This window comes from Lates calcarifer, linkage group LG10, assembly GCF_001640805.2.
Source record: "Lates calcarifer isolate ASB-BC8 linkage group LG10, TLL_Latcal_v3, whole genome shotgun sequence".
NCBI classification, from domain to species: Eukaryota; Metazoa; Chordata; class Actinopteri; family Centropomidae; genus Lates; species Lates calcarifer.
In genome coordinates this window covers 10924664-11146389 of record NC_066842.1, presented here as the reverse complement: position 1 = coordinate 11146389, position 221726 = coordinate 10924664, and the positions used below count along the sequence as shown (strand labels likewise).

Sequence of the window (221726 nt, the reverse complement as noted above, 5' to 3'; positions counted from 1 at the left end):
GACTGAGAGAACAGGACTCTGAAGATGAACCCTCCTGAAAGATTATTTTGAATTTTAAAGACTTTGTTGAGTTAACATCATCATCAACACAAGGGAGATGCTGGCAGGTTTTTGAAGTTTTTCACCACATGTTAAAATGTTAATCTGTCTTCATCAAGTAGCTAAATAACTCAAAGGACCTCAGAAAGTTTAATACTCTCTGTAATAACTGTCCCTTTTGAAATGAAAAAGTGATGTGGCTCAACATTTTTAGCTAATTTCCCACCTAAATTGGTTTAAACTGTTTTTCATTCTGAATCATAACATCATAACTCATCATACAGTTGAATCAATGCCTCTCTAAAACAGTTAAAACAAAAACTTCATGAAAGTAGGATTTATCACAGGACTGCATCAATTTAAGATAGGCGTACCTAATAAACTGTGTGTATATTTCTGATAACAGAAAATTAAGGATTTAAAATTAGGGTTACAACAAACAAAGACCTGAGACCAGAGAGAAATAAATAATGAAACTTCTGGATCTTCATGTCGCACCATCTTTTTTTTCTTGTTATTTCCACCTGTAAATATGTAAATAGAGATTAATTACCATATGTCAAACAACTAAATTATGGGCCATGATTTTCAGCTGCCAGATGTGACAAAAGCAAACCTAATTAAAAGTGTTGATTGTACACACTGATGAAAGCTATCCATGTACTGGTATAGTAAAGTTGAAGAATTATTGGTTTGTGTTGTCTTCTTCAAGACACATATCCTAATGATAATTTCACAGCAGTTTCTGTCCTGTCCTGACAGGGTGACTAGGTTGACTAGTGGCGATATTTTTACCCATTACCTGAGCAGTGTGACTGTCTCACACTCTATCAGGACACACTGGACCTTTTGCTTTCCTCACAGCAGATGTTCTCATTTCACTGTTGCTCTAGTACACTATAGTCATAACTGGAGAGGTATAGAGAGCAGCCTACACTCTAAAAAGCATATACTTTGGTCGCAAGATTGCCGCCCTTGTCTCTTGGCTTTTTGGAAAGCTCTTATACCTATAAGTCATGAAGTGGCTGCATGATCTCTATGTTGGAGAGCTCAGCCCCGTCCAAATACTCTGTTGTGAAGCTCAAGTGTTACTCTCAGCCACAAAATGATGTGTTTACTATCATTTAGTGGAGTGAACAGTCACACCTACTGGGCCTCAACTATGAAACTTTTTTTTTTTTTTTGTCTGTTTTAACAGTTTCAAGTTTCAGCTTGGAGTAATTTATTTCATAAAATCCAGCACTCAATAATTTGTTTTAGGGCTGTAACTAACAATTGTTTTTGTTTTTGTTTTTTTTCATAGAATAATCTTGCTTAATCGGTGACTTGTTTGGTCTGATACATGTCAGAAAAATACCCATCATCATTTCCAACAGCCCAATGAAATGTAGTCAGATGTCTTGTTTTATTCAACTAGTGACATAAAACCCAAAGATATTGAGTTTACTATCATAGACGACAAAGAAAAGCATCAACTCGTCACATTTTAGCAGCTGTAACCAGGGTGTGTTTGACATTTTAGCTTGAAAAATAACTCAAATGTTCAATTGATTTATTAAAATAGTTGCCAATTAATTTTTGCCCTATTAATCAACTAATCATCTTATAGTTGCAGCTCTGATATTCTTTTTTCTCATTTATGCTGGTGTTAATCATGAGTAAAACCACAGACAGCTCTGCATGATATTTACTATGATAAATACATTAAATAAACCTAGGAAAATGTTGACACCAGACTAATTAGATTTGCTTGATGAAATTGTTAGCAAAACTAGATTTTCTTGCCCCTGCTTCCGGTCTCTAGCGATTTTTTTTTTTTTCCTGGTAAAACACTTTATTTCTATTCCTGTTTGGTTCATTGAAGCATCTGTCATTCCTAGTGCTCCCACTGTGCCTGACAAAAGCAGAGCCATGTTAGATTGAAAAGACAGAGGGGCAATCTTTCAAATGGATCTCTTTTCAAAAATATATTATGACATAATCATGTTTTCTCCCTAAAAGCCCAGGGGAGGCCTGTCTGTCAGATTGCAGTCCTCTCTTGGCTGCCTGGCCTGAACAGAAACAGCAGTTGTGTGTTAATAGAACCCAGAGGCACTCTGAAACCTTACCCATTCTGCTTTATGCTCTCAGCCAGGAGATTAAAGTCAGGGAAACATTACAGGAGGCTGGATAATTGCCCCTGTGTCTCCAGCAGACAAAAGGCAACGCTCTGGCAATTCCCTTGGTAAATTGTCAAGAGAGGCTCAAGGATCCTTCAAGGCTGCAGCAAATTGTACAGTGCTGTCTAACAAACTACCAATCTCTGGATATTATGAGGCTTCCATATATCCTTGGCCATAATGACAGCTTGCACTGCTTTAATGGAGTGCAGGCACAAGATAGCTTTTGTGAGCACACTTCCAATAGAAAAATTACTACCTTGGTTCCCAGTCTGTGCTTTTCATTTTTTCTTTTGTTCCCATTTGTATTTTGATTTATTCCGCTATCGTTTTTATTTTCGCTTTTATTCAGAGCTGAGTGCTGGCTGCTGCCACCAACAGATGATTGCAACCTTTACTCCTGAGGGCCACTTGATCCCCCCCAACAGGAAAAAAAAATCTGCAAGCAGTTAATGAGTTGCCATCCATGCCTAGTGTTAAGGGTGTCTACAAATTAACAGAGGCTTTTGTCAGGGCTCTCCTTTGCTCCCTCGCTCTTTCCTGCTCTTGCCACCACGTTCTCTCTCGCTCTCCTGACGCCCCCTCCCCACCACCTCAAGCCCCTCAACCCCCAATCTCGTGCTCGCCCCTGCTCTTCAATTTTCTCCCTCTACCTACCTGCTTCACACTCCAGTAGCTCCGTGGCGGGAGCAGCGCTGTCTGGCTTTGGCTCTGAGCAGCACTCATTGTCAGTGCGGTTCATGTTTAGAATTAGCCATTTAATGAGAACAAAAGAAATTAATTGGTGGTTTAAGCCTAATGAGACGTCTGTGAAATTAACGGGCCTCATCAATAGAAACAAATAAAATCCTTCAGCTTGTTGTTGGGGAGCATTATTCTGACAAAGCTTTTGACACAATGATGAATAGCAGGTCAGGAGAGACCATCTGTGCTTTTTTAAACCCCTGCAGGAGGGGGATGGAATGTGGGCTGGCTCGAAGAGATGGTGATAAAAGAGGGAGAGAGGGAAAGGGGGGGTGGAATAGGAGAAAAGAGAGAGGAGCGAGAGAGAGAGACAGAGAGGAAAAAAAGCTGAGAAAAAAACAAATTCACTCGCTTTATTCATCGCCCTTTAGCATGATACCGCTGTCTAACCATGGTTACAAAGGAAATAAAAAACACAGGCATTAGCATGTGAAAGGCACTGGGTCTCTGACTATGCGTCCAGAAAGCCAAAGAGCTCTGATTTCGAGGGATATTTAACCTCCATTCAGACAGCAACAAAGGCCTGGCTGTCGCGCTGAGAGCAGTGGTTCAGCCTGATTGGGGCTTGAAGGGGGGTATGGAGAGGGAGGGAGGTAGGGAGGCAGAGGAGGGGACAGGCAGGATCACAGACCTCATTTGTTCCCCCTCTTTACTTTAGCCTGTCTCTATTCCCACTGAAGAGCAGCATTTCCTCTCCATATACGCCCCCCCCACCTCCTCTCTCAAAGTTGTAAATGTATGACCTGAGGAATAAATTGGATGGGAAGGAGGCGAGGAGGCAGCACGGAGAGGAGTAATACATCTCTATCATGTTCGGTGACCTTTATTTACCGTGTATCGAGCAACACCCGTTGCCTGTGTTATGCGTCTGCCTCGCTTCCTCTGCTTTTAATGGCCCCGGAGTGGAAGTTTGCGGACGTGATGGAGGCCGGTTATCTGCATGTCTTCAGCCCCAGCCAGCGACTCAGCCCCTACCCCCTTGCTCTCTGGCCACCCAGCAGGGCCAGCCCAGCCCAGCCTGTTTGTGTATCATGGAGAAACTGTTTGCTTTCCTGCGCTGATCAAATAAACAGGCCATGTCTTTGGGGGCGGGAGGTTGGAGGAGTGGTGTCTGTGTGTTGTTTAGCTCTCTGGGTGTAGATAAGGAATTGTTTGATGGGGTAGAGAGAAACGAGAGCGATTTAGGTCAGCTAATCTGATTTACACAGAGATGGTCTGGCCATTGCAGGGAGCAGTAATTACATGGAGGGATTAGAAGCCCCCCCAAAGCTCCCAACCTGCAGAGAGGAGAGAGGGGTGGAGGCTTAAAGGCCTGAGAACTGCTCGAGTATGTTGCTGCAACAACAACAGCTTGAGCAGTTCTTGGTGCAGATTAAAAATGGCTCAGATTGCGCTCAAAACAAAAGGGGCATTTGGCTAAAGTGGTATTACTTAGCTTGTTTACATGCATTTACATCTGCTGCTTTTGATCCCACAATTATTAGAATTTGTTTTCTGTGACCAAATATTACAGTTGTGTCTGCCAGGGAATCCAACAGCTCCAGCTGATGTCATCAGTTTAATCGTCCATCAGATCGCTTTTCTCTAGGAACCTGTTTACAGAGTACACAGCATGAAATCATCCCTTACTCTAGTTCGCCCTCTGTCATTGATGTAGCTATTCTGTATTTTGAGTGTGCTTTCTGCAAGTGCATAATATGCAGATTGATCACTTTCAGTCTTGACATTCTGCTCACATTAAGCTATTTTTCCATGTTTCTGCTAGGTACACAGAGCAGATATACAGCGCTTCTCTCGTTGCCATTTGTCTGTGTATTTAAAATGCACAGCTGAATAATTGCACTGCCAGAGCCATCACTTCATCCACAGGAATGACTTGCACGCTTGGCTGCTGTTTCTAAAGTGTGCTTGGCTAATCCACTCATTGCTTTGTGCATTCAGTGCTGTGAACCATAGGGCACCCGCTTGGATGCCCGTGCATAAATTACTGCCATGGAACATAAAGTGCTGGGAGGATTTTCCTTAACGATCGCCAGCGCTTTAAACGCTTCTGCTTCAACAGTCGATACTGCTCAGCCCATTCAATTATTCAGCGGCCCGTCCCTCATTAACAAAATCCTGACCTTGACATGTCTGCCCTATTTCTCTCCCCTGACAGACTCAGCTCTCCAAACGACTCTGTTTGCTCTGATATTGGCTGGGAAATCCATGCATATTGATAAGTTGTTTGCAGTGTAATTGAAAATGTCAGTTATGAGGCCCATGAGCAGACAAAGGTCGGCCCCAAGAATAAAAGCTGACAGGCTGTTATGTATGGAGCATATATAGTGTGGGGATGAAGGAGAGGTAGAATAAATTCTGATTTATAAACTTTATATTTTATTACAGGTATGCTCACTATGTGTCAAAAAGGCTAGTATAAACCAGGAGAGATTATTTTAAGATGTTTTAAGCCTGAGGTAATTACATCACTCCACTCCACGTTTTCATATAGTTGTATGGATTGGTTTGTGGTCACTTGAATGAAATTCTAATCTGTTTCCAAAGGTCAAATTGTTCATCATTCATATCTCATGGTCTGGGTAAACATCCACGGCTCAAACATTCGATAGGACTTATGAATATGCTCATCAAATTGGTAACCCACTGTCTCTCGAGGAGTAGCAGGTGTCCTTCGGGTGCTGTCTTATCTCAGAGAAGTGTTGTACCTTGTGCATTGGTGACGTGATGTGTCAATCAAAGCCCGCCATGCTCTGCATCTCTGAGTGGGCACCGCTCACAATCTTAATCGGCTCCACGGGGGGTGGGATCGGAGGTTAAAGTGCTCACCACTATTTCTACATAAACAAAGATTTGAACCTCAATCCCCAGGAGCCTCCGCCGGCCGACAGGCCCCCACCCCCGCCAGATCCCATCCTCCCCGCAGGCAGAGTGGTGACTGCCTGCTGGTTCTTTAATCGATTGCTAATGGGTTCAATTCCATCGTTGAGGAGCTGCTTGGAACCTGGCCCTGAGACTGAATGAAGTGGAAATACCATTTGCGGCTTTATGAGCCGTTATACTGCAGCGAGAGACCTCTATTCGGCATGCTTCATAGCGCTGCAGAGAGTTTTGCACCACCGCTTGATGGTTTTTCTTATGCCGGCTCCTACTGCTTTCGTCTCAGTGCTTTCCATTTACACTGTGCCCTAAAGCATTTACATCCATTCAATCTCCAACAAAATAGCTTTGCTTTGCTGCATTTTTCACAAGGCTTGATGTGTAGGGTAATTACCATAGTATATCTCCCTTGTACACATGAGAGCCCAACAGATTCATTCCATCTTTAAACTGTGAGATTATTCATCAGTTTTTATCAGTAGCATTTACCTATGACTCTGCGTAACTCGGAGGCTTCTGGGATCACTGTGTCTTATTACCCACAGCAATGAGCGTGCAGTTCAGAGAGTATGAAATATGTGAGTGGTGGATAAGTTATGAAACTGCAGTTGTTTTTTATTGCGGCAACGTGTTTCCAGTGTCTGTAGATGTTGCAGAGAGAGAGGTTGCGCCTCATACTCCACTCTCCCTGGTTTACAGATCTGCCCAAATTTCTGCAGTGCTCTTAGGAGCTTGCTCTGGCTGAAATGCAAAGCTAAGCAGCCAGCACTGCTCTACATTTCACAGCCAGTCCCAGCAGACATGTGCTCTTTGAAGCATTTCTGGGCCAGGGATACAAGTCTTGTTTGTTCAGTACTTCTGGAGAGAGAGAGAAAAAAAGAGAGAAAAATGTAAGCTATTTTTTTCTTTCACTACGGCAGAGAGTAACATTCTTTGACGTCTCAACAGAAAGCCTTGTATTACAGCACTTGCTGCCAGATGCCTTGATAGAATCACCCATGTCAAACAGGAAAAGAAATAAATGCTTCATTGAACTAGAGCTTAGCTTAGTGATGGTGGGAGGGAGGAATGGTGAGGGAGAGAAAGGGAGGGGTGAGTGGGCTGCTGTGTGGGTGTCTGTGGGTGTCAGTTCACTAGGGGAGGGTTATTCTCAACCCTCAGTATAAGCACTTTCTTAGATGTGGTGTGAATAATTAGTGTGCTTGGCCTAGATAGTCTCATCAATGGACATCTAATCTTCTGAAGAATACGAAAAAGAAAGCTGTAATCAAGGAAACCGACCATTTTGGTAGCCGACCTGGTGCCAGCAGTTGCAGCGGGGTACAAAGCACATGTTTGTGTTTGTTCTTTCTGGCTCATCTTCCAGCGCCAAGTAGAGTATGACAGGATTTACATGCAGGCTCCTAATCTCTGTAAGCGAACCTGTTTCGGGATGTAATTCACATGGTATGTCTTTTGATTCGGATTAGTCTGGGCAATCCTCTTACCCGTGGCTCAGTATAACTTATCACTGACAAGGCCGTCTCGTGGAGCAGTGCAAATCCTCATATCCACCCCTCCCAGACTTCCAACTCTTAATTCTAATCTGTCCAAATCTGATCTGAGACTTTAACTTCCAAATACCTCTTGAAAGCCAGAGCTCAAGCTGAAGTTCATGCAGGGGCTTTGGATTACATAAATTGAGGTTAGGGATTTCCAATATGGCCTTATGTTTGAGAACAGAACAGGATTTGAGTGGAGGTTGTGATGGCAAATCTTGTGCATTTTATCATTTTGTCTCTTTAATAATAAAGAGATCATCACTCGTGTTGTTCCCATTATCTTTTGGTAATTGATATCGCGGCCTTTGCACAAATTTACATAAAGTAAGTCATATTCTGTACCCTAAAGCAATCCGTATATAGTCCCTCTTTTGTTAATGCAGTTCAGCTATATATAGAAAATTAAATTGCTGGATATAAAAAGTTTTCTAAACACTATAGTGCATACTTTACTTGATGATGTGCTTTGACGTGAAAATACCATAAAATATTTAAATGTATGAGTCACATTCCTGATCCTTTAAGGTTCTTTATAATTCAATAAACAGGATTTAAAGTAGAGCAAGCATGCTCCACATTTTCCGCCTCAGCCGGAAGGCCACAAACGGGCTCTTATTAAACGTTGTAAGATTATGCCTTAATCTCACTGAACACATGTTGGGTGGAATAAAAGCAATTTTATTTCTGAAACAGTACTCCACACAGCTCTCCCTCGCTATAATCTTATCCCAGCTTCTGCTACAGAATGAAAAAGTCTTGTTGGCGTGCCAAAAGCTGCAGTGTGTTTTTAGGAGGCGAAGAGATCAAGGTCCTAATTGAGAGTTCTAACAAATTAATGTACCTGTGCCCGACTTGGACTGCACCTCCAGCCCCAAAGACAAACTTAGTTCCCTGTCGGAGGGGATTTGGGGGGCCATGTTCTCTGCTCTCGGTGAGACAGTGGTGTGAAGATGACGATAAGCCAAAGCTCTAAATCCCAGACTCAGCTGTCTTATCTGGAGCTGCTGGGCCGTGTGGCATGCTTTAATGGAGGCGGCTCACTGTCTGAGCTTTAGCTACAATCGCATTAAGATTCCCCTTCACCTCAACTAGGCTTGTTTGTTGTCAGTTTTTGATTGAATCTTGTGAATTAAGGTTTCATCTCGGGTTAAAGTCACCCCACGGTTTAATTCTTGTGACTACTGTGTTCCAAGGAAGGAACAGTCTAATTTAATCCCTTATCATGTGAGAGAATGACAATGATACTACAACTGATAATACACTAATACGCTGAAAAATAATCAAACTTTTAATCTAGTGGAAAACAAAAGATTTGCCTTCTCACCCTCCTTGTCAGCTGCAAAGGAGCAAAATCTTACGTACAAAGAAATGATCACACATTTTATACTTGTGGAATGGAAGTTTTACTTCAAACAAAATGCCACTTCTTTAAGTGTCTAATAGCAGAAAAAATGCCTAGTTAACAAAGCTTTTTGAAAATAAGACTGGGCTGAATATTTTTAAAATAGGCATTTGCTTCTCCACTCACTTTCTTTTCTTTCACCTGCAAGTGAGACTTTATTATGAAGAAAGAAAGTCTGAGACAGTATGTTTATATGACCAATCACCTGATAAATTCACATCATCTGTTCACCTAGAACCTGAAAAACATTATTGTCAATCACAAGGCGATGAAAATTTAGCAGACAGTGATCTGGATGAAAACATAAACATACATAAGATGTTCTCAGTACTCATTACTTTTAGTATATAGCAGCCATTTTTAATTAAAAGCGTCCTTTATAGTCAGATGCTGTTCTGACAAACAAGGAAAATGGAAGCAGATGTTCCACAACTGTGCCTAATGACTTCGTCAAATATGTTGTCTGTTTTAATCTTCCGTACGTCAAATATGATCAAATTTCATTACCATAATAAAGAATGTTACTATTTTCACAGGTCCTCATTTACAGAAAATGCTCATGTGAATAGTCACAGTAAAGCCAGAAAATGTATTATTATCTTTAACCTGTAACATTAATCGAGCATATTTTTATCCGTCAAAATAATATGAGAAATCCGTTTCTGATGACAGAAAAATGCACTCGCTGGTCCTCGCTGCTGCTTTTCTCTGTTTTGTATTACTGTAGACTGAATATCTTTTGGTTTTGGACTGTTGGTCAGACAAGACAAGACATTTCAAAACTGCACCTTGGACTGTGGGAAATTCTGATTAGCATCTTTCACTAGCTTCAGGATGTGGATACTGTGTATGGGGTCAGGTGGCAGCTCCTCACAGCCATAAAGTCATTCGGAGGCAGGTTGGATTGACCTTGTTTCAAAGTGATAGCCTGGTCTGGCAGCACCTCTGGCATTGCTGTGCTTTTGCTGGTTCTCCCCTCTGTTTATCCCAGCACCCCCACCTATCTACTCACAAACACACACGTGCACACGCACACGTGCGTGCAAGCACACCCGTACCCCCAGTGAGTCCCAGTCTGTTTACTCAGGTGCCTGCTCGCTCAGGTGCACTGATGAACTCCTGTGCAGACTTTAACACTCCGCTGCCTCTCAGGCAAATGCCAAAACAAATCTTGTCATAATTAGCAGTAATCCTGCTCATTACCGTCTGCTTAATTATCCTATTAATAGCACTTCCTGGGAGAGCTTGTTTGCTACGCAGGCAAATGTTTGTTCCTAAATTAGCAGACAAGAAGACAGCTCCATTGTTCAAACAGCAGCTTTGTCAAAGCAGAACAGGCGGGATTAACAGCAGACAGAACGGGCCACAAGCTCATCTCCGCTTGGCGCTGACAGGCAGGGAGGAGGCAGCCTGGGCCAACAACAGCACTCTTATCCTGCAAGCTGCTGTGTAATCTACATAGTCAAGTACACACAATCAGCACAAGCAACTTGTCATATCAGAGCTGCAGTGTGCTATAAAATAAGCATGAGTGACAAGACTAGCACAAGCTACAGGTGCACAAGAATTAATGGTAATTGTACAGTTAAAAAAAAATATGTGTTTGTTTAGTTTTTCATTGCTGTGAATGGAGATAAAGCCACTGTGTTGTTCTTAATAGGATCCAGTCAGATTCCTCCGTCCTGAGAGCCCAGAGCATTACTGGAGCACCCCACAGACAACTGCCCGACTAACCTCATTACATTGCAGGTAACAAGACACTAATGCGGACTTACAAGGCTGTGTGACTTTCAAAGGGAGAGTTGTGCCTACTCCCAATCTTGTAAGGCGATAGGCTCATCATTGTAAAAAATGGATGTATTAGTGAATTGGATCTGTCTTATCCATCCAGCCTCCCAAGTTTCCAAACAAGGCTCCAGAGGAAAGCTTTTAAAGTAAATAAGGCAAGAGCTCAGAGCGAGGTGAAGACCAGCCACACAGAGCTATGCACACTAACCTAAGCAGACCCAACACCTCTACGCTCCAGCAGGCCTATACATTATAAATGACCCTCTCTCTTTCCCCCTCGTGCACCAACCCCCTATACATACACAGTGTGCCATAGCTGGAGTAAGCAGAGCCCGGTCTGTGGAGCCTGCAGCACTGTCAGCCCATTGATGTACAACACTCTGCCCTTTGTTCCTTGTACACAAACACACTTTCCACATAAATATTTCACAGGAAATGTACTCCATGCTTGTGATTTAAAGCCTTTTCTTGTTAACAATGCTGTTTTCTCTATTCTGTTGCTCTGAATTATGAAGGCAACTTGTCAGAAAGAAGACATGCCCATTAGATTATAATACGACCGGCGATAAATGATTACTGGCAAAGCACATGTGACTTAATCCACTGTGCCTCGCTGTGTTCTAGTTCAAACATTTTCCCTGAGGTTGCACTCGCAGCTATTAGTTAAGAGCATGGAGATGTGTTTAATGTGGTGTGCATACGGTATGTGTCAGTGAGCATTTGTAATGTGTGTACACATTATGCTCATATGCATATTATACATTGCCTTATTGCCGATGCATTTCTCTCAGATCTGTTTGTCGTGAGTGTGAGAAAATGTACAGCCATGTGATGTCGCTTTTTTGTTCTTGTTGTCAGAGAAAAGGCAAGGATCAATGGATTTTCCTTGCAAGAGTGAAACATGACAGACATAACGAAAGCCTTTCATGAGAAATAAATGAATAATTCATAGGCGCTCTCTCGCTGTGCTTTGTTGTGTCTCATACAGATGGGATTACAGAAGGCTAGATCTTGGAAACATATGAAAGATTAATTTGTGATCTGGGACCCTGCTTGCTTACAAAAGGACTAAATAATGATTTTACTGAGAGTGGCAGGGATCTGGGGATGGGTGTGATGTGCACAGGGGGGCTGGACACAAAGCGCCTGCAGAGAACAGAGCACACAGCAGTCAGAATAATGTGACCTGACAGATATTCAAAAACTTTGCGCAAAAAGTGAACTTCAGCTCTCAAACAGTTCTCTCCTTACTTTGATTGATTTGTGTTGTGATGCGATTCAGTAAAAACTAAAAGACAAGTTAGTGTTGGAGCAGTATAGTTAATCATTTTTTGTACTGATCCCTTAAGAAAAAAGTCTGTTTGCTTTACCCCTTTATACACAGACAGGTCAGACATATGGCAGCTACAGAACATCCTCCAGAGCTAAGGGGGATTTGCTGTCTTGCTCAAGGACACTTCAGCTGTGCGGATGCTTGCTTTCGCTTAAATCAAGTCCCTCCAGCTGAAGAACTGTCTTCAAATTAGCAGCCTGCTGCCCAGAATGTAACCACAGCAGACTCTGTGCTCCTGTCTTCCCAGTTGCTGAATATGGCATGAGAGGGCTGTCTGAAAATAACTCGTATCTTTTCAACAGAGCCCTCAAATAATTCACCAGGGAACGCAAGAAGCTGTTGTCTGGTCTCCCCCAGATGGCAGAGACTCTAGGGTGGCACTGCTTGTTGTTTTTGATGAGCTGTGCATATACAAAAGCAAAACATCTGGAGCCGCCATGTGGCCTCTCCATTTGGCCAACCCCATACCTCCCCGAGCCAGATGCACCCAAACAACTGTGAGCTAAACAGCATGAATGATTCATAGAGGAGCGAGAGGCACAGCTCACACCAGAGACCTGCCAGCCACTTTGATTGGAAATCTGAAAAAGCTATGAATATGCACGAGACATTAAGCCTGCTAGGGGGGATGATTTGTCAAATGATCTGTATTTGACCAATATGGAGAAAGCTCCTGTGGTTTTCATGATTAGAAAATAAGAAATTTGATATTCAATTGCCAAAATCATTAAATTATTAAGATGTGTAAATTGTTAGCAAGGTGCTGTGGAAATCTGACTGTGGCTTGGGGCTGGATTGCTTCCCATGTCAGAGATAAGCAGACAGTGTGGAAGGGGAGGTATTCACACCTGCTCCATGACTCCGTTAGATCAAACTTAATTAGATTCTAAATTAGAGACACTTCGTATCTGATATCAGAGCATTTATGCAGGAGTCTATCTGTGGTAATGAAATCTAGCAGTAACAGCAGAAGTTTCTGGTTGAAATACACACTGTGACAGTTTGAGTAAGTGAAAAATTAGTTGTTACAGTTCATAATTTTCTTTTTTACATCCTGTGAAAACACCTTTTTTGATATAATATCCAGAGAAAAGTGCAGACATATTTTTCCATATTTTTTTTAATAAAATACCTCACACCTGTGTGTTTCAAATTCAAGTTCTTTTAGTGGTAAGAGTGGTAATAATGTCTTAGTTCATGTAATATGAGACAAAACCCTCAGAAATACATTATGCAGAAAAACAGATGGTTTAATCCTGCTGTTGCCTTTTAAGTGACTTTAAAATGATCTTTGACTTACGGTTAAATATGTTAGACTAAGCAACAATACCCAGCTCAAAGCTCAAAAGAAATAAAATAGTAAAATCCTTTATTTTCTAATTACATACACTCCGTGTACAGTACATAGAGTGAGATCCAGACAATCACACTCAGATTTTAGCTACTCACTGTTCACAGAAGATTTCAGGCCTAGAGGAAAACAATATTCAAAGCACTGGTTATTTTTCTTAGGTGGAAAGAGTTCCTTTTGAACTACATTGGATTATGGCTGGGTATATGCAGCCTTGTGCTTCCTAACATAGTTAAACTTTAGTAACAAGTGAAACCTTTCTTTCTCATTATTTTTAGTACAAGAAAAGGAAACCTAGAAACCTGCTGGGAGTTGATAAAATCTTTCCATCGGGAATCTACAAGTCTACATTTTGATGCATCAAGTCATTTTGTACGTTTGCTGTATTGTGATGTAGAGGCAGAAACATGATGTACCTCAGCGATGAGGCGGTCACCACCTATAAACAGACCAGTAAACATGGAAGGCTGCTGAAGCAGGTCTGTGGAGGAATGTGTCATCAGCGCTCTGACAGCATGTTGTAGACTCAGCACTGATGCCATTCACTGTCTAATGAGATGTGCTCTCACTGCTAATTAACCCATCCATAACTCCCAGCGCTCCATTCATCACCACACAAGTTTAATGAAAACAGATACGGATAAGGACAACAAAATGTTGAGGCCGGCGTAATGTCTCTGCAAATCAGTCAGAATGCTGTGAGACAGGCTTATTGAAAACAGGTTGTTTACATTATTTAGCAGAGGAGTCATTACTGTTTTAAAGTAATGTCTTCATTTAGCAGATAGAAAAAATAGTATTGGGTTCAGTTTGCTCAAATCACATCTATAAATGGTCCGGTGTCACCTGCATACAGCATATACGTATACTGTAAATAATATGATCCAGTACAATAAATACCTTGTTTGTCAACCTATTGCTCAAGACCACTTAGGTTAAGTGTTAGCTTTGATGTGTGGAGAAGAAGCAATATGACTGGGTATTTGTATGTTCAGCAGGAGAGTTGTAATTCAAGGGGTCATTTAAGACACATTCATAGTGCCTGTTGTGAACAGCAGACCACCTCCTCCATTTTATGGTCATTTAGACGTGCAGCAGATATCTTTGCATATTCTATACCTTACATGGCAATTGGTGATTAGTCAAGTCGTGCTCATTCAGAGGTAACTAGTCAAACCTGGTGCTGCTGCTGGAGGAGTTCTGATTGATGTAAACCCCAGTTGTAGCACAAACAATGATTGTGCACAAAACTGTCATGAATTAGTACATTTACATACACTCAAATTACCATGAGCTTGATTGAGGCAGTAAATGATTTCTAGAAACCAGAATTCATAGGTACTGCATGGTAGTCAAAGTTGATGTCAGGAGGGTTGTATGGTTGCGAACAGACAAAGAAGAATTCACTGTGTAGCAGCAAAATGGAGCGAAACATCAAAAATCTGGTGCCAGCGTTGCTAAAAATCTCACTTCCTTAAATATCTGTGCGTGGCACCTAAAATGTCTTTAAGTTTAGGTATGGATCATTGTCAAGGGAATTAAAATATGGTTACAATTGCAAAAACATTTGGCTAAGGTTAGGGGGAGGGTTATTTTTAAAATGGCCTTAATGTGAGTAAGAGAATCACATGACACTTGTCTTACTCTCATAATGATTACATTACAGTGTTATAGTACATGTTAGTGGTGTGAATTTAGTACACAAAGAAGCAACAAGGAAGAGTGAAGTCAAAGAAGCCAGGGGAGTTTTGGGGAGTTTTGAGGAAAATCCAAACTATGAGAAAGTTAAAATATAATGACCTACTGTGGGAAACTTTCGTGGCTTGTGTCTGTTGGATTCTTACATTATTCACAATTCAACAGAACATAGTTTTCTAATGTAGAGAGCCAGATTTTTTTTTACACAGTTTGTGTAACAATACATTGCTTAGCAGTGAGGGACACAGATGAACAGCATTAGTGCCCTTGTATGAGAATTAGATTGCGCCCTTCTGGTTGTATTTGATTCTGGTTTATTGCATTGATGGCAGCTTTCAATTTCCCTCCCAGTTCCCTTTGGTTTCAGAACTAAGCTGCGTAAAAAAGGATTAAGATTATGCTTTGAATGAGTCATCACTTTAAACTACAGATGGAGTTTACAGTTCAAAAGGGATTATAAATATTAAAGAGGGCATTTTTTTTCTTTTCAAATGATTGGGTTTTGCTTCAGTGCATTGCTGAATCACGCAGCATTCACAAATTCAAAGGATTAAGCAAACATAAATCTCCAAGGTCTCTCTTATGACTAGGTCTGCATTTGAATTACCTCTGAATAATATCCAATTAAATAATGCATTGTTTCTAAGACAAACAGGCTTGTCACAGAGGATGAGTGAAAGCACAGGAGGTGGAAGTCCACAGATAATCGCTGTGCTTTGATTTGCAGAGGGCTTCATTTGATCAAATGGTTTTGGAGCTTTTTGCTTTGTTTTGAAAGGCAGCACAACTGTTGTTTGCTCAGTTTCTGATCACCCATCAGTGCGGGCAAAATGAAACTTATTTCATTGCTTGTTCTAAACAGCAACAGTCTATTTTTCTACTACAGTGATTGTCATCTTAGTACCAAACAAAAGGGGAACAAACAAGATTGTTCAGGAAAACATATGGATAGACACTATAAACTGTATGCTCGTATGTGCACAGTTAGAGGTTTGTCTTTTTTGTAAACATTGTAAAACATTAAACACTGGTAGAAACTCATGAATGTTTGTGTGGAAACTCCACTAGATAAGTGACTTTTTAAAATTCATTACTTTCTCTTTGCTGTGTTCACCAATAGATCATTTCCAATTTTACCTGCAGAAGCACAGGTGTAATTAACATCACCCCACTTGTAACCATGTATAGGTGTATATACAGACTGTTTGACCTGTCATAGAAGAAAAGCACAAGTGTAATTAACAACATTACTGACTGCATCCCATATCGTTTGGCAGTTTTCAGGCCAGTGCGGCTTCCTGGGACACTTGCGTGGAATGAAGCCATGATTAATATTTTTTTAGTTGAACCTAGACTTCTCTGTTTATAATAAAGTAAAAATGTCTAGCTCTCATACTTTCCTCTGGTGCAGCAAGCTGTCATCTCTTGCTGTATCTTTGAAGTCAGAACCGGTCATTATATATTAAGAGAGTTAAAGAAATTGTTTCTTCTCTTTATACTAAGCTAAGTTTGCCAGCTGAACTGAGCAGGCACAACATTAAAAGCAGTTACTGGTAATTATATAAAAAGGTGTCATGCCATGACTGAACTATCTTTTCTCATGTGGGATCGTGACATGGGGCATATTTAAATGGTACCGAGTCACTGAAACCATGTTGGTGTTGAAGCCTTCAGCTCTGTGAGTGTAACAGACATACAGACTGCCATGGAATAGAAACCTCATATCTCAGATCTGTTTGGGAGCAAATTACTGGCCAGGTCGATGACCAGTAAGCACATGAATGGATCAATATCTTCACTCTGAGGGAACAATCTTCACTTATAATGACAATGTATTGACTTTTTAATAACCGCTCATGTTTCAGCAGTGCTAATCATCTCACCCCCTGAAAATGGATCCTTAACTCTGTGTGTGTGTGTGTGTGTGTGTGTGTGTGTGTGTGTGTGTGAGTGATTGAATGGGTGGATGGGTTTTGTGTCTGTGTTTGTGCATTTTGTTTATGTATGAAAGGTCATGCATGCATAACTGACTGCACAAAGCTTGTGCGTGCATTGTGTTTCCATGTGGCGTCTGTGTGAGGCTGAGGGGATAAGTATGTGTGTGTACATGTGTGTCAACATGTGTCTGGGTCCCATTTATGGAATTAAGCCAAACATGTGACGACTAACTGCCCTAGTCTTGCCAATGTATATCTCACCACCTGCTTACATTAAAACAAACAAAGACACTTCAGGTAATCAGGAGCCACCTGACAGGTCACTTTGCACTATCCAGGTCATGTGACCCTTTAAGCCGTCTGCCTGGCTGGTCACTGGCCCTTAGCTGCAGGTTTGGAGGTATTATGGCCAACATGAGTCATCCTGTTCTGATAGACTGCCCTCTATGAATAAATGATGGACTCTGTGTGCAGCAGTCAATGGTTGTAATAGCAGCACTGCTGATGTGCTGCTGTATTTGTCTCTCTGTTTCAACAGCTGGGGGGTGCAAGATGTTCACAAGATCTTCCCTAAACAAGCTCATTTGTGAGAAGTTTCTGTAACAGTCAGTACTGCATGTGTTTTTCAGCTTTGCTTGACTATAGGATAAAGCCTACTGAGTTTGACTTTTCTTCTAGCGCCACCACAAAGTTGACCATGATGGTTGAACTATTGGATGGAACCATGTGCCCCTCTGGATGAATTGTTAAAACTTTGGTAGTCAATTCTTTTTTTCATTTAGCTCTATAATCAGGTCAAATTTTTAATTTGTCCAGTGTTTTTGTTTATGACCTGCAAAACCATTCCCATCAGTCTCAGCTCTACTTTATTTTGTGCTAATGTTAACATGCAAACATGCTAAACTAAGGTGGTGAAAATGGTAAACAGTGTACCTGCTAAACATCAACATGTTAGCATTGTCATTGTGAGCATGTTAGCATGCTAACATTAGCATTTAGTTCAAAGTACTTCTGTTCCTAAGCTCAGCCTCATACAGCTGCTAGCATGACTCTGTCTTGTTTCTTAATATCTTAGTACAGCACTTTCAGAAAAATGTAGAGAGGTTTTCCATCTGCACTTCATAGACAGGTAGACTGATTACACAAGATAGTCGTTGTATGCAGACTTTATCTGATGTTTTATTAAATGTGAGAGACAGTAATAGCTGTAAGATCGGCTATATTTCTACAAACAAAAACGTGGCAGCAGAATAGTTTAAAAGATGCTATCGTCACACACATTATACACATAGTGTCTTTGAATCTCTTTTTCATCAGAAGGTCGGAGTTTGTATTTGTGAATTTTGAATCTTTATGAGGTTTTGCACATGTTATGTGAGGCTAACTCAAGTATAAGATACTGTTGAAAGTTGTGGCTTCATCCGCCATGGTTAAAACAACTAGTCCAGTGGATCCATGGAGAGAAATTTCTGAATCTTTTGAAAGACAAACTCTTAAATTACATTGCTGCTTCTTTCTGTTTTCTTCATCATTGTATGAGGGAGCACTTGCTGTCCTGAGGTGGTGTATTTGCATGAAAATCACTATTGTCAAAACTTTGAGGTCTGGCACTTTGACAGCAGCAGAATTCCTACAAGTTGAGCAGTGAGTCCTCAGATTTTAATGCAACAATAACTAAGGAGAGTTCTGGCGTTTGGCTGAGAAGCTCTGAAATGTCTTGACGAATAAACTAATTCTTGGCATAAATTCCTGCCAAGGATTGAAAATACTCTTCCTAATCTCACTTGCAAATTTGGAGAGTTATTCCCCCCCGAACTCGTTCCCTCTGAAATTTTTTTGCAAAAACCTAATTTCATTCACTCTGTGTATGCATACAGAAAGCATACAACCTTTTGTAATATAGAAAATGTCATACCACTCTGCATATTATCTTCTAAATGTAATGTGAATGACAGAAGGATTTGTACATATAGGTGAAAAGCAAATATAACCTAGAGTGCAATTTCTCCTCAGCTACTTGTGTCTACCTCATTGCAGTATTCAGAGAGACAAGAGGAGAGGAGCGAGAGGCCCCGTGTTAAGTGTCTTATTAGTGGGAAATGACTGCAGTGTCAGACGAGCCCAAGCTGTCACAGTGCAGCCATCATTAGAATAAGCATGAGAAGCTCTTGTCGTGGATGGAATCACATTTTAATCCCCACCACATTATTACTGTGGTGAGGAAGGTCAGCACTCAGGCACATTTAAGCAGGAATAAACCCCCTTGAGAGCTTATGATAATGTCTTCCCTCAATGGGAAATATTGGTCATATTTTAGTTTCAAGCTTTTTGTAGAATACGGCACGGCTAATGAAGAGCCTAATGTAATGCAGCTGTGCGGGCCGCCATGGTAACCATGAATAATTCAGCCTACTTGTTCTTTGGTTTCCTGGTCTCAGGAGGGTTCTGCCTATATTGTCCATTATGACAGGCCATTATCCAGCCTTCAGCCTGCTAGCTCTCAGATGGTGCGCAGAGCCCATTTGTTACCCCTCTTGCCCCTGGTAACCTTCAACCAGCTGGAGAGAATGATTGAGACTATACTGTTATATAAACATGAGAGCAAGAGGTGCAAGAGGCAAGAAAACGAAGAGACCCCTCCACACCGGGGAATTCAAGGAGGCCCTTCCATTTCATTACAAGTGCATATTACATCTGCCTCCAAAGCCATCAGTTACTCTTTGAATACCAATTGCACCAACCAACCACTATGATATATTAATGCGCACTGTGCATGTCTTGTTTTGAGCAGTAGTGGAAGATGTATTCAGACGCTTTACATAAAAGTGAAGGTATCAAAACCACATTGTAAAATGCTCTCACAAAGAAATTCAAAAACATCAAAGATACTACTTAAAATTGGCCAAAAAATGTATTTAAAGTAGTAGTCATTATGAAGAATGGGCCCTGTTGTTATTTAAATTATTATTTATTATTGATTTATCATTTTATATGATACATGTAATGTGTGTCTTTGTAAATCTTAATTTACTCAGTAGCTTGTAGCTTTACATCTCAAATGTAGGGAAGTAAAAGTAAAAAGTAAAATATTTCCCTCTGAAATCCGGTGGACGTATAAAGTAGCAGAAAATGGAAATAACTAAGTGAAGTTATAAGTACCTCAGAACTGTGCTGAAGTACGGTACTTAGGAAAAAAATGAACTTAGCCATATTAAATTGCTGGATTTTAGTTTTTTTTTTTTTTTTTTGGACAGTTTTGTGCCATTATTACAGACAGACAATAGAGAAAATTGAAAATCCAACACAGGTCTCCTGTTGGACTCAAACTGGGGAAGCTGAGGTACACGGTTGGCATCTTAACCCCTGTGCCACAGGGACGCCCCTCCACTGCTGGTTTTTAAACTATTTTCTTGTAGCAGTCTCTCCTACATTTGATTCACGGTAAATTATCAATGATCAAATCACTTCCTATGGATTAAAGTAAAGAAGGAGCAAAGAATAAATTTGAAAGTCTAAAAGGGAATTAGGTGTGTGATTGTATTTGGTCTGGAATGTAGTTGGTATTGAATTGGCCAGTTGAGGAGGTGTGATGCATTTGATCTAGTCATTAGGACGGGCAGGGTGCTCTGCGCCCTGGTACCTCAGCCATTTCAAATCAATGCCTGTGGCGGGTTTTAAATCAATGAGTGTGTTGCATCTCAGAGACTCATCAGTGTGCAGTCCCCCGAGAGCCTGGATAGCGAAGAAGACAGAGAGGAAGACAGAGAGAGAGGGAGATAGACATTGGGAAATAGGAGGAGGAAGGGGGGTACACTCTTAGCTACTGACCTCCGTAATTACCCTGTGCTACTGCCTGAATCCAAATGTGATCCGATTGAGATAATTGCCTATTGGAAACACCATTGAACCTTACTGCAGTCAAGGCTCTCAGTGATCTCTGCCTGGACAATCCAGAACCTATGTCATGCTGTGGCTGAGCTGCTGGTGTGCTAAGGCCTGATATTTAGCAGAGGAGTGAATTGAGACTGATGTTTGTGTTCTTGTGATTGTAGCCCAGCTATTGTCCCAAGGGCAGGGCAGTGTAATCAGGGCCATGATAACATCTCTTGGGGTGGGGGTGGGGGGTTAGAAGGAGGAAGCAGGGCCTGTGGGCTGATCCAGAGGGCAGATATATTTATCTAGGTAATGAGAGCCCAAACAGTGTGGCTCTGCGGGGAGGGCCGGGGACATAACCTAGTGCGCTGAGAGACCCGCCGGTGCCATGGCAGCGCGGTCCCCGTGCTGCTCATTAAACTTCCATCAGCGTGTGGTCACCATGTTCCTGCCAGGCCTCCAAAGTGCCCGTTATTAATTCATGAAAGCACACCGCACATGTGATTGAGTCTGGCGAGCAGTGAAGCATTGAGGCACAAGAGATGGGGGAAATATTGTCTGTGTCTGAACACCCAACCCTCCACCAAACCCCTCCCACGCTTTCCCTCTGGCAGTGTGCCCTTGAAAAAAAAAAATAAAAAACTGAGACAGAGACACAGATACACTATGTTGTGAAACATTAATAGCCACTGCTGCAGTTTGCCTACAGCTGGAAAGAGAGCAATGCAGGTCATGTGAGTGTGTGTGTGAGAGAGAGACAGAGAGAGAGCACATTTATGAATGTATATGCAGGATGTCCGTATGTGCATGCATGTTTTGAACCCATTTGCTTTAGTGTTTTATAAATGTGGAGGAGGTGGTTGTGTATTGCTGAGACATTCTGTGTGAATATATTAGCAACAAACGTGGTGTTGTTTTGGGATGGGATGCTTGTATATATGGTGAGCCAGCTGCTTTTATCTTCGCTCCGCAGACGTGCTCTCTAAAGCTTGTGTTGGGAGGGCCGCCTTTTAAAAAGGAGACAGTAAATTGGCCTGGATATGGATTGTTGCAATTGAATTTAAAACATTAGCTCCAGGATAATAAGGGTTGCTATAGAGAAAATCTAGGAAATGCATTTGGTCGTTAGAGCATGGAGGGATGGGACTAATGGCGTACGGGGGAGGGCTGGAGGTGGAGGCAAAAAAAAAAAAAAATGATGAAAACCATTTTTAGGATGAATGGGTTATTTCAGGGAGAGAGCGAGAGCGTGAGAGAGAGAGAGGAAGCAGAATAGAAAGGGGGAGACGAGGGAGACAGCAAGAGAGAGGGGTGCTACATGATTTCAAATTAACCATTATTGTAGGCTGTGACATGTATTATGTCTCCTGAGGCTCAGAATCTTGAGCTCATTTTCACGGAGAAGAGGGGAATAAGAGTCCACTGTCACAGTTTGAACGTGTACAGCTGGCTTGAGCTCCTCATCTTACGGCCAATTATAACTCCTCTTCTTCCAAATCCTTACCCCGGCTCTCCGAGGCAAATCTCACCACGCATAGCTTATTGTCAGCCTCACTCGATGTCCAATTAACAGAATGTTCCTCTTGCTGCCCCATCCACACACACCCTCCCCCTGCAGTGGAAAATAAGACACTGACCAGTAAAACTATGTTAAGCTGCTGCACTCTCCATCAGTGTAATGATAAGATAATAGCAGTGGGAATATTAAGTTTTTATTATATCTATGCAAGGAGGAGTATACCATTATAATCGTGTAATGATTTTCTGATATAGACATTCCATTGCTATTTCAAGTGAGATGTTATTAGCACACTCCTGCTATGTTTGTATCATAATTAAAGCTACAGATCCGATACCGTACAATATGTCTATACCATGTGTCAACTGAAGCAATGAGTGAAAATAGTATCGTAATCCCTTTCTTATGACTGCTCATAAATCAACAGTCCATATCTGCTTTTCTGACAATAATTGAGCTGTTCTCTGTGGTATGATCCCCAAGTTATGTATCTACTCAAGCTCGTCCCATAATTGGTGTGGAGACCAGAGATTAGACAGAAACTGAAATCGACCTTGTCCTAGCCTGTGAGCGAGACAAAAAATACCTCTGCCTCAGCCTACCTTACATGGCTAGTCATGCAGAAAAGACAAAGTGGCAACTGTTGAGACAGAGAGGAAGTCTCTGTGCATTGCATTAGCTCGTGTTTACGGTCACAAAATGTGAAAGGCAGTGGTTAGAATGTGCTACTGTCCAGCCCAGGAGCATCTCTGTCAGATTTCATTCAGTGTGTAATTAATAAGACAAGGCCAAAAAAGTCTCTTCTTGTATTAATAGCTGCATTAAACTGCAGTGTTTATGATATCATTAGGCCAGTATGTGGTGTCATTATCAGATGGGTGGAAAATGTAGCACTAAAATAATACAGTGATGTTTAAGTCCAGTGTGAAATAAGTAGTATTACATGAAATTCAATGTAGCCCTGATTAGCTATTCTTAGTTGTTTTTGTCTGTGATTAATTGAATTGAGGTGTCATTTCCTGGCTTATGCAAGTACAATAGCACCATATTGTAGGCCTTGCACCCTTGCTGTCTACACTGGTTAGCCAGTTATAGATACAAGATATGGACACAACATTGAGGCCAATAACAGCTTGAGTACAGTGATTAGATGTCCACATCAACTATTTTATGGCTCACACAACCTTCAAATGTGGAAAACAAAGATACAGCATATCCTTAGAAGAAAGGTCATGATAGTGCGAATTGATAACTGGGGACTTCCCATGGTGATCATAAAATTTACAGCAATAGTCGCATTATTATTATGGGTCTGGCATCATAGTTCAAGAGGCCTACTGTCCATACAGAGCCATGACACCTGCATGATAGGTTAGTTAGGATAGTTTATTTACTTAATCTTTGTTTGTATAGGGACAAATATACAGCATGAACCATACATACCACAGCGTTTATAGCCTGAGCTAATTTGCAATGTCCGTAAATCAATGTAAGCATTCCCCATGGAAAATGTGATAAATGTTTTATTTCTTGGTTAATAAGAGTGCAAAATGGATCTCACTGATTCAGAGTCCTTATTCACATACAGTATACAGAGAAAACTTGATGCTACTGTGTCCAGCATTTTTCACTCTCATTAACTGGGAAATGTTTACATTAACCCCCTCTCCGCAGTTATTGACCGTATACAGTGCTGTTTGGGAATTTGGCCAAATACAACAAGCAGGTAGAGACTGCATCAGGATGTTGCTGTAACTACATTAGATCCCTACACTTTATGCTTTGTCCATTTTTTTTTATAAATGACAGACCTTCTATAACCTGCTTCATGACTCTTATTTAGCAACAAGCACTATCAGTATGTATGTATGTAGCCCAAAAAAGGTGCAAGAGCATGTTCTCTACAGCAGTGATTGGCAGCCTCAGGTTGGGCTGTTTTGTTTATGACTTTTCTCTAATCTCTAGATTTTTTCTCTGTAAGCCTCTAAAAGCATTCAAATCAAACAATATGTGAAGGGAAAATGAATCTTTGATTAAACTGTATAACTGATATAACTCATAGTCATGCAGCCTATGACAAGGGGATCTAAGTACAGTATGGCTTCATAATAAGGAGAAATGTTTGGGAACCACTGATCCACAGCATACATTTAACTACAGAGACACCACAGATATTTATATATACAAGTAATGTGGTACTTGATGTGTTTTGGCCCAACTAACTAAAGCAGTCCCAGCATTCACACTTATCATCAGAAGCCTGTTAACAGCGACTTCTGACAGGATCAGCCTGGGTCGGGCTCTATTACCGCTGGGCTGTCTGTGCTAAAGTAGATAGGGGTTTGCATAGTCACTGAAATGTGCACCTGGGTGCGCACAGAGTACACAAGTACACATCTACACATTGACTCAGACAGTCACACACCATGGACGTGACTCCTCTTTCGAACAAACCCCCCTCTTGGCTCCTCCAGGGAGCGATTTCTCGTCTCACCTTCAGAGTGAAAGGCGTACAGTATTAGTTCACATTTACTGCAGCTTGGAGAGAAGTGTGCTCTCTGCCAGCAGAGCAGAGATTTACCACCGCCAAATGTGTGCCACCTGTCTGACCTGTCTGTCTGCCACCAGGGCTGCTGCCCAAGAGGAACCATTAGCAGACCTCTCTGCCTGTCTTAGCTCTCACTGGGCAGGACAGTTAACATGTGCTGGCTCAGGTAATATTACATGGCATGCACTTTTCCTTTAAGTTATTATGAAGTAAGATATAAATTTATACGTTGCAGCGCAGCTTAAACATTTTGATGACCTGCGAGAGCTAGCAGCTGTCAACAAAGCATTATACTGTTGTTTGAGCTTTCAAATTACCGCTCCAAACAGTCTGCTAAGTCTCTATGACGCGGGGCCTCCTGTAGCAGAAGGACATCTCTGTTATATGTGTCAGGAATGTGTTAGTAATGTAGCTGAATAATCACGAGGGGCGCTGTGGAGGAACAAGCCCCACTGGGAGACAGATGGCAGTGGCCACAGAAGTACGAGGCGTGTGCTGGCTCTGCACATTCACTGTAGGGCCAGATCTCAACACCTCACCCCTTTCGATTAATCAAGCCTGCCTTGGTTATTTAAGGCCCCCGATTAATCATGCAGGATAACTGAGGTGATAGATTAGGGTTAAAGGAAAGTTTGGGGATTTGAAGATGAAAAAGGGGGGTTTATTCAGGGTTAGTCTGGCACTGCAGCCAGCGGTCATCTGACCAAAAGGCTGCAGTCAGGGTTTCAGGACCTTTTCATGCAGTGAATTTACTTATTCATTGCAGAGACAAATTCTCTCCAGTCATCATTAGTAATGTGATATTTTGACTTAGTGAGCTGTGTCAGTGCTGTGTGTTCATAAACAGATAAAGGTCACAGACCACAGAATGCACTTAAGCCACCTCTCTTTCTTGGTAAAAGGGGAATGATACTGTGGGTGGTAATACACAGGTGTTAATAACAGGGAGTGCCCTTTTCAAATTTATAATGAAGAAATGACGCTAAACCCTCTTTAAATGATTTTTTTAAAAATCAGAGGTGACGTTAGTGTTAATTTAGTTGTGAAAGTGAGGCAGTGAGAGCCTGAGAGCAGTGCACTTCAGGCCTCTTCACTGGTAATTTAACTGCTGTATGTGAGAGGATATGCATACATCAACACTCAACACCTCAACACTCGCAATTGGCAGGGACTGAGGGAATGTGTGAGTGTGTGTGTGTGTGTGTGTGTGTGTGTGTGTGGTGTGTGTGTGTGTGGTGTGGTGTGTGTGTGTGGTGTGTGTGTGTGTGTGTGTCTTTTTGCAGCTCAGCAGAACATTGGCATTGAAGCCGCACAAGGAGCCATCAGAATAACATTTCAGTCCTTTACTATGTGAATGATAGCTGATGTCAAGAGTTGAGAAATCAAAATTAGTTGTGTTTATGAAAACGTGTTTCATGCCAAATTGTGTGTCAGTAAGAGGCTCCTTTAAGCAGCAGGTCTATCAGTGTAATCACAGCATTAGGTCGTACTGAATAAAGTATGTCTTGTTGATGAGCAGGCATTCCCTCTGCACTGCAATAACAAGTCCTTGGTTTGCTAATGAGTGTCTAAAGTGAGGCAGTCTGGTGTACTGTTAAATGGCAGAGAGAGCTGTGAGGATCTTATTCTAACACTTAAAGCTGACTTGATCTTCTGTCTTTACTCCTGCCAGCTGCTCTTTGCTCTGACAGACACGAGCACATTCCTTGGAATGAGGATTCTGTTTGAGCCATTTACCTGCCAATCAAAACCGAAGGGGTCAACCACCCCCCCGGGGGAGGGGGGGGGGGGTAGCACGCTCTTGCAGCCTCGGCTCGTCACGCACCATGGGTCTCCAGATGAACCCTGCCGCATGTGTGTTGATGTAGGATCATCTGGGCATGTCAGCGTGTAGGCCAGCACACAGCGAGTACACCACGTCTATAAGGGGCCACAGTTAAGTTTACACTAATTAATGGGGCTGAACTTTTCAAGGCAATGCATAGCTTTCCAAGCAGCAGGACCCAATTCTATATTTAAATCTTAGATGCAGCAGGGTTATTTACAGCTGGGAACATTATCCAACTCCTCATTTTGCTGAATCCAAATGAAAACTGCCACCTGAGTGCAGAGGTTAAGAGACTTGAGGGACGCTTGTTTCCTCCCTTTGTAAATATAAATACAAAATTCTATTTAGGCAAAATTACAGCAATATCAGCAGAATATACTTTAAAAGGTGCAGATATTATTAATAACATTTTTATTATTGATGCATTGACTTGTAAACAGGATTTCACAGTTAGTGTAAAATTTCAACTGCTTTAATGTAGATTAATGTATAACTACTCTTTTTTTTTATTTGTTATATTTTTCATTGTAAAATCTAATCTAATATTAGAACCTGATTGATAGATTGACTCGCTAACATCATCAATCAACATTAGCTTATCGCAGATTTCTTGAGCATTCGTTGGCCAATAAGAATCAGGAACCTGCACTGCAGAAATACTGTTTACTGTTATTTAGAAACTGTATTAACATAACACAGCATAACATAATTTGTCCATCAGGGAACACTGACATGTTTTTTTTTAACTGCAAAAACTTCCCACCAGATACATATTCTGGTTTTAAATAACTACATTTAAGGCATTCTTATTAAAATATCAGTTTAAGTAGGAGATTATGTGGGGGGAAAATGTATAATAAGAACAATATAATAAGTATAAATTGACTGCAATAAATAAAACAAAATAATCAAGAGAAGTATCACAGCATTCAATATTATTAGAATAGTGGTATTTTAGAATAGATGAAGATATTGTTTTACAGTGGTGTTTAATTTTACTTATTTTAGACAGGTGCCATTTAGGTTGTGTCTAGAATGAAATCTTGTGTTGTCTGTCTTATCTTGTTTGTCTCTAACCCATTGTTAGTGTTGCCTATCTCGGCCAGCACACTCGTGAAAAGATATTTTTCATCTCAATGAGCTGTTCTTGGTGAAAGAAAGGTTATGTTTTTTTAGTACTTGAGTAAACATACTTTTCCGCCACTATATTTACAGTATATAGTGTGTACAGTCTGTACGAAGGGAAGGACACCCATATGAAAGCATACTGTGACATTTCACAATAGCAGTCTAATCTGAGCTAAGGCTCTTAAACAATGTAGCACCTGATTGTTGGCTTATCGTGGGGCCTGTGGTTACTGTCGTCGAGCCGGTTCCCTGCTCTTCTGGGGCTTTGGTGAAGCACTGTGGGAGGGAAGGGAAAGGGGAAATGCCTGCTGAGAGGGGTGGAGTGCACGGCAGTGTAGGGGTGCTGAAATTTGTGCTGTCATAAGACTATCTCCCTCTCCCCTTCTCAGCGGGGCCCTGTTGCCACCTCCCCCTCAGCCTGCCCCCTCACCCCCCACTCCTCCTCCCACATGACAGAGGAGCCGCCGGAGCAGCTGGGGTTAGGGATACTTGTCAGCAGGGCGATCGTGTGTCCTCTGAGTCTGTCCCCTGTCTGTCCCATAGCCACGTCGACTGACAGCCAGCATCAGCTGATTATCGCCACTGTGGCAGTAAAAGAAACCCACTTTGGCAGTGACAGGCTTATGACCTGCAAGACATGCTCATATTGAGTAACCAACACTTCATCCAGAGGCTCAGGCTGTGTTACCCTAGCCTTGAGAACACACTACTGGGCAGATAGTCTGACACATTAGCAATCTGTTTAAGGTTAAAGGATCAAATCATAGCCACGGTCATAAATTGCATCTGTTACCCGTACAAGATGTTTATGTTTGTATGCTGTAATTGAACTTTATTGCCTCTTTCATACACAGAGCAGAGCGATCGTACCCAGCTAAATGTGATTCTAATCATATCTACAAAAACATGTCTAAAAGATCATTAAGCTAAAAGGTTTACTCATCATTAAACCGGTCCTTTGCCATGTTTGAATAAGTTATATTGCTGACCGGAGGCAAGTGTGGAAACAACAGTATATGAGCACGGCACTCATAAAAGTTATTTTAATCCCTCCTGGCCAGTCGTGCTTGGTGTTTGTGTATTTTGAGAATCTCTGAGAGGTTAACACCCCCTGTGCTCAGAGGCTCAGACAGACTACTGGTGTCTGGTATCAAGCTGAATTAAAGCTATGTCAACACATTCAGTCAGCCAGGCTTACATTACAGAGGCACCCAGTCGTCTCTTATCTGAGGCACAGACATACAGTCAGCTACATTACACACACACGCACACACAAACACACACATAAAATATTCCACTGTTCCCTGTGTTTATTCTCTAAATATATTTTTGTGTTGAAATTTAAATGAGTTTGGAAATCTTTCTATTGTCTGCCGTGAGGACATGTTTGCCTTGTTTACAGCGCGCAAAGATTAGAAAGCACTGAAAGATATTATTTATTGATGGAATCAAATTAAAAGTCTCATACTTGTACCCAAAAGCAGCGGCGTTGAATTAAATTATTTAAAAATAAGTTTTTGGGGTTGTGTGCCGGCTGAAGCGCTGTTCTGGAGTGGCAGACATTGTAACTTTCCTTCCTCACTGAGTGTGTTATTGTGTCACTACCCTCAGGCCCTGATGTTACAGACTACAGTAACTGACTAGCTCTGGCTTATGCTGTTATGTAAAGAAGCCTGGTCCAATGGGAGAGGCCAACGGCTGCCTGCCCGCCCAGTAAAGTCAGCATGAATGAGGCGACACCGATGATGTCCTCAGACTCTTGTTGCTCTGTTGATTGCCCGTGTGTGTGGCTTGTTAGGCTGCTGAAAGCATTGTGTTTAGCCCCAGAGATGGTGGCTTGAAGGTGACATCTGTCTGGGAGGTAGAGGGGAGAGAGGAGAGGAGAGTGCTGCGCCATGCTGCTATAAATACGCAGCGGCCGTGACAACTCACAGAGGAAGCAGCTGAGAAGAGGAGCTTTGCTATGCTGCATACCTCCTAGTGACCCTGTCACTTCCACAGAGGTCTTAATTATTCTGCACTGGCAGCTCCCTTCTGCTCACTGCTGAAGCTGTGACACACAGGGGCCTGTCAGAGAAAAGGCCCACACTGTTCTCTCTAACATACTGCACTCACAGAACATGTAAACAGCAGTTTAGTTCAGTGTAGTCTCAATACAAATCTGTCATTTGCATCAGTATTAGGCAAACTTTTTTGTAGCCTGACTCCATTTATCCTGCGATTATTTTGTACTTACTCACTTCCTGATGACAAAAAGAATTTGTCATCTTTTGGCTCACAGCTACTTCAGTGGCTGTAGTTGTTCTCTAATACTGCACTTACATATTTTCTCTTTTTATTTATACACAACACATTATTTATGGTTACACCTATTTCATTTGCTCTTACAAGGCTGTTTTGTTTGCAGAGATGTCACCACAGAAATTATTCAGTTTGATGTGCAGTTTCTAATCTTATACTCAGGGTTGCAGTCCATAAAACAAGTCATATTTTAGCATAGTGTGAATGACCTCTGTTACCCTGTGAATGACGCTAGTGGCTTTAACGGCTGGTGCTGGTATGGAGGTACATCTTTATCACCTTTGCAGGCTTAATGGCAACTTATAAATGGGGCTAGAGTTTCCACACTCAGGTTTCAGTGTGTTCAAGGTCACAAACTAGTTCCTGTTACTCACGCATGTACACGCAACACCAACACACACACACACACACATAAAAATATACAGTATACACATGCACATTTCAAATTTCTTTATTTTGCTGTTTTCCTAGTGGAAAACGATAACATTGTCTGGGTAAGGTCTGTGTGTGTAATCTGATTTAAGCCATCCTTATAATTACACAGTTCACGTCTTTGTATATCACATAATACCAAACAGCATTTTTGCTGCATTTTCAGTTTTACTCTGCGTTGCTGGCAAGATAAGTGCCCAGCACTCACCCTGAAATAATTCCTCATGTTGCTCCTGCAGAGCCATAACCAGCACTCTGCCCTGACAATGACTGATACTGTTGTGTTGCCTTTATCTGGGCCCAATTGTGCGCTTATGCGTGTGTATGTGTGTCCATGTGTGTGTGTGTGCGCGACACTAACTGGCACCAGTGGATAGATTACCTAATACAGTCCAAGCACGTTATTAGACCCCAGGGCGCTGGCTAAGTCACTCTGAGTTCTGTTTCTGGCCTTTTAATTATTCATCAAGGTATTGCCTGGGATGTAACCTCAATTACTGTGGGCTGCGGGGCCAGGTCACGTGTTGTTAACACTGCGCTGTGATCAGAGCCACCACAGGGAAGGCTGCCAACGGGAAGAAGTGCTCTGTGGCTTGGCACTCCACCCACCACCACTGATTGGCTCACATTTAGCAGCATGCTGGCTGCACAGAGGGCAGGGAGGGGAGGGGCATTCCTCAGATTCCCTGTTGCCACAATGGGGACAGGAGGATGGTGTAAATACTGTAAATCAAGGCTTGATTGGTGTGATCAGCGTGGTGTGAGCAGCCGTATGAGGCTGAGGGAGGGGGGGTGGGAGGAGAGGAAGAGGGGAGGAGGGAGGGGAACAGCTGAAGGTTTTAATGAGCCAAGAGGAGGGTGAGATCCGAGCTCCCTCTTGGGCCCACCTGTAGTGGGCAGACAGGCTGTGCACCTGCAGTCCTGGAGCCCTCAGCACACACAGAGCAGTGGGGGAGAGAGGAACTGGCAACCCAGCAACACTTGACAGAAGGACACATGGATGAGAGGCTGGTCTGATTGTGAGTGGCTCGAAGGTGGCAAAACTAAGGACATTGTTCATCAAATGCTCCCTGTTTTTCAGTGTTGACATGTTGAAATTCAGGTATTATCTCACCTTCGTGTTTAAAAGAGAAACAGGAAAATAAACTCAATTGAACGTTTCTGCCTCTCAATTTGCACCTTAATAAGGCATCTGCTTTTCCATTTGTAATACCCGTGAAGTTGAACAGCCGGAGCTGAATTTCTCTACTTCTATCAGATTTGGTGAGAGTGATCAGACATCCCATTTCTCGGCTGATTTGTGGCGATCATGCGTGGCCGTCCCCTGTGCCTGCGTCGCTCTGACAACCATGCCATGCATACCCAGGTAGTGATAATGAGAGCTGCTGTCATGGCGATCTATGACTAACAGCAGTTTCACGCTGTGTTAAATCGGGGCTGCTGCCTTGTTAGAGTTTGCTCCCTCAGGCCACACCTACCTTTACCATCTGATACCGAGGCCTCCAAATCCCACGAATTAGGATATAAAAAGATGGTTATCATAAGGTGACAAATGTACAGATATTTTTACAGACAGTGTAATCTACACACACCCTCACAATAGCACAAATTATCCACCGTCCCTTTGATGCTTCACTGTAGTGATCCGGTGTGACACTTGCCAAGTCTGCCACTGTGAGCCCTGTGGACTGGTCGGGTGTACAGTGCACTGAACAATATTATAGAGCTGCATTTATCAGTTCAACAGGAAAGTAATCTGCAACAATGATAACAATCGAATTTTTTTAAGGCAAAAATTGCAAATATTACCTGGTTTTGTTTATCTGATATGATAGTAAACTGAATATCTTTGGGTTCTGGACTGTTGGTTGCAGACATCACCCTAGGTTTATGGAAACATGTCATGGACATTTTCACCAGTTTCCGACATTTTACAGATTGAATGATGCATCAGGAAATCTGCATATTAATTGATTAAAAAAAAAAATTGTTAGCTGCTGCTCCACATTGCTAGTGCTTCAGTGATTTATGACAGAAAAGTATTCAACAGCAATTTTGGGACACAATTCAGTGTTATCTCCTCTAGCTTCTTCAGTGTGAATATTGATGCTTTTATTTGTTTGACATCATTGTAAACTGAATATCTTTGAGTTTGTGACTGTTGCTCAGGCAGAACAAGCAACTCTGGACTGGAGGTTATGATCTGCATCATTGTCTTGTGCAGGACTTTTTCTTGAGATGGATCAGTTGTTTCTCTATTTTTAAACGAATGAGATATAGCATTTTAATTAGTTCATTAGCTTTACAGCTGGTGAACAGAGAGAAAGAGCAACAGATCCTCACAATTAGAAAGCTTGAACTACAACTTAATAATTAATCAGGTAACAAAACATCTCCACATTATTTTTCTGTCGATAGATTAAGTGATTAACTAATCATTTCAGCTCTAGATTAAGTGGTCATCAATGAAAACAATCGATAGTCGCAGCAGAACATCATATCAACATCTCTGGTGACAAACTGTTTTTCTGCTGCGGGCGACTGTATTGCATTACACCCAGAGGAGAAGAGCAGATGTCCCAGAGAAGAGCTGCTAGCTCCAGGCAGCCCATCCTCGGGGGGCCCACAGACAGGAAGCACCTCCAGATGGGACATCCTATGTCATAAATATTGTGTGAATTGTAGTGGCTATAATGGCACATGCCTATTTCTGCTATGCTTCCAAGTAACCTTGACCGCGGATTTACAAGTAAAGACATAAATTGCGTTGAATGATTTAGAGGCAGCAAGAGAATTCAGTGAAATACATGGACAGTGTGTAGAGCTATGCCCCGTGAGTGACATGTTATTTTTAATTTGTTTTTTTGTGGCCAAGCTTTGCTGCATAGCTGTGACTATTATATAATAGTACATGAGAGACAGAGAATAACTGCAGTAACTGGTGTCTACATGAAGAAAAAAATGCTCATTTTAATTTACTACCTGACAGCTTTTCTCCCTTATTAGTTTTTATCTGGAGGTTTAATTACGTCTTCTCTCTAAAGGTCTTGTTTAGATAATGTAGTAGGTGCTAATTAACCAGCTTGCTCTCCCACTTGTAGCTAAGGTCATGATATTGCTTTGTTCGTGTTGATCCAGCAGCTAAGCCAAAGCTCTCTGCTTTCCATTATGCTCAGAACCAGAGAACACTCAAGTAAACCCACAAAATGAATTCTGGGGCAAGAAATGCAAACGCTGTGCGAGCTGTGTGAGCTGAGTGGATTATCTATAGCTGCAGTCCTGCTGCTTCTCTTGGATGCTGCCTTTTATTATGGAGTGTTTTATTGCTGCCAGGAGTAAAGCTGACAAGGAAGAGGCAGCTATAAAATGAAGCCTCCCATTCTTGGTTGTCTGCCACCTCCTGTGAAAAGCTCCTGCAGTCTGTTTGCATGTTCATGTGTACTGTATGTGCATGTAGGGGATTGATGTGCGTTGTGGGCTTGTTTGTTTGTTCATTTGCTATGAGATGAGAAGCCGGGTTTCTAGAATAAATAAGGCGTTAGTGATTACTCATGTGTCACAGTAATCTATGAGGCTCTGATACCTAATCTGTCCTGTACTCCAACCACACAGAAGTTTATGTGCAGAACAGCATCAGGAGGAAGTTTGAGGAATGATTCATTTTAATGTGCTGCCGCATCTGTTTTTGAACTGACAGAGTTTTTGGCTAAAATTAAGTGTCCCACATATTTTTCCAGAACCCACAATGAGTTAATGGTCCCATCCATAAAACAACATTGGAGCAGTACTGTGTGTTTCAGTGATCAGTGTAGTGTGTTTCACCTCATATCTCAGTTAGCCCAAAATGTCATGAGCAGTAGATGCAGCCTCCCCGGTGCACAACAGGACACACCCAGGGACATTTTTTCCAAGCTCTGCGAGTGTGTGTGTGTGTGAGTGTGAGTGCATGTGACAGAGTGTGGATGACCATGTTCACATGCCTTGCAATGGGGAGCAGCAGGGATCAGTGGAAGCAAAGCGCTGACAGGTTGACCCATACCAAAGCCCTCTGTCATTACAGGGATCAAACTGTTCAAGGCCACAGACTTTCACTTTTACTCCTCCCAGTGAAAAAATGCTGCGCCTGCCCTCCTCACATATACAAAAGCAGCTATCATATATCATATAGCGATCATATAGTTCGAGGACCATATTGGTGTAATTCTGGCTTCTCGTCATTACTCAAGATGGTCCCTGTTTTTAGCAAATTGTGTGTGGAAAAATGTATACTGTGCACGCTTTAGTAGATCTCAGCCTGAGTTCCATTCATGTGGAAAACACTCTGTGAAGCTTCAAAGTTGCCAGGCATCTTTAATTTTGCCCTTGTGAAAATTATGCAGATGCTTATTTTTGATGAAATTACTGTATCACTCTGTGGCAACTGTTGAAGTTTTGCACATAGATATTAAATCTCTTCCACTTTTATGCTTCCAAGAAAAGATTTTTTTTTTTTTTTCTTGGCTGCATCGCCTTTGGCCAAAACGTCTCTGGCCTGCTATCTCTAAATGTTCAATGCAGAAAAATAAAGACAGAGGGGAACAATGTAGACTCTCTAAATGTGCTCTAAAACCCTGTGTCAAGTAAATTACATTTACATACCACAATTTATTTATTTATTTTTTGCCCAATATGTTTAGAAGGAAGCATAATTGCTGCCTGGTTGTATATGTATGTATACTGCCAACATTTTTTCTAGCAGAGGAAGTGCTACATTTTTGTCCCACACAGGCGCCAGGGAGAGATGGACGATGGACACTAGAGACTGGGATTTAATCTTGTCTTTAGCAGCACATGTGGTTATGTTTTGGCCTCTAAAAGTTTGGGGTTTGGTTTAGTATCGTAAAATTATACATGCCGTGTCTCATCCTTCAAGTTTGTGTAGAATTTTTCTATATTTAACCACAGACCACAAGCTTTTTATAACTTTAACCAAGTTCTTTGAGTATCTAAACATAACCCTAAAAGACATTAATCATGCTGTAGTGCTACATATTTGCTTAGTGATAAAACAATCTCAATAATATATTGTATATATATTATATTACAAATAAAATACACAATAACGATGGTAAACTGATGAGTAATTTTGTCTGTCTGCATTGGGTCAACCGTCATCTGCACAATCACTCTATTAGGCTCCAACAGTACATGTACCTGACATGTGGAGGGCCAAAACAATGGGGAAAATGCACACATGTTGTTGGAAGCTGAGCAACAGTGTGGGACTTAAACACTTGCAAATGATGATTGTGGCAGAATTCACACCACATTGGTAATTTGGAAATTGTTTGTATTCCTAAAGCTGTATAAATAACAGAGCGATATCCACTGTAAAATATGCAGGTGACCTGTGCTGACAAAGTACAACAACATTTGAAAAGGATGTAATCAATTGAGCGAGTATACAGAAAACCTAACTCTGCACTCCCAGACCTCTAACACTAGCACCCAAGCTTGCGCACAAGCCAGTAGCAGTCATTCCTCCTCCTTTCAATCATTATCTGATATGAAAAGAGCTCAAAAAATTGCATTCAAAATTTAAGAGCTACCCTGTGGAGTTTTCTTGTAAACAATGTTAACATTCAGTTTTACTCACTATGACACAGTGTGCATATGCTTAAGATTTAACAAACAGTGTGTTTCCTTCCTCATTAGTGTTGTTGAATGTACATATAGATAATTATACATATTGATCAATATGAAAATGTATTGCCCAGGCCTAATTGCGAGTGTTCTTGAAGAATCACAAACATGGTGAATCCATTTTCCTCTTGTTAGCAGTCTTTGTGTTCCCTGTCTTTGCATTTCTTGTCACGTTGCTGCCTCCTGTACATCAGGACAACAGTGAAAAAGCATTTGCAGGAAGATGCATCATGTCACCTGCAAAGATGCTCATGCATGAGAACAAACAAAACCCGTGGAGACCCGTTCATAAAAACACTGCTCCATTGCACTACTAGTGGTCAAAAACTCCATAAGGTGCCTTTAATACATTTCCTCATTATGTTGTTGAGAAACATAATTGGAGCAGCACTACGCTTCTGTCAAAACATGTTAGGAGAGCCATTACAAGTTTGATTGTAGCTAAATAATACAGAAACCTCAACGAATGGCATTTATCAAGACTGAGGTGCGTCTGACTAATTTAACTGACAGGGACAATTTTCAGTGAAGGCAAGAAGTCAAAATTACACCGATCTGGTTCTTTAATAATGGCCTCCAGACACAGACAAACCCATCAGATGTTCAGCACAACAACACAGCAAAGTTATATATGTACATGCGTGTTTGTGTGTTCGTGTTTTCTAACAGCAGAGGAAAAAGGAAGGTGTCTGTGGTGAGAAAGCGTGTTTTCTCTCCCCTCTCCTTCTCTGATTACTGCTGTTTTGGCAGCTGACGCCCAGTAATGGAGACCTGGCTGTCAGGGAAATTTGTAGCTGTCTGCTGTAGCGCAGCTCTTCATTCCAATCAGCAGCTGTCAACCCAGCCTAGGCTGTTATTAATGATGGTCACTAACTGCCTCACAAATTCTCAGCACTATTTGAGAGCCAGCGTGAAATAAGGTTACACTCTCCCAGTGTGCTGCTGCGGGTTAATGGAGAGGTCTCAAATATCAAACAATTGTAAAAACTACTTCTGAGTCTTCTCTCATTTGAAGGAGCTCAGGTGTCATATAAAGAGAAAGTTTTGTGATTGCTGAATGTAAACAATCATAAAACAACAAGTAAAAGTTTTGTCCTTGAGAACAGTTCAGTTGTTAGAACAGTTTACTCCTAAAATCACTGTTATGTCGTCAGTGTCGTGGATCGCTGAAGTCGTCATCTTGCTTGATTGACTTAGATAACAGCATCATAAAAACTTTTTTATATCCTTGTATGGTCGAGGTTGCACTAATAGAATTGTGTGTGAGGCCATAAATGCAACCGTGACAGAAAAAGCATGTGTTTGTCAGCTGTTAAACATGGGGCATGGGCATTCAGAACGGCACACTGGGGAACAGCTGCCATATAAATCACTCACCTTTGAAATGCTGCGATTAGCTCGCCGCCCTCACCGTCACTCTGTGGGTGAAGGGGGGGGGGGGGACTGACGGCTGACACCCAGGATGTGACTCCGCCTCCCATCTGCCTGGCAGGCAAGGCAGCAGAGAACACCAGCAGACACCTCTCATCAGGTTCCTCGCTGCTTAAGCTTGCTGCTCCGCCGCTTTCCTTTTGTACTCAAGGCGAAATGGTGTGGTGCAGCTCCGCCCAGAGAAACAAAAAGAATTTGACCACAAGCTATTTCTCTAGCTGGTTGCACTGACTCACACGGTTTCCCTCTTATCTTTCATCTGCCAGATTACTTATCCACCCATTTAGGTCGATGAGTTACACCACAAAGAAGATCGATGCTCTTGGCTATTATGGGCCTTGTAAAAGAGGGAAGATTCCCATCCTGTGACAGGTAGCAATTAAGTCTAAAAGAAGTGTAACAAGGTCCTGGATTATCCTTGTCAGAGGTCATACCAAAGAACAGCATGTCTGCTATTTGTGAGTTGCTATAGAAAGATAAAATAGATGGAGTGTAGATTGTTGGGGATTTTTTTTGTCTGACCTTTGGTTCACAGGTAATCCTTATCTCAGGAATCTTGAGCCTCAAAGGTGTGGCTGTTTCCTACCCTTATTCACAGGACAATCTTTCCATCCCTTCCCAGTCCGTAAAGGAATGCTCACACCTGTAGCACTTCACCCAAATGTGAAGCCTGTTGTGAGAGTTCAGCTGGGAAAGCCTTCTGCTAGCACATGCTGATCACTCCTCAGATAACAAGCTGTTGTTTTGGCAACAGCCAGACTATCTGAGAAATGATAGAGCAAAAGAAGGAATGATAATAATAACAATAATTGTCACTGTTTTATGAGGCGCTGGCGCCCTGGAGTTCTGCGGCTGTTTGTGGTTCATTAGGACCTGTTCTGCTTCTGCTTTAGTGTTGAGCCACATTCCACAGCGTGTTAAGTTGTTTGTTAGTGGCTGTGTCAGTGCAGCGGAGGGTGGAGAAAGGGATATGTGTGTGTGTGTGTGAGTCAACAGCTCCACTGATCTGGGATTGAGGAAGGAGCTGTGTGACATGCAGCTAACTGCTCAACCACCTGTCAGTCCACACGCTGCTACCACCCCACCCTGAAGGCACATCACTGAGAAACCGCTGACAATTACAGGATGCTGTAGATACAATTTCTCTAAGAGGAGGAGTGAACAGATCTTAAAGTATTCTGTGGTATTTGACCCCCAGTGTCAAGTTTATGATTTAAGTGCTGTTGCGTCAAGCTTATGCTCCTCTGTGGAGTTATCCCCCTCCCCCGGCTGGAGGGTGTCAGGATGAGAAGTGGCTGACAGAAGAGCTCAAATCCAGGTTTTCTTTAAGAAAATCTTGCAGCACCTTTAGGTTATTAACACCCCTCTCATTTGCACAAGACAATCAAGTTCAACAAAAGGTTGCAGGCACCTGAAGGCACGCTCACCTGCGCTGTCAGGTAAAAGAATTAGGTCTAGTTTCACGTGTGAGTTCAGCGAAAGGATGGTTGTCATTTTCTGTCAATTAATGTGACTAATTGTTAATACGTAAAAATATAAGTGTGTGAAGTTCACCATGTCTTTCTTCTTGTTTGTGGTGTAATCACAGTCACACCTGTAACGCGATCACATGTGTGAAGAGATAAAAGGGGAGAGTGATGTGACAGGAGGTCACAGAGCCTGAAGCATGAACGTGGTGAACTTTTTTCCTTGTTTGTCCTCTTGCCTACACAGTCAGTCAGTCAGTAGTGTGTGTTTTTCTCTGGCCTGTTAAGACAGTTAGTAAACATTACAGCTTTATGCCTTTGCAGCATAAATATCTAATGATTACCCAGTGATTGTTGGCTGTACTTAGGCACAGTGCTTCTTTGCGACAATGCTAACATGCAGATGTTTAGTAGGTAATATTTTAGTGTGTTAGTATGCTTACATTTGCTAATTAGCTCTAAACACTGTAGCTTAACCAAAGTACTGGACAGACTTAAACTTTGACCTGATGATGGTACTAGATGAAAAGTGAAGCGCTCACCCCCACCATCAGCAATTCATCCCTTTGGGAAACATGAATGTCTGTACCAAAAATCATGACAATCCATCCAATAATTTTCAAGATATTTCACACAAAAGTAATAATTTAATCCAAAAGCTATTTGATTAGTCTCTTTCAGCAAAGATTCAGTGTGTCATAAAATCTCTGTTTGAGTAGATTTGATGAGAGTGAATACAGTTTGATTAATTTCAGTCTGTCCAAAGAGTAAAGCAACTCCTACAAATGTCAACTGTGAAACATTAACTAAACTCATTCTGCCTAAACATATGTGAAGTTGACAGAAAGGTGCTATTTCAAAGACGTTTATTTTAAGGCACAACTGCAGTCTGTAATGACTCAGTATGTGGTGTTGGTGGTATAATGTGATCATTTCTATTCATCAATCTCAAATCTTCAATACATGTGGTTTTCTAACCTCAAATGGATCCATCACGATGTGTTTTTACACTGCAAGTCAACCAGTGGATGATACATATAGTATATAAATGTAATAAATAAACAACCAGCAGTTCTCTTAGTGTTGTTGACCTTGAAAGCCAATGTTTAGTCATTGGAGGATGACTAATACTCACAGCTGAAACCAGTAGTCGATGATTAGATGAGCAAGACAGAACTAATCAGCATCGTTCATGATGATCTGTTAATCATTTTTGTCAAATTTCAAGCAAGCATTTAAAATGTTCTAGCTTCTTGAATGTGAGGATTTACTGCATTTCATTGTTTTATGTGACAGTAAACTGAATATATTTTGATATAGTAATAATATATTTAGACTGTTCAGACAAAACAAGCAATTTAAGACACAATGATTTTAGGAAATTACAAAGAAATCACTATTTTCTGACATTTTGTAGACCAAACAATGAATTGATTAATCAATAATGAAAATTATTGCTACCTGCAGACCTACTACTAACACAAATGCGGAATTATGTCAGGATTGAGTAGTTTTCTAATTATTGCTGAAATTAGCTTCTGTATCGTTCCATTAAATATACAATAAATCTCTTACATGCTTAATGTTGAAAGGAGATGTATTTCTTTGTTAATTGACTCACAGAATTCTCTCTGGAGTAAATATAAGCGACACCAGGATCTGCTAAATCCATTAGCCATTGTGAGTGTAACACCAGACTGTCAGGGGAAATGGTAAACCTCACTTTTGTACATGTCAAACAAAACACGATGAACAGCCATAAAGTCGCACAGCATTAAAAGTTCACTTTTCCCATGTCGTGCTGCCACAGAACAAGGCATGTCTGCAGAACCACAAGACCATAACTCATGCACGCTCTATAAACTAATCACTTGCTGTGTTTCCTCTCTCTGAGGCGAGACCGTTTCATCTGTGTGCAGATGAAAAATCTGGGGTTGTGAAATTTACACTCACTCACGTATCAGCCAATTGTTGAATACTCAGTGGACAAAAAAAAGGACATTTCATAAGGGAGCTGTTACATTCACAGAGGCACCGTTCATCTGTGCACTTTCATGGATTTAGTTTCAGATTTGTGAAATAAGACGCCTCTGTCTGGGAGAAACCTAGACATGGGTGTCTATAGGTGTCAGAAATGAACATCTGGGTGGCTGGGAAGTTGTTTTACCTCAGGTCTCGAGAGGAAAAGCAGCAGTTAAAGGGCACTTTCTCGAAACAACTGGTCTGAGTAACAACTACCTCAGTCCTTCCACACACACTTTTTTGGATCACTCGTCACAGATTGCACCCAGGCCTCGTGAGGTTGTTAAAGTTCAAGTTTTTATTTCTCACATACACGATGTCAAGACAGTGGCTCCCATAGTGCAAAGTAAAGGCATGATATATAAGCATGCAATACAGATGTAATATCAACATATATTATGAATATGATATAAATAAGTGTATTGTTTATTATATATGTGTTATGTATATGTAAAACCATGTATTTGTTAGATAGGCTGGTGTACTGTAATTTAAACTTTATAACTCTAAAAACTCTGTGGTTGACCATCAAGTAGCCCTTGGGAAGTGTCCTCATTTAGCACCCAGACCTCCGGGCTGTTACAGCTGAGGACATTATTTGTTGAAGTGGATGTGTTTGACCCCACAGACTTTTTCTTTCCTAGAAACACCTAGATGTGTCACAGAGATTTCGAAAAGCGTGTCTCACAAACACAGACGGACTCTCGAGTTAATCATTCACCAGAGCAAAATGTAGGTCATCGATTCATTCAGTGACACACTGGATTGTTCACACTCTCCACATAACGCGAGATGGAGCATCATGAGGGTCACATCAAGTTTATCAGAGGACCTGCACTAAATGATAGGCATGTTTATGTGTCATGTAAATAGTCAATAACATTTGGACTGGAAGTCTTTAAAATACACAGAAAAACATGATAATTTAAACATTTAAACTTCATTTACAATGCCATGACAACTGGGTGCACTCTGATGAAAAATATCATGCAATATGATTAAAAGCTCCAGAACAGCTACTTAATGGACCTTGAGGTGAGATTGTTTGGTCAAAGTTTAAGATTAAGCCTTTCAATTTTAGTTACAGCCTAGGAGAATTAGAAAAAGTCAAATAAAAGCAGAGCCAAAAGTGACAAATAAGAGAATTAAAGCAATAAAGAGTGTAGTAAAACAACAGGGTTTTAAAGGGTAAAACTGTCTGTAGGAGTTATCAGACCATTTCTACACTGTTCTATCTGGATCTATGCCTGTGTTTAAGCTCATGGGGATAACATTTTTTTTTTTTAAAAAGTGTAAAAGTCTTTGTGCTGTAAAACTTATCCACTGAACATATGATTTAAAAGTCCTTAGCCTTAAGCTGTCCAGTCCAGTTTTAGAATAAGCATTTACTAAAGTCATTTTAATCAGTTATTAACTACAAACATTAAGGACGTGCCACAGAAGCATATATGCAGAACGTGTATTATTTCTGTCATACTCCCAACTTTCACTACAGATCCTTTGTGGCCTATGTAGCCTAAAATTGGCTAATGGACAACTGCCAGATCTTAAAATCAGTTGTAAAATTAACAGGAATCTGGAATGAGGATAATGTGCCGGCTAATATGTCTCCTAATCCTCGTTAAAAGTTGCGATTAACCTTATTACAACCAAGTCGTTTCATGGATTAGATCACATTATTACAGCCCACATTTTTAAGATGGCTTCCTAAAACGTGCTCCTGTGTTAGTTTTAGGTAATAACAGACACATTTATCATGGATGGAGCGCTGTGTACCGTTTTCATGACAGTGTCCATGATGAAGTGTGATGCTGAAACAGGCTTTGCAAAATGTAGCTGCCTGTTTCCCTGACAGAGTGTTTTGGGGGGTGACAGGGCCGTTAAATGTGGGTAAGAAAATGGATCGTGCGCAGCGCAGCAGGCTGACAGAGTGACACTGTGGAGACAAAGAGGAATATCTGCCCATTTTATACACAGAGAGAGAACTCTCAAACAAGAAAAGGAAACCATGGAAATTAACAATTTTGTGGCTAAGCTATTAGTGGCTTTTTGGCTTGCAATGCTAAAGATGGATAGCTTATCTGACTTTAATAGCTGGCACAGCAGCATTAGTGCTGAGCTGGAGCGAGGAGAGGAACAATACGGCACATTAGAGGAGCAGCCAGCACACGCCAGAAACTGCTCCAGACTTCTAATTAGCATTCATTAACAGTAGGGGAAAGAGCGATTATGGTCTTTAAGTAGTGCATTAGCTAATGTTGCTTTTTCTCATGTCAGCAGATTTAAATAGGAGGAGTGTGCTGCCACACCAGAGCCACTGCTTTGTGCTGACTGGGAGGTTTTGGTTGATGTTTGTGATGACCTTAAAATACACTGCTGCTGTTTGTTTACACTAGTTATTACCGCTAACAAGGCCACAGGCTCATTCAAACATGACTGACTGTTACCATCACAGCTGCTGCAGGAGCTTAGCTGAATGTATGACAGCCATCACCCTGTTTTCATGTTGTTATGCTTCTACTTTACAGTCTTGCTGGACAGGTGTAGATGAACTGTAGCTTTCCGTGTGATCTATAAGCCTCATTCCAGACCTCTGTATCTCTGCTCACATCTCTGAATCAGATAGTCAATGATGAAATGGCATTTCAGTTTTGATTAACAGACTAGTGATTTACAGAATGTTTCACAGGATTTCACTTTTTGTATGTCAAAAAAAGATGTTGCCTCTTATTTTAAACGTTTTTTCTTTCATGGTCAGGGTCTTAATTTTGTAATTTTCACTATTATGGATATAAATTCTGAAGTTATTTTTATTCAGAGTTATCTGGCAAGTTGTTAAAGCACCTTAAAAACATGCTTTCATTGATTTTTTTTTATAGCTACTGGGGACAGCACAACTAACTGTAAGCACATAATTGACATATTATCACCTATAAAATTTGACATGGTGAATTTCTTCCCGCACAGTGCCTTATTTACTGCACATGTTGGAGTCATATTTGTTTGCACCTGACAAAAAGTCCAGTATTCACTCTCTGATTAGCTCTGTTTTGGTCTTCAGTCCTCTGAGGGAAATATCTGGCTTTTTAGCAGCTAAATGCTCCGTTCTGTTCACTAGGTAGTAGCTAACTCCTGTTTGGTGCTCTGCAGGAGGTGCACAGTGGGTTTTTAGATTTAGCTGAAAACAGCTACCTGCTGTGGCTGGAAACAGGGCTGATAAGAGCGGTAAGCAGCAAGCAAAAACAGAATAGTCGAGGGCCAAAAAACAGAGTGAATTAAAATATGCTGTAATGCTCTCTAGGGCAAAGGGAAACTGCAGAATCAGGTGATAATAGAGTCGTGAAGTGGGAAGGGCTGCTGGTTCTGGAGGTGTTTTTCTCCATTCTGTATTCCCATTTCAATTATCTATTTCAACAATATCCTCAATGTTGCTCTACATAGAAACAGCTTGACTTAGAAAGACACAACTCTCTGGAAGGATCATATGTGTTTATGTTTATGGGCTGGTTTAAATCATTTCAGCATTGTTTCTGAGAAGTCATGTTTTTCATTCATTCATTTTTGGCATGGTGGACATGTTTAACTACCAAAATACCCCTGAGCTGTAGCTGTCATGGGAAGGATCCTTTCAGAGGCCTGAATCAGAGCACTCCACTGTTGCAAATTATGAAAATGCTGTGAACCAATTTAAAAAATCTGTATTCTCAACACCAAAATCTTTAGGTTCATCCATTAGCAGCACACATGTCAGCATTTTAAGGTCTGAGAGTGGATGTTTCTTGCTGAAATGCACATTGGGAATCGTAGTTAACTTCTGCCCAGAAATGTTTATGTACAAAAGCTACCCTTTACTTTTAAAAAAATAATTTTCTAATATGATCATATATTGGACTGATGATTGAACTGGGAGAGTTTCATGCTGATACAAGCTGTAGCAGAGCTCTGTGAGTCATGTAGCATTGTCTGTGTAGCAGTAATATTTTGTTCCTTCTTCCCTATCCTGCTCATCAGATCATGACCGCTCAGATTTGTTTTTCAGCCCCATGGAGAGGTTGTAGATCCACACATTGTAGACCACTGAATTATAGTAAAAAGCTTATTGAGAAAATTGTCAGGGCCCTAAGAACATCCTGACATTGTAAGTATGAAAGGCAGGAATAATCGATACAGCAGCATGCTGATCAATAACAGAATATTGCTTGTCCACTTCTTTATTCTTTTTATTTTACTGAGATTGGCAGATGCAGTTCAGTATTTTTTTGTTTGTTTTCCAGAATCTCCTGTAGATTAAACTGTGCTGAACAAACAGAAGGTCCTGTTGGCTGATGGGTTTATAATTTCCTCTTACTTCATAATTGCAAATGAGGCAAAACTCAAACATTATTCAGCTGCCCTCTGTAATTAAAGCTTTATTCAGCCACAAATATGCTTTATGTCACTGCATGTTTTATGTGGAGAAATCGCAGTTAATGGCCTTAAGTGCTGAGTTTCACTTCGAGTTTATTCATCCGCACCACATTTATTGAATGGAAGAATTAATGTAGTAATGCTGTGCAATCTGATAGTGACAATATCATTATCAGGTTGTTGGGTTGTTGGCGTTGGCAGCTGTTTGACCTTGAATAAACTGAAACAAGCTCTCCTTCAGGACCTGAAACCTTCAGCTGAAGTGTTGAGTTGTTCATGTGGGACTGTCAGCAAGTCTAGTCTCGACTGCACCCTTGAGCACCCTCGTCCCAAGCGGTTAGGAAATGGGGGGGCCGCAGGAACTGTGACATCTAATGATAACATCCACATAAAAGACAGGTGATAAAAGAAATGTCACTCACTTCAAACACGGAAGCTGCTAAGGCAGTAGTAAGCTGGAGTTTGCTTTTTTCCTTTTTCTTATTATCTTTATTGTTATTACTGCACCGGGCTGGTCAAGGTTCACTAACAGAGCACACTTAACCATGTATCCTGTCACACACACTCCCACCACACACACACACACACACACACATATATAACTCTCTGTCTCAACACCAGCCCTGCTCTGTGTGCTCTGCTAATATTGACTCTCCTGACTAACACTGCCTCTATTGAGTCAAACACAGAACTGTTTGACTAGAATTAGAACATCATTGAGATAACAGCCATGGACCTGTCCAGGCTGGAGGTGTGGTGCTAATGTAAAGCAGGGCAGGAGAACTGCTGCTGATGATTGTCACTGGGTGAGCTGAAGGTGCAGAGGTGGAGCTCCCTGATCTGGTCCCTACACAAATGTTTTCTCACTCTGCAATTTTTATCACTGACGCACAATAACAGCCACTTGTGAAATGTCTTCCTGTGAAATCACACACGGCGTTCTCATTCTGTTTGGGCAAAGCTGTGTTTATGTGCTTGTGGTTTTTTCTTGTCATTAAGCTCATTGAGTCCTGGAGGTTGTAAAACTGGCTCGTCACTGGGGCCATTGTGTCGTTTGTGTTGCTGTGATGAAACAAAGTGCTGTCAAACTTGTTGGCAGCGGGAATAAAAGCTTGCATTGTGTGCCAAAGCACGTTTTTTAATCTGAAAGCAGGTATTAAATTCTTATCTTCGGTTACACATTGCTGCTATAATGTTAACAGCTCCAGTCAACCATAAAACACACACACATGGAGAACACACAGATAAGCAAACCTACTCTACTACTCACCACATGCAGGCCTACTCACGTACTTTATCTCTCTTTATCTCTCTGACTCTCACGTTTCACAGAATTTGCCTGTGTCTGAAATCACTCCCTATTCACTGTGTAGTGCGCCATATTTACCCTCTGTTATTTTATTTGAGTGTCCAACTTCTGAGTGTGTAAATTAGTACCCTGAAAAAAATTGGTGGAAGGAAAAAATTTGCATCAATGGCATGTACGCTGCTTTCTACTTACAATCCCACAATGCATCAGTGTGCATTTTATTCATGAAAAACTTAGAGTTAATGACATTGGACAAGAACTGGTGTGAATCTCAATTTACTGCTTAATAAAGAGTAAAACACTGAATGACTGTAACATAGGGAGAGTTATCAAAGGAGTGATTGTAGGTATCAGGTGGCTTTGTTTCCCGTCTCTCTAGTCTGTCAACTGTCACATAAACCCTCACCCCTTATGACACTTACAGTGAAAACAGTGGCAGAAATACCATTGAAAATCTTAGCATTGATTTTGCTGTCTGAGGTGACAGGTGTGGTAGTTTTTATCAGCTGTAGCTAGCTTGCTAGGTAAGCTAATACTGGCGTGAGTGAGTGACTGAGTTGGTTGAAAACGCTATGTTGAGTTTTTAATGTTTCCATCTGATCCTTTCTTAAAATGAGAATCTCAAATATACACTTCATGGCTTCATTCATGATAAAAGACTGATGCTAAAGCTAGCAGCTCACAGACGGAAAGTCGGTATTCTCACCAGTCGATGATCCAACAATGTTTGGCCTTTTTTTTTCTATTGCAATGTAGAACTACTTAGTCCCAGGACTATGAGATGATGGAGGAAAATTCATTTTAATGTAAATGTGTTAGTCTTAGCTTACATATTAATATTTTCAGACAGTATGCTAACATTAGCCTGATATCTGGTAACATCCACATTCAGGCTCCACATCTACTACACAGGGGATATAGTAGTTGTTAACCTGGAAATCCACAAACTAATGCAGTTAGTTAATAATATGTTCCTTGGTCTCAGGAGTAACGTTATTGCTGTAGGTAAACTAGACAGCTGGACACAGTGTTTAATCCATTGCTTACATTTTTGCTCTAATATTTTTAGTTTAAGTCCAAACTTCATTTCTCTTTCTGCAGCCACATTCACATTGCTTCAACATGTGGAGAAATTCAAATCATGAGGCTGGTGCCAGTTATAGCTTAGCAACCTAGTTACCGTTGCTAAGCTATGATTGGACAATCACTGTGCAGGAGGAGGTGTTTCGCAAACAACAACAAAAGTCAATTCAGCAAGAATTTTTCATCATACTCTTGCAAATCATCCCTCACTGTATTTAACTGATGCACCTTGCTGAGCCCAGCTATCTGGATCATCGGCAGGTCATGTTTGTCAACCACATGAAAGGGGAAGAACTGAATGAAAGGCTCTCTGTAGATGGCAGTGCAGCAGTCTTTTCTGCCTATGTGATTTCACTCTATCACTACAGGCCCTCACGGTATTTTAAATTGCCCCGGGTTATGTATTCACTCGGTCATGTAAGCTAAATGAACCATCCATAATGTAAATGAGAAAGAAAGAGAGATTGAGAGGGAGACAGGGATGCAAATGCAGTGGTGCCCCTGGTGTTGGAAGGGAAGAGAAAGAGATGTCAGCATTTTCCCACATTTCACTTTCAAATGAGCCACAGCTGACTGGAGAGTCAAACCTTCGGTCTGCATATACCAAATAGTGCAATTACTTAGCAAAAGATTCAACAATGCGTGAATTAAAAAAAGTCAAAAGCATCACAAATGTGGTTTATTCTGTAATTTATAGGAAAGGGCCTCTCATCCTTGTCTTGGATTTGCATGAAGAGAGATGATTCAACAGTCCCTGCTCCATCATTTACAGAGTTGCTGACTCTACCCGACTGGCTGGCAGGAGTTATGCGCCTCTGTGTTTATTGTGGTTGAACCTCCACCCCCACTTCCTCTATACCCACTTTGTCCCAGATGCACTGTTTTCCCATTTAGAAGACAGAAAGCACTTTTGTAAATAGTTAATAGCTTTCCAGGGACACAGGTCGTGTTTTGAGTGCAGAATAATCACTGTTGGAAATTCTTGTCTGCCTGTTGAAGTCACAACACAAGGTAACCACATAACAGCACTGCTGCTGTCTGCACTCCATCTCATTTCAATCAGTAATTACCCGGCATATTTGCACTTGGCACTGCGAAACATGATGCAAGTTATTTTGTGTCCTCAATGAGAAATATTTTCTGGCATTTCGCTGCTTCCAAAATGTTACAGCCAATTTGATATTAGATAAATATTTGAGCTGGCATGCAATGAAGCGTATGTCAGATGAGCAAAAAGCACTGGCACTACGGATGCATTTAGCTGCTCAAAGGGAGGAAAAAGACAAGGGAGAGGCCTTGTCTGTTCTCCATTAGAATCCACTCAGTTCTTCTACAAACAGAGAGGATGCTAGCCAAACAAGCTTATTCAAGGGGGTTCTGTGTGGACCATGTTAGCTCAGCAAATCCAGCTCCACAAACATGCTTCAAAGAATCCTGCTATCTCCACAGAGCCTTTGATGTGGGTATTGATCATGCAGCGGTCTGTGAGAAAGAGGGATGCAGTGGAGGTTTAGTATTCTGTTCTGGCTCAGATAGAATAGATAATAGCAAAAACATGCACTCCCATCACGCCGCGCTGTGCTTCAGTTATGACAGCTGCACAACCATTTTCTGGCTCTGAGGTAGATGCGATTAGGAGTAAAAGACAAGGGAAGAGCAAAATCAGATCATTTGCCCTGAGGACAGGTCACAGCGCATTATGTTTACCACAGTGGAGGAGCCCGAGCAGAATCCAAATAAAGTCAAAACATGAGTTGACAAAGAGGAGCACCACACCTCCAGGTGACAGTATAAACAGTCTGAGATTTGTCCACCCACTTCTAAAAGCATTAATGTGTTCTCATTTTATAAGGCCACCTCACTCTCAGGAGGAAAACAAGCACAACAAAAACACATTTCTTTTGATAGTTCCTGTTGTCGCAGTACAGTGGCAAGAAAAGCAAAGCAAACAAAAACAAAGCCAACACTTCCAGCATCACACAGTCACGCTGTATGCTATAGAAAGACAAACAAAGTCTGTTCTTCTTAGCGTGGTAAAACAACCACCCACAGCCCTGCTCCTGTCTCACACTGAGACCATTAGTCACAATGATTTCTCTGCCAGCTGTCCTGGTGTTTGCTTAAGCTAGCCTCGCGGGCAGGTTGAGCCTCATTTGAATTCTCACTTCAGTTTATTAGGCATGCGCCGGATCATTAGTATCCAGTAAGGCCGATGCAGATGTGTTCCTCAGGTAATGTTCAAATGCAAATCTGAACGGCCATTAATCATGTGGATAAACACACCATGAAAATAGCATGCTCTGTGAATTCTATGAACCCGCAGTCATCCAGTGTTTTCTGCTTCTTGGAACAACTGTCCCGTTCACCTTGTCAACAGCAGCCGCAGCCAGTGCTCTAATCTTATTTGTGCACATGGATGCTGTAATCGCACCCTTTATACTCATACCTGGCCTTGTGTGATAAAAGTTGCTGCTTTATTAGAATGAATGAACTTTGCAACTTTGCCATATCGAATCAATTAAGTAACAGCCCCTTAATGCACCATGTGTAATTGCCTACCATTTACAAAGTGCAACGTGCAAGGTACGGCATCAGAGCGGCGGTGTGGCAGACTATTTTAAGATAAACAGCTGATGTGTGTTCAAAGAGGCTTTTGTGTGTGCTTTTGCGTGGGAGTTTGTGTGTTAGGGACCTGACTGAGCTTTATGCAGATATGAAAAATCATGTGGTGCTATTTCACCCTCTTCCAAATGCCACCTATGATTGTTCACAGATAAGCCGTTTCCAGTGTGAGTAATTTGCATGAAAGCACTGGCAGGACAAAGGTTTGAAATACCATTCTCCTCTTTTCTGTAGCAAACACGGACTCGCAGATATCTGTTTAGCCGGGTTAATAGGAGGTGTTTTTAATGCTCATTTATTCATTGTGCTGGCAGAAGTGAAGCTAGAAGATTCGTGTGGTGTGAGAAAGTTGAGTCAATATCCTCCACTTCCAAAAACCATTTAGTCATTGTACATCATGCTGCATTGTACCATTGTCAGTGCAATCATTTCTGGCATCTCTTCTCCTTTCATTTCATCAGCAAACCGCTCGGAGCGCTGCTTAAATAATCAGCCAACTGCACGCAAAGCCTGGTTACGCCGCAGCGTTAACTAGATGAGATCAACCTCTTGTAAAAAAGCAGTCAGATTTTTCTATGAGGGACACATTGTGGCTACAATGAAAGTGAGTCAACGGAAATCAGTCATGGCATACTGTCATCAGAGTAAGGACACAGCCAGCTAAAAGTGCAGCCAAGCCACATACACTGGGCAAGTAGAATACACTCAACTGACAGCTGCAAGCACTTAGTGGGCTGCCAAGAACAAAGACAGGGAGGAAAAAACACTATTCAGCCCAATTTGGCTATAATGAACCTATACAACAATGGCTTTCAATATTTTCAATAAGAAGTCAGTCATGACTTGAATTGCCTTTGTCAGAGGTCAACTCTCTCTGTGTTGATGTGTAACCACAACAACAAGCGCAAAGACAAATGGATTCCTCATTACAACTTGAGCTCAAAATGATAAGTTGGACGCGAGGAAATAAAATGGACAGAGACAGACGTGACATCTGTTGCAGTCATTTTTTGGAAAAAAGTCATCAACCGCATAAAGTAAGAAATCAGATCGGCAAGATGTATCCTGTCTGAGTGGAGCGGCTAAGTGACATGTAGGACTAAAAGCAGAGCAGGAGGAGGAGGAGGCAGCAGCAGATGGGATGAGGTGTTCTGAACCACTAACCACATGCGCTTAAGGGTCAGAGCAATTCTCATCCAATGTGCTTCTAAACAGCTGAAAAAACCAAACTTCACCTCCGGGAGTGTCTGCGAGATTGTGACTCTTTGACCCATCTGCTCGTCGCAGCCACACTGGCAGAAAAATGAGAACGTGGGAGCTTTTACCTCTTATTAACACTGAACACGATGCCTCGTGCCTCTGCTGTACATGTTAGTATGCATTAAAGCAGAGGAGCTTGAGGTGAGCAAGCAGTGAAGAGGAGCCCTGAAAAAAAAAAGAGAAAAAAGCTAGATGAGTCCCAAGAGGCTGGGAGATGGGCTGAATGACAATTGACTGGCTGTCAACACTCATCTGCATTCGCATATCTTTCTGGTGCGACACATTTAGCTGGAAGACAGCCACGGCCTTGACATACGAAGACGTAGTGTACAGACTGTGCTCTGAGCTTTACTTTGGAAAGCTCTGCTCTCATGCAGTATTTACTTGTGTTTCCCACTAATTGACTTTCATTGTCAGGGATTGTTATCCTCTGCACAAAATGATGGCAGAAAACCTTGTAATGGATTCTGGTTTAAAGGACAGCTGTGGCTTTGATTGAGGTACTTGCCTCAACATGCCCTTCAAATCAGCAACCATTCAGTTGTTATGATACAGCTTTGGAGGCAACCGAAACCGGCATCATACCTCAGATGCCCCACACAGCCAAGTATAGAGTGCCACAGGATAGGCTTACACTTTCATCACACCTATTTAAACTCCTGCCCACTTTTCACAGCCTGACTCAGTACAGCATGTTAATCATGTAAGCAGGAAGAGGTCATGAACCGGCTGCTCAAGTCAAATTTATCAAAACAACAGCCACTTTAAAGCTGCTATAATTAATATTTTCATATAAATAATGGATCAAATGACTGTGTAATGTGAAAAAGTGTCCCTCATAGTGACAAACCTAGAGAGAATTATCATCTAAATCTGCATGTATAAACATATTTCCCTCAAGAGTTGGTAGAGACCAAAAACAGAGCTATTAAAAAAAAGAAGAATAGTGAACTAACATTGATCAGGTGGACAAAAACACAACTCCAAATGGCAGGTTCACTATATCAACTTGAAAGTCAATGATATGTCAGTGCTCACCGCTTGTTTTTTACCCATAGGTGACCATAAAATCAGTTATTGCAGGTTTAAATACAAACACTTTGGGCAAATCAGTGAGTAAAATAATGTTAATATCATAGAAAATATAATTTTGATCAGATAAAACTTGAGGAAATTATTAGATGACATGTAAAATAGAGGACAATACTATTTTGGATCACTGAATTATGAATGGCCCTCATCAGCATCATAGATTGGTGTGAAAATGATTTCATCCTTCCTGTGCCAAAAGGCAGCTTAAGACCTCTTTATCAGAGTCATTCAAGCAAAGAGTCAATAAAACACTGCAATTAGGCTTGCTCTTTTAAAATGTGAGATGGTTTAATTGACTGTGTGTATTCAAGTGGAACATCAGAATTCCCTCCAGCAAGTTTAATAACACTGATAAGCGGCACACTGGAATAATCATAAGCTTGAAGCCCTGAAATATAGAATGATGTATTTTTACCATACAGTGGGATGAACAGTGTTGTCTTTAGGACTTTGTTTATGCTCATTGCTCGCCTTTGTGTGCAGTTTTCATTTATTTCCCTCAAGAGTCTATTTGAAATAGGTAATGTTGATCAGGGGCTCAACAGGACTTTCATAATAACATCTTTATCATGCTCGCGCCACTTGGTTGTGGAGGGCTTGCAGTGAGGAGCAGGGGATAATAGTGTGGTGCAGCACATCAAACAGAGCCTGGTCAAAAAGCAAAGCACTCAATATCTCATAGGAGTGAATTTAATGGCCACTGGTTGCTCTGGACTCTTGACCCTCTCCAAGAGGCTCCATGTTAGTCACTCTCCAGTGCTTTCCAATTGAAAGCCAGCCAGACTGGTAGTAGATGAGATTTCAACTGTCTACTCAAAGCCTGGATGACTATACCACAACCATCAGCTGGTCATTACACTGGTGATACTGATGAGAGATAGTGAAATTGGACAGTGACACTGTAGTAAGTTGGAGGTTTTGCCAGTGTTTAGGATTTTCTCACACTCCTGTCTGCTTGAAGTGGTTTGAATTGCATCACAGATTGTTATTCAATCAAAAATACTTTTGATACATGTGTATAATATTATATTTAAGGTAGTATGACATTATAAAAAGGTGAATGAAAGTAATAAAACCACAAATACAGTAGGGGAAAGTAATTAGCAGAACTAGTGTTCCCTTATTGCAATTAAGTACAAGTTTGAGATACTTGAGTACTTGCTATTTTAATGCCATTTTAATATTTATACTACATTTAGGTTTTAGTCATTCCATGTCAGGATTTTAAATGTCACATTTTATTGTCCAATTGCAATTTCACAATCTCAGATTTGTATTTTAATATCCAGTGCCACTTTTCAGTGTTCTTTACATTAACTTAACATTTAATTATGGTCTGATTATCCTGGGTAATAAAATAATAGTAATAGTTAGTTAACCATTTCTTCTTTTAATTTTCTTTTTAATTTTAGATCTGCATAAAATTAGGGTCCATGTCTAGGTACTTTAAAGATCTGTATTTTATAGATGTATTATCAACATCAGTATACCTCCACTAGCTACAACATTAAAAAGCTACTGGCACAATAATTCATCATTAAATACAATCCAATGATCTAATATAACAAGGGGACTGTTTTGTCACCCAATGACTATTTGAATACTTATACTAAAGTTTAATGCAGAGCTTTACCTGTAAAGAAGTATTTTTAAGGGTGGTATTGCAACTTTTTCCCACCCCTATATTTGCCAGACAACAAATATTTAAAAAGACAGTTATGTTATGACCAAACTAAATCGAGTACAAACCACAGAGCTAGGACGTACTCTGGCTTTTTAATACCTGGGATGGAGCCGACTCGGCCTCAAGGCAGCCAACCAGGCTAATTTAATATGGATTTATATACAAGGTGTCTTGTTTAACATAATGAATATCTAATCAAGCATGAGCACAGGAAAGCAATTTCAGCAAAGTAATTGAAAGCAGACTTTGTTTATAAGACGGAGAATATTTCCACACTCTTGGCACAGGAGCGTTCTAACTCAACATTAAATCTCTTTTCAAGTGTCATTTTTAAAATAAGTCTGTCCTTATTAGCCCTTCAACAGCGCTGCTGACTGCGAAGGACTGATAATCCATCATTTTAAACTCTTGTTAACATTTCTCATCGTTATCATGCATAAAGAACAGTGTTGTATGAGGGATGCCATCATCATCTGTGTCAGACATGCAGTGCCTTGTTCCTGCAGTGCTACTGAACCCATGGTCATTGATGTACTGCTGTCCTGTGCTGCCATCCAGTGTTCAGAAATGATCCTGCTGCTTGTGGTTTAGTCATGTGCATTGAATTTATAATGATACACACAACAAAGTGATGCTTCAGAGGAATTTTATTCCTGCATAGACAGTGAAGGCAGGAGAGCTCAGTTTTATATTTGCAAAGACAGAAACTCACAAAGAACTGGATTTTTCAAACTGTAGTTGAAGCTCAATATATTTTACCAATCAAGAGACAGAAAATTTATGTGGTAGTCAAATCAGTGTAGTGGAAGCTTTACAATGACTCTTCATGTGCCAAGTAAGGTATGTGATTACATTACACACAACTGTGCAAACACTCTTCAGCCGCAGGGCCACAGTAACAAAACGTCTGCCACCATCCTCAACTAAGTAACACTTGTTTTCTATTGGTTCAAATACAGCATATAAAATATTTTACAAAATGGCTTTGGTGACTCACGTATATACACTTCTGCATATGTAAAAAGCATGGAAAAATGTTTAAATATCATCACTAGAGCTAAATATAAAAAAGTTAGACTATTGCACAACAGCCAGGTGAGGATAGTGAGGAGGGGAGCGATCACTGGAGCAGCTGTCGACTGCTTTTAGGGTTTTCTGCGCCTGTAAGAGAGAACAGAGTAAATCAAAAACTCCCAAACTGTGTACCACAGAGGAACACTACATGCTATTCTCAGATACAGTCTATAAAAACAATCATCTATGAAGCTTACTTGGTGATCCCGTGATGCTCGAAACCAGGGGCCATGTTTGATCCAGCTCTCATCTCCATAGCCATAGAGCACTGCAAAGAAAAGACAAACTGGTGTTTCTCATGTTTTGTTCATCTCTATTAATAATATAATCTCTATTAATCAATATTATCATCTTACCCTTGTCTCCACATCAGTCCAAGCTCCATCACTTTGATTTCCATTGGCTGGCGCGCCTTCCGAAGATTTCCTCTTGCGGCTTCAGAGACAAAGGTAAAGTGACAAAAAGATGTTAGTTTAATTAATTTAATCATCATTAACATCTGGTTAACCAGCACCTATCAATCTGCAGTGAACAGCTACCTTGGGATTGTGGTAAGCTCCTGTCTCAGAGTCTCGATGTCAGTGAACTGGACAGCTTGTCCTCCTCCCCTGGTTTTAATCACCTCACCCTGAAGAGGGTGAGGGGAGAAAAAAGAAAGAAAGGAAAGAAACAGCCAGCATGAACATGATGAAATCAAATAGCAAGACTTTCTGATAACCAGGCAAAGAATTTGCTAATAAATACAGAAATTTGTGACTCACCTTAATAAGTTTGGTCTGTATCTCGCCATCGGAGGCAACCTCCTGGTGCGTTAACACATACCTGTCACACTTGGACAGGGCTTTCTCATTTGGTGCAGACACCTGAATGGCATTGGGGACGACGGGCTGCAGAACAGTACCCAGGTCCAGACTGGAGGCGGGCTTGTGGTCCACCCACTTCTCTCCACCAGCAGACCGGGAGCGACGGTGCAAGGGGCGCACCGGTGTCGTCGTCTACTCAGATCAGCAGATTGAGGAGGCATCAGCAAAGAGGTGAGAAAAACTGTTAAAACTCAGACAAATGATTACATCCGAGCTTGACAAAAATATTGGTCATGAAGCTGGTAAATGGCTGGGAGTACTTTCACTTGTCAATAGTCCACTTAATGGAGAGAAAAGAAATCTTATCCTGGTCAGAGAAACCAGTTTTCACTCTACAACTTCATGCTGCTGCCTGTAGCTGACTCACTGACCCTGTAGCTTCTCTCAGTTATGTCTAGATCAAATGTAGGGGATAGGGAGCAGGCTTCCTCCTCCTCCTCTCTAGCCCAACACAGAGCTCTCCTCCTGGCCCGGCTGGCTGAGGGGGCTGCGGGAGACTGTGTTCTTGTGGGCGTACTAGGTGAAAGGTAACCCTGCCTGCTCTCCAGAGCCGCCCGCTGCTCCCATGCCGAGATGGAGCTAGCCACTGTCATAGAGCTACTGGCACTGGGGAGGGGGCAGGTGAGCCTTGGCTTCATCTCAATCTCCTCAACTCTAGTGGCATTGAATGGCTGTGACCCTGGCTCTGGGCTGACAGGGGGAGAATCGACAGGGCACTGGGGAGCAAAGTGGCAAAACTGCACAAATACAGTTAGATACGGTTAGTACTATACATACACACACACATCACCACCACCTCCTTTAAGAATATATTTATCATAAGGTAAGAGTCCATCTCTTTAAGGATCTGCTGCTTTTCTGTTTTATGTCATCGAAAACTAAATATCTTTGGGTTTGATTAAACAAAACAAGACATTTGAAGATGTCACGTCGGACTCTGGATAGCTGTGATGGACCCTTTTCCCTATTTTCTGACATTTTATAGACTTAAATAATTAATCAGGTTAAATGATCAATTAATTGATAATGTTGGGCAGTGCTATTCCAATGCAATTCAACATCATAAATATAGCCTCATTTGTTACCAGAGGGTTCAACGCCCTTCACAGTGGCATTACATTAAGATTAGTAGTGTTAGTCCAGTCACGAGTGTATTCATTTATACACCAGGCCACAGTAGCTGTTAACTTAGAATGGATATAAATGTGTTAAATTATACAAGTAAAGGAGCTAGGCAGGTGTTCTACATGTGCATTGTTAAAACAACATACAGGGAGAGGTGAGGGCGAGGCCGATCTCTTTGCAGGGAGGCGTTCCTCTCTGGAGGGCCGCTTGGGCTGAGGCTGAGGCTGAGTTTGAGTTTGCATCTGACGTGGCTGAGGCTGCGTCTGACGCGGTGGAGGATCAGGACGACCTGGAGTCTTGCTCTCCGTCACGATGGCCTTGAGCTGCTTCAGCTTCTCGTCTTTCACCCAGAGCTTGTTCTGCATCTCCAGCTGCATCGCATTAACACGCCGCTCCTGCACAGCAAGAAGCACAGTATTGAAGTGCAACACTTCTACAAAGGCAGCAAACAGATTGAGCTACTTCAGAAGGCTAACTAATAACTTCTATGTTATAAGAGGAGTAACTCACGCATTCTTTCTCCCACTTATGCTGGGTGTCTGAGACTACACCATGCATGCGCTGCTCCATGCGTCTCTTCTCAGAAAGCTCCCTCTGTAGCCTCTGCTCTCTGGTTTCCAGCTCATGCTGCAGTGAACGCTTGTCGCCCTCATAGATTTTAGTTGTTTTCTGCAGGATGTCAATCTGGAACAGAAGCATGTTGGACATTTGAGAAAATAAGCATCACATCTACGAACCAGAATTCTGAACGGGGTTTGAATGTTTTTATTTCCCACCTTGTGTTCTTGCATCCTGGCTCTCTTCTCCAAGCGTTCAATCTCTTCCTTGTTGGCCTGGATGATTTTGTCTTTCTCTCCTAGTTTGCCATTTTGTTCATGAATGAAGTTGTCTTTGGCAATGAGGTTGCTGTCCAGGTCCTGAAGCATAGACTTCATCGTGTTGGCTATAGGAGACAAAACGTGAGCCTTGATGAGAAGTCAAATTTTTCAAGTAACCTGAACTGTCAAAGCTGAGATAAAAAGAGGAGCCACCTGCTTTATTGAATTCTTCCGTCATCATCTGCCTGATCCTGTGTCTGTTCTGCAGAGCTTCGATCAGCCTCGGCAGGGTGATGTCATCGTGGGGATCGGTCAGCTCACAGGAGGGTAGAGGTGGGAGGCTGTGCACCAAGTGGTTTATAACAGTGGGCACATCTGCAGAAACAGAGAATTAGCAACTCCTAAAAGGTGTTTTGTATTTTAATCCACACATACTACTGAATAGTTGGGCTGTCTGCTGTTACCCCTGTCTATTGGACCTCCACGCTCCTCCAGCTTGCGAGACAGTTCTTCTTTAAAGGCCTGGTTTCTGTGACGGCGGCCTGGAGTGAAGCCACAGATGGGCCTGTCCACTGGCCGAGCTACCTCCACCTCCTGGGTCATCTCTGCAAACCGCATCACCAGCTGCACAAGCAGAGCACGCTCAGAGTGTCAGACAACTTACAAGACCTTTTTTTTTTTTTAAGTTAAGTGGGATGAACCTACCAATGTTTCCTCGTAGTCATCAGCTTTAGGATTGACACAAACAACCATTTTGACTTTTCCCTCTCCATCAAAGTAGTTCTTGAACAGATGGGTTACTTTAGAGTCTCTGTAGGGGACCATCTATAAGAGAGAACTAACATTACCTACATGTTTCATCAGTGGATATAATGACAGTCATCACCTGTAGTTTGTTAATTCATACCCTGTTTGTGCCACACATCTGGTTCTCTCTGAGTATCTCAATGCATGTCCGCAAATTCAGCAAAGACTGATTAATGTTGCCTGTAAAGGAGGTTTTTGTAATTAAAATCTCACATGATCCTCAGCTGAGGGTAAAAACCAAATCCTGACGTTCAAGTAACAAACCTGCTTCCCGTATACGAGTGCCTTCTGCCCCCGTCCTACCAGTGCGCTCACTTCCTGCCAAGTCCACCAGGCACAGCTGACTGACAGTCACCTGGTTCTTATCCTGACAATCAAGATTAAAAAAAAAAAAAACACTTAGATATGAAAACTGCTGCTCACAATTTATCCAAATATAAATTAACAAAGCTGCACTTGACTCTGGGAGCAGAAATATGGTTTTAGTTTAAAATGACCTGGAGAATGTTGTCGCCATCTGCATCAAGAGGAGCCTGAGCCAGTTTGATAATGAACACACTGTGGGAGCGGCTGGACTCTCTGTTCAGCCGGGTGTTTGCAACCTTCCTCTTCTTCTGACCTGGAGCAACACAGTATAGGCAACTTTTCTACCATGTTTATTAACGGCTTTCTGTAGCATTCACCATTTAAGAGCTTTTTATTACCTCATAGAATGTAATTTAATACTTCCTTAAGAGTTTTCAAGACCTACAGATTTTCTGTTTTTTCACACATAGCATTTTAACATGCAGTTTCAACTACCGAACTTTTGTAGGCACAGAACTTTTCCATGAGCTGCTCAGAGAGAAGATTAACTGAGGTCATTTCCCAGTCAGAGTTGACCCAGAGGCCAGCAATACCAGGTCAGTCACATCTACGATCATCAGTGCAGTGTTTTTCACTTCTTCTTTTCTTCCCTTACTTTTGATCCGTTGATTTCTAAAAGCAGATCTTACAACAACTTACCTCTCCAGAATACCTGAAATGCCTCCTCAGCAGACTTGACTTCGACTTCCATACAACCAGCCACATACATGTTGTGATTCTGATCCTCTCTGAGGATTTTAGACTGAGGTGGTCTACGTTTAAAAAAAAAAAAACCTGTTAGTCACTGAAGACATGGAACTGCATTTTTCATGCAACAGATGTGAGGTTTGAAACATCTGAATGGGGGATATTAATGTTGCTTGATTACAGCCAAAGAAAGTAATCAGACAGTTACAATCATGAAGTGACATCCAAAGCAACAGACAGCAGGTTGAAAGACATTCAGGAGCTTTGCCATAACCAAGTCTACAAGCAGCAGAAGAGGGTGATCTAATGACTTTTAGGGCTGAAGAAGCTCTCATCAACACTGGAGACATTACCTGGTATAACTGACAGTGAGCAGCTCTGTCAGTCTTGCTTTTGGTAAATTTCACTAGCTTCTTAGTTGTTGTGATAATTGGTTTTAAATGGATTTGTTACCACAAAACAAACATTTAACCATACACCACAACACGTGTGTAACTCTGAGGATGTCTCCAGTGTTGACGACATTTCATCTACAGTCTTTGCAATTGTGTGTAATGGGGACAGTTAATCTAAATCAGGCCACTACTCTGATGTCTGATGTACGAGTATTCACTGGTCACATACATGAACTCAGTGTTCTGGCGCACAGGTGTGCCTCCACCATTCCACCTAGTAAAAAGAAAAGACAGTAATTTTGTCTTCCAGCTACTCTGACATAAAAGTATTACCTCTACAAACCACTTCACTTTGTATTTTTAATAACTGACTGCTCTTTACAGCTGAGTGCACATTCATATATCTGAATTTTATTCTTTTCAATTAACATTTTCTGAACTCACTTTGGTTTGATTGCATCTTCCTGAGTTTCCTCAAGGAGATCATAGATGTAGTTGTTGTAGATTTCTATGTAGGAGACGAAGATGCTGTAGCTGCTGTCCTCATCAACACCATCTGCTTTATAAGCCTCCTCCGGCTTTATCATGTCAGCAATTTCAGGATCAAGCTTTTGTCTGTAATCAAAGTTGTGAATTACATATCAAACTATATTACATCACATTACAACAGATCACTACTGTATTCAAGGATTCAGACTTACCTTGAGGAGGGTGTTTTAGGTACAGGCAAGTTGTTTTCTCGCCTTTGGCGCTCCAACAAAGCATCAACTTCACTCTGGACCTCCATACCATTTTTATCATCTGTCTTAAAAACCTAAAGAAACAGGGGAATTATATTAGATAAATAAACACACAAATTACACAAAGTATCATTAAATTGTGTGGGAACAAAAATTGATCAACACAGTTTTCGAGCGTTTCTCCCTTACATATCTTTTGGCCTGGTAGGGGCCTATACTATTGAAGATCATGTCGAGGGAGCGAGGTAGAAGTCCACCCTGACCTGGAGAGCCAGTCATAGTGAACGTCTTTCCACTTCCTGTCACCCCATACGTGAAGAGCAGGCCTGCAACAATCAGGAGAGTGAATGAGTTGCCAATAATTCTCTGAAAGTTAAACAGTTCTTGGTGCTTGCGTGTGATTTACAATGTGGTTAAGGAAAATTTAGAGGTGGTCGTAGGAGAAAATACAGCAGAAGCACTCAGTCTGTGTTTTTACCATTTTTTCCATGGATGAGATCGTCAACAAGAGGTTTGGCCACATACTCAAACAGCTCCATCTGAGATACTGAAACCCCAAAGACTTTTTTGAAGGAATACTGTGTCTGAAAAGCAAAAGAGCAAAATATTTGTGGACAGCACATTTGATTACATAAAAATAGCATTATATATTTTTCTTGTTATCAACAAATAATATTAGTGATTTAAATCTACATTAGACAGGATGTGTGGATGATGTAAATGATGACAAATACAGCTGAAAATTGTTGGTACTAATACAAAAAGGAACTACATTAGTTACCTCTTTGTACTCTCCATTGCGGTTTGTTCTGAAGCCTTCAGGGGCGTGCAGCTGGATAGTCGTGCTGCTGATCACCTCGATGCAGCACTCTTCATCCTCCACACCCAGAGGACGTACACGGCAGTACACCTAAATAACATTTGGAAAAATTATTAAATCAGTTACAAGCTTTACCTTAAAACAACAACTTGCCAACAATTGCATTTCACCTCCCAAAAGTCATGAATGCTACAGTTTGTGTTGTTTTGCTAATTATTTGACACTCACCCCAACTGGGTCTTTCTGGTTGCTGGCAGGCTTTCTTGGAGGAGGCCTGCGGGGGGTTTTACCCTTCCTGAAATACAAAAGATAATTCACATTTAACTAATACAGTTCATATGGTTTCTTTTTTTATACCACATAAAATGCAATTTCATACCTGTTTCATGATTTGTGATACAAAATGAAATATCTAAGTGTAGGACTGGGCGGACAAAGAAAGCAATTTCAAGACCTCACTTTGGGCAGTGTGACGTTTTCATAACGTTACATTTCGACATTTCATAGCAAATAATCGATTAATCGAGGACAGGGGAGATTAATTGATGGGGCAAAGTTATCTCTAGTTGCAGCCCCGATTTGTAAAAGTTGATTCAAGTTGTTAGTTATTTATAGTTAATTATGGATGTCGTATTGATTTTAATAGATGAACTACCTCTTGTAGCACAATCCATTGTCACAGCAACTCCACCTTTAGTGGATAATCCTGGTACATGAATAACGTCCTCAATTACACATGTAATCATTTTATAAACAGTATCACTGTCCACAGCTGGTAAGATGAAACAGCTAATTTAAGCATTTCTCCGGCTTTTTTGTTTTTTGTTTTGTTTGAGGGAAATGAACTCAAAGCTTCTTAAAATATTAATACCTGCGGATACCTTGTTAGCGTTAGCATTTTTCAAAGCCACCGTCTAGACTGCTTGTTAGCCTCCGGCTAACGTTATGGCTAAAGTTACTTAACTCGTTTGGAGTCGCTCTAAAAGCCTGTAACCATTTAACAACATTCAAAAACGTACGTGCGGGTAGTTTATATTTAATAAGAGAGACTTACGCTTGTCTGATCATTGTAGCCAGCTGCTGTTGTGCTTTTTTACCGTCTCTGTTTCCTCAGGTTTGAACTTTCCCTCCGCCTCAAATCACAGGACGTTTTCAAAACCGGTCGGCAGCAGCCAATGAGATTTCATAATAACAAACACGTGCCTCTGCCGTCACTTCCGAGTCTTTTATGGAAACAACAAAAAATGTTGGATATGTCAACAGTTATCAGATTAACATGTCCCGACACCAGCAGACACTATGAGATATCCTGAGAAACCAGGCAAATAAAAATAAACAGCAACAAGGACAACTGGAATTTTCACATTGACGCTGTTGTCAGTAAAGTTATGCTTTATTTTTGTTTTAGATAGTGACAGACAGTATACATGAATATTTTCAGTGTAGGCTAGGGATTTATTTCAGGCGTTGTGAGTAATTTAGTTTGTTATTATTTTGAATAGTAAAAATGTCAGATTTAGGTTTTAATATTACCTAGAGTGACTAAACATTTAGTGAGGGTTATACTGTTATAAACAGATTATAAATAAATGCACAGAAGCTACAGGTGCTGCAGAGAGAGAGAGAGAGAGAGGAGAGAGAGAGAGAGCGAGAGAGTACTATGGAATTAGTGAAGCTGACCTGACGTCATTTTGTAGTCCTACCTAAACACCAAACATGGCGTCCACTGAGGGTTGTTGGTAGACAACTACTGACAACTACAGGCCACCAGAAGTAACACACACACAAGTTACAAAACAGGGACATTTGCAGCCATTAGCGCACTCACGTGTACTGCTGCGTTATGCAAACACTGGAGCTCCTGCTTTTACACTGCAGCATTAAACACTGAACATCACAGGTAAGAAGCAAGATTTAACCTCACTGATGCAAACAGATGAATTAGTTATCGAGTCAAATGCTCCGTGTCGTGTCGTAGTGTAGGAGTCGCCTGTTTTTTGTTTTTTGTTTTAGGTGAGGAAATGAAAAGCAGACCAGGGAAGTCCGACGCGTCTGAATCTAAGGGTAAAGTGAAGAAAAGACCCGCGGAGAACTCTGGTCCAACTCTCTCCAAAAAACTACGAGCCAAGAAAGATGCAGAAACATCTAAACCAGGTGTGCAGCCCTGACAGGACAGCGTCAGTTCACTGATAATGTACGTGAATTACACTGTCGTGACAGTTGTCTTACTGAGCGGTTTGTGTTGGGTCTTGCAGGGCCTCCCCTCAAGTCTGCAGGAGTCCAGAGGAGAAGAGGGCATGGGAGCATCCTGCACTACATTTATAAAAGCACTCTGGGACAAAGTCTCCACTCACAGATGAGACAGGTGAGGCTGCTCAGATTCATAAGTAGGCTGTAGAGAGTAACTAAGTGTTAATACAACATAAGCTGGAATAAAGTCATAATAACTATTTGAAATACACGTGATTAAAGGAAAGATCGTGATGCACGTTTTTAAAAACAGAAGTGAATGACTGCATCATCCAGTTGTTCACTGTATAGAAGTAAACACATAATTATTTTTTCCTATACAGTTCAATACAATCCAACAGATCTGCCACAAATTCTACATTTAGGAAGTTTACAGTGCTCAGTTTTTGTTGACACTGTCAGAGAGGTGTTAATCCAACTATATGACTGTTATTTAGGTCGTATTTAGTGGTGGTGTAACGGTGGATTGCATTAAATTGACGCGTTTCTAATATTCTTCCCTGCTCATATTTGTTATTGAGATAGGCAAAACATCACAAACACCAGTCATCACTTCAGTGCTACTACAAACTGCAACCTCGATAATAAACATAATATTAGATTAATACCCCTCTTTGTATTAGTAGAATTTATGGCAGAGCAGTTGTATTGGACCTGGTTGTACCTAATAAAGTGGCAGAAGTTTGGCCATGATTCGATCCTTGTGGGTGTGAGTTATGCAGCACCGTATGGTCTTGTGCAGAGTCAGTATTCTCCACCCACACTAAGAAGAAGCTCTGTCTCAACAGCAGTGACTAAATGAGAAGAAAACTAATTGAAGACAGTTCTGTAAATGAGTGAATTGCTAAAGTCATGTATCAAGCAAAACTTTTAATCTGTGAATGTGAGGATTTTCCTTTTATCTTAGTTTTCTGTTACTGTAACTTGAATATCATTGGTGTTAGTTGGAAAAAAACAAGATATTTGAAGACACTTACACTTCACTTACAGCTCTGTGGAATCATTATGGTCTTTTTTTATTGTATTTAAGATTAATGTATAGATCTGTTGCTGTTCATCATTTGCCTTAACTTCAATTGGAGTCAAAGTCACTTAGTTCCCACAGTATAGAACAGCCCCTTGTTATCTTCTGTACGTGGTCAGGTGTATGTAGCATTTCCTTACACAGGAAACATTTTCATTGAATGTTGGTGAGCAGTTGTACATTTAACCCTGTTGTCTCTTTCAGTGTCTCCAGGAGCCTTTTGTCCGCTCTCTGTCATCCTATCACTTCCACAGTGCTACCAGCCCCTTCGACCGCAGAATCACCTGCCTGGAGTGGCATCCCACTCACCACACCACTCTGGCCGTGGGGTCCAAGGGCGGAGACATTTATCTGTGGGACTATGAGGTCCCCACGAAGAAAACTTTTATTCAAGGGGTGAGTTCTTGTGTGGTGGTTGGGTTTGTGTGAGGTGTGAGTGAGTTCTTTAAGTTACTTCAAATTATGACTCACGAGAGGCCAATGATAAGTACATTTTGACTCTGTAGTTAATTTGTGCAATTTAGATTTATGTGACTTCAAACTCTCATTGGTTTTCTGCTTAGATGGGGGCTGGAGACTCAGTTACAGACATGAAGTTTAACCAGTTAAATCCCACTCAGCTGTTCACCTCGTCTATGGGGGGTACGACAGCACTTCGAGATTTCAATGGGACAACTCTAACAGTGTTTGCCAGCACAGACACACTGAAGTAAGGCTGAATAAAATAAAAATGGGTTTTAGGTCTGATCAGTCTAGCATCAGTCTTCTTATCAGTCGGCCCCTGTTGGTTTTAATGCTACACTTGCGTGTGGTGCTAATAACTGCCCTGTGATCGGCCTGCATTTGTGTTTGTGTGCACAGAATGGAGCAGGAGACTTTATCGGAGGGATGAAGTTTTGCCCCATGGACCTCTCCAGAGTGTATGTGGCCTCTGGCGAGGGCACACTGACCATGCAGAGCTTTGAGGGCCACACACCCACCACACTGTCCAGAACTCAGGACTGTGGCCACGACCACCACAATGTTTGGTGAGAAAACTGCAAAGAAGACTGATGCTCAGCAAAGAGAGACGATGTGGTCTTTTTGTTAATTTGATGCCAACATATAAAAACTACGTTTATCCAAAATGTCAACACATTTCTCAGGCTGCTCTGTCATGAGTTTTGGATGAGCATCAGTATATTTTCTCCATTGTATCATCAGTTTTCTGTGCAGTGAAAACCTCAGCTTCATTCATTTTCCCTTCGTCATCCAGTGAATTCACTTTGTTCCTTGACGTCTTACACAGTTTTTGGTACTGCTGTGTCGATGTGTCTGTGAGCCGACAGATGCTTGTGACAGGAGACAATATGGGACAGCTCTTACTCCTGGGTTTGGATGGACAAAAGGTGTGTTCACTCCTCGGTGAAGTACATACGTCAAGTGCAACGTTTATCCTGTGTCTACATCTCATGCAAACCAGAACATATTTAAATGAGAAGAATAATAATGAGTATTACATTTGTTGAGAGCCTTGTTCCATTTCAACATTTTAGATTTTCAGTAACAAGCTGCACAAAGCCAAAGTGACTCATGCAGAGTTCAACTCCCGATGCGACTGGTTGTTGGCGACGGCCTCAGTTGATCACACGGTGAAACTTTGGGACCTGAGAAACATAAAAGACAAGACGAGCTTCCTGCATGAGATGCCTCACGAGCGGGCTGTCAACTCAGGTGACACACTTGTTTAGACTTTTGTTATTTCAAGTGCAGACTTAAATTAGGTTTTGTCCTTCAGTCCTGTGTTTCAAAAAATCTGCAGTTTACAAGCATTATGACATTTGTGTAATACACACAATATAAATATAAATTACATCTTAATAGTATAAATAAGATAAGTGTAATATCCTAACTTTTTAAGGGACCTCTGATGGTCTGTTTGATATAGATAAATATAGCTGTGAAACAGTAGTTAAATGTGATTTCTCTGTTGTTGTCTGAACTTATGATTGATTTGTATCACAGTTGCTACGACCACAGGTCATGAAGAGATCACTTTGACATCACTTTGTCTTCTCACAGCCTATTTCAACCCGCTGGACTGCTCCAAGCTGCTCACCACAGATCAGTATGACGAGATCCGTGTCTACTCGTCTCCCGATTGGTCGAAACCCCAACATATCATCCAGCATCCACACAGACAGTTTCAGCATCTCACACCCATCAAGGTTTGTTTCTTCTCTACGTGTGTGTGTGTGTGTGTGTGTGTGTGTGTGTGTGTGTGTGTGTGTGTGTGTGTCATCTTGGACCTTCTGCAGGAATGACTTCAACCAACCTGACGGGGAGAAAATACACAAATAAGCTTTTATTTGTACATGTGATCAAAACACAGATAGCATGAGAACGAGACATTGTTACATAAGTCCACAGTTGAAAGTTTAAATCATGTGGTACACTGTGGATAGTTTTTATATTGACGATGTTGCAGACAAGATACAATGACAGGCTGCTTTGATTTTATTTTTTTAATGGAACGAGCAGCATTTACGTACAAGACATCTCCATGGTCAAGCAAGGAGAGGGTTGTTGCTTTAAGAAAAATATGCTTTAGAATCCATTTTTATCTTTACTTTACAGCCTTTAAACCAAATTTCCAGCCATTTCTAAGACTGAAAATCCTCAACATCAGAACCATTAGCTGTGAGAATGGCAGAAAGATATTCAGTGAAATTACAGGTTCTTTTGACTAAAATACATTTCATCTTATCAGCATTCAGTACAAGTTTAAGAGTGGGCAGAGGTGTTCTTAAAAAAGTCAAATTGCAATCTAGACATGGCTCAAGGGGAACAGCCAAATGAACATGTGGCTGTGCCGTCAATCTGGGTACAAGAAACTGCTGGAGAAATTATATTAATATTCATGTAATTTAGAGATGTGACAGTATAATTCTGTTGTTATTCTGTAGGCCACATGGCACCCTGTGTACGACCTAATTGTAGCAGGCCGCTACCCTGATGATCGTGTCTGTGCCGGCTGATCAAAGGACCATCGACATCTTTGATTCCAACACAGCAGAGCTTGTGTGTCAGCTGCAGGATCCCACTGCCTCTGGGATCAAATCTGTGAGTGTGTTTTAATAACGCCAGGAAAAAAAGTCAAGATGCCTAAAACTTAGTTAAAGTTTTTAACACCTGGAATTCTGTGTTTTCAGATCAACAAGTTCAACCAGATGGGTGATGTCCTTGGATCTGGCATGGGTGAGTTTTCTGTTGTTCTGATGACTTGATTTAAATCAGTTCTATGAGAAAATGTCAAGTTGTCTCATTAAAGCCCAATCATATTCATTCACAGGTGTGACAGTGCTGGTCTGGGACAGGAACGAGTCACTGATGAGCGATGGGCGCACGCTGCAGGAGGACGCCTCAACCTCAGTGGACAGCCTGAGAGGGCAGAGGAGGAGTCAGCAGCGCTCCAACAGAGACCGGAGGGGTCCTGCCATGGATGCAAAGCTCAAAAAGAAACTTGCCTCGCTGGAAGAGTCTGAGACCAAAACCAAGACCAAGACCAAGACCAAGACTGAGTGTACAAAACAAAAACAGGGGCACTTGAGGAAGAAGTGAACTGTAAAATAGCCCAATCCATGTATATACTGTATTTCTTTGTTTACTGTTTGTTGTTTCTCTAACTTCAGGGATCGTTTGAATGTTTAAGAAAGTTTCAGATATTCTTTTATAAACCATTTTAAAGGTGGAGCTCCTGTGTGTTCTCACAGAGGTTTTTTTCTACTGTATGAGAATAAAATGTTCATGTTTTCGTGACACAAGTTCTACAAATCTCTGACTACACGCTGTGATTGCACTTTACAGGAAGATTTAAAGCAAGCGATTTATTGCATGCTCCTTTGTTTCATACAAACAGGCAGTCAGAATATTAAGCGTAGCTGAAGAGATAATTTCCTCGTAGGTCGTGGACCGTAACATTCACCAGCTGGAGGAGCACTCCGCCCCAGGCTTCCTGCTCCTCTTCCCTCTGCTGATGCCAGGCCTGGTGGGCAGAGTACACCATGCTCAGGACCAGACTCTCAAACTGCTTCTTAGTCAGCAGCCTCCTCTGCTGCCTTTCCATCGTGGTCACCATCTGTACCATGGAGCTCAGACGTCTGGGAATGTTGTCATTGATCTGAGACAGGAACGACCGCCCCAGCCTCATCGATGCCATCTCCTTATCGAGCAGGATGATGTTATTGTCCCGGTCGATCTCTACCCCACCCAGCAAAAGCTGCACACAGGAGAGAAAAAGAAATATCTGCCACTTACTCAAGTAAAACAACGCAGTATGTTTAATTTATCTGCATGTAGACGTTTGTAGAAAGTACCTCAAACATCAGGTTTGCATCAGAGACTGATGAGTCAGTCATTTGAGAAGTTGGACTTATTCCTGCAGCCACATCTGAAGTAAAAAATACTGAGGTTTAACCGTGACCTAAATGAAATTAGTAGCTGCACATAAACTTTTAGTGCTTTTGGACACTAAGGAAGCATCTATTTTGCTATTTTTAATGCATATTGCACAATGCATGCAGTATCATTATGTAACAACAATTGAAATTCCTTTTCACAGCCATGTGTTGCGACTTGCTGTCTACCTACCTTGCAGCACTTGTTCAGACCAAAGCCATAAAAGGACCTGGAGGCAGATTTTAAGCTGTATTTTCGTGGTCATTTTTCTCTTGATTTTTACCAACAGACAATCCACCGCATCCCTCTCACCTCAGCTCTCCCTCGTCCACTTTTGTGAATCTAGGCAGAGGAAACTGAGACCGAATACCATGCGTTTTTCCATCTTGGAAAAAGGGTCCAAAAGCCAGTTGGCTGTGATGCAGAGCAGACAGCAATATTTTTGAATAGTGGTGCTTCTTATCCACACATGCAAACCTTTGAGGACGCAGAGACAACTAACCTTTTTTTTTCACCTTTTACTGTGCAACGTTCAAGTAATAACATTTACAGCTTTACTTGAATGATAGATTCATCCAGTAACAATACAAAACAAACATAAACAAACATCCATGAATTAATTCAAACTATACTTACATACACTGACTGTAAAAATAATGAATAGCTATTTCAGGTTCTATAGTCTGCATGTAAAATATTTTTATAATATAACATAGTCATTCTACAGCCCTTTATGGTCCATGGTTGCCCTTAATATTCCTTAGTAGCCCTTTCCTAAAATCTCCACTACATTTAAGTGAAAAAAATCTTGACCTCGATCAACAATGTCATGAGGTTAAGGAAAGATGTGAAGGAGAACTGATAAGGAATCAGGAAAAGAGATTTAGATTGATTTAGATAATCTTTTTTCAAACCAACTTTATTTAGAAGACATGGAAACTCGACACTGTATGCTACAAGGGAACATTTAACCATCAATTACATAGAGATAAAAAGAAAAAAAACTATTCAACTGCAGCCTAGGGAACAGTATGTTGTTCTTCCTTTTTTGACTCTCAGGGCTTCCCTACTAAAGTACACACAGTCTGAAAAACAAATGACTGATTCATCCTCATACCAAACTTCCTCTGAGCGAGTCCACCTATGGAAGAGCAAAGTGGAAAACTACAGCACTGCTGACTCTCCACACACTGAATGTGAGTTTGACAAAAACCATGGCTCAAAATGAAAGTAAATTTCAGGCATAACTGACTGTACTTCTCTTTTGTGTTTTCTGTTGTGTTTTCAAGAGACTAAATGGCGTCCAGATCAGAGGAGGATTTCTGCTGTCCGGTCTGTCATTCTGTCATGTAGCCACAGCTTCTGTAAAGACTGTCTGAGGAGCTGGTGGAGAGAGAAGCAAACACAAGAATGTCCAAGCTGTAATAGGAGATCATCAAGAGAGCATCCACCCTGTAACCTGGTGTTAAAGAACCTGTGTGAGGCTTTGTTACAAGAGAGACATCAGACATCTTCAGGGGCTGTCTGCAGTCTGCACTCTGAGAAACTCAAACTCTTCTGTCTGGACCATCAGCAGCCACTGTGTCTCGTCTGCAGAGAAGAAAGACAGAAAGACACACCAACCACAGATTCAGACCCATCGATGAATTTGCTCGAAAACACAAGAAGGAGCTTCAGGAAGCTCTGGGGCCTTTAAAGGAGAAGTTGATGGTTTTTGAACAAGTTAAAGTGAAGTTTGATCAAACAGCAAAACATATTAAGGTCCAGGCCCGACGCACAGAGAGGTGGGTTAAGGAGCAGTTTAAGAAGCTTCACCAGTTTCTACAAGAGGAAGAAGAGGCCAGGCCGGTTGCACTGAGGGAGGAAGAGGAGCGGAAGAGTCAGGTGATGAAGGAGAAGATGGAGGCTCTGAGCAGAGAGATAGCAGCTCTTTCAGACACAGTCAGAGTCACAGAGGAGGAGCTGAGAGCTGAGGCCCCTGCTGGAGGATCCACAGCTGCTGTTAGGAGTTCTGATGGATGAGGCCAAACATCTAGGAAACCTGACCTTCAACATCTGGAACAAGATGAAGGATATGGTCTCCTACAGTCCTGTGGTTCTGGACCAAAACATTGCTGGTCCAGAACTCATCCTATCTGAAGATCTGACCAGTGTGAGACGAGGAGAGAAACAGCAGCTCCCTGACAATCCAGAGAGGTTCATGGGCCGCATCGTCCTGGGCTCTGAGGGCTTTAACTCGGGGACTCACAGCTGGGACATCGAGGTTGGAGACAATAAACACTGGACACTGGGTGTGTTGGCAGAGTCTGTCCTGAGGAAGGGAGACATGCTGTCTGGATTATGGAGAGTAGGATTCTACAATGGTATGTACAAAGCATGGTCACCATCAGCTCCGTTCACTGTCCTCCGAGTACAGAAGAAGCTCCAGAGGATCAGAGTGAAACTGGACTGGAACAGAGGGAAGCTGTCATTCTCTGATCCTGACGCTAACACACTCATACACACCTTCACACACACTTTCACTGAGAAGCTGTTTCCATACATCGACACTTGAGATAAACTCCCAGTGAAGATCTTACCTCTGAAGGTCTCTGTCACTGTGGAACAGAGCAGTTAGAGATAAAGAGGTTGGTTATATTTGTACAGTTATTTATATATAAAAGAGAAAAGTCATTGAATCTAACTTCTTAAACTGTTCCTGTCCTCCTGCTGCCTCATTATTCCAAAGGTATGTTTATTTTTCTTTTAGTTCTCACTATTTTTTTATTTCCTTTTTGTTCTTTTGTAGGTTAACAATTTGCTTTTGCATGGCTGTGATGATACCATGGCGACAAAATCTGTCCACAGACACATAAAAACCTGCTGAAGTACTTGAAACAGTAGGTGTCTCCAGGACCATATACAAAGACTCATATAATGAAAACAATTCTAAATGTTGTAATTGTAATTTATTTATTTAAACAGGCACAGTGCACACTAGAGAGAGAGAGATGCCTTCTAACAAGTTTTAGCAATTGCTATCTTTCACCTGTAGTCCTGTACCTCATAATACTACCAGTTTTTACCACATTCAGTAGGTGAGGACTGCTCTCACACTGGAAGAAAAATACATGTTATAAAATGTTAATATATTTCTCACAGAATCCATAGGTGTTATTGTCACATTGAAATATTAAATGTAAATGAATTTAATTTAAATGAATTTATTAATGGATAAATATTATTTTATATTATGTTTCAAGATTTGTTTTGTCTTTCGGTAAGACAAGTATATGAAATAACACATTGAAATTATATCTTGTGAACTTCTTATTTACATCAAAAAGACCTAAGCACATGAGAGGATCTGCTCTGTGCTACCATGTCATTTATGAACAGCAGCTAAAAGTATTTTGTAATTTGTCAAGTAATTAAATAAAGTATATTGGCACCTGCAGTAACACCGCTCCTCCACATGGTAGTAGCAGCGATTGATTTCAGTGAGGCGAGTTTATTTACTTCCGGTGAAGAGTTCAGGTGGTCCTGAATGATAAAGTAGTGAAGATAAAGGTAACCACACCTGTTATTTTTTCTTTTCTAACGCTTTACGACTCTTGTGTCTCAGGTACAATCGGAGTAAAAAACTATTCCTCCACAATATCACGGTTGAATTTTCACACGAGAAGGAGCGTTAGCCGGTTAGCTGCTGTGGGTGCTAACGCTAGCTAGCTATTCATAACCGTAAACATAACGTAGCGTACACAGTCAGTAAACATGAACACTCATGAGGACTTTGTGAATCAGCGTCTGCAGTTAATCTGTTTTCTATAATGTTAGATTTAAAATAAACTAATGTTAAAGGAGACATCATAAAACGTGGCAGAGATCTCGATCCTGTCTGTAAAAGTATCTCGCTGTATGAATCGCTGACATTAACTTACGTAGACAGAAAGTGTGATCTGTTAATTTTATAAAAATATATCCAAGCTTCTGGAGAGCTTTCTCTGTGTTGTTGCTCATTATTAAGTTGTACATTCAGTTACCAGTGTGTAAGACAAGTAGCTAAAACTGGTGCAGTCTAATACAACAGTTGTGCTCTATATCCTAGATTCATTAAAGTTGTAATGTTTACCCATTAAACATCACTAACAAACTTACTTTTGAGCTGTAAAGTTAAAAAAAAAAAAAGGTGCACCTAATAAATTCATCTAAGTGTACATGGTTGACAATCTGTGTGGTGGGTTTTACAGGTGAGCAGCAAAGATGGAGTCCAGTGAGGAGGGGGGCCTCAGTGTTGGGGGCTCTATGGGAGAGGAGAACTACTTCTTGGGATACACCTTCACCGACCGCTCCCACTCCAGCCGGGTGGTGAAGAGCATTATGGACCTGTGCCTGGAGGATGGCCTGTTTGCCGACGTCACCATCACAGTGGACAGCAAAGAGTTTCACCTGCACCGACTCGTGCTCTCGGCGCAGAGCAGTTTCTTCCGCTCCATGTTCACCTCTAACCTCAAAGAGTCCCACAACCGCACCATTGAGCTGAAGGATGTCAGCGCCACTGTCTTTCAGCTGCTGATCGACTACATCTACCACGGCACGATTAAACTGAGGGTGGAGGAGCTGCAGGACACTTATGAGATGGCAGACATGTATCAGCTGACTGCTCTGTTTGAGGAATGCTCCCGCTTCCTCTCACGGACAGTGGAGGTCAAGAGCTGCCTGCAGGTGAGTCGCTGTCACAGCGTCTGCCACTTAGCAGTGATTATGTAGCATCCATTTTCTGATTACCTGTTTTTGTCCAGGTGATGTGGCTTGCAGACAGACACAGTGACCAGGAATTGTATACTGCTGCCAAGCACTGTGCTAAAATCCACTTAGCTCAGCTGCATCAGACTGAAGAATTTCTCAATCTGCCTCTGTGTCTGCTCTTGGACATCATTAAAGGTATTACTGTTTGCTGACAAACCAGAGGTTTTCCATATTTAAGGACATTTACCACAAGTCCCATACATTTACCATTACTGTTTCCTAAGCACACCCTTCTTTTTCATGTGTTTGAAGTTATTTCCTTCCACAAAACCTTTGTATGATATAAAATGCAATCTGAGAGAGTCTTGAAATTAATCTCAGATAGGTAATCCTCCATTCAGATCAAAATACAGATTGATTTTAAAAGTCTTGACTATGTTGGGGCGCCCCCGTAGCCGAATGGTTGGGGCGCGTTTCACATGGGCTTAAGCAGCTGGTCCCCGGATCGACTTCCGGTTCAGCCGGACCTTTATTGCATGTCATTCCCCTCCTCTCTCTCCCTGTTTCCTGTCTCTTGTCCACTGTCCTATCAAAATAAAGGTGAAAAAAAAAAGTCTTGACTATGTTATCATGCAGTGGTAACAGATTTAGTCACAACAAATGTAGAAATCCTCGCTGTGGTGGATTACGTGTCTCACATCAAGTTTTCTCCCAGTTAACTCAAAACAAATGATTCCATGATTTTGATTCAGAAGGTCTTGTGTTTGTGGTCAGATGGTGTTCCGAGCTCCCAGAATCCAACAGTGGCAATCGAGTCGTGGATAAACCACAATAAGGTGGAGAGAGAGGAGTTTTCTTGTATCCTCCAAGAAAATCTCAAGGTAACATTTCTTAATCTAGAGCTGGAAATATTTTGAAGAGATTGCTTTCATTTTATTTTTAAATTATTTGTATCTGTGATGTGTGATAAATGTTTATCTTCTGTGTCCACAGGAAATTGGTGAGAACGTCCACATTTACCTGATCGGTAAAGAGGAGACGAGGACTCACTCCCTGGCTGTGTCACTTCACTGTGACGAGGACGATGCGATCAGCGTGAGCGGCCAGAACAGTTTGTGCCACCAGATCACTGCCGCTTGTAAACACGGAGGGGACCTGTACGTGGTGGGGGGGTCCATCCCTCGCCGCATGTGGAAGTGCAACATGCACACCATGGACTGGGAGCGCTGCGCCCCACTGCCCAGAGACCGCCTCCACCACACCATGGTCTCTGTCTCTACTGAGGACGCTATCTACTCACTAGGAGGTAAGACGCTGCAGGACACACTCTCTAACGCCGTCATTTACTACACGGTGAAGGACAACATGTGGACAGAGACCAGCCAGCTGGACACTGCGGTGTCCGGGGCAGCTGGCGTCAACCTGGGAGGTACCATCTACCTGCTTGGGGGGGAGGAGAATGACATGGACTTTTTCACTAAACCATCCCGTCTCATTCAGTGTTTCGATACTTCATCCCAGAAGTGTCAGATAAAACCTTACATGCTGCCGTTCGCGGGCTGCATGCACGCCGCTGTCCACATGGACGTGATCTTTATCGTGGCAGAAGGAGACTCCTTGGTGTGCTACAATCCCCTGCTGGAGAGCTTCACCCGCCTGCGCTTCCCTGAGGTATGGAGCTGCGTCCCTTCGCTGTGGAAGGTGGCCAGCTGTAATGGCTGCATATACGTCTTCAGGGACAAATGCAAGAAGGGCGATGCAAACACATTAAAGTTCAACCCGGCCACATCCGTCGTCTCCGTCATCAGAGGTATAAAAATCCTCCTCACAAACTGGCAGTTTGTTTTGGCCTAAACTGTCCTCTGGATGTTCACGCTGTGGTCCACACACTCGCCACGGAGAATCAGGGAAGACTGTTGCGATAACTCACTATGACTTCAGCGTTCAGACATCCAGTGAGGAAACCTTCTCTAAATGTATTTACTCAGCTGGTTTCTGTGTCACTCATTCCATTCAGACTCCACCACCCGACCAGTAAAAACAGTTCAGTGGTGTGCGTCATTTGCTTGTGGTACAGTGTGTCTTATTGTGGATCCCTTAGCTGAGACATCAAAAAGATGTTTGTGGTGATGCTGTAACCAGTGATGAACTAATCGACATTGTTTCCTGTGCACTGCTTGTTTACTGACATGCATGAACAACTTCAGCATAAAAAACTTCTACTGAACATTTAACATCCTTCAGTATATTGTATGTGAACCAGTGTATCATGATGATGTAGGCCAAATATCCTCATGTCATAATTGAAGTCAATGTGCATAAACAGAGGATGTTTTCTAACTTTTCAGATTTTCACAGTTTCTTGTCTTAAGATTGTATTTTTTGATGTACAATGTACATGTTCAAGCTATTAACATAAATGTCAAATATATCGCTGTAGCTACAAGTTATCACTGTTTGGTTTTTTATGTTTATGCATTAACTATCTCTTACTGTTAATTCTGTGATTATTACCAGGGAATTAGGATTTTTCACTGTAGCAATTATACAGTACTGCATGTAGAAATGGTACACAAAGCAGAGCTATTGGCAGCTTTGTCTCAACAAAGACATAACCTCTAACTGTATTTATCTTTGGATTGGCAATGCATCTTGTGAATGGGGAGGTGGTAAAGGTGCCTCTTTGTGTCCTTGGGGTGGGGCTGGAGGAGGGTGAGTTGAAGGAGAGAAAGCTACTACAGAGAAGCCAAAACTTTGATCCCATTGATGTGCTGCAGGAGGCTGTGCAGCTGAAACCCAAGCCCAGTAACATGTCAGACTTTGTGAACTATTCTAAGCATCAGTTGCTGACGCCGAGATGAGGGGTGGGGGTTTCTGGGGGCACATATGCGCCTCCATAAGAACTCCCAATAGGAACTGACGGTTGCTACAAGCACCATCTGACATGCAGTCCCTTAATGTTGGGAAATTAAGCTGTTTATAGCCCCCCCCCCCTCGTATCACAGTTCACAGTCCCCAGTGTGAGAGTCTGGTCAGATCCATTTGTGGATGAGCGTTTTTTTAATGCTCCACAGGGTTGTGATGCAGAAACGTAGTTCGGCGTTTGGTCAGGCAAGTGAGGTTTGGTGTGAAGGCAGATCGCTAGGAGCTGTAGTGACCTTGGGACTGCTTGCTGAGGGCAGGACAGAATTCCTGAAGGGACACATGGTCTAGAGTGACAAGGCCATCTGCTGTAGCGCCAGCAGTAGGAGGAAGGTGGAGGGGGGTTGGACACGGGGGTGGAGGGTGCTGAGAATTCCTTTTGCTGGGGTGTGGAGGGAGTAGATATTCTGGGATATCGCTGCTAGCACTCCACCAGGAAACGTGTTTCTTTGGTGTTTTTCACACGGAAATCTTGAGAGAGAATTTTTGAACACTTGATGGTGAGTGGGGATCATTGCAGGGTTAAATGGGGAAGATATTTTCCTGGCCCGCCACCTCTCCACGAAGCGGTTGGTGATAATGGTCTTGGTGCATCGCCGTTCTACTTTGGTGGATCCAGTTTCCTTTCCATCTCAGCACAGCCGGAGCTGAGAGAGCGGGATCTGGTAGGCCTTCTGGCACCGACCTCTTGAGAGGATCATCTTCAAGGGATCTTCTTTGGAGTTGTACTGTGCATGGCAAGGATCTACTTTCCTGCTGCCTCACTGAAATTGCATGGCCTAAACGAATGAATATTTTTATGAGGCGCCTTGCACCAGAGATGGGCCAGGACCAAACCAAGCAGCAGATAGAGAAGGGCCTGAGGTTGTATCAGTCCAATCAGACAGACAAAGCCCTGCATGTGTGGACAAAAGTGCTGGAGAAAACCTCAGATCCTGGAGGGAAGTTTCGGGTGTTGGGGTGCCTGATCACAGCTCACTCAGAGATGGGAAAATATAAAGATATGCTCAAGGTAAGAAACAACAGTACGCTACATACAGTAACTTCATGCAGTTTAATTACCCAAATAACATATAATCAGTCTGTATTGATGATTATACTCTTGTATTTCTTTAAATGTTCACTTTTGGGAAATTCTCAATCAATCAATCAGAAATCTTAAAAAGTTCATTAATATTCCTCTTCTGAGGCTTTATGATCGCTTGGCATTAATTAATTGTTTTCACATTTTTAATGCTGTGTGATCATATTTTGTGTTGTGCAACCAGCAGTGGGGTGTGTGTGTGTGTGTGTGTGAGAGAGAGAGAGAGAGAGAGAGAGAGAGTGAATGAGGTTGAAATCCTAATGAGTGAATGCCACTGAATATCTCATCAGTTTTATATGTCATCGTGTTTGCTCCATTCATGCTGTCACAGCATTTTACCATTTCCCCAGCGTCCAAGTGATTATCGATTGAGAGGAGGTCAAAGGTTTCTTTCTTTCATTCCATTTACAGTGGTCTTGAGAAGCATGGGTTAATTTGTGGCTTCCACACGATGCAGAGTAAATAAGTGCCCTGCAACCTGAGCATGAGTGTGGGGTGTCTTGTTGACATAATCATCTTTACTCAAGCAGCACCCACTCTCTCACCCATAGAACGTTATAAAGTAGGGGCCTTATGTCTTTGAATTTATCAGATTATTTCTCTTTAATTCTGTTTTAATTCGAATTTAAAGCTATCCACATGATCATTTGCAATCGCCTGCAAGTTTTCCATCACCTTCCACTCTCTCGCTCCCTCCCTTCAGTACGCCCTCGATCAAATCGACACAGCCAGAGAAATGGAGGACCCAGACTACCTGACAGAGGGCTACCTGAACTTGGCACGCAGCAACGAGAAGCTATGCGACTTCCAGAAAACTGTCTCATACTGTAAGACCTGTTTGAACATGCAGGGCACCACTGTCAGCCTGCAGCTCAACGGGCAGGTGTGTCTCAGCATGGGCAACGCCTTCCTGGGCCTCAGCGTCTTCCAGAAGGCTCTGGAGAGCTACGAGAAGGCTCTGCGCTACGCACACAACAACGACGACAAGATGCTGGAGTGCAGAGTCTGCTGCAGTCTAGGAAACATATACGTCCAGCTTAAGGTACTCAGTAGACTGCTGTTATTCAGTTGAGATTGTTGTTGCTGTGTTGTTAATACGTAGTCACAGACTTCTCAGCTGTTATTTTGGCGAAACATTCATCGGGCTGCACGTGCGACTTGATTGTGCAATCAGTGCTGATGTTGCCAGTGTATTTGCAGGGTATGATAACACTGCAGAGCATCCAAGCAAACATCATCAATGGTTAGCTCATGGGCATTGTAAAACAAGGGTGGAGTGAGTAGGCTGGCTGGCAGGGGGGGGCGGCTTATGTAGTACCCTTGACATCAGAGATTTGTAAGAGTAATCCCCTGGCTTCCCAGGGAGGATTGGTTTCAATGGGATTGTGATGAAGTGGTGTTTGAAGAATGCACTCATATGTCACATTATTTTATGAAACAAAAAATATAATGTGCTTGTTAGTGATACTGTGATCCTGGGGAAGAATTATTGTTTTAATAGCATCAAAGGTTGAATCATCTTAGCAAAAAAAGTGCAAACCATAAAGTCCATGTCAGTAGTATTTAAATTGGGAAATTGTGGGCAATAAGTGGACATCAGAAATCTTACTCATTGTTCACATCTGCCAACAGGACTATGAGAAAGCCCTGTTCTTCCCTTGCAAAGCAGCTGAGCTTGTCAATGACTACGGCAAAGGTTGGAGCCTCAAGTATCGGGCCATGAGCCAGTATCACATGTCTGTAGCCTACAGGAAACTGGAGCGCCTGCCAGACGCCATGGAGTGCTGCGAGGTATTGTTTTATAACCACCCAATACATGATTGCCGCCCTCCGAGACAAGCTTATATAACTTATGGAGAATGTCACAGTTTTGGTTTCCCTCACCAACTCGCTGTCCCCTGAGATGCCTTTGGCTGCCGATACACTAGATGTTGTTGCCGCTGACAGGTGCAGGCGCCAGTTGCTCTGTTGTACCTCGACAAAAATATGCTCACGGAGGCACTGGTTTAAAGTGTTAATGAAGAGGGAGGCTTTAGTCTTCACCCTGTTCTAATTATGTACCGTGGGTGAAAAATAACTTGATGTCAATGACTTGGGAGTGTAAAAGTATAGTAACAAGGCATCAGGATGCATTTCAGATTTATTACATTTGCCAAACACATTTAGCCAAACAATTTACACATTTTGTCATGTTCAGAATGCCAGAGAACAAGAGGAGTCATAAAGGTGAGACCACAGCATCTCACATTCCCCATCACTTCTCACTGTTGGCACATTTAAAAATACAGTGATAATAGAACTGCAAATAAAAATCACTGAATGAAATATGTAGCTGTAGTACACTGGAGTACACTTGCTAATAATAAATCTAATTCGAAGCTTCCCTTAATTTCCAGTTACATCTTAGTATTATGTTGGAGTCACTGGTGACAAGGACTGTCGCCTGCTCTTTAATTTTTCTTCATTACTTCTGTCTTCTGCTTCTACAGGAATCTATGAAGATCGCTCTGCAGCATGGTGACCGTCCTCTGCAGGCTCTGTGCTTACTAAACTTTGCTGACATACACCGCTGCAGGCGTGACACTGATGTAAGGTGACGCCATTTGTGCAAATGTGTTTTAAAACTTTTTGAAAGTCAAATGTTTTGTCTCTAATACTTATATTTTCATATTTTCACTCGGACTGTGTGGTTCATCCAGAAAGCATTCCCTCGCTACGAGTCTGCACTGGGTATCATGACTGAGATCGGAAACCGTCTTGGACAAGCACATGTCTACCTGGGTGTCGCAAAATGTTGGCTTTTGCAGAAAGAATTTGACAAGGTACCTGTATTTATGAATTTAATGAAAGCCTGGTTCCATATCTCTGACTTACCACCCAACTATCTGGTTTGTTCAGCCATTAATAAACAATACAATAGAACAAAATAAATAAAAAACCTGATAATTTGGTGTGATTTTTAGTCTGATACTGTATGTAAATCTCTCTGTACAGCTTTGGTGTAAAAATTGCTCTCTATTAGTATTTATGTAGTAATTCTGATACACTCTTCCTCCAGGCTCTTGATTCTTTGCAGCGAGCACAGGAATTAGCCGATGGAATGGGAAACAAGGTATTTGACGTTCTTTAATGTTCTCTAATTGCAGCCTTTATCTCTGATGCTACAGTATGTATCATGTTGACAGTCTCCTTCCTGTATCTTAAGCTGTGCACACTGAAGGTTCACTGCCTGAGTGAGGGGATTTATCGAAGCCGGGGGCAGCAGGAGGAGCTCAGAGAGCAGGTGGTGAAGTTCCTGCAGTGTGTCGAGGAGCTGGAGCTCTACTGTGGCATGTGTGGAGAGTCCATTGGGGACAGGGACCAAAAGCTGCAGGCCTTGCCCTGTTCCCACATTTTCCATCTCAAGTAGGTGTTATGGCGCAGCATTTTCTTACCTTCTATTATTTTTGACATGTACATTTAACGGGTAACACAAACTGTTGACTGTGATTTTATTTTAATGCTTACATCACCCAGATTTTCACATCTGGTCTCAAGAAGAAATCCAGTCAGATGAACTGAAATATGCACATTACTTTATTTTAACACACATTTACAGGTAAAGCTGTTGACAGTGCCGTTTTATCCCTTCAGGTGTCTGCAGACAAACGGGACAAAGGGTTGTCCTAAATGCTTCAAATCCTCCATGAAGCCTGGATTTGTGTGATTGTGAGACAGTGTTTGTGCATTGGATCTGCAAACACAGCGCGACGCCTCGCAGGCTCCTGACTGATCTGAGAGAAGCAGGTAGCCTCAGGTTGTGCTGAAGATGTTTGAGGAGTAATAATTCACTGCTCCCATGCAGAGGATGCTGAACCGAACCCAGAGTGTCCCAGAGTACGGCTCTGAGGACGCGATCAAGGCATCCATTTCATTTATGGACATCAGTCTGTGAGCGACTGACGCTGACTGAGGAGGTATAACTGACAGTTACATTTCAATATAAGCTGAAGAAGAGACCCTACATTGTCTCTGATGACTGGCCATTTGCTGCAGAATTTAAAGAGAGAGGATTATGTACTGTCCAAAGAGCATTTATAATGTGTACTTGCTATTTCGTGCATTAGAACTCTTTAGTAAAAGTGAGATGAAATGATCTTCAGTGATATCTCAGTAGACTTAGTCACAGGGTTTGTCGTTCAAATTCAACACCACATCTGCTCATTCTTTACTCTCAACAGTTTTCTGATTTTTTCAAAATCAGGACACAGAGCCATTTCTGAATTTAACTGATTTCATACTTGGTATATTTATTATTGTATTCATGTACATACTATTCTCATATTAATTTGTGTTAATGGCTTGATTTTTTGAGGTGTTTTGTAAAACCTAAAACTAACTAAAATCTCTTAACCATTCAAAAACCAGTATGTCTTTACAAAACAGGTTCATGCAGCTGTTTTTTTTCCTTCTTCACAAAAGATTAAGGAGCAGGCTCAACACACATTGTGTTCATACAAATTCCTTTTCTGGAAATGTTTTACTCTTAACTCTGACACCACATAATATTGTTGCAATTGGGAAAGGATCTTCTTTGACCAATCGCTCACTTGTCAAATTATTTAGAAGATACATACAGTCTGTTTTAATGTAGTGCCTTCATATTTGTAGTCATATGTAAATATGAATTAACTGTTAAAATTGCAGTCGTCAAATTGAGATTATTTCTTTGTAAAAGCATTGTAATTTCAAAGCGGTTTTAAGGGTGAAAGCTAAAAAGTTGAGCTATCACGTTAACTGTTGCATGTTTATTCACAACACCGAGCAACAGGATTGGATTACATCAAATTATGTATCCATGTAACTGTGTATTTAATTATTTCATAATTTTTTGTTATAGTATTTCTTAATATTCAGTGGCTTTTACCATTCATATCCATTCTATATCTGTTCAGTTTATTTGAAACATTTTGTCATTTGGAGAAAAAAAAAGCCATCAATCCACACCATCATTACTCACAATATTTTTCATCTACAGTAGGTTTACCTCAAAAACCGGGTTTCTAAATTTCTTCTTAGTATTCTTTTAAAACTCTTTTTAACATGTTCAGTTGTATGGTGAAAATGGAATAAATGCCTGGTACTGCAGGGACAAAATCATTTCAGTAAATACTATTTAAATACTAGTTAGACATGACAAACTCACATACACTCAATACATACAATTTTTAAAGTAGTTTTCTCTCTCTGTTACATCATGTGAGTAGCTTGACAACAGGAGAAGAGAGAGACCAACAAATTTACCTTTACTGCACAAGCACTTAATGTTTCTCACTGTAAGAACAAATCTCTGCTTGACCTCAGTTGTTGGTCCTTGTTTGAGGTCCCTGCAGCCAAAGTAATGTTAATGAACTGTCTGTTTACCTGTCATACAGTCAACGTAAAACTCTTGTAAAGCATAGATATTATCTACACTGTTAATTATTGTCGATTGAGGTGTAGAGAAGATCTTACTGACACAGCAGCCACTCATCTTTAACGGTTTAAACTACCTCTGTTTTTGACTCCTCCTCAGAGGATTAATGCAGTAATAACACAACATTTAAATACATGTAGAATTGTTATGTTTTTCTAGACATTATGTTGATATAACCGTGATTTAAATGATTTAAAGTCTGACTAAAATGCATTGTTAATATATTTATGCATTGAGTCAATCCATGTTACTATGGAGACATTTAATTATGAAAAATAAAGTACACTGAAAGTGAATTTAAGTGTTTTGTAATTTTAGCGCAGCTATTTACTATTTTTTTTTTTTTTTAAAACATGATGTATACATATTGATTTTTGTTTCTTATTTTCAAACTAAAGCTAGATGTCAGTGGGTCACCATGATTTGACAAACAATATGTGGAATACCTTATGCCTCTTTAACCAGTCATACAAGTTTGCCAGCATTTACTGCAGTTTCAATCAGCCGTTCAGGGTGGTACCGCCTGCAGTCACTACACCTGACGAACAGGAAAGAGGTTTTCCTGTAACCTCACTTTACGGGTAACACTTCAACCTGATGGCAGCAACAAGTTCACCATCTGAAGAAGACTTGCTTTGTCCTCAGTGCTCAGAGATTTATTGCGTTCCTGTTCTTCTGAAATGTGGTCACAATATTTGCAGAGTTTGTTTACAGAAATTCTGGGAATGGAAAGGATGTCGAGAATGTCCAGTGTGTCGTGCCGTGTCTGTCCCTGGGAGGCCTCCTATCAATTTGGCACTAAAGATAGCTGCGGACGAATATCAAGTGCTACGGTCCAGCAGGAATCAGGAGGTTTGTCTTCTTCACAATGAGAAGCTGAAGATTTTTTGCCAGAACGATGAAGAGCCCATCTGTCTCGTCTGCCAGACATCAAAACAGCATAAAGTTCATGAGTGCTGCCCGGTAGAGGAGGCGGCCCAACAGAAAAAGGTAAAGTAAAAATAGAAAGTGGAAAATAGCTGGGGGATTTCTGTTCACTACAACACAAGAAACATATGATTCAGTGAGAGAAAAGATTTACAGCTATTGTGGTTTCATTGTTTGGTGTAAAAGAAGTTTTAATATGACTGCAACTAACAATTATTTTTTCTCTGTAAAATGGCAGTTGTTTTCTCAATTAATGAATCCATTATTAAGTCTAAACTAGAATTACTGCCTTGTGGTTGTATGCCTCCACCAACCAGTCTAGTTAATTAGTGTGTGAATTCTCGAATTAGGGCAGTCACCATAATCTTAACCTTTGACCTTTAACCACCAAATTCTAATCAGTTCATCCTTAAGTCCAACTGAATGTTTGTGCCAATTTTCTAGAAGTTCCCTAAAGGCGTTGCTGAGATATCGCATTCAGGAGAATAGGATGGAACAGACAGAGGCATAAAAATGTCAGAAAATAGTGACAAATGTCCACCACAATTTCTCAAAATTCAGAGGTGACATCTTCAAAGAGTTTCAACTAGTTTGGTTGAAATCAGGTCTGGTTCTAGGCAGGAATATATGAGGGGACAGTCAGAAATGTGAAGGGGGCATCATTGGTACACATCATGCTACAGCAGCAATTTTCTGGGGGAGTATTTTACACACATTTTGTGGAGGGCATTTTTGCCTATGACAGTGCTTTTCTCCATGGAATTGGGTTATTAGCTATGTATCCAACCCCCAACCTGGAGAAGTGGATTGCATTTTGTCAGACCTCCACCCTGCTGTAGCTAACTCTGGTATACACATATGTTACAGAAGCACGCTCATTGGCTTAGCTATTACAGATTACATGTGGCTCATGTATTCATCTTCAGTTTGTGCACTGACGGTGCGTCTACGCCAAATCTTATAACACATCTAATGCTTCTCTCCGTCTTGAGCTGACGTATGTCGTCATTGACCGCGACGTCTCTCCTCATTGGTCACGACCCACTGGGAGGAGCGCAGAGAGGCGGAGAAACGAAGTGGGAAAACAGATTTAAACCGCGTTTGAAGCAGAGCTTCGGTTTGCCAGTACTGTGAGAAAACGTCTTTACCAAAGGTACATGGATGATAAAACACACTCTGGAGCTGCATTTTTTTGTCGAACACGAGTGAGGCTGGACGCTGAACACACCTGCGGCACGAAGGTAAGGCAAACAGTTAGCGGCTAGCGTTAGCATTAGCGATATCAGAGAGCGTTAGCGGCTAGCGTTAGCATTAGTGATATCAGAGAGCGTTAGCATTAGTGGTGAGTGTTAGCATTACCTTGTAATGATAGAGCTTAATAGAGGGTATGCACGTGGCGTGACAGCACACGCACACTGCGGTTACACTCACTGAGTGGCAGAAAGACCGAGTGGCAGCGTTAGCCGACAGTTTAAAAACGATATCCAAAACGGGGAAGAGCTGCAGTCGGAGCTATCTTTCTACAGGCTACCGAAAGCTACAGAAAGGAGAAGCAGATGGATCGCTGCGATTTGCAGACACAACTGGAATCCAGACACGCAAACCTGGATTTGTGGTTCCCATTATACTGTTATGCTTTATTTTTGGTTAAGATCATACCTTAAATTACATGCTGTATTGGCTAACGTTACATATCAGTAAAGCCCTTGACGTTAGCATCTTTCATTTAGTTATATTCATCATAACTCACACGTTGAAGTAAAGCTATCGTGTTAAAAAATTACATTAGTAAAAGTGAAAGTCACCTAAACAAATAGTTGATATTAACGGTACTTAAATATCAAGTACAAGTAAATTATACATATATTTAGTTGTGTCAGTAAACTGTATACTGCAAACTGACTTTTTATCATCCGATTATCTGCTATAATATTTAGTTTTGGTTTGTGTTTAAATCTAACGGCTGATTAAATAAATTAATTTTGAAATGTGCTCATCTGGCTGTGATTCTTATAGAAAATCCCGCCTTGAAGTATGACTGAGTCAAGGCTGTTGTATGCCTTCAGGCTTTGCAGTGTGTATTTTCCTGGTGTTGAAATGGGTACATATTTAAAATGTCAGGATACCCAATTTCTGGCCACATTGTCAATGTCCGTGGACCAGTTGATTTTTGGTAGCTCACACGGATCACCCTCAAGTACAATTGTCCTTAATTTGTTCCGATAATTCATATTTTCACCCAATTTCGCTGTGTCTACCACTGCACGCCATGTTGAGGGAGGTTTGTTTTACCACTCAGTCCAACTAAAAGGAGGATTTCCGGGGGGGGAGTTGATATAAACGCATACCCTCTATTCTATTTCAGTCCTTTATATCGCGTGGATAAGAGTGCGTTTGTATAATCTGTGTAAATCCCCGTCTCTTTGTTATTTTGTGTTCCATCCTGATCATTTAACCTACGTTTATGATGGTTTATCACGTCGTCGTCACCAGTTTGTGGCTATTTGTGGTCATTTTATATCATTTTGTGTCTCTACTTGGCTGTTTTACGTCTGGGTGTTAGCATTAGCATTAGTGGCGAGCATTAGCAGTTTTTATTTGCATTGGTTAATGTGTATTTGTGTCTCTGTGACTAAAACGGCACGGACATGGGTTGTGGAAGGTGGTAACTGTTGTATTCAGTATGTTTAAAACTCCACTAGCATCTCTTTACAATAACTCTGAAGACATTTTACAGTTTCTTTGTAATTTTGTGCTCCATCTTGGTCACTTTAAGTCAGTTTTTGGCAGATATTAATGTGATAATTTCTATCTGTAGTGGTATTTCATCGCTTTACGTCTCTATTCCAAGTCATTTAACGTTTCTTTGTGTTCATTTTGTCCATTAAGCATCTCATGAACATTTTGCGATTTTTTGCTTTTGTCGTTTTGTGTGTCTTTGTAGCGTTGTGATAGTAACCTGTCCATAGCTATCCATAGCTATAATATTAATTAGAAATATGTTTGTGGTGACTTGAGACTTTACTGAGCTCAGTTTTGTGTGAAATATAAGCCTGAAAACTAGATTTTAACTCTGTGCTCGTTCACAAGTTTTAGGCCTCAAGAGTAGGTCACAATGTATGAGCTGAGATTACTGTTAGAGATCATTTTAAAAACAATTTCAAAAATTGCTTTTCTCTCTGAGATCAAAAAAGTCATATTCTAGTAACATAATGAATTTATTCACCTCAAAACTCAAGTGTGATTGTCAAGATTCTAGTGTTTAGTGTTTTTCAAGTTTGTACTTGTGTTTTCCAGGTTTACTTGTTCAGCTGCTGCAGCCTGGACAGAAACACCAGCTCTCACCTTACAAACCAAACAGGTATGTGTCTTTAAGATTTACCCAGTCTGAAAAAAAACATGTTAATGAGCTGAATTATTAATGTTAGTAGCAGTGTTATTGTTTAAATCCTTGATATTTAATTAGTTTAGTATTGAATCTAATAATAACTGATTGTGTCTATAAATTGTCAGAGAATAGTACTAGTTATAATAATTTTTAAAAACTCAAAATAGTTGTCACTTAATTTTCTGCCTGTGGACTGAAGTATAATTAAAAATACCACAAGTTAAAGCCCTGCTTTCAAAAATACTAAAGCAAAATTTTTTATTATGCAGTTCACAGTAACACGACTCCTCCAGTGATTAGTTGACAGACAATATATAGAAATTTAAGATTGTTTAAGACAGTGTTGTGCTTCCGTCTTCAGTCAGCTTGCTTGCTTGGTGTGTACCCGGCTTTACTCTCTCTAATTCGGTCTGTCTGCTTCCCCCTCTCTCCCACTGACTCTTTCTCTGCCACCCCCTGCACCACACACACACTTTCTCTGTCTCTTTCCCTTCCCCCTCTTTCTCCTTGTGTCTCTTTCTCCGTCTTTCTTATTAGTATAGTAAATCATAAAAATGTGAAGAACTTATTCAGTTCAGTGTCACATTAGAAACAGTCATTTTGCTTCATTTAGGCTTCTATCATCCAAATTTAGTTCAATTTTTAACTGACTTTGGAGAAAAACATTCCCATCCACTGCTGTTGTGTGGATATCAAGAGCTGCTGCAGTCAGTTCTCCAGTCAGAGCAGCTTCTTTTGTGTTTGTGTAGAAAGCAAATTTGGACTAGTTCTGATTAGTCCAGAACCAGTTAGTCCACACTGGATTCTTTGTAGATATAGTGTCTTTTACTTCTCTATCTTTCAGCAGTTTGATGTTCAATACCCAGAAACTTACTGTGCTTCAATTTGATGTGTTAAAAGATAAGATAATCCTTTATTAGTCCCACAATGGGGAAATTTACATCGTTGTAGCAGCATAAGTGATTGAAAAAGTTAGAAAGACATAAATACAAGTAAGGGTAAAAATAAAAGCAAGATAAGGCTATAAAAATTATACACAACAGTAGGAACATGACAATGTAATAAAAAATATTAACAGACGAGCAATATATGACTTTATACATAGAGACAGAAAAAAAGTTGCACGTTTATATTAATGTTTGTTGCATTTTTCTCCACAGGTTTCAAACATAAACCATTAAATCACAGAGAGAAGAGACAGACTTGAAGACATTTCCGGAAGGTGAGTGCTAGTTTATTCTTTTCAGTCTGATTCTGTCATTGTCTCAGCTGCAGTTTGACACTTTTAAAACCTTTTGTCTGGAATAAATAGCAACAAATTAAAGCTGCTGTAACTTATCCTTATCAGTTTTAATTAGTATTTAATTAGTACTAATTAGGGTTTAAAAATTAAGCATGAAACCTGTAAAAAAAAAAAAAAATTGGAACCATAAATATGTTTAAACAATTAGTATCAAACCCATAAAAAGTTTAAAACCTTAAACAGTAACTCTAAAAACAAGTATAAAGCTTTTGAAAATATTTTAAAACAAAAAATTAGAGAAATTAAGTAAAACCTTTTACCTTTGCATATTTAAATATATTTTCAAAATGTTTAAAAATGGGTCTAAAAAATTAAAACATGAGAATCACAACATTTTTCTTAAAATAAAAAATAAAATAAAATTATTTGTATAACATCAGTTTCAAAATATAGAAATGCAACTAAAAAGTTTAAGAAGAAACTTTTACTGATTTTATTCCAGACATCATTTAAGAAAAGCAGCAAAGATAATGACAAACATTTGACCACAAGGAAACACTTGCTAGAGCTGGTTAGGATTGTGAGCACATTTTCCAAAGATGAACATGTCTACTAAGCATCTTTGTGATCATTTAACTGCTTGTGGTACAATTATTAATTAAATAATACAATTATAATAATATAATAATACAATTATTAATTAAATAATTGTATCATAAGCAGTTGAATGTTCTCACAGGTGTTTAATAAAGACATACTAGTCTTTGGAAAATGTGACCATGACTACATTCCAGATAGTAGAGAAAAACAGTGTTTTCACTTGAACAACAGGAAACCAACACTGTTTACAGCAGTTAGATGGTGGAGGTCTTTCATCTAATTAACAGCTTCGTAACACTTTTTTCTTTCATCCACCTCAGGTCTTCAGGTGCTGTCATCTTCTTCCTCTGCAGAGACAAGAACACATGTTAAAAACAGAAACTGATCAGTAAATCAGAATATTTTTACGACATACTATTCTGACATTTTTTGATGTTTTTATGCCTCACTATACAATGACATGCGGCTTAAGACAAAGGAAGTATCTTGAAGTAGCCATCTTACCTTTGTTTTACACAGTGTTTGTGGGTTATGTTAGATTTTCATTTTGGTATCAAGCTATTTCAAACAGTGCAATATCCGTAATCAAATCCAAACTATTACTGTGTATATAGTCCTCTTTATGTTTTTTTTTTTATATTGTTATATATTATCTTGTTTTATATCTTGTCTTGTATATATATAGTGCCCTTTTCTATTTTTGCTGTTGCAACACTGAATTCCCCCCCCCGTGGGACTAATAAAGGGTTATCTTACTCAAATAAATACTTCTGAATACTTTGCTATTTGGTTTAATTTTGTATGAAAGAGAATGTTTTTAGCCTCAATTATTTATTTTAATTGCAAGCTGCAAGTAAAGAATATTTGGCATTTCCTTAGTATACTATGACATTTTTTGACCATTTCAGATGCCTTAGTATACTGACATTATATGACATTTTTTGATGCCTTACTATACTACAATTTTTTTTGACCATTTTTGACCTCTTGCTACGACATTTTATTAAATTTTTTTTAAACCTTTTTTGGCCCTTTACTATACTATGACCATTTTATGACATTTTTTGACCTCTTTTGACTCCTTCTTATATTATGACATTTTTTGACCATTTTTGACTTCTTAGTATACTATGACATTTTATGACATTTTTTGATGCCTTACTATACTATGATTTTTTTTGATTATTTTTGACCTCTATGACAATTTATGACATTTTTTGACCATTTTTGACCCCTTAGTGTACTATGACATTTCATGACATTTTTTGATGCCTTACTATACTATGACATTTTTTGACCATTTTTGACGCGTAGTATACTATGACATTTTGTCTTTTTTTTTTTTACCATTTCTGACGCCTTACTATACTACAATTTTTTTTGACCATTTTTGACCTCTTGCTACGACATTTTATGACATTTTTTGACATTTTTTGACCTCTTTTGACTCCTTCTTATATTATGACATTTTTTGACCATTTTTGACCCCTTACTATACTATGACATCCTTTGAATAGTATGACATTTTTTGACCATTTTTGACTTCTTAGTATACTATGACACTTTTTGAAGCCTTACTATACTATGACATTTTTTTGACCATTTTTGACCCCCTTAGTATACTATGACATTTTATGACATTTTTTGACCATTTTTGACTTCTTAGTATACTATGACACTTTTTGAAGCCTTACTATACTATGACGTTTTTGACCATTTTTGAACCCTTGCTATACTATGACATTTTTTGACCATTTTTCACACCTTACTATACTATGACATTTTATTACATTTTTTTACCATTTTTGACTCCTTAGTATACCATGACATTTTTTGATGCCTTACTATACTACAAATTTTTTGACCATTTTTGAACTCTTGCTATGACATTTTATGACATTTTATTTAACCTTTTTTTGACCCTTTGACCCCGTAGTATACTATGACATTTTTTGACCATTTCTGATGCCTTACTATACTATGACATTTTTTGACCCCTTACTGTACTACGAATTTTTTTGACCATTTTTGACCCCTTGCTATACTATGACATTTTTTGACCATTTTTCACACCTTACTATACTATGACATTTTTTGAAGCCATACTATGACATTTCTTGACGCCTTACTACACTATGACATTTTATATTTTTTGACGCCTTATTATACTATGACATTTTATGAAATATTTTGACCATTTTTGACCCCCTTAGTATACTATGACATTTTTTGACACCTTACTATGACATTTTTTGACCATTTTTGACCCCTTACTATACTAAGACATTTATTAATGCCTTACCATACTATGAATTTTTTTGACCATTTATGACATTTTATGACATTTTTTGACACCTTACTATACTATGACATTTTATGACCATTTTTGAAGCCTTACTATAATGTGACATTTTTTGACCATTTTTGACGCCTTACTATACTATGAATTTTTTTGATTATTTTTGACCTCTATGACAATTTGACATTTTTTGACCATTTTTGACCCCGTAGTATACTATGACATTTTATGACATTTTTTGACCATTTCTGACGCCTTACTATACTAAGACATTTTTTGATGCCTTACTATACTACGATTTTTTTTTGACCATTTTTGGCCCCTTACTATACTATGACATCTTTTGATGTCTAAATATAGTATGACATTTTTTGACCATTTTTGACCCCTTAGTATACTATGACTTTTTTTGATGCCTTACTATACTATAACATTTTTTGACCATTTTTGACCCCTTAGTATACCATGACATTTCATGATATTTTTTGATGTCTTACTGTACTATGACATTTTTTGACCATTTCTGACCTCTTGCTATGACATTTTATGACATTTTTTTTAAAACCTTTTTTGGCCCTTTACTATACTATGACATTTTTTGACCATTTCTGACCCCGTAGTATACTATGACGTTTTTTGAACCCTTACTATACTATGACATTTTATTACATTTTTTGACCCCTTAGTATACCATGACATTCTTTGACGCCTTACTATACTATGACATTTTATGACATTTTTTGATGCCTTACTGTACTATGACACTTTTTGAAGCCTTACTATAGTATGACATTTTATGAAATTTGTTGACCCCTTAGTATACTATGACATTTTTTGACGCCTTACTATACTATGACATTTTATGACCATTTTTGACACCTTACTGTACTATGACACTTTTTGAAGCCTTACTATAGTATGACATTTTATGAAATTTTTTGACCATTTTTGACCCCCTTAGTATACTATGACATTTTTTGAAGCCATACCATGACATTCTTTGACGCCTTACTATACTATGAAATTTTTATGACATTTTTTTTAAAACCTTTTTTGGCCCTTTACTATACTATGACATTTTTTGACCATTTTTGACGCGTAGTATACTATGATATTTTATGTCATTTTTTTTTTACCATTTCTGACGCCTTACTATACTAAGACATTTTTTGACGCCTAAATATAGTATGACAATTTTGACCATTTTTGACCCCTTAATATACTATGACATTTCATGACATTTTTTGACGCCTTACTATACTAAGACATTTTTTGATGCCTTACTATACTACGAATTTTTTTGACCATTTTTGACCCCTTACTATACTATGACATTTTTTGACGCCTAAATATAGTATGACAATTTTGACCATTTTTGACCCCTTAATATACTATGACATTTCATGACATTTTTTGATGCCTTACTATACTATGATATTTTTTGATGTCTTACTGTACTATGACATTTTTTGACCATTTCTGACCTCTTGCTATGACATTTTTTGACCATTTTTGACGCGTAGTATACTATGACATTTTGTCTTTTTTTTTTTACCATTTCTGACGCCTTACAATACTAAGACATTTTTTGATGCCTTACTATACTACAATTTTTTTTGACCATTTTTGACCTCTTGCTATGACATTTTTTGACCTCTTTTGACTCCTTCTTATATTATGACATTTTTTGACCATTTTTGACCCCTTACTATACTATGACGTTTTTTGACCCCTTACTATACTATGACATTTTATTACATTTTTTGACCCCTTAGTATACTATGACATTCTTTGACGCCTTACTATACTATGACATTTTATGACATTTTTTGATGCCTTACTGTACTATGACACTTTTTGAAGCCTTACTATAGTATGACATTTTATGAAATTTTTTGACCATTTTTGACACCTTACTATACTATGACATTTTTTGAAGCCTTACTATGACATTTCTTGACGCCTTACTACACTATGACATTTTATATTTTTTGACGCCTTATTATACTATGACCATTTTTGACCCCTTACTATACTAAGACATTTTTTGATGCCTTACTATACTACAAATTTTTTTGACCATTTTTGACCTCTTGCTATAACATTTTATGACATTTTTTTTAAAACCTTTTTTAGCCCTTTACTATACTATGACATTTTTTGACCATTTTTGACACGTAGTATACTATGACATTTTGTCATTTTTTTTACCATTTCTGACGCCTTACTATACTATGACATTTTTGACCTCTTGCTACGACATTTTATGACATTTTTTTTACCTCTCTTGACTCCTTCTTATGTTATGACATTTTTTGACCATTTTTGACCCCTTACTATACTATGACATTTTATGACGCCTTATTATACTATGACATTTTTTTGACCATTTTTGACTTCTTAGTATACTATGACACTTTTTGAAGCCTTACTATACTATGACATTTTTTGACCATTTTTCACACCTTACTATACTATGACATTTTATTACATTTTTTGACCATTTTTGACCCCTTAGTATACCATGACATTTTTTGACCATTTTTGACCCCTTACTATACCAAGACATTTTTTGATGCCTTACTATACTACAAATTTTTTGACCATTTTTGAACTCTTGCTATGACATTTTATGACATTTTATTTAACCTTTTTTTGACCCTTTGACCCTTTACTATACTAAGACATTTTTTGACCATTTTTGACCCCGTAGTATACTATGACATTTTTTGACCATTTCTGATGCCTTACTATACTATGACATTTTTTGACCCCTTACTGTACTACGAATTTTTTTGACCATTTTTGACCCCTTACTATACTATGACATCTTTTGATGCCTAAATATACTATGACATTTTTGACCATTTTTGAACCCTTGCTATACTATGACATTTTTTGACCATTTTTCACACCTTACTATACTATGACATTTTTTGAAGCCATACTATGACATTTCTTGACGCCTTACTACACTATGACATTTTATATTTTTTGACGCCTTATTATACTATGACATTTTATGAAATATTTTGACCATTTTTGACCCCCTTAGTATACTATGACATTTTTTGACACCTTACTATACTATGACATTTTATGACCATTTTTGACCCCTTACTATACTAAGACATTTTTTAATGCCTTACCATACTATGAATTTTTTTGACCATTTTTGACCTCTTGCTATGACATTTTATGACATTTTTTGATGCCTTACTGTACTATGACACTTTTTGAAGCCTTACTATAGTATGACATTTTATGACATTTTTTGACACCTTACTATACTATGACATTTTATGACCATTTTTGAAGCCTTACTATACTAAGACATTTTTTGATGCCTTACTATACTATGAATTTTTTTGATTATTTTTGACCTCTATGACAATTTATGACATTTTTTGACCATTTTTGACCCCTTAGTATACTATGACGTTTTTTTGATGCCTTACTATACTATAACATTTTTTGACCATTTTTGACCCCTTAGTATACCATGACATTTTTTGACGCCTTACTATAATATGACATTTTTTGATGCCTAAATATAGTATGACAATTTTGACCATTTTTGACCCCTTACTATACTATGACATTTCATGACATTTTTTGATGCCTTACTATACTATGATATTTTTTGATGTCTTACTGTACTATGACATTTTTGGACCATTTCTGACCTCTTGCTATGACATTTTATGACATTTTTTTAAAACCTTTTTTGGCCCTTTACTATACTATGACATTTTTTGACCATTTCTGACCCCGTAGTATACTATGACGTTTTTTGAACCCTTACTATACTATGACATTTTATTACATTTTTTGACCCCTTAGTATACCATGACATTCTTTGACGCCTTACTATACTATGACATTTTATGACATTTTTTGATGCCTTACTGTACTATGACACTTTTTGAAGCCTTACTATAGTATGACATTTTATGAAATTTGTTGACCCCTTAGTATACTATGACATTTTTTGACGCCTTACTATACTATGACATTTTATGACCATTTTTGACACCTTACTGTACTATGACACTTTTTGAAGCCTTACTATAGTATGACATTTTATGAAATTTTTTGACCATTTTTGACCCCCTTAGTATACTATGACATTTTTTGAAGCCTTACTATGACATTTCTTGACGCCTTACTATAGTATGACATTTTATATTTTTTGACGCCTTACTATACTACGAATTTTTTTGACCATTTTTGACCCCTTACTATACTATGACATTTTTTGATGCCTTACTATACTATGACATTTTTATGACATTTTTTTTAAAACCTTTTTTGGCCCTTTACTATACTATGACATTTTTTGACCATTTTTGACGCGTAGTATACTATGATATTTTGTCATTTTTTTTTTTACCATTTCTGACGCCTTACTATACTAAGACATTTTTTGACGCCTAAATATAGTATGACAATTTTGACCATTTTTGACCCCTTAATATACTATGACATTTCATGACATTTTTTGACGCCTTACTATACTACGAATTTTTTTGACCATTTTTGACCCCTTACTATACTATGACATTTTTTGACGCCTAAATATAGTATGACAATTTTGACCATTTTTGACCCCTTAATATACTATGACATTTCATGACATTTTTTGATGCCTTACTATACTATGATATTTTTTGATGTCTTACTGTACTATGACATTTTTGGACCATTTCTGACCTCTTGCTATGACATTTTATGACATTTTTTTAAAACCTTTTTTGGCCCTTTACTATACTATGACATTTTTTGACCATTTTTGACGCGTAGTATACTATGACATTTTGTCATTTTTTTTTTACCATTTCTGACGCCTTACAATACTAAGACATTTTTTGATGCCTTACTATACTACAATTTTTTTTGACCATTTTTGACCTCTTGCTATGACATTTTTTGACCTCTTTTGACTCCTTCTTATATTATGACATTTTTTGACCATTTTTGACCCCTTACTATACTATGACGTTTTTTGACCCCTTACTATACTATGACATTTTATTACATTTTTTGACCCCTTAGTATACTATGACATTCTTTGACGCCTTACTATACTATGACATTTTATGACATTTTTTGATGCCTTACTGTACTATGACACTTTTTGAAGCCTTACTATAGTATGACATTTTATGAAATTTTTTGACCATTTTTGACACCTTACTATACTATGACATTTTTTGAAGCCTTACTATGACATTTCTTGACGCCTTACTACACTATGACATTTTATATTTTTTGACGCCTTATTATACTATGACCATTTTTGACCCCTTACTATACTAAGACATCTTTTGATGCCTTACTATACTACAAATTTTTTTGACCATTTTTGACCTCTTGCTATAACATTTTATGACATTTTTTTTTAAAACCTTTTTAGCCCTTTATATCTATGACATTTTTTGACCATTTTTGACACGTAGTATATATGACATTTTGTCATTTTTTTTACCATTTCTGACGCCTTACTATACTATGACATTTTTGACCTCTTGCTATGACATTTTATGACGCCTTATTATACTATGACATTTTTTTGACCATTTTTGACTTCTTAGTATACTATGACACTTTTTGAAGCCTTACTATACTATGACGTTTTTGACCATTTTTGAACCCTTGCTATACTATAACATTTTTTGACCATTTTTCACACCTTACTATACTATGACATTTTATTACTTTTTGACATTTTGACCCCTTAGTATACCATGACATTTTTTGACCATTTTTGACCCCTTACTATACCAAGACAATTTTGATGCCTTACTATACTACAAATTTTTTGACCATTTTTGAACTCTTGCTATGACATTTTATGACATTTTATTTAACCTTTTTTTGACCTTTGACCCTTTACTATAAGACATTTTTTGACCATTTTTGACCCCGTAGTATACTATGACATTTTTTGACCATTTTCTGATGCCTTACTATACTATGACATTTTTGACCCCTTACTGTACTACGAATTTTTTGACCATTTTTGACCCCTTACTATACTATGACATCTTTTGATGCCTAAATATAGTATGACAATTTTGACCATTTTTGACCCCTTACTATACTATGACATTTCATGACATTTTTTGATGCCTTACTGTACTATGACATTTTTGACCATTTCTGACCTCTTGCTATGACATTTATGACATTTTTTTAACCTTTTTTGACCCCGTAGTATACTATGACATCTTTTGATGCCTAAATATACTATGACATTTTTTGACCATTTTGAACCCTTGCTATACTATGACATTTTTGACCATTTTTCACACCTTACTATACTATGACATTTTTTGAAGCCATACTATGACATTTCTTGACGCCTTACTACACTATGACATTTATATTTTTTTGACGCCTTATTATACTATGACATTTTATGAAATATTTTGACCATTTTTGACCCCCTTAGTATACTATGACATTTTTTGACACCTTACTATACTATGACATTTTTATGACCATTTTTGACCCCTTACTATACTAAGACATTTTTAATGCCTTACCATACTATGAATTTTTTTGACCATTTTTGACCTCTTGCTATGACATTTTATGACATTTTTTTGATGCCTTACTGTACTATGACACTTTTTGAAGCCTTACTATAGTATGACATTTTATGACATTTTTTGACACCTTACTATACTATGACATTTTATGACCATTTTTGAAGCCTTACTATAATGTGACATTTTTTGACCATTTTTGACGCCTTACTATACTAAGACATTTTTTTGATGCCTTACTATTACTATGAATTTTTTTGATTATTTTTGACCTCTATGACATTTATGACATTTTTGACCATTTTTGACCCCTTAGTATACTATGACGTTTTTTGATGCCTTACTATACTATAACATTTTTGACCATTTTTGACCCCTTAGTATACCATGACATTTTTTGACGCCTTACTATACTATGACATCTTTTGATGCCTAAATATACTATGACATTTTTGACCATTTTTGAACCTTGCTATACTATGACATTTTTGACCATTTTTTCACACCTTACTATACTATGACATTTTTTGAAGCCATACTATGACATTTCTTGACGCCTTACTACACTATGACATTTTATATTTTTTTTGACGCCTTATTATACTATGACATTTTATGAAATATTTTGACCATTTTTTGACCTCCTTAGTATACTATGACATTTTTTGACACCTTACTATACTATGACATTTTATGACCATTTTTGACCCCTTACTATACTAAGACATTTTTTAATGCCTTACCATACTATGAATTTTTTTGACCATTTTTGACCTCTTGCTATGACATTTTATGACATTTTTTGATGCCTTACTGTACTATGACACTTTTTGAAGCCTTACTATAGTATGACATTTTATTACATTTTTTGACACCTTACTATACTATGACATTTTATGACCATTTTTTGAAGCCTTACTATAATGTGACATTTTTTTGACCATTTTTGACGCCTTACTATACTAAGACATTTTTTGATGCCTTACTATACTATGAATTTTTTTGATTATTTTTGACCTCTATGACAATTTATGACATTTTTTGACCATTTTTGACCCCTTAGTATACTATGACGTTTTTTTGATGCCTTACTATACTATAACATTTTTTTGACCATTTTTGACCCCTTAGTATACCATGACATTTTTTGACGCCTTACTATACTATGACATTTTTTGATGCCTAAATATAGTATGACAATTTTGACCATTTTTGACCCCTTACTATACTATGACATTTCATGACATTTTTTTGATGCCTTACTATACTATGATATTTTTTGATGTCTTACTGTACTATGACATTTTTGGACCATTTCTGACCTCTTGCTATGACATTTTATGACATTTTTTTAAAACCTTTTTTGGCCCTTTACTATACTATGACATTTTTTGACCATTTCTGACCCCGTAGTATACTATGACGTTTTTTGAACCCTTACTATACTATGACATTTTTATTACATTTTTTGACCCCTTAGTATACCATGACATTCTTTGACGCCTTACTATACTATGACATTTTATGACATTTTTTGATGCCTTACTGTACTATGACACTTTTTGAAGCCTTACTATAGTATGACATTTTATGAAATTTGTTGACCCCTTAGTATACTATGACATTTTTTGAAGCCTTACTATGACATTTCTTGACGCCTTACTACACTATGACATTTTATATTTTTTGACGCCTTATTATACTATGACCATTTTTGACCATTTTTGACACCTTACTATAGTATGACATTTTTATGAAATTTTTTGACCATTTTTGACCCCCTTAGTATACTATGACATTTTTTGACCATTTTTGACACCTTACTATACTATGACATTTTTTGAAGCCTTACTATGACATTTCTTGACGCCTTATTATACTATGACCATTTTTGACACCTTACTGTACTATGACATTTTTTGACCATTTTTGACGCGTAGTATACTATGACATTTTGTCTTTTTTTTTTTTTTACCATTTCTGACGCCTTACTATACTAACAAATTTTTTTGACCTTTTTTGGCCCTTTACTATACTATGACCATTTTTGACCATTTTTGACCCCTTACTATACTAAGACATTTTTTGAGGCCTTACTATACTACAATTTTTTTTGACCATTTTTGACCTCTTGCTACGACATTTTTTGACATTTTTTGACCTCTTTTGACTCCTTCTTATATTATGACATTTTTTGACCATTTTTGACCCCTTACTATACTATGACATCCTTTGAATAGTATGACATTTTTTGACCATTTTTGACTTCTTAGTATACTATGACACTTTTTGAAGCCTTACTATACTATGACATTTTTTTGACCATTTTTGACCCCCTTAGTATACTATGACATTTTATGACATTTTTTGACCATTTTTGACCCCTTACTATACTATGACATTTTTTTGACCATTTTTGACCCCCTTAGTATACTATGACATTTTATGACATTTTTTGACCATTTTTGACCCCTTACTATACTATGACATTTTATGACGCCTTATTATACTGACATTTTTTTGACCATTTTTGACCCCTTACTATACTATAACATTTTTTGAACCCTTGCTAAACTATGACATTTTTTGACCATTTTTCACACCTTACTATACTATGACATTTTATTACATTTTTTGATGCCTTACTGTACTATGACACTTTTTGAAGCCTTACTATACTATGACGTTTTTGACCATTTTTGAACCCTTGCTATACTATGACATTTTTTGACCATTTTTCACACCTTACTATACTATGACATTTTATTACATTTTTTTTTACCATTTTTGACCCCTTAGTATACCATGACATTTTTTGACCATTTTTGACCCCTTACTATACCAAGACATTTTTTGATGCCTTACTATACTACAAATTTTTTTGACCATTTTTGAACTCTTGCTATGACATTTTATGACATTTTATTTAACCTTTTTTTGACCCTTTGACCCTTTACTATACTAAGACATTTTTTGACCATTTTTGACCCCGTAGTATACTATGACATTTTTTGACCATTTCTGATGCCTTACTATACTATGACATTTTTTGACCCCTTACTGTACTATGAATTTTTTTGACCATTTTTGACCCCTTACTATACTATGACATCTTTTGATGCCTAAATATACTATGACATTTTTGACCATTTTTGAACCCTTGCTATACTGACATTTTTTGACCATTTTTCACACCTTACTATACTATGACATTTTTTGAAGCCATACTATGACATTTCTTGACGCCTTACTACACTATGACATTTTATATTTTTTGACGCCTTATTATACTATGACATTTTATGACATTTTTTGATGCCTTACTGTACTATGACACTTTTTGAAGCCTTACTATAGTATGACATTTTATTACATTTTTTGACACCTTACTATACTATGACATTTTATGACCATTTTTGAAGCCTTACTATAATGTGACATTTTTTGACCATTTTTGACGCCTTACTATACTAAGACATTTTTTGATGCCTTACTATACTATGAATTTTTTTGATTATTTTTGACCTCTATGACAATTTATGACATTTTTTGACCATTTTTGACCCCTTAGTATACTATGACGTTTTTTTGATGCCTTACTATACTATAACATTTTTTGACCATTTTTGACCCCTTAGTATACCATGACATTTTTTGACGCCTTACTATACTATGACATTTTTTGATGCCTAAATATAGTATGACAATTTTGACCATTTTTGACCCCTTACTATACTATGACATTTCATGACATTTTTTGATGCCTTACTATACTATGATATTTTTTGATGTCTTACTGTACTATGACATTTTTGGACCATTTCTGACCTCTTGCTATGACATTTTATGACATTTTTTTAAAACCTTTTTTGGCCCTTTACTATACTATGACATTTTTTGACCATTTCTGACCCCGTAGTATACTATGACGTTTTTTGAACCCTTACTATACTATGACATTTTATTACATTTTTTGACCCCTTAGTATACCATGACATTCTTTGACGCCTTACTATACTATGACATTTTATGACATTTTTTGATGCCTTACTGTACTATGACACTTTTTGAAGCCTTACTATAGTATGACATTTTATGAAATTTGTTGACCCCTTAGTATACTATGACATTTTTTGAAGCCTTACTATGACATTTCTTGACGCCTTACTACACTATGACATTTTATATTTTTTGACGCCTTATTATACTATGACCATTTTTGACCATTTTTGACACCTTACTATAGTATGACATTTTATGAAATTTTTTGACCATTTTTGACCCCCTTAGTATACTATGACATTTTTTGACCATTTTTGACACCTTACTATACTATGACATTTTTTGAAGCCTTACTATGACATTTCTTGACGCCTTATTATACTATGACCATTTTTGACACCTTACTATACTATGACATTTTTTGATGTCTAAATATATTATGACATTTTTTGACCATTTTTGACCCCTTAGTGTACTATGACGTTTTTTGATGCCTTACTATACTATGACATTTTATTACATTTTTTGACCATTTTTGACCCCTTAGTATACCATGACATTTTTTGACGCCTTACTATACTATGACATTTTATGACCATTTTTGAAGCCTTACTATACTGTGACATTTTTTTGACCATTTTTGACCCCTTACGATACTAAGACATTTTTTGATGCCTTACTATACTACAAATTTTTTGACCATTTTTGACCTCTTGCTATGACATTTTCTGACATTTTTTTTAACCTTTTTTGACCCTTTATTATACTAAGACATTTTTTGACCCCGTAGTATACTATGACATTTTATGACATTTTTTGACCATTTCTGATGCCTTACTATACTACGAATTTTTTTGACCATTTTTGACCCCATCTTTTGATGCCTAAATATACTATGACATTTTTGACCATTTTTGAACCCTTGCTATACTATGACATTTTTTGACAATTTTTCACACCTTACTATACTATGACATTTTTTGACACCTTACTATACTATGACATTTTATGACCATTTTTGACACCTTACTATACTATGACATTTTTTGAAGCCTTACTATGACATTTCTTGACGCCTTACTACACGATGACATTTTATATTTTTTGACGCCTTATTATACTATGACATTTTTTGACCATTTTTGACGCCTTACTATGACATTTTTTGACCATTTTTGACCCCTTACTATACTAAGACATTTTTTGATGCCTTACTATACTATGAATTTTTTTGACCATTTTTGACCTCTTGCTATGACATTTTATGACATTTTTTAAACCTTTTTTGGCCCTTTACCATACTATGACATTTTTTGACTATTTTTGAGGCATAGTATACTATGACATTTTATGTCATTTTTTTTACCATTTCTGACGTCTTACTATACTAAGACATTTTTTGATGCCTTACTATACTACAATTTTTTTGACCATTTTTGACCTCTTGCTACGACATTTTATGACATTTTTTGACCTCTTTTGACTCCTTCTTATATTATGACATTTTTTGACCATTTTTGACCCCTTACTATACTATGACATTTTATTACATTTTTGACCCCTTACTATAACATTTTTTTGACCATTTTTGACCCCTTACTATACTATAACATTTTTTGAACCCTTGCTAAACTGACATTTTTTGACCATTTTTCACACCTTACTATACTATGACATTTTATGACATTTTTTGATGCCTTACTGTACTATGACACTTTTTGAAGCCTTACTATAGTATGACATTTTATGACATTTTTTGATGCCTTACTATACTATGACATTTTTGACCATTTTTGAACCCTTGCTGTAGTATGACATTTTTTGACAATTTTTCACACCTTACTATACTATGACATTTTATTACATTTTTTGACCATTTTTGACCCCTTACTATGACATTTTTTTGACCATTTTTGACCCCTTGCTAAACTATGACATTTTTTGACCATTTTTCACACCTTACTATACTATGACATTTTATTACATTTTTTGATGCCTTACTGTACTATGACACTTTTTGAAGCCTTACTATGGTATGACATTTTATGACATTTTTTGATGCCTTACTGTACTATTACTCTTTTTGAAACCTTACTATAGTATGACATTTTATGACCATTTTTGAAGCCTTACTACAATGTGACATTTTTTGACCATTTTTTACGCCTTACTATACTATGACATTTTTGACCATTTTTGACCCCGTAGTATACTATGACATTTTTTGACCATTTCTGATCTCTTGCTATGACATTTTATGACATTTTTTTTTAACCTTTTTTGACCCTTTACTATACTATGACTTTTTTTGACCATTTTTGACCCCGTAGTATACTATGACATTTTTTGACCATTTCTGATGCCTTACTATACTATGACATTTTTTGACCCCTTACTGTATTATGAAATTTTTTGAAGCCTTACTATGACATTTCTTGACGCCTTACTACACTATGACATTTTATATTTTTTGATGCCTTATTATACTATGACATTTTATGAAATATTTTGACCATTTTTGACCCCCTTAGTATACTATGACATTTCTTGACGCCTTACTACACTGACATTTTATATTTTTTGATGCCTTATTATACTATGACATTTTATGAAATATTTTGACCATTTTTGACCCCCTTAGTATACTATGACATTTCTTGACGCCTTACTACACTATGACATTTTATATTTTTTGACGCCTTATTATACTATGACATTTTTTGACCATTTTTGACGCCTTACTATGACATTTTTTGACCATTTTTAACCCCTTACTATACTATGAATTTTTTTGATCATTTTTGACCTCTTACTATGACATTTTATTAAATTTTTTGATGCTATACTATACTATGACATTTTTTGACCATTTTTGACGCGTAGTATACTATGACATTTTATGTCATTTTTTTTTACCATTTCTGACGCCTTACTATACTATGACATCTTTTGAATAGTATGACATTTTTTGACCATTTTTGACTTCTTAGTATACTATGACACTTTTTAAAGCCTTACTATAGTATGACGTTTTTTGATGCCTTACTATACTATGACATTTTTGACCATCTTTGAACCCTTGCTATACTATGACATTTTTTGACCATTTTTCACACCTTACTATACTATGACATTTTATTACATTTTTTGACCATTTTTGACCCCTTAGTATACCATGACATTTTTTGACGCCTTACTATACTATGACATTTCTTGACGCCTTACTACACTATGACATTTTATATTTTTTGATGCCTTATTATACTATGACATTTTATGAAATATTTTGACCATTTTTGACCCCCTTAGTATACTATGACATTTCTTGACGCCTTACTACACTATGACATTTTATATTTTTTGATGCCTTATTATACTATGACATTTTATGAAATATTTTGACCATTTTTGACCCCCTTAGTATACTATGACATTTCTTGACGCCTTACTACACTATGACATTTTATATTTTTTGACGCCTTATTATACTATGACATTTTTTGACCATTTTTGACGCCTTACTATGACATTTTTTGACCATTTTTAACCCCTTACTATACTATGAATTTTTTTGATCATTTTTGACCTCTTACTATGACATTTTATTAAATTTTTTGATGCTATACTATACTATGACATTTTTTGACCATTTTTGACGCGTAGTATACTATGACATTTTATGTCATTTTTTTTTACCATTTCTGACGCCTTACTATACTATGACATCTTTTGAATAGTATGACATTTTTTGACCATTTTTGACTTCTTAGTATACTATGACACTTTTTAAAGCCTTACTATAGTATGACGTTTTTTGATGCCTTACTATACTATGACATTTTTGACCATCTTTGAACCCTTGCTATACTATGACATTTTTTGACCATTTTTCACACCTTACTATACTATGACATTTTATTACATTTTTTGACCATTTTTGACCCCTTAGTATACCATGACATTTTTTGACGCCTTACTATACTATGACATTTCTTGACGCCTTACTACACTATGACATTTTATATTTTTTGATGCCTTATTATACTATGACATTTTATGAAATATTTTGACCATTTTTGACCCCCTTAGTATACTATGACATTTCTTGACGCCTTACTACACTATGACATTTTATATTTTTTGATGCCTTATTATACTATGACATTTTATGAAATATTTTGACCATTTTTGACCCCCTTAGTATACTATGACATTTCTTGACGCCTTACTACACTATGACATTTTATATTTTTTGACGCCTTATTATACTATGACATTTTTTGACCATTTTTGACGCCTTACTATGACATTTTTTGACCATTTTTAACCCCTTACTATACTATGAATTTTTTTGATCATTTTTGACCTCTTACTATGACATTTTATTAAATTTTTTGATGCTATACTATACTATGACATTTTTTGACCATTTTTGACGCGTAGTATACTATGACATTTTATGTCATTTTTTTTTACCATTTCTGACGCCTTACTATACTATGACATCTTTTGAATAGTATGACATTTTTTGACCATTTTTGACTTCTTAGTATACTATGACACTTTTTAAAGCCTTACTATAGTATGACGTTTTTTGATGCCTTACTATACTATGACATTTTTGACCATCTTTGAACCCTTGCTATACTATGACATTTTTTGACCATTTTTCACACCTTACTATACTATGACATTTTATTACATTTTTTGACCATTTTTGACCCCTTAGTATACCATGACATTTTTTGACGCCTTACTATACTATGACATTTTTTGATGCCTAAATATAGTATGACAATTTTGACCATTTTTGACCCCTTACTATACTATGACATTTCATGACATTTTTTGATGCCTTACTATACTATGATATTTTTTGATGTCTTACTGTACTATGACATTTTTGGACCATTTCTGACGCCTTACTACACTATGACATTATATGACATTTTTTGACCATTTTTGATGCCTTACTATACTATGACATTTTTAACGCCTTACTATACTATGACATTTTTTGATATGATAATTTTTGAAAATTTTCAATGCCTTATTATATTATGACATTGGTGGTTTTCGATACCTTACAATAACATGTTTTGGCATTTTTTGATACCTTAGTATACTATGACAGTTTTTGGCAAATTTTTTGCCTCTCTATATTATTAACGGCTTTTGTTAACTTATCATCATTATCATACTATGACATGGTTTGACATTTTTTTCTACATTCATGTGTTTTACTATGTTATGCGTTATTTTTTAAATTTTGATCACTTACCAAGTAATGTTTTTGGTTCAGTTTTTGATACCTTACTATACTGTTACATTTTCATCTTTATTTTAGATTACTATTACTTCTGCATCACTTTTATATTACAGAATACTTTTAATATAACCTTTGATATTAAATAACTTTTATCATTACATATTACTATATACCAGTATAAATTTACAGATAACTTTTACTGATGTAAACTACATTGAATGCTGCAAACTACTTTTGTACTAGATTAGTTTGATTATTAGATTTTAATAACTGAATAAACTGTTTGTTGATAAGAGGTTTCATGGATCTATTTTTTTCACAGAAACAAAAATGTTTTCTTACCTTCACCTTTGGTGGATTTTGTTCCGTGAATTCAGCTGAAAACACACAGAATGTTTGTTTAATACCAGGTTTATCAAAACACAACATAAAAAAAAATAATAATAATAAGGCCTAACTGGTTATTATCTTTCCAATACCTCACAGTAACAGTGATTTTATCCTTAAAAGTCCTCCTTATCTTTGGACTGTTCATACTTAAACTGTCTAAATGAACTTCATTAATGGATTAAGTTTATTTTCTGACAAATTATGAACTATTCAGACTGAAGATCAAACACTGAGCGTAAACAATTTAATGTTAGTTCTCTGTGTTGGAGAGTTGATGTAAAGCTGTTTGTGAATTACCTGGAGGCCTCTGTCTTGGTCTGAAAGAACTTCTTCATTGTATAAAGACTCTCTGTGATCTTGGACTACGTCTCTGTGATCGCGGACAATGTCTCTGAGATTATGGACAATGTCTCTGCGATCATGGACTATGTCTTTGTGATCGTGGACGATGTCTCTGAGATCATAGACGGTGTCTCTGTGGTCATTGACAATGTCCCTGATCGCGGGCAATGCCGTCAAATCGGTGACCCCCGTCTCCGCCGATTCTATCGCAAGGTCTCTACGAAGCATGGACAATGTCTCTGATCACGGACAACGTCTCTCTCGTCTTTGACAAGGTCTCTGCGATCATGGACAAAGTCTCTGATCGTGGACGATGTCTCCCTCATCCTCAACAATGTCTCTCCGATCATGGACCATGTCTCTGCGATCGTGGATGATGTTGTGGACAAAGTGGTGACACCTGGAGGGAATCAAAGAGAAACATACAAAGGAAAACGATCAATACACTACTACCTATTCCTCAGCAACAGTTTAATCATGAAAACACAGATAAATATTCAACATTACAGCTGAACCCGAAGATTTAACATTTTCTGACCATTTCTGACACCTTACTATACTATGAGATCTTTTGATCATTTTTGCCACTTACGATACTATGACATTTTTTGACCATTTTTGATGCCTTACTGTACTATGACATTTTCTGATGCCTTATTATACTATGACGTTTTTTGAACATTTTTGATGCCTTACTAAACAGTGCTCTGTGTTGGACAGTTGATGTAAAGCTGTTTGTGAATTACCTGGAGGCCTCTGTCTTGGTCTGAAAGAACTTCTTCATTGTACAAAGACTCTCTGTGATCTTGGACTACATCTCTGTGATCGTGGACTACGTCTCTGTGATCGCGGACAATGTCTCTGAGATTATGGACAATGTCTCTGCGATCATGGACTATGTCTTTGTGATCGTGGACGATGTCTCTGAGATCATAGACGGTGTCTCTGTGGTCATCGACAATGTCCCTGATCGCGGGCAATGCCGTCAAATCGGTGACCCCCGTCTCCGCCGATTCTATCGCAAGGTCTCTACGAAGCATGGACAATGTCTCTGATCACGGACAACGTCTCTCTCGTCTTTGACAAGGTCTCTGCGATCATGGACAATGTCTCTGATCGTGGACGATGTCTCCCTCATCCTCAACAATGTCTCTCCGATCATGGACCATGTCTCTGCGATCGTGGATGATGATGTGGACAAAGTGGTGACACCTGGAGGGAATCAAAGAGAAACATACAAAGGAAAATGATCAATACACTACTACCTATTCCTCAGCAACAGTTTAATCATGAAAACACAGATAAATATTCAACATTACAGCTGAATCCGAACATTTAACATTTTCTGACCATTTCTGACACCTTACTATACTATGAGATTTTTTGACCATTTCTGACTCCTTACTATACTATGTCATTTTTTCACACCTTATTATACTATCACATTTTTTGATCATTTTTGACACCTTTCAATACTATGACATTTTTTGACCATTTTTGATGCCTTAATATGACATTTTTTGATTTTTTGACGCCTTACTGTACTATGACATTTTTTGATGCCTTATTATACTATGACGTTTTTTGAACATTTTTGATGCCTTACTAAACAGTGCTCTGTGTTGGACAGTTGATGTAAAGCTGTTTGTGAATTACCTGGAGGCCTCTGTCTTGGTCTGAAAGAACTTCTTCATTGTATAAAGACTCTCTGTGATCTTGGACTACGTCTCTGTGATCGCGGACAATGTCTCTGAGATTATGGACAATGTCTCTGCGATCATGGACTATGTCTTTGTGATCGTGGACGATGTCTCTGAGATCATAGACGGTGTCTCTGTGGTCATCGACAATGTCCCTGATCGCGGGCAATGCCGTCAAATCGGTGACCCCCGTCTCCGCCGATTCTATCGCAAGGTCTCTACGAAGCATGAACAATGTCTCTGATCACGGACAACGTCTCTCTCGTCTTTGACAAGGTCTCTGCGATCATGGACAATGTCTCTGATCGTGGACAATGTCTCCCTCATCCTCAACAATGTCTCTCCGATCATGGACCATGTCTCTGCGATCGTGGATGATGTTGTGGACAAAGTGGTGACACCTGGAGGGAATCAAAGAGAAACATACAAAGGAAAATGATCAATACACTACTACCTATTCCTCAGCAATAGTTTTACCATGAAAATACAGAAATCTATTCAACATTACAACTGAAACTGAACATTTAACAAAACATTTTTATACGCGAGCCTGTGAATATTTTCATTCATCCAGGTCATAGTTATCTCAAGGAAATTTAAATCGAACACAACTGGACTTAGTTGTAGTCTAGGAAGACATGGGGCACTAACGAAGTCGAAACTAACTTTTCTACCAACGACTGTCACCCTAACGACTGTTGTTGGCACATGGAGCACAAAGGATCCATGACATCATCAGTCTTGTGAAAGCCCTCACAGAGGTTAAATGCCTGGGTCTCCACACCAAAGTTTAGTTGGACCAGTCCCAGCCTGATCAGATGCGTGCAGGAACTGAAGAAGCCTCTTGGATAGGGGTGAAACGTCTTCCTAGACTAGACTAAGTCCAGTTGCGCTCGATTTAAATTTCCTTGAGATAACATTTTTATACCCAACTATAGTATGGTATTTTTGACATGTTTATGCCTTACTGTGCTTTGACATTTTTGACCACGTTCTATACGGTGACATTTTTAATGTCTTACTATAACATGATATTTTTCCTTCTATTTTGGATTCTTCTTACTTCTGCATTGCTTTTATATTACATCTTATTTTTACTGTTTAAAAACTCACTAGACTTTGCACATGCATCAGACCTGTGTCAGACCTATTTTAGGGGTCTCATGCATGGGTTATCAAAAGCTTGAGTTTTCGGCAAAAGCAGCCAGGTACAGACGCAATATAATACAAAATGACCACAAATACACACAAAACGATGACAACATGATAGACCGCTATAAACTGAGTTAAAATGACCAGGATGGAACACAAAGTTACCAAGAGATGCAAAATATCGGTAAAGTGATTGTAAACAATTACAACAGGGATTTAAACAGACTATGAAGAGCTCGTTGTGTTTTTACCCGTCCATGTTGGGGGTCCACAACTCATGCCAGGGACACCTCAGTCAGGGAAACACAAACGCACTCTTACCCACGCAATATAAACGGCTGAAATGGATTTAAGCGATATCATTACACGGTAATGCTAATGCTAATGCTACCCGCTAACTGCCTTACCTTCGTGCCACAGGTGTGTTCAGCGTCCAGCCTCACTCGTGTTCGACAAAAAGCAGCTCCAAGGCTTGTTTTAGCTTCCAGGCTTCGATAATTAAGTTTTCTAACAGTACTGACAAACCGAGGCAACGGCTCAAGTGTTGGTTTTAATCAGTTTTTTTGACTTTGTTTCTCCGCCTCTGAGCTCCTTCTATCAAGTCGAGTCACAGTGGAATAACACTTTCCTCCCCTTATCACTCTCTCCCATTTTAAGATGCGTTAAGCACTGATGTTCACTTTCCCTTTCTTCCAAACTGAATCATCATTTCATTTATTTCCTGCGTGAACTTCCTACAGAGTTGCTCACCTGGCGCATACGCCGCAAAATGTCTGTCTTCCGGGTTTATTTCCGCGTAATTCGGCCCACTGAATATGCGCAGTAGTGTTATTCTCGTCATGCCTCTGGGTTACGAGAGCGAGTGAATCGCGTCCTGGCTATGTCCTGGCCCTGGCGCGGCTCGTTCGTGAGTGCTATTCTAGCGGACTTCATGGATGTATAATAAAACTTAAACGTGACTAGCCTGGCTTTAAACCATGGATATCTTTGTGCATATGACAACAGCAACCAACAATGAATGGATCCATAAAATAAGAGAGTATTAAACGCTGAAATCGTTAATACTTTTTTTTTACTTTTAAACTACTGCCATTAATTACGTTAACGTGTAAGACATTCTTTGTTTGGATAATCTATTAAAATTAGTTTTCTAAACTTATAAAGTTTTGATTTGAGGGGGCAAGACATTTGTTGGGGGGCTCTTGCCCCTGCATAGATCCGGCCCCGGTTGAAATAATAATGATAATAATGAGGCACTGAGACGAACATTGATTATTAAGATATTTGCCAGTCACCTTGCTGTCAATTGACTAAATGTTTCAGTTCTACATTTTAAAATTACATTTCTTCTGTGAACATTTCAGATAGAAATTTCGACCTCACTGGAGTCCTTAAGAAAAAAACTCAGAATACTTAACAAGACAAAAGAACACTGGGAGGAAACAAAAACCTACATACAGGTAAAAAAAAAAAAAAAAAGAAAAAAAAAAAAGAAAAAACACATTGTGTCCATCATTCTGGACATATTCTGGACATATCTGCTGTGTTGTACCTCTACTCACACTTTCAGTATTTATGGAGGTTTTGTGCTCAGAGTGTGATTTGAATCCACTCAACACAGCACACATTCCTTTTGTGGTACTGCAATAAATAACCTTACTCAATTTTACAGACTCAAGCACAACAAAATGAGAATGCAATTAAGGAGGAGTTTCAGAAGCTGCACCTGTTCCTTTGGGAGGAGGAAAGCACTAGATTGAAGGTGCTCAAACAGGAAGAGGAAGTTAAGACCCAGGTGATGTGTGAAAAGCTGAAAAACATCAAAGACCAGATCAAAACCCTCTCCTCCACCATCAGTGATATTGAGACTGCCCTCAGAGCAAAGGATTTACCATTTTTACAGGTACTTTTACAGCTATTATTCACACAACATTATGGCTATTTCTTTAAGCCTTGGTGAAGAGAAATGCCTTAACACTAATTCCAAACCACAACCTTTTTTGAATGGACAGTGTTTTACTCCTGGGCAGCTCTTCCTCAGGTCTAGATGTTAAAATTGGTCACCATATCAACATATGTATACAAATAGGCTTGACGACAGGTGTGGTAAATAATCCAGCCCTTCCAGGCTGATTAGCATCTCCATCTGCACTGTTATACTATAAGGTGTTCCGATTATTTTGTCTATCCAATTCAAATCAATGAGGATATTCCAAACAACAGACACGTCATTTATGCTGACTTTCAGAAGCCGTGCACTTTCATATGATGTACATATAATTATGCTGCTAGTTTCTTCAAGCCAACACCTCATTAATTACATGTATTTCTCCACTTTCTTTCTTCAACTACAGGACTACAAGCAGACAAAGAAAAGGTATGCATTACCCACTATCTGCTAAAATTAGCTCTAACTCCATGTCTCCACTAGACAGTCATCAATTATTGCAATCATTTCAATACGTTTTAGAGTCAAATGCACCCTTCAAGAGCCCGAGTGTGTCAGAGACATCCTGATAAACTCTGCAAAGCATCTGGGATCACTCAAGTTTGAAATTTGGAAGAAGATGGCCAATATTGTCAAATATGGTGGGTGAACAGACAATGGCCTGGTTGCCTGAGTGTTAAAGTTTACTGTTAAGGAATTATTTTTAATCTACTTGACTTTGTTTACACTTTCAGTTCCCGTCACTCTGGACCCAAACACAGCCCATTCCAATTTAAAGTTCTCTGAGGAGCTGACCAGTGTGCAATACAGCAGTAAGCAGCTCCTACCTGACAACCCTGAACGCTGCACCAGCCGTTTGAGTGTGCTGGGAGCAACTGGCTTCACATCTGGAAAGCACAGCTGGACCGTAGAGGTGGGCCAAAGCAAAAACTGGTACATCGGAGTGGCCCGAGAGTCCATCCAAAGGAAGAGCACCATCTTCCTCAACCCTGCCGAGGGTTTCTGGGTGATTGGCTTGTGCAATGGAGATTCCTACTGGGCTCAGACCTCACCTCGCACCAAGCTCATGTTGAAGCAGAAGCCTGAGAGGATTACTGTAGAGCTGGACTGTGACAAAGGAAAGGTAGTGTTCATCAGCGCTGCTGATTTAATAACAATACACACATTCAAGGACAGATTTACAGAGAAGATTTTCCCCTTTCTCTCCCCTGGATTGTATGAGGGGGGAAAGATCTCCAGCTCACTGAAAATCTGTCCTCTGACCATTACAGTGAATGTAGAATAAACCTTTATAGAGCAGATGCATCTCTCCATAGATAAAGAGGACTCTGTGTTTCATATTAAGAGGGTGTTATAGCTTTTAAGACTAGGTACATTATTTAAATATTGAGGAATCCATGATTCATATATGACTTTCAATGGCAAACTGTACAATACCATGCTGTATCCAATGAAAGTCAGAGTAGCAAAATGTGTGTATAATTATATGTTATTATAATTGAAAAAGACAATGAGACAATTTACATACAACATTTTTTTTAATCTTCTGTTAAATTATAACATTGATTTGGTGACAATTAACTGTCCTTCTCTTTGTTTTTTGGTTTCCTTTGTGATGCCATATCTTTCAGTTTAGAGTCCAGTTTTCTTTGCAGATAAGCTTTCTTATTGGGATCCATGGATTTGTCTTTCTTCCCACTGCCAGCATAAAGAACGCCTTCTTTGCTGATTCTCATCCGAGCATGAGACTTGGCTTTATCGCCACAGCCGTGAACCTAAAAAAGGGTTTACAACATGATGATTAGATTTGTAGAAAAAAACATAAAACTTCATACACCACCATTTTCTTAAAGCACCAGTATGTGGGATTTAGTGGCATCTAGTGGTGAAAAAGCAGATTGTAACCAACTGAATACCCGACCCCTCACCCCTCCCTCTCCTTTAAAACAAAGCTGTAACTTATGCTCACACATTTTCGTTATCAGTTGCATTAGCGTATCTCATGAATCACACATACATAGTCTACTATAAAACACAAACCATCATATATATACCTCTGGTATATGATGACTGAGACAGTACTGTCTGTTGCAAAAAAGGCAAAGCTGTCCAAGGGTTAGCACAGATGCTTTACACTTGACAAAGCTACACACACTGTCAGCCTTCATGACAGCGCTGATAAGTGTGTCAAAGTCATCATCGGGAGCAGCGGCAGCAGCAATGTCACAGGCGCCTGCCTTCGTTCTGTTCTTTCCTGGAAGAGAAATGATAGAGTGGAGTCAAGAGATGCTAAACAAAAGTTCCATGTGGCACAAATGTAAGAAAGCAGTTACAAATTAGATGTTTCTAATGCAAACCTTTGGCCTTCTTGGATGATTGGGTGTGAGCTGGTGTGATGTTGTTTTGCTGCTTTTTCTGAGCATTTTCTTCTCTTTTCTGTTGCTCCCTCTTCATTCGCTCCAAATGTAAACTTTTCAGATCTAATGGAGGTTGACACTGTGGCTCAATTTGTGGATTTGGGATTGTTTCCTCTTGTTGAGCTTCTTCTTCTTGTGCTTGTGTTGGTTCCTCAGCTGGTGCTGCCTCCAGGGGCCTGGAGACAGTGATGCACCTGTCCTTCCCTTCACCTTTGCTCTCATGCACCAGGCCCAGCTCCTCAGAGATCTGGTGAACCAGCAGGCGGTCATGAGAGTTAAAGGATGATGGGAACTGTAGTTCACTCTGATTTAAGTCTTTCAGAAAGTTCTCCACCTGTTCTCTGATCTCAGTGTATCTGTTCTTGTTCTGTTCTTCCTCTGTCAGTGTCAATGTGCAGGATTTTGCATGCTTCTCTGAACCTGCAGTATTTTCCTTACCGCTGCTACCAGTGGATTTCTTCTGCCCTTGCTTGGCCTTGCTGGCAGTCTGATTTTTGACCTTTTGTTTGGTAAATGTGGAGCTGCTGGCGGTGTTAGCCTTAGTGTCTTTGTGGTCACGGGTGTAGTTCTGTGGTACAATATCTTGGATGTACTCAAAAGCAGTTCTGACCTCACCAAACGCAGTCATATGATCGATCAGGGATTTTAAGAAAGCATGATTCTTGACAGTTTGCGTGTCGCACACTACAGCAATGTGGCGTCTCGCGCGTGTAACAGCCACATTTATTCTTCTGTCCTCTGCCAGAAAGCCAACTTCCCCTAAAATAAAAGCATGAACAAATATGTTTGTATATATGTAAATTGATTCTGCTAACATTCATGGTGCGGTGGCAACAGATAAGACTTCACAGCAGAAAATAAATAAATAAAAATTACCCTTTCTGTTGGATCGAACTAATGACAACACCACAGCCTCCTTCTCTCTGCCCTGAAATCCATCCACCGACTTTACCTCCAGTTCTGGATGCCTCGTGGACAGTTTCTGCCGCAGAAGATCAACCTTTACAGAGATAAAAACATTGAAACCAAAGCACTGGGTCATTTTCAGACACAACTGTTTAAAAAGTTATATTTTCTATTTGGGCGGGGGGTTGTTATTTTATTTACTGTTTAAGTGTGTATTTTCTTTATTAAAGAAATGTAGAAAACTTATTTTTGCATTATAACAGTAGTGGCAGAGTTCAGATATATTTTAAGATACAGGTCCTTAAATCGGTGACTTACTTGTAAATTGTATGGGGCAATAACAGCTATGTCTTTAGCTTTAACTCCAGCTTCAGTCAAGGCCTTTATATGTAGTTCAACAATGTCTACCTCACCTGAGGATACAGCACAAACACAGTTAGATCCCATACAACTCAAACTGTTAAAATATTGTTTTTCTATAATAAAAATGACTGACCTTGATTGCCTTTAGACTGCTCATCTGCGACCTCCATTTCACTCAGACCACAGCCTGCAGTGTCGATCAGAAGAAGCGGTGTATTGGTCTCTTCGACACAGGTGACTCCTGGTAGATCTCTGTTTGGATCAATGATTTATCATTTACTGAAATACTTAAGTAAGATATTTTCCATAACTATGCTGATTCTCACTTTAATAAATGTCCCTCCACGGAGCTGTGAGCAGTCAGTCTTCCCTGGTACATCTCTTTGGAGGCCCACTCCATGATGGCACTGTTCATACGATACTGAACTGTCAGCATACGAACCACTGAGTCCCCATACATCTGGATAAGTCTCTCCATAAGACTGAGAGACAAACCTTTTGATGCAGCGCTGTGGGAAACATAAGAGAACAATATGCACCAAACTATCTGAATAATGTAACAACTTGCTTTTAAAAAAAGCCCTATATTTCCCTCAATTAACTTTTTACCTTGACGGACAACAAGAAAACACTAGTCACTGCCAATGTTACAGTAGTTTAAAGCTGAAAGGAAGGAGCTGACAAATTAATTAGTTAATAAACAGAAAATTAATTGCCCACTAATTTGATTGTAAGTTAATGGTTTCATTCATTTTGCAAGCAAAAAACAGTCAAAAATTTTCTGCTTTTGTTTATTTTGGACTGTCGCTCAGACACTACCTTGGGATCTGAGAAGGGAAATTCTACAGCATTTCCTGACATTTTATAGACAAAATAACTCATCAGTTTTGAGTTTTTGTCTGTGCTCCTCAGTCTGGTTTAAAATATGATGACAGATGCTGAGTTGTAATGTTGCCAGCAGTTTCCATCAAATCTGATCAGACAACACCCACACAGCCCTTAAGTAACTTTCTTTTACTTTAACCCTGACTGTTGCTTATTTAGTCATACATATTTACAGTTACAGAGAAATGCTTCAGATTTAAAAATTTCAAGGAAAATGTTTTAGCTGCAGAGACTATTAAATATTAAATCTTTAATATTTATATAAATGAATGTGAAAAGGAAAACCTGTGTTTTACGTTTGTGATTTGATAGTAGGTGGTAACTGCTTGTAGTCTCCTGCCAGAATGCACTTGCGTGCTCTGAGCAGGGCGATCCAACAGCTGCTCTCCAGGGCCTGAGCACACTCATCTATCACCACCCAATCAAAGTGATCTGCTGGCAGGAACTTCAGAGGCCCGTCATCACAAGCACCTGCAGACGCAGATGAGTGCTCTCTGATTGCTTTTCATCATAACTGCTACAAATGAATGACATTTTCATCACTAAGGGCTGGTACTGACCTGTGTTGGTTGATAGCACGACATCGGCGCTTTTTAGGATCTGGGCGATTGCTGTTGCTTCCCTGGTTTTCAGCTCTTTTCTCAGCTCGCCTATTTCTCTTCTGAAATTTCCCCGCTCTCCTTTTTCATGCATCTTCTTCATTCCCATCTTGAAAATAAATAAAATTAAATATTACAAATCATTCAAGACAGTGCAAACACAAGAAACACACACTAAAATACTTACGAAAGCTTTATCGATATCTTTACGAATGTCTGTGATGATGTTTGCGTTATCACTCTGAGCGAGGATGGCATCCAGTGAATGTTTCTGAATGGACTCCAGTAGTCTGGCAGGGTGACCAAGCCTCAGGACTTTGGCCTTGCACCGGGCTAACCTCTCCACTAAATTATCCACAGCCACGTTAGATGGGGCACAGCACAGGACCTGAACACAATGAAAAAGAAATGAAAACGATCCTGTCTAGACTGAGACGCTGCAGTGACAAATGCAGCAACCAGTGACAAGGACACAACTAATCAGTGGAGACAAAATGTTCCCATTTACACTAATAAAGTAAACTCTCTGCACCTTTTGGCCTTGTTTGACTGCTTGCAGGATGATCTCCACCACTGTGGTGGTTTTCCCTGTGCCTGGAGGTCCATGAATCACAGCTAGTTCTCTCTGAGACAAAGCAAAGGACACAGCTTCTCTCTGGGAATCATCCAGGTTCAGGTTGAAGAATTCAACTTCATCTGATGAAACACAAAAGAAATGTAGCCAGAATTAGTCTCACTGATTTGCAAAGTTTTGAAATTAGTGTAAACTTTAAATTAGCATCCTGCATAGTACCACCAAGCACAATACACTGAGCATTTAGAGGGCCTACTTTTTGATATTTGCTTTGTAAAGTATCACTTTATACTTTACTTAATTTCCCTGAGGGAGTCATCCCAAAGGGATCAATAAAGTCTGTGTAAGTCTAATGTCTAAGTCTCTAAGTCTACTTACTTGGCTGTGATTGAGAAGAGGGTTTTGTGTCTCCAAAAAGAACATTGACCAGATTGGCTGCTGATCCATTGGTGTATCTATTTAATGCATTCAAGGCACTGCAAGCACGAAAACACACAGTACAGTGGACCGTTGTTTTAAAGTTGCTAACTTTTATCTGTATTTACATAGTAAAGACAGGGTAACTTTACAGATGTTACTCACTTTTTCATTCGTTTGTATGTGACGTCATTTGCCAACTTTAAAAGGTTGTAAAGAGCATCTGTATCAAAACTGAGTCCATCCTTTGAATCGTCGAAGGCCACGCTCACAGAAGTCTGGCTGACCCTCGTCACTATCCCTGTGCCAATCTGAGAGGCTGCAGTGCATCCACCAGTGTCATATAAGCCAACTATATCACCTGTAACAAAAGACATTAACACCACATATAGCAAAATATGAAGCCAATGTCATAAAAAGGAAAAAACACATATCAAATGTTTCACTTTTCCATCTCACCAGGTCCAAAACTGTTGCTTGGTAGAGCTGAGAAACCAAGATGCTTCCTTGGCTCTAGGACAACAACTGTGCGGCCATACAAGCCTGTGGACTGACTTCCTATCTGCAGTTTCAGCAGGCAAACACCTTTATTTTGAAGACCCTTGAGAGAGGTGTTCTCCTGCCATATCCTGACAGCACAAAACAAGACTGTAATTTTACAGTGACACCTATCAATGATAAGATTTTTGAATTTGAATTGAATTGAATTGAAAAAACTAAATTGCTGGAGTGCCACAGTATCACAATCTGGATGTTATTTTGCCTACCTGGTCTCCTCTATTTCAGCCTCCCTCTCCTCCTGTAGAAGCTCAAGTGTCTTTGATACAAATTGTTCAATCGCCATCACTCACTAAATGAACAGAAACAAAATGATAATCCATGTTGAAGCACAGTTCCCAATACCACTCAGTACAATCTTAAGATACAAGAAATACACAAAGAATTTCTGTTTATTGACCGATAAGTGCATTTGTTCAAGTACTACATCTTAGTGTAGTTTTGAAATACATATATTTGAGTATTTCCATTTTATATACATTTGTTTTACTTCAACCATGTATAGCTACAACATAAAATCCTGCACACACAGTAATCTATCAGAAATAGTAATCCCATAATAACATAACGCTGGGATGATCATCCTGCTGCACAATGAGCTGTGATGATGAAGTTGCACTGAAATAAAAATTTTTAGTGGAGTATTTTTAGATTGTGCTATTGCTATCTTCAATAAAGTAAAAAGCCTAAATACATTTCCACCACTGACTCCCATAATCCTTGTAAAAATGGCACACATTATAATATACAGCTTCAGATTTGGTCTCTCGTGCACTATCATAATATTCTACTGTAATTTATGTTTAGTGTAATACATGAGATAAAACAAAGAGCACAGCTTAGTAGTTTCGATATGTTAAAGCTTCATTTCCAGAAATGCTAACAAGTTAGCTTGCTAACTACACTGCATTAAACAATCTACTTAAGCTACAGTGAGTAAGCGAGAATGACACTCACCCACTAACGTTAGATATCTGAAAAGACACCGAAAAGGCAGCAGACCGAACAGCTAATGTTAGTTAGTCATGCAGGAGAACTTGGTAGTCTCTTGGTTGTTTCTTCTGTCTCCAGTGTGGATATGTTTGACTCATGTCTTCTTCTTTGACTGTGCTAGCTTGTTAACATTTTAGCCACACTGCCCCCTACCGGACAGATGACTTCTCGTCTCACTCGTCGGCCGTGTTGCCAGATTTTGCTGAAAAAACAAGTTGAATCAGAGCCGAGGATCCGCACATTTAAATTTTTCATGTAGGAGAGTTTTTGTCCGCCCAGTGTGAGTTTAAATATGTACATTTATAAGAAAGTATAATGTTGCCATGGAGTGAGAGGTATAATGTGGGCTACGACTTAAACTTTTTTTGGCCTATATTTGTTTACAAATAAGTAGGCCGAATTCGCTATTTGCAGTTCCTGTCTGCATTGTACCATGGGGTATGTGACAACACGCCTAATCTGGCAACGTTGCTCTTAGACCACATGCACACCTTTTATTTTGAAAAGCACACAATGCGGAAGTTACCCAGCTTCTTTCACCCTCTAGAAGACACACGTTGAGCTAAGTTGTCAACCACACTGGCACCAACCGCTCGACAGTCAGCGGCAAGGTGTTCATCTTATATTTGGGTGATAAGTTTTGGCAGTATGAACGGAGCCGTATCGGCTCGTTGTTCCGTGTAATTTCATCCTGCATGGAGAATATGCTGGTTTTTAATCTGCCAGATCTCAGTCAGGAAGGAAGCACTTGAGCTGCAAACCTGCAGACCTGAGCTAACCTATTTTTTTTTAACTGCTCCACGACTCTTTTTCACCGCCTTTTTAGAAATGAGAGCGACGTTAGTCCTGCTGCAGGCCATCTCATCCTGCTGGCTGGTCAGTGCCACACTTTCAAAAACTGATGCAAAGAAGTCTCATAAAGCTGAGGCTGAGGTGAGTAACTTCAGGTCTTTACCTTGAAATGGGTGTGAGCTGTGTGTGCTGTTAGGTCCTCTTTTGCTTGCCTGGCAGTGTCACTGTATTCACCTGAATTTTCCTGTTTCAGGGAGAGGCCCTTACCCTCGCCTGTCACCTGTTATCTGTCACTGAAATGTGCCCTTTCCTCTGTGATCCCTCTGTTTAGACATCTCCAGCTGAGTTATCTGTGTTGGAGAGAGGCCTTGTTGTGTCAGACCCACACTGGAAAGACATAGTGAAGGAGGAAAAGAGACATTGTGCTCACATCAAGAAAACATTTCAAGGACCAGTGCTGGGATACATTACACCTGTAAGTCTGAAATTCAGTCTTACTGGCACATCCACATTCTCAATTTTTCAACACTATTACCACAGCATCAAAAGAGAGCTTCACATACTCATATGTACATTGGAGGAGTTAGACACTATAGTTCTTGTTCTACACCTTTTCATTTCACAACAAGAATATAAGAGATATGGGGTCCAGTCAGAGGAGAAAATGCATTCACAAGTTCACGAGGCTTCATGAGTCTGAGCCAAATGAACTGGGTTCCTTCCAAAGTTAATCTTTTTATTGAAAAATCTCCTCTTAAGAGTGTCATCGGAGCTACATAAAGAGGCAATCTCATATTAGAAAGATTGTAATTTAAATCAAGCTGAAACTATTAGTTTATTATTTCCATAAGAATTATCTGCAACTCTTTTATCATTTCATCATTAAACATTAGCTGATTCTTTATAGATTTGCTGCTGTTCTTTGTCTTGTGTGTAGATAATGTTAAAATCTGTTCTGAGACATTGTGATGGATCAAATGAATCTATAATGAAAATAATGATCAGGTGAAGCCTTGAACTTTGCAGGATACTCAGTGTCACCGTCTCATACATAAGAGTTGTATGAGGAGTATTTGCATATGGGCCCATATACAAATGGGCATATGTGGGTGTGTGAGTATTGTTTTAAGACCAACTTGGAAAAATATGAGCATGTCCTTGAATGTTTAACATGTATGTTTTGACACAGTATCTGAATTATCTTTTTCTCCCACCCTGCAGTGGAATTCCCACGGTTATGACGTTGCCAAAACCTTTGGCCCCAAACTGACCTCAGTGTCTCCGGTGTGGCTTCAGCTCCGCCGACGTGGACCTGAAACCTTTGACGTCACAGGACTCCATGACCATGATCCAGGTGGACGACTCACATCACTGACAGTCAAATAGGAAGCTTATTAGCAGTTACTGAAGCGTCACCTCAAATGACTAAAGGTTTTTTTTTTTTGTCTTCTCAGGATGGGTCAAAGCTGTGCGCAAGTCCAACAAAAAAGTCAGGATGGGTGAGTACATGTCCTCCACACTGCCCACAGGTCAACTCAGATCTGTTAATGTGAGTCAGTGCAGGTGGTTTCAGATGAGACTCTATTGTTTGATCATTCAAATGCTCCATTTCCTGTCCTCTCAGTGCCTCGGCTGCTGTTTGACGGTTGGTCTTACCAGGACTACATGAGCGTGCTGGGGAGCGAAGATGAGATAGAAGAGCTGGGAAATGAGCTGGTGGATGTTGCAAAGGTAATTAAGTGTTGCGTTTAGCTCTGACTCTCTTGTGTATAGTGTTTGTGCAGTTTGTATAACTGAGCTGCGGCCTTGCAGACTGAAGGTTTCGATGGCTTCACCCTGGAGCTGTGGAGTCAGCTGGGCGGTAACAAAAGAAAGTGAGTTATTCTATTGCCACAGCAGCGGTATTCTAACTCTGACATTTTGTATTTGTCCTAGAGATGATTCAAGAGGGAAATAAAATTAATCAAATGTGCAATCTTTCCCATTCAGGGAGCTGGTACATTTGGTGAAACATGTATGTGAGACTCTGAAGGCTAAAAGATTAGACTGCATTCTTGTTATTCCACCTGTTGTGACAAGGTGAGTGAAATTAGGTTACTTTCAGTGACAATAAATGCCCAAAAGAAAGGTACTGACTTGCCATTCTTTTTTCTTCTTTTTCATCATGATCAGTACAGGGCAGCCAGGTATGTTCGGCAGGGAGGAGTTTGAACAGTTGGCCCCAGTGGTCGATGGGTTCAGCCTCGATGACATACGACTATTCCAGTGGTGCCAGGTGAGTGCACCGGCTGCTACGAGAGGATTCACAGTATTAATGCAGACAATGCTCTGACCTTTTTTTTGTCTGTTTTTTTTAAATAGACCAGGTCCGAGTGCTCCCCTGCCCTGGGTGAGAGACTGTGTCCTCCAGCTTGCACCCAACTCTCAGTGGAGGCAAAAGATCCTGCTGGGACTCAATTTGTACGGCCTTGATTTTGCAAGCCAGGGAACAGACCCGATCCTGGGAGGACGGTGAGACGATACAATGACTGCTGCAGGAATAGTTTTACATTTTAGCAAATAAAGTTTCATAGGTTTCAATCTGCATAACTATTTTTCTACATAAACATAAAATATTCAGGAGATTGGAAAAGAAAACATCACCTGTGTAGGTGTGGTTCCATCAGATTTGATTGGCAGTGATCTGGACAGAACTCCAAAGCTGTAATCAAATTTTAATTCAAATGTTGCTGAACTCTGGCGCACAGAGGTACATGATGTCACTTTTTTCCAGCTAAGTCCCGCCCTCATCAAACCAGTGAGAAGAGCAAGGACAAAAACACAAAAACAGAAACCTCTCATTGTGTGAAATAACCAACACTTTTCCAACTTTGGTCTCTAACACTTATGTTTCATTTTCTGTAGGTACATTGAGATTTTGCGAGAACACAGGCCCAAACTTCTCTGGGATGAATATTCTGCAGAGCATTATTTCAGTTACAAGAGGTAATAATAATATAAAACTTTTAATGAGGAAACATTTGCATCCAGCAGCATCTTTTAACAAGATGTGTCCCTACGCTGTCATTTCAGGAACAATGCAGTGAAGCATGTGGTGTACTATCCATCACTGAAGGTAAAACTCCTCATAATTTACATATTTTTGGAGGTAAACACAACTTATGCTCACAGTAATGTGTAGATTAACATATTTTTTAATTGTTTCACAGTCTATCTACTTGAGAATCTCTTTAGCCACTGAACTGGGAACTGGAATTTCCTTATGGGAACTGGGACAGGGACTGGATTATTTCTATGATCTCCTATGAGAGTTGGACTTGTTAGCGAAGACTGTGGACCTTGAATCATCAGCACATGGATTTGTTTTTTCTTTCTGAGACACAGCGCACCAAAAACTCAGGTGCTATTTGCAGGTATAATTTTTCTGTTTCTCTCTGAGCAGGTGAAATGAACTCTGAAATGAGCCATTGAAAGAGTTTGGTTATTACTCAACCTGTTTGAGGGTCATGAAAAGTGTTGGGAAATCTTGTCAAAATGAATGAAACTGGGATTTGTTTACCAATCGGTACTTCAGTGTGTTTTCCTCCTGTTTAATCAATGATATTGTGGGGGGAAAATCTACTTGTACAGTTCAGTCAGAGTGCAGTAACACATCTCCATTCAGCGACAGAAGGTGCATGATCATCAGTGTGTATCGAGTTTAAATGGAGGGGGTATATTGTTGCTCAGAGGCCTTCAGAGTTCATGTGCCACAGACATTTTGTTCAGTCTGTTTTGCCTACAAACATTTCTGCTCTCAGATGCAGCTTTGCTTGCAGAGTAGATGCAGCCTTTTTTTGACTTTGAACATCCATCATCAAGAATGCATCTGCTCCTGACTCCCTAAGTTTGTTTTTCCTGTCATCTTCAACTCAAGGCATCTGATTGTGTGGCTTTTATTGAATTTGTAATAAGCAGCAGTGACAAGTAATGAAGTTGTATTTACATTGTTGCCAAACATCTGTTCTGACCCAGCATCTTCCAATATTTGTCTGAGATGAATGTTTGTTTAATTACATGAATATAAATGTGAGACAACTAAACTGTTGAATTAGTGAGTGCTTCTCTATCTTCACTTGGCACTACAGAGCAGGATTAGATTGTTTACTGAAAGTGAGGTTGACTGCATGTTCTGACCAGTTATCAGGTGTCTGTCGACGACGACATGCACAGCATCTTCTTGACTTGCTGGAAAACAAAGAGATACAACAAGAGAGGGGTTTAGTTTGGTTTTAAAAATGCTGATAAAGTGTTTTACTCTCACAAAATTAGAATCTGTGCCCTGCGGGTTGGCTCACCTGTGTATGACCCTCCACTGTCTTTCACAAAGTCCTCCACAATCAGGGGCAGGTTGGCAAAGTCAGGCCTCCGCACCAGTTCAAACACTGACGGCTTTTAACAAAAACAGTTACAATTATTAATTACATTTAACATATAAATATATTTGGGTATGTTCCCTTCATGTTTGCTTGAGGAAGACGTACCCCTGTTAAACTGTAGCCATTGAAGATCCACTGCTGTCCCTCGGTGGCACAACACAGAGCCGACACTCCTTGTCCCACCGCACAAACAGGCTCTACACACATACAGAAAAAAAACAACAACATGCATCTGAATCTCTACAGCAAACATACAGATTACACACTGACTGCCCTTTAAAATGATCCTCACACTCACTTTGGTGAGAGATGAAATGTGTGAGTATGCGGTGCAGAGAGCCACTGTGTGCCAGGTCATTCAGCGCTCCAGGGCAGTCTGGGATGAGCAGTGCCTGATATCGGGCACCTGGGAAAAGATCATCGTGACACAACTGAGCAGAGTCCAACCAACAAGTGGCGGCAGCAGCAGAAATGAAAACAGCAACATGTCCATGAAATGAATTTTCTCACCATCTATAGATTCAAGTTTTGCTGGTGTTGCGTAAGGTTTCACATTGAAGTCCTGCACCCATCTGGCAGTGCTTTCATCCACTCCAACAAAGTCTATTGGCTTCCCCTGTTATTTAGGATAAAGACTCAGCCCCATTCACCTCAGCACAGAGTAACATATAATGACATATTACCTATTACAAGTAGGTATGTCCATGATCTCACAGATGCCTACAGCCTAGCTAAAATAAATAAAAAGTGTACCCAAGGTGAAACCAGTGTTAAAAGCCAGTGTTTCTGTTATTCAAATATCAGCACAACAAACATGGCTACACCCTTCTGCTATATTTAGACTATTCACGGTCTTCACATGAAAAAGTGGTTTGAAGTGAAGCAGCTCATTTAAGTAGGACAATAAAAATAGACCTCCAAGTGTGCTTATAAATAAATCTAATAAGCTTACAATACGTCAGCGGGGAGAAAAAAAAACTATCACAAACTGATGTAATGAGCTCCCACATTTTTAAGCACATTCATTATAATGCTACCAGTGGTTCTGGTGACAATTCTTCACAAACATAAAGAAGTAGTTCCAGTTAAAGCATGTTTAAACTACTGGTTATCTTTTCATTTTTTACTACCTGTACAACTGGCTCACATTATAGGAAAACCTGTATGACATGAATGTAAGTAAGTAAAACCCTCCAGAATAGCTTCAGTGCTCCTTGGCACTCTTTGGTCATCAGTCATTAAAATAAATATATAAATTATTGGAGCTAAGTGTGCAGTCATCTTCATTTTTACCCAACATGCACCAAACATGTATGATGTGTAAAACTGATACAATTAGTCATTAATTGATTAGTGTAAGGACAAAAAAAGAGAAAGAAATAAAAACTGTCAACTAATTTGAGAATTTTTGAAGCAAAAAAGCCAAAACATTTCTCAGTGTCTCAGTTTGCTGCTCCTCTCTGGTTTATATCATTGTAGATTTAATTACTCTGGATGTTGGACTGTTGGTCTGACAGAACAAGCAGAATGAAAACATCACTTCAGGCTTTAGCTGAGGCGTTTTTCAATATTTCCAGATTACATTTTACAGGCTAAACAATTAGTAAATTTAATAACTAACGGACTGATCAATAACAAGCTCTATTCATTATGATGTGGAAAAGCTTCCACTGCACTAACACTGAGAGTGGACCTTACTGTCAAGTAGGTTGTGTCCAGTAGTTCAAATTCTGATGTGAAAAAATATTTAAAAATTCATAGATGATGGATTTTTCAATGAGGGAGAGGGAGTAAATTTTCAATTAGGTGATTGCAGACAGAAACAGCGGTACTCTGGAGAGGATCTATCTATCTATTATCTATCTATCTATCTTCCTTCCTCCCTCCCTTCCTTCCTTCTTCTTTCTTTCTTTTTTTCTTTTTCTTTAATTTGTTACCCGCCTGGATGTAACTGGTAGTGAGCCCAATTAGTTCTTTAAACTTGTTTTTAAAACGTTTTAACTGCTCTTTTTGAGAGAGCAGCTCAACTCAGCTGGACAACAGACATCTCATGAGATCACAGACATGTTCAGCTGGTGAGAAAAAAGCTTTTGGAAGCTTCACTTCTTTCATTTTTTTTAGTTAGAAATGCAGTCTTACCCCCGGTGTGGCTGTTTGGAGATTAAACGCTGAGGTACATAGACTGAAGGACTGATGGAAAGACTTTGCGGACACTCCTGAATAAACAAACACATGTCAGAAAACTCACTAAACATCCGACACCGAAAGTCTAGCTACTGACTGTTAAGATAGCTAAGAACAGCTAGGCTCTAACTGATACAAAACTGTGTCGATACATCAGCTCTTGTGAGTTAATTCACCCACCTTGAGGGGACGCACTCGCTACTATCAAACAAGTTGGTTTCGCAGACATTTCATTAATCTTTGTGTTGCCTCCACGTGAAATATTTCGGCGTCTTTGAGAAGAAGAAAAAAAAGATTATTGTGGCTAAAATTCAAGGAAACATAAAAGAGGAAGAAGTCCTGTCACGTGACAACAACATCCGCTCAGAGGATTTCAGAATAAAAGCTCAACGTCAGAGGCAGGAAAATATGATGTGTGAATTTCAGAGGAAATAATGACTTTTATTTGCATTTCAACAAACAAACAATGATTCCTATGTTCATTTTAAAATTAAAACTTTGTGTTACATGCATTTAAAAAAAGATAAACAATAACATCAACAATTTTTGTAAAATTAATTACTAAAAATGAAAAGAAAAAGAAATGAAAACTTTAGTTACAAGTTCATCCACATACTATTAGTGTTAAGATAAACTGGAAAATGCTGAAAGTATGCTGTAGGATTTGTCAGGAAAAACAGAACAGTGCTGTCCAGCAGCATCACGGTATCTCTAGTGTTTGTCATCTGAAAATCATCATGTCATAATTTGATAACTTCACAGTATCCAGAACTGTGGAAATAATTCAGGGTGTTAAAATTGTTAATAAAGCATTTTACAATTCATGATGTGACATATTTTGTGATATTTAAGAAATCAGTATGGATCTTCTTTTAAATTTTGATAAAGGCAGCAAGTAAACATCATCCCCACAAGCTGAAAGAGAAGGGACACGAGGAACTTGTTAGTTACACACTGCACACAGAGACAACCAGTGTTTACACTTCAGCTGCTGGTATTTTGCACATTAAAAGACATGTCCATATCTACTTATTTTGCTAAGTGGGTAGAGTTTTACCTGGAGAAATGCAATCCCAATGCCCACTGCACCGAGAATATACAACTGACTCAAGATGAAATCCTCTAATTTCATGATGCAGCCTCCCTGAAAGAACAGAGAGAGGGAAAGACATTATTGCCATAATTCATCATTAGGCCGGAGCCAAATGGACACATCTACCCACCTCCACATTGTAGATATTTGAGGGATGGTCCCTTCGGCCACAGAGGTCAGTGGGAGTTTTACAGCAGCTATCGGGAACAAGCCGCTCATTATCTGCAGCCTGGATCCACACACTGTCTGTCCAGTCTGAGAAGTTGTTGCTGCCACAACACTTAAACTGTGAAAGGAGGAACATGGAAAATCAAAAAAAAAGATGAGACTATGAAATCATTGAAGCAGTGCTGTTGTGTATCACTTCCACACCTCCTGCTGAAGCTTGTCCACAGCCTGTGTGACGCTTTCCTCCCCAGGCTGCTGGTATTTCTGCTGCATGGTCACCTTCAGGTTCTGTCTGAGCTCCTCATCCAGCTGTGAGACAGGAAAAGCACTTCAGTGATTGCTCAGGAGGGGGGAAAAAAAATCTGTCACCATCAATAAAAATAGCCCCTTGTCAAGTTTCCCCTCCCCTGTAACATTCCACTGTACCTGTGCAATAACTCAAAATATATGAGCACAGATCCTCTGACCCCCTACTCCCTGTTTCATGAGCATTCTTTAAATTGATTTGCAAACATAAATAGTTTTTGCCTCCTGACTGACAAAGTGCAAAGAGTGAAAATGAATAATCAGATATCAACCTGTTAGAGAAACAGTTTGATATAAAACGGAAACAGGTGGCAGCAGATTACCTGGTAGCAGAAAGGGAAACACTGGAGCCAGAAAAGAGGGGGAAGAAAGAGAGGTGTGAGAAGGATGGAAAAACAGGACAAATGAAGAACATGCACAGAGAGGCATGCAGAGGCGATCTCACAACAGAGAGAACAGCAACTGAAGCATTTCATGGTGTTGTACAAAAGTTTGACATGATGGAGGAAAAGGAAAGGTGTTTGAAATCACATAAAGGGAAAGTGGAATGACAAAACTTCACATAAAACACAAGCAGAAAGAAAGTAAATATCAGATTTGTAATTGCTGCAGTGAGATTTGGGATAAGAGGAAGCTAATAAACAAAAATATGAAAAAGTACACAAAGTACAAACACTTCACCTCTTGGTAGTTTATATAGGCCAGCACACCCGCAATGATTTCCAGCAGGAATATACAAAGCAACAAGATCAAATACTGTAGAAAAGAGACAGGAAATAAACAAGAACACAGCTTTAAATAAACTTAAAGTGGAAAATATAAATTCCAGCATTTTTCAGATAGTGCTTCTCTATATTTCTGTGCTAAAATATAACTTTAAATGTGACTTTACTTATGACACCAGCTTTGAAACTATCTGTGCATGACTCATAAACAAAAAAAAAGTTCTGCTCCAGAGAATAGCTGATCTAACTGTGGGAAAGGAAGTTATTCATTGCAAAGATTGTGGCAAATATGGAAACAGACACAGTGTGACAGAGCTTGTGCAGCACTGCTTCAGTGCTATATCCCCTTGCTGCGTCTGTCTGACTCTCTCACACCCTCTTCAGTCCAAGCAGCCGCTTGTGATGCCCGTCATTCCTCTGGCATGAGCCGTGCTCTAAATCTAAACTCTTAAAGACACACTCTGCGTGACTTTGTCTGTTATTTCTGACACTCATGCCCGTCTGACATAATGACGAAACTGAACACAGGCAGACGAGACAGAAGGTCACCAAGGATTAACTTTCAATACACATAGACTGAGACTGGCTTGTGGTGTGTAAACAGGAACTTAAAGAGTCTCTTCTTGGTTTCTGATTCCACATGATTAAATGGGGTTAACGCTTTGGTGGCGTGGGGTGAGTGAAACAACTAATATCTTAATATATATATATATATAATATATCTTAATATCTTAATATATCTTAATATATTAAGATATCTATTGTAGGGTAATGTTTTGTGGGACTGATCAACCTCACCACAATCAAAAGACTCCTCATCTCCTTCAGAGTGGCACAGCATCCGATTATCCCGGTCACTATCACGATGACCCCGGCAGCGATCAGGATGTAAGTTGAGGCTGAGTAAAAGCCGGAGTTCAGTAAACTGATGTAGTCGCTCTTCTCCACCAGAGTCCAAACCCCCACCGCCAGCACAGCTCCTCCTGCCAGCTGAGAAGAACACACCGTTTATCAGCTTCAACTCAAACCAGATGCTCCTGTCAGGAATGTGCCACATCACTTTTAGCAGATATAAATTCAATTCTAAAAATGTGAGGGTGGTGCAGAGAAGGCAATGCCTCGTTATTTCACTGCGAGCCTCAAGAGACCTGCAGCTAAATTTGTTTTTGTTATCTGATGCACATAAATCACAGTTTCATATCTGAGTCGACACTTGGTGGAAATGCTCCATGGGAAGTGAGTAGGTTATTTTTGAACTGATGCAGTCTATAGTTAAAGCATAAAGGAAAGTTAAGAAAGTACAAAAAACAAAGTAAGAAAGTGAAAAAAGTGACATAAATAAACTATTGAATTGTCTCTGAAGGGCAGAGTGGAGTATTTTTTTTCTTGGCTCCACATTAAGTATTGTGACTACTGCAAAAACTGAAAACACTAAATGATGCTGCAAATGTAGTTCATAGGGACTATATGGAGCATAATATACATACTGTTTTGCTATAGAAGGTGTGTAAGGAATGTGTTTTTTGTGACAGAGAGAAACAGGATAAATCGTGTCAGCTGAGCAGTGTTTCATAAAATCAAAGTCTTTATTAATATATGTGGCATCTGAAGCAAAGCATGAAATGAATGCTCTGTGTAAAAGTTAATTATTACCATTAATGTTATCAATAATTATCACACTATCCAATAGAAGCTTTAACAGAGGGTTTTATTGTCATTTCCTTGTTGACTTACCCAGAAAAGAATATTGAAGAGAAAAAGTAGATATTTCAGACAAATTGTGCCACAGGTGTGAGTTTTGTCTGCTTGAGTTTCCATTCTGAAATAATAATAATAATAAAAAAAACGTGACATGTTAGTACACTGTGAACTGATGCACAAACCCAGAAAAAAAACATCACAAAATGAGAAACTTCTGGAGAAGATCAGATTGCAGTTGAATCTCTCCGTAGAGAATGAACACAAGATGCTCAGAGAGCAGGTCATACCCTCCCACGCTGCTCTCATGCTATACTTGAGATCACTATCACACATCTTTCTGTTACTACACTTGCATGACGGCACACTAAAGCCTATTAGTGCTATATCTGATTGAGACTGGTCTGTTGTGGTACAGACACATATAAGAGTTTCCTCTTTCAGTCTGCTTTGGTTCCACCTTTGGTGTGAAAAGGTGATTTACAAGGTGGAATTCGAACATAACTACAGTATATGGTATATGCTTTTTCCCAACATGTTGTCATTTTTAAGGTTGAATTAACTTTGAATAACATCAAACTGTGATCCACCAATAAAATGTGGTGCCTGTCCAACTTGCAAAAAGTTGATATAATGTAATGGAAAGAGCTCACTAGTGAAATCAAATATGTTGTGGGGAAAACATACTTAACAACTTGTGTCACATGTCATCCAGCAGACAGATATATATGTCCCTCATCCCAGTAACATAACCTGATCTTTTTACACTCCAATGATATACTATTGACTTTTAACTATTTACTTAATGAATTGGTTAAAGTCTGTGTTTGCCCCAAACTGAACTCAACTTTCTGCTGCTTCTATTTTAAGAAAAGTTGTGACTCAGAGCATCATGAGAGATGGTGACTTTAAATTCTTTGTATTAGCAGATCTCTCTCTTTATAAAGAAATAAACAAAGTGAAGGGTAAAGAGACGATAGATATACAATAACAAATCCAATAAAAGCTTCTTTTTTTTAGCCCCAAGACAAAATACTTTGTGTGAATGTGATCGTCAGGCAATGCACAATCCTCTAATGGTCATATTCAGAGTTATTTTTAACTCATTGTGTCATGGAAAAATTGCTGTGCCTTTCCACTGAGACCAAAATACTCCTACCTGATTTTAGACGGTGGACCCTGAAGGATGTAGATTATTGGGGTAACGTCTTCCCAGCTCCCACTAACCCCAGTGTCAACGTGCTGCTGTCTTTGAAGGTTAACTGCAACAGTGTAACTTCTCAGTTGACACCCAGACCCGAGCCTCCCACCCAAGAGTCTGAGTGTCTGTCCTCTTTTGGCTCAACAGGCAGCTCGCCCCTCCACAAGTTATATGGAGTACGTGTCTGCCCCCAGCTGGTTTCTCATGCATATGAGCTTTTTTGGCTCTAAAAACAAATGTGTAGTCATGCTAAAAAAAATGTAAAAATGTTAAAAAAAATATATATATAAAAAAATAAATAAATAAAAAGACTATAACAACAGAGAAGTCATCAAAAATATCTTTTACTGGAAGAATTACAAAGATACAATATGTGCAAACCTTACAGATACTGCTCAGTAAACTTGTTCACAGAAAAATTGCACTTTTTCACCTCGGGACAGCAGGAAAATGTAACACCACTGAACCTATGGTGTGGACACCTCAGAGTCCTCTTCAGTTTACGTACAGCAGCCTCTTTTAGATGTGTACTCCGTCAGTTGAAGTGCATCTATGCACTGTCGATCATGCTGGGCAACCAACATCCTAAAATTAAGAAAATGATGCAGTGGACAGCAGAAACCACAATATTTGTGAATAAAAATTAGTTTGCAGTTTATACCACTGCTCCTACTGCCTGGTGTCCTGACTGAGAGAAACTATCATGTACATCCCATTTATATCGATACCAGTAGACTAAATATGAATAAATCATCGAGCAAGAACGTGTTGGTCCCAGGTGTATAAATATCATGCACCGTAGACTCTGGGAAATTATGATCCACACTACTAAAACTGCAAACTGTAGCCTTAAAAATAACCATATAGTTGAATTAACATCTCTCTGCAACAGCTACAACAAAAACTACTAAAAGTGAATTCATTATAACTGTCATGAAGGTAGGGTTTATTGTTGGACTGTTGTATTAGACTGCATAAGTTTAGTTGGATTTACAGTGTAAACTGGCAACTGAGTGTGGCTACAGTGACAATACAATACAATGACAGACTTTGTGTGATAACAAAATGTAAAGAAATACACTGCCATACCCAGCCAGGTCAGTCATCAGCTCCTCCATGTTAAATCCGGTCTTGGCGCTGCACTCGTAAAACAAAGCTTGGTGCTGCTGTGTAAACCAAAAAACAACATTTTATTTCATTTATCTCAAAAGTTATTTTTCTCACCTCGCAGAGACCTTATGAGAAGAATCAGGGAAGAAAGTTGTTTGAATATTCAAATGCACCTCACCTCTGCCAACCTCTGCCCCTCCAGTGTCGTCACTTTTCTGCCGTGTCCGTCTGCCAGGTCCAGCTTGTTCCCCAGCAGCATTAACACAGCACCTTCACACATCTTCTCCTGGGATAGACACAGAACAGGTTACAGGACATATTTTTTATGTATTAGTGTTGAAAAACTGAGGTAAACCTACAAAAATAAGCAGTACTGAAATCACTACATCACTCAGATCACTCAGTTGACGTTTCTGTTTACTGAGATTCCTGTTGTACTGTCAATAACCTGGATGCGTATTCAAATTTGGGTAAACTGTTTTGCATGTTGGTACATCCAACCATCCATGACGTCACCACCTGCTCACCTTCACAGAATCCACCCATCCCCTCACCGCCGTGAAGGAGGAGGACTGAGTTATGTCATACATGGCAAGGATGCCATCGGCTTTTCGGTAGTACTGCTCAGTGATGCTGCGAAACCTGAATCAGTCAAAGGAATAGGAAATATTAACACACAAAAAGAAGAACTGTTATATGATATGGCTGGTACAACATGAGAATAAGCTGTGTTTTATCTGACCTCTCCTGTCCTGCAGTGTCCCAAAGCTGCATGGTGATGGTGGTAGAGCCCAGAATTAAAGTCTTCATCTGGAAATCTATACCTAAAAACAACACGGGGCCTTGGTTTCACATTGAACTCGTATTTATACACCGAGGAGTAAGTTAATCATTGAGGGAGAGAGATAAAAATCTTACCGACAGTAGCACTCATTTTTCTGTAGAAGCGTCCTGAGCAGTAATGCTGGATGAAGGAGCTCTTGCCCACACCTGAGTTACCCAAGAATACCACCTTGAACACTCGCTGAGGACTGACAGTTTTGCTCTAAAATTCGGGTAAAAGGCCAAACGTAACAGTCTGATTTAAATATGTTATTTATTGAAGAGGGAGCAGCCAAAACATTATCTTTATCATTATTGCTCTCTTTTGCTGCTTCTAACTTTGTGGTTAAATGGAAAGTTTAAGGATAAAACTTTCCCTACCTGAGTTTGAGTCTGTTCAACATTTTCACACCTGACTCTATGTGACGGTTGGTGTTTCTTGGGCGCTTTTGTCACCTCTTTGTCTTTGTCCTGCTCCAACTCATCAGATGAGCTCAGCTGTCTTCAGAATCAATGAATACACAAAAATTAGTGGCTTCCTTGGGCAATGTTACTTACTGCAGCAAAGATGATGAATGTTAATATCAGATGCAGTTGGTCATACAAACCTTTTCAGTGACTTGTCTTGCAGTAAGTAGTTACCTATGACTGACCCTTTCTTCTGCAAAGTCTTTCTGACATTTGGATTCTAAAAAAAGGTTTTTTGTGGAAAGTGAAGCAGAAGAAAATGAGCAACATTAAGATTTCTATCATCTTAAATAGATATTTATAATTTTGTTTCACACAGGCAGATTATTTAGTCCATTTAAAAAGCCAGGATTCAGTCCAATAGTGAAATTTATTCTGCTACAAAGAATTTTAACATCATAATTATTTATCAGCAATACACTTACTTGGAAAAAATATAGGAAATAACCAACAGATGTTCATTGTGTTATAGTTAGAAGAGTTTTTTGAATGAATGTTTTTTGTCTGTTGTCAGATTATTTGTTCAGAAACCTAAATACTCGATGATGAAAGACTCATGGAAGCTCAAATTCAAATATATGTAATTAACAGCTTAGCACTAAGAACTGTGATAAATAAAAGGGTTTTATTAGTTTGGTAAATACTGACACACTTTAGTTCACCTGCATAAATAGTACAAATATATACAGTATCATTGTTATACATATATAACAGTCTTTCCTTTGCTGTGTCCTTGACACAAAACAGAATAAATGTCTTTTCAACAAACATCCTTCACTTCACTAAGAAAAAACACAACTTTGCTGACAGGCAAAACTCCTTAACAGTGTCAGTGACATTAACACGAGTTCAGTTAATAACCAAACAATAATAGCTGTCCATATAAATAATCATTGTCCAGAGGATGGAATAAAGCATGAAGCCATTCCAGGACTTAGCTTAGGGTGGATAAATCTGCTGTGTCCACGGGGTACAAAGGTCTTCACTGAGGTAATAAGTTAATGGCAGAGTAGGATGGACAGAGTCTCTGTGACTAACCCTCTTCTGAGACTGCTGGGCATCTTTCTCATCTCGCAGCCTTTTGTTCATATCCCTGACACAAAGAGAGAAAATCCGTTAGAAGCATTCTCACACTGACTGATCCATGTTTTGAGTAGTGAATGGTGAAATCAGATAAAGACATGGAGAGCACACACTGAAACTTAGACTTACCTCAACAGCTCCAGTTGTCTCAAGAGGCTATCCTTCTCTTTTTGCATGTTCCTTGACACCTTCATCACGTTTCTACAGAAACGTGCAGAAAACAAAATACTGTTTCTATATTTTTGTTATTGTAAATACACCTCATAAAATAAGACTAAAACCAACAATAAAGTGCTGACTATGTAAAAGAAGCCTGATATATGTTATTACTTGTTGTGCTGAAAACACATCAGTGACCTGCACTGTGTCCCTTAGTTACAATTTTCATGGGCACAGTTGTTTATTTGATAAGTCCAACCCAGCAATAAATACTCACTAGTCCATGACAGGAAAAAGTCCCTGACAAAAACACTATTTACTTCTAACAATTACAGTGCCCAGCTGTTTTAAGTTATTATTTAACAACCCTTTTAAAAAAGTGAAACAAAATGTTTGTGAGCTATTTTTAAAGATTTATGTCTTCAGTGGAAACAACTGAGCTGATCCACCAACAGGGTGGGGAAATCAGAGAGTACAGAGAGACGTTTGTTGGTTTTGATTTATTCATGCTGTTTGTTGAAGAACAAACAAACCCCTGGTGTTGTTGAAAATATTATCAGATCATCTGCCAGGGACCTAAGAGTCATTTTTACGTTCAACTGAAGAACAAAGGATTGTTTATAGTAATCTTATTTTGCTCAGTGTTTTTAAAGTTGTCTGACATGCAAAGGTTAGGCATGTTTTTAGTTATTCTCACATTGGCTATGGTGACTTTTTTCTGGTCTTAATTTGAAAACTTTCACTGCCAGCAGCCAGTTTGACTGGAACTAAAAAGAGAGCTCATGACTCCCATGTGTTTAATGCTCTGTTTTTTCAGTCAAGAATTTTCCTCCCTTTTCAGGAAGTGCTACTGAAATAAAATGATCATCATTATTATAAATGGTTCAAACAAATTTCAGCCATACAACAAAGAGAGACAGTGGTTTCATGATTGAATCTCTGATCTTATTCTCAGGACACTGAGGCCTCACCTCTGTCTGGCCACTTGTTCCTGTGCAGCACTGAGCTGCAGCAGGCTGAGCTGACCCAGAGCAGCCTGCAGCTGCTCTCTGCTGCTCTCCACCTGGTCCTGTAACTGGATGTTGAGGCTGTGCAGCTGCTGGTTCTGCTCCTTGATGTTTGCCTGCTCACAGCTCAGCTGCCAGATTTTGGTCTCCAGCTTAGGACAAAGACAGGTCCTGTTGATTCACTAATTAAACACTGGCACTCTTCAGACATAACATTAATGCCACTGAGACACCTACCTCTTTCTGTTTGGTGATTGTATTCTCCAGCTCTTGCTCCCGCATCTTCAGCTCCACCTCAAGTTGTTGCCCTCTTTGCTTCTGTTTAATACTGTCCTTGATTTCACAATAAACTCATTAAATGCCATTATGACGAGCACTCTTGTTAAAGGGCACAAATGTTGGACTAAATAGCACTCAACTGTACCTCAGCCAGGTGTTTCTGTCTCTCCTCTCTGAGCTGATTTTCCATTTCTTCATATATGGACCGGACAACCTGATCATGTTCGCTCTCTCGTCTAAAACAAAAAAAATATTAAATTAATGAGTGACTAAAAAAACCTCACAGTCTGAACACTAAATTTGGCAATGTTCACATATATTGTGATCAGTGTGTAGAAGACAGGTGGAGGAGGCTGGGGACCTGCGTAAAGCTTGTTCCAGACTGTCTCTCTCTCTGATGGAGTCCTGTAAATGGTTCACAGCGTGGACCAGGACAGCCTCCAGGACACTCAGCAGCTCTGGTCTGTCTCTCTGGAGCTCACACCACAGAGTGCAGAGCTCCTCCTGACTGACACACAAATACAATATGAACATCAAGAGCATCACCTGCACAAAGTATGAATCCTTTACAACTTATCCTGCTCAAAGATTTACTTTGTTTCCTAAAGAAACTATTAAAAAAAATGTAACCTCACATTTTTTGTTTAAGAGAGGAGAATACAGATACACACGAGTATGTATGTTAGAATATATGTGAGAAGAAGATGTAGAACATATGAAAGACCTTGTACATACAAAGTTGTGTAAGGACGAAGGATAAGTTGCCATGGATTAAGCTAAAATAAAAACCATTCAGAAGTTAAATACTGCCGTATGAAGCTGTTAGGACACCACACTGTTGTTTGCTGGAACAGAAGATATTTTCCCAGCACATTTACAGTTTTGTCTTTTTGATAAAGAATAAAGAAATACAGAGTAAAGAAGAAGAAATAAACAATAAAGAAAATATCTTAAAGCTGCAACTAGGGACAAGCAGTGCACTGCATTAGATAACTGTGGTGTAATTCTCTATGTATATTGCATCTGTCCATATGACATAAACATTAAATAAAACAAATAACAATTATTTTCATTATTGATTCATGTGTTGATTACTTCCTAGATTAATCAAACAATAATTTAATCCAGAAAATGTCAGAAAATGTCCGGAAAAAAAACAGATTGACAGATAACAATATTCAAACTGGAAAAGCTGATACCAGAGAAATTTGGCATTTAATTGATTAACTGATTGCTAATTGTAAAGTAAACAATGCCTATTGATTTTCTGTCAATTAGCAAATAAAGTAAGCAACTAATTACTGTAAAATATTATTTTCTCTATTCACTTATTCATTCAGCAGTTACCTAACATGTCCCACTAACACATATATGACAGATAGGTGTTGTGTGTGTTAAATGGGCAAAATATGATTATAAGTAGTACATAAACCCCTTTTCTGAAGTTTTTTAGAAAGATATGGCCACCCTTGTGTTAATATTTGAAGATATAGGTGGTATACTTTTTCTTACAGTTTAGAAGCTATTTGAATAATTAACAGTACTTACTCTTTAAAAAGTTTGTCAGCACCCAGCTCCAGCAGTATGTTTACAAATCTGACTGCAGCGGCGTCCTGGGACCAGTCCGTCTGGTCCATATCCTCGTCTGCTTCGTCTTGACTCAGCTCAGTCGTGTCCTCCAGTCCCACCAACTCACCTGCACCAAAGATGAAGAGGGGCACAGAGGAATGAGTTTAAACTGTATGAGAGATGTTTTTGGATGCGACGGTAGATTGTGGCCTAATATCATTCAAAACACTACACTCACCAAGTCCTTTGCTGAACTCAATAGGAGTAAGGAATCCATTGCTCTCTCTGTCCAGACTCTCAAACACTGTCTCCAGCTGTTCTGGGGACAGTGGCAGCTCCCCTTGTAGCCTCTGACGAAAAGAAGATAGAAAGTTAAAGTCTGTACAATCAGCCTGAAAGTTGTTATTCTACCACACTAGATTCTCACTTGCATATCCCGCTTTGTAATGAACCCTTTCCCCTCTTTGTCACACAGCACAAATAGCTCCTTGGCCTTGCCCATGGTCTCTGCCTGTGGGCTTCCGGGCACCGTCTCTTTGGGTGAAGCCAGCGGGCTATGTCCCCGGCCTGGCCTGGGGCTCCCAGCTGGCAGGCCCCGCGGTCTGGGACTCACTGGTACGGCCTCACCACTGCCTTCGCCCACCAGCACTTCGGCATCATTCAGCCACACAGACATTACTGCGCAGGGGAAAATGGATATGGATAGGGAGGTGGTGTACCTGTTTATCAATCAGTCAATCAACAGCAACGTAGTCAGGAAGCTATACTGATAATCAATTAATCGTTTCAGTCCTTTTTCAACAAAAAATAGTTTAAGAAATGCTAATTAAACTCTGATTCCAGCTTCTCAAATGAGAGAGTTTCTGCTTTTCTTTCTCATATATCATCATTAGCAGAATAACTTTGGTTTTGTACTTTTGGCCCGACAAAAGAAGATATTTCAAAATGTCACTTTGGACTGAAGGAAATAACCAGCAAATGAATTTCTAATGAAAATGCTTGTTAGTTATAGCACAAGTGAGAAGTATCTCCTTATTTCAACAGTGTTAAAGTTATTTATCGCTGCAAACTTCCTGTCTGAAGCATAATCAAAGACATTTACTTTTATTTTCCTGATTAACTATGAATGTAGGAGTTTAATAACATTTTGGGTCTTCTCTCTCTGTGCTCCATGATAATGTGAGAAGCTGGCCCTACAGGTCCTCCCTTGTCAAACATGAGGTGAAGAACAAACTAAGCTGTGACTGTGCACATAATCTCCAGCTGCTGTGATCAGGTGGTGGGCATGACTACACTCAGTGAGATTTTATTACTGTATGAGGAATCCTACATGAGGGAAATTATTTTACACATTTCTATCCAAAATGTCAATATTCCATGGATACTATGACACAGATGCTTGGCTTCACACAGCAAAGCCAGTTTTCCCTCACTGTTTATTTAGATGAGGAAAACTTAAATAAATGCTGTGCTGCCAACTGTGCACCAGGATGTGTTGAGGGTAAAAAAAACAGGATGGTGTCATGTGAGAAGAGCTACTGTGTACTCGAAGGGGAGGGTGGATAGCTACAGGAGAAGAGATGCAAATAAAACATTTGCAGTCATTTGCATCATCAGAATTACCACAATTACAAACCAATTTTACTCTGAGGAACTATGTGGAAAATATGCCTCAGTATCTCAGTGACACTCATAAAACTGTGATTTATGAGAAATAAAAGCGACAATCAGTCTTCAGGTTAGATAGTATCTCTATTACACAAGAGAAAAATGTCAGCATAAATCATAAATAATTTCATTCTAATAGAGTTAGAAATGTTTCAAAATCGACACAGAAGAAAGATATCTCTGGAGCTCATCAGGTTAAAGTGCAATCTCAATTGAAATCTGCTTCAGTATTAGAGGGAATATTGCCTCTCCTCCCTATCTTTCCAGTCGTACTATCTATGAAGGCATAAAATCTACACAGTATGCACTGATAAAGGCAGATGATCTACAAAGCTCTCAAAACTTCCCTAAAATACAGAGATACACAGGTTTTCCAGATAATAAACCAGGTAAACATTATAGGATTTTGTATGTCAAACCAGACTCTTACTTAGCCAGCAGCCACGCCAAAGGTCAAATAAACTTAAACACACCTTTAAACACACTATTTAGCAAGGTCGGATGTGTGTGGTGCAAGGTGGAGTTGTTATCACATTCAGGGAAAGTGACTTAAAGTTACTACAGAATTTACAACTTGTCGTAGGATACAAAACTGTCATTCAGGCTTAAAAGGTCTTACACTTTGTGTGATAAATGTCAGCATGAAACCACACTCAGTCTGACTGTGTGGATTACATTAGAACATATGTTGCTTTAAAACACACTGACAGCTTTCTTAATAAAACACCAAGATAAACAGATAGTGTGGTTGTGAAACGCTGATTACAGTTTGCGTCTGTAGCCAACCTAAGCTTTCAATAAAACGCAACAATTACTGACATGAATTATATACGACCAGCTATGGAGCAATGTTGCTAAACAGAGGAAACTAAAACCAACAGTATGAAGCAATGTGCATATATTAGAAGAGCCCCAAACAGTTGGTTGTTAATCTACCACAGCGGAAATAGAATGAACATAAACGCTGTCTTCTTAGCTCTAAATGACTGACATTGCTGTATTTTAGATCAGTTCTGCGAAGTTGTAGAAACTTTGATTACTTACCCACCGTGTACTGGACGCAGGTATCCACTACCTTTGACCACCTCACAGTAACTCAGACAAATACTGAGTTCAGCCGCTGGGTGGCAGTGAGAGCCGTGAGTTAATGACCTTTTTACCGTAATATTTAGTGTAGACCGCGAACAACGGGCACTCACTCTCCTCCTTTAACCTCCTGATTGGCAGCAAAATTGATGTTGGGCCTCTGTTAAACCCCACCATAGATGAGAGTTTCATTCCCCAGAAACCAACCAGAGCTGACATGATTAGTTCATTAATCAATTAGAGAATAAAAGAAAATAAATTGGCAACAGGCAGCATAAATGTCCCAGTTTTCTATTCATTTGTTCATTCAACCTGTATTTATACAGGGTGGTACAATGAAAGCAGTTTCACTCTCTTGCATGGACGCCCTGTGTACAGAGGACAGTAAAACAAAATTTCACAACGTAAACCCTCGAACTTATAAACTGCAGATAACAGTTGAGGATAAAATGGTAAACGGATAAGAATCGTACTAACAATAAAAATTGGATCAAGCCAAGTCAGCTCTAATCTTATAAACCACTAATAAGATACAAGGATTAAATAGTAAAAGAATAAGAGCTAATACTAATGCATATATTTTTTAACAGATAGAATAAAGCCAGGTTAACCTTAGGATATATGCTTTACTCAGATGTGTCCATCAAGTCTATGATAGTAAACTCTGACATTTATATACTGATCAACCAATTAATTTTTGAAGAAAATAATTGTCAGACCAACTGACCAGTTGATAATGAAAATGAATGGCCTGGAGACCCTGGGTAGTTTTCCACTTTGGCTGGTTAGTAGTCCAGCCAACTTTTCCCCCCAGTTGTTAATTAATTATTTCCATTTTCACTCAGCAGCTACCTTTAGTAGTATTTAGAAAATAGCCAACTAGTATATCTACAATACACGCGGTAATTGACTTCTACTTAGGATATTATTATTTTTCCGAGGAATCGCTTGAGGACCTATACATCAGTTATTACGGTAAGACGTCGCGTTACCATGGAATTTACGGAAATACATACGTTACCACTAAAAGCCAACGGCGGATGCGCTCAGTAGGTAGCATTGTTTGCCGATAAAAGTAGGAATATAATACAATTTCCTGGTTCATCCTGTCTCAGTGTGACTTATTTCGATTCCTCACGCGTTCGTTGGTAAGTGAATGTCGGTTAAATTGTATTTGTGAAGCCCGCTTATATAACGGTAAGCACTCAAACAATGTTGTGGTGGGTAACGTTAACGTAGAGAACGTGTCTGGAGGGAGCTCCTGGAAGTTAAAATCTCAGCTGTGCCACTGCCAACCGAGGGTTTTGTTGTGGAAATAAATCAGTAGTAACTCTATTATCCGTCTCCAAGATTATCTGCAGCCAGGACTACATAACGATAGGCTACCGTCATAGGAAGATTAGATGCGTAAAAAGAAAGAAAGGGAGAGTAACTCCATAACAACAACAAAACGAGTTTGGTGGTGCCCGTGTAAGTAAAATTAATCTGTAATCCCAGCGTTTATCTTTCCACGCCTGCCTGTGTAACAACCTTGGCATGTTTACCGTTACGTTAGTAGTATAGTTACGTTTACTGCTAATTTAGCTGAGACAGACGACTAGTTACATCAACTAGAGATTGCTAGCTTGAGAGTAAAGATAAGAGACAACGTTGTGGCTCTGAACACGCAGTCGAGGTATAAAAATGATTTCTTTTTCTATCTAAATATACAACCAAGGTCTCTGTTGTTTCACAGCTTTTCTGTTCTTCCTCGCAGGTAACGATGCAGCAGAAGAAGCGACTTTCCACTGCAAAGATGTCAACATGCAGCATGTGAAAAGGTCAAACATATTTCTTCTGCTATCCTGGGCTGTCCGCAGTCATCACAGAGATACTTTCTCCCTAAGGACAACAAACAGCATGTTTCTTAAAAGAGGAACTGTCTTGAGTGAATAATACACAAAGCAAAGGGGCATTTATGGAAAACGCCACCAATTTCTGACTATGTTAAAGGACAAGTTTTGACTGTCTGCTTCTAGACCTCTGCAGTATTTTTGTATTTTAGTATGTAGGAGTGACTGCCGACCAAATAAACTGGTCACCATCAAGTACCTGCATTTTGGATTTATAGAGAAAAACAGCCAGGAGAGAGGAAGAAAATAGACTGTGAAGCTTGGTGGTTTACAGGATCAGGCTCCTGAAGATGCTTCAGACTGGCAACTACTCACTGGTGCTGCTGATCCAGCTGACACTGTTGGCCTATGACCTCTTTGTCAACTCCTTCAGTGAACTTCTGAGGGGAGCGCCTGTCATCCAGCTAGTGCTTTTCATGTAAGTCACTGAACTCCATGCTGAAAAGATCAGTCAATTTATAAGTTAGTCATTAGTCCATCAACAGGAAATAAATCAAATCCATCTGATTTTTTCTAAAATAAGTTGTCATCATCAAGTAAAAATACCAAACAACACTGTAGTTACATTTGAGTGCAGAACATTTCTCTTATTATTCTTAATAATTTATAAAAGAAATGACAAACTGATTGATTACAAATCCAATAGATTAATCAGCAATGAAATGATAGTTAATTGTGGCTTCTAACCTTAAATATATTTAGTTCTGGGCTAAAACTTAATATGTTTTAAGGCTGGAAATAGTGGTAATTGATGATTAATGAACAGGCTAATTTAAGAGAGATTTAAGAGATATCGAATATTGAGATTTATTTTCCTCTTTACGTCATCTTTTTTGGAGGTTACAACAACCGTGTCTTATCTTTGTGGTTTGTCATCCTTGAGGATGTAAATGGAAGTTAATTTGCTCTCCTGCTCACTCTGCTGCTAATACTCTGAGGCCAACCAATTATATCCAATTTCTATCACCAGTGTGCATTTGTGAAAAATAATGAGGCAGCACTTCTGTGTGATTCTGTGTGAATTTTATTCAATGTCTTGTCTTCATTCAATAGCTAGTCCATTTAGCAGCAGTTGAAACTAACACAGGCTACTGGGCCTTTATTTGTGCCTTCACAAGTCCTATCCTTTTGATTAAGTACAGAGTTTTGGCTTCATCAGTATCAGACCTTTAAAAATTACTAAATGGCCTAGTGAGTGAATGAAGCCTTGTCATAACCAGAGCTCCTTAATTTCTGAGTGGTGGGTTGTTGCTCAGTCTTTGCTGAAAAAAACACTCTTGCACAGTATCTTTCTGACATGGTCACGAATACTTTGATGACATTTTGCTATATGGATAAGTAATTAAAGACACACACTGTTCACTCCATCAAAAACCATTATTAAAAAATAAACCAGTACAATCTGTGTCTACAGAATCCAGGACATCGCCATCCTGTTCAACGTGATCATCATCCTGTTGATGATGTTCAACACCTATGTGTTCCAGGTCGGCCTGGTGTCTCTTCTCCTGGAGAGATTCAGGGCTCTGCTTATGTTCTCAGCCCTTTACCTGACCCTCAGCATCTGCCTCCACTGCTGGGTGTTGGTACGTTCCATCACACCATCACTGACAGCTGCATGTCAACCCTGCACTAAAACTAACTTAAAACCAAAACATTTTAACATGTTGTACTTTATATAAACTGTACCTTACAAGAATTTTCTTTCTTTTTTTTTTTTTAGAACCTTAGATGGCTTGAATCAAACCGTTTTGTTTGGACAGATGGTCTTGAAGCTCTTTTTGTTTTCCAGAGAACAGGTAATCGGTGGATTAATTCAGTGGTACATTTTCCATCACAACTAATCCATTTTCTGTCTGTCGTCCCTGAGTAACTGTTCTTCTCTCTGTCAACAGCGGCGGTGTTGTATTACTACTTATACAAACGTACAGCCGAGTACATGGGAGACCCGCGGCTGTACGAGGACTCTCTGTGGCTGCGTGACGCCTTCGCCAGGTCTCGTCAGTGAAGAAGGGACATTTATGAGAGAGGATTAAAAAGATCTGCCAAGAAAGCCCCCACCCTCTACTGACATTGTAACACTGAGCATCATCATTAGCTATTCTGAATTTTGGATGATTTTTTAAAATTATTTTTTCAGATTTGACACATTATTAAGCACATAGAACAAAACACACTGTACACTGATGGAACTCACTAACAGGTAAAGAGGATGAAGCAAAGTCTTGACCACATTTTGTGTTTGCTGGCTCTTTGTAGCCAGAGCGGGCAGCCGGTTAAATGGTTTACAGTGGCAGGTAAGCCAACCATGGCATGTGTAGTATTGTATTAATCAGGATTGAGTCTGTTAATCTATGTGGCCTTGTAAATCAATTTGAGTTGCAGACAGAGTGCAACACATTGAAAGAATGTTTAGGAAAGCTCTGTTGAGGTATTGCCTCCCACGGCATGTTTATGTGTTTTAATGTAGAATAATTTGTAGAACTACATGTAGTAATAGTTTTGCTGGTAAAAGTTTTGATATTCCCCTGCAAAAGAATAAACCAGATGGTTTATTTTGCCTTATGTAAGATTAGTATGTGCTGTTTACATGATTAATATTTTAATAAGCCAATTTTCATGTGAATCCTGCTGTCTTTGAGTGGGGATCTTTGAATTGTGTTCCCACTGTTTTTATTAAATAATCCTTCTCTAATCCTGGTGTAATCCGTCATCACTAAGGCAGCCAGTATTATCCTGGAGACAAGGTGAAACAGACTGCTCTATTTTTAACACAAAGATTAATCAGGGATTGAGGTTTTAGGTGCCACTAGTGAAACACACCATAAATAGTCTTCAGTGTGTCAAAATAACCTTCTTTTCTGAAGCAGCCAACAGGTTAAGTTGCACTGGCCTGGTCTCAGTAAAACATTTTATGTAAGTGTTAAAATCTATGACATAATGAGAACCACAGATTATTGCAGCTAAACAAAGAAAGACACCAAACGTTGTACAAATCCCCCTTTACTTGTGAAAACAAAACCAGAGTCCATATGATCCCAAAATATTGTCAGTGCAGTCCAATTAAATCCAAAATCCAGTTCGTGTTGTGTGTGATGTCCTTCGTTCCACTGGAATGTGTCATGTTATTATGTTAAGTCAGTCACCCGAAACTGAAAAACAAAAACAACGGGGAGGGGGGAACGCGATTAACAACTACAAAACTGTTTCCGTGATTAAAAGTAGACGTCATTAGACTTAAATGATGTTTTAAATGTACCTTCATACATAAATGCCGACCCAGAGTAGCAAGAACAGCACACCAAAGCCCATGAAAAGTGAAGCCACTAGGGAGATCAGCAGCTCTTTGTAGACGTCCCTGGTGTATTTTGTTGACGTCACCTCATAGCTGATGAAAAGTTAAGGCAAGCTCACAAAAAAGTTTTACCAACAGCTCAGTTATGTGCTCTACTCCAAGTCTAATGTCCTCTGCTTTATTTATGTGTAGCTTATTATGCAATTGTCCATGTGTATTACAGTACAGGCATGTACAGTGTATTACAGTACAGTGTGTGCTGTCATTCTGTGTCCTTTAATGACATTAATGTGAATCACTATGAAAAAGAGCACACTGTAAATGTAGGTGATAAATTTGCTGATTCATAATTCAACAATAGGCCTTCTTACACAAGTTTTATCAACAGAACCGGAAGTAAACAAACCATCTACAGCATCCCAAATTATTAAAGACTTCATCTTAGCTCATGGATGTTACGTTTTCTCTGGTTTACATTTTTTATCACAGACTGAGCCTTTAAATGGTCTGACTGATGTTCATCAGCATACACTGCACCATGATTTAACAGTCTCAATCTCATCTCATCTGTTGTACAGAACCAGACTCTTAAATGTTTTGAGGTGGTAGATAAGACAAGACTTTCTGAAGTTTAACCAAAATAACTCACTTTTTTTTTTTTTTTTTTTAAGAGATACAACCAAAAGTGGGCGACCCACAATATCTGTACTAATCTCTTACTGCACCAGAAACGCAGCATAGCAGTTTAACAACCAAGGCTCCAAAGGACAGGGTAAGAACACACAGCTGTGCCACTCAATGACTGCTGTCTGCCCACAGCCAAAACAACAGATGTTTACAGACACAGCAGTACTGAACAGGCAGGGCCCAATCTATTATTAAACATAGAATGAATTCTATTAATTGTAAATTCTTGTAATCAAATTTTAAACTTGGGCACTAAAAAGTAAAAAGGTGCAGTCCACAGTTTGGCTCCTTACACTCCTACAACTCAACTCAAGGCCTGATCTATGAAAATTATTCCCAAGTTAGTCAGCTAATCGTTTCAGTTATTTTTCAAGAAAAACCTGCCTAATTCGCTAACTCCAGCTTGTCCAATGTGAGGATTTGCAGTATTCCTGTTTTATATCATTGTAAACTGAATCTTTGGTTTTAGACTGTTGCTTAGATAAAACAAGAAGGATATGTGGGAAAATGTGAGGGACATTTTCCATTTTTTTTGATATTTAAAGACAAAGCCTTTAAACAAGCAGTTGATTGCTGCCGTGATGTAAGACTACGGCAACAGCACCTTTACTTGTAAAAGGTTGGAGTTACTGACGCCATCCTTAACTTAATCTCATACTTGTGCACTCACTGCAGGATGTCATTTTATAACAGCCTGATAGTCTGTGGCAGGACTCATTTTTCATGATAGCCACATACATATGTGTGTTGTATAAAAAGCAGAGAAAGGATACACGAAGAACCAGGCGGTGAAGAACATGCCAATGGCCAGCAGGACCACAGTGAGGTGGGGGAACACAGCCGGGTTCACCGGGCTGGTGTATCTGGTCATGGCCTCGAGTTCCTGCAGCCACAGCAGAGACAGAGAGAGTACGTACAGACATGTTAGACAGGCTACATCACCCCCGCCATAATGTCCACAGTATGTAGCTTCTGACTAGTGTCGCAGAATAACACGTTTTTGCCTAATTTAGTTATAACAGAGCGGCTGAATGGATGATTTGACACGAGAAGCTAACGATCCCTTGCTAGCCTGCATATCTGCAGCTACACAGATCGCTATTTCATACAAAGAGCGCCATGTTTTACTCGTGAAATTGAGAATAACGTGCACAGATAAACTGCATATCACTATTTATTAGAGCTTAACTCATATAAAACGAGATAGAATTGATTAATATTACCATTTTGTGATGAAGCGGGGCTCCTACTTGTATGGTCCAAGATGATAAGGCCACGTACTGACTATCGCTTCCTGGTGTCTTGCTGACGTACGGTTTACGTCACCCTTGAATACTGTCTACCCTCAGCTCTGTCTGTCAGGATTCTCCTCTGCTCAGGCTGCATTAAAGTATTCAAATCCTTTACTTAGGTAAAAATATTGATACTACACTGTAAATATACAAGTAAAAGCCAAGCATTACAAAAATATTACTTAAGTAAAAATATTGTATTTAGATCATTAAAAGTGCTCATTGTATGATACATTCATGTGTAAACAGGGTGTTTCACAGTTTTCCATAAACAATGATTTAAACAATTGTTAAAGTAGTTGCCATTTAATTTTATGTCTATTAACAAAATGAATATCTATGAATGAAAATCTGTGAGAACTAAAAGTAAAATCCATCCATTATCTACTGGTTTCAACTCTACTTTTAGAGTTTTGTACTTAAGTACAATACTTAAGTATGTGTAATTTAGATACATTATACCACTGCAAATCTCTTTCTCCTGGACTGGCAATTTTCAGGCCCACAAATTTGCTTTTTTAAAGCTTGCTGCCAAATACAGGGTATAAACTCTACCTTCAGGTCTGAACAACTGTTAATAAATCGTAGGCTGCCATCTAATGGACAAAATTAACAACTGGCTTTCAGTTAATAGAGTAGTCGTGCAATCAAACAACACAAAATTAAATCACAAATTTATTTACTGCATGCATTCATAGTATTACAGCATATTTTTGACAAAAGGCCTTGAAAATGTAATGATAAAATGGGCTAAAAAGAAAAAGTAGTGATATTAAAGTATGCAACGAGTTTTAGTGTAATGGCATTTTCTCTTAACAAATAGTCCTAAAATTAGAAATGTATTTTTGTGTGTTTTCATGCTTAACAATCATTTCTGGGCTCCAATAGCTAAAGTTAATATATTATTGATAATACAACAACAACAACAACAACAACAAAAATATCAACTATAAAAACAATTTGATAAAACACATCAGATAAAAAGGAGCAGTGGTAGTAACAAAATGAAGCTATACAGTTACATGTAATGCAGTTCTACCATAGTATTTGAAACCAGTCTGGTGCACTGGATAGAGCAAAAGCAGTTCATATATATATATACAGTGCAAAAAGTGCTACAGTGGTTTCATTATGCTAGCTGGTGCATTATAAATAAGCTAAAATGATACACTATACTCACTTATTATAATTATACTAAAAACATTATACAGTGTCTTCGTATTATGATAACTCACATACACTTTTGTCTGATGGCTGTTTTCCTATATTCTTATAATATTGATTTTACATTTAAGATTCTTTTGTTCTGAATACAGATGTGTATGGAATATGGGTTTAAAAACTAATTTTGACAAAAGCAACAAAATGGTGGTGGTGAGAGTAAGTGAGGAATGTTTTTAAAACAGGAAATGATAACAGAAAGGAAAACATCATACATTTCAGTTATATCAAAAGAGTTATCACTGCATAGTTGTAATTGTATAGGCACAGGAAAAATATTCAAAACATCCAGAGAAATACATGAAAGAGTCCAGTGTATCATATCCAATTTGATTTCTGCAGTATGCGTAAATAAATGCAATTACACTGAGTTGCCTCTGAGCTGAGATGTTTCATTTTAGAGAAATGATTGGGCGTGCACCTGAAATGATAAATGCCACCTGTTGCCTTACCAGCACTCTGTCCAGTTAGCAAAATACAGTGTAAGCTATTCCAGTGTTTCTTGAAATAATGTCAGTGTTGGACTTGTTGCTTTTCCATTATCAGATGCTAAGAGCAGTCATTATTTCTACATCTTAATTTCCAGTGATTTTTTTTAAAAAACACATCCAGTTTTATCACATGTTGTCCAGTGAATCTGCTGAAATGGACACCTTCATTTAAGGAATGGTCACAAGGATTTCTTTTTTAGTTGAACACATTTGTATAAACATTTTATGTAAGAATTTGATGTTTCATTCAACGTCACAATTGAGACAGAAATACTGCACAGTATTTTCCTCTCTGTACAGTGTTTAGTCAGACGCTGCATGAGGAGACAGTGGACAGTCTAGTCGACTGCAGCAGTCTCAAACACAAAGCTCCACTGTAGAGACCCAGGATTTGCCAGTGTACACTACTGAGGTATATTTTCGATGTGAGTTACAACCATTCACTGAGGCCTTCAGCAGAAACCAATGATCCTCTCTCCAGTGTATAAAACTATTGAAAAGTGTTTTTGTTTTCAGTTGGCACTGGTTTCAGTGTACATACAGATTCATAGTTTTGCAAAACAAAACAAAAATTGTGTGCAGTCATCTACAATATCTTAGCCTGGACTTGATTTAGAAATGTGAATTCTGCTAAGTAATTATGGCTTATATTAAGTATGGAAGACATAGTAATCAGTAATAAAGTGAGCTATAAACTCATGGGTGTTACTTTCTCAATAGCAGTTAACAGTGATACAACACAGCTGTCAATTACAACGATCTAAAACATTTTCAGTGACAGAAATAAAAAAAAAGAGAAACTTAAACAGTGTTTCAAACTCCAGTGATCACAGCAAAAAGAGATGTCTTAATGCATATACATATGGAGGGGATTACAGAGGGAACAGTGGTATATAGTTTGTTCTGTATTAAATCTCTTTAAAAATATTGTACAAGTATGAGACAAAACCCCTTCCCATCACAACAGCGTATAAATGGAAGCTCAACAGGAGAAATGTGTTGTATTTAAAGGCACTCGGGACACATCGTCTTCATCCTCACACGCAGCTGCTTTTAATGAGGAAATGGTAGTCGGAGTACGATGAGGTTTCTCCTTCAGTGGCACAACTCACTTCACTCTGTCAATGAAACGCATGTGGAGATAACAATCATTAATCAGCTCCACCCAGTGACTCAATACTCTAACTAAGTGCTGCAATAACTGGATCAAAGAACACAGGGGAACCACAGCACATTTCAGAGGCCAAGTTTACTCACAGACAGGGAGACACGAAAGTGATAGGTGATGTCCTGGAAAGGAAGCACAGGCACTGACCACAGGTGACGAGTCCCCTTAGAGAAGAACAGGGAGCATATAATGAGTAATTTACACCTAAGAAATAGGTTTTGATAAATAATAGTGCTAGTTTCATGTATCTGTAACGCCACAAAATGACAAATAGAGGAATATGTTTTAATTATATGCAGGGTGATTAAAGAGATGATAAAATACCTTTGTTGATGTACTCTGGCCACCATAGAGCTCTGCCTCTGTGTGGTTGGGGCATAAACGTCCCTTGCTGACTCCACATTGTTGTACCCACACGCTGATGGTGGACCTGCAATGAAGTGTTAACGCTTTATTAATCTCTTAAAGTGGAACTACATCATTTTGTGAGGGAAATAGAGATATTGTTGTAGATATTGTTTTTGCAGTAGTTGTTGGTGAATAGATTCTTAGTGGAATTTCGTTGTAAACACTGCTTAAACCCAAATAAAATCATAAAATTACGATGTAAAACTTTATTCTTCATATACAGTATGTTGAAATGTATGCCTCCCTTTGAATAAATTGCACATTTTTGCAAGCTTGGCTGACCTGTGCATGACTAAAAGACTCTAGGTTAAGAAAGCTTTGCAATTAATTGGAATTTATTAATTGGAAGTGTATCGGTTAATAGGGATTTCCACCAGTAGAATAAAGTGTGAGTGTTGCATGTGTAAAGATTTATGACAGTATGATGTGTATGATGTGTGTATACTCACGTCATGTACAAAGTGATTTGTGAGATGGAGGAATTTCTTTTTCCATGAAGTGATACTGTGTAGCTAGAAACAAGATAGAGGAAATTAATGTCAACATACAGGAACCTGAATTCACACTGTAATTGTTTTTTTAAAAAAAGGGTTTAAGACATGCTGTTCAACATCAGTAAATATATATTTACCTGCAGCTCTTGGGTGTCACACAACTTTGTGCTGTGATCTCTTGGTTTGTCTCCACAATATGGAGACTAGTCAGAGAGGGAGCTGACCTTCCTCCTGCCAAAGTGAAGGAAAGCTGCGTTATGAGCAGCTGTAGCTGTAGCATTCCTTTGTACAGTATGTAGACAAGCTTTGTTTGCTGTCGTCAAACAAATGGCTTTACTGTGTTTGCATACTGCCTATTATGTGTGAAGAAAGTGCTGTGTCTGGCCCGTGTTTGTGGATTTACCCTTTGTATGTAAGCTGCGTTGTCTACGTGGCACAGGTTGACCCCCTGGCAGACGGTTGGGAGATCCCACTCCGTCCAGGTCTGTGGGTGGTGGCCTTTTGGACTTGGCCAAGTACAAAGGTGCTGAGGTATGACTCAGTCGGTTTCTATTGTGACCATCCTTGTCCATCTGTCTGGACTTGGCCTTCTTACTAATAGTGCCTTGTGTGGGAACCAGGCTGCCTAAATCTGGAGAAGAAGAATAATTAACCTGCAGTGAAGACAAATAAATAACACAGGTAAACACATCTCATATTTGCTGACTCACCTGTTGTGGATTGGTTGTTACTCAACGTCAAAACTGTAGTTGATTGGTTGTTTACGGCTGTGGTTGAACAGCAAGCTGCAGGATTAGTGAGAGAATGAGAGAGAGGGATCAGATCTAAGTAATATATGTATAGTCACTTATATATTGATTTGTATCTTCAAAACCACCAAACAGAGACGTTTGATCCTACAGGGCATTTAGATGAAATCTCCACTCACCAGGTGCAGGGGTGGTGGACAGTGGAGTATATGAACTCTTGCGTGAAGATCCCAGTGCAGCTCTGGACCTGCACACATAGCACAGTAGGTCAAGAGCACGTGTAAGTTAAAATCTAACGAATTTTAGGGTGTTTAGGTATGTGACTCATGACCTCAATCTCCTTTCAGACAGGACAAAAGAAACACCCAACTAAGCAATCAAAGATAAGACTGAAAGAGCAGATCAGAAAATGGAACAGGTTGCAAGAAAGGCAGATGTTGAAAGCGTACCATGGGCAGACAGTTGGACAGAAAGTTACAGTGGCAGTGAAGATTGGCATCCAAGAGATGTAGAGAACACAGGAAGGAACACAGCTACAGAGAGCAGGGACAGACGTTATTACTCTGGGAGATATTAAGGAGAAGTGGAAAATTGATTTCATAAAGCTCAAGTGTTTGATTTCATTACCCATCTTTCTCTGTGACGTCTCCTCTGTGGTGAAGAGTCAGCACATAAAGGACAGACATGGAAATGACACTGTGGGGAGACAAAGAAAGATCCAATAAATTATCATAATGTCATTATTGTGCACAGAAACCTGTTTTTTTTCCCACCACTCTCCATTCAAACATGTTCTTTTTCAGTCTAACCTGAAGGCCATGACAACGACCAGTGCCAGGATGGTCCCCTGCATGAATTTCTGACTGATGCAGCCTTGATCTGGAGGCGAGTTCTGTCATTAAATATATATATATATATATATTAAAAGCTGTACATCCTGCTGTTAACCATCTTATTACACTTTTTTAAACCACAGAGTATCACCACAGACCTTGCTCCCAGGCTTGACCGTCTTCTTCTTGAGCGGGCCGCTTCCTGTCCTGCTAAAATAGCTCCCTGATTGGCTACATGGACAATAATAACAAAAGTAACACATTACTTCTCTTTCCACTCTCGATCAACATGTAACACCCACTTTGAAGCGTAAATCTGTAGCAATAAGTCATTGCTCTCACCTGACAGTGCCTCCACTCACAGTGCTCTTCATGCTGTCGAGACGGCGTAGCTTGGCCAGTTTGCGACTCCAGCGCTCCAGTTCATCTATGCGGGTCTCCAGGTTGTCCGTCAGCTTGCACAGCTCCTTCACCGCTCCCACGTTCTCCATGAAGATACGTTCCTTTCAAATTAGAGGGAGAGCCATTAGTGTACTTGGAAGTAATGTCTGTATGCATGTGTGTGTGTGTGTGTGTGTTCATTACCTTGTTGACGACTAACAGGTTGGGAATAGTTTCTCCATTGGCACACACCACATCACCTCCCTCCTTCACTGCTTCAGGCAGGATTTGCTGAACCTCTTGAGCGATCACTCCTGCAGCAGGACATAAAAAGCGTTGGAGTGAAAAAAAAAGCAGCAAAAGCATGACAGCATGCTGTGATACAGGACATTCTCGTATAATGATGCACATAGAGCAAAACACAGATCAAATATTAAGACATTAAGATGAGAACATGATATACAGTGTACAAAGAAATGAGATGATGGAACTGAACATTTAAATTTTAACACAGGTTATTCATGAGGTTGTTACCAGTCTCTGCAGTGTTCTCTATGCCCACGGTGGCAGCAAACTCAGGCTTGTACTGATAATGGACCAGCCTCATCTGAGAAATCCGTTTCAAATTGTCTGTGGTGTCGACCTACACACAGGCAGAATGACAATGACACCCATGCATGATGGTAATGGAAACACAGTGTTCGTGTTGCAGATGAAAGTGCTTGGATCGAGTATAATGAAAGGACAAAAACTAGTTAAACTGCACAGTCAGGGAACTGTGCTGGGGCATGAGAGTTTGAATGACATGATTCACAATGACAAGCACATGAGGCACACAATGACGCACTGACAGTTCGGAAACACGCACACGCACAAACACACACCCATATACATACACACTGAGTGTCATCCTGACCTCCTGGACATTTTCTTTGGCCCTGATGTCAGACGGATGCACTAGGGAGCCCATGACCTTCAGGTTGCCATGGACAACCAGGGCCTCGTCCGGCCGGTCGGTGTTGATACCAACTCTCCCGTGGTGGTAGACTGAGTCCGGTAGTTGGCCGCGCTGCCAAAGCACCTCGTTGTCACTTTCAAACTGGCCTGGGTTGGATGCCTGTAACGGAGAGACAAAGAAGGAGGTGCACAGAGAAACTGTGGTTCAGATATTTCTAAAAATATGCTAAAAAAAAAAAAGATCAAAATAATTGCAAGATTTTTGAAGGAATAGTTTGACATTTTGGGAAATTATGCTTATTTGCTTTCTTGGTGAGAGTTACATCAGAAGATTGACTGATTTTTATTGTGAGTTTTAGAGCTGTTGGTAGCATTTTTTGTTGATTTTTTTCAGAGACAGGCTGACTGTTTCCACTTGTTTCTAGTCTTTATACTGTGACTGACCATACAGATATGAGGAAAGAAAGCACATCCCAAAATGTGGAACTGCTCCTTTAACAAAAACCTAAGATGTAAAAGATTGATTTTACATTATAGCTTATAGCTTAGTCATTGTTTAAATTCACATTCACATTGTTTAAATAAGCAAAACAGTTTAGTTAATTGTTGTCTCCTGTGAGCACATTTAGCCAAAAGCAAGAAAATGAGTGTGTAGCTTTCAAATAGCTCTTCTGATACTTATTAATTTCATGCAGTCAATCGTATATTGTCATTCCATGCTATACACATTCTGCAGTAAGTACAACACTATTATTGTCCAGTGAAAAACATGTTTCTCCAAATTTGGTTTGAGTTTTTAAATTTTAGAAAAATTTAAGGAAAATGGCAAATCTTCTTTTATGTGTTCAAAACATTCTCCTAATATGATAATCTTAAGATAAAATAATATAAATAATAAGATACATGGTTTTTACAGGACAGAAACAGTATGCTCTGTTTCATAGTTTGAACTGTCCTCAACTATGTATTTTTAAGTGTAAGTGTTGTGGGGGTCACAGCCACGCCGAAGGAAAGAAAAGAGGAAACAGAGAAGGTGTTGAGATCTACACAGTGAGTCTGAAGCACAGAAAGGTATAACAGTAGACCAAGAGAAAGGTGTCACATTCACAAGGGATATGATTGTTGTAGGAGGCAGACAGACATGGCCAGACGTTACCCTGACGATGATCCTCTCAGACACGTGGGCAGCCACAGTGTAGCTCTGACTGTGGGACTGAGCATGCAGCGCCACCACCAGCATGAAATACCTGCGAGAGGATAAAGACATCAGGAGAAAATGTGACCTCTAGAGCTTTTACTGGACCACAGTGAATCACATGTTGGTGACGATGACTTGGTGGCATGTGCGTCACCTCTGGTCAGGGTTTGGTTTGCCCTTCTTCCTCATGTTATTTGCTGTGGTCTCGCTGAAGTGGAGCCGCCCCACTGTGACTTTTGTGACTTGCTCTGGGGGCAAGGTGACGCTGAAACAAAATCACAGAGTCACACAAAACATTATCCTTCTACAACTGTATACTGTCTGTGTGTCATATTAGCTTCAGATAAACTTCTCATTACATTACTGCACAAAACAAACGCTGTGGATTCTGTCCTCCAGTACTTACACATCTTTCGATGGCTGGTATAAGGAAGAATGACTACAGCAAGTGAAGACTGTTTCAAAGTTCATAAGGAAGTGTTCAGACTCACAGTACTGGCTTGAAGGGTCTCTTGCTGCGGTCAGACTGTGACTGCTCCACACTGATGGACTGGTTCATGGCCTCCACCTAGTGATGAAGATAGAAATAAAATTAAACACACAGCAGAGCTTGTAATCATCTGTCACATCCATGTTATGTTCACCATTTTGTTTTCACTCACTTTTACTCCGTTGAGTTTGAGATAGAAGCAGTCAATGGGCTGCAGGCCTTCACTTGTCTTAATGTACTTGGGGTCACCCAGCATGCCGATGTATACTGTGACCTGGAAGTGGTTCTTCTTCTGGCAAACAAAAGCATCATCGGCCAAGGAGAAGTTGAAGCCCTTGTCAGCATCGACACGGTAGGTTGGCATGGGACTAAAAACAGGGAGAGAGATTATGACATATGAATAATGTGTACAGGAAACATGGTGGAATTGAATAATGTGGAGTTTTGCCATTTTTTCAACAGGGGGAGACTCTTTACTGTGTTAGGTCCAAGATACACATGTGGATAGAACACATTTAATATACGTGATCTGATAAAGAAACAAACATTTTCTTCTGTTATGTGGGAAAGTAGTGTGAACAGGGTAATCCATTGATTATTCTTTGGTATTGCTAACTTTGTAATCAATTACATTATAGTTAAATTACCTTTGTATCATTGTTTGGGACATGATATGTTTTGGTGACATGACTTTATTACCCAGAGGACTAAGATCCTAAAATCGACTAAAATCGAATTTAAAACACAAAGAAGAGAAGAAAACCCTCTTTTCCTTTTATGTAGGTGTGGTGTGCTCAGAGTTGTGATGGGCGACCAGGTGGTTTTGATAACATATCTGGAAGGTCTTGTGAGTTCATTCTAACCTTCCTCCCTATCTATACTTCTTTCTATTCTGGCACTGCAAAAGCACAAGTAGGTGCGCACTAATTTATCCCTTTTCCCCCTCCTCACGTTGTCTTTCTAAACTGAAACCCTGCGCCCGTTCACTCCCCCGCACAGCTCACCTCTGAGGAATTCGTAAGACCTCTGCAAACCCTGCTATTCCCTTTGCCACTCCCTCTGTATACTTTGCTGAATTATTCCATTTGACCAATTACAGCTGCTTTCATTTTGATTATATGCAGAGCACTTTTGTCTCTTTTTGTTCCAAAATAAAGACCTCAAGATGTACAGATATGCCAAAATAAATTTCACCCACAGCTCTTTGCAGTTTGCGTCATATAGTGGTGTCCACTTGTTCTGCTGGTGAGGTTGCCACTTAATGCACTGATAGTTTGGGTCCAAGTAGGTGTTGTCTGCATCCTGCATTAAACCTGGGACAAAGAGTTTGAAATAGCAGCAATTAAAACAAGACCAAAGAATGTTAAGAACGTCCACAACTGTTCTGCAAAAGTCTTTATCTGTGCGGTAGTTAAAGGGTAGGTGAGAGCAGGTGAGCGTTAGGTAGAGAGGGTGAGCAAGAGAAGAAAGATGCCTGCCTACCTGGTTCTTGTTTGATGATACCTGTGAGGATTTGGGAATTGAGGGTGCTGTTGGGTGAGTCAGAGTGCTTCCTCTTCTTTGCCTGGTGAACAGGGATGCCGCTGTGTGAGGAAGTGGAAACACAGTCAGAAGTTGCACACATTACAGCACCTTTCCCATCATTCCTTCTGTTCCACCCAACACCACCCCTCCCTCCTGTATAAAATCATGACTCACTCTTGGCCCTGAGGATGCTGCAGCAGCTGATGGAGCATCTGCGTCTGCTGCATGTCTCCACTTCCGCTGGTTGCCGGACCGATGGGATACTGCGATATCATGGGCTCGGGCTTCAGGTACATGTCCCGGTGCATGCTGCCATAGTGTCCATGCGGTGGGAGGGGTGGCGTTGGAGTCATGTGACACATGTTCTCTGGTGTCATGGTCCTGATCATGTGAGGATCTAACAGACAAAACAGGGTTGTAGCATAATATTTACATGATTATACATTTTTAAATACATTTCTCAAACAGAATGCAGCTTTTCCTCCTCAGGACTGATCTGTCTGTTTTTACATTTCATCTCGCCAGTTTACTCTACTTTCCAACCTTGGCTAAAGGTTCTTTCCATTGTTTCCAGACTGGAGGGATGCCCATCAGATAACACTACTCCACACCTTTTTCCTAATGGGCAAGACCAACACAGGTGTGTGAGTGGCAAGACATACATAATGACTTTGAATATTGTTAACTTGTATGTTGAAACAAGCCAAATATACATTGGTTCACTCTTTGTGGACGCATTTGAAATGACACTTAAGAAAACAAATTCAATTAACATTATACATCTTCTAGATGCATGTAAATGGCATGTAGATTAATAAATGACAGACATGAACTGCCATTAATGACCTCATATATTGATTTGTTTGCACATTAACTTGATTTTCTCCTCACCTGTACACTCTGGTCAAACACAATGAAGTGATGAGTAACAGACATTGACTTGAGCAGACAAGTTGCTGTGATCCACATACACATTGCATACTTCACTTCCTCTCACTCAGTGCCAGAGTGCAGTCTACAGATTGAGGTATCATTTTGTTTCACATACACTCTCTCACTTACTCTTTCTCTAGCATTTCTACATAAAATGTCTGTTACTTACCATTCACCTGCTGTGGAGAGTATGGCTCTGAGCTGGAGTCTGGGGGGGACTCAGGTAGTGTCCTAAAAAAAACACAAAACAGTAGATGCTATATTCACAAATACAATAACATAAGACTGACTAAAGAAAGTGATAGAAATTGTTCAAATAGTACCATGCTTCAAGTTGGTAAGCCCTCCCTTGTGTATTCCTCTTATTTTCTAAACTGCCATCATATTTCAGGGAGAAACTCTCCTCTGGGATCAGAGTTAGTGGACACGTTCTTTACACAAGCTTGTGTGCGTCAGGATTTTTTTTTTGCAGGATGTAATTTGACTCTCCCTCCGTCTGTTATCAGTCTCCCTCCCCCTCTTGACCAGCTAATGCTTTATTTGTACAAATGTAGCTTAATCAAGTATTGATTGCATAATGGACCTGCAGTAGGGTGTGTGTCTGGTTTCTTTGCACACTTAAATAATACTGCGTCATCTGCTGCAACTTCTGCCTGACTTCATGTTGCCAGCTGCATCTCGAACATTTCTCCAACATTCCTAAGTATCAACTCATGTTATATTTTCTCCTCTTTGTAGCCGCCATCCATCTCCCTCTGTGGTATTGTGCTCACCCTGGAGCGTAGTGGCCCCTGTGCTCAGGCTTGACGTGAGCCTGCTGCTGCTGCTGCTGGTGGTGGTGTTGTTGTTGGTGTTGCTGCTGCTGCTGTTGCTGCTGCTGCTGCTGCTGCTGTCCAAGGCAGGGGTAGCTGTGTCGGAGGCCCAGGGATGGACCTGGGGGGTAGGCGTTCTGACAGTTATGGGGCCCAGGTGGAGGGGCTCCTTGGCGTAGTGGAATAGGGGGGCTCACACCACACACCAACCCCCCAGAGGAGGACACTCCTGCCTGGGGAGATGAGTAATTTGGTCCTGGGGTGCTGTGGACCTCTGAGAAACAGCTGGTAGAAAGAAGAGGAATAAGAAAAAAAGAGGAGGGTTAGCCTTATCAGAAAAACAAATTCCTTTGTAACGACATGATCTGATTCAGTCGGTGCATGTTGTTTTGACGTTGCTGGGTTGGTGTGGAGTCCCCACTGACATGTCAGTGCTATCGTCCTCCTTGCTGATGTACTCTTCCAGGATACTGGTGTCGATGTTGGCTGGCTCCAGCGAACTGGTAATATCATGACCTGTGGTGAAGGGAGGGTCGGGAACACAGAGGAGGAGATGGAGAGCATCTGGGAATTAGCAAACTTTCAGCAACTACACACACTCTCTAGTTTCAATGAAGGCTTATGTTGTTATAATTTCCCATAGGACTCATCTAATAACATATTATGAACTGAATTTGTGAATCATTCATAGCTTTTCCTGTGTATTCCAAGTAACTTGATTCCGTTATGTTTACTATATATCAGCTCTGACTGGTTTATAGAGAATTAAAAGATTAGAGTTTCAGGAGTGACCAACAGTCTAATTATGTTAGTAGTCAACAGATCACATCATGATGATTCAGTGCTTTGAACTGGTTACACATATAGACTGGAATAACTCCAGCTGACAGGTACTATTTTGTACCTCAGCTGCCTTTTCACCTTTGAAAAAACAGTAAATGTGCAGTAAAGTAACTACATAATAAATACAAGATTGTGTTGTCCCTGTTTCCTTTGTCCACTGCAATTTATGTCTATCACAAAGTGAAGTTGAATCTATAAGGTTGCTTCTTCTCATTGTGGCATTGTTTTAAATATTTTCCATGATGAAACAGCATATACACATATGAAATAGTAATTTTACAATTTCCTAATCACCCTCTTACTTCACCGCAGGGTCATTTTCACCCTTTGAGAGCCAAAGCCTAACAAATCCCAAACACATGACCCCACTTAATCTTTAAAACACCAACTTGTAGAACAAGCACTTGCTTATTATTTAGCAAAGAGTAAATCACTTTATATAAACAGGTCATTTCTATTACACACAGATGATTCAACTCAAATGTTACATGAGAGAAAGTGATACATTTTCTTTAAAGCTGTCAACTAGTCGTCCCCAGAAACAGAGTGAGTGTGAGAGAGGAGAGGGGGAATGGGACGGAGGGTGTGAAGCAGAGGGTAAGGACCTGGTATAAAGTGGGTGGGCAGGCAATCCCCATTCTTTCTTCTCTCTCTCTCAGACACACACACACACACACACACACACACACACACACACACACACACACACACACACACACACACACACACACTTTTATAGATTAAGCAGCTACTCAGTTGGGAATGCAAGGAATTTTTGTGTTAGCATTAGAAAAAAAATCCCTCTCTTTTGTCTTTGTTTTCCCATAACACTTCACTTTTCATCACAAACCCAAAAGAGATGTAATTCATTACTATTATTGTCGAAGTTCCTCTCCCAACCAACTCCACACATTGCTACCATTCACCACAAATGATTTAATGAACTATATCATCTTGTGAGTAACATGCTTTGACTCAGCAGCAAACACATAAACATCTTACAACTAGTCAATAAACCCACAAAACAAACCACTTGTCTCTAACTGATCAGATTCAGAACAACCCAAATTGTTATGTTTGATATTATAAACCCTCACATTACCATATTATTTGAGAGAACCAGCATGTTTACACTGACTGGCTTACTTCTCTGGAGAGAGACAGATGGTTAATGTCTCTTAATACGTGCCAATGTGAGGAGAGAAAAGCAGGATGGTTCCCCTTAAATAAGATCCAGATGTGCACCCCACCCAAAAAGGCAGTAAATTTAAGCTGGCAGGCCTGATAACGAAAAACGGAGAGATGGAAGGAGAGGGGAGGGTAGATGGATGGAGGGTGAGGAGAACGAGGGCAAGAAAGACAGAGCACAAGTTTGATGTCCAAGGATGGAAAGACAGAGAAAAGAACGTAAAAGGAAAACTGAAGAGAAAACATGAAACAGGGCTGTAGTGAGGAACGTCTTTGTGTCTGAGAGAAGTCTCAGGACGAGCACAGTCGAGTTCAAGTCAAGAGCGGCAGGAGTTCAAACCTGCAATCAAAAATCGAGACCCAGTCGTGCCCCTTTTTTTAAACATGTTCACTCAGGACTATCAGTGGGATAAAAAAATATGTAAACTGTAGACATACATGTAAATTTACTTGGAAGCTAATTCTGGTAAACAGCTTCAAATTCTCCAGTCTGCGATCAGGCTGAGCCCTTTAAGGAAAAGTTGTGATTTGGGTTTATATAGATATATTGTCTTGACTTGACTTAAGTATACCACTGGACATAGCAGGCATTCAACACAATTTAAATGACTAATTTGGTGTGAAAGTATGATTGCTTCATGGTGTGCCTGAGTCCTGCCGTTCAGCTTTCACATCACAATGCTGTACTCAAGTGTGCATGCATATCTTACACACAAAGTAGGTTGCAGCATGCACCCAGTTGGTTTGCAATCCACCAATCAACACAAAGAAGAAGAGTACACTACACTACAAGTTCTAATAGCAGTCTGTTTCCATGTTTGGTACACTTGTTTTCACACCTAATACAAACCCAAATTCACATGAACCATACTCGAGACTGCCTTTTCAAGAGTATGGTACACAGTGTTCACATTAATCAAACAAACTGGACTTTGGGGTCAAGTGTAGTCGACCCCAGATGCTCTTCATGTTACACCTTTACATATTAACTAGCCTTTATGTAGCCTCCATTCATCTGTCTACCTGCCCATGCCCCGGTCATCTGGGCATTAAATTAAAAATTAAGTTATATTTCCAAACTCTAGGTTTAACTGGATTTGGCCCAGACCAAAGTTCAAGTCAACAAGACCCCAACATTTAAACTGTCTCAAGACTGGACTCAGGACTTGACAGCTCTGGTCTGCTTGCATTTCATCAAGTTTGCAGTTGATGAACATCGTTAATGATGAAAGACATTTTTGTTGCCTCTTTTCTGGACCTTTCACCACATTTGTTACAGTCAACAAACTCCAGCACTGCCATGTCACATTCGTAACGATTAAAGTAAAGTTACAATTCAGGCTGTTACCAAATGCTATTCCTGTGTGGATAAAGAAGAATAGAAACATAAATTAACTAACTGTAACCACTAAATTACTGAATCAGTTTAAGTTTAACTTGCTGTGAACTGGATGTATAAATTTCCCTGTCCTCTATGTTTCTCTCTGTCCAGCTGTGTTCAACAACAAACAGTGAAATGATTGTCAGTGTAACTTCGATACAGACTGGCCTTTTGAGAGATTAGGGGCTGAGGGGGGAGTGTGTGTGTTTGTGTGTGCGTGTGAGTGAGTAAGCATTCGCGTGCATGTGTGTATGTGTGTGTGTGTGTGTGTAGGCCTACTTGTTTGTTTGTGTGTGTGTGAATGTATGTGTGTGTGTGTGTTATGCCACCATTTCAATGCCTGAGTTGTCAGCGCAGTAATAATCTAAAATGAACACAAACAGAGGGCTGAGTGTGTGAGTGCCCATTAAATGTGGTTTGACTTATATCATGCAGTAAATGCACAGCTTTTCCTTTTCTCTACATCTTTTTAAAAATAACAGAATATACTGTAACTGTCTTCTTTTACAGTTTCCATAAGATATTATTAATGCCACTGACAGGCTAGAAAACTATGTTCCTGGACTTAAACAAACATTTTTGGGACTTCTTAACTTCAACTTTTAAGATTTTTGCCTCCAAATGAGATTTGTATTCACTCACATGTGTGTGTTAATAATTAAACACTTTCTACTAAGGAGGAACAAAGTCCATCTGATTATCAAACAGTTAGACCAGAATGAACTTGGCCACACATCCACAACACATATACACACATACTGTACCAACAGTGGATACATTTTCTGAGATATGTAAATTACATATTTAACAAATAATTTAAAGAAAGGTTTGAAACAGAAAATAAAACTAGTCTTTGTAGAATTATGCACTTTTAACCAGATTTTAACCAGCTTCTCTATTCATCTGTTTTCCCCAGTAGCACTTTTGACCAGATCCAGACACAAAACTCGACTAAAAACAACCTGATGGACCTTACTAATGTCAATATAACCAATGTGCTACAGCAAACAAAGGTGGTCTAGAAATTGCTGGACAACCTAGAAACACAAGAATTGCATCTGCAGTGAACATTTTGACACAGATATACAAACAGACACAAATGGTAAATTGAGACAGGAAATGTGTCAACTCTACAGAGGGAAAGTGTTAGAGTGATCTGACACAGCCTGCGAGTTAAAGACCTTCTCCATTTGTTTACAAGACAGGGTTACTGGCACAAGAGTGAAGAGCATTGCTATGACACTATGGACTAATAAATCACATCTAAAGAGAAGCAGAGCGGACAGAGCGGCAGAGTACCTGCGCGTAGCCAAAGCATGTTGATGTCCTTGAGATGAAAGCACCTGAAACAGAAGATGAGAAGAACAATTCCTCTCTATTTTTCACATGTTTCCCTACTCGGGCTGAAAGTCTCTCTTCTGCAGACTTGAGAGTCGCAGATCAGGGTAACAAGTGTGTGAGTGTGTGTGTGTGTCTGCGCATGCATGCCTACGTGCAAAAGCATATTGTGTATGTGTGCGAGCGTGTGTGTGTGTGAAACAGGCTTGGAGAGTGTTATAATGAGGATTATTCCCCAGTCATGAGAAAGGGCTGTACCAGGCTACCACACACAGCCCTTGTCGCACACAAGTACTGGTCGCACCGGTAGACCTGGCTCAGGAGATTACAGGAGTGACAAGGCTGGGACCGGGACATGGAGCAAGGCTAAAAAAAAAAAAAAACCTCAAACACTGAAAATGTGAGGTCGAGTGTGAGGACCTGAGCTAGACAGAGTTGTAGAGCGTAGTAGGAGAAAGACAAGGCAAGAAGATGAAAACAGTGAGGAAGAAGAGAGGAATAGAAATGAGAAGATGTAGAGAATCTATGTTGAGAAAAAGAGTAAGCGTATGTAAACCAGATGAGTACAAACTGTATTTTTAACCACTGAGTTTCTGTTATTATACCTGGGCTTGGGATGTATAAAGATACTTGTGACAAGGACTGTTACATACATATATACATGGGATAACACCAGCCTCTTTGTACACGAATGTGAACTCAGAAAAGTGATCAATCCTACAGGGTCCAGTTGGCTGAGGATTACTCAGTTGGCAGTCAGCACTGATGGGAGTGAGGCACAACAATGAAAAACTACAACCCACTTGTAAAGGCTGTAAGCCTGGCTGCTCAGAAACAATACATAACGCAATTCGCAAGCCGTTTCGATTTGATAACACCGTAAATCAGAGGAGCCATCCATGATTCACATCTTCTGGGGGAGTATAGTGGGACTTAATAGGAATTTTGATATAGTATGGGTGATGATTTGTTCATCTTTCCAGGGCAAATATGGAGTAAGAATGTGATTAATCCACCTTCAGACTCAGATGGTTAAGAGGTGAATACACTCAGAGTTTTATTTCTGGCAGATACGGTTTAATAACAGTATCTTCCACCTACACATTTTCATTTCAAAATGAAGGGTTTTTAGCCACATTAGTCTTAGTCTGTGAGTCACCCACAACTTTTGTCCAGGCTCAGATATCTCAACAATTGATTAATGGGTTGTCATGAAATTTTGTACAGACATTCATGGTTCACAGAGGATGAATCGACTTTCCCTCTAGCGCCACCATGAGGTCAAAGTTTTCATCCATCAAATGAAATTTCTCAGTGTCTACTTGTTCAAATATTCAGTTTCCAGACAATGAATTCTAATCCCCTGATGTTTTCTCTGGCACCAACATGAGGGTTCACATTTGTGGTTTCAAGTCAGATTCACTCATGACATTCACATTAGACACAGCTGTACTTTGTTATGTGCTAAGTTTGCTAATGTTAGCATGCTAACATGCTAAATTAAAGTGGTGAACACAGTACCTGCTACCTGTGTTCCTTTGTAATAAGGTTGTTTTTCGCTGCAGCTGAAACAATCAATTAGTAGCTCAACAGGAAACTAATCTACAACTTTTTAAAAATAACATTAGCCTAGCTGGTTTTCTTGTGACTGCAAACTGGGTATCTTTGTATTTTGGACTGTTGGTCACACGAAACAAGACATTTTATGGTCTCACCTGGCCATTTTCACACTTTTCTTATGCTTAAAACAATGAATTGAGAGAATAATTTAGTTTATAGCAGATTAGTTGATAATGAAAATAACTGTTAGTTTGAGCCCTGATTCTGATGTTGGCATTAAGCTCAAAGTTTAACCTCACAGAGCCACTAGCGTAGCTGGAGACTCTTAGACTCAAGACCAAAATGTCTGTTTCCACATTTATTTTAGTGGCAAAAGCTGTTTGACTGAGTGATATCTTTTCTCAGTAATCTCCAAAATAATGTACAAGAATGTTTCAGTTCCAGTACAACTTGTCTTGAGGATGTGCTGAAAGTGTAATACCAGCAGTGTGAGTTAAGGTTAAATCAAGTGTTTAGTGGATGGGGTATTACAGCAATTATCCTTTGTATGTGCACACATGGCCCTGTGAGCATGAGACAACTGTTTGTTGTTGAAGTGAGTCAGAGAGGAGAAGGTCAAGTTTTGAGGGGGTTGGTGGTTTAGCTGGGTTTCTCTCAACAGGCCGGTCTCTTTCCACCCTGAGTCTGCACTATCTCACCTCCTCACCCTGTCTGCTCACTGTCACTCTAATGGAGTCAGAGAGAGAGGGAGAGCCTGGAGAAGGCCAAATACCCGAGGAGAAACACCAGTCTCACCTCATTGTGTTTTAACAGCCAACCGTGGCTATGCCAGGAATGTACGCTGTGCATTAGAGTGAATGTATACATATTTCACTAATCCTATTAAAACACAGTTTACCACTGCCAAAATCCATTATAGTGCTGTCTAAGTGTGTGTTTCTGTGTGTGTGTCTCTTTCAGGTAAAGGGTAAGATAAATAAATGGATGCTTATTGACTGCTACTTTTCTCACCAATTTAAATCCAAGGTTGATTGCCTGAAGGCCTGAATCAGTGGTCTGATATGTATATAGCTAACAGTTTCATATCGTTAGGGTTACTTAAGAAGAAAAACAAAAAATTGAAAAATAAGCATCCAAGGCGGCACCTAATTCTCATGGACAAGCTGACATTTTAGTCCAAGCAAGAGTGTCCAAGCCAATGTAAGAACATCTCTCCAACTCCCAAAGCAAGAATGTAAACACATTAAATTCCTGTCAGAATGGCAAGGAACCTCTGACAGTCATGAATGGCTGTGTATATTTAAGTCAACACTCTGTGTACACTATAATAAAGTGTAAAGTGTCTCTAGAGATAACTCATTATACATAAACAACAGTATGTGCTTTCATGTGCGCTTGATGTCTGGTGGAACACTTGACATCAGGTTTCATTTTTAAAAAAAAAAACAAAAAAAAAACAACAACCTCCAATTGGTAAGATGTGAAATCTGTGTCAAGCTGCACAGGAAATGGTGAAAACTCCTTTAACAAATGTGACAAAATGTGATTGCCTTGTCTGTGATAAGTGACATCTAAAATGAGCAGAAAGTTAGATTCAGATTGATTAACTGAACTCAGTTCAGTCCAGATCCAGAAGTCTGTAAGTCAACATACAGAACTCAGAGGTACTAAAATGGTTGATAAATTAGGAATGTAAAACTGAAAAACAAACAAAACAAACAAACAAACAAAAAAAACTCTTTTTGTACATGTGGAAAGAAGTGCACCAACTAAAATGTCAATTATTTAAAGCAACAATATAAAATATTGTATCTGTTTTCAGCTGTTTCTTGAGGCAGATGAACATAAATTACTGCTTTTCTGAAATCAGTTTGTTTCTATTTCTGGTTGTTTGGTTTATGATGATCAACACATCATCTCTCACACACATTGTGCCACAGTACCCTTGCAAAACACACCATTTATCTTGACTTAAATTCCTACACCCTTCCAACCCTCAACCCCACCCTCCTCCACCTCGTTTTTTTTTTTTTTTTTTTTGTCTTAGGATTCCCTGTTTAACTCGATCTGTTACCCATCACCAGCACTTTTGCTCCCCGCACCCGTTCACCCTCCTGCCTTCTCGAGTTTTTAGTTTTCAATATCAACAGTCAAGAGAAAACTTTAAGTAGTGACAGACTGCACACTAATGTTTGGGCAACTTTGGGTAACCTAAAAGCAGCAAGTCCTAGTATAAATATATGTTATGGTAGTGATGTTAACCACCTGACAACAGTTTAAATCAAGCTTTTTGACACTGAGGCTAAACTGTTCAATACATCAGGTAAAACTGGATTTCACGTAAGTTTTTTTTTTTCTCATTAAAACAAATTATTCACATGTCAGGGTGGTTGTGAAAGCAACAAAAAATCTGCGTAAAATTTTCTAAACAATGACATAATACTGACCCGTAATAACATAATAATCAGAAACTCTTACCTTCAAAAAATCTCTGTAAAGCTTCTGTTTCATCTACCACGTCCATCCTAGCGGGTCCCACATAAAAAATCCATTAAAGTATCCCCTTGTCCGAACGAAATCAATTCGGATCGGGGAAACTTTCACATATACATCACGGAATCCAGATTAAAATCGTAGTGATTTTTCTTGGTTTAGTTTACATAAATCCACCGCCTGCGAAGAACCTCTTTCTCCTGCTCAGCAACTTGGCGCTGGATTGACGTCCCTTATGGCCAAACGCCTCCAATGACGCTAAGGTTCAGGCTATAACTTTAAAACTATAGTCTTAGGGTTTTTTAAATTATTATTAAAGTGCCGACAGAAACCCATAAAAGAACAACGTTATAACATTTCCCTTCAGACGCACCTTCATTTCAGCGCCTACGAGCTTCGTAATAAACTTTGGTTTCCCTTCTCAAAAAGTATCATCAGCCTGTGGCGAAAATGTATTTTTTAAAAATCGACGGAAAAAGATGAAGTAAGAAAAACGTGTGCGTTTAAAGTTACTTAAACTTGGCTCCCGCGGCTCTCAAGTTGATTCTGTTCCTCCTCTGCCTCTCCCTCTCAGACAGGATGTGAGCAGCAGAGAGTCGGAGGAGAGGAGCTGAGGCAGGTGAGGGATGTGCGCGAGGCGCTGCAAATGTCCCCGGACAAAAAAAACAAAACAAAACAAAAAACATGAACGTCTCTGTGTTTGTAGATTTTAATAATCGTGTTCTAATCAAACAGCCTTCACCTCCTATGAAGAGTTGCAACGATGAATATTGTTATAATCATTTTAGCATTACAGTTATTTCTCAAGCAAATAGTAGTTTCCTGTTATTCGTTTTCATTCACAATATTTAATAAAATATGTTTGGGCCTTGCACTGATTGTTGCTTAGATAAATCAAATTATTTGAAGACATCACTTTGGGCTCCTTGGGAAGCTGTGATGGAGGTTTTTCATGAGTTTTTCTAAATATTATTGATAAAACGAATAATCGAGATGATAACTGGTGGATTATTGGCAATTAACATGATCGTTAGTTGCACAAATTTAATCAGGAGAATGTATTGTCATGCTCTAAAACAAAAGCTGCCTTTTTTGAAATACTCAAATAAACTTTATTTTTCCATCCTGGAAGAGGGATCCCATCTCTGTTGCCTTTCCTGATGTTTCTCCTCATTTTTTCCCTTAAAAGTTTTTCTGAAGTTTTGAGGGTCTGAGGTTATTGGGTGTTGAAGTGACCCGTTTGACTTGTGATTTTGGGGTTATAATAAAATTGACTTGACTTAAGTGTAACTTTATGAAAACACTTTACTGTAATTGTAACAGCATACAGTGTGCCAAGAAGAGAGGATGCATTGTTAACAGTTCAACAGTTGACACATAACAGTACATTATGCATGATCCTTAGAATAAATATTTTCTCTCTCCCTGAGCTACTAAAAATATTTGTGAAACCTTGAACTACAGTAAAATTTGTGATTTTAAAAAAACTTGTGTGGGGCCCTTTGAATTCCTCCAGCTTAAACAACCGTACAGCAACAGGAGTGTTTTGTGTCAGGGCTTCCCAAGGGGAGGATTTGAGGGAATGATCCATTTCTCTCAACCTTATCAGCTGCATCCCACCCCCCCTTATAACAATGCCACTGTGTGCAGCCCCCACAGCCTGGACGCCCACCCCCTCAGCCTCCCCCCCTCGCCCACATGTGAGATGCTGTTGTGTTGTCTTGTTCCCCCACAGCTGGAGCATCTCCCTCTCCACCCCACCCCACCCTCCACCCCTCAGCTTTTCCTCCATTCAACCCAAACAACGCCTCTGTTCTTTCAGCCACACTATGCAGATTGTTTCAGAGGACAAGCAAGAAAGAGAAACAGATAGAGGCTGCAGGGGACAATGAAACAGCTGGCTATGTTAAAGCAGTTCATTTTGGTATTCTGTATTTCTTATCTCATATAGCTCTGTAACTGCATGTGCGCGGGTGTGTGTGTGTGTGCGTGCGTGTGTAACATACTTGTACTTAATCTTGCATGTTCTGTGAATTTAAACCGTGTTTACACACTATAAGGCTCACATCGTATGTAGGGACAAAAAGCAGATCTCTATAAATTATTATTATTACGTTTTAGGATTAAGGTTAGGGTCAGGTGTAGATTAAGGTTTGTGAAGTTTTGGGGATGAATGAAAGTCAAGCTACGTGCTCCACAGCAAAGAAAATAATCAATGTTGAAGTCATTATGAAGCACTAATATGTGACAAAACTGTTTCCTGACATATCAAAAATGACCTTATTTTCACATACAGCCAGTAGAATATTGCATTATTATACTAACATCATGTCATGGCCACTTACCATGAGACCTGTGCTCCAGCTGTCATCCATTATTTAAAACTGCACTGACTGATTTTCTGGCCTCTTGGAGGCAGGTGAACAAGCTGAAAAAAATCAACATGCAGTCACATTATAAAGTTGTTATAACTAACATTTCACCAAACATGTTAGTCTGTTATATCCAGCAGACAATGAAATTTCATTCACCAGTTGAGAGGAATATATTTTCTCCATTTTGCTCTGTTTTGGTCTCCACCAACTCCTAGGAAAATACTCTGTCTTTAGCTGCTAAATGCATTACGCTCTCAAGATAGCTTGGTTGCTAATTGTGCCATTTGGAGCTGGACATGTATGTGCAGATGTTTTTTTGCTGAAAACAGCTGCTTCTAACTGCTGCTGCTGCTGCTGCTAACAAGGTTAAATAAAGTGATATTTTCAGGCCAAAAAACCAAAGACCAAGAGCTGAGGGGGCTGCAGAGTCTGGTGTTAATCCTCTGTGGGTTCATAAGTAAACTCGCAATACACATTTGATCCTTAATATAAAAATACATTGATTTATTGAGCTTTAACGTTTGACTGTAGTCAGTTTAAGCCTTGTTTTAACAGTGAGATTTAACTAAGGTTAAATATAACTCACTGCTCAGTGTTCTGTCCAGATTTGACTGATAAAAAAGTAGCACAATTTCTCATTTATATTAAAGAAATAGTTTTTTGTTGGTTTGTTTGTTTGTATATTTTGTTTTCATGGTCATTTGCTTTCAGTGGATGTTGCACTAGCTACTACTCAGTTGAGTGAAAAGGGAGATTTTACTGCATTTTTTAAACATCCGAACCAAACTGGACCAGGACTGGATCAAAAAACCACTACTCTTAGATTTGTCAAATATAGACTACATAACCCTTTAAAGCACCTTTATTCTGTGAAACCTTTATTCTATTTGTGAAGACACAAAAAATGGAGATGATGATGTTTAACGTCACCCTGGTTTTACTCGTTCTTTTTAATCATCATCATTTTATTTGCAGAAACTTTAATGGGAACCAGAGCCAGCTCAGTACACAAGTTAACTAAGCATCAGCTCAGGGCCCTGTGGCCACCAGAGGCTCCCCAAGAGTGCTTTAAATGTCCCACAACAGAGCTTGAATCTTTTTTTCTTTGACATATTATATTACAGTGGTAATAATACAAATATGTAGTTGTAATTGATTGTTATTCTGCTCTTTTGCAGTTAAAGTGATTAACTTGTTTACAGTGAATGTATTGTCTGTGTGTTTGTTACTTTTCAGTACTTCATGTCCAGTATGTCACTTCATCCTGTCTCACTTTGAATATTAACCTGCAAATTAACAGCAGACCACTCTTGTGAGTTTACCACCTTTTAAGATTTACAATAGGCGTGTGATTGATCAAGCACTGACGATAGACCAAATCAAATTCTGCTTAGGATCCCATAAGTCATGGGTCTATCCTGTTGGTAAAAGACATCAGTCTCAGCAACAACAAAAAGTTTCTGATGATGTAAAATACTTAACTCTGCATCTGTCATCTGTGAATGTGACTTGCCAGCCACAGCTGAAACTAACAGCATTCTACTTTGTCCTTTATCAGTCTCAGCTCCATCATCGGAAAAAGTGAGCGCTGAACATGTTACACTTTCCTAGGTGTTTCATCTCAGGTGTTTTGATGTACTGTACCTGTAGGAGCTTCTCTGGTCCATGATGTCAGTTTGCAGTTCCTCGGTCTCCTCTCTGGTGAGAGAACACAGTCACATATTGAACCAAGACTGACTTCAAAGTTTTTGTTATATAGATTGGTCTATTTCCTGCTGTAGCACAATCAGGAACATCTGCATGGTCCTGGCTATGAATGATGTAGCCCGACTCACCAGGTTAGTTCCACTTTCATTAGTTTTTACCGTAGCTGCATTATATTAAATCTCACCAGCCATAATAGATGAAAAAGATTTAATTAATTAATGTGATTTCAATTTTTTTTTTACATGGTTGCATGTCCACATAAGTGATAGACAGAATGATAAATTACAATATCTAGTGTCAAACACTGATAACATCATGATCACATGAAGAGACTGGCCTACATTCTAGGCTCCATTTATTTTGATTGACAAGATATGTCAAGGTAATTAGCATCTCGTACGTACATTTTGAAAGACCCGACTGCCCTGAGCCTTCTTTTAGTTCACGCTTTTGTTCATGAATGGAGGTCTGGTCCCCTTTAGGACTTGTCTGAATTATTAATCTGGGTGGCATTCATTCAGGTGATATTGTATACCTTGTACAACGTCGTCACATCACGTCACAATTTTCCTCCTAAGACAGATTCAAGGATGATCCAATCTCGTATTCTGAAATGCTGATATTGTGTATAAATCAATGTGGATAAGGATATAAGAAAAAAGTCAGACCCAATAATCCAGTTGGATGCAAGAATGATTTTTGGACAACTTAACTCTGTTCACAAATACTTTTTGTGCCTGAAAGGATACAATTTAATGTAACAGATTTTTATGTGATGTTATTTCTGTCTGTTATGAAGAAGGTTTTTCTTCATTGTCATTTTGTATGTTACAGCTGAGATCTCAGCATCACACATTACATTAACATTACTATTAAATCAAACATATCATATTTGTTATCTCACATTTGTTCATTTTTCTCCAGTAGAGGGCAGACTTGTTTTGACAAAGTTATGAATAGTGATGACAGTGGTTTTAGTACTCAGCAAATTTTCCCAGTGTCTTTGAGATAAAGGATGTTTATGGTATATTTTGTGGAACTTTATATCTCAATAACACAAGTCAAATGGACTCTTGTCACAGTTGTGTATATGTGCATATCTTGTACTAACATCCCGTAATACCACAACCTCTAACACCCTGACAATAACTCAAAAGGCACCTATAAAAATCAAGAACTTATGTTTCAGTTTGTCTTCTCAAACTTGAACTGAACATATAAACTGAAAACATTCAGGTGTGGATCTCAGAGCAGTTTTTCAGTGTTGGTTACTATTCATCATTTCCTTCTCCACATTCTTGAAATAGGTGATTTCTCAGCACTGGCAGCTTAAAGTTAATGATCAAACCCAATGATAAGGTTTCTAAAGTAACCAGTTTCAAAACAAATCAGAGTGCCTGTGCTTGAGCAACAGCCCAGCACACAAACACTAGTGCATTTCACTCCCTGCTGCTCAACCAGAGTGGGTCTGCAAACATTTATATATTCTCCTTATAATAATACAGTTTTGATTTTTGCTAAAACATGATTATTCTAGTGGTTGTTCACACAGGATAAATTAACCAAGAGGAGCGCGACAGCATTACCTTGCTGATTTTCTTTGCAGGGACAGCAGACTACAGCTGGACAAAGAGTGGTCATTCTTAGCAGCCACTGACACTGAAACCTGGGCAGTGTTCCACACTGTTGCTCCTCTTTCATTCACCCTGTTGAATCCAACTAGTTTAGACCAGTCACTGCTTTGCTGCACAAAGTGAAACCTGTGAACATGAAATTATTGCACTCCTGAAGTGCTGCGATCTAAAAGGTATTTAGGCCTGATTCATTAAATGAAACAACTATGCAGATCAAAAAATGTATTTTTTCTGACTGTTCTCTAATATTTTTTTTGACATAGTGAACATTCACTTAAGTAATACGCTGTACCTCTTCAGCCTATGAAAATCCTTCAAATCAACCTAGTATGTCATGTCCACACTATGGTCATAGTTTATGACGAGATGTTTCAAGTATACAGTAGGTTTTATAGTTTTATTTTAAGGTTCAAAATTAGAATAATTCATTGTCAGTATTTTGTTTTTTGTGTTATTATTTTTTCAGATCAGCCTGCTGGTTTAGGTTACTGTTGGTATATGCACTGCAGGGTGGTGAGTTGCATCACCGGCACGCATCCAAACTCTCACCACTAAGACTCACACCGATCGACACACACCCAGTGAAGTGTCTGTGGAGCTCCTCCCCTCTCAGATTGAGTTACCTGCAGAGTCACCTATCACTCACCTGCTCCCGCGTAGCCTCCTCAGCGACTGTTTTCTGGGAACAAACAAACGTCTGCGCGCTGTGTTGAACAGCAACTCGGGAAGTTTCCAGTTTTGGGAATCCGGCGATTTATTGTACCTCGCAACAGGAGGTTTACAGATATCGATCGATTTCCCGCGTGGGCTTATTTGTTGATCGGCCGCAGGCTGTTATGGAAGGCTGATGCCTCAGGCGCTTCCTTGCCCACGTTTGTCACCTTGAGCATCCCGTCCGGAAAACGCCACTGTGAGTTCCTGTGAGGGGTAAAACACACTCTTTATTTCCCCTTTCTTTCTCTTTTCCTCTTCTTTTCTTTCTTAAGAAGATTGTTCAAGCACATTGCTTAAAAAAAGTTTTAGTGTCTTCACAGTGAACATAAACTTACATAAGCATGATAAATGTCACCATAAGTTCCACTCAATGGCTGTTCTGGAGCTCCCGGTTATATCATCAGGGTCCTCAGCAGATTCAGTTGCTTGGTTGCTGTTTTATGAATTCTCATTCATGTTAGTTTAAAAGTTGAGATTAATTGGTTGCACTTATTTATATATAGTGATGAATTATGACAATTTCTTATAATTATTCTATAATGTCACAGTGTTATTATGTTGGAAAGGACTCATAATAGATGATTTGCCAACTCATTATTGTGATCAACTCTGCAGATTTAGATTAATTATTGATACTTTATTGATTAAATTCCTGTTGTACAGTGACTGATCTATGGAACGATTCACATAACATGTTTTTGGTGGTGGGTACTGACAGAATAATGTTGATGTTGCCGCCATACATTGACATCTGGTGTCACCCACACCCTTAATTACAGCATTTAGCTCTGTGGTGAGAGGAATGTGCTTTAATTTGGGTTCAACAAGCTCAGGGATAACCTCATGACATGCTACACATTAACAACCATAGGAGAAACACTGATTGCTAATTAGAGAATCACTCATGCCCTAGTCTTTTAGTACTGTTTTGTCCTGGCACAAGGTTGTTCTCCGTGTGCTGGGAGGGTCAAATGAATGTTATGTGAACAAACAGCGATCATGTCTGTGAAATCTGACCTGATTTTGTCTAGTGCTGCTTCTCCCATATACCCTGATTCAGAGAACACACTACACACTGCACCTCTACACCCAGAATAAACCTGTAACATCATCTCATCCCCAGCTATCACAATACTGTAATGTGACTCAAATGGATGAATGACTCCAAAAAACCTAAAATACGATAACTGTTATCTCTTACAAAATGCTTACTCAGGAGCATGGAGCAAAGTGCAGATTTCTCATATCAGAATAAGCTCATATTTTTTTCTGACACATTGCATAAGCTGCCTATATTGTGTAATTTTGTAGTATAGGCAATAAACTACAATAGGCAAGATCAATGAGTGATAATACTGTAATTCAACTGATGTGACCTAACAATAAGAGTCTATGTTTTCTCATATTCAATCAAAAGTTAGGAAAAAGTGAGTTGCTGAGGTCATGGCACACTTTGAGTATCAGGGTGAACTGGTCTAAAGAAGAAATGAATACACATAGAAGAGGCTGCTAATTAGCATATACTGTAAATACTGAGTTTATTTCACCATTAATGGTCTTGTCATGAGTGATTAATATGTTCTCAGCAGATCTCATTATTTTCTTCAAGTCTGTGTTGAAGCTTCGGAGGTGTTCCGGGGTGTGTGTTATATGTTAGACATGTTACCATAGAGCTGTTGTTGTGCTTTCTGTACGAGTCCAAAACAACTTGTGGTGCTGCTTTATACTAACAGAGGTATCATGTTGTGGCATTTGATGTGTTTCAGACCAAAGCTGCTGTAAATGTGTTGTTTTACTGTTGTGTACATAAGGTCACATATTCAGTATATTTCTTTTGTGTTTTTCACATTTTAATTTAATTGCACTGTGTATTAATACAGTTTCAACAGCACAATAATGTTGTCATTGTCTTTTGTGTGTTGAGACACATTCACGTGAGAAAGTGCTAAATAAATTTTGACCCGTCATGCAAAACAGCACATGACAGCCTCTGAGAAAAACTCTGACTGCAGAATCCTGTCTTCACTGGTTATGGTTTCCAAAAAGTTGAAGGTGGCATAATTATTAATCTGATACAGACAGAGATGCTGTTGTGTTGTAGAGATGTTGATTAGTGTTCAGAGATTCAAACTCTGTGTGAGTTTTTAGGATTTTAGGGCTTCTGTGTCAGATGGCAATTTGACAAGGATCCAGGATTTGAGCTTGACTGATTTGTTGTCACACCAGCAGAATGAATACGACAACACTTGTATAACCTCATTCCTTTACATACAAAAATCAAAACAGAGAGATATTATCAGTAAATCTGAAAACAAGCCAGCTTTAGAGTAATAAGCAAAGCGTCCTGCGTGCTCTGCTTCTTTTTTTGCACGTAATTATTGTTCTAATTCCCTGTAATTACCTCTGAATAAGGGGTTGTCGTTAATGAACAATAAGCACCTCAGGCTGAGAGGTGAGGTGCGCAGAGGGCCTCGTACCATGAGGTTGACAACACATGACACCCAGCCTGTCCTGCTCCGGCTTCACCTCCCTCCTGAAACCTGGCGGTGGGCCAGAGGCAGGAACAATAGCGTGGAGAGAAGATGACCAGGGAGATAAGGACAGAAAGAGGAAGTCTATCATTTGTGCAGACGTGACTTTCTAAAGTAAATACGACTAGTTTTCTTTCCCCATTTGCATCTCACCAAGATTTTGTCGATCAGGGGACATGGACCTGCACGTGGCTCTATCTGAATAAAATCATACATCAACTTAAAGTTGCGGAAGCCGTTGTGATTTACCCTCTCTTTGTTTCAGAGGTTTTGAGGAGATTGTCTGTTGAGAGCGATTATGTTTATGAGAGATAAGCTCTAGTGGCCGCACCTATAACCTATAACTGTCATACGCAGTATTTATGTTGTCCATGTGTAGTTTGCTGCTGCTCGTTATACAACAACAGTTTTCACCTTCAGAAAGGGAGTACGGCATGTCTTGAAGAAATAGTTTGGTTAGAAAAGGATACTGAAATGTTCATAACTATTGTAGGAAGCACGCACAGTGTCACAGAGTGACACGAGGTTGGTATATTACAGACAGGATTGCTCTTTACAAACACTTAAAATGCTTGCTGGAGACACGGGATCCTAACCTCTGGCCACCAATTAATAATACAAACTGAACCGGTTGCTTAAAGTGACACTTGGCCTCTTGGAGTCTAAAAGTCACATAAGGGAAAGGGTGATTATTAAATCTAATGTTATATACAGTCCACTTTACTCATTAACTGAGGGGCATTTATCTGTGGTTATAGTCAATGCAGAGCTAAAATCCATAAAAAGGTTTAAAAGGAAACTGAGCAGCGCGCACTTTGTTGCATAACATCTCATTAGGGTCAACAGTTAGAGTGTATACTGATACTGTATGGGCTCAGTCACAGTGTGTGCTGTAGGCCTGATATACTATATTTCATAACCTTGTCAGACGCATGCCTTGACAGACGAGCCTCTGGGCTCAGAGGGAAAGGTGTGGGAGAGTTTTGTTCTATTGTTTCCTGCTCCCGTTAATCTCTCAGATTTATGCTTCATACCCGTCTCCTTCGAGGCCAAATCCGCTAATAATCGAATTGTTAGTGTGGCTGAATGTGAAAGCCAACCAAATTAAATAATTGCTACTATGCAGATATAGTCATCAACAGAGTGGATCTAATTACACAGTGCGTATCAGCCTGCTGTCTTCCATTGTCCCAGATCAGTCCCCCGACTACCAGCAGCACAGGCCCAACACCTGGCTCTCCACAGTGGAAGAACAGGCTGTTAAGTAGACTACACCTACAACTTTGCATACTGTATCTACAACCTTAATAAGGAGTCTGTAGCTTTTTACACCATGGTTAGTGTATTAGAGATTACCCAAGTGGAATGAGAGAGAAAAGTAAAAGATGCCTGTGATGGTCTTTTAAGCTGAATAATGTATGTTTGTTGGGTGGAAAATGTGTTACCTCCACCATCCAGCCACTCCCCCCACCTCTCTCTGTGTCTCATTATCACCTTTTTTTCTTTCCTTCAGGTGGATGCCTTAAATCATGAGTATCATGGGACCTCCGTCAGGACAAGCCAAGTGAGTCTCACACACATTCCTGCGTTCCCTCACATATTTACCTTTCTGTGTGTGTGAGTTAGCGAATCACATTTTACCGAGTTACTATCACACAGGCCCAAGAGAATCTCTAACCCAGTATGTGGAAGGTGGTGTGGGTCAGGGACCTTGGGCACAGAGCGCCTCTGTTGAGAATTGTTTGCTTTGCCTGGGTTCCTGGCTCCAGCGTCCCCCTCCTCCTCTCCCTCTCTCCTTACTCTCTCTACCTTTTCCACTCTCCCCCTCTCTCTCTCCCTGCCCTGGCTGGTCCATATGCTCAGAATCTCAGGCTAATCTCACCCAGTGCTGGCCAGTCTGTTGTCCATATATATCTCTGTGCAACAGTGTGGGAGATTCAGAGGGTTTGTGACACTGACATCCAGAGGTACAGGGAGGGGAAGAAGAAGATGAAGGGCGCGCAGCGTAACCCTGTTTCTTCTTCTTGTCATTGCAGTGGAGTGGCCAGATCGGACAGCAAGATCAGCGCCAAGGCCCTCTACGGTAAGTGACTGCATGGAAGTACGTACAGGAGTTTGTTTGCTTGTTTTCAGGCTTTTGCCATAACATGCCCTTATTTCTGTAGCATGAGTCACCACAGACTGTTTGACTTACAGCTTATAATTAAGGATACTGTGCACTCTTACTTGTCAAGAGATCTGCACTCTATTTATAAAGTGTGTAGCTTATTCTTTTGTTGTACAAAAAGTAGAAAAAACGTATAAATGAGCCACACTGTTGCACCAGGTGACATGGTCCTTTATTATAATGAACAAGGACATTGTAGTTTATTTTGAGTTGATGCCACATACACCACCCTGCTCCTATTTACTCCTTTGGGTCATGTTTACTAAATTACACAGTGCCCAGATTTTATAGCAAAGTACTTTCCGTTTTTAAGATAAACTATGTATGTAAATCTCGAATGGAGTCCAGTATACAATCCCCTCCTGATCTTTTGACACCTTTCCAAACTGTCAATAGTCAAGCTGTGAGGATCAGCACTGTAATTGACTCAAATCACAACTCAATTCACAGCAAATATTCAATTTGCTATGCAAATGACTTTGTTGGGAAATCGCTGCAGCACCACAGCCTCGCTGGATTATCACAGTCCTCTCCCCAAAACACACACAGTGATAAGAGGGGGCCAAGGTCCTGCTGAGGGGGCCCCATCATGTTCAGCCTACTGACACCTCTGAGGGACATGGGAGGGAGGCTGGGCTCCTAAAGGGGACAGGAGTTTCCAGCTCTGTGCCAGGCCTAGATGCATGTCTACACTTTGTGGTCACATTCTCATGTGTGCAGACATTTATTTATGTTGTGTGACTTGCAGCCTTTTGAGCATAATTTGAATTGAAAGATGTGCTCTTGTTATTGTAGTAGTCCATTTATATCTATGTTGTCTGTCATGACTGCGGAGGATTTTATTTTAGCTGTTGCATACTTGTGTAAGGGCGTGTTGATGTGACTGAGATGCTGTGTTACATTAGCTGGGAGTGCAGGGTGTGCCTGTTTTTAATGTGTGGTTGGAACAGGGTGGGGATGTCCATGTCTTGCAGGTGAATAAAAGACACATTGAAAAGTGGAAAGGAAGAGGCGGACTCTGCACCTCACTCACCTCTGGTCCTCCCCTTGCTGCCTCAGACATTAGCTCACTGGTCCCTTCCAGCACCTCCCTCCACACTGCCAACATAGAGGGACATTGTGTAGCGTATCACAGACCTAGATATAAACCTGCACCAAGCTATGACAAGACAACCTGTTTTCACGCATGGCTGCACTGTTCCAAATTTAGAACTGCCTCAAATGACAGATGACGGTATTGTAGGGATGCAAGATGTTCCCAAACTATCTGACTGCGCACCTTGTTGTCTGTGAAACATTTTTGTGCTGTAAGTCATCCAAATATCCACAGGATGCACCTTTTCTGTGAAATATCCTACTGTATGTGTGATGAGGCTGTGCTCATTGGCTCCTTTCATCTCGTGCAGCAGATGGTCACCACTACCTTCTCACTGCAGGATGACAGCAGCATGCCCGTTCTCCTGAACCAGACAGGCAGGAGAGTGGACAATATTGCACACTATCCATAACAACAGACATTTGTATAGGTCTGCGACTTGCTTTTTGCTGAATAAACACGTAGAGGAGCAACAGCAACTCAATCTCACATATGTAAAATGTCCTGTCATTCACATGGTGCAGGGCAGCAGACAAGTGATGCAAATGATATACAGTCCTCCTACCTGATCGGTTATCAGCTTCAGGGTAGAGCAGAGAGATGCCACATCAGGTTCATCCTCACAAGACCTCAGACCATCAAACAGCTTTGCTGGTTTTTCTCAGACAGTTTGTGGTTGAAGAGTTCGTCTTTGGCAGGTAAAATGTGTTTAGATTGAGTTGAAATGGCTCTTTAATAGATTTTGAGAACTTAATGTACAGTTCCTTTTGGTCTGCACTGTTCTTGCAGATTCACTTTTGCTGTTTGTGTTTGATTTGGACTTTGTTAAAGCAGTGTTATTAGTGGCCAGGCAGTTTTAGCTTCTTACTGCTCTCGCTAAACAAATGCACAGTGTAAACCTGTATTCATTTGTTCCGAGGTTTGTGAGGTTGTAATGGTTACTGGCAACATATGGCCAAACCTTTGCAGGCACAGCAGGACACTTCCGTGTCCAAAGGGTGGCTTGTGGGAGTGAAAAAAGGAAAAAGAAAAAAACAGGTCACGATCTTGTGCCAACACAGTCGCTTATTGTTATCTGTGGTAAGACTCATTCAGTCTTTTGATGTCCAATACAGGATTTTCTTCAGTTTTTTTTTGGGGGGGGGCAAATTTAAACAGTTTGATGACATGTCTGTCTTTGTTGTGGGTTGAGTCAAGGTTCATTGTGTTTAAAGAGCAGTTATTAGGGAGGTCAGATTGTCTGATTGATCTGGGCCATGTATTGGTTTGATGATCTGCCAGGCAGCCATGTTTATCACTGGTCATTGACTCTGGAGAGCCCTGAGGATCTGCCCATCTGCCTGCTAAGTGGCTCTTATTGCAAGCTGTTGCAGCACCGTGAATTGATTGGCGTAAATGTCAGTCATTAATAACACATGGAGAGAGCTCAACTTTCAGAACGACACCTGACGCTTGTGTTTCACCTGTGGGGAACCAAGCAGGAAGGAATCAGCAGAGAGGAAATGGCAGGAACAGGAAAGACAAATGCTTGCGTCATTTGGACGTGACTGTGGTTAAATGGATATAGTCTCTGTTGAAAATAATTTTTCAGGGCTATAAAATATGAATGTTTACTTCACCATGAATCATTAATAAGATGATATAAATAGTGGAAATACTGGAGTGTACTGTAGAGCTTTGACACACATTTTACTAAATGTTATACAAACAGCAGGGCTTTTGTGTTGCATTCATCATAGAGCACATAAAGCAAAATGGATCTAAATGTTTGTATGCTGAGAAAACCAGAGCTGTAGTCTCTGTGGCATCGAAATGTTGACTCTGTTGGGTGGGGGACAGAGAGAGACCTGATATGAGATCTGGCTGTGGAGTTGATAGGAACATGCTCTCATTTAGCCGTAATTGTTACCTGCAGACTATTCACTTGGTAAATAGGTCAATGAGCATACTGGCAAACTCATTTAACATTGCCCAGTTTAAAAACAATGGCCTCAGCCAGCAGCACACGCAATGTAGTGAACAACGGTGCTGTGAGGATGTGGATACTAAAAATCCAAACTGTAAATGGGTCACTGCATTTTGAACTTAAATCAGATTTTTTATATCTTGTACAGGTTTTGAAAAAATCACCGTCAATGTTTTTTTTTTTTTTTCCAGTCATCGACAAAGTTTATAACTGGTGTCTCTTTTGTGGCATAGTGCAGTGACATCATATTTTGTGTTTTTAGCCACACTAATGATGAGGCTCTTGGGATTAAAGTCAGTCTGTCTGTCAGTAAGCCGACCCACCACCTGGTCCAGACTGCAACGTCTCAGCAGCTACCACATTATCATGACATTTAGTACAGATATTCATGGTCCACAGACAATGAATCATTATGTCTTTGGTGATCCTCATACTTTCTATTTCGATGCCACAGGCAGGTCAACAGGTTACATTTATCCAGTCAACTAATTTAATAAATAAAAATACCTGCAGTGCTAATGACATTCCCATCAGGCTCGACTGTATCTATAAAGTGTACACTGTACACTGTAGTGTGTTTAGTAAAATAAGATGGTGAACATGGCAAACATCAAACCTGCTAAACATCAGCATGATGTCAAGGTGAGCATGATGTCAACTTTTATCTCAAGCCAGAGTTGTGGCTCTGGATTGTGTTAAAAATTGCTGTAAGCAAGGAAGTATTGATAAAACATAACTCAACATGCCATTTCCTGTTTCCAGTGATTTCACCTGCCTCAGGACTATACAGGTTTAAGGCGTCATGGCTGTGTTTCAAGTTGATTTTACAGCACAGGAAGGTGACACATGACAATGGAGTGCCACAGATGACGAAGTGAACATGGTGCTCTCGAGATGTTGTGTCACTGATTTTTGACCCCGCAGTAAATCTGTGCCTCAGACTGGTGACCTGGCTGGAGCGAGCTTTAATGCCAGCCTGGCCAACATGCTATAATGTGAAACACACTTTGATATGAGAATTAATAATTAACTTCTCAGATAGGGCTGTCCATTGTCCTCTGGCAGGACACTTTTGGCAGGACATGAAATTATGCTAAAAGATTTGACAGTGCCACAGTTTGACTTCAGTTTCATTTCTTGCAGAGAGAAGCACCTCTAGCTTTTACTGTGCTGTTATAAAATACACTATCACGTGGCTTAATCGAATTATCTTAGGAAATCATACTTCACAGTATCTACAGTTGTATCCAAAAGTTTTGGGAAATGGCCTTTTTTTTAAGTTAAATGAAATAAAACCCCTGTAACAAACAGACATTAAAACATGAGCCTTTCTTCAATTTACTTTTTATGTCAAAAATTAAAAAAAAAAACTGACAAAAATACAGAAAAAATAAACAGTAATTTTGGTATGTGCAAAAATGTTTGGGCACCAGCTTAGTAACCTCTCTTTATCTCTTTAGATATTACAGCTTGCAAGCAGGAGTAAGTCTTTCTTGATTAATGAATTTCCTTTCACTCCTCTTTGCAGACATTTATAGGTTGTCCTACACACACAGCATGTTTAAGATCAATCCAATGATTTTCAGTCCAGGGACTGTGAGGGCTTTTGTGTTTCTTGAAGTAGTTTGTGGTTGATTTGCATTATTGTCTTGGTGTAGACGCCTCTCTCTTTCCAGTTTCAGGGTCTTGATTGATGGCAGGACATTTGCATCCCCAAGTTCATGAAATAAAAAGTAAAGTACATTAACATTTAAAGAATAGCTAATTTTTACATGTCTGTTTGCTACAGGGGCTGTATGCTTCAAAAACCAAGAAGAAATGTAATTTTCCCAGGGGTGGCCAGTCTTTTGCATGAGACTCTAAGTGGATACCTAACAGTACAGTTGATGCTGATAGGTGTGTGAGCTGTGAGCTTGATAGTTGCCCCATAATAATAATAAAAAAATAAAAAAAAAAAAAAAAAAACACACACACACACACACACACACACACACACACACACACACATTACATGTCCTTGTCACTTCCTCATTGCCCTGCTGGTCTTTTAGGTTCGCACATCAGCGTTTCATTTCACCTGTTCATTGAGCTTAAATGTTCAACATGTGGACTTTAGGTCAGTGTTAGTGCTGTTGCTACATAATTGAATATACTGTGTATACTGAATATACTGTAAATTACAGGCAGGACTTGATTCTCATTTCCTCACTTTTAATATCTTTGTTTGCTTATCAACAGAACAAAGGAAAAAATACTCCAACTCCAATTTTATCATGCAGGAGACGTCGCAGTATCATGTTGAGGTAAGACCCTATCTGTTTCTCTAAAGAATCAAAGTTGTAAAGTAATTTTGACAGTTTCTGTATTTAAAATATTTTTTAGAACTAAACCAAAAAAATATAGAGAAAAATGGAAAGTTTCACAGAAAATTTCAAAGTCAGTCACTGGCATGCTTATTTGACAGTGTTATAGATGAGGCTGGGAAGAAAATGGGTCAGTGTGACAGACACTTCAACGCACTTTACCTTTACTTATTATTCAGGTTAAAAATATTCATGAACTCATTAAAGGGAAATAAAAAATTAATGTTTAACAGTTTTTTTAAACCTCACTATGACAGTGTATCATTTTGTATTATCTACATGTTTTATTTACTTATTCATACAATTTGCTGTATTAATGTAATTTTAATGAATAAAGGGAAATAATTAAAAACATTAAAGATACTCTAAAATGAATAAAATGTTTATTTTAAAATATGTATAAATATGATAACCTGGACAATTAATAATTGCTGTGTTTTTTACATTTAATTTCTCTCAGTCTCTATCATTGTTTTCTCTTACATTAGTGTCAGCTGTCTAAAAATGACTTAATGAAAAAAAGATTAAAAAAGAAAAGAAAATCTTATACTTAAGGTCTATAAATTGACAGAGTTATAATTTCAGGTCAGGTCAGTGAGCTTTACATGAAAAAGAAGATAAAAGCAAAGCACTTACTATAAATGTAGTGTTGTAAGTGCTTTACGTGTATTGTTCTTTTGCCCAGAGATAAAAGCTGACACTATTTAATTTCTTGATAACATCTCACTTACGGGAACTTTGTCATAATAAAGCAATCACGCCCCTGAACGCAGCAGTGGCGACCTGATGTTGGGAGGGCTCAATCAGAGACGTGCTTCAGGTCAGGGATGTTGTTGAACTATGTCCCACGACTGTGTGGATAGGGTTTCTCGAAATGCCTCTCCATTATCACACATGGGCATGTAATCACAGATAACAGCCACTGTGGCAGCACAGTTTTGATATCAGATATATCGGGGCAGTAATTTAAGTTGCTATATAATGTCAGATCCAGGAAACGTGAGAAATGTTTCACCAGCTAAAATATTAGAAAACAGGCCTAAATGACAATACAGTCCAGTTAACAGTTACAGCTAAAGTAACAGTTTGACTCTTTGGGAAATGCACTCATCTGCTTTTTTGCCAAGAATGATTGATACCACTGTCATGCCTGTAGCTTAGCTTAGCTTAGCATAAAGACTATAAACAAGGGGAAACAGCTAGCCAGGACCAGGCCAAAGGAAACAAAGTACACCCATCACTTTAAAGCTCTCTAATCAACACTTTCTATTCTCTTGGCTAGAAGCAGCGAGCTGGCAAGACTTGTTTTTACACCTCCGTTTTCGTATGAATTACAAGACATAACATGTTAATTACCTTTAGAGATGATGGAATGTGGATTTTATGTCAGCTTTGGACAACTCCTGGCTGGCTGTTTCTAGTCTTTAAGCCAAGCTAACTGGTTGCTGGGTTGAGCTTCATATGAATGGTCAGTTATAATAGTGGTATAATTTTTCTCATCTAACTCATGGTAAATAAGCAACAAAGTTCCCAAAATGTTGCACTATTACTTTAATACAGTCATTAATATATAAAGGCATATTTCACATTACTGCTAACAACTTTCCAAAGTAAAACTGTCCTCCATTGACACTGTTTTCTCCTCAGCATCTCTCCACGTTCATTATGGACAAGACGGAGTCCATTGTCACAGTGGACGACGCCATCAAGAAACTGGTCCTTCTGGACTCAAAGGACAAAATATGGACGCAGGAGATGCTCCTCCAGGTCACCGACAAGGCGGTCAGACTGCTAGACTGTGACACACAGGTAACAGCTCCACACCTGTCCACACATGCAATAAATGTCACATTTACAGATTGCTTATGAACTGTTTACAGTAGGTGAGTGGAGTTTATTAAATGTGGCTGGGAGGATCTAATGAAAGGTGCCATAAGGCTGCATTATGGGAACTTTATAAATAGTGTCCTGTTCCTTCCCTACCTCGACTTCTTCCCCTCTAACCAATCTTGTGTTCTTCTTCTGCAGGAGGAGTTGGAGAACTTTCCTCTCCCCACCATCCACATGTGTCAGACGGTGCTGAATCAAACACGTTACCCGTCTGTGCTGCTGCTCGTGTGTCAGGACAAGGAACAGCACAAACCCGACATCCACTTCTTCCACTGTGACGAGGTGGAGGTGGGTCTCAGATTTAACTGTTAAAGGCTTGGCTCAGTTTGCACCCTTTATTGTCCATGCATGATTGGTTGGCTTTGTGTTTTATGTCATTTGTAAATCTAAGGAGCTGTTGTTGGAGTGCTAGGTCAGATTTCAGTCCTGTTAATGGCTGTGTGTATCCTTTTACATTTTTTGCAGCTTTGTTCAGAGATTTTTTTGCATAAGGGAAGATCTACCACTGAAAGGGTGTAATACTTTCTAAACTATACTAATAATACTTTCTATAAAGACACTACCTCTTTATAGCTCCCATCCCCCATGAGTTGTATTATCACATTAAGGCTTTGTCTTTATCAGAACTGTGCAGCCCCTGTCGTTTAGATAGATAGATAGATAGATAGATAGATAGATAGATACTTTATTAATCCTGAAGGAAATTTAAGGGGTTTTTTTGTTGTTATTTTTTTCAAGTGATGTGCAGGAGGAACAGAAAGCTTTGGATGTTCAGAGTCTTTAAGATGCAGCCTTTGGTGAAGACATAAAATTTCAGATAAACTGATGCATTTCATTTCACTACCAATTGGCTTTTCAAGAGCAAGCACCACAACATAACAAACAAATGGACAAACAATGCACAAAAACGAAATCTTCATTGCAAGGCCTGTCTGTTGCCTGTTTTAGACGTAATTCACACTGCTGAGCTTCTTAACATAACACATCATCAAGTGTGGTCCTCTTTATTTTTGGCAACAACCAGGGCTTTAGGGCATAGATGATCGAAGACTAAAAAACATGAATTCTCATTTGGTTGTAAACTTGAAATCCATATGGTGTAGGACTTAGAGCTGTGTGAGCTCTAAGTTGGCCACAAGAAGAACTTGTAGGCATCCCATCAACAGCATCTTTCCAGCACTCAGGACAGGAAAGGTAGAGTCAGAAAACATTCCCCTAACTATTGCAGGTGTAGCCACCCACTCCGACTCCTATTTTAGCCAGGTAAAAGCCCTGAGTTCTTTTAATTTAACTTAATTAACATTGAAGAATACCTGAAGTAATATTATACTCTTTCCTTCCTCTATACCTACTTTTAATTGTCTTGGGTCCCTGTGTTCACATTTGAGTAACTGGGACACCACTAAAACGTGCTAAACTTAACCTCCAACAAATCTACACTCTGTATTAAACATTTAAGCAACTAACATATTGCACTGCACACTTCCAACACAACCAGCAAATTAAAGTTTATCTCCTATGATTAAATACTGCTAGCAGAGGGGATAAAAGAAATATTACAGTGGTAAGAGTTTTATAAAAAAAAAACAAACCCTCTTTTACTTAAGCTACAGTAAACACAATGAAGTATATTCAAGTCTGGTTTTCTTTCCCCTCAATAAATTGAGTTACATACAAGTCAAATTCACTCTAAATTCAGTTGGCCCACATTAACCAAACACACACACACAAGCCGACATAAAGTAAAATAAAAAAGAAAATGAAGTCCCTGTTGAAGGCCTGGTGCGATGCCCAGGAGCGGCGAGGCTTAAAACTATTTGACTGTTTCATTCAAAGAGCAACAAAATAAAAATGTGGTACCTTAATTATGATTTCTGACTCCAGTCTGCAGCTTTTACCGGTCTCTCGGTCTCCGATGAAGAGCAGGTGTGTGGTTTCTCCCTCGTGGCCCAGTGCACTCTAAGAGTTTACTTGATAGCGCTGATAAATCTCCTGTTTCCACGTCGGAAAAACGGTGAACTAAAGCCTTAAGCTAGTTTAGCCACACCATCGCTAAAAGTCCATTCACTTTGCTAATGAATGCTAACAATTACACTCTGTAGGCTAACGAGCTAGCATAAACGTTCGTAGCTAATAAACACACGTAAACAACTGTAGGACAAACTTCAAGTAGAAATATCTCCAGCTGCTCCAGAAAACATGCAAACGTGGCGTGTCCTGGCGTTGGCTGTCGAGCATTTAATCAAAGACACCACCTGTTCTGCGCGAAAGTTCATTCAAACTTCTCCGTCGTTACTTTGACAGTCATGGGCTTTAAATTTTACCCACGCGCCCTCTTCCTCATCTCAGCCAATGAATGACCAGTAATGCCCTTATTCTGAAACACCACTTCCTCTTACAACCACGACCTCTTCACAATAAAACAGAATATTTATAATTCTAGGTTTGTAACCTATTTATTGCAGTGGTCCTTTTAAATCTTTCACGACTTAGCTTTTTAACCATATTTCTGATACATTTTTAACATTATTTATATCAATACTTTTATCTTAACATCAGTTCTATTACAAGGTATGGTATTTTTTAAATCTGGTTACACAGGAAAACTTGGATACTGATGTCCTGACACTGATGTAATGCTGTACACACAGTATACATGTTATATTTGACTCCCTGTGTTTCTCCTTGTTCTCTCCAGGCTGAGATGGTTTATGCAGATATCGACAGTGCCATTGGAGACAACAAGCATGGGAAGAAAATGAGACTTCAGACTCTGAAGTGAGAATACAGCAGACACACACACACACAAATAATCTTGTGGTAAAATATGTCACATTGAAGGAGGTGACACTGACCTGTAATTAGCAGTTAGCTAACTTAATGTTAGGGTGCTGAAGGTCTTGATGCCTCCTCCTAATCCTCCAGAGTGAATCAGGAGAAAATGAAACGTCACAGAGAAACTATCCTCCCACCCACAGCCCCTAAGGGCCCCTCACCTGCTCCAAAGGGACGAGTTGCTGCCACAAACACACAGCAGGGTGAGTGTGCGCACTCTGCACATGCACTCATGAGATTAAATACACTGAAACAACATAACTACAAAGTTATGTTGTTTCAGTGGTTGCATTCATACATCTTCTTTAATCACAAGCTTTTTTTGTGTTTGGATGTAGACAGACGAGTCTCCGGGCAAAATGACATAGAATCACATGAAAAGCTGGCCCAGCGCATTGAGAAGGATGTGGTGAGAGTTTTTATCCATGAAAAGACACCTGTCATTACATTACGCAGCTCCTTTCACCGTGTCACAATGCCATATTCTATACGCTAAATCCTGGGATTTGTCTCCCTCAGCAAATCCTCAACTGTGCCCTGGACGACATAGAAATCTTTGTGGCGCGGGTGCAAAAGGCAGCAGAGGCCTTTTCCCAGCTCAACCAGCGCAACAAGAGTAAGAAGAATAAGAAGAAAGGACCAGCAGGTCTGTCTCCCTTTCTTCTGATGTGGTGGCACGAATGCAGTGACAATATATTCATATTGCTCACGTCCCCATGTTTGTGTCTCTTTGTGTCCTGTGGCCCAGGACATCCAGTCATGTATGCGTGGTAGTAGAGGCCGATTTTGGGCTCTGTTAAGTAACACAATTCTCATTACTCAGTTTTAATTGCTGATGTGATATTATTACTTCTTAGCTGCTGATCTGGTGTATTATTCTCCTTTTCTTCTGTCTGAATTACTTTATTAACATGTTTTTGCGCGACAAATTCAAAATATTGGCAGTACACAAAGAAGGTAAACTTTAGTTTAATGGACGCTGGTACAGCATGCAGATGAGTCAAAAACTATTTTAAAACTAAACTAATTTTATTTAATTTACAGGGAATGACACCAAAAGTGTTGTCATATTCGTGGACTGAAAGTTGTGTCCCCTAATTACTGCTGTGCAAAGTAATAATATTACAGTTGCTGAGTAATGTTTTACCACCGAGGGCTGGCAGTGGTGTGATGCTGTGTTCTTACTGTATATCACCACACACCACAGTGTTACATACACGTGACTCTAAGAAAAATTATCTACTGTCTTCTGTGTGTGTGGTCAGGGGAAAACACACATGCAGCAAGTGTTACTTTCTGCGCATCATTTTGGAATAACAGTGTAAAAGTAGCAGAATTATGTATTGTCCCTGACTACACAGACAGATGTACTGAAAAAGATGTATTCTCTATCCAGAGAATCAGTTTCTCAACTTTGGGGTCAGAATCCCACGTGCAGTCGCTTGTTAGGTAAAAGATTTGTAAGACTGATGTATTGACTGATGTGTTTTTTAAAAAAAAACAGAATATATGAAATACATTTAACCCTTTACAGAATGTTAAGTGAAACTTTCATGCACCTGAAAACTCAATTTAAAAGAATATCATATTCAAATTCACATTACGTAGCTCTCTGATTTTTGAGGTCATGAGAACTTTGGGACCTTCTGGGTCACTGGTTGAGAAACCCTGATGTAGCACATTCTTTCTTGGGCTTTTATTTTCTGGCCAAGGTGAACTTTCCATCTGTCAAGCTGTTTATTAACTAACCCTGATTGTGTTGCTAACCTTTTTTCACTGGAAATGTAAACCGTAAGCCACAGTAGAGACGAAAAAATAACATTTAGGGTTATGACTTTGAACCATGACCAGAAAGTGAAACCTGTGTCCTGTCCTGCAGTGTGTCTGTACGGCAGGCTGGTAACTCTGGAGTCTGTGTGTGGTCATTGTTGCTCTGGTTGTTCACAGAGGGCATGCTGACCCTACGAGCCAAGCCTCCCTCTGAAGCGGAGTTCATTGATAGCCTGCAGAAACTGAAGCTGGCCCTGAACCTCTTGGTGAGATATCACAGCTCCTAACCTCCCTTGTTCATCAGATTCATCAGCTGCCCCCTCTCTCTACACCACCTTCTCACTGTGTGTCTGTCACTCCGCCCCCTGCAGGCCAAACTGAAGAAACACATACAGAATCCAAGCGCATCTGAACTGGTTCATTTCCTCTTTGGACCTCTGGAGCTGGTAAGAGCCAAAACTTGTGTTCATGTGTGAGTGTCTCATGTCAAACAGGTTTATAAGGATAAACTTCACACCAAATAAGTTCTCTGTGTCACTGGATACCCTCAATGCTGACACAGAACAACAGGCATGTCTGAAAATAATACGCTGAACTTTTTAAATGCACAGAATCACAACAGTTTAGTGTTTCTATCAGACATTCCTCTTATTGTTTTTACTTTTTTCTGGCACCACACCCACTGCTCTTCTGCTAAACTCTCACCAGACTGGAGCGACGTGGCTTTCAGCCCTGACACAGGTGCAGCTGCACTTACATAATGTTGGTTTCCCAAGCCGCAGCGTGTAGCCACTCCTTCGATACTGCTGGGTAGAAACACAAAGCATTGATATGGTGTTGTGACCTCTGGATACATTGGATTTGCTTGATAAGGTCGAGATAAAGCTGGAGCAGTATTATACAAAGTGTGGCCCCATAGCCTTTGACTGTCCTCAACTATCAGTGTCAGAGAGCAGCTTTGGCAACATCTCTAATTTCTAGTTGTTTTACAGCTCAAATAAGATACCTTAAGTCTATATATTAGTGCACACAGCTAGTAATACATGTACAGAAAAAAAAATGCATGTTTCTGTGTGGACAAAGCCACTCTTTTGTGTGTTCACATCAGTATGTTTGTGAATGGGTCCACAGGTGCTGCAGAGCTGCGGGAGTCCTGAACTGCCACGCTCAGTCATCTCTCCTCACCTTTCTAAAGATGCTGTTGACTTCCTGCGGGGACACCTCTCCCCCAAAGAGATGACCATCTTTGAGCTGCTGGGGGACGGATGGACCAGACCCAGGTACATGTGCATCACTGTTGGCTCGGTGTGTATGGACGTGTAACTTAAAGGTCACTTTTTTAACGATGCCTTTACTCCTCCTGCTCCCGCAGAGCTGAGTGGCCCAGAGATCAGTGTGCTCCTCCTTATTACCCAAAGTTTCGTAACGGCTGGGAACCACCGGCAGAGCTCTTCAGGACGGCCCCATGGGAAACAGAGGGACCCACAGGGCCGCTGGGGTCCCCCACCAGCCCCAATTACAGGAAACACTCAGTGGATGAAGTAAGAGTTACATTTAACAATTGCTGTCTGCAAATACACTGATCATTACAGATCCTTGAAAATGTAACACTCCGTCTGTTTTTTACAGTTTTATGGATCTAATTCCTCAAACTCATCAAATGGGTGAGTAATGCAGTCCTTCAGTGCTTTCTCATCTCCCTCATATAACACAGAATAATGTCAAACTGTGATCAAATCTGTCCTAACAGGTCTTACAACGGGAAGACCCACACCCGCAAATATGCCAAAATTCGCTACCACTTTGTAGCGCGGAATGCCACCGAGCTGTCTGTGCTGCAGGATGAAATCCTTGAGGTAAAAAAACTATATCGTTATTTTCCTCATGTGAAGTTTACAATTTGAACCAAATACAGATGTACATGTAGCAGAGATGATGCTCTCAGCAAAGTTAAACATGTCACCTGTTGCTATATGTGATTGCATCTGGTGTAAACATATTGTAAAAGGTAAAACTGGACAAATAGCCAGTGCTAAGGCATGGTATGGTCACTGACAGGCAGTAAAGCAATTTCTGCTGTATTCAGGTCAAGAGGTTGTGTAACACAAGACACAAACTGTTAATGAGTCCAGCAGCAGTTTTCAGTGCCGTGGAGTGAGATGTTAACTGTTTCTCACAGGTGATAGAGGATGACAAGCAGTGGTGGAAACTACGGAATCGCAGTGGCCAGGCCGGCTACGTCCCGTTTAACATCCTAGACGTTGTGAGGGTAGAGGAGCCAGAGGGCATCTACGGCCAGGTGACACCCATAAAACTTAATCAAGACATGTGTTTTGAATAGATGTTGTTGTTTTTAGTTTTTTGTACCTTGTATATAACATGTGTTGATATCACTTTCACTCACTTCACCTCCAGTAATAATCCTTATTTCAGCTGCATGAACTCTGGCTTAAGACTCAAATCTGGAAAATGTAGACAGTCACTAACTTAAGTATACAGTAATGAGACAGGTCAAGATTTCTTTATCACTGCTTGTGGTAAATTACTATTGAAGAGTATGACTTGTTGCTTCCAGGTTAAAAGTACAAAAGATGATTAGGGCATTTGCTATAGTGTGTAGGGGATGTGATAAAGAGATTTGCTAGTGATTAACAGGTAATAAGATTAATAAAAACTGAGATAAGTAACAAATCTTTTATAGTATACACATATATAGTATATATATATACATATATAGTATCATTTTTATTTATTAACTAAATGTCATAGAGTTGTATCTGGTCCTAGATCAGTGCAACTCTCCGCTCTTGTTGTGACCCTACACATTGTGCAGCAGTATGTTCCCACCCTCACCGAAACCCTGAATTCCTCGAGACTGCACGCATTTACGCCATGTGCAGGTTCACCAACGCCCTGCAGCAAGTGCTGCATGCAGCTACTTTTCCTGGTGTGAAATACTTTCACACACATATTTTGCTTTTGGCTCCCGGGCAAAAATGTATCAGCCAGAATGAGATGAAAGACAAACCTGTTTTTGGAATAATAACAGCTGCGGTTTCTCATGAACTTCATTTGTGTCTGTGTGTGTGTGTGTGTGTGTGTGTGTGTGTGTGCAGCAAGGCTACCCTACGTCACCTCCTGGTCCTCTGAGCCATGGAGACAGTTTCAACAAGGGCAGACCTAAAGACAAAAGTGAGCGAACACAAAAAAATCTGATTTAGGAATTACATGTGTTCAGTTTTCTTTTTTTCAATCAGCTTTAACAAGTTGTTGCTTTTGCTCTGACATAGAGATGGATGACGTCAGAGATGAGTTATTGATGATGATCACAGCTAACAAAACCCAGCCACCAACCAGGAAGTTCCGTGTGGAGCGATCATCTGGCAACGATGTACCTCTCACCTTCGACTCAAACCCAGAGCAGGTGACCGCATGGCTCAGCGCAAAGGCTTTCTCAAAACCGTAAGTAACCAACCATGACACTCATCAGTCCAGCAAATCAAAATACCTTGAAGCGTAACTTAACACCTCTTGAACATCTTGTCTTTTCTGACTCTCTTCTGTCGAGAGACAAGTTATTTAGAGTAACAGCAACAGGAGTGTATCTATGTTACCCAGTTCAACATTCTGCTGACACACATTAAGCCTCATTGTGTTTGGGTGAAATTTGACCTGTTTCAAGTTAAAATATTTAATTAATATTATCCTTTTTAAAGTTGGAACAAAGCCTCTAAACAGCTGTATAAACCCAACAACCAATAGATTATATTGAGAGTCATGCAACAGTGCTGGGGAACAGAAAACCCTTTTGACGAGTTCCCACAATAGGTCATGTCAACATCTCAACATCTTATTTAGGTTCCCATTATGTGCTGTACAGAGCTGGGGAACATAGGACATAGGATATGCCAGACTATTGTTACTTTTCTTTTGTTGGTGTCTGGTTTGTAATAGAACTTTTTTGTGTCATACAGGGGGCAGAGCAGGTGTTATTAATAACATTAATGGTGGCTCAGTTCCATGAAAAGCTGCAGTAAACCATCCTGGAGAGTCAGCATGCACAGTATCAAGTGGATTTATAATAGTAATATGTAATTGTCTGATTGCATTGTCTGCAGGACGGTTGAATGTTTGGGGATTCTGACTGGAGCCCAACTGTTTTCCCTCAACAAAGAAGAACTGAAGGCGGTGTGCGGAGACGAGGGTGGTCGTGTGTACTGTCAAGTCACCTTACAGAAGACACAGCTAGAGGTCGGTCGCACACCTGTCTGTCTGTGCTTGCACGAACACACACCTGTTTCATTCACAGTTAGACAAAAAAAAAAAAAAAAATCACACCCACAAGTAAATACACTTGTTCATAATAAAAAGCCTCCAGTAGAAATCAAAGAAATCTCCATGTCTCAACTTGCCATCTTCATCTGGGCATGTTAAGACAAGTGAAAGCTGGTGTCAGCTATCAGGCTGTTAGGGAGTCACACTGTGTGATTAATACAGGTGTAGTCCAGAAAGTGGGTGTGTACGCACAGTAATCAGGTCAGTTTAACTCTTCAAGTGGACACAGACATTCGTCACATTCATTTTAACAATAACAGCTGCGCAGAATATGAAGAAAACGACAAAAAACACTGAACCAAAGTCTCAAATATGAGTGTCACAAAGGTACACTTCTAATACATGTGGCCGAAGTAAAATCACCTTCTGTATACTTTGGTATTTTGATGCAGTTATTTAACACATTTTTCTGGCTGCAGAGATTATGAGTAAGAAAGACATCATCACTGAGCATATTTAAACAAGAAATAACGAGTAAACTGAGGTCAAAGCTGAGTCATTTAGAGAAGAATGAATGGGGCACAAAACTGCCACAAAGAGAAATATTTTGGATCTTTCAGTCAAAAGATCCTGGGCCTGGATAAGCCTGGACTTACAGGAAGTCCTATATTTGTAAAAATATTTCAGTTTATTTCTGGTTTTCTGTTTATATTGTTCACATACAGCTAACAGGCGTTAGATCAGAGTTTACATAGAATAATAACCTTATACTTACTTATGTCGTTTTTTTCCTCTCCTTCCATGTCCTTCAGTTATCCATGTAGAGACTATACACACGAACAGTAATCTAAAAAAGAACAGAAAAATATAAGAGATATATTTCCTGTTATATTTCCTTTACAGAAGACCAGTGGAGACTCTGAGCTGCAGGAGATCATGAAGCGGAGGCAGGAGAGGATCGACTCTGGCAGCAAAGACTGAACCTGCTGACCAGTGTGACCCATCCGGACGCTTCCTCACCCTCACTGCTTTCTAACCACAGCAGCTTCTTAAATCAGTCTATTGTTAATTATGAACTGGAACTGGAGCGTACTAGGAACTTACTGAAAATGTTGTATAAATTTTAATTGTATATTTATTTTGTATCATGCGACATGTATGTACTCAAGTTTTTTCTTATCTAATTATGTTGCTTCTGTTTTCACTGTCTCAGTAGATTTCAGTCGTTAAAGAGACATTTGTGTATGAAAAGAGGAACATACGACATTATGTACAGTTTGGTGTGTGTGTGCGCGCGCATGTATATGCACGACATGTATGTAAAGTACATATTTGTACGTACAGTGTAGTCGTTGTTTATGCTCATTGTCAATATTACAGCTGTTTACTAAATGACTGGGTAAATTACGTAGATCTTAGCTATTGTGTATCTAAATCTGTGCCAGAATGTGTGACACAACTTCTGATATATAGCCAATTATTTTCATATTGCTGTTTACAGATATAGAAAATAATATACCATGCTCTGTCATAGTCCAGATATCAGAAATACAGGACTCACCCTGGTTGGTAACTGCAGATCAGCAGTAGATTTTAGCATAAATTTCAGTTTCTAATCATAATTCAGACATTCTGGTGAGCTTTGCAGCAAAGAGAAAGTCACAATAATCCTGCATGAAGTCATTGTCAATAATAGTGAAATGCTGTCATTAATGTGTTTTTTTGCAGCACGGTATTTTGCAAAATTAAGGAGTACAGGATACAGGAAAATCTGTTGCTCTGCGATGAATAATTAAATGAAGATTTAGGCGAAATATTCAAGGGGGTTGTAAATATTTTGGGACGCAGTGTTTAAAAAACATAATTAAAAATAAACTTGCTAAATATTTGATATCACATCTATTTTTTGTACATAATTTGTGTGTCTGGATTTATAAAGCCAGAGGTGGAGAAACAGTTGACACATTTTCTTTATTGATGTATCAGAAGATGAGAAAAGAGTTGCAGTTAAAGAGGGAATTTTAAGTTTGATACAAGACAATTACAAGTGCAGCACATTTTAACCCTGTTACACTGGAGTTGTCATATATCAGCATAACTGTCATGTTTCATTGTTCAGACAATCACAGATAAAGAAAAAAACATCACTTTACATAACTCACAATCAATTTTCATTATTGTATTTATAACACCATACTACTGTTGTTCAAGATACTGTAAAACTAAAAGAAATCCTGCACAGAATCTGAAAAGGAAGCCAAGACTTAACTATAACACCAACAGGGAGAAAAGATCATTCTCAGACTTTACTGGATAATTATAAAACCAAACAGATACAATCGATTTATGATGCAGAGGAGGAGAAAAACATCACTCCTTTTAAATACGGCAAAGGGAATTAAAAATTGTCATTTATGGAGATATGCATCGAGCCAGAGATCTCCTGAGTTTTTCAGTGACCTGAAAAAGATGATGAGGGAAAATCAGTTAATAAACAGCACGTTCTGCAGTAAATAAAAGAGCCTTGCAGGAATATGTACATTGTGGAGCTAACAAGAATCAGCATGAAATTAACACTGTCTGTCTGTATCCATTATTCTGACAACTGCACTTCATTTTTCATACTTTTGTTAATAAATCTGTTCACACACACACACACACACACTCCTGTTGCAGTGTTTCTGGGGCTTCTGTCTAACTTCAATCATTACTGGACGTACTTGACAATATCAACGAGGCCTTGCCGCAGAGTTTTCATCTGGTAAGGAATCCCGTGTTTCTCACACAGTGCACGGACCTGCGGGGCCACCAGGTGGTAGTTGTGGCGCGGCATCGTAGGAAACAGACTTCAGAGACAGAAGGGACAGAGCATTTGTTTTTAAACAGTTCAGTATAGTGAGGGAATGTCAACCGAGTATTAAATGGGTTTGCACTCAAAGTAAAAATTAATTTTAAGTAGGTGTCTCCTCTATTCTTTTGTGATCAAGCCTGTACTCTGAGGAAGGCATGAAATGTCTGTTCTTGTTACTTTGTTCTGTATTATGAAGGAGTTAAAATACAGCGAATGTGAACTTCAAAAGGTGACATTCTAACTATGAGTGAAAAATCAGTATCTAAACTACAGAGCAGCATCATCTTTCCTCATTTCTGTCTTCAAATGGATCACTTTGTGCTTTGTAGTTATCAAATTCAGCCAAGAAATGTGACCCTTTAACATACTGTTTCCTGAAAACCAATTTTCTCAGTCAGCTTCTTACTCTGTGTGACAGTCTCCTGCATGAACACAATTTTCTTCAAAGTTAGAATTTAAAAGAGTTAGAAGAAGAGATTTTCTTTTTTTTAAAAAAACTATAACTAACAATGTTTTCTCTCCTCAAAACTTTAACTTTGACTGTTTCACACTTAGTCATAAATATTTATTAATAAGACATACCTGTGATCTGAAACCAAGTTTGTGGGGACTTTAAATGGCTTTAAGGTTGTTAAAATCATGTACACAGTCATACTAGTTATGGACTATAATCGTGTGGATATAAAACACTTGATGGTGATTGTGTAGCAGAAGCTCTCAGGGATGTCTGATGGACGGTTAATGCTTTTTGTGTACAGTGATCTGTACAGTGATTGCTTCTAATTTAATTTCAGTGCTCTAAAAAACACAGGACTTTAGTAGCTCTGTGTGTTTATGACAGACTTTCACCTGACATCATGAGTCCACTCCTGAGACTCAATGATCTGACTTACTGGTGTTCGATTTGAAAGTTGAGGTGTCCGCTGAACCAGTCATTGAAGAAGGACTGCTCGATGTTGCAGGTGGCTTGTAGCTAAAGAAGAAGATCAGACAGAAGAAGAAGAGTGAAGATGAGTTGACACGTCAGCAGCACCGGCAGGTGGCTGTGGATTTTGCAGCAGTTAGAGGAATCCTGAGCAAACCAGGTACCTGCATGGTTAACCAGTCCTGGTGCTTCTCGTGGTCGATGTCCATCGGCAGATGATTCATCTGAGTCACCCACACAAACCAGTGACTCTCCAGAAACCTGTAACATTCATAGCAACAGCACACCTGTCACTGAATAATGTGTTGCCCCTTTGTGAGCAAGGTGTTGTTCACTTCCTAGTAAGGCCTTCTTCATTAAGTATTTATGAGTTGAAACTAATGGGTTTATTTGTGTGAATACATAATTCATTAATGACTGATGATAAATTGTTTGGTGCTGTATTCAGAGCATGTGTTTCAAACAGGAGCATGTGTGGTTTTATAACCATATACCACAATGATTAGTGTGTGTTAGCTTGTGCCATGTGTGTAAAAGACAAGATATCTATATTAGATTTTAGTATGAGTGTCTTCAGTGTTTGTAAAGTGTGGTTATTGTACCAGCACTGACATCAGTGTTTCATTTTTGTGGGAAAATGTAAAGTCCATTGAAGTGGGAGTAAAGTGTGGGGAGAAAAACATGTAAGCAGTGGAGAAAAACTTCCAAATTGAGGATTCACTCTTTCAAAAAATAGCTACCCAAAGCTAAAAACATTAAACATTATAAAACATACTTCATCAAAGATATTTTACCTGACAAAGCTTATGAGCGCCAAGGAGCCAAACAGGCCATACAGGGGTATGTAGCAGGAGAAGTAGCGAAGGTAGTATGACATGGACCAAACCAGATCCTTCACAAGACAAACAGGTTAATATGACTGATAGAATTTATTCGTTATCAAGAATCATGACTCATTAACTTTTTCATTAACATGTTTACATGTGTCATATTCCCTCTGCAGTGCTGTAAATTAGGCCTAAATTTAACTCTCAAATAGAAAAACTTAAACATTTCATTTGCAATTTCAGGACAGGATCTTACCACCCAGTCATGGCGGGAGATCATGGTGTGCATTATCTGAATGTGGAAGAAAACTGGAATGAGCAGCGGTGGTCCCACTATGAGAGAAACAGAGAACAGTTACTCCTGCAGAGTGTTCATGGTTTCTTTCATCTTGAATGACTCGTAAAAAAAACATACCAAGAAAGAAATACTGGTGTTGGTGATTGTAGGGCATGTGTTTGATCTTTTTAATCCCGTACTGTAACAGAGAGGAACACAGAGTTAGAGTGAGCAGCTGGTGAAAAATTATCTGAAATATCTGCTTTGTGCTACTTGCCTCCACTGGTTGGGTGGTTCCAACTACAAAGACGCTCAACATGTTGACATCAGGGTCCTTTCTGAAGATGTTGGGTTTGGCGTGATGCTGGAAATGGCGATGATTCCACCAATTGGCAGAAGCCCCCTAAGAAAACCATCATTTAATATCTATGTAGAAAATGTAAGAAAAGAAATATATGAACCAGAACACGAACCACCTTTAAATGGCCGATGATGAACTTGTGCAACAAGTGATTCCAGCGGGACTTCTTGAAGACAGACAGGTGGCCAAAGTCGTGCTGCAGCCACCCAGCCTGCGACTAGAGAGAAAAGATTTTGAGATTCATTTGCTGCAGAAATGGACATCATCTGAAACATTTAGACTGAGAGATGATGATGATGATGTTCGAGTCACCTGAGCAGTCGCCAGCATGACCGCACACAGAGACGTCAGAATCCAGTTGGTTCCCCAGAGCCATATCATCAGCCAGGCGAGGGCCTCCAGCAGCACGATGTGACCCAGGTGGAGGCAGAAGAATAGAGGGCGAGCTCGAAACAGACCCTCACTCTCCGCCTGCGCACGTAAAGAGTGGAAATCCCGTATGATTGCCGCCTGAGAGCAGAGAAGAGACGGTGAATGAGACGGTGAAATGGTGCAGTGCTGTGACATTTGCCAGATTTTGGGGGTCCAAGAGAAATTGAGGTTCTTATAGCAGTGGAGGACGTGCAGCGTCAGGCACCTGATGCAGTGAGGAACAATAAAAACAAAGGCAGCCTGAGTTATTTAACAGCTAATGAAACACGAGTGTCCAGAACCTCGGATGTGCTCAAACGCTGCAAGACTCATGAATAACAAAACAGATGTGTGAATAGGCTGACCTACTGCATTTCCTCAGGTGTTTCTGCACATGTCACCATGAGACTAAAGCTGATGCGTGAATAACGTGAGGTTTTGTTCAAGGAAAACTTGAGACTGGGCCTCACATTTTTGTTCCGGTCCTGGCTTGGCTCTGTCGCTGCCAGCTCTCCGATCAGCAGGGGCTTCAGAAACTTTCGCACAAATGTTAGGTCGGGATGAAAGGCAGTGAACGCCTCCTAGGAAAAAGAGAGATGAGAAATCCTGTCTGTGATGTAGAGAATTAAACGTTGCATACATTTATCAGAGATGGAAGATGCACTCAGGCCATGCACTTAAATACAAGTATCAATAATCTTCAGAAATATGCACTGACACAACAATACAGAAGCAACATTTTACTGTTCTGTAGCTGGTTGAGGTGGAACTATGTTGTTTTATGCACAGTTTTCTAGGGTTCATGCTCCCTCCAAAGCGAGAGAAATCTGAGGGGTCATGAGATGATTGATAGGGTAGAAACAAACAAAAAACAAAGTTCTGCTGCACAAACTGATTTTATTTTTATTTTTGTGTAAAATATTGGATGATTTTGCCTCTGACACACTTATTTAAACAAAACAAAACAACTGTGAAACATGACCTGAGCCCCGGCACTCCTGCTTCTTAAGGGTTCGAAGCCAAAAAGGCAGGGAACTACTGTTTTAATATTTCTTGGGTTTTAAAAGCTAGGGTTAGGTACAGTAACTAGAAACACTAGTAATATTATCTTGTGAAATGTGGTGGATTAGAGGAATCGAGCATTCACTGGAAAAACAGCACTTAAGTAAATGAACTTAGTTACATTCCACCACTGACATTTATGAACTCCACAACCGCAGAAACCTGTTGTAATCGCTTCTGTAAGGCTCATATTTACCGTGGCATCCTCTCCAGCGTAGTGGCTGATGACACGAAACCCTCCCGGATGCCTCTTGGCCCACTGAGTGATGTTATAAACCTTTCGATCGATGACCAGCCACTGGTCGTTCCTGCTGCTGTGGCTCTGCACCTCCTCCCAGGTGTAGACGCCCCCGTCTCGCCCGCCGCCCGGCTCCCCCGGCTCCGTCAGCTGGCCTCCACCTCCCATCCTCACCGTCGTCCTCTGGCCTTGATCTTGATCCACCTAATGCGCTGAAAGGTGGGCCGCCCAGCCGCAAAGCCTGACACCTGGACGTAAGGAAAACGGTCAGTTTTAACACCCCTCTGACAGACTGTGTGCAGAGGGGGGCGGCACACAGAGGAAGAGCTTTTTAACCTGTTGCTCTCTGTGGGGCTACTTTATAACCGTCCATCTGATTCTAACACAAAGACAAAGAGCAGCGCAACTTCACTAATAATTGATGATGAAATCCGACGACCAGGAGGCTGCTGGTGAAGCAGCTTCATCTATGGAGTTTGCATCTTTTGTCTATCAGCATTAAATATAAATCTAAATGTCAGGAGTATAATAAAATCCTGGTGATAATATACTGATATATTTAAGCTGTGACATGCGTAGTCAGGGATATATGTAGTCATGGCAGCGAATGTAGGTAGTCGTAGTTCATCATAATATGCGATTAATGAGCAAAAAAGGACACAAATGCAGCTATTAAACCACTAACAGTCGCTCCAGATAACATTTGTCGCCTGTGCGTTGGTTTATTCAGCAATAATCGCGGATAACGAGTAGCAGGCTGTGCAGCTCACAGGCCCACTACGTGAGGATGAGGAATATGTCAGACTTACAGTATCCAGATTTTGGTTACTCTCCCCTGGTTTCAGCCACATCAACAGACCAGCTCACTTTACTTGTTCCCGCTCCGTTTAGGTCCATTTTAAATAGTAAAGCCCCCCAGAATTCTCTGCCTTTTTTCTTCCTCCCCCTAAATGTTCAGCGACACATTCACCACTCTCTCATTCAGTACAAATTCCGTGCTGATCATTCGAGGGGTTCTGGGCCAATCGGAGTACAGTATATCCTGGACAGACGAGCTCATGTGCAATAGGCTCAATAAACTGCTCATTTGCAGAGTCGCCTGAGCGCTGAGATGGAAAGAGTCGGTCAGTGGACGTCGGGCTGATATTATCCTCCATTATAACTTATATTAACATATTCACTCCAGGAGATTGCTCTCTAATGCACAACATTACCGAGCACTATCAATGTGTAATATTCAGCCGGAAAGAATATGGTCCTCCTTCAGTCTCTGGCTACATTTTTTTTTAAATCTTATCTCATTCAATTATAGTTTATCTATTGAAAGTCCATATTTTAGATTAGATAGGTTTTTTCCCGAAAACATTAAAGCACAGATGACATAATTTGCCTTGTTTTTCAGAATAAGTAATGTTAAATGCGCAAACGAGGCTAAAAACATACAATAATATAATATAAACCATAATATATTTTGCATGTAGGTTTTTGACACATCTAACTGTTAAATATCTGTATAGAGTTTGCAATAAAAACAGCTTACTACAGCTTGCTGAGTATATTTAAGTAGATTTTTTGGGGCTAATTTTACCATATTTTTGAAAGTGAAAGTAAATAATAAGCACCTCGTGTGTTTTCTGTATGTCAGAGGAGTCTGCATCCTCTGAAAATGAACCAAATCAGTACTAGTGGCACATAGACGATCTGTCTATCATCATGTTATTGCATTTCATCTGGTTTCATCTTGACATAATACATTTTGATTCTTGAGTATTTACAGTCGAAAATAAGAAGCCACACTTCTCATGAACACAGCCATTATATTTTGAAAATGAAGTGTTGCAGTTCCCTCGTCCACCAGCAGGTGGTGCAGAAGTGCTCCTTTGAGCAGACACCTTCCTTGTCCTTATTTAACCCCTAGGATGTAGCAATACAATATCATTACAGTCTCGTGTTGCTTCTGTCATCATCCAGAGACAGGTGCAACAATGTGATTTAACCGAAACGTGATTTCATTTGCTCTAAGTACATTAATGTTTATATTTGTTTGAGTTATTTTTTAATTGCTTGTTTCTTTTTCCATATGTTTCCCATGCTGGCTGGGTCATGTAGTGCTTCATCTGTATTCAACAAATGGACATTCACCTCAGCAGTCACATCCATTTGCCCCCCCTGAGGTCTCTGTCTGTCTGTCTGTCCACTGCTTACAGTCCATTGTGTCATTTCAGGGTCGTTTCAATGCGATGCAGAAATTTGCAAATCAGCTCTTTTGGTCCTCAGTACATCAGACAGGATTATCCTCAAGCAGCGTGCGGCCTGTCTCCCCGTTTGTCCGCCTCTTCTGCCACAGTTCATCAGGCTGACAGAGGAGCTGCACATCTGACCCCAGCAGCTTTTCCTTCCTCTTCTGTAACACAACCAACAAAACACCATCAATCAGAAAACCTGCTTGCTATAATCAAATGTTCAGTAAAGTCAGAGGTGGAGAGAATTGTAATCAAGTACAATTTGGATGAAGGTAATAGTAATAACAGTGATGGTATTATATAAGCACATTAAAAAAACATTAACTTTGAAAGAGACCTTCCCTTCCAGTGATTACTTAGACTTTAGATACATACATACATATCATACATATTGTTGCAGGTACTATACAGTGGTGGAAAAAATATTCAGATCTTTTGCTCAGGTAAAAAAAGCAATAGTCAAAAAGTAAAAATACTCCATTACAAGTAGCAGTCCTGCATTTAACAGAGGTATAATCAGCAAAATGTACCAGCAATATTACACTGATGAGAGGCTGTCAGTGTTATATTGTAATTCTTAGCATTTGTACTATTATTGATTTTGGATTACTATCACATACACGTTAGTTTGTAAGTAGTATTTTAACGTTGTAGTGAGTCGAGGAGGAGCTAATTTTTTATTGTTTTATATACTATTCTTAGTTTAATAACATGATATTTTTTTTTCCCATCTAGTATGTGTCTTACTCTGAAAAGTAATTAGTTACTGCTACACCCAAGTAAATGTAGTGGGAGAAAACATGTAAATTTTTGCCTCTGAAATGCAGTGGAAATAAGATATTTAGATTTTAGACACAGTACTTGAATAGTTGGTCACATTTCACCACTGGTACTAAACTTAAAGTAACAATATGAAGCGGTAATGGAGTATTTTCACATTGCTGTGAGTGAAAAGCATGTGGATATGTGAACAACTGAAAAGTTAGTCTGTGCTGTAACTGATGTTGCCCTTTTATTTAAAACTTGCTTTGGGGTCTTTCAAATTTTGGAGCTATTTTGAGCCACAGAGTACGAATATATTTTAGTCATGTCACATGCATTGGAGTGTTGGAGTGAAATTCCACACATTTAACAAGCACAGTACAGACTGCAGATCATGATTTAACATCAATACTGACTAGCTTATTGAAAAAAATAGTATAAAATACCACAGTAAGACTACAGAAGACACTGCAGTACTGCTTATCCTACAGATTAATTTAATTAAATCTGTCTGGTACATTTGTGTCAGGTTGGACACAGTGAGTGCTGGCAGCAGTTTATATGTTATTCTTGTGTCTGTTCTGTGTCAACGCAGAAAGTCACAACATGAACGCTGTCGTCACGGCTTTTTAATTGGTCTATAAAAACCTGCTGAAGCTAATGTGTGTAATGTTTGATACAGACCAGTGCTGGAATGACCATCTTTGGAGGTCCAGGAGACTGTGTGATGATTATTGCTCTTTTACTGGTCTACACGCATAAATGTATGATTGTATATTTACAGTGGTGGTAAAAGTATTTGGATCCTTAACCTAACATATAATGTAAATGTACTCTGCTACAAGTAAAAGCCCTGAATTCACAATGTTACAGCAGTTTAACTGCAAATTTACTTAAAGTATGAAATAAAATTACTCCTTATGCAGTAAATTATACATAATGACAAAATAAGGAACAAAGATATTACTGGTCAGTAGCCTATAAATAGTTCTTTGGCAAGAACTCTTTCTTTCTTATTAAGTATTCTTGCATTTTTGTATTCATATAAAATATAGCTCTTCTTCAAGGTTGTTGTCAATGAAAAGATTGCAGACCCTGAGCTTTTATATCTTCCACTGACCTTTGGTGATTGACTATTTTATTTATAGGTAAATCCATAACAGTGCATCGTGGTTTAAAACTGATTTTGTGTTGTGTTTATAAAGCTTTAATCTGCAAAGTAACTTTATGTTCAACCCTAAAAGTGTTGCAGTGTCTTTAAAAAAATAACATACGAGTGATGGGAGAGAAAGTTTTTTTTTTTTTTTAAATGGACTACTTCATACACACACGCGCGCGCGCACACACACACACTGACCATGTGATGTGAATGGCCCTTGTTCCGGTTACAGAAGAGGGAGGGAGCGATCCGTTGAATGTAAACCTCCACACTGATGGAGAGAAGCGGCCAACATCAGGAGCAGAGTCAGTCAGCGCTGCTGCAGTTTTCCCCTCTCTCTCCGGCGCGGATTATAACTCCGGTGGACCTCGGCCTCTAATGGGGAGCAGCTGCATTAACTAGTGGACAGACTTCCATTAACTGTTTTTTTCTTTGCCGCCGGCCAGGTCACTGAGCTGCGCACACACTCTGGGGCTTATGCACCGACAACCGTCAGGAAGAGGGGCAACAAGCTGACTATTTAGTGACCTAAAGTGGCACTTTTTTCCCCTGTTCTGACAGAGAGACCGGATCACGCGAACAGGTGACCTCAAAGCTGCGCGTTATCTTTCTCTTAAAAGCCTCGAGGAGGCTAAAGAGGAGAGGAGAGGGTAAGGACTGCAAGGATTCAATTTCAGCTCAAAATTCAGCTGTACTTTGTTGAGCTGAACTACGAGCAACATTATTACTATTATTATTACTATTACTACCACTACTACTACTACTACTATTACTACTATCATTACTATTACTCCAGACTTTGTTAGATACTTTCCTCTGGTGTTTTTGCAATGAATCACTGGATGAAGGGACGAAGAGAAACATGACAAACTGCTGTGACATGGCATCAAGAGTGTTGATTGGCTCGGACCATGATGCCGTTTGCAGCCGGTGGGTTCAACCACAAAACAAGAGCAGCTCCCAGGCAGAGGGATAACTTGTCACAGTCACAACCTCATCAAATGACTCTGTCCTGACTCAAGGCAGGAGTCAGGGGCTGCAGGCCGCAGCATGGGCAACTCCTCCAGGAAGGGAGAGGGGGAAGAGGAGGAGGAAGGAGGGAAGGACAGTGAGGAGGCAGAAATCACAGAGAAGAAGAAAGAGGAGGAGGTAGAGGTGGAGGAAGAGCTGCCGCTTGGGGTGGAGGAGTTGTTGGAGAGCGGAGACCCCGTGCTGGACCTGAGCTACCGTAAGTTCAAGCGGCTGCCGTCGCGTGTTTGCGGACTGATGCACCTGGAGAAGCTGTACGTTTGCGGGAACAGCCTGCGCACCCTGCCGGACAGCATCTCCCAGCTGCAGGGTCTGCGGATACTCGCCCTGGACTTCAACAAGATGGAGGACGTTCCCTTGGCCGTCTGCCAGCTCACCAACCTAACTCGCCTCTACCTGGGCAGCAACCGGCTGATGAGCCTCCCACCTGAGCTGACGAACCTGCAGAGCCTTCGATGCCTGTGGGTGGAGAGCAACTACTTCCAGAGATTTCCACGGGAGCTCTACGAACTGCCCCACCTCAAGTCCCTTCAGATCGGGGACAACCGGCTGAAGACACTGCCTCCTGACCTTTGGCGCATGGAGGCTTTGAGGGGATTATGGCTCTATGGGAATCGCTTTGAAACCTTTCCCAAAGTCCTGCTGCGCATGGAGAACTTGGAGATCTTAGACCTAGACCGCAACAAGATATCAGAGTTTCCCAGTCTGAAGCGTCTCCGTGCACTGCGCCTGTTCTCCTATGACCACAACCCCGTCAAGGAACCTCCGAAAGTGGGCGAGGAGGTGCTGATAGTTGGGGAAGGGGCTGCAGAGTTCTTGGAGGCCCGTGAGGCCAAGAAGGAGAGGAGACGAAAGGCCGCAGAGAAAGAGGCAGAGGAGTTGGCTCTGGCAGCAGGAGAGGAGCCGGTGATTCATGGCATCCTGAAGAACAGCAGCTCAAAACAAGCCACAGCTGAAGCTGCAGCGATCGTAGAGGACGCAGATGTCAAAGAGGAAGAGCCCCTGGTTAGGGAGGCAGAGGAGGGGGAAGCGGAGCTGCCGGTCACTGAGTACGATGGAGCTGAGCTTGAATACGACGAAGAGGGTGTTGAATATGAGACGGAGGAGCTGATATGTGAAGGTGAGGGCTTCGAGTATGAGGGCGAGGAGCTGGAGTACGAAAGGGCTCAGATGGACTATGAGTACGAGGAGGGGGGGGGTCTGGAGGACACAGGGAGATGAGATGAAGGGGCACGAAAAGACCCTCATACATCCTGATGATCTCCAGGCAGGTGGAGGTGGATGACAGAAAATCCACTCAAGGGTTTTTTTTTTTTTTTTAAAGAAGCTGACACGAGGAGACTGTGGGACTTTGTTAGCTGTGCTGCTAATTTCTAATCTGTTGTTAACTGTGAAAATAAAACTGGACATTATGATGCTATAAACTGACAGCACCTGTGACATCTCAATCAGCTGCAAATTACCAAATCAGAGCAGGACTCAGGTGGAGTGAGTGTGCGTGTATTCACTGTGTATGGCTGTTTTACATCAGGGTTGTTTTCTGAGTGTATACAGGAGACCAAGTCTCCCATAATTAAATATTAACTCCTTTGATGAAGTCAATGTCAATCATTTATGGAAAGATAATTCTGAATTCGGAGACAATGAACGCATCGGCTTCTGTTTACTTGACTGACGCACTGTAGTATTTCCACACGTCATGGTCAGTGTCTGTTTTATGTGCTTGCCAGTGCACCTCCGCTCGCCTCGTTGCTATTTTTATAACCGAGGACCATGTGCGCGCATGTAAATGTGTGTTTTGGATTCAGATTTGCAAAGTATTTATGACATGTTAAACACAACCCACCTCCCAAAAAACCTTGACAGTGTCATGTAAGCAGTCCTGTGAGTGTCAGTGCCAAGAAAGAGAGGGAGACAAGCCGGATTATTACAGCGAAGAATAGCTGGGGTGCCAAGCCATAAAAGGTAAGTCCATAGGGAGGCTCCAAATGTGAAATGTGTGGACAAAAAAGAAAATTTTTCACATTACAAAAAACTAAAGCCCTCTGCGGGTCAGAGACTCGGGTCCGTCATGACCTTTGTATACTCCTTTTTGTCGGTGACTACACCTTTTCTACTTCCATCTCTAACATGAGGCAGGCCCCGGCCCTTGTTCTCCTCTCATCTCCGCACTCATTATTCATGTGGGGATCATATGTAATCCAATCCTCCTTCCCTCCACGTATCTTTTCCTCACATCTCATTGAAAGAGTGAAATATTTATCCCAGCGCTGAAATATTTATGCTCGTTCTCGTGTGACACCGTGTCTCGACTCCCGTGTCTGTGCCGGGGAAACAGTTGCAGAACAGACTCAAGCTGATGATTGCTTTTCTTAAATTTCAAACTATTGGCATGAGGTACTGCCCCTTTTTACACATGAAACCATGTTTATTACATGTATGTAAGGGAATCTGTGTCATGTCTAGGACAGTTATGTTGATTATTGATTGATTATTAGAATCAGTGGAAAGTGGCCATTAGAATCAGCAAAGATTCTCCCTCTGGGGACCATGAATGTCAAACAATGTTATGACAGTCCATCCAGCAGCTGCTGAAATATTTAAATCTGAATTAAATGGTGGACAGACCAAGACTCAGTCATCCCCGGAGCCGCTAGCATGACTAAAGTTTCCATATAGTACAGTATATTATTTCACTGTTCACCTCAGGAAGACGTATAGGCAGCTACTTAAACATGATCTACCGTCTGACACTCAGAGTGGTTTTATGCATGTCTTGTTTTGACGCAGCAATCTACTTTATTTGACTTGTGTTGATAATGTGAAGCCACTGCAGTTTCTGAGAGTTGATCCACAGTATGTATACTGTATGGAGCTGCAGTATGTGACACATAATTTGAAGCTCAATCCTCCTCCTCGTTCGGCGCTTGGGACACTTGTTCCACAGCTGTGGGTGGCAGAACAGTCTGACACACCACAGATGTCCATGGGAATCGGTGCCACACTCAGTCTGAGTGTAATTATTTTGCTCATTGGTTTACACTCCTCTCATTCTCTGTAGGTCAGTGACAGGGAGGCAGTCAAAGGCAATGCATCATCTCCTTCGCTCCCTCTCTCCTTGGCTTTCACATCACTTGGTTCACACTACTGTCTGACTGGCAGCTTTTCAACTCTCACAAAAATTTTACTTCACAAAGAGATGAAAATTAGCCACTTTTTTTCTTTGACAGGACTATTGTAAAATAACACAGATGTGGGAGTGCTTAAGGTTTTCAGGATTTGATTGTAAGGAAATGTAATACTGCAACTGTTCTTCACAGTTTTCATCCACAGTTTTTATAATAAATACCCAGAGTAATGTGTCAACAAGAAACCCCAAATTTTATTCTTGTAATTAGAAGCCATGATAGTAACATCTCAGGTGTTTTAATGTTTTATCCCCTGAAGATGAACCTGTGAAATAAAAAGGTCTCATGTAAGTCAAAGGAAACGTGAGCATGATGGGACCTGATGTGTTCAACGTGTGTGTACCTGTCCGTGTCCCGCCGATTGTAGCCGTTGACCATTTTTGAGCTGATGATTCCTGCGCCGGTGTGACCAGATCTCCACTTCTCCACATTAGCATCATGACAGAACCTGGAAAACAACAAAGTTTTAAACTGGATATTTGTCAGCTCAGCAGGTTTTTAAATGATATCTATAGTACAATGTAGTTGGTCTCAGTAAATTGAAATTACCCGGCTAATGTCCTCAAACACAAATCTGGACCATTTTATGCTACTATACACTTCAATTTCACCACAGTTCTGTGGGAAATATTAGACTTTTTATTCCACTGTATTTATTTTACACCTGAAATTAGTGGTTACTCAGCAGATTTAACATACATAAAAAGTTGTAGATTGTTGTTTGTAAAAGAGGTAAAATTAGCACTTTATGATATACCGTCAATACATTGATAATAATAATCCAGTAACATTGACAGGTGATATTCTCTGCATTATGTGTGCTTCTACTTTTGATACTTTGAGTATATTTTACTGATAATACTTACATACATTTACTTCATCAATTCAGACCTTTTACTTTTAATGGGGTAATGGGTTTTGCTATTGCCACTTTTAGGATCTTAATGCTTCTTTCATCACCGTTGAAAGTACCAAACACACTTACTTGCTCTTATAATGTGTAGTGAAGTGGGAACAATTGAAAGGTGTATCAGGGAAAGCCTGGTTGTTTGGAGCATTTAGAAGAGACCCTGTGGGCTCCTAAAAAACACAACACACAACAAACATAACAGAGTAAAAACAACACTGAGCAGTCCAAACACAGAGGTTATATTTATTAAAGGAAATGACTAAAAGATAAATGTGGAACCTTTTTTCCAATGGCCTTCTCAGTCGGTGCATTAGTTTTAGTCTGGGGTGATGGCAGAAGAGAGGACTAGAAGAGCAGAGGGAAGAGTGTTAAAGTGATAAAATCAAAATCTATTACAGACGGCTGGGCGGAGGGGGGTCAGTACTCACTGGGCAGGCCAAGGGAGCGATGGCACCTCGAGTGAATCCTGTTTCTCTGCAAGAATGGCTGCGCAGGCCCGGTATCGCCTCAGTGCCCTCAAACAGAGAGACACTGTCAAAAACCTCACAGCTGTACTCGTAATAAAACGATGACTTAGTTCCTGTTTGGAGCATAAAAGAAAGGACAGAGGCGAGCGAGTACCTGCAGAAATGACGGTGGCAAGAAGTCGTTTTTCATCACTGAGCTGTGAGTGTGGCGAGGCTCAACCTGAGGTTTGAAAAGAATAAAAAGTTAAAAGTAGTATATACCAGATGACACTTAAGCAATAACTGGTGTACTGCATGATTACACCTCTCAACAGAGGTTAAAGAGTGATATACTGTACATCTGATGCATTTACAATAATGATAATTAAAGGACAATTGTCAATAAATCTTATGAAAAGCCAAAACAAAACAACATGTTTGTCTGTGTTTAAAAACTTCCCATCTTCTCCACCCTGCCTGGTGCTCTCAGCCTGAGCTCATTTGTTCCTGCTGAAAATGTAAATCTTTAAAAACTTGTTACAAATATATAATTTATTTCAAAAAGGGCTCAGTAACTTCTTAAAACATCTGGGCACAGGAGTAAATAGAGCAGCTGTTGGGGACTATTTTTAACCTATAATGTGCTCTAGTGGAGTATTTACAGCAGCGGGAAAGAGGAACATGTCATCCAGTGCTACGGTGTAGCTATATTTATGTGTTTTTAAAGGACAACAGTAGAGCTCTATCGTACAGGAATAAGATATATCAGATTTTAGGATCAACTCACTGTTTGTTTTGATCAGAAGAAAAACATAAATATCTAATTATAATACAGATAGAATATAATCAGATCTTTCCATAATAAATAATACTCACCCTGCTGCTGTTTTTCTCCTGAAAGGTGTTAAACAGAAGGTCTGTCCCCTCAGAGAAACCTGTCTCTCGTTTAGGACCTATAGTCACATGGTTTTGGGAAACTGGAGAAAGACAAACAGTATAAATTGGTGGTCTCTTTTGTCTTCCCTGTATCGTCTACTCCTGTTTATCTTATCCTTGGACTTTTAGTCTCAGCATTCTCAGGTTTTATTTTACCTGCAGGTGTGAGACGATGAGCCACAAACAGTCGTTGGTACTCTGTCTGAAGAAACACATCCATGAAAAAAGATAATAAGAAATTTACCATTCACTGTTGATGATATCGGTGACACTTTTCAACATCTCCCAGGAGAGTTTATGTTGTCATTAAATTTTACCTTCTCCTCACCACTCTCTGTTTTTGGATGACTCCGCAGCTGATGGAAGCCACTGTCTCTGGGTTTGTTAATGAGGTTCGGCAAAGCCCCCAAACAGTCAGACCGGATGTGAGGCTGGTAATGCCGTTTGGTTTGAGACATGAAACTGTCAGATAACAGAAGCCTGGAGATGAAAACAACACACCTGAGTCAAAGGTAATAGTTGGAGGTTGTCACAGTAAGGCTTTGCTTTTAATTGAATCAGTTAAGGAGCTGCTGATACACCACCCTGTATTTTTCAGTGCACTGAGCAATAACAAATCTACAAAAGTGACTTTCATAATTTTAGCTGATTAGACCTCATTCTGATCGGCCAGATAGTCCTGTTTGCTTTGTAACACATTATACTTCTTCGTACTATTATTATCAGCGTTCTCACATAATTACATCTAGTTTAATTACATTTGCAAGTTGTTAACTAAATGGAGATTTAAGCATCACTAAATTAAAATGAGTTGCATCACACATACTAGTGAGATCAGTGATTACTTAATATTTAAATCCTGTAACTGCTGTAACCTTATGATATAATATAATAATGTTAGTTTGTGAAATCCACCTGAGACTGAAAAAGTAATAGAAGTTTTGGGATATCTATCAGAAATCAAACTGCCAATCATCTAAATAAAAGTTTTATAGTTGCAGCCTGCAGAGGACCTGTGCTCACCCGCTCTGACACTCACCCAAACTGAGGGTTGTCAGTGTGGTCCAGACCAGGCCTGTAATATACAGCTGGTCTCTGGTTTGATGTGAAGCCTGTCTCACTGGGATGTCCGAGGTAAGAGGTGAAGCTCGGCCTGCCTGGGTCTGAGACACACATGTAAATATGAACCCTGATTCACCAGCTGTTTGACTGCAGACTTAAATGTGGAATAAAAGTTCTCCCCCTCACCGTGAACTCTCCCACCGTACGACGCCCTGTAAGACGTGTTACAGACTGTAAGTGTGTCTTTGGTCGGTCGTTCACAGCCGCCTGTTGCTCTAACAGTCGGCGCGACTATCCTCCTCAGCTCAGCCATCTGTGACTGCTGTAATGGAAACCTTCACTGACAACAGTGATGGATGGCAAAAATCCTCAGGGCATGTGGGCACTGCTGTAACCACAAATAAAAGCAGCAAACAAGGTGTAACTCCTTTGTTTTTAGGTTTGACTGAATCTAACCAAACTTACAGCTCTCTGAAAAACAGATTATAGCATCTATAGGAAATAAAGTAATAAATTATCAAATGCTGTTTGAGTGAAGAGGAACAACACCACTGCAGTACAGTTACATACGGTTTATATTTTATAAATTACCCCAGAATAAAGAATCTGTCACAGCAGAGGAAGCTTCACTTACTTTCCAGACGTACCTGCAACTCCAGGCTGTTTGTTCACCTCTCTGCCTTGTGGTGGTTTTGAGGGTAAACAGGTCTGTTGCTAGGTGATTCAGCACAAGAGCTGAACATTACAGCTGAAGAATGAGCCTGGAGTGAAAGGTTGGCTGCTCACAGTTTACATCAGATAATGTTTCTATTGTATGTCAGTGTCTGTGTTTTATTTCTTTAACACCTGTCTTAGACACAAATTATGTGTTTACTGGTGCAGCAGGAAAAACTATGTTTCCAGTTTATACAACATCCAGCTGCTTTTCTGCATTTTGGAATAACACCAGTACACTGAGAAACTGGCAACACAACAAACTGTTACATATGAACAATACTTCTCGACCAGCCGTTCACAATCTTACAGTCCTGTCAGATGAGCTCGAATGCTCCAAATGTGTAATTTTAAAATATTATTTGACTTTGTTTGAGCTTTAGTTTATAAAATCAAGCAAAGACAAGAATAAAAAGGAAAATCAATGTGCAGGGAAAGGAAAAAAATAAAAAAATCCAGATGGGCTTTCTGAAGACCTCTACCTAAATAATAGATACATTAAACTTTCTCTGAGGGATTTTGAGGCGAATGAGAATAAGACACTTAAAATATCTGCTTATAACTGTGTTAATGTGTGTTAATATTTTAAAATCTTTACATAGCTACCGCTTCTAAATGCTAAATAGCAGGGGTGTTTCCATTATGGTGTAACCAGTATATGCTTCACATACACAAGAAACATAAACTACATACCTTAATATATTTTAAGTATAGGCCTACTGCGCCTACTTTTATCTGTTTTAAGAATAGAGAGTGGTGTTAACAGAACACATTTTAAAGCCTTTTCAGGCAGATTTGTGATTTCTGGATGTAAAGCTTGACTTGGCTCAGCCTGAGTTTTGTGTCTCCACCTGCAGATCATTGAGATGACTGGATGCACAGCTCGAGCCTGGACAGTTACTCCATAGGTCCACTGGATGGCAGTGTGCTGCCACAGTGGCCCTGGTTACAGTCTACAGCCCAGAAAAGATGTAAGGTTACGTGAAAATGATGGATGGCTTGAAATTTGCATGACATGTTGATAACAACGTTTGTGCGAGACAGAGTTATCACCCACCGCTGTTAGCAGGAGAAAATGTCTGTACACCATCTATACATCTGCACATGTACATTTACATGAACGTCTCGGTTTAATCCAGTGGACACTCACCTCCTGGTGTATTTAGGACATCAGAAGAAACAGTCTGAGCTGATCATCAGTGTAATTTTTTCCAGACACAGACATCGACACATATTCTTATCTATTATTCTAGGACTTCTGTATTAGATATAAAGGGTAAAACAGTGTGACACCACCTCTGCTGTATATCACAGATCCCACATGCTCTTCTAAGACTCAGTATGAACACAGTATGATTTTCCTCACCATTTCATTATTTGGTGGGACCAAATAAAAAACCTAACTGCTCAACCTTTGGATCACTGAATCTGACAATGCATTGTTTCCACACCTCTCCTTCAATTCTCACTTCTTATTCCTTCTCTTTTCATCCCATTTCCTTGGTCTCACACTGCTTCTTCACCTCTGTCATATCACTTCTTGCTCCCTTTCTTCCCTCCATCTGTCCAACACTGGCAGTCAGCAGAGCCTGTCTTTACCAAGCTGTTGCTTGTGTTGCCACTCCACGGTCTTTCTTGCTTGACATGCTGTTGTGCCAAGGCTGGAACTGTTCATTATCTTCTCCAAAAAATAACTACAGGGAAACGCCTGCATCATTGAAACTGACAGTCTCATTTCCTGCTTCTTTTCTCTTAAACACAATGTGCACATTATTGGCATTTCTAATTATACATTCACAGGGATCCATACAGCAGGAATAGACCAGGCGACAATTTTCATTCCAGTCAAAGATTACACCAGATGATTTCACTTATTAGAACAACTTCAGGCTGAGAGTCAGAGAGGAGGAACTGATCAGTGGAAGCACCTGCTGTACTCTGTTTAAAATGAAAACCTGCAGACTCTCAGCTCTCCTCTGATTGTTCATCTCTGCAATACAGCAATCTGTGCTTATTCTGCATCTGCATAAATCACATATAAAGTGACTGTGCTGTGGCCAGGCTCGGTTATGGTCCAGATTCTTCATCAAAATGACAATAATACTGAAAATCTATTTTTTCTGAAATCCTGCACCTTCTGCAACCGCTTGCACTTGAGATAACTCTTACAGAGGGAGCTTAAAAGATGAAAAAAGGTGGGTGCAGTGGTTCTAAAAATAGAGGGAGGTGATGCAAGCAAGGGTCTCCCGTCGAGTTGATGCGCTTGGCTTGCCTGCAGCCGTCTGTTGTAGTTCAGGGAGGGACGAAACCTCGGCCCCTGTCTGCAGGGGCTCGGCTGGCTCAGTGCTCAGTCTGCGTTTCCTGCCCAACTCCTGTTCCTGATACTCCTGCTGCTCTGGGAGGAGAATCTCGGCAGTTTCTCTGTCAATTCAATAACCTGTTTCTATGTCTGCCATAGAACAGCATGGAATTAATATTTAGAGAGACATAAAGAGACAGCTCAGGCGCTAAGACCCTTCTTTGTGTGTCAGGTCTCAGAGGTGCTCTCTCTGCTTCACCGCCTCACTGTTCTCAGGCTTATCTCCTTCCTGCTTCCTTTTTGACTTCTGTACTTAATAGGCAAATCTGGCACAGACGGTTTGGAGTAAATTGCATTGTCATCTTTTTCCATTTTGAGTTTCAGTCAGCTTTGGTGCATGTAATGCTAAGGAGGCAGACTGTGATGAGCAGAGGGGGGAATCAGGCATAAAATAAGACATTTCAAGTCAAGAAGCGTACATGTCCTGACATGTAGTAGGCAGGCTATTCTGTACCCCAATGAGAAAGAGATTAAATCAAAGAAAAACAACCTATTTTACCATCACGGTGATGTTGAAAGAAATGCCTTTGATTGCTTATGCAATTAAATATTTGACGGATTGAACCTTCAACACAAACGGCTCACAGCACAACTGAAGTGCACAATGTCAGAAGTGAGCCAAACAATGCAGGAGCTAATTAAGCTACATGAGAAAATGTCATCATCCTTGAAAATAGGATAAAAGATTCCTTCAGAGTGTAGCATGTAGCTGTGTGATTCATTCACCCTCATGCCGACTAATGCGATGCTCAGAGCAGAGGCTTTCCGCCATACATTTTTAATTGCTCTCAAAGGCAAAAACAACCTTTGCAAATTGCCATCTCGATCAGCAAATGATGGTACATGTTAAATTAGAATGGTGTCATTACAGTTTCTAATTATTTATATTGCTGTTTAATTTCACCACTATTACACTTCAAAAAACACCAGGATACACATGCAGCACATGGCTGTATGTGTGTCCTGGTATGCAGTATGTGCACACCCCCTGAAAACATTGTGATCTATGCTTTTTTGGGGGGCGGCAAGGTGCCTTATTTCCAAAACACTGAAATCTTGTTCTACAGCACATGCAGCATACAGATGCTGTCTGAGTCTGGGTAAGGCCCTTTCTGGTTTCAGCGTGACAATGCACCTATGTACAGGATGAGGTCCACAAAGAAATCGTTTTCTAAGCTTGGTGTGGATGAACTATACTGCAAATCCCTGCAGCTTCCAGTCTTTCTCTCCATAAATGAGAGTCCACAATCCAAGGTGAAATGTATAAGAATTTTGTTTTCTTTGATTAGCAGCTCAAAATCAAATTCAGTCAACTATCAAAGAAAACAAAGAAAACCAACAAAACACACACATTTGAAGAGCTGAAAACAATGACTTTTTGGTAGTTTTGCTTAAACAAGACTAAACTTCTACAACCGCACAAGTGCCTCAGAGAGGTGGTTCAAGCTAAATGCTAACATCAGCATGCTAACAGTGCTAATTAGCACTAAACGCACAGTGGA

At 39.7% G+C, this 221726-nt stretch overlaps 18 protein-coding genes, 1 non-coding gene and 1 pseudogene across 47 annotated transcripts; 9 read left to right on the top strand and 11 right to left on the bottom strand.

The window, feature by feature from the left end:
• Positions 1 to 55188: 55188 nt before the first annotated feature.
• On the bottom strand, positions 55189 to 63634 carry kif23 (kinesin family member 23). 4 transcript variants are annotated; one of them, XM_018681549.2, is made up of 24 exons: positions 63309 to 63634; positions 62483 to 62549; positions 62216 to 62344; positions 61913 to 62018; positions 61624 to 61760; positions 61396 to 61508; positions 61139 to 61309; positions 60924 to 60968; positions 60252 to 60364; positions 59744 to 59865; positions 59511 to 59613; positions 59347 to 59426; positions 59145 to 59264; positions 58904 to 59063; positions 58653 to 58814; positions 58398 to 58564; positions 58132 to 58305; positions 57768 to 58016; positions 56868 to 57233; positions 56395 to 56628; positions 56173 to 56261; positions 55990 to 56068; positions 55831 to 55901; positions 55189 to 55720 (listed from the first exon to the last, which is right to left on the bottom strand). In XM_018681549.2, the coding sequence occupies exons 1-24, from the start codon at positions 63320 to 63322 to the stop codon at positions 55705 to 55707; spliced, it is 3087 nt and encodes a 1028-aa protein (XP_018537065.1). In that variant the 5' UTR covers positions 63323 to 63634; the 3' UTR covers positions 55189 to 55704. The 4 variants fall into 4 exon arrangements, with proteins under 4 accessions (XP_018537065.1, XP_018537071.1, XP_018537079.1 ...); XM_018681555.2 differs by lacking the exon at positions 60924 to 60968 and having other exon boundaries at positions 63309 to 63632; XM_018681563.2 differs by lacking the exon at positions 56868 to 57233 and having other exon boundaries at positions 63309 to 63604.
• Positions 60081 to 60177, bottom strand: LOC127142937 (Z30 small nucleolar RNA). The gene has a single exon (XR_007814047.1). It is a non-coding gene; the product is annotated as a Z30 small nucleolar RNA (small nucleolar RNA).
• Positions 63635 to 64020: 386 nt separating the features above from the next.
• ddb2 (damage-specific DNA binding protein 2) lies at positions 64021 to 69331 on the top strand. The gene is given in 12 exon segments (XM_018681583.2): positions 64021 to 64154; positions 64268 to 64408; positions 64510 to 64619; positions 65733 to 65924; positions 66390 to 66556; positions 66817 to 66916; positions 67064 to 67241; positions 67590 to 67735; positions 68474 to 68529; positions 68531 to 68630; positions 68720 to 68765; positions 68860 to 69331. Coding segments are annotated over 11 exon segments (1497 nt in total). The 5' UTR covers positions 64021 to 64154; positions 64268 to 64275; the 3' UTR covers positions 69129 to 69331.
• Positions 69332 to 69379: 48 nt separating this feature from the next.
• LOC108886622 (protein FAM180A) lies at positions 69380 to 70342 on the bottom strand. The gene is made up of 3 exons (XM_018681597.2): positions 70158 to 70342; positions 69884 to 69957; positions 69380 to 69786 (listed from the first exon to the last, which is right to left on the bottom strand). Exons 1-3 carry the CDS (start codon positions 70228 to 70230, stop codon positions 69439 to 69441), a joined length of 495 nt encoding a protein of 164 aa, XP_018537113.1. The 5' UTR covers positions 70231 to 70342; the 3' UTR covers positions 69380 to 69438.
• Positions 70343 to 71061: 719 nt separating this feature from the next.
• Positions 71062 to 72838, top strand: LOC108885616 (nuclear factor 7, brain-like; annotated as a pseudogene).
• On the top strand, positions 72467 to 77143 carry kbtbd4 (kelch repeat and BTB (POZ) domain containing 4). 2 transcript variants are annotated; one of them, XM_051073338.1, is made up of 6 exons: positions 72467 to 72592; positions 72754 to 72844; positions 74195 to 74669; positions 74747 to 74888; positions 75468 to 75574; positions 75687 to 77143. In XM_051073338.1, the coding sequence occupies exons 3-6, from the start codon at positions 74208 to 74210 to the stop codon at positions 76545 to 76547; spliced, it is 1572 nt and encodes a 523-aa protein (XP_050929295.1). In that variant the 5' UTR covers positions 72467 to 72592; positions 72754 to 72844; positions 74195 to 74207; the 3' UTR covers positions 76548 to 77143. The 2 variants fall into 2 exon arrangements, with proteins under 2 accessions (XP_050929295.1, XP_018537127.1); XM_018681611.2 differs by lacking the exons at positions 72467 to 72592; positions 72754 to 72844 and adding an exon at positions 73409 to 73514.
• Positions 77144 to 77213: 70 nt separating this feature from the next.
• On the top strand, positions 77214 to 84440 carry rapsn (receptor-associated protein of the synapse, 43kD). Its single transcript, XM_018681618.2, has 8 exons — positions 77214 to 78627; positions 79403 to 79741; positions 80332 to 80490; positions 81189 to 81287; positions 81399 to 81521; positions 81758 to 81811; positions 81905 to 82104; positions 82333 to 84440. Exons 1-8 carry the CDS (start codon positions 78403 to 78405, stop codon positions 82403 to 82405), a joined length of 1272 nt encoding a protein of 423 aa, XP_018537134.1. The 5' UTR covers positions 77214 to 78402; the 3' UTR covers positions 82406 to 84440.
• Positions 84441 to 84598: 158 nt separating this feature from the next.
• On the top strand, positions 84599 to 115336 carry LOC108886664 (zinc-binding protein A33). The gene is made up of 6 exons (XM_018681640.2): positions 84599 to 85144; positions 113382 to 113477; positions 113690 to 113920; positions 114372 to 114394; positions 114488 to 114606; positions 114700 to 115336. The coding sequence occupies exons 1-6, from the start codon at positions 84752 to 84754 to the stop codon at positions 115248 to 115250; spliced, it is 1413 nt and encodes a 470-aa protein (XP_018537156.1). The 5' UTR covers positions 84599 to 84751; the 3' UTR covers positions 115251 to 115336.
• Positions 115337 to 115484: 148 nt separating this feature from the next.
• Positions 115485 to 122053, bottom strand: ighmbp2 (immunoglobulin mu DNA binding protein 2). The gene is made up of 16 exons (XM_018681625.2): positions 121642 to 122053; positions 120894 to 120976; positions 120586 to 120755; positions 120292 to 120487; positions 120088 to 120185; positions 119668 to 119831; positions 119323 to 119523; positions 119097 to 119244; positions 118833 to 119007; positions 117978 to 118160; positions 117785 to 117903; positions 117607 to 117701; positions 117259 to 117382; positions 116323 to 117141; positions 116020 to 116219; positions 115485 to 115740 (listed from the first exon to the last, which is right to left on the bottom strand). Exons 2-16 carry the CDS (start codon positions 120968 to 120970, stop codon positions 115543 to 115545), a joined length of 2967 nt encoding a protein of 988 aa, XP_018537141.1. The 5' UTR covers positions 120971 to 120976; positions 121642 to 122053; the 3' UTR covers positions 115485 to 115542.
• Positions 122054 to 122209: 156 nt separating this feature from the next.
• chid1 (chitinase domain containing 1) lies at positions 122210 to 126563 on the top strand. Its single transcript, XM_018681651.2, is given in 13 exon segments — positions 122210 to 122610; positions 122801 to 122944; positions 123691 to 123823; positions 123924 to 123968; positions 124094 to 124200; positions 124282 to 124343; positions 124459 to 124548; positions 124642 to 124714; positions 124716 to 124744; positions 124831 to 124980; positions 125374 to 125454; positions 125542 to 125584; positions 125679 to 126563. Coding segments are annotated over 13 exon segments (1161 nt in total). The 5' UTR covers positions 122210 to 122505; the 3' UTR covers positions 125778 to 126563.
• Positions 125172 to 129429, bottom strand: gatd1 (glutamine amidotransferase class 1 domain containing 1). Its single transcript, XM_018681694.2, has 7 exons — positions 129252 to 129429; positions 129027 to 129103; positions 127398 to 127503; positions 127186 to 127293; positions 126993 to 127084; positions 126807 to 126900; positions 125172 to 126696 (listed from the first exon to the last, which is right to left on the bottom strand). The coding sequence occupies exons 1-7, from the start codon at positions 129298 to 129300 to the stop codon at positions 126581 to 126583; spliced, it is 642 nt and encodes a 213-aa protein (XP_018537210.1). The 5' UTR covers positions 129301 to 129429; the 3' UTR covers positions 125172 to 126580.
• Positions 129430 to 129487: 58 nt separating this feature from the next.
• Positions 129488 to 134417, bottom strand: cd151 (CD151 molecule). Of its 3 annotated transcripts, XM_018681663.2 has the most exons (9): positions 134221 to 134415; positions 133098 to 133182; positions 132162 to 132353; positions 131320 to 131394; positions 130962 to 130982; positions 130537 to 130641; positions 130295 to 130450; positions 130129 to 130215; positions 129488 to 129986 (listed from the first exon to the last, which is right to left on the bottom strand). In XM_018681663.2, exons 2-9 carry the CDS (start codon positions 133179 to 133181, stop codon positions 129927 to 129929), a joined length of 780 nt encoding a protein of 259 aa, XP_018537179.1. In that variant the 5' UTR covers position 133182; positions 134221 to 134415; the 3' UTR covers positions 129488 to 129926. The 3 variants fall into 3 exon arrangements, with proteins under 3 accessions (XP_018537179.1, XP_018537186.1, XP_018537197.1); XM_018681670.2 differs by lacking the exon at positions 130962 to 130982; XM_018681681.2 differs by lacking the exons at positions 130962 to 130982; positions 131320 to 131394 and having other exon boundaries at positions 134221 to 134417.
• Positions 134418 to 134589: 172 nt separating this feature from the next.
• On the bottom strand, positions 134590 to 143559 carry cracr2b (calcium release activated channel regulator 2B). Of its 4 annotated transcripts, none has more exons than XM_018681715.2 (18): positions 143472 to 143559; positions 141187 to 141437; positions 140998 to 141109; positions 140739 to 140886; positions 139552 to 139698; positions 139336 to 139426; positions 139149 to 139244; positions 138876 to 139063; positions 137875 to 137946; positions 137701 to 137755; positions 136803 to 136882; positions 136576 to 136696; positions 136291 to 136417; positions 136115 to 136196; positions 135900 to 136014; positions 135551 to 135658; positions 135352 to 135428; positions 134590 to 134847 (listed from the first exon to the last, which is right to left on the bottom strand). In XM_018681715.2, the coding sequence occupies exons 2-18, from the start codon at positions 141433 to 141435 to the stop codon at positions 134763 to 134765; spliced, it is 1953 nt and encodes a 650-aa protein (XP_018537231.1). In that variant the 5' UTR covers positions 141436 to 141437; positions 143472 to 143559; the 3' UTR covers positions 134590 to 134762. The 4 variants fall into 4 exon arrangements, with proteins under 4 accessions (XP_018537231.1, XP_018537244.1, XP_050929293.1 ...); XM_018681728.2 differs by having other exon boundaries at positions 135352 to 135425; XM_051073336.1 differs by having other exon boundaries at positions 143476 to 143534.
• Positions 143560 to 144219: 660 nt separating this feature from the next.
• tmem138 (transmembrane protein 138) lies at positions 144220 to 148100 on the top strand. 5 transcript variants are annotated; one of them, XM_018681748.2, is made up of 6 exons: positions 144220 to 144661; positions 145270 to 145333; positions 145680 to 145823; positions 146820 to 146991; positions 147129 to 147204; positions 147301 to 148100. In XM_018681748.2, exons 2-6 carry the CDS (start codon positions 145317 to 145319, stop codon positions 147411 to 147413), a joined length of 522 nt encoding a protein of 173 aa, XP_018537264.1. In that variant the 5' UTR covers positions 144220 to 144661; positions 145270 to 145316; the 3' UTR covers positions 147414 to 148100. The 5 variants fall into 5 exon arrangements, with proteins under 5 accessions (XP_018537264.1, XP_050929294.1, XP_018537273.1 ...); XM_018681757.2 differs by having other exon boundaries at positions 144502 to 144562; XM_018681739.2 differs by lacking the exon at positions 144220 to 144661 and adding an exon at positions 144682 to 144983.
• Positions 148101 to 148392: 292 nt separating this feature from the next.
• On the bottom strand, positions 148393 to 150739 carry tmem258 (transmembrane protein 258). The gene is made up of 4 exons (XM_018681792.2): positions 150611 to 150739; positions 150161 to 150270; positions 148665 to 148793; positions 148393 to 148557 (listed from the first exon to the last, which is right to left on the bottom strand). Exons 1-3 carry the CDS (start codon positions 150611 to 150613, stop codon positions 148667 to 148669), a joined length of 240 nt encoding a protein of 79 aa, XP_018537308.1. The 5' UTR covers positions 150614 to 150739; the 3' UTR covers positions 148393 to 148557; positions 148665 to 148666.
• A 602-nt stretch (positions 150740 to 151341) lies between these two features.
• myrf (myelin regulatory factor) lies at positions 151342 to 171780 on the bottom strand. 9 transcript variants are annotated; one of them, XM_018681822.2, is made up of 28 exons: positions 171127 to 171780; positions 162764 to 162854; positions 162300 to 162623; positions 161696 to 161757; positions 161137 to 161211; positions 160768 to 160990; positions 160573 to 160652; positions 160268 to 160382; positions 159242 to 159437; positions 159071 to 159147; positions 158734 to 158844; positions 158523 to 158628; positions 157341 to 157541; positions 156959 to 157067; positions 156629 to 156738; positions 156386 to 156546; positions 156202 to 156274; positions 156020 to 156102; positions 155838 to 155906; positions 155660 to 155743; positions 155390 to 155457; positions 155172 to 155246; positions 154865 to 155092; positions 154599 to 154692; positions 154417 to 154479; positions 153884 to 153989; positions 153649 to 153723; positions 151342 to 153509 (listed from the first exon to the last, which is right to left on the bottom strand). In XM_018681822.2, the coding sequence occupies exons 1-28, from the start codon at positions 171170 to 171172 to the stop codon at positions 153429 to 153431; spliced, it is 3186 nt and encodes a 1061-aa protein (XP_018537338.1). In that variant the 5' UTR covers positions 171173 to 171780; the 3' UTR covers positions 151342 to 153428. The 9 variants fall into 9 exon arrangements, with proteins under 9 accessions (XP_018537338.1, XP_018537321.1, XP_018537329.1 ...); XM_018681805.2 differs by having other exon boundaries at positions 160552 to 160652; positions 171127 to 171779; XM_018681813.2 differs by having other exon boundaries at positions 158538 to 158628; positions 160552 to 160652; positions 171127 to 171777.
• Positions 171781 to 177464: 5684 nt separating this feature from the next.
• On the top strand, positions 177465 to 200355 carry eps8l2 (EPS8 like 2). Of its 4 annotated transcripts, none has more exons than XM_018681901.2 (21): positions 177465 to 177784; positions 181616 to 181666; positions 182139 to 182185; positions 187570 to 187634; positions 189342 to 189503; positions 189723 to 189872; positions 192283 to 192362; positions 192510 to 192622; positions 192758 to 192828; positions 192939 to 193065; positions 194367 to 194455; positions 194561 to 194635; positions 195321 to 195469; positions 195562 to 195730; positions 195819 to 195853; positions 195940 to 196045; positions 196369 to 196488; positions 197306 to 197381; positions 197480 to 197651; positions 198308 to 198440; positions 199368 to 200355. In XM_018681901.2, the coding sequence occupies exons 2-21, from the start codon at positions 181632 to 181634 to the stop codon at positions 199443 to 199445; spliced, it is 2052 nt and encodes a 683-aa protein (XP_018537417.1). In that variant the 5' UTR covers positions 177465 to 177784; positions 181616 to 181631; the 3' UTR covers positions 199446 to 200355. The 4 variants fall into 4 exon arrangements, with proteins under 4 accessions (XP_018537417.1, XP_018537408.1, XP_018537399.1 ...); XM_018681892.1 differs by having other exon boundaries at positions 177466 to 177767; XM_018681883.1 differs by lacking the exons at positions 177465 to 177784; positions 181616 to 181666 and having other exon boundaries at positions 181771 to 182185.
• Positions 200356 to 200416: 61 nt separating this feature from the next.
• Positions 200417 to 206418, bottom strand: fads2 (fatty acid desaturase 2). Its single transcript, XM_018681923.2, has 13 exons — positions 206226 to 206418; positions 205375 to 205664; positions 204587 to 204697; positions 204018 to 204215; positions 203821 to 203922; positions 203622 to 203747; positions 203483 to 203543; positions 203324 to 203400; positions 203035 to 203132; positions 202405 to 202501; positions 202209 to 202288; positions 201185 to 201310; positions 200417 to 200924 (listed from the first exon to the last, which is right to left on the bottom strand). Exons 2-13 carry the CDS (start codon positions 205582 to 205584, stop codon positions 200873 to 200875), a joined length of 1338 nt encoding a protein of 445 aa, XP_018537439.1. The 5' UTR covers positions 205585 to 205664; positions 206226 to 206418; the 3' UTR covers positions 200417 to 200872.
• A 751-nt stretch (positions 206419 to 207169) lies between these two features.
• Positions 207170 to 218176, bottom strand: ppp1r32 (protein phosphatase 1, regulatory subunit 32). 5 transcript variants are annotated; one of them, XM_051073182.1, is made up of 12 exons: positions 217786 to 218176; positions 217338 to 217539; positions 217129 to 217252; positions 216407 to 216569; positions 216246 to 216291; positions 216030 to 216130; positions 215329 to 215394; positions 215136 to 215222; positions 214987 to 215052; positions 214783 to 214877; positions 214141 to 214245; positions 207170 to 207820 (listed from the first exon to the last, which is right to left on the bottom strand). In XM_051073182.1, exons 2-12 carry the CDS (start codon positions 217462 to 217464, stop codon positions 207649 to 207651), a joined length of 1152 nt encoding a protein of 383 aa, XP_050929139.1. In that variant the 5' UTR covers positions 217465 to 217539; positions 217786 to 218176; the 3' UTR covers positions 207170 to 207648. The 5 variants fall into 5 exon arrangements, with proteins under 5 accessions (XP_050929139.1, XP_050929140.1, XP_050929142.1 ...); XM_051073183.1 differs by having other exon boundaries at positions 217799 to 218176; XM_051073185.1 differs by having other exon boundaries at positions 217338 to 217536; positions 217799 to 218176.
• On the top strand, positions 210388 to 212196 carry LOC108885751 (leucine-rich repeat-containing protein 10B). Its single transcript, XM_018680176.2, has one exon. The coding sequence runs from the start codon at positions 210631 to 210633 to the stop codon at positions 211828 to 211830; it is 1200 nt and encodes a 399-aa protein (XP_018535692.1). The 5' UTR covers positions 210388 to 210630; the 3' UTR covers positions 211831 to 212196.
• Positions 218177 to 221726: the final 3550 nt, after the last annotated feature.

Bases quoted from the DNA above. Each gene is read 5' to 3' on its own strand.
- kif23 (XM_018681549.2), bottom strand. The intron at 61,509-61,623 runs GTAAGGGAGAAA...CTGTTTCTTTAG, and splicing joins CCTACCAGGCCAAAAGATAT to GTTTTTAAGACAGATGATAA. The intron at 56,629-56,867 runs GTCAGTGAGTCA...TGATCTGAGTAG, and splicing joins TAACTGAGAGAAGCTACAGG to ACGACGACACCGGTGCGCCC.
- LOC108886622 (XM_018681597.2), bottom strand. From the start codon at position 70,230: ATGACCACGAAAATACAGCTTAAAATCTGCCTCCAGGTCCTTTTATGG. The intron at 69,958-70,157 runs GTAGGTAGACAG...TTTTTACTTCAG, and splicing joins GTCTGAACAAGTGCTGCAAG to ATGTGGCTGCAGGAATAAGT. The intron at 69,787-69,883 runs GTACTTTCTACA...TCCTGTGTGCAG, and splicing joins ATGCAAACCTGATGTTTGAG to CTTTTGCTGGGTGGGGTAGA.
- kbtbd4 (XM_051073338.1), top strand. From the start codon at position 74,208: ATGGAGTCCAGTGAGGAGGGGGGCCTCAGTGTTGGGGGCTCTATGGGA. The intron at 74,670-74,746 runs GTGAGTCGCTGT...GTTTTTGTCCAG, and splicing joins AGGTCAAGAGCTGCCTGCAG to GTGATGTGGCTTGCAGACAG. The intron at 75,575-75,686 runs GTAACATTTCTT...CTGTGTCCACAG, and splicing joins TCCTCCAAGAAAATCTCAAG to GAAATTGGTGAGAACGTCCA.
- rapsn (XM_018681618.2), top strand. From the start codon at position 78,403: ATGAATATTTTTATGAGGCGCCTTGCACCAGAGATGGGCCAGGACCAA. The intron at 81,522-81,757 runs GTACCTGTATTT...CTCTTCCTCCAG, and splicing joins TGCAGAAAGAATTTGACAAG to GCTCTTGATTCTTTGCAGCG. The intron at 82,105-82,332 runs GTAGGTGTTATG...TTATCCCTTCAG, and splicing joins TCCCACATTTTCCATCTCAA to GTGTCTGCAGACAAACGGGA.
- LOC108886664 (XM_018681640.2), top strand. From the start codon at position 84,752: ATGGCAGCAACAAGTTCACCATCTGAAGAAGACTTGCTTTGTCCTCAG. The intron at 113,921-114,371 runs GTACTTTTACAG...CTTCAACTACAG, and splicing joins AGGATTTACCATTTTTACAG to GACTACAAGCAGACAAAGAA. The intron at 114,395-114,487 runs GTATGCATTACC...AATACGTTTTAG, and splicing joins TACAAGCAGACAAAGAAAAG to AGTCAAATGCACCCTTCAAG.
- ighmbp2 (XM_018681625.2), bottom strand. From the start codon at position 120,970: ATGGCGATTGAACAATTTGTATCAAAGACACTTGAGCTTCTACAGGAG. The intron at 120,488-120,585 runs GTGAGATGGAAA...CTTTTGTTACAG, and splicing joins AAGCAACAGTTTTGGACCTG to GTGATATAGTTGGCTTATAT. The intron at 120,186-120,291 runs GTGAGTAACATC...TCGTGCTTGCAG, and splicing joins ACATACAAACGAATGAAAAA to TGCCTTGAATGCATTAAATA.
- gatd1 (XM_018681694.2), bottom strand. From the start codon at position 129,300: ATGTCTGCGAAACCAACTTGTTTGATAGTAGCGAGTGCGTCCCCTCAA. The intron at 129,104-129,251 runs GTGGGTGAATTA...TTGTTTATTCAG, and splicing joins AGCGAGTGCGTCCCCTCAAG to GAGTGTCCGCAAAGTCTTTC. The intron at 127,504-129,026 runs GTAAGACTGCAT...CCTAAATAACAG, and splicing joins TCCAAACAGCCACACCGGGG to GGGAAGCCAATAGACTTTGT.
- cd151 (XM_018681663.2), bottom strand. From the start codon at position 133,181: ATGGAAACTCAAGCAGACAAAACTCACACCTGTGGCACAATTTGTCTG. The intron at 132,354-133,097 runs GTAAGTCAACAA...TGTTCTTCTCAG, and splicing joins TCTTCAATATTCTTTTCTGG to CTGGCAGGAGGAGCTGTGCT. The intron at 131,395-132,161 runs GTGAGGTTGATC...TCTTTTCTACAG, and splicing joins TGAGGAGTCTTTTGATTGTG to TATTTGATCTTGTTGCTTTG.
- cracr2b (XM_018681715.2), bottom strand. From the start codon at position 141,435: ATGTCTGTGTGGCTGAATGATGCCGAAGTGCTGGTGGGCGAAGGCAGT. The intron at 139,245-139,335 runs GTACAGTTGAGT...TGTGAAATCAAG, and splicing joins GACAGAAACACCTGGCTGAG to GACAGTATTAAACAGAAGCA. The intron at 136,197-136,290 runs GTAAGATTTTTA...TGTTGTTTTTAG, and splicing joins AAAAATGAGTGCTACTGTCG to GTATAGATTTCCAGATGAAG.
- tmem138 (XM_018681739.2), top strand. From the start codon at position 144,917: ATGCGTAAAAAGAAAGAAAGGGAGAGTAACTCCATAACAACAACAAAA. The intron at 144,984-145,269 runs GTAAGTAAAATT...TCTTCCTCGCAG, and splicing joins ACGAGTTTGGTGGTGCCCGT to GTAACGATGCAGCAGAAGAA. The intron at 147,205-147,300 runs GTAATCGGTGGA...CTCTGTCAACAG, and splicing joins TTTTGTTTTCCAGAGAACAG to CGGCGGTGTTGTATTACTAC.
- tmem258 (XM_018681792.2), bottom strand. The intron at 148,794-150,160 runs GTATCCTTTCTC...ACTTTTCATCAG, and splicing joins TTCACCGCCTGGTTCTTCGT to CTATGAGGTGACGTCAACAA.
- myrf (XM_018681805.2), bottom strand. From the start codon at position 171,172: ATGGACGTGGTAGATGAAACAGAAGCTTTACAGAGATTTTTTGAAG. The intron at 155,744-155,837 runs GTAATGAAATCA...TGCTCTCTGTAG, and splicing joins GACGTCACAGAGAAAGATGG to CTGTGTTCCTTCCTGTGTTC. The intron at 154,480-154,598 runs GTAAATATATAT...TCTTGTTTCTAG, and splicing joins GTGACACCCAAGAGCTGCAG to CTACACAGTATCACTTCATG.
- eps8l2 (XM_018681883.1), top strand. From the start codon at position 181,786: ATGTGGAAGGTGGTGTGGGTCAGGGACCTTGGGCACAGAGCGCCTCTG. The intron at 187,635-189,341 runs GTAAGACCCTAT...TTTTCTCCTCAG, and splicing joins CGTCGCAGTATCATGTTGAG to CATCTCTCCACGTTCATTAT. The intron at 195,470-195,561 runs GTACATGTGCAT...CTGCTCCCGCAG, and splicing joins GACGGATGGACCAGACCCAG to AGCTGAGTGGCCCAGAGATC.
- fads2 (XM_018681923.2), bottom strand. From the start codon at position 205,584: ATGGGAGGTGGAGGCCAGCTGACGGAGCCGGGGGAGCCGGGCGGCGGG. The intron at 204,698-205,374 runs GTAAATATGAGC...TCTTTTTCCTAG, and splicing joins ACGCTGGAGAGGATGCCACG to GAGGCGTTCACTGCCTTTCA. The intron at 203,544-203,621 runs GCAAGTAGCACA...TCTCTGTTACAG, and splicing joins GAACCACCCAACCAGTGGAG to TACGGGATTAAAAAGATCAA.
- LOC108885751 (XM_018680176.2), top strand. From the start codon at position 210,631: ATGGGCAACTCCTCCAGGAAGGGAGAGGGGGAAGAGGAGGAGGAAGGA.
- ppp1r32 (XM_051073182.1), bottom strand. From the start codon at position 217,464: ATGGCTGAGCTGAGGAGGATAGTCGCGCCGACTGTTAGAGCAACAGGC. The intron at 215,223-215,328 runs GTACTCGCTCGC...TCTCTGTTTGAG, and splicing joins TGCCACCGTCATTTCTGCAG to GGCACTGAGGCGATACCGGG. The intron at 214,246-214,782 runs GTAAGTGTGTTT...GTTGTTTTCCAG, and splicing joins ACTACACATTATAAGAGCAA to GTTCTGTCATGATGCTAATG.